The sequence below is a fragment of the Crocodylus siamensis genome, chromosome 8 (genome assembly GCF_052110815.1).
Source record: "Crocodylus siamensis isolate JL-2025a chromosome 8, ASM5211081v1, whole genome shotgun sequence".
Lineage (NCBI taxonomy): Eukaryota > Metazoa > Chordata > Crocodylia > Crocodylidae > Crocodylus > Crocodylus siamensis.
In genome coordinates this window covers 39,703,496-39,989,848 of record NC_143402.1, presented here as the reverse complement: position 1 = coordinate 39,989,848, position 286,353 = coordinate 39,703,496, and the positions used below count along the sequence as shown (strand labels likewise).

At 48.1% G+C, this 286,353-nt stretch overlaps 9 protein-coding genes across 17 annotated transcripts; 2 read left to right on the top strand and 7 right to left on the bottom strand.

The window, feature by feature from the left end:
• Window positions 1-50,944: 50,944 nt before the first annotated feature.
• Window positions 50,945-71,512, bottom strand: CNGA2 (cyclic nucleotide gated channel subunit alpha 2). Its single transcript, XM_090060601.1, has 7 exons — window positions 68,927-71,512; window positions 62,584-62,730; window positions 61,027-61,122; window positions 59,731-59,895; window positions 54,228-54,335; window positions 53,576-53,682; window positions 50,945-53,041 (listed from the first exon to the last, which is right to left on the bottom strand). The coding sequence occupies exons 2-7, from the start codon at window positions 62,697-62,699 to the stop codon at window positions 51,624-51,626; spliced, it is 2,010 nt and encodes a 669-aa protein (XP_089916727.1). The 5' UTR covers window positions 62,700-62,730; window positions 68,927-71,512; the 3' UTR covers window positions 50,945-51,623.
• Window positions 71,513-82,202: 10,690 nt separating this feature from the next.
• On the bottom strand, window positions 82,203-116,800 carry LOC149858310 (mitochondrial fission factor homolog B-like). Of its 3 annotated transcripts, XM_090060602.1 has the most exons (8): window positions 105,319-105,360; window positions 105,135-105,223; window positions 98,050-98,276; window positions 96,342-96,505; window positions 90,418-90,503; window positions 89,285-89,446; window positions 85,797-85,875; window positions 82,203-85,074 (listed from the first exon to the last, which is right to left on the bottom strand). In XM_090060602.1, the coding sequence occupies exons 3-8, from the start codon at window positions 98,246-98,248 to the stop codon at window positions 84,943-84,945; spliced, it is 822 nt and encodes a 273-aa protein (XP_089916728.1). In that variant the 5' UTR covers window positions 98,249-98,276; window positions 105,135-105,223; window positions 105,319-105,360; the 3' UTR covers window positions 82,203-84,942. The 3 variants fall into 3 exon arrangements, with proteins under 3 accessions (XP_089916728.1, XP_089916729.1, XP_089916730.1); XM_090060603.1 differs by lacking the exons at window positions 105,135-105,223; window positions 105,319-105,360 and adding an exon at window positions 111,983-116,800; XM_090060604.1 differs by lacking the exon at window positions 89,285-89,446 and having other exon boundaries at window positions 105,135-111,970.
• Window positions 116,801-119,297: 2,497 nt separating this feature from the next.
• PRRG3 (proline rich and Gla domain 3) lies at window positions 119,298-130,177 on the bottom strand. Of its 7 annotated transcripts, none has more exons than XM_090060605.1 (6): window positions 130,030-130,175; window positions 128,129-128,170; window positions 127,002-127,228; window positions 125,453-126,215; window positions 122,543-122,703; window positions 119,298-122,040 (listed from the first exon to the last, which is right to left on the bottom strand). In XM_090060605.1, the coding sequence occupies exons 4-6, from the start codon at window positions 125,568-125,570 to the stop codon at window positions 121,504-121,506; spliced, it is 816 nt and encodes a 271-aa protein (XP_089916731.1). In that variant the 5' UTR covers window positions 125,571-126,215; window positions 127,002-127,228; window positions 128,129-128,170; window positions 130,030-130,175; the 3' UTR covers window positions 119,298-121,503. The 7 variants fall into 7 exon arrangements, 6 of the variants coding, with proteins under 6 accessions (XP_089916731.1, XP_089916732.1, XP_089916733.1 ...); XM_090060606.1 differs by lacking the exon at window positions 130,030-130,175 and adding an exon at window positions 129,796-130,018; XM_090060607.1 differs by lacking the exon at window positions 127,002-127,228 and having other exon boundaries at window positions 130,030-130,177.
• Window positions 130,178-139,736: 9,559 nt separating this feature from the next.
• Window positions 139,737-153,763, bottom strand: RIPPLY1 (ripply transcriptional repressor 1). Its single transcript, XM_090061494.1, has 6 exons — window positions 153,638-153,763; window positions 152,294-152,649; window positions 144,426-144,742; window positions 143,543-143,618; window positions 140,949-141,019; window positions 139,737-140,577 (listed from the first exon to the last, which is right to left on the bottom strand). Exons 3-6 carry the CDS (start codon window positions 144,530-144,532, stop codon window positions 140,352-140,354), a joined length of 480 nt encoding a protein of 159 aa, XP_089917620.1. The 5' UTR covers window positions 144,533-144,742; window positions 152,294-152,649; window positions 153,638-153,763; the 3' UTR covers window positions 139,737-140,351.
• Window positions 153,764-156,818: 3,055 nt separating this feature from the next.
• On the top strand, window positions 156,819-158,074 carry CLDN2 (claudin 2). Its single transcript, XM_090060401.1, has one exon. It carries the CDS (start codon window positions 156,959-156,961, stop codon window positions 157,787-157,789), a length of 831 nt encoding a protein of 276 aa, XP_089916527.1. The 5' UTR covers window positions 156,819-156,958; the 3' UTR covers window positions 157,790-158,074.
• Window positions 158,075-171,823: 13,749 nt separating this feature from the next.
• Window positions 171,824-198,394, bottom strand: MORC4 (MORC family CW-type zinc finger 4). Its single transcript, XM_090061491.1, is given in 17 exon segments — window positions 171,824-172,765; window positions 173,542-176,569; window positions 177,134-177,426; window positions 177,630-178,356; window positions 182,170-182,360; window positions 184,019-184,079; window positions 184,523-184,600; window positions 186,247-186,375; window positions 186,800-186,898; window positions 189,175-189,266; window positions 189,779-189,898; window positions 191,805-191,933; window positions 192,234-192,399; window positions 193,646-193,791; window positions 194,642-194,876; window positions 197,070-197,202; window positions 198,164-198,394. Coding segments are annotated over 16 exon segments (2,931 nt in total). The 5' UTR covers window positions 198,342-198,394; the 3' UTR covers window positions 171,824-172,765; window positions 173,542-176,415.
• A 1,760-nt stretch (window positions 198,395-200,154) lies between these two features.
• Window positions 200,155-210,017, bottom strand: RBM41 (RNA binding motif protein 41). Its single transcript, XM_090061493.1, has 7 exons — window positions 209,935-210,017; window positions 207,935-208,051; window positions 206,823-207,015; window positions 205,759-205,963; window positions 204,365-204,759; window positions 202,514-202,661; window positions 200,155-202,137 (listed from the first exon to the last, which is right to left on the bottom strand). The coding sequence occupies exons 1-7, from the start codon at window positions 209,940-209,942 to the stop codon at window positions 201,968-201,970; spliced, it is 1,236 nt and encodes a 411-aa protein (XP_089917619.1). The 5' UTR covers window positions 209,943-210,017; the 3' UTR covers window positions 200,155-201,967.
• Window positions 210,018-212,919: 2,902 nt separating this feature from the next.
• On the bottom strand, window positions 212,920-236,667 carry NUP62CL (nucleoporin 62 C-terminal like). Its single transcript, XM_090060388.1, has 12 exons — window positions 236,232-236,667; window positions 234,362-234,753; window positions 231,458-231,568; window positions 230,839-230,979; window positions 228,078-228,173; window positions 227,155-227,266; window positions 226,836-226,980; window positions 224,595-224,644; window positions 224,315-224,449; window positions 223,563-223,674; window positions 221,480-221,546; window positions 212,920-213,138 (listed from the first exon to the last, which is right to left on the bottom strand). The coding sequence occupies exons 1-12, from the start codon at window positions 236,537-236,539 to the stop codon at window positions 213,047-213,049; spliced, it is 1,761 nt and encodes a 586-aa protein (XP_089916514.1). The 5' UTR covers window positions 236,540-236,667; the 3' UTR covers window positions 212,920-213,046.
• Window positions 236,668-236,744: 77 nt separating this feature from the next.
• On the top strand, window positions 236,745-267,364 carry DNAAF6 (dynein axonemal assembly factor 6). The gene is made up of 6 exons (XM_090061087.1): window positions 236,745-236,999; window positions 253,167-253,236; window positions 255,109-255,214; window positions 258,818-258,914; window positions 259,670-259,755; window positions 266,498-267,364. Exons 1-6 carry the CDS (start codon window positions 236,844-236,846, stop codon window positions 266,625-266,627), a joined length of 645 nt encoding a protein of 214 aa, XP_089917213.1. The 5' UTR covers window positions 236,745-236,843; the 3' UTR covers window positions 266,628-267,364.
• Window positions 267,365-286,353: the final 18,989 nt, after the last annotated feature.

Here is a 286,353-nt window from a genome sequence, read left to right as displayed (position 1 = left end):
AGCCTTCTTACCAAGTGCTTAACAACACCACCTCGGACTCCTGCCCCTACGCGGTTGTACCAGTTGTTCACCCCATCACGAGACAACAACTGCCAATTCGTTTCTTGTTAGATACCGGTGCAGAGATTACCATCATTGACCCTGCCACCACCCCCCATACTCCCACTCGACGCATCATTCATGTTGCCGGCGTTAATACCACCTCTACAGTCCCGCTAGCCAAGGTACGTCTCGGCAATCCAATGATAACCATAGTCGCCACATTGGGACATCTAAATCTGCTTGGTGTATCGGAATTACAAGCCCTGCACATGAAAGATCTCGTGTGCAACGCCCTCCCAGTTACCGGAGCCGTACCCCGTCTGCCACCTCCGTTCACACCGCAACTGAAAGACCCAACAGCCCCTCCGTGATGGTTCACCCCCATCTGTACCAAACCTCATCTGATCCCATCGCTGCTTACTCTCCTCAACAACCTTACAGAGGAGGGAAAAAATCGAGCCAGTGCAGTACAGCCATTATGTATCCCCTGGCTGGGGAATACCTAAACCGAAAAATCCCTCTGAAGCTCGCCTGGTTCTCAACTACCGTCAAACCAATAAACGCTCAGACCTAGTCCAGCTTGTTCCAGTCATAACATTACCAGACCTCCAAGCGTAACTCTTACAGGTCATGGCCCAAAGCTCCTGGACTGCTACCACCATTGACCTGTCAAATATGTTCTTCAGCCTCCCTCTTTTTGATCCTGAGGGAGTCCTGTGTATGGGCATCCAAGGTCGCATATTCCGCTGGAGGGTTTGCCCTCAGGGCTATTGTAACTCACCTGCGCTTGCTACGGCCACCATGAATCAATCCCTTCAGCGTTTTCCCAACTCTGATTGCAACGTGAAACTCTTTAACTATGTGGACGACATCTTAGTTGTGGGGACTCCAGCAGGACTCGTTAAACGTGTCACCGCCGACCTCGTCGACCACTTACAAGAGGAAGGATGGGACATCAACATTGCCAAGTCCCAGTTGGAACCCTCCTCCAGCTGTGTATTTCTAGGCACTCAATATATTCCTCAGGGTCGCGTCGCATCGTCAGCTGCAGTGCCCACCCCACCATGGGATACGGCCTCTGACACAGGCCCCACGCCAAAGCAAGCCCAGCAATTCTTAGGCAGTATCAATTGGCTCCGCCATCACATTGCACCCGAACACCTCGGTACACTTGCGACATTACAGCGTCGATTGCGAAAGAGGACGACAAGTCATCAGCCATGGACGCGGTGAGATAACCGCCGAGTCCACGACCTTATCCAAGCCGCCACTTCCACACCGCTAGTGCCATTTAGCCCAACGACACCGCTTCGCGTTACCGTTGGTTGGACCCCTACACATCTTTGGGTCACAGCACACACCTCTAAGGTCCCGGCCACATTTCTTAACCGGACCCTCCATAAGGAGCAACATCGTTATGGACACCTGGGCAAATTATTGGTCTGCCTATGTTTAGCGTCTGAACATCATCTTCACCATAGCGTTCATGACCTCTACGGCCCAGGTGCCACCCTACTCACACACCTCTATCCTACGCGAATGCCAGGAGACTTCCATGGGGCTCCTTCCACCTGGCACACGCTGGTGACACACGCCCAATACGATTGGGCTGCGTGGACGTGTCACAACAGTGCCACCATCACCCCAACCATTCTCTCCCGTCCTGTCTTGTACGGGATTTCGCTTTCAGGAAACGTGGCCAGTGATGGTACGTCACAATTCAGTGGCAGGTTTGCTTGGAAGTGTTCGCTACGTGCTGCCAGCCACATAGAATGGGCAAACCCCGACTGGCACAACACACCAGACGCACCCCTTACACATCAAGCACAGGAACTCGAGCTGCGGGGAGCCATTGGCGCACTTAAACATATCGCCATCGCACATGACCAGCCATTTACAACAGTGGTCTTTGTCTGGATTCTCGCTGGGTCTGTGATGTCCTTACGGGAGTAGCTGAACCAGAACGTTTTCGCCCCCAGTGGGATGACATCTTTGAAGTACTCCACCGCATGAATCATCTTCCGATGATCCGACATACTAACTCTCATGTGCCGAACACCGACCCATTACATCAAGCCGTCGATGACTGGTTAGCTCTAAGTCCAAAGACAACATCACACGATTGCATTAATGACATCATCCTTCCAGCCGCGGAGGTGCATAGGTCACTAAAACCGGTCTGCGATCCGTACCTTAAATGGCTTCATGACCTATGGGGCCATCCCAGTTCAGACACCACCATGCGACGTTATCATAATGTAGGCGGCTGGCAATATACCACCCATAACGGCTTACCCACACCACACGATTGGCAACGCGTGCTTCAAGCCTGCCACCAATGTGCCCAGATTAAACCTTTTAGAAAGAAATGTTTCCAGGGAACTTATAACACTGAGCAACATCAACCTGGGGGATTTTGGCAGGTTGATCTAATGGGCCCGCTTCCCAATGCACGCCAGCATCCCAAGGCACTTGTCGTTGTCAACCTTGGTTCCCGTATGGTTGGTGCGATTCCCATGACTAGAACCGATGGGCCTCGTTGTGCTCAAGCTCTGTTGCACCAATTTTCTCAATGGCAGACTCCACGAGAAATACAATCTGATGGTGGGCCACCTTTCAACAGTCACCACATTCGCAACTTTCTCACGACGCATAATATTCGTCATCACATACATCTACCGTATCACCCCCAGTCCAATGGCGTCGTGGAGCGCGCCATTGGAGAATTAAAGCGTAAACTCTTATTGGAACTGAAACAAACTGATTTCAAGGGATGGTTGAAAGTGCTTCCACAAACCCTGCTCAACCTCAACAGTGGAAAAAATCTCTGGGCAGTAGGACCTCTTCAGGCCCGAGAGGGATGGGACCCAGACTTCAAACCTGGGGACCCCGTATGGGTCACCTTCCCCACCTCGACGCCCACCAAGTATCCACCCACATTTCCTGGCATGGTCGTTGAACCCACGGCTTTAGCCCATACCTACAAGCTCCGTTTAATCGACTCAGCCGATGATCGCGAGCATTTAGTACATTTCAACTGGCTAAAGCCTCGCAGTGTTTTGTTAAGCTAACAACTGTTTATTTTCTAAGTCAGGTAACCCTTCGCGATGTCCGCCCCTCGACAGGACGAGGAGGCCAATACCGAACCTCTCATCCGCCCATCCATCGCGCTGCTACCGCGAGACCCATGGGCACTGCCCCTGTCATTTGTGGGGCTATGGGTGAGGCTTGTGGGGAGACCAAGGGGATCGGGAGCAACTGCCCCCACATCGGGACCGAGTGTATCCCCACACCAGGGTCAGAAGCTACGGTTACTCTTTTTGATTTATTTTTTGTTGTTAATTAATATCATTGTAATGCATTCCTTTACAAAACGCGCGAAGCGGAGTTTAGATTTATCCCCATTACCCATTGCGGACAACTTATTCCGCCGCACCTCACGGGAGTGGATGTTACTTACTGGACACACGTCAGGCTCGGTTTGTGCCCATGCACCCACCTCAGCTGCAGACAGCCCTTTTCGTATAGCTGTTATCCCTGTTAATTACACGGAGTTATTTTTGAGTTTTACACGTAATTCCCCCGGTAACGAAACTATCCACTATTTAGCCTGTAGAACGACTTGTTCCGTTAAAACCCTCACTTATGCATGGAAGTGGAATGGTACCCACCCGATTAATTGCACGGTCCAAGATGTGCCACAGGGTTGCTTTAATCTTACCCATGGGCCACCTTGGGGAGCACCGCACTCCATCATGCCCGACCCCAATAATGTCACTCTCTCTATCCCGTCACTTCCTCAAGCCGTTTTACAAACAGTAAAAGTTAAACTCTCTACCCTCGACACCGTGTTTTTGGCCGGAGTGTCACACTATTCCGTGTACCTTCAAAACGTCCACGTCAAGGAGGGCTTTTAAAGATGTTACGGCATTCCGTTTATTCTCCACAAAAGCTTTTATGACAATAGGGAGTAATTTCAGTTTATCTGCTCACCGTAAGGCATTTAAAACCTTTACCAACCACTTTAGCCCGGATCTCAAGTCATTATTAGCCCTTTACAATACAAAACACCCCCCACTAGTGGGGCTAATTCCAGCTCCCCACGACACGATGTTTTACTGCCAACGGGATGAAAATTCAACCCAGGCCATTTTATATAGTCATTTTCCATATCATTCGAACATCTGCTGTATTTTGGTGCAGGTTACCTTATGCCCTTATCAGTTTTCCAATGTCACTCATTGGACCGCCCCACTCACGCTCCCAAATAACTCTTGGAAACACCGCAACGTAGTCTCCATTGACCAAATCACAGGTATCATGGGGGAACCAAAATTCTGGTCCAATATGACCCACACTGAGCGTAGAAAGTTTGCTACCGGGTGGACTCTATATGGTATATTCGTTACTGGTGCTTCTGCCTCCGCTTTAGCCATTCAGCAGTTGCAGACTTTAGAATTGTTAGCAAGACTCGCCAACGGTATGGCAGATGCTTTATAAGTGTTTAATCGCCAGTTGCAGGACACCTCTAAAATGGCGTTCCAAAACCGTCTTGTACTGGATTTTATGCTAGCTAAAGAGGGTGGGTTCTGTGCAACGTTGAACCTCACTGCACCACACGAGACTTGCTGTCTTATCATTTATAATGCCTCAGAACCCCTCTCCAAAGCTATCAACCAAATCCACAAGGTAGCAGAAGACACACGCACAATTGTTCAGACCCCTTTTAATTGGCTGACAAGCACATTCGAATCACTATTTAACCTTTGACTTTCGCCGTGGTTGGTAAATCTGTTAACCCCCCTGTTTACAATCTTGATTGTTATTTTAGTTGGGTCTTGCCGTATTGGCCTAGTTGTCCATTGTATCTGACGTCAGGTTACATCTGCTATGCTCATCGCACATCACAAGTATCTTCCCCAGACGAATGCTAACTCCCAAGAAATGAGGCGAAGCAAATTATAAAGCTAGTTCAATAGCCAAGTTCCGTTTTTATTTGACTAGTTAAATTTAATGGTAATACTTACCTTGAAATGTCTGTCTTAACCTCCGTGGCCTTGTCACTTATAGAACTAGACATGTTAGGATTCCTGTTTAACTGCACTTTGAGTGTTTGGGCTTCAGCCCCATTTTCCCTTTAGGGTCTAGAGTGTGTTGAGTAAAGGGAGCAGCTTCAATGTTCACAGCTGCTCAATGTTCTCTTTGCCATATCTACTCTCATTATTGTAGCAGCTCATTTACTTATTTGTTGTAAGCCACTTGGCTCACATGGCCAGGGGGGCATGTTGTAATTATTTTGCACTTGCTATGTGTTATAACCATTTGTAATAGGTGGCCACGTTCGCATACGCCAACTAGAGGTTTGCATAGTGTTTATGTAACAGGTGCTAAGTGAATAAGAGACTCTAGGGCTGCAGTAGAGAAGAAACATGCGGTTGGGATTTTCCACACAGGGTTTCCCAAGGGAAAGTCCAAGGTCTGTCAGTAATGTAACAGTCACTGCTCCGAGCCAATGAAGAAGTGCCACACGCGATTAGACCGCCCTGCATCACTGAGGGTATAAAAGACATTGCACTACGAACTTTGGGGTCTTTGTGCGCCCGACGGAACGTACTTACGGATCGGTTCAAACTCGGACCTTCGGCCCGGCCAGCTGGAGGGGAGGACGCCAGACCCGCCTGATCCCGGCGACCTATCCTGGAAACACCTCGCCAGTATACGACAGCAGTCTCACGTGTCGCTAGGGCGTGTGAGACGTGGTGAGTGTGTGCTCACTGGTGGACATAACATCATTGACTAAGTCTGTTTTGTTTTGCACCTCGTTAATAAAGTTGAGCCTGACCACCTATAACATCGCACAGCATGATCTGCTGTAAGCCCGACTATTGAAAGATCCTGTAACAGCAGGGTCCCCAGTGCCCCAACCTGATCCAATCCTCACAACACCCCCCACCCATAAAAATTAAATTTAAACATGTAAATTAAATTTAAATCTGTAAATTATACAGTTTGTGGGTCTGCAGTATAAAAAGGTTGGGAACCCCTGCTATAAACCCCTGCCAGCCTGCATCCCATGCTCCTACTGCCCCGCTCTGGACCCCACTGGCGCTGGCCCTGGGACATTGGTGCAGGCCCCACACTCCTGCACACCCGCTCACTTCCACTCCCCCTGCTCCCACCACCACTTTCCCCACTTTCCTGCCCACCCGCCACTGCTCTGCACCCTGTGGCTCCCATACCCACTGTCATGGGAGACAAAATAACGAGCAGCACTTACCAGCAGCTCGGGCTGGGACGAGCATGGGTGGAAGGAGGAACCCGCGCAGCTCGTTTGCCGCCTTTTTGTTCAATTATGGCCGGCTGATGACATCAGCATCAGACGCCAGCCGGCAGAAATAAAAATGGCGGCCGCCACTGCAGAGGGGGTGGATAGCTGGGGAATGAAGCCGCAGCTGATGCCAGCAGTGGGGAAGACCCCACTTGCTGGACCTGGGGAGCCTGGCAAGCGGGAACAGATGCAGGCAGTGGAGGATGTAGCACCCCAACAGGGGCCCGTGCAGGACGACGAAGGAGCGACAGGTTTGCTGGCCAGAGGTAGAGCTGAAGCGGCACCTGGAAGCAGAGCAGAACACAGGTGGGAGTGCCGGGACGACGAGGTGCAGAGGAAGGCACGACGGGGGGCAAAGACCCCAGGAGAGCCCTAAAGGGGCTTGTGGTCGGGGCGGGTATCGCCACCGGGTTCCACCGGATTGAGGAACAGATGGGAGTAGATCCTGGAGGCACCGGGTCAAGAGGAAAAGCATCCTTTCCCTGTTAGGCTCCAGGGAAAAGGATAGAAAGGGGCAGGGAATAACTTAGTAGTTGGTTTTGGTTAACACATTTATTTTTGTTACCCCAGACAAAGGGGCATAGGGGATAGGAACGAGTGCCCAAGGGGCGGGGCTGTGGAGAAGCCTCAGTAGGTTTCCCCCTTTTGGTTGTACGTACCCTTGAAGGAAGGGACGGAGGTGTGAAGGGCTGTGGTGTAGGCCCACACGGGTGAGCAGGGCCTTAAGCCACTGGCATCTAAACGCAAAGGCAGAGATTCTTAATCCTGCAAGAAGAGGCCGAGGACAATGCCTGGGTGGCACACCAAAGGAGGCATGAGGCTGGGGTGTAGAGGTGGTGGAGCCCCATGAGTGACCACTGGGTGAACCCTGGGCCAGCGAGTATCCTGTCAACTGACCCCCCCCACTAAGAATGGGGTTGGCAATGCGGGAAGAAGACAGCTACTCCGGCAACGACCCGAACCCAGGAGGTACTGAACATCCACCAGTAGAGCAAAGGCCGCTCGAGAGTGGTTATTCGAACCCTGGTGGTCACACCCCAATACCATAACCACACACACACACATCCACACAATCCCCCATACCCACACACCCACAACTCCCCACACACCCCACACAATATACAAGTAAGACCACATTTTGAGATATTATGCAATAACTTTTACATATACAGCACAAACACACAAACAGGACAAAAGTATAATTTTTAAATTAAATTAAATTAAAATATATTATTATGGGGGTTTAGTTTTTAGTATATAATTTGTTTTTTTCCCCTACGATAGCAAACCCTTTTCCCCAAAGGAGTACTTCCAAGGGCAAGGGGTGGGATGTCTGGTAGCAAAGGTCAAAGGTTAAGGGGGAGGGACTTCCAGTTCCAAGATGGTGACCAGGGGGCAGGCAGGCCACCTGTCAACGGATAGGGCTACCCATTCAGCTCTCAACAGCTTGCCAAAACTGAGAAAGCGGCCCTCCACCCAAAATAATTGTCCGCCCCCGATTTATTATATTCCATAGGAACCTCCAGTCCTTTGGACCTACATTGTGAGGTGTTCTATGACTCTCCAGACTCCTTCTCATGCTTCTTGCCATAGCAACAGACCTGTTAGACTTAGTTCTTCAGAGTAGCTGTCTTGAAGCCTAAGGCCTTTAGCAAGGAAGCAGGGAAATGGCTGGGGGTGGGGCAGGGATGAGCAGCTGCATTGGCTTCCCCTGAGTCCTACTTCCCCTGGCTCCTGTCATCTTTGACAGGCAGACAATAGATAAATATTAATTTTCTAAATTTTTTCAGGGCCCCACAAGCTTTATTTTGCCCGGCCCTGCTTTATACCATGCAGCTTGACTAAGGCTCTAGATGCACAACACGAGGACACCAGGGTAATTTATATTGACTTTATACACACACATAACTTACAACAGGATTCAAAGCAGACAGGTGAGCAGCTATCCTGGGTAGCTGTATTAAATAGGATGCTATCACAAAGCCTTTCCACTAGGTAGCAGGAGAACCCACTGGCTTATTTGTCTTGAGTGAATGGCTATACCAGGGTGGATGTGGTCAAATGACACCCACACTTGTGAGTGTTAAACCTGATTTCTCCCAGATAATTGAACTTCAGATTTGAGTGAGTTATGCCAGTCTGTGGTCATCCATGGGCTCACTCCTTTTGTTACACTAGTAAAGGGACTGATTATGGGGATGTAAACATGTCTCACATCCAAGTTCTAAGCTACAGAAGGGGTAGACTGAAACCACATTAAAACCCAACTGAAGGAAAGGGGTGCTCTGGAGGCTGGGTTATGACAGCCAAGTAGGCTGACATTCAGACACAAAAGACAAAGGTAGTGAATGTCTGGACATGATCTTGGACTGTGTAATCTTCCGTGTCTTTCCCCTGGGCATCGCATGTGTGGGTTCTTCTCGAACCTCGCCATGGCTCTTTGGGCTGAATAGCTTGGTTATAGGGGTGACTTTGGGTCGGTTCCCCAGGGGCCTCACCTGCCATGTCTTTGATGATGATTATGTTCGGATCAGGAAGACAATGTTTGGTCCCGCCTCCCCTTGGTCGTTCCCATTGTTCCTCCTTTGTGTGGCTCCACCTTCCCTACAGCCCACCTAACGCCAACTGAGAAGTTGTCACCTGTGTCATTGAGGTTGATGTCCTGAACCTTCTTGGTGCTCGGTCTTTCGGGATCTTATGGCCACAGGCTAGTGGCGATGCTTCTATGCCGAGCATCTCCTACAGCCCCCCTTCTCTCCACCTATACAGTGTCTGGCCTTGGCACCGTTCTGTCCCCCAGTGTGTCTCCTTTTTCCCGGGTTTGGTACCTGACGCCCATCAGCCGTGTCCAGATCCTGATACTGCTGGGTCCTGCCGGGCCCCAGTCATCGCTGCAGCCTTCCTCTGTCCACATCAACCCTGTAAGGAGATCCTCAGGCCCTCTCTGGCCCTGCATTCTCGTAGTGACCCTTTCCTGGGGTACCTACCAGGTTCCCTCTCTGGGACCACTCTAGAGCTCTGGCCCCTCCAGGCCGGTTGGGGACTTCACTTCTGGTCCCCTCCCGCTTGTCTTCCACTGGGTCTTTTATCCCGGCTCTGGGTGTCTGGCTGACCAATCGGCTCCAGCACGCTCTTATAAAGCGTGCCCATGCAGAGGCAAGAGCCATTCCCGACTCCTCTCGGCTCAGCCACTTTTTTTTCTTTTGATCTTCACTTTTGCTGCATTGGGCTTCCAGCACGGTGTCCCACTGCCTCCCTGTCTCATCTGGTAAGTTGTTTCCACAGACTGTCAAACCAGGGAAGTTGGCCAGACCTCCACAACTGGGGCCATTTGAAATAAAGCTGGGGAAAAAACAGAGCTAGAAATACATTGCACATGATAATCCTGGACCAACAGGGGGAATGCACTTAAAGTGACCCTCTTCTAAGCCCTATTCCTCTCCTCTGATAATTCAATGATTTGAGTCTCTCACCATCTGCGATCCCATTTATCTGTCAACAGTCCTCACAGTATCTCTTTTTCTATTTTTAGTATGTGTTTATTGACCTCTAGTTTCTCTCTATCCATCTAATGCCTTTGTGTTTATTTCTGCCTCTCATTTGATTTACTACACCATACCTGTCCTGTTTTACAATGTGTATCTCTTGTCAGGCTCCCCTCTCTGTGCTCTGATCAGGAGTGACTGAAAGTTGTTAACTCTTTGGTAGCCTGACTGCATGACCAGAGAGGTCAGGAAGCAAAAGAGGTGGGGCAGGCAGACTTCATGACCTTCATGTGTCCTCCTGCCACAGCTCTTGCTCCACAGTCCAGGAGATAAGTTTAAAATTTAAGCCTCCAGGCTGATGTGGCTCATTGGAACCTCAGCAGTAGGACTACAGCTGTGGGGCAATTTATCAGATAAGATTAGCCTAGACCTGGCCATATCTGCGTCCAGATCTAAGCACAAATCATACCTCTTAACAAAAGCCTTTACCCAGTTGTGAGATCTCCTGTAAAGCTGTAAACAGGGCTTAAGAAGGAAAAAAAAACAAGGAGCAAGAAGGAAAAATGAAGCATCAGGAGACAGGGCAGAGAGTGGAAAAAAGAAAGGGGATGATTGGGTTGCAGCTGGAACTATGGGTTTGTTTTTGGTTTTTTCCATTTGCCCCTCATCTTTTTAAGATGGCGTGAAAAAAAATCTTCAAACAGAACTTCACAGAGTTTGTTAACAAGTCTCTGTGAGCATCCGCACGGCAGTCATGCTATAACAATGTGAGAGAGAGAGACTGCATACATAAGAGGGGAAAGAGGGAGATTGCATACATAAGCAGGGCTTTCACTGTTTTCCTGGAATGCATTACCAAATCTCTCCTTTGCAAGCAGGGAACAACTTTTAAAACCTCTTGAGAAGATTAATCCCAAACAAATGAAGCCTCCTCCCTCTTATTAGCGTTGCAAACAAACCCCTCAAATGAGCCTTGCACAGAATCCCTATGTGCCCACTCCCCAACTCCCTGCTGAAATACTGATGTTCATTTTCTATTGCAAGTTTTCCTATAGTGACTGTTTCTATAGTGTTTAAATACAGTACCTAACACTATGAATACAGACCGTGCTTATTCATGCATATCTAGATGAGTAAATGTGCTTATTTACGGGCATGGCACTTGAGCACATCTCTAAAACAAACCAGGCTGAATGATCAACATGCTTGCCTCCTGAAAACAGAGTGCTGTGCCTAACAGATGCACACAGCAAGCACATCCCAGACATCCACACAGCCTGGATAGTCTCCTCCATTATCCACAGGGCCCTTTCCAGCCAGTAGGGCAAGAAGGAAAACAAAGAGTTAATTATGTTTGTTTGTTTGACAGAGACAGAATTCCCCTGCTCAGGTTACCTTCTGTGCAGATGCTGATGCAGCGTGCACTTCTCACCCCAGCCTTCCAGGCAGCCAGGGGGACAGAGGTGACAAGCGCAGCAACACTGAATGCAGCAAGAGATGGGAGATTCATGCCTTCAATAAAAAATATTTTTTCTGTTTCATAATTCAGCAAGTCAGCTGGAAATCATTTGCATTCGTAAAGGCAATTCGTAAAGATGCATTCGTAAAGGCACGCCTGTAAAACTGTATTAAAATCTTTATCTAAGGAGTCCCTTCAGGGAGAAGGAGAAGGGGAATAAAGGTGTATTTGCTGGCTCAGAGGATTGATGAGGAGATTGGAGTCTTTGACTTCTAAATCAGTGCTTCAGATGCAGCCATCTGGCAGCTGATAGACCAGGGGTGTGAAAGGAGCAGGTGGGGCTTGGTCCTCTTTGGGCCAACTGGCAGTTCAGCTTGAAAGAGCCAGACATGTTTAGCATCACTAGAAAGGCACAGGGCTGACTGGGTCAGAGGCTGGCCCCTCTCACCCCAAAGTCCTGTACCACCCATGTCGAGGCTAGGGCATACTGACAGGACAGCAGTAATATTGCCACTATACTTGTTGTGCCTACCAGGTCACCCAAATGACAGTAGGAATGAACATGGAGATTAAATTGTCACCTCACTTGACATCCTTCCAGAGCAGCTCATGTGGTGGACCTGGGACAACCCTTAGCTATAACCTAGGAATCCCAGCTCCTGAGACTTTTATGAAGGAACAAATAGGAATTAGGCAGCTTGCAATTGAGCCTTGCTAACTCTCCTCCTTCCAGCTCTGTATGGTCTCACCCCGATCTACACAGATGACCAGAGATTTGCTCGTCCCACACCCCCACCCACTGTTCCCTTTTGCATCTCTACCACATAGTCCACGAATACTCATATCTCTATGCCAGTAGGGACAGGAGAGGAACTTGTCTCTTTAGTACACATTAGGACTGTGCAAAGCTTTGGTTGCTGATTTGATCTGGCAGAGATTCAGCAGCCAAATCTCCAAATCGAATCAAGAGACCCTTTAATCTCTCTAAATCAAATCAGAACCCTCTGACTCAATTCGGAGAGATTCGAGAATTTGGACATAGACACAGCTTTAAATGTTGTTTCTACATACCTCAAGGTACCAGGCAGTTTGTGAACACTGAGATGATGGGGCAGATGAAGCATCTCACAGGAGCATGGGGGGGTCCCCAGTGCGCTCAGTGGTGGACCCAGAAGTGGACCAGAAACATTTCCAGTCCACTTCTGAGTCCACCATGAAGAGTACAGGGGATCTGCCCCCTGGCTCAGTGACTGATGCCTGCTGTGTCTAGGGGGACACCCAGGGTCCCCCTGTGGCCAATTGCTGAGCTAGGCCCACTTCTGGTCCATTTCCGGGTATGCCATGGAGCACATGGGACATTCACAAGCCACACCTGGTACCTCAAGGTATGTAGAAAAAACATTTAAAGCTGTGTCTATGGTCGAATTGCTGATTCTCTGAATCAGCATCAAATCTTCAGATTCGTATTCAGTCAAATCAAATTGGGACCATGATCTGACTCAACAAATCGAATCACTGTCCCTCGACCCAGGCCAAATCCAAATCTAATACGGCCTGCTTCACACATCCCTAGTGCACATCACACTGTCTTTCCATGTCCTTTGTCTGGAGCAGATCAGCTTGTTATGCTGCTTTCTCCTGCTGTAAACTCATTAGCAGCTGAAATGATATGGAGCACTAGAGCTGCAGCTGTGCAAGGCCTTGGGACATGATTATCCCTTTCTCAGAAGTGTTTCTTCCTCAGTGAAATTGTCCCAGCAGCTCTCTCCCCAAGTTCACACAGTGATTAAAGCCCAGACTGTTACTAGTAACCTGAAGAATGGCTGCATTACATAAGCATAGCAACAGCAAGACAGAAATATCTTTCTGAGAACTGGGCTGCCCAAACCATCCTTTTGACTAATCCCTGATCCCACTGTTACTGAAGTCAATGAGGTCCCAGGGAAAATCATTTCTGTTTACAAAGGTCAGGGAAACAATTTCACAGCTAACAACTGTGCAATTTGGTTTAAACACAATTATAGATTTCATAGATTTCATAGACATTAGGGCTGGAAGGGACCTCAGGAGATCATCGAGTCCAGCCCCCTGCCCAAAGGGCAGGAAGTCAGCAGGAGTTTGTGACCGTTCGACCTCATCATCCCTTGGGGCGCTCTGGTGAACAGACGCTCCCCCAGATCCTGGTGGTCACCCCTGATAAACTTATAGGTGGCCATCAGATCACCCCTGAGCCTGCGCTTTTGCAGGCTAAAGAGTCCCATGGCTCTCAGCCTATCATCGTAAGATCTGTTTTCCTGACCTCTGATCATGCGCGTGGCTCTCCTCTGGACTCTCTCAAGCTTCTCCACATCCTTTTTGAATTGTGAAGCCCAAAACTGGATGCAGTACTCCAGCTGCGGCCTCACCAAGGCCGAGTACAAGGGGAGAATGACGTCCCGGGATTTGCTCGAGAAGCATCTATGGATGCAAGCCAGCGTTTTGGTTGCCTTACTAGCCGCAGCATCGCATTGCAGGCTCATGTTCATCTTGTGGTAATGATGACCCCCAAGTCTCTTTCTTCTGTAATGCTATCCAACGTAGCACTGCCGAGCCTATAAGGAAGCTGCAGGTTTTTCCTCCCAAGGTGGAGAACCTTGCATTTTTCGGTGTTAAACACCATCAGGTTCTCGTCTGCCCATTTGCTGAGCTTGTCCAGGTCAGCCTGGATCACCCGCCTATCTTATGGCGTGGATGCTTTGCCCCAAAGTTTGGCGTCATCGGCGAACTTGGCCAGTCCGCTCCTGACTCCAATGTCCACATCATTAATGAAGATGTTGAACAGTATGGGTCCAAGGACAGAGCCTTGAGGGACCCCACTGGTCACAGGGCACCACGATGAGTGACTGCCATCAGTTACAACCCTCTGGGTCCGACCACGGAGCCAGTTTCCCAGCCAGTGGATCATGGTGGAGCCAAGGCCACAACTGGCCAGTTTGGCCAAGAGGTGATCATGGGATACCAGATCAAAAGCTTTTTTGAAGTCAAGATATATGACATCAATCTCTTCTCCCTTGTCCAGATGATAGGTCACCTGGTCATAGAAGGAAATGAGATTGGTCAAACAAGACCTACCCACAACAAACCCGTGCTGGCTGTCCCTTAGGATGTTAGCCTGGAACAGTCCCTCAAGGATGGCCTCCTTAATAAACTTTTCTAAGATCTTCCCCAGGATAGAAGTCAGGCTAATGGGCCTGTAGTTAGCCAGATCCACTCTCCTCCCTTTCTTGAAGATCGGCACCACATTGGCTTTCTTCCAGTCTTCGGGCACTACACCAGAGCACCAGGAGTTTTCAAAGCCCCGTGCCAGGGGCTGGGCTATGACACTCGCCAGCTCCTTGTGTACCCTGGGGTGCAGTTTGTCAGGGCCGGCTGACTTGAAGGTATCCAGCTTCTCAAGGTGTTCCTTCACGAGGTCAGCATTGGACCAAAAGGAATCTCTTGAAGGATGTGAAGGGTAACAAGAAGGGTTTCTACAAGTATGCTGGTAGCAAGAGGAGGATCAGGAAAAGTGTGGGCTCCTTACTGAATGGGGGGGGCAACCTAGTGACAGAGGAAACAAAAAAGGCTGACATGCTCAATGCCTTTTTCGCCTCCATTTTCACAGGCAAGGGCAGCTCCCAGACTACTGCGCTAGGCAGTGCAGTTTGGAGGGGAGGTGAGCATCCCTCAGGGACTACATAGAAAAGCTGGATGTGTACAAGTCCATGGGGCCAGATGGAATGCACCCAAAGGTGCTGAGGGAGTTGGCTGATGTGATTGCAGAGCCATTCGCCATAATCTTTGAAAACTCATGGTGATCAGGAGAGGGTCTGGATGATTGGAAAAGGGCAAACATAGTGCCCATATTAAAGAAAGGGAAAAAGGAGGATCCAGGAACTACGGACCAGTCGGTTTCACCTCAGTCCCTGGAAAAATCATGGGATAGATCCTCAAGGAATCCATTTCTAAGCACTCAGAGGAGAAAAAGAGACAATGTGACTGGCTCTGTGGATGTGGGGAGACTGGTGGATGTGGTGTACCTTGATTTTAGCAAGACTTTTAATACAGTTTCTCACAACATTCTCACAGGAAAGCTAAGGAGGTATGGGCTGGATGAATGAACTGTAAGGTGGATAGAAAACCGGCTGGAGCATCAGGCTCAGAGAGTAGTAATCAGTGGCTTGATGTCTAGTTGGCAGCTGGTATCAAGTGGAGTCCCCGAGGGGTTGGTCCTGGGGCCAGTTTAATTCAACATCTTCATCAGTGACCTAGAAGATGGCATAAAGTGCACCCTCAGCAAGTTTTCAGATAACATCAAGCTGGGGGGAGTAATAGATACACTGGAGGGTAATACTAGGATTCAAAGTTACCTAGACAGATTGGAGGATTGGGGCAAAAGGAATCTCATGAGGTTCAACAAAGACAAGTGCAAAGTCCTGCACTTGGGATGGAACAATCCCATGCTCCAATACAGGCTGGGGGCTGACTGGCTGGGTAGCATCTCTGTAGAAAAGGACCTGGGGGTTAGTGTACAATATGCTGAATATGAGCCAGCAGTGTGCCCTTGTTGCCAAGAAGGCTAACAGTATACTGGGCTGCATTGCTAGGTGTGTTGCCAGTAGGTCAAGGGAAGTAATTATTCCCCTCTATTCAGCACTGGCGAGGCCATATCTAGAGTACTGTGTTCAGTTTTGGGGGCCCCATAACGAAAAGGATGTGGACAAATTGGAGAGAGTCTAGCAGAGGGTGACAAAAATGGTGAAGGGGAACAGGTCTTTCTTAACCTAGAGAAGAGGAGACTAAGAGGAGACTTAATAGTAGTCTTCAACTACCTGAAGTGGGGGTTTGAAAGAGGATGGAGCTAAGCTATTTTCAGTAGTGGCAGATGACAGAACAAGGAGCAAAGGTCTCAAGTTGCAGTAAGGGAAGTTTAGGTTAGATGTTAGGAAGAATTTTCTCACTGGAAGGTAGTAAAACACTGGAACAGATAACACAGAGAGGTGGTGGAAGCTGCATTCTTGGGTGTTTTCAAAATCCAGCTAGACAAAGCTTTGGCTGGGATTATCTAGTTGAAGCTGATCCTGCTTTGAGCAGGGGGCTGATCTAAATGACCTCCCAAGGTTCCTTCCAGCCTTAACTTTGTGTCATTCTATGATTCTAGATTCAACATATACCAGAGCCTCTCTGGGACTATTGGAAGATTGGGGTTGTTCACAGAGAAGGATGCATAAAGAGCCCAAGTCCCTTCTATACTAGAGAGAGAAGAAAGATAAATAGGAGAACAGAGGAAGACTAGTGTAGGAGCTCTGTTTTAATTATTCAAACTTGCATTTCATCATTTCTCCAAATGTACATAGAACACTAAACACATCTGTCACAAATCCCACAATATTTTGAGGTGTTTATGGGATGTCATACATGTTCTCTTTAGTTTGTTTTACTGAGCTGCTGCATGAGGTCTCATTGAAAAGACATTATTATGCCATATTCATTTATCACTGTATGTATCACTGCCATGCTGTCTGCCTGTATTTTTATGATTGACATGGCTTATTCAAAGGTACTGAGGAATGCATACTTAAGGACAGTAGAGTAGGTGAAACTGTTAAGTATCTTTTGCCATTGTGTTACTAGGGCAAGAAAAACTGCCACTCCCAAACACAGGAAGGGGATTGTTAGGATTGGACAGTACTGCTTACCTGTAATGGGAAATTTAAGCCCACAGTAGTGAAGGAGTGGGTCATTAGCTAGGGGTGTTTCAAATACCCCAGAAAGCAAAGAAATTTCTGAAGGATTGGGAGACTCATCAGCAACTGGGGCAATGCCAATGAGTGAGGGCTGGCTTGGAGGTATTTAGGAGCTACCTATGAGATAGTTATGGTCTCTGGATTATCCCAGGCTGTGGAGGTGGCCAAAACCCCAGCAGTCAGGGTTGATAGGATCAGCAAGAAGGCTACAGTCAAAAAATACTGGCAGGACTCTGAAGGACTAGGTTGTAGCCAGATAAGAAACTTTACTTCTTTTTGTTCTGTCTTCAAATTATATAGTCAGTTTTCCATGTATAATTCTTTCCTCCTATATAATAATTTTTGTTGTTGTTTTGTCTTCTTACTGACTGCCTATGGTAAAGCATCATCTCAGGGCATCTTGTGTTCCAGGCTTTCTCATTCTACAGAACAGGGGGACCTCAAATTCTTTCGCAACTCAACAAGAAGCTACCTAGAACTGGAAGATACACCTCCTGCAGCTGTGGGGTCTGGTATAAGCACAGTGGAGCCATCCCAAGGTAAGCCGTGATTCTTTCCTGGGGACATGCAGAGGGACAGTGGGAGAAACTTGGGCTCTGGGAGTACCCCACAAATGGGTTTGTGACAACATTGTAAGACTTATTTAATGCTTTGAAGAGCCTACAGGGTAAAAGGAGAAGATTTCATCACTCAGACATAATTGAGGATTTACAAGGTGCACCAGCACTACAAGGATGGGTGCTACCAGAGGATATAACTAGATATGTTGACAAAGAGGCAGGCAGAGAGAGAAAGACAAGGAGACAGCAGAAAGGGCAAACTCTGAGGGCCTTGAGGGCCTGTATAAAGAATCACAACCTAGAGCACTTCAGTGAGTAACAACAGTGTCTCTAAGCAGCTCCCCTAGGTTGTCTAATTCAGGCAAACTGTGTCCAGGACACACCAGGGTTTAGAGGCCTCAACTGGAGCATGTGCCATGCATTCCCTTGTTTTGGTTATGACCTATGAACAACATAGGCTCAGATGCAATCTTCTCTCCACCCAAGTCGGAGTCAATCCAAAATAGTATCCTAATTGCCCCTGGCTACAATAATACATGCCAGAGTGTGGCTAGACTGACTTGTATATCACCTGTTTATCCAATGATAAAATGTGCAGACTCCTCTATACTCCGAGAGAACTATGAGCCCTGAAAAGGATGGTGAGGCCAGGTGAAAGGGCCTGCAGGAAAATGTGTTTAGTTTGTGGATATTTTTTGGATACCTTTAGAAATGGTATTTCTGTGTTTGAGTCCTAGAAATAAATGAAGCAGGGGGACTACTGGTCACTTAAAAAAAATACAAGGTCAAAACAGCATAGAAAATACTGCTTCCAGCCACGTCACTCCTTGCAAAATTAGGAGCATCAGATACACCTCACATTTAAAGAAAGAAAACAAAAACACAAAAAAAAACCCAGAAAAAGAAAAAGGAAAAAACAATTAGCTTTTGTAAACAGCTCCCTGTGGCTGAATGTTCACAGAAAGTGTGTGCTGTAACATTCATGTCTAACAGAAACCAATCAAAACAAGGGCAAGGTACAGAAGACCTCTGCCACTGCTTTGCTGTTGAAAATATTTCCATGCATTGTTTTTTTTGGCAGCTGTTTTTTCTCAATTTGTTTTCCACAAAGGGTCATTTCACAATAGTGGCACAGGGACACGCATCAGTCAGGGACACTGACAAGCCAAAGGAGATGTCAAACTGGAATCCCCCCTCTCACCCCAGCTATATGCAGAGTCTTGCATTCATATTTTTGTTTAGTATCCTAAATGGTTTTGTCTTCTCAAGGCCACCATATTATTGTAAGTGAGAGACCAGTGTAACCTGGGTACACCCAAGGGTGTGCCCTATTCTCAATTGAATAGGATGCGTAGGCAGAGGGGGTGCTGTGAGAGGGATGCCAGAATTTCAAGCAGATCCCTCTTTCCTCTATAGAATTAGCCCAAGCCCAAAGTTCTTAACTATATACAACTATTAAGTTATAACATACATAAGCATAAAACTAAATATCATATACATATATTTACACAGTGAATACTAACCAATAACCAAGGTCAAACCCTAAATAACACTGTTTACAATGTCACAATACAACATTTCAATTACAAAATATAAGGCGCAAACATGAACAATCTTAATTAACATCTCTTCCTTAATATAGTCCCTGACCCATGACAAAAAATAGTTCTCCTTCCAATGGGGTCCCTTGTGGGGTGTCCAGGAAGTACCAGGGGCCCCTCCCCTTAGGGTCTCAGCCAGGCAGGGGGCTGCTCACCCAGCCCCTTCTATGGGTTAGCCTGCCCCAAATGTCTTTCCCCCATGGGACCCAAGGGCCCAATGACTCACACTCTGTCAGGTGGTGGTGGTCAGGATGCAGCTCGATGGGGGTCTGCTCTGCTGGAGTGCCTCTTCAGGCCTCTCCCACGCCACTGGGCTCCTCCCCACCCTGTGCCCCACTCTGGGCACCAAGGGCTCAGCTCCTTTCAGCTACTGCACCACTGCTGCTGGCTCCCGGGTACTGGGCCTCACACTGCAGCACTACTTTTTCCCCATGTCCTGGCTCAGCACTGAGGGCTCTCTTAGCACAGCCCAGGCCCTTCAAGCTCTGGTCGGCTGTCCCCACATTGGGTGGTTAACCCAAGCAGCCTCCACTACTCTCTGGCTCCCAAGGCTCAGGCTTGTGTACTGCCCTGCCCACCATGGGACCTGGCCACTTGGCAGAAGATGGGGCCCAAGCTGCCTTACTGCAGTCCCTAGGACTTTGCCCCATGCACTGGTCCATGCACTGTGTAACCTGCTGGCCCTGCTGGGGTTGCAGGCTCAAGCCGCCGCTTGCAGCTCCCAAAGCCTGGGCTCCCAAACCATGCACCGTGATGGGCCTGAACAGTCTCACGCTGCTCCCAGGGCCAGGTCTCCACAAACTGTCCCTGTGCACTGTCAACAGCCCGAGTGGTCTAGCACCGCTCCCAAGGCTATTCCTTCAGTGGCAGCTTCAGAAGCCTTGGGCCTATTGCCCGCTGGGGGAGAGCTCCCCAGCCTTTCTTGGCTCTGCTCTTCTTGAGTCCCTTGCCACATCTGCCCCTTGTGCGCACAGCTCCTTTTATACGCTCCAGGGCTCTGCCCCGAAGTCTTCTGGACCTGATAGTTTACAGTCTTCAATCAGGCCCGGGGGAGCTCTTCTCCCCCTACCCTCAGGAAAGGGGCGTGACTTTATTTCTCCCACTGCCTCCTGATTGGTGGATGGGCTCCACCAATCAAAATAGCAGGATCTCAAGCCTGGGACTCAACCCAAGATCTGAAAGGTGAGCCTGATACACCTCTGCAATGCTGCAATGGATCAATTGGTACTGTAGGAGGGGCCCATAAGTGAATTTGCTTCCAAGGAGACAGCTCTATAGTTGACTCCCCTACAACTTAAAGAGTCTCAGGACAGTATTCAAGAATGCTTTTTTGAGGGATCAAGTAGGAAGAGAAGATTTGCTTTTGTTCAGTTGAAAGGACAGTGGCTGACACATGGGAGAGGTGGGGAAACGGTAAGATAGAGAAATCCTCAACCTCTCACTCAAGTGAAGACCTTTTGCTCCACTCTATTACTATACAGCAATTTTCATGGGCAGCTTCATGCATGGGCTGGGGGGACAAACTGCCTCGTTTCATGAGACTTTGAGGAGAAAACATGGTGAAGACACCAATGCAAAAACTGAGGAGCAGGCAAGAGGGGACATACAAGGGATTCAAAAAAATTTAAACGAGACTTTCTGTGCCTGACTGCAGCCTAGTGGACCCGAGAGCTACCAACTAATGCTGAATGAGCTGCAACTGAGCTCCAGAGCAGTCCTGGATGTATCATGGATCCACTCCAGCTCTGCCACATCCTGACCCAACAGATCCCATGGGGTTTCATCTGCAGAGCTGGCAGACACTTTGGCTTTCCTAAGCACCTCAGAAAGGCCTATCAGATCTGAGTTGTATGCACCACTCCTCCCACCTCTTTGGTGGAGTCTACCTCCTCATTGTCACTGTGATCTTTATGGAAGATGCAGGAAGGGTGATGGACATGATGACTGTAGAGATGACACCAGACTGCAAAACAGTCTTCCTGAGAAGGTTTGCTTCTTATGCCCATGTGACTGCAAACAGGTGAGCCCTCTCCACCTGGGCAAGGAAGAATTTGAGGATTCTCCTCTCCTAACTGGGTCAGCCAAACATTCCCATGCCCTTAAACGACAGACCCTCCCCTTTGTCTCACATAGGAGGGATGCCAAAATGACTTTCCAAAGACTCCTGCTCTATAGCTTCAGGTGCCTGCCTCCATTTATGAAGCATATGCAAAGTGAGCAGTGCAGGCCATTTGTTATCACAGGCATGACAGCCACAGGGAAACTTCTAATGCTGACAGGAGGCTGGCAGTGACAATTAAAACAGGTGTGCAGTAACTGGGAAAAGGGTGAGTGCAGAAGTTGAGCAGATAAGAGGGTTACAACTAGCCAAGAACAGTGAACACAGCATTGCAGAGGAAACCGACTGTAGGTAGAGACAGGCACAGCAACAAGGTTAATGGTGGGCCCAACCCTTCAGAGAGCTGAGTGCCTCTGGGGAGCTGTTAGAAGTCTAAGTCTAAAGAAGCAGGAGGAGGAAAAGCAATGCAATAACAGGGACAAAGGAGATGACAGCAGCAAAGAGGAGAATAAGTTGACTGTGCCCTCAGCTGTATGGAGCGATGCAGAGACCTCAGTGATGATGACAGCGATAAGGCAGGAATGCAATGGTGAAGCTGTTGATGAGCAGGGTAAAGGCTAGCAAGGATTACATGAACAATTTGCTGTGTGAATGGCTCTGGGTAGTGATCTCTTTTGCCTAAGGATCTCAGTGGCTAATAACAGCCTTTGTGCATCACACTGAGATGCTGATGCAGAAAAGTTCAGCTTGTGCCCGTGGCCTGCTAGGTGATCTTGGGAAAACTATGCTCACTGTCTGGGCCTTTGCTTCTACTCCCAACTTTGGCAGTCAGATTATAAACTCTTTACAGAATTGACTCTTACACCAGGTATCTGCAGGGCCTGGTGTTGCCCTGTGGGTTCAGGCCAACCCTCAGGATCTCAATATTGCACTGTTAGACAGGAGGGCATGGTATACAATTGCACATGCACACACTCAAAAATCAATTAGGTGCATACACACACTAAGTGAAATTACCAGCCTAGGCAAATGCACACCTATCACCAATTCAAGCACCTACACACACCATACAGACCAAAATAAATTAGACCAGAAGAAGTTACCAGTACCTGCACACCTAATACACATACATGAATCACTAATTCGTATATCATGCACACAATGACATACATGTATATCAGTTCACATACATACCACTCACCTACACATACACACAGGTGAGTTCCTAACTTTGGTGTTGTGGTGTGTATGTATGTGCTTGGTGTACTTGGGATACCTAGGGGAAGGTTAAGGTAAGCGAGAGAGTAAAAGTTGCCAGGACTGGGATTAGAACCGGTAGACTAGAAAGAAAGCTAGGCTGAGGAGTTGAGGCTTGGGTTTACTTTAGGTTACTGCTGGTGGAGACTGAGATGAAAGTTGCCAGTGCTGGGATTAGAACTGGCTGACTAGAGGGAAATTGGGGTTACTTAAGGTTAATTGGTATTAATTGAAAGCAGAAAGCTGGCAGAACAAAGGAGCAATGCAGGGGAGAAGCCCAGAGGCTGGAGCCGGAGCAAGGAGGCTACAGGGGAGCCAAGAGGTACATGGGGAGAGGAAAACTGGGAGTGGGACTGTGGTGGGGGGAGGCTGGAGAACACAGAAAAAGAGAGTGAAAGAGAAGGCAGAGAGAGATAGGGATTGAGAAGAGGTGGCAAGAGGCAAAAAGTGACAGGAGCGAGGCTGAGAGCTTGCAGAAAGCAACGGGGCTAAGAGCCTGTACAAAAGGGACAGAGAGGACAGAGACCGGAATTTAAGATAGGGAAGGGACTGGGGCTCAGTAAAACACAATCCAACTCAGGGTTACAAATGATAGTGGTTTTATTGAACAGGGATGGTGACACATATTTTATTGGTTCCTTTTCACACACACAGTCACAGACACACACACAGACAATGGCAGCAGGGGTTAAAGAGGCTTGGTGCAGGGGCTGAAGTCCGGGAGGAGAGAGGAATAGTGTCCAAATTGGAAGAGGAAATATGCAGGTGATATCTACCTATCCCAGGCTGAAAGTGGGTCTTCGATGGCCAGTCGGGGTCTCCTTCAGTTCAGTGTTGTCCAGAGGGAGGTTGCCGGCAAGGCCTCTGGGGTGGATAGGTGGTGTGACATGAAGCTGGTGTGGTTCAGATGGAAATGGCATTCCCAAGGAGTCAGTCTTCACTACCCCTTTTTATGGGGAAGACTACCTCTGATCTCCTGTGGGAAGGGCATGTCCAGGCAATGCCGGTCCTGTTCCAGAGGGTCCCAGGTGTTCTTACTGAGGGTGTGCAGCCTTGGCACAATGGTGGGTTGCCTCAGCTTTTGTTTCTTGAATGCTGAGGGTGGTTCCAATGGCTGGGTCATTGGTCTTGGCATTGGTGTTGATGATTCGGTCATTCAGAGGGAGCTATTTTTAGACCTACTGCCATTGTCTCTCAAGCACCCTCATTCATCCCCATTCATTCAGGAACCAAGTTGCATAGGAGAGGTAGGTGTGAGTTATAGGTTACAAAACCGGGCATGGGGATAAGATGGAGGCTTGACATTACAAGATGGAAACTTGACACTTATGCTAACTTACATATATAGGCCTAAAACAGTAATCACACAATATAAAAGCAGTAGAAAAAAATCAATACAAAACATAAGAATTATCACTTATAAAACAGTGGATATCTATATCAAAATAGCATGGCACTTATTTGCAGAGGGGAGAGAAATAAAACTTACTACCTAAAATAAAATATTAAAGGTTATCCTACATCTTAGCTTACTTATACTTATCTACAGGGAATAGAGAGGAAGAGAAAGTCAGAAATGGTTGGGGAGAGGGGGAATGCATTTTAAAAGAAAAAAAAAAGAAAAACTGGGGGATTTGCTACAGTGGCATGATGAGAGCCCAGTGTTGGACAATAGTAACATCAGTGCTTGTGGCTATGTTGGCAAATATTATTTTTCCCAAGTTTCTGGCCTGGGCAAATCAGCCAATGACTCTGGAGTCTGCCAATACACAACCCTGGATTTGTTACATGCTGCTGTCTCCATCTCTCCCCACATCCTGCCTTCTTTCTTATCTCTGTTTTTTTTAACTTTTTTTGAACCTCTCGTTTCATCATTCATCTGGTCCAAGCAAAACACATAGGACTATCTGACACAAAGGCCCAGTGGCTCGGTTTCTACCAGAGTGCAGTTTCTACTGGCTCCAGTTTCGACTGGCTCTAGCCTTTGAGTAGAATTGGCAAAGGCCTCTGCACTGATGGAGATACTCTGAGTCTTTCTGAGCTTTCAACAGCTTTTCTGTGGTGCATGAAAGCAAGGATGAGCCAGAGAATACAGTCAAGCACAAGGGACCATCTGGAAATAAGCCCAGATCACAGAGAGTTCTCAGGAAGAGCAGCACTGATGGAAAAGAGAAATCGCTGAAGGAGCAGAAGCTCCAGCATGTCACTTCCAGTCTGCACAAGTGAGCAACCAATGAATCTCATCTGCAAGCACAAAAGACATCCTGTAATAGAGCCATACTGCATGCCTTTTGCAGGGTTCACCAATGTTTAGAGCAATGGATTGCCCCCCAGAAACTTAGCTACCACTGCAGGCTGCCACTCTCCTTGGCAGTACCCTCCTGCATAGTGCCCAATCTACCTGCTGTCTCTACTGTGTGCGCCACATGCCACTGACTCTAGCCCCCAGAGTAGGGGGCCTGATTCAGTGGCAGCAATAAGCAGTGCCTGTTGTGGGAAGGAGAGAGAAAGAGAACAGGGAAGACTAGGAAAAGGGGCACTACAAAGCAGATCAGCATCATGGTACAGTGTGAAGAAGGGGGCACACCAGGCTGAGCTATATGCTGCTGATTCACTCTGCTGCCACAGGCCAGATCCAACTATTTCATGGGTTGGATCCAACCTGTAGGTCATAGGTTGTAAACTGAAGGTCAGAAGTATCCAAAGTCCACTACTGGGGTGTACCACTAGGGCATTTCCAAATATTTTTTTCCAGTTTTTGGTCAAAAACCAATTTTAGTTTTTTCCAATGAAAATCACTTTTTTCAGGGAAAAAAGTCCCTTTTTATAACAATGTGTTGGTTAAACCAAATCTTCCATCAAAAATACTTTAGATTTTTGCTCTAGGTTAAGCTCACTGGGCATGTCTACACAAGATCTTTACTACACAGTTGGCTAATTAACTGCACTGTAAACACAGTAAAATACAAGTACTATACTGCAGTGGAGTTTTTTTGTGCACAGCAGTGAATATGTAGACGCTACCCCAGCTCACTGGGGCACAGGGTGCTTTAGTGCGGGACTAGCCAGCAGGCAGCCCCTATGCTGAAGCACCCTCATGCCCCAGCCAGCTGCTCTGCAGCACATGGAACTTGGTTGGAACAGCCCTCAGCTGGCAGGCTGACCTCCTGGATCCCTGTGAACCTTGGCTGCTCCAAACAGGCTGCACATGCAGCGCATGAATAAACTCCAGAGCAATAAGCTCCAGAGTTTATTCATGCACATAGATCACACGAGTCAATGCCTACAGGGGAATAAAACTACTGTTATCAGAACAACATTATTAACAAATAATCATTTGAACTTTTATAATAACAACTTCCATCTGAGGATCTCAAAGGGCATTGTCTATATTAACTAATTAAACTTAGAAAACAAACCCTGAGACAGGTAAGAGAAAATGTCATCCATGACCAGAACTGATGAATGAATTGTGGTGTAGACAGCACCAGGACACAGCAATGCTGTGCAACAGTTCAGGACAGGAAGTGAAGAGCAGTGTGCCCAGTCAGAACTGAAGGAAGAGGTTTAGATAGGCAGAGTGTTACCGAAATCAGACTTTGCTCAGGAGGCTGAAACTAATCATCCCTATACTGGCAAAATGTTCTGTAGGAACAGTAAAGAATACCAATGGTTAAGACTGGTGATAACTTATTAGACCAATCATATAGGTGGGAAAGATGTTAGATAAGCTTTCAGGCACAACATGGCTACAACACTCCAACCCTACTGGTGGTTAACCTGGCATCTCATCTGCTAGCAGCACCTTCCAGCAGCACAGGAGTCCCCAACATCATCCTGGACCATTTGTTTGGTACTTCAACAGGAAAGAAGGGCACTACAGATTAGATACCACACACTGACCAAAAAATGAATTGTTTATTCAATAGTATATTCTTATAGCTAAAGCCTCACACATAGCCATTGTTACTGTGTATAGAATGAGAACCGAAGTTAGATGGTGATAATATAAATCAAGTGTGCTCAGTTTTAGTCATTTCTAATAGGAATTGTTATTACAAATTTTTACCTTTTTTCCCCCAACCTTCACCAGTATCTGCATTCAGGACTGGATCCAGTCTGCTGCTCCTGACAAAAAGATTCTCCTCAGCTTCACTGTGGTTCAGAACCTATCAGGACAGAGAAGCCAGTCTGACCACATCACTAATATAAAGGTGCACAGCTTACATTCCACATCTCAGCACCAAAACATATTTCCCCCATCCAAGCCTTGCAGCTTCCTTCCCACTAGCCAGCCAATATAGTTGGCCAGTGTCCCTACATGAGGAGGAATGAATATCATGCCATAAGTGGTGTATTTCAAGGGGAGGTAGACTGTCAGCAGGCACTGAGCAGTGATCTGCTCTACGGCTGTGGGGCCAAAGGCATGAGCTGCCTCTGCATCAATCCAGTCTCCACAAGGAACCAAATTGAGCCCTCATGCCACCAGAAAGTCCCAACAATTAGATCTTCTTACACAGAAAAGTGTTAAATAAATATTATACAAGACAGGACTATTTATCCCAAGAAACTGATACTCCAAAGAGACTGTCAGTACCTTCACTCAGCATGGTTGGGATGTTTCTCAGCAGGGATCACCACTCTAATGATACTTCCCAGCAGGTACTCCACTCTGATGCTATTGAGTGGGGGCCTTTGAAACAAAGCTGCTATTTGAAGGAATTCAGGAGGCTCTTTATTATAGATTTTGATATTTAAAACTATAAGCTGTGAAGTAATTCAAATCCTACAACATGTCTGTTTTCCCAATTTACATTTCAGAAGGACTTTAAGTCACAGAAGTCTTATCTAAACTGCATTTATGGCTATGTTTGAAACCTTGGCTTTCATGCTGGAGGACTAAAAGAGGAGGCAATTGGCAGGAGCAAAGGTTGGAGTGTCAGCCCTTAGCCTAAAATCTTATTTCTATTGGCCTCAGTGGGTTTGAGTCAAACCAATGGTATTACTACAGTGAAGTTCCTTGTGATAGAATAGCCTTTATGGCTTTCCACATTAGTGCTACCACATAGAGGGCTAATTTTTTATGTCTGCAAATGAAGCTATGTGGCAAGAAAGTCAACTGGATGAAATATTAACTGAGGTGCACAGGCCAGTAAGGGGAGGGAAATGGTGCTAGAATGTGTGGGTGGAGGATTCCCAGTGAAGACCTGCTTGAACTCGTGCTTACCAACATCTACCTGGAGAAGGGATTCTGGACACAAATATTATATTTGCATTAGTGTTTTCTCTAATGTTCATGAATACTTGGGGCTCTTTACACTACCATGGGGAAGGCAGATAATAGGCAGGCTTTTCCTTCACACCTCTTTCACCATATCTCAGTTCTCTCATGTATCAATGCTTGCTTCCCTAGGCATGGGTTTTCCCACAGCTCTGCCTTTGCCCCTCAATCTTCATCTATATTACCTTTGCTGTTTCAGTCATGGGATCCCACTCTGCTTTGCCAGTACCCTTCAGTCCTGATCAACAACATCCTCTATTCTACTGTATTCCCAAAGAGGAGGAGCTGCCCATCCCCAGGTCCTAGGTCCTGTTGGAAAGAAGTGTATGTATATTCCCTGTAAGGGAAACAGAAGATGGAGACTGTGTCAGGTTAGCTGCAAATTTGGTTAACTGTATCCAAAGGAGTGAGAAAGTTAACTTGGTTTCCCCCTGTCTCATGTGGAGCTATCTACCTGGCTAAGAAACTGAGTACAAGACTTGACATATGGCCTCTGTCCAGCACTACAGGAAAGCACTACTAGGGCTGTCTCTGTGACTTGCCATGGTCCAAAGCCCAGTTGCAAAGTCTTTAAGATGCTGGCAGAACTCGCATGCTGTAGTGAAGAGCAGCTGTCAGTAGTTACGTTGCCTATGGGTTGGAAGTTTTCTGCACCAGTTGTGGACTTTCTGGAGATGGGATGGACCAGTTACTATTCTGAGTACAATTTGCACCTTCACCTCAGTGACAGAGGTGTTAATCATGTCTGTGAAAGGTAAGCACAGTTGCTTTGCACTGGCTTTCATCAGAGGGGCTTATCTCTATTGTACAGAGGGTAGCTTGAGGCTGCTAAAGTATCTTTGTGCAAGACAGAGCACCAACAGGAACTGTGGAATGGCTGATGACACTCCAGCCAGCACAGAGTTTTCTCCCTCAGAGAATTTACTAAAGATTGATGCTATTCTCATCTACCAGGAAGTTTGATGGTGGCTGGTGGCTGGTAGCTGGGTTCAGGGTCTGAATCTTGCATGGTCTGGGGTGATTAGCCAGTTCATGGTGCTGAATGGTTCTGCAGGCCATGTTTGTGTGGCTGTGACATCAGAAGAGGAGGTTTTCTTTGTCTCATTTACTAGAAAGTCATACTCCTGTATGGAGTCTTTTTTTTGCCATCTAATAGATTAAGGGCAAGATTGTCACCACATAGGCCATGTCCATACCTGCAAGCATGTGCACTTGCAGCAGCTCAAATAGAAGCGGTGTACATTTGAGCTGGGGCTTTTTGCCTCAGTACACGTGCTTGGACATGCACTTTGTTGTGGAGCAAATTGTGCCACTTGGGGGAAAATAACCCTGCCTGGCTCCTTCCTGATCTGCAGCCGGGGGGAGCTAGAGCCCGGGGTCAGCACCTGTGCTGTCTCCAGCAATATAAAAAGCTGCCCTGGCAAGTAGCTCAGGGCTACTAACTCTTAGGAGCTTCTGGGGCACAGCCAATTGGTACCTGGGGACACTACCTTTTGTGCCAGCTGGACTGCTGCAGCAGCCCTGAGAGTTCCCTGCACCCTCTACCCACTGCAGGGGTCTGGCAGTGGGGGCTGCTGCCTGGCGGTGACCTACTGCACACCTGCCAGACCCAGATGGGGACTGCACAGCTAGTAGAGGCATCTGCCCCTCTGGGCCAGCTGCCAGTGGGCTGTGGCTGCAGGGATGACCTCTGTGCAGCACTACTGCCACATGTGCCTCCTGCCCAGCCATCTGGGCAGCTATCACCCGGAAGATGTTCTGGGTGTGGTGGCCTGCTTTGAACTATCAAAGCCTGTCCTCCTAGCCCCAACTGGCTAGGAGGTCAGCCATAGCCAGCTGGGTCCAAGGTGCCAGCTCTGAGCAGGCAGGGTCCTAGCAGGAATGCTGGTGTTCCCTATTGGAAAACTGAAAAACCCCTGATAAAAAAAATCTCAGTCACTCTGTAAAATACCCCAAAATCCATGTTTCTCAACAAGCAAAACAAAAGACCACTATAAAGAGAGAAATAGAGTGAGACAGAGACAGCAATCAGTTGGACAATGTTTTCTTGATATGTCTACAGTGTTAAAGCATGTCTCTTATCATAATAGTAAAGTGAACTCTAAATACATGTTTCATGAATTCATGAATATATATTTTGCTGTCCTCCCACAGGGGCTATGGCTCCCACCCAGGGGTTATGGCCCCAAAACAGGGATTCAGTCCCCACACAAGGGCTACAGCCCCCCAACAGGGGCTACCACCCCCACACAATGGTTACAGCCCCCACACAAGGGGTACAGTCCACCGACAGGAGCCAAATGGCCCTCACAGGGGCTACCACCCCCACTGCAAGGCCCACATGCCCCACCCCAGCCCCCCGATTGCTACCCTACCTGGCCCCATCCTCCATCAGCTGCTGCAGCCCCCCAATGGCTGCCCCACCCAGCCTCACCCCCCAACTTGCATCCCCAGGTCCCCATGGCTACCCTCACAACCACAGGAACCATCATTTTAAGGAAAAAAACAGGAAAAAAATGGGAAAAAAAGCCTCTACTTGCCTTAGAAGCAGGGATGGGGGGATCCAGGGCCTCGTGGCAGAGCCCCACCCCAGGCATCCCAGAGCAGCAGGGGCAGGAGGGCCCAGGCTGGGGCCACTGGGGCTGTCCCTCTGCTCCACACTTTGCGGGCAGGGCCCCAGTCAGCCAGATGGCAGTTGGAGCTGCTGGTAAGTGCTGGGGTTTGTTTTTTTGTTTTTTTAAACTATGGGGATTTTGGGGTGTGGTGGCAGGGATTGGGGGCACTGGGAGATGAGGACAGGCAGAGCAGGGTTTGGGGGGTCTGGGGGCCTGGCAGGGTGCAGGGGCAGCGCGAGAAATGATTGGGGGGCTGGGGAGCTGGTGGGAGGAGGGGGAGGGCAGGGCAGGGAAGTGATCGGAGGTGTCAGGGGGGCAGGAGGAGGGTGGATCTGGGCAGGACAGGGATCGGGGGGCTGGGGGAGCAGGCAAAGGCAGCGGGGTTCCCCCCCATTGTCCCTTTCCCCTTCCTCCAGCCCCCCTGACCCCTTACTCGTGGGCACTAGAGCCCTGGTGCTGAACACGCAGCCTGGCCAGCTGTGCGTTTCAGCACCAAGGCAGAGGGCCAACCGCAGAGACACTGGCAGCCAGAGCATCTCCATGGAGGACCCAGCCTCTGGTTGCCTCAAGGCACAGTCCAGGACTGTGTCCTGCCCCACTTTTTTAGCTTCATTTTTTTTCGGCCTCTGAATATCCAGGGGCCTAATTTTCTCCCTTCACTGCAAACTTACAGTGCAGGGAACATTTTTTTGTTCCCGCACATGCCTCTTGCCCTGCCTCAGAGGGGTTTGAGACAGGGCAAGAGGCACGTGCATGCTCATCAGGACGTGCCCATACACACTGTTCTTCTGGATTAGCTTAAGTGGCCCTTGAGGAATTTCCTGTCAGTGCAGGCAAATGCTGATTTGGAGTAATATGGTCAGTGACTATGACCACTGGGTAGCCCCATACAGTTTTGCCATATCGGCAGTTCATTATTCTTGCTGTTAGATCTAAGGGATAGGCAGTCATGTAGAGTGGCTAAAGCTGACTACAATACAGGTAGAGCAGAGTCCAAAAACTAGAACCAGGGGCTGTCCCAGGTGCAGCAAAACCCCCAGGTTTTCCCTTTCTTTCTTTTTTTTTTAATTATAATATGACATCCCCTTTTCCCCATCATTTCTGCCTTTTTCTCTCCCATCTGCTATTCCCTATGGGTATATATATAAGTAGTTATAAGTTAAGCTGAAACCCTGTATACATAAGTCCCTTTTATAGTAACCATGAGTAATAGTGTTTTGCTGTGTGTGTTGGATTGCTGTAATGTATTAGACTGTACGGTTATTGTGTCTTAAGTGTCTGTATCTGAATGCCTTCAAAAGACATCTGTATGTTTATCTTGCTGGGATACTATGACCCCAGCTGACTTCCTGCCCCTGGGGCAGAGGGCTGGACTTGATGATCTTCCAAGGTCCCTTCCAGCTCTAATGTCTATGAAAACTATTAAATCTATATGTTAACGTTGTATGATTTAGGCCTGCAATGCGGGCTGGCATGAGTAATGTCAACTATCCATTTTGTGTCAGGTTCCCATCTTGTTCCCATCTTGTCCCCAGGCCCTGTTGTGTAAGTATGTTGCAATTATGACTCACATTTAAGTCTGTAACCTCTCCCATGTAAATTTTTTTCCTTGAATGCCTGAAACAAGATAGTGAATAGATGAGTGAAACACAATGATAGCTGGACCCCCTACTAAATCACCCCACCATCAAAACCAATACATGGACCAATGACCCAGCCATTGGAACAACCCTCAGCATTCAAAAAACAAAAGATGAGGCAACCCACCATTGTGCCAAGGCTGCACATGATTGGTATGAACATCTGAAACCCTCTGGGACAGAACTGGACATGCCCTTCTCATAGGAGATCATGGGTAGTCTGCCCCGTAAAAAGCGGTAGTGAAGACTACCCCTTGGGACACCCTCTGGACCAGCACCATGCCACACCACCTATCCACCCAGAGGCCCTGCCAGCGACCCCACTCTGAAAAACACCTTGCTGGAGAAGACCCCGACTGGCCATCGAGGATCAACTTACAGCCCAGGATAGGTAGCTATTACCCACCTTCCTTCCATAAGCAAAGGACCTGGACTCTGCCCCTACACACCTTGACTTCAATCCCTCCACCAAGCCTTTTTCTCTCCTGCTACCATTGTGTGGGTGTGTATGTGAGTGCATGTGCGTGTGTGAGTATGTGTGTGTGTGTAGGAACCAATAACTTTGTGGGGGTATGTAGTGTGTTATCTGATTAATAAACCTGTTATTTTGAAAACCCAAGTTGGGTTTTTGTCTTATTGACCTCCCAGCCCTCCTCCTCAATCTCCCAGCTTTCTGCCTCTCTGTTTCCAGCCCCAATCTCCCAGCCTTCTTCCTCTCTCTTTCCTGGCTGTCTCCTCCTTGCCACCAGGATTTTTCCCTTGCTTCCACCCCAGCACCAGTAACCTCAAGTAACATTAGGGCCACTGGACCTTAAGTAACCCTAAGCCTCAGTTCCTCAGCCCAGCTTCTCTCTAGTCTACTGGCTCTAATCCCACTTCCTACACTTTCACTCTCTCACCTTAACCTTGACCCAAGCACACATATGCACACCGTACCATCCAAGTTAGGAACTCACCTGTGTGTATGTGTAGGTGGGTGGCATGTGTGTAAAGTAGTGAAAATATATATGTGTGTGTGATCATGTGCATGATATATGAATTAGTGATCCATGTATGTGTATTGGGTGTTAGTAACTGATTTTGTCTAATTTTTGGTGTGTGCATGTGCTTGAATTGGTGATAGGTATGCCTAGGCTGGTAATTTTGGATGTGTGTGTTCCTGAGTTGGTAGTGTGGGTGTATGCACCTGGTGGGGATGTATGCACCTAATTGATTTTTGTGTGTATATATGTGCAATTGTGTCACAACCTCCTGTCTAACAGTGCAATTTGAGATCCTGAGAGTTGGCCTGACCCCACAGGGCAACACAGGGATCAGGGACCAAAAGTTCCAATGCAAATATCCATACTGACAGAGGCCAGGAGCCAGGGAATCTGAGTCGAGCAGGAATAGATACCAAGCTGGATTAGGAGCAGGGAAGCAGACTGAGGCAGGATCTAAGAACAGGGACTAAAGGTGAACAGGGTCAAGAAACAGCATCGGGAGTGAGATGTAGTGTACAGCTGTCCTTAAGTCTGAGGCCACAACCTATAATGCAAGGCAGCTAAACAGACAGCGTGCTCAGTCCCAGGTTGTCCAGCTCTGCATGGACTGGTCTTCACATGAGCAGGGGAAACCAACCTCTTGCATTCACAGTTGGTCATTGGTCATTTGACTGTACATTAAAAGCTGACTGAATTCAATATCCATTGTGGGCACGTCAACTAATGATAGTGTATAGAGGGTAGCCTGGACAGGCACTTGACCAGATGGAAACAGTTGGCCCTACAACATGTCACTCTTTCATAGTAGTTTCAAACCTGTCCCAAGTAGAATCAATAGCTTCTATTCAAAGCCTCAAGTTACCCCTTTCCTCCTGTGACAGGGGGCAACTTCGTGGCCAGATCCCGAAGTGGCCAGCCCACTTGGTTAGGGCAGTCTGCCTCATCTCACTTGCCATGACTTGGTTGTTAACTTGATTTACTATGTGGGAGGCTGCCTATTCTGTGCCCTGATGCCAGGGGTGCTATCCACAGCTCCAAACCTTCCCTACACTGTGGCCCATGCCTCGAAGATGGCATCCAGATTCTGATTACTTCCCCCAGCCTGAGGCCAGGGCAAATTCGGTCCATACCCCCCTTAACAGGGGTCCTCTTGCATACTGCCCATCCTGGGTCACACTCCACTGCCTTAGCTCCTCTTGAGCAACCCCTCATGGGCTTTTGGGCTTAGCTACTCTCTTACTAGTACTGCCACACAGAAACTGCAGTTCCCGTGCATTCCTTTACTCTACATGGCGAAGTTTTAAACCAATGCTGGGCTGCATCTGCCCCAAGCCCCTCAGTAGGCAGCTAATTTCACCAATATGCACTTGGGGTTGGCCCATGTACCGCCCTTCAAGCCACTCAGGGCAGTACCTGGGGACAGGAGAGCAATCCAGGCTGACTGTGACAGGCTCAGGAAATGGGCAGATGAGAACCTGATGGTGTTTAACACTGAAAAATGCAAGGATCTCCACCTTGGGAAGAAAACCCACAGCAGCATGCTTATAGGCTCGGCAGTACTGCGCTGGCTAGCACTATGGAGGAAAGGGACTTGGGGGTTATGACTGACCACAAGATGAACATGAGCCATCAATGTGATGCTGCAGCTAGTAAAGCGAGCAAAACGCTGGCTTGCATCCTTTGATGCTTCTCAAGCAAATCCCAGGACATCATCCTCCTGTTGTACTCAGCCTTGGTGAGGCTGCAACTGGAGTACTGCATCTAGTTTTGGGCTCCACAATTCAAAAAGGATGTGGAGAAGCTTGAGAAAGTGCAGGGGAGAGTCACACGCATGATCAAAGGTTGGGAAAACAGACTTTATGATGAGAGGCTGAGAGCTATGGGACTCTTCGGCATGGAAAAGCACAGTATCAGGGGTGAGCTGGTGGCTGCCTATAAGTTTATAAGGGGTGCTCACCAGGATCTGGGGGAACATCTGTTCACCAGAACGCTCCAAGGGATGACAAGATCGAACAGTCATAAACTCCTCCATGACTGTTTCAGGCTGGACATAAGGAAGAACTTATTTATTGTCTGAGCCCCCAAGGTCTGGAATAGACTGCTGTTGGAGGTGGCTCAAGCACCTACTTTGAATGCCTTAAAGAGAAATTTGGATGTTTATCTTGCTGGGACCCTATGACCCCTGCTGACTTCCTGCCCCTGGGACAGGGGGCTGGACTCAAAGAACTTTTGAGGTCCTTTCCAGCCCTAATGTCTATGAAATCTGAGACGGTGAGGGCCAGGGCTAAGGTGCCCCTACTTGCCTTTCACCAGGGAGGTTAGTAGCTGGGTCTCAGCTTTTAGTTAAGATTTCCCTGCCACAAGCAGTCCCACCAGGCCTCCCTCCCCTGGTAGGGTGCACTTTTAGGTCATGCCCAGGACCAGAAGCCTCCATTCCATCCCCACAGAGCTCCTGCCCTTATCTTCAGGATACTCCTAAGCCATAGCTCAACTGGCTGATGTTTCTTTTATTGCCACAGGCAGCAAACTTCTGCCTCCTCCTATATAAGATGGGTCCTAAAATGGCCACCCTAATCAGGCACCTGCTGGCTGCCTGCCTCAGCCCTTAAAGTGGCAAGCACCCAAAGGTGTGCTGCCACACACCCCTGCACAGTTTCAGCTTTCTACCCTCTAAATCAGAAACACTGAAGGTCCTGAAACTCCACCGGCTGGTCAGTCATTGTATTGTACCAAAGCTCCTTTGGCAGTGAAGGGTCTCTGAAGAGGAGCAGAGTACAAATGACATATCTGACACCATTTTAATATCAGTCTGTTACTGACATCAAAGCAAAGCTCTCCCCAGCTATGAATAGTCTAAGCAATAAAGATAGGACTTCTTGTGTCAGATCAGGTCTGGCCTCCATTACATTTACTGCTCCATCTCTGACAGAAGTTAGTATTAGACACAGCAGATGAAGGCTTAAAAGCCCTATAAATGCTGATTCTGCCAAAATGTTCCTCTTGGGGAAGGTCTTCCCAACCTCAGGCAATCAGCACTGTTCTTCCCTATCTGTATTGGCTCCACAAGGTAAGAAGTCATCCCTCATGGCTGAGGCAAGCACAGAGTTCCACTGGGTCCTAAAACCTACATGAAAGCTGTGCTGTGCTGTGTTCTGTGGTGGAGAACAAACTGCTGCAACCAAAAAGCCACAGACTCTGATCCAGGCTACAAGCTGCGTCTCCTGGAAACATTTCTTTTGCTTTCTTTAACTGCATTACCAGCCATCTCTCAAACAGATGAAGCAACAATCATTCACTCATCTACAAGCTCAGTTTAATTCTGCCTTACCTATTAGGAACTGATGAGCTTTCAGTCAGCTCTCCTCTTCCCTCTTCCCTGAGGAAGGCCTGAGAGCAAGATGAGAAGGAGATTATCCTATGATTCCACCCTGATCCTTTCACACATTTTAGTGTTGATGATGACTCAGTGCTGAGCCACATGCCTAGCCCTGGCAAGCCACTCAATCCTGACTTGAGATATCCCCTGCTATGCCAACCCTGGGCTGCCCACACAACTCTGCAGACATCCCTTACTTCTGAGGGTGTGAACACACAACACAGTCATTACCTAATAAACTAGCTGTGCAATATAGTAAAGAAATATTGTTAGATGTGTTAGTCTGAAGTCAAGTAGAAGGCAGAGTTAGATTCACACCCTATAGACTAGCCAAACCAGCTTTAGTGAGCTGAAGCTTACTTCATCAGATGCTGAGCAGTAAAATCAAAGATGGTACATGACATACAACAAATCTGCAGATTACAGAAAAACCTCTGCAAACCCCTTGAAAAATGTACAATATCTTTACAGTGCAGTAAATTTGCTACATAGAACATATCACATGTCTACTCCCTGACTCTCAGCACTCCCTGATATTCTGGTCCACACCCAGCTCTGCTAACAGAGCTCAGGTACATTAGAGACACCCAACAGGAGTTGTAGGACCTACGCATAGAGAATTAAGCCATGACCTGCTTGCCCCTGGCAGTGCCTGGGTCTCCCAACACCTTTGCCAATGCACCTCCATTCTCATGCTTAAGGGTGCAGACCTTCTGGCTGGAAGGCCTAACCCAAGCAAAAACTGCCAGTCATGCTGAACGTTGTGGTGCTTTTCATGCTATGACAGAATCCAATAAAGCTTAGGATGAAATTGGCTCCCTCACTCAGATGTACTCCTGGAATGGGGCACCAATACTGCAGTCTTAACATAAATGCCTTGTCAGGTGTTCCTTAGCCCTACTCACTATCAGGCTCCCTCTGTATCATGCTCTGTCCCTCTTCAAGCATCCCCCAGGACCATCTCCAACACAACCTATCTCCCAGTTACTCTCCACTGCACTCCTAGCTCCCTATTCTCCTTCCACATCCTAAATTCTTGCAAAAAGCCTCTTTCCCTTGTCCTGGATGTCAGTGCAGACCTTGCTTCCTCCCACTCTCCTTCCAACAGAGGATCCCTCCTCCCTCAAGGTGGCCCACTCCAGCTGTCAAGAGCAGCTCCTCCCCTCCTCCTACTCAATAGACCCAGTGCCCACCTCCTTCATTCCAAACACTCTTAAGTAGAATTTTAAGTGAGAGTTTATTGGTTAGGTGCATTTCAGCCCAAGCCTTCCAATACTTCTCAGGGATACTGGGACATACTACAGAATACCACCTAAAGGACCATGCTAAACCAAGCTGCAGTAGCTGACAATTGACTATGATTTAATGAGGAAGGAAACAGGGAAATGCTCATTGCCCTCACTGGGCTGAATGTTTGGAAGTAATGCTTGTCCAGTGGGTAAAGGACAGCACCCCTGACCAACGCTCTTCATCTTTAACACTGTTCTCAGTGGGGGTTGAAAGAGAATAAATGCCAGCCAATTCCAAGGCTACAGAGGACAGACAGCACCTCCAACAGCTTGGCTTCACATCGAGTGGCAGGAATGTGGTCTTCACTCAACTGATGAAATAACATTTGCATTTAACTGACCCAGGGTAACATACCACAACATATTGTTCAGTTTTAATTTGCTTACTCAACCAATAAAAGCAAAATGAGAAACAACATCTAATTAAAAATATCGATCTGCAGCAGTCAAAACTCGGTGGAGCTGGCTGGGAGTGAGACCCTCAGCAAATTTGGCTATTCCAAGGTAAACAACAATAGTGAGGAAAGAGCAGCCTTTCAAGTAATAACATGGCTGCAAAGTCATAATACCAAACATATGCACATCCTAGTTCTCTTTGATCCCTTGACAGTTGGGAAGTATTTTATACTGGAAATGTTCTGTTTCCAAAGGGCAATTAAGTGATTAATACTCAACTGCTTTATGATGCAAGCCTTATAAAGAAGCTCTGCATTTTAATGCAATTTACTCTGTAAATATCCTGCCATACCGTGAAAAATCCTCTACATTTGTGCAAGTAACAGTCTGCATCTCAAAGTCCAGAAATCAGAGACATGAATAAAAAGTCAAGGTCACATGTCTTTGTCTTGCTGAAAGAGATGCCCCAGGCCATGTACAAGTTGCTGTATTCAAGGCAGGAATCACTGAATGAAATTTAATTGCCTGTGCTATAAATTCAGACTAGATTATCACTATGGGCCCTTCTGGTATTGCAAGCTGTGAAGATTCAGAGAATCATAGAAATATAGGTCTGGGAAGAAACCTCAAGAGGTCACCTCTTATAATTCCTTGCTCCCCTGTCTCTTACACCCCAGGCAAATATTTGTCCAACATGCACTTAAAAACTTCCAGTGATGCAGATTCCACAACCTCCTAGGTAATCTGCTCCAGGGCTTATCCAGTTTGTGCAACATCTGTACAATATGTAAAGATAAGCCATCAAAGGTTAGAGGGGGTGATCATCCCAGCTGGCAGATTGGGTTTGGATAAACTGATGCCCAGATGCCTTACTGAACCCTGTCCAAACTCTCTAAACCTCCTGAGCCTTCCATATTACACTGGCAGTCTCATAGGCAAAAGTTTCTGTGCCCAATGTGTCATTGGGGGGGATAGGTTAGTGGGAGGTTCCCTCATGCTCTCTTTTACCTTATCTGCAGTTTAGACCTCCCCAAGAGCTTCCATCTGCATCTCTGGAGAGAGTCAGCTCAGCTCTCCTGTTTGCCTTTGTCCATAACCCCTCTCACCCACAGTGGAACAGCTTTCTTAGTTTCATAGTTTCACAGTTTGTAGGGTCGGAAGGGACCTCAGCAGATCATCAAATCTGACCCCCTGCCATGGCAGGAAAGAGTACAGGGGTCAAACAACCCCAGCAAGGTGATTGTCTACCCTTGTCTTAAAGACCCCCAAGGTAGGAGCCAGCACCACTTCGCTTGGAAGTTGGTTCCAGATCCTAGCCGCCCTGACAATCTTGAGCAATTTCCCAGAGTATTACCTGAGCGTTCCTAGAAATGTCCCCTGTGACTTTTCAAAGCGTGGCCAGCCTCAGAGAATAACAGAAAGGGGGGTCATCAAACCTGCCAGAGGTGAGATTCACTAAGTTTCTCATTTCCTGAGATTCCCCTGGCAGTCAGGCATGACTGCCTCTGGGTACTGTCCCATTCTCTTCTTGCAGTCTCCTACCTCTGAGCTGCTGAGAATACAATATTATATGAGACCAAGGGTCCTGCTGAAACTCCATATAATCCTTAGAGTGAATCAGTCAGACAAATTCAGTTCTTTTTGCAGACCTTATCTGGGTCCCAGCTTAAATCCCCTATTGTATTCTTCCCCCTCTGTCCTCTCCAATCTCCAGCTTCAGGAGGCATAAACATGCATCTGGTGTAGAGTGAAACAACAGTGTGTAGGCACAGGACAGAAATGGTCAGCTGGTCATGGAGGAGGGGCAAGGAGGTGGAAGGAAAAAAAGAGAAAGAGCAGCTTGTAGTAATAAATGGGAACCTCAGTACTAGTCTGGAAATATCCTCACCCCATGCCCCTGCAGGGCTACCCCTTCGTTTGAGAACAAATATACTATCACTGGCAGATATGGAGCTGGAAAAACCAGGCCAAGATTTAAACCCTCCTCTTAGGAAGTACAGCACAATTAATACTCCCCCGCTCCTCCAACAGAGGTTAACTTATAGGAATCCTACATTCTCCCCCACCAGGCAGAATTTCTACCTCTGATCTCCTGAACTGAACTGAACTGGCTGTGGTTCACACTTTCCAAAACATATCCAGCCCTGCAGTAGCTGGACAGACAGGTAACCCATGCATGTCTCATGCTGCAATAACACAGCTTCCCCTCAGAGACAGAGCAAGCTCATAGGGGACAGACAAGAACTGAAGGGTTTGTATTAAAGCCTATGTGTGCCTTTCAGAACAAATTTAGCCAAACAGTGATTCGTTCCCACTTCCTGCAAAGGCCTTACCTCCAAAGAGCTTCCCTTGAGTGTAGAGAGATATAGACCCTTAAACATCTTAGGTTGATGGGCTACTTTAGAATTAACAAAGTTAGGTTAAGTTAGGCTGAGAAGCAAAGCTAAGGGAAAAAGAGGCAAAGGAAATTCAGAGGTTGCCAGGAGCTAGCTTCAGTGGTGCATGGCAATGATCTGATTTAGGGTAGATGCCACTTATATAGACAATTAAAAATTGGTATTTTTTTTGCTCGATGGCAAGCAAGGTACATCCAGTAGCCTTATCACACAGAATTTGTGTTAATATTAATGATGAAATAACCTATTGGGCACATTTCTGCATTAACTAACCTTATTTAACGAGTTTTAGAAGTTAGGCTAGATAATCTTCCTCAGTCCCCAGAATGCTTACGGAAGTCACCAAGGGACATCAGTGCTCCTCCCAGATGTGCTGCAAGGGGCATTCCACAGACTGACATCACTTCCCATTTTCAACTAAGCGCAGAGGAGAATATGCATTCCAGAACTGCAGTCTGGGACACAGCAAGCAACAAGGAAGACAACTGTCCTCTCCCTCTACATTCAGAAGGGTATTTAGGACTGAGAGGGGAGGAAAGGTGACAGAACTAGGCCATAGTTTCCAATGCCCTAATTTGACTAATTCTCTCTTTTCCTCCCATCTTTCTTTGTCTCTCACAGTGAGACATCCCACTTCGGCTCACTACACCTTCCATGCTCCTATCACCCAATGCTGTCGTCGTAACAACTTGTGCTTTGATCTGAGAAACAGGTGACTTTTGTTTATTTAAATGACTAGAAAGTGCCCCTGACATTTTGAATGAGAGAGAGAGAGAGGCTGACCCCTGGCTGAAACTCAAGAGGGAGCCAATTCACTCATCCATTGTTTAATGTAACTGGCTATTAAATGTCATCACACCTGTAGAAGGCTGCAGCATCCCAACCCTAAATGGCGGGGGGGTGCAGAAAAGATCACCCCACACTCTCACATCATCACTATTAGGACTTGGCAATAGTCCCAAGGGTGGCAGTCATATTGCCCCATCATATCACAATGTGACCTCAAGACAATGTGATGTGAAAGTTTAGGCCCACTGGACACAAGAACTAATTCTGAGAGTAAGCACCTCCGGTTCTCTGTAAAGACTGGAATTCATTTCAGAATTGAAAATGGCAGGGCTTGCTGCTTACCTTCAACCCAGTGATACCACAGCCTTTTGGTATGTCAGCCCCAGAAGCCAGACCACACTGGGAACAACAAAACCTAACAGAACCCATTCAGCAGAAGTCCTGATCTGGAGTTAATGTTAGAAATGAGTCCAAACTAGAACCTTCCACAATCCCAAGCTCCAACAGGTCACATTAGTTAGATCCTAGATTCAAATCAATTCTGTGTGGGCCTAGCCAAACTGACACCATCCATCTTGCCCTTTCCAGAGATGGGACAACACCAGGACCTTTCATGTGAGTCCTTTCCCCAACCACACTGTACACAGATCAAAGGGAAACAAGCTAACAAGGATCCAGACATAGGCCAGGATTTACAAAATGGGCTCTTTCTGCATCTCTGGAAAAAAGTAGTTGTTATGTGGCAAGTGCAGGGTTGGGAAGCTGACACTCTAGATTCTGTTGGCAGCTCTCTAACTTCCATGAACCACTGATAAGTCATGCAACGTCTCTCTTTCCTTAGTTGTAAAATGGAAGTAACCTTCTACATGGCTTTGGTAAAATTTCCACTGAAATCACTGAAAGAGATCCCTTTGACTCCAGTGGGAGGTGGAACAGACTTCTGATTGTAGGTGGGCTCCGAGTCCCACAGAATTAATGCTGAGAGATTCTGTGGGGAGGCACAGGCAGTGCACATACAGACCTGAATCAGCTCACCTACCCCTCATGAGCCGGCAGCCCAGCATTTACAAATCTAACCATTAGGGTTGTGTGAAGTTTTGGTAGCTGATTCAGTTCAGAGGAGATTCAGCCCGATTTGGGGACCGAATCTCTGAATCCGAACTGAATTGGGAGACCAATTAAGAGCTCCAAATTGATTCAAAGCACCCAAATCAATTTGGGAAAGCTTCAGAAAAGATTTGGCCCCTTCAGAGATTTGGCTAAAGACTAAACAGGCAGGTGACACAGCTGCCTCCAGCTGGTAAGTCTGTTGGGGTTGATGGAAGGGAGAGGGAGGACGTGGGGGAGGGAGGGATTGGGGCTGGGACTGGGGGAGGTGGGGGATGAGGGCACAACAGCACTAGGAGTGGAGCCTCTGCCCTGCTGCTGCTTGCCCAGCCAGGGCTGGGGAGGAGGGATGCAGATGCAGCTCGCTCCAGGCAGAAGGGGGCAAGTGGCAGCAAGGCAGAGCCTCCTGTCCCCAGCGCTGCCACACCCACATCCCGTGTTCCCTGTACTGGCTAGCAAGCGGTGGCAGAACAGAGTCCCCGCTCCCAGCACTGATGTGGTCACGGCAGCACTGGGAGTGGGGGCTATGCCCTGCTGCCGCCCAGAGCGAGCTGCACCTGCATCACACCCCCCACACATAGCCCTTGCAGCTCTCCTGGCTGGGGCAGAGGCAGGTACAGCTGGAGGAGCCACGGGAGAAGCCCTCATGGCTGCCCTGCCCGGCTCCATCCCCTGCCCAGCCCCAGCCTCCCTGCACTTAAAAAAAAAAAAAAAAGCCTCACACTTACCAACTTTGGAAGCAGTGATCAGGACCTCTGAGGGTTCGTGGCAGAGCCCCCCTGTGCAGCACAAGGCAGTGGGGGGCAATGGGGATGCCCTCCCCCCACTTGCCACCCGATGAGGCAGGTGCAACACAGCTCGGCAGGGTGCTGTGCACTGTCCAGGAGCTGAGGCCACTCCACGTGTCAGCTAGAGCCTGGCACCACTCAGGCCCAGTGGCTCCAGCTCCTAGACAGCACAGAGCACCCTGCCGAGCTGTGCTACACCCACACCATGGGGCAGCTGCTGTGTGGGTGCCAGGCAGGAGGGACGATCCCTGCTGCCCCCCACTAGCCCCAAGTGCCCAGAGGCCCCAGTCCGCACTGCTGCAGCTGGTGAGTGCAGGCTTTTCTGTTTGTTTGTTTGAGTGCCAGCATGGGCACCTGGTGCCTAGTGAGTCAGGGAGGCACTCACCTCTTCCCCTAGCAGACAGTCAGTGACCGGGGGGTGGTCCCCCCACAGCCGATCCCACCAACCCACAAGTGACAGCAGCGTGCCACTTGCACTTCTGGGTGTGCACACTTCTGGGTAAGCGTGATCAGCTGCAGGGAGGACTGCTTCTCCTGGTGCCTCCAACTTCCCAGCCAGCACTCTCAGAGGGGGCACCAGCGCTCTTGCCTGCCCCCCCTGCCTGGGAACACTGGCTGTCAGGGGGTGCACCAGTGCTCTCAGGAAGTGAATGTGCACACCCGTGCATCCCCTATGCGTAAACACTGAGTGCCAGGACTAGGCTGGGACCGGGAGGGGGATGGGGCCAGACCAGGCAGCCATGGGGGCTTCTCCCACAGCTCCCCCCACCCAGGAAGAGATAGGTACAGCTGGAGCAGCCAAGGGAGAACCTGCATCCACCCAGCTGTGCCTGCCTCTCCCTGGCCAACCCAAATCACCAAATCTGTCCAAATCAGTGCTGAATCTTTCAAAGCCAATTTGGCTGTATTGATTCAGGACAGTGATCCAAATCTCCAAATCGAATCACTATCCTCCAAATTGGTTGAATCCAAATCCAAATCAAATACTTCCCTATTCACACAGGCCTAAAAACCACCCAAAAGAAATCAACTTTCTCTGCCATGTCTTTAACTGAAGGGAAAGTGGCAAAATATTTGCTATCATCCTCTTTGTTCAATCTCTCAGGTTTCCCTCAGAAGAGAAATAACCCTTTTCCAGTATGTGTCCAAACTGATGGATTATGTTGTGTTATGTCCCCTTGCCTTAGGATCTCAAACAGGACATGTTAAATGATGCTGCACCCTGGTGAGCCAAGGAGATGTGGGAGATAGAGCCTGCAGATAATACACAAACATTACAGCCTGCACATTACAGCCTCTGAATAGACAGGGCCATCTTTGAGAGTAGATGAGCACTAGAAGCTTCACAACATCTTCAGCCTTTGCCTGCAAGAGGTGTTCAAAGGAACGATGTTCAGTGGACATAGGTAGCTCACAACTACTGTAGTTCTAGGCTTTACCAGCAAGGGGCACTGGAAGTAATGGTACAGGAGCACTGAGCAGAACAGGAGTGGCCAACCTGCAGCATGGGTGCCACAAGTGGCACGGGCAGCCCTTGTGTGGCATATGACAGCTCAGGGAGGGAGCAGGGAGCACAGAGGTAGATAGGGCAGGGAACAGAAAGCAAAGCAGCAGATTGGGCAGGCAGCACAGGGAAGGAAGCAGAGCAGCAGATCAAGTGGGAGAAGGGGATGAGGATGGCACTCAGGAAGAGTGCAAGGCTAATTTAGGCATGTCTGCCAAAAAGACTAGCTCCCACTAAACTAGAGATTGCTCCCAGTTATAATCTTAGCCTCTCCCAGAAGGAGGCACTGAAGGAAGGGCAGAGGAATCTTTCTGTAGGGAGCTCTCATCTTTTCTTTTCCTAGCCTCCCCCAGAAAGAGGGGAAAGAGTTTAACACGAGACAAGATAAGAAGAGACAAAACCTGAAAAATGGGCTGTGGACAAATCCCTTTTCCCTGCTGCTGTAGGCCTGTTTTACTGGGAAATCAGAAACCTGAAGGTACAATAAACCATTTGCTCCCTTCCCTCCGAATAGCCCCCGTTCTGCTTACTGGAGAATCATAAAGTTAGTGTTAATTTCATTAACATTCCTACTGAACAGTTCATTAAACTGAGATTTCCTGGCTTGCAGCTGTGAGAAACAAGTGGGATCTGTTCAGAATCCTTAACGCCACTCTCTGGGGTAATTTGTCTAAAAGCTTAAAGCTTCCCCCAGTGGATTTATATGTTGGATTAGTGTTTGTTTTTTTCAAAGCCAAAGGATAGTTATATCCATTAGCTCTGGCCTGTCCCAGCTCTGGCCTGTCTATGCATCAGGACTGGCTTGCTGCAAATAAACTATAGCTGCAGCTGCACCCTGCGGTTGCTATCCCAGTGCTAATGTAAAGGAAGATTTCTGTCTAAGGGGCTGCAGACAGAGGTAGCTGACCAAGTCTGAAGTCAGTCAGAAGGCAGGGTAGATATGCACCATTACAGACTAACTCAGTAAGATACATATATAAGGGTCTGCAGTCACTGCTGTGACCACAGTTTAGGTGGATATACCCAAGAAAGCTTTAGACCTGCTAACTGAGGTTTTGCAAGCAGCAGAGGTACAATTTATGCAGCAGTTCAAATGGGTTTTGCAGCCTGCATTTTGCTGTGGCTACACCAGTAGCAACCCCACAGTTTGCTACTTTAAAGCTGGCATGCGTATGCCTACATGAGCTGCAGTTGCTTTAACCAAAATGTTAACTTACATCCTCGGGAATAAGCTCTCTCACGTCCTAGCAGCCAATATTCCAGGGCTGAAATGTTAGTGGCTATAAACTACTTCTGTGATTACTGCTTCAACCATTTTCCTATCTCAGGATTGCCAAGAAACCCATACTGTGTATGCTCTGGAAGCAAAACCTCAGTTTTGGACCAAACATTCCTGCGATCTATTTGGTCCTCCTCTGTCTGCACCTCTTCATTTCTGCCATCAATTTCTACCCTGGTAATCAGGCCTCACAGCTGAGAATAAGGATTGTCTCTACCTCACTCCCATACAAGGCTGGACAACTTTCTTCTTCGCTGAAGGAATCAGACCATTTCGGATAAGAGATATTTGGCTGGGAGAGCTGGGGTCCCACTCACAGGGATGAAACCATCGTTCATACTCGGTGGGCACATCTACCCATTGCCCTGTGGTTATGTAGCAACATACTATGCTGCCATACGTAGTGATCACACAAGTCTACACAGGATTGCCAGCTATGTTACCAGATTCACCCGATATAGTGCACCACTGCAGAAACAGCAGCATGCACCGCATGCATGGTGCAGTAACCACCCATATACTGCACCATGCTTTCAAACTTCGAAAGGAAGTACTAAAGCACGGTACCATAGCAACACTGAGATGCACCCTCCCTCTCTCTCAATTCCTTCTTGTCCTGGTTTCAGCTGCAGCAACCCTGTCAGGAAGCCAGCATGTGGAGAGCCAGGTCTGAATGCGTTTCTGTGGTTCACAGCACCCTCTTGAGGCCTGTCTGAGGCATCTTCAGGGTGAACGCATCCAAACTAGTCGGGGATCTTTAAGGCTTTGTTTGTGGGGGAGGGGCACAGGCTTGTAGATTTGCCAGTGGGATCTGCAGTGACACAATATCAGACGCACACTGTAGGGAATTCCACCAGACGATTTATTTTGGGGGCCTCCAAGATGATTTTGGTGGGCCCTCAAGTAAAGGGAACAGAGATTGGGAGACAGGAGGAGGAGGACACGCACTGCACTCCCGCAGCTCCTTGCCAACTACATCAGCAATAGGCTAGGGGCTGCATCATGGACAGCTATTTCCTTATGCCTAAAGCAGGACAAGGAGAAAAGCTGGGAGAATAATGGGATTTCCAGTTCAGTGACTAAACAAAAATTAATTGAGGGGCTGGGGGGGAGGATTACTCCAGATTGAATCAAAACTAGCAAGAGGGGGTTTGATGAAATGTAAAAAAAAAATCATTTGGCGTCAATCTGAGAAGAAATGTTCTGTGCGTTTCGTTGCAGGGAGAACAGCATGTTTTAGGACCCCCTTTGAACTTTCTTTTTTTTTCGTTAGGTCAAATATTAAATGAGCTGTTTTGTTTTCAAAATGAAAAAAGGGACAAATGTCAAAACAAAACATTTTGGGCTGCTCTAATTAAAGTACCTGCAGCATCTCGTGTACCAGCATATCTGCACTTCAAAATGATGGCGGGAATGTTTTAACTAAAGCTCATCAAACAAGCTTTAGTTAAAGTGTCCCCACTGCCATTTTGAAGTGCAGGGACATTGATATCTGAGACACAAAGGCTGGCTGGAGCAGGCTAATTGGTATGCTTCAGCGGACTCAATTAATCAATTAATTAGTTGAGTCTGCTCCAACCGTGCATCAGAGCAGCTTCCTCACACATGTACAGGCACTGCTAGTTGCTATAACTGGCCCAAATTCATGACTGTATATAGCCCCTCCACCCCCAAATGTCTATTTTTCAGCAGATTTTTATTATCCATACAAATGCCTAATTCCACCAAGGTGGGGCCATAGTCACGGGTTTATTTTGCAATAATTTCCAGGAGCCTAGAGAGGCAGGAGAGACTGAGGCTGTGGTGAGTCAAATGTAGAGAACAGGAGACCCAGCTGCTCTCATTAGCCTGGCTCCTACACTGAATCCAGAGCACTGGGAGGACTGCAAAGAAGTTGCTGTACAGTAAATGACAACAAGAAGCTAAACCAGCTGGTACCAGACAAACAGAAAGTTATGCTTTATGGATAGGGCCTGCGGCAGACATGTCAGATTTGGGTTCAGTTCCTGGCCTTGCCACAGGCTCCTGAGGTGAACTCTTTAAGCAACTAATTGGGTCTCTGCACCTCAGCTCTGCAGCCATGAAACAGATAGTAATTCCTTTCTACCACCGGTATCTGTCTTGTCTAGTTCAGTATTAAAGCTGGTAAAGGGCCTGACCAAATGGGTCCTCTTATGGAGCTTATAATTGCTAGAGTAATACAAAGAGCAAGTTTCCAGCACATCAGGGAGGAGGCAGGAGACATAAGGGAGCAAATCTTACTGGGTGAAAACAGACTCCCTGTCCAAGCTAATCAGGCCCTGCTGATTGTGGCCTACCACACAAGATGGGATTTGTGAAGTAGTTTGCCAAAGTCTGGACCTGGATTCGGTGCACAAAATTCTCACTCCATCTCCAGGGAGTGACAGAGCTGCTCAACTGTTCAGAGATGCAAAAACTGATCCGTTTTCACCTCGTAAGTCAAGGCAAATGTTGTTGCAGGCATGTTGGTTTCAGTGTGAAACATGATGTTTCCTGATAGTGAACACTGATTTTCACTGGGAAATCATGAGAGCAGGAAGGGGCCTGAAAAATCAGGAAATTACAGGAATGTGGTGGGACTTGACAAGAAAAATAAACCAACGTATCTGGGGGGAAGTGTTATCTACATTTGCCCTGAAAACTATGCCTTACTGTTGCTATTATGAAACAGTGTCCACGGTAGGAGTTTTTATTCTTATTTCTACAGTTTACAGCATTTTTTGCCTCTGATAAGTCTGTGCAGGCCCTTCTGTTGTGTCCAGAATGAGAAGCGATAGACCCTAAATTCTCCCTAATGTGACAATAATACAGGCCTCTAGCTTAGGGGCACATCATGTCATGGTAAGGAGCTGGAATTGGTGTCCTGGCATTAGGGATTTGCCAGCAGAAAGGAAAGCTCTGCCACCTGCAGTGCTGGCCCATATTTTGTAGATAAGTCTATATTCACTGTAAAAGTTTGAAGCCAAGTCCAGCCCTGGCACAAGCCTGGGGACTTCAGTGCACAGCTGTTTGGCTGAGTGAGTATAATGAGAAGTAAAACCATGTCAGTGTTGTAAAAGAAGACAACAAGTCCTTTGCAAGACTAGGGACAAGTGCTCCTAGTTCACATATGTCTCCTGCTGAGACTTGTTTCAAAGATCAGAAGACCACGGAAATGTGCAGTGATTTGAGAATACACTGTCAGGCTGCAGGCAGGCACATGCTAACAAGCTAACTTACCTACAGTTTCCAGTATGCCCAGCTTCTACCATCAGGGACATTGTACGCTAATTTGATGATGGCACTTACAGCCAGTAGGTAGCTCAGAATGATATGGCAGCAGACTACAGCACCCAGCATACACTTGGTTCTGCAAGCACTGGGATGTTACACGGCAGAATGTGCTGCCTGTTTGAGCTTCAGTTCCCAGAACCCTTTGCTTTGCACCTCCAGAGCACAGACAGCATGTTTGCAAGCATTACAGCAATAGACGTTAACATCCTGAGTGCTATAATTCACTGGAGTGTGAGCACTCAGACCAAAATCCTCCCCCACACCCAGACAGTCATTAACAGACTGTGTAGGCTGAAGCACAGTGAAACATTTCTGAGGCTTATAATATAAAAGAGGCTATATGTAAAGGAGAGTCGATATGTAGGCTCCAAGTGATTACCATTAGGAATCCCAGATAAAGTCCAGGAGCTGAGGCAGGACAGGGAATACTACCTTAAGTAGCTGGATTCCTGGAAAGATAGAGGCTCAAGACAGCTGCTTCTCAGGGGCAGCACAGTAGTATTTTACCTGAGGTCTCTGCAACAGGGTGTGGTCTGTCTGCTTTTTGTGATCACCTTGTCCAAGGAAGAAAGGATTTGCACACACTTTGTAAACAACTAACTTACAGTAAGAAAACATATGGGGTCAAATCCTGGCACCAGTGAAGTCAACAGGAATTTTTTAAATTTCAGTGGAACTAAGATACTATCTGGCATCCTGATTCCATTGCCGATTTCTCCTCCAAACAGGAAAGTGAAAGTTCCTGAAACCATCACTTTTTGGTGAAGGGGAACACAATTTATCCCCCACCCCTACCAGGGGAAAATAAGAGCCTGTTTTTACCATGTCCTCTGAGAGCGACTTAAGTGCATCCTGCTATCTGCTACCCCTCACTCACACCCCCCCCAAAAATATGGCAGTGAAGGTGTTCTGGGGATAACCACCACAGTCAAGTTCAAATATATGGGAACTGGAGCTCTCACATAGGGCTGTTGGTAAGGGGAGGGAGAGGAAGGGAAGGAGGATACCCCCAGAGCAGCTTTACTGGCACATTTCTGGGTTCAGTGCATGCAAATGGGAGTGGGTGAGCAGGGAATGCTGAGGACATTGTGTACACACACTCCAAATGAGCTCTGCTAACACTGCAACTTACCCACTGTAAAATAAATTCAGACAGTTTGCCCTTACCACAGCTTTCTTTCTTTAAATCATGTTAGTATAGTATAGCCCTTTCTGGCCTGTCTAGTCATGGTTAGACAGAAGACACAGACAGTCAGTTTTGTCCTGTACATAAAGTAACAGATGCTGTCAGCCCAAAGCACACTTGTTTTAACCACTATACTGTAGATGTCATCCTAGACTTTAATATCCCAAGCAAAATTTAAACTGCCACTGTAACCAGGCAGAGAGAGAACAGAGTGTCTTAGAAACACACCCAGAAACTCTGCTCCTCAGGTGGAAGCTGATGGACAAGGTAGTAATACAGCACAGCACTACAGAATATTTTTCCCTATTGAGGAAGATGCTTTTGAAAGACTAAACCACAGAGCAAGCCTGGGAATAGGTTGCTGTTACCTTACCTACCTTTATCATAAGTCTTTACTTTCAGAAGCAATGTTGATAACCTACACCGAACCAGAAAACATTCTATTCACAGAAGCATAAGACTTGGTTTAACTTCTTCATTTGGGTTTCAGTATTTTAAACATATGTGATCATACAGTGGAAAATAGATATTTACATAATATAAGTGTGTATTACAAAAGCAGTTACCAAAAATACATTCAATAAGTATCTGGCTGATGGTTCGATTTCTCTCTCTCTCTCTCTGTGCTTATTAGCTCCTGGGATGCTGGTCCTCTAAAGAGCATCATCCTGATCAACTCATTAGGGAAAGCAAAGTGAACAAATGAGACCTTTCTCTACGTCAAAGTTATTGCACCCCCACCTACGCATAAGAGGAGCTCAGGTGTCTCCACTAACTGTTATATATAAGGCATTCAGTTGATGAGGTCCTGCAAGAAGGAGGCAAGAAGGTAAGATGAGCATATACTCCTTGCAGAAGTTGGACAGAAATGTTAGCAGCAACAGAGGTCACTCATGTTCTGACTGATCTGATTCTTAGGCCATGGATTAAGGCAGTAGGGTAGATGGTAAGAGCTACAAGAGTCACCTGATTTGGAACTGAGTAGAGAGCACTCACACAAGGCAGCGACAACAACACTTCTATGACACTGAGAAGTCTCATGCAATGCAAGGCAGTGGTAGTAATTTGTTCCTGAAACACAGAAACCAGTAAATGCCATGTCAGCCCCCGCTCTGTTCTGCAGGGTGCAGACATCTACAGATTCTCATTTCTTCCCAGATTTGGCTCCTTCCTCATCCTCCACAGGTGTGTCTAATCCATCAAAGATGTCATCCGGAACCTCCTGTTTCATCTTGTTTTCCAAAACAGAGATGCGCTGTTTGAGCTTCATCTGAGCAGTATTATACTCGGACAACACTCGAGAAAAACGGGTGTTCAGTGTCTCCAGGTTGGACTCCAGCCGATCCAGCTTTTCCTCTACTTCCTTCCCTTCCAGGCTTGCTTCAGCTTCAGACTCATCCAGCAGCCCTTCCTTCATCAGGATCTCCCGGCCACGCTCCTCCAGCACCTTCTTAGCATCAGGATATTCAGTGACTGCTTCCATTAGGTCTTCCTTAGACAGGCAGAAGAGATCAGAATAGCCAAGACTTCGGATGTTGGCTGTGCGCCTGTTGCCCATTTTGCTCCCTTTAATGTTGAGGATGCTGATCTCACCAAAGCAGAGTCCTGCGGTGAGTAAGGCATATTGAGTCACTCCATCATCTGCCACCACAGCCAGTTTCCCCTCCTTGATGATGTACATCTCCTTGCCAATGTCCCCCTTTCGGCAAACATAATCCCCCGGGCTGAACACCTGAGGCCGAAGTTTCAGCACCAACTCTACCAGCAGGCCTGATTCACAGTCCTGGAAGATCCTTACCTTCTTCAGTGTCTCCAAGTGCACATTGATGGCAATCTCTGCCCGCAGTTTGTCAGGGAGGTTCTTTAGGACCTCACGTTCATCTACTGCCTTCTTGTTGGTCCATAGGTAGTCAAACCACTTGATGACCTTGGCTTCCATTTCCTTGCTGACCTTGCGGAACTGCATATAGTGCTTGATGGCATCAATTTTCGCCTGGAACTCTGCCCTGGTAGCATTCATATTGGATATCATGGAGCCCACATTCCCGACAATGGTGGCAAAAATGAGGACACCAATGAGGAAATCAACAATGACAAAAAGGTACTCCTCATCAGTCACTGGAGGAGGAGTTTCTCCAATAGTAGTCAAAGTCAGAGTGGACCAGTAGAGGCAATAGACATACTCCCGGCTGAGGTACCCGTACTCAGGGTCTGTGATGTTGGGGTACACCCAGGTGTCTGTCCCAAAGCCAATGGACTTAGAGATGGCATAGTAAATGCAGGCATTCCAGTGGATGATGACCAGGATGTACAGTACCAGGTTGCTAATCCTGAAGATGTTCGGGTAGCTAGTCCTGGTTTCAGTCCGATCAAAAAATTCAAACATGCGGGAGAAGTGGAGTAGCCTGTTGAAGCGCAGCTCAGGCCGATGGATTCCCACTGCAATATACACCAGGTCTGTAGGCAAGACAGAGAGGACGTCCAGCTTGAACTGAAAGGTTTGGACATACTTATCCCACAGCTTCTTAAGGTCCCTAACCAGCAGGCCCTGTTCCAGGAAACCTAACAGAAATGCAAAACATAGAATTAGCTTGGTTCAGTTACATTTGTTCATTTGTTCTCCTGCCTTTGACCAAAGCTATATATGTTAAAAAGACACTGAAGTTTCCATCCTCAACACAGCCTGAATTAATACAGCACAGAAAATTACACAGCAGCCTGCTACATCCTAAGAACATTAAATTCTACTATTTTCCATTCAGATTGTTCATTAACTTCACAGATACCACATCAGAGATACAGACCTTAAACCATGCCAGAATACTAATGGTAATGTGGGTAATTTTGTACAATTATTCAAAGGTGAAGGTAAAATCTGGGATAATTAATCTTTCATTCTGAAACTTACTCTATTTCTCAGAGCTTTTAATTAAATTCTTCCTCTGGGGGCTAGTCCCTGCCAGCTAGCTCCAAGGCATCACTGAAGGCCCTTCTTCTAGAACAGCCACAGAGCAAGCTCCTCCCTGACAGGTCAAATCAGATCTTATGTGATGATATTGAAGAAAATCCTTCTTGGTCTTTGTCTCCTCAGCTCACCTGTGCGTGACCGGATTACAATATCAGCAATGTAGATGCAGTCTGAGATATAATCCAGCACAAGCCAGAGGATGAAGTAGCCCCTCTGGAGATCACTAAAGCAGGCTCTGCAGGAGAACCACATGATAGAGGTCAGAAAGAGAGAGAGTATTATCAGGTTACCAAAGTCCACTCACCCATTTCGCCCTCCCCACAAAGCCCTATCTCCTAATGGTGTGGTTCCTGGGCTGCTCTACAAAGCACTGCCCATAGTAGGCACAACTGACTTTTGACAATTGCTAACCATCCCCTTTCCCTTTGGAAATTAAATCTATCACCTTTTAGAACATCTGTTCTCCATTGATCTAGGTAATGATGTTCCTAAAACTGCCTCTCAAATGGGGGTCCCTATCCTACAGTCTAATTTGTCTCTACTACCCTCCAAATTCCATTCTCACAAGTTCCACCCATGTGTGTCAAAGCACAATAGAATTGGGTTCCCCTTTCCACTGCCATGACACCAATGAAACTGGGACTTTTATTTTTTATTAGCCTAAAAAAAAGCAGCATGCAGCATGCCCAGTCCCAAGCTGCCGAGACTGGTCCCAAAGAAAGCACCCAATGAGACAGAAGGGTTACAGAATGGCATAACCTTGGAAGGCCTCCTGCTTACCTTGCCACAAGCAAGCACCAGTTATAAAGGACGGGCAGTGCAATGACAGGCAGCCAGCGGTAATACCAGTCCCCAGAAGGATCCACCACAAACACCATCCATTTCTTCCTGAAAACAGAACCAGAGAGAACCAGAACCTAGGAGACTGCACACTGATAATGGAGCAATGACCCTTAACTAAAACTCTGTTTAATCACTACAACAATGAGTGCTGAGTGCCTTCCATCTAAGGAATGTTAGGTACTTGATGAAGTTCATCAATTAAACTCCTCTTCACCCAGTTCCCTCTTGATGTAGGTAAAGCATCTATGCACTATGTTAACTGATGGGGAACATGAAAGAGGTCACAAGGACTTTGCTGCAAGTCAGTGACAGTCAGGAACAGAATATGGCTTTCTAGGTTCCCAGGCTCCTACTCAAATCACTAAAAAGGCCCTCTGACAGACAATGCAGACATGGTACGTGATAGTTGTAGCTCTGAGGTAGCTCACAACTAACAGTAATCAGGGCAGGAAGTGCAATAGATATCTGTACTGCTGAGGGAAGCACATGGTGCTGCCATGGTGAAGGGTGCAGTCTACTTGCTGAGTGGCTGGGTCCAGCTCTTACTCTGTTCCCATGCATTTGATCCTGTTTTGGGGCATTAAGGCAAATCCTGGCTTTGCCCTAATGGTCACATTCAAAAACTCCCCACACCTTAGACTGCAGAACTTGCTCCCAGAGATGTAACACACCCATTTGCCAGATCTTATTAAAATACCATGCCCCTCCCTCATCAGTGCTGCTTCTCCTGCCTCCATAACTGTAGTCTCTAACTTTGGTTTACTTCTTTGGTGTGGCATGGTTGTCACCAGCAAGAATGCTGCAACTTCTGGGATCAGTGCATTTAGCAGAGCTGTCAGACAAGGCTTCCACATGGCCACACACAGTGGTCCTTCAGTAGTACTAATCAAAGATGAGCAGGGTTCAAAATAGCTTGCATTATTCTCAGAGAAGTAGTCTGTCTCCTATCACTGCTTATACAGCACCTAACACAGAGGAACTTTCATTTCAAGTCCAGATCCAAACCAGTGGTTCTAAACATTTTTAGACTAGAGGCACCCCTCATTAGACTTAAGGCGCCACTGGAAAATGCTAGCTCTTAGCTTTTACTTGTTTTCTAACTATAGAAAAAATAGTAGAGCAATTCCTCTGTGGCAAAGAACTCAGAAAACCCACAGGAGGTCAGAATGTTTGAGACACTACAGATTCCTTTTTGAAATCTCTAGATTTATCCTGTGAAACATGTTTTCACACTTAATAGTACTAACATTGTGTAGCACTCTGTGACACCTTTGAAAGGATTTCAAAACACCCCAGAGTGCTATTGGACCCTGGTTGAGAATCATTGCTCCAGTCACTGTAGTAATACAAATACTACTAAATGCTGTTTTTAAATGTATACAGCAGAGGGCACCAGTGTTATCACAGAATCAGACCATGGAGTTGCTCTCTGTGATATCAGGACACAAACACAATGGAAGCTGGAAGCAGGGTTAAAGATGAAATGAAGGAATAAAGTCAGCTGTCTGTTTTTGCGTGGTGCTATCTTTAAGCCTGGTCCTGAAAGCCCCCTCTGCACAAATCTCCCCTATACACTGAGGATTTCAAGCACAGACGTCTGGCATGGCCTTGCACCTGGAGTTACAATGACATGGAACTTTCACAAGCATATGATGTGAGAGGGTTTACCCCCATCAGACCCAAAGAAATCTCAGTGTTAGTCATCATCCTAACCAACCTAGCCATTGGGTAGGACTGTCACCCTTCCTGCATTGTTCAGGATAGCCCTGAATTTACAGTCCATTGTCTGGATAATCTGCATACCATCTTCAGAATAACCCCAGGCTGGCAAACACTGAACAACCACTATGTTTGCCTTCACATCCTGTTAACATGTTGATGTTTAACTTCATTGAGGCATGACCTAAAGCAGCAGACAAATATTATTTCATAGATTTCATAGACATTAGGGCTGGAAGGGACCTTGGAAGATCATCAAGTCCAGCCCCCTGCCTGGAGGGCAGGAAGTCAGCTGAGGAGACCAAATCTGGAGACCAAACCTCAGAAAATTAGCAGCTTTCTATTAAAAGCTCACTGGGAGCGGGGCTTAGGGGTCTGGGAGCTCAGGTAGTGTTTTCATCAATCCTCCCAGTCTTGGGCTATGGGCTGAGGAGGGAGAGGAGGATCCATGTAGTGAACCAAAGACTGCAGAGCTGGTGTCATCGGGAAGGCTTTGGCTTCCATTACCACAGCCCGCTCTTTGGCGAGAGAGGCAGCGAGCTGCTGGGAAGAGATGGCCTCCACCTCTCCCGCCTGGGGAGGAAGTTCTTCTCAGCCAGGCTGGCTGACCTGCTCCATTGGGCTTTAAACTAAGCCCGCTGGGGGATGGGGGGACTACTGCCACTGCTGGCCCACTGAGTAACCCTTGCAAAGCCAGCAGACCAAGGCACTTAAGGGAGCCCACCCCTGCCCCAGCCCTGGCACAATCTGTGGGCAAGGCAAAAGCCCCCAAGGGGACACTTGCCTGCCTGTACACTAATGCCAGGAGCCTGGGCAACAAGCAGGAGGAGCTTATCCTTCTGCTCAGTGCAAAGAATTATGAAGTCATTGGGATAACAGAGACCTGGTGGGACTCCACCCATGACTGGACCACGGGGATAGAGGGCTATACCCTGTACAGGAGGGATTGTGTTGACAAAAGGGGCGGGAGTGTAGCTTTCTATGTGAAGGAAAGCTACATGTCCCTGCAGGCTGATGTTGGCGACCGGCATGGACAGCTAGAGACCCTCTGGGTAAAAATTCATGGGGAATATGGCACAGGGGACACAACGGTGGGAGTCTACTACAGACCTCCCACTCAAAGTCCTGAGCTTGACCAGGAGTTCGCCCGGGAACTGACTGAGGCCGCTTGCTCCAGGACCTTGGTTGTCATGGGTGACTTCAATTACCCGGACATCTCGTGGGAAGATCACTCAGCAAAATCTGAGCAGTCGCAAAGCTTTCTCTCGTGCGTGGATGACCTCTACCTGACTCAAGAAGTCTATGGGCCAACGAGAGGCAAAGCGCTGCTCGACCTGGTACTGGCTACGGGGGACGACCTAATCGGCGACCTAGTGATCGATGGGAAGCTGGGGACAGCGACCACAAGCTGATCACCTTCACCATCCACCGTAAAGCTGGCAAGTCAGTCAGCAACACAGAATGCCTTGACTTCAGAAAAGCCGACTTTGACAAGCTCAAGAGGCTTGTCGGTCAGGCCCTTAGGGACCATGACCCCAGGGAGATGGGAGTTCAAGAAGAGTGGTTGCTTCTCAAGGAAGCGATCCTCAATGCACAAGCTAAATCTATGCCAACACGGAGGAAAGGCAGCAAGGCGGCACAGCAGCCCCCCTGGCTCTCCAGGGACCTAGCGGACCTCCATCACTCGGCAGTGCTATGTTGGTTAGCACTACAGAAGAAAGAGACTTGGGGATCATCATTGACCACAAGATAAACATGAGCCTGCAATGCGATGCTGCGGCTAATAAAGCGACCAAAACGCTGGCTTGCATCCATAGATGCTTCTCAAGCAAATTCCAGGACATCATTCTCCCCTTGTACTCGGCCTTGGTGAGGCCGCAGCTGGAGTACTGCGTCCAGTCTTGGGCTCCACAATTCAAAAAGGATGTGGAGAAGCTTGAGAGAGTCCAGAGGAGAGCCACGCGCATGATCAGAGGTCAGGAAAACAGATCTTACGATGACAGGCTGAGAGCCATGGGACTCTTTAGCCTGGAAAAGCGCAGGCTCAGGGGTGATCTGATGGCCATCTACAAGTTTATCAAGGGTGACCACCAGGATCTGGGGGAACGTCTGTTCACCAGAGCGCCCCAAGGGATGACGAGGTCGAACGGTCACAAACTCCTGCAAGACCGTTTCAGGCTGGACATAAGGAAGAATTTCTTTACTGTCTGAGCCCCCAAGGTCTGGAACAGTCTGCCAGCGGAGGTGGTTCAAGCACCTACATTGAACACCTTCAAGAGTAAATTGGATGCTTATCTTGCTGGGATCCTATGACCCCAGCTGACTTCCTGCCCTTTGGGCAGGGGGCTGGACTCGATGATCTCCCGAGGTCCCTTCCAGCCCTGATGTCTATGAAATCTATGAAAGCTATGAGGCTGCAAAACCATACTAACCCAATTCAGCATATATACTTCTATTCCATCTCCCTCTGCTCATTCTGAGTCTACTGCCTCTGATAATTAACAAGCTATCCTTAACCTCACAGGGCAGAACATTTTCTTCTCTGGCTATTAAAGCCTCAGATATAAGCCGCTGATATTTTCCCCCTATAGAAGACAGTCCTTTCTTGGTGTTGTAATTACCATGTATAATAGTGGGGGCCAGACTAGTCAATGAGCTCTGCCCTTTAATTATAGTGAGAAAGAAGAGCAAGGTTATTGTTTTTCACTGTGTCCAAGTGCAGTGGAGATGAAAGGACTGGATTTGAAAGGACTTTTCAAAGAATAATCATCACAACGTATGCTCTAGCAGAAGGCTCAGCAGTGAATGAAATCCCTTCCTCTCCCACAAATGATGAAATCAGACAGGCAAATACAGCATCAGATGGGTAACTCAGTCCTGCAAACCCCTTGGGAATCCCTTCTAGATGTAATTATTCCTGGTCAGAGCTTGGCCTAATAGCTGCAGTGTGATCCTGGCTGTTGACTTGAATCCATTTCAGACACTCTACAGACTCCCTATCTGAGTTGGGACCAAACTCATGCACTCCAAACCAGGGGTTTCCTACCTGGGGCTCTCATTCATATTCATAAACAGGTGTCAAGAGGTCACAACCACCTTTTTTAGCCGACTAATGGGAAAGGGTCCTGGCCTTATTGGAAGGAAGTCCTGGTAGGGGAAGGATGGAGAAGGGGACATTATACAATAACAGGCTGAAAAAATACTGTTCTAGGCCACAGTTTCTTCATGTAAAAAATGGGGAAACACAGCTTACTCTTTAAAGTTCTTCCTCATCCCTGCACGAAAGGCACTGTGCCCATGCCCAGCACCATCAGCATGGCACGGCGGGGGGTTGTAATTGAAAGGGTCTAGAACAGAACCTTGGTGCAAGGGTTCCTTTAGGCTTGACAGTGGGTACAGGTACACACGGGTACAGAAATCTGTATATATGCTCAGAGGCAGCTGGCAGGCACTAAGACCCTTGGCCCCAATTATTCAAAAATGGTGTTAACCTACTGGGTATAATTCCCTAAGACAGCATAGCACAGGTGACTCCAGTCACCATGCTAAACCCTCAAGACTATGCCACCTCCCTTTTAGTGCCAGGACAGAGAGTCCTTTCCCTGATGGCCCCTGGTGTGACAGTGAGAAGCACATCAGGCAGGTGAGGAGTCCCGCAACACACACAAAACATTTGGCCTCCAACTGAGAAAGTCAGAGGGTTATGAAAAAGAAACCATACTTAATGCTTTTGCTGCCTTCACCACCTTTGTCCCCTTGCTCGTTACCATCCTCTGTATGCAGTTCTGGCCCATGGAATCGCTCGAGGAAGGAGTCTGGCCTTTGCTGCTCTTCCCGCAAGCTTTTGTTTGCCCAGTCTCTCAGAATCACCACTAGCCGGACTATCCTGAGAGGGGAAAGAGGCACGAATCAAAGTTAGGGTCATCCAAGTGACAAAACCACTCAACTCCAGTACAGACACTTATTTCAGCCCAGAGGTGTAAAACTCACTTTGCCCTGTAGGCCACATCCAGACCACAGGGCTCCTTGTGGGCTGTATATGGATCCACCTTCATGGCAGGGTGAGCAGTGAAACTGAGCGAGTGATTCCAGGGAGCTGCAGGGGTTAACACAGCAGTGGCTCACCCACAGACTCCACATCCTGGGTACTGCCAGTGGCCCTTCCCCAACTCACCTCACCCCTGAGTTCCCAGCCTGTCTGGGAGCATCTATGGGCCAGATGACACAGGTCTATGGGCCATATCTTTAACAATCCTATTCCAAGTCATTCACACAGGCATAGCTGTAATCTGAGGCCTGTGCGCTGGCTGATGCTCGCACCTGTGCCAAAGCCCATTAACCCATTCAGCACTACAAACAGGCCAAAACAAAGAGCTAATTCATGAACACAAAGACATTCTCCCAGGGTCTGGACCCACCGTCTCTATTCCAACGCTGTACACAGCTGCTTATAGGGAGCTTCTCGTCTGCTAAGCAAGAATTAGCAGAAGCCAAGAAGTTGTTAATGACCATAAAGGAACCATAAAGCAAGAGAGATTTTGTGTGGTGGTAAGCATTCAGGTGTCACTGGCAGCAGGAGGCCAAAGGGTGCCCAGCTCTGCACAGGATTAACCTCAAAATCAGCAAATTGTCACCTCTTTAGTAGGTGAATGAAAGGGCAACAATTGCAAAAAAACTTCCTTTGTCCAGTGCAGTTGGAGAAGGATTTGCCAGAGCTGAAAGGTTAATGCTTCACTTTGTAAACAGAACAATTGGGCTTGAGTCCTGCTAATTCAGAGCCACCCATGGCCCAGGCAGAGTTTCAAGCAACTGTGTGGTGATGTTTTGTAGCCTTCTTCCAATTTCACCACAAACTTTTCACAACTAAATGCAAGGGTTTTGTGCTCAACTGTAATGGCAAAGCCTTTGGAAGCTAGGTTGATGAAGCAAGTTCCCTCAAGCATGATGGCAATTCCATACAGGACTCCACACTCAGCTCTTCTCCCCTTGCCTGGCTCCATCCTACAGGCACAGATACCTGGTCAGAGCTCCTCTTCTTCGGGCTGGCTGATCTGCATTGTCCAATGCAGCAATTCTCTGCAGTTCTGAGGAAGTGTCATCTGCAGACTCAGCCCTGCAAAGGGTAAAAGACAGATCAGGGTCACAGGTCACCACTCATGCAACATTAGATGAACTCTCCCTGGAGAAGAGAGAGAAGGAATCTGGCTTTATGCTGTGATTGTCCATCCCAGACTTCTGTGACTTGCCCTATGTGTCTGTGTAGGGCTTGGATGTTCATTCACGTCTGTGCCTCCCTCATATGCATGGCTCCTCCTGTGTTAGAGTAAACTTGATATGGATGTAACAATCACCCTAAAGATGAGAATGGAATTAAGTCCCTCTCTTATTCCAATCCTTGGTTTCTCCATTCTGCCCTGGAGAGGTTGCTCTTGCAAATAATCTCGCCCTGTCACTCCCCTCAAGCAATACGGGTGCATTTGGCTTTCTACAGGAGATGCAGCACGATGGCTCAGATAGGCTGGAGTGATTGCATAGTTTGCTAAATCAAGTGTCACAGGCTCTGGATATCCCTTTGGATTCTCTCCCTCATGGGCTCATGCCCTGGGGCTTGTTTGCATTTCCAAGGTGCTAGCTCTTAGTAGGATGACCTGGTTGTTTAGGGTGCCAGGATCCCAAAGTTCAGTTCTCTGGTCCATCACAAACTTATCATGTGGCATTGTTCACCTCACTTAGCCTCCCTGCCTCTGCTTCCCATGGGTAAAGTGGAGATAATAGCATTTTCCCCATCTGACAGGAGCAAGAGGACAAATACACTGAAGATTATGAAGTGCTCAGTTACAATAATGGGGGCAATATAAGTAGTTAAGACATTGCCCACACACCCCATTGACAGATCTCTCAGAAGTAGGCCCCAAGGTCAAAATGTGTCTTAAGCAGGTGCCAACAGTCTTTCCTAACAGAACACAGCTACTGGAGAATATAGTCAAACCTACTCAAAGGTTTCCTGCCCAAGCCGCAAGGCAGCACCTCAGCTCTAGACGTGAGAATCAAGCCTCATGCTCCTCCCCAAGCTCTTCATGCTAAGTCCCCCTCTGGCCTCCAAGATAGTCTCTACTTTTGAGCTTCCAGAGCATACCACTTGATCTGACCACAGGCTGAGCCAGTAAAAAAGTAAAAAGTGCATCTGCTGCTTCAAACTAGACCCTACAGCTTGACAGTTACACATAGCAAGATCAAGCAGGATGGCAAGAGAGGAAACACCTCTACCAGACAATGCCTTGAATACCCCCTTTCAGAACAGCATTTAAATGAGATACCGTCACACAGACTTGCCCCAGAGCAGCTGCAATGCTCCACACCCATGTGGTCACCCTGCTGGAGCCGAGCAGTGCTCTCCAACCACTGGGGTACCTCCATTATTTCATGCCTGACAGAATCAGCAGGCAGACTCCACAAGAGGATTCTGAACCCCATGTGACCCTACTAGTCCCTTTCAGCATTAATAGGCCCCTGCTGCCTCTGCTGACCAACTTCTTGAGCCAGGTTCCAGTTCCAAACCAAAGAGTAGCCTGACCTGCTTGTGCTGATCTCAGTCTTGTCTGGATCATCCTCGGAGTTGGCTTTGACAGACAGCCGGGGAGGGTGGTGGTTGGCAAGTGAGCTCTTCAGACCATTACTCTTTGCCGTCATCCTCCATGCAAAAAGGCCCCAGCTTTGCACCCTGCCCCAGAAAGCAGGAAAGAACAGAACACTGTCAAGCGAGAACCTATGTATGGCATGGGCACCCTATACAGTAACAGAGCATATGGGTATAACCACTAGGGCTGTGCGAAGCTTCAGTCCCTGATTTGATTCAGCCCGATTCAGTGGCTGAATCTCTGAATCCGAATTGAATCAGAGGACCTTTTAATCCCTCTGAATCAATTCAGACATAGATACAGCTTTAAGTGTTTTTTCTACATACCTCTAGGTAGCAGGGGTTCATGAGTGCTGTGATGCTGGGGCTTCCACAGAAGCACAAGCCGGCTCCCCAGCGTGCTCAGCAGCAGACCCAGATCAGATGTACTTCTGGTCCACTTTTAGGTCTTCAGATTCGAATTTGGCCGCATTGAATCAGGGACAGTGATCCGAATCAACGAATTGAATCACTGTCCCTGATTCAGGCCAAATCCAAATCTGAATTGAATTGGCCCGCATCGTGCACCCCTAATAATGGCCTCCCCCTTCACATGTTACAGGTTGGGACTCCCTCTACTAGAACAGAATGAACCTAGAAACACTAGATTTGCCCACCTAGGTGAGATCAGTGCTCCTCCCTTTCCCAGGTCTACCTCCAAGTGTCACTTACATCTGGCACTTCCAGGGAAGGTGAAATTGGCCCACAGTGTATGTTATCATCACAGGCACACAAGGTTCTTTGGGTAAATGTGATATCTTTTTAGACCAACTAAATACTGTAGTTGTTAAAATTGTTCTTTGCAAGCTTTCAGGCACAAACACCTATCATAGGCAGTTATCATGAAACATGGCTGTGTAAATACATTGGTGCATACCTTGCCCATACATGGAAGGAAGGATGGACTTACAATGATAATGTAGCAAAACCCCGTTTTTCTTTTTTTAATTTATTTTAAAATGCATTCCCTCCCCTTCCCCAACCATTTCTGACTTTTTTTCTCTCTTTCTATTCCCGATAGATAAGTATAAATAAGCTAAGATGTAGGATAAGCTTTAACATTTTATTTTAGGTAGTAAGTTTTATTTTTCTCTCCCCTCTGCAAATAAGTGCCATGCTATTTTGATATAGCTTTCCACTGTTTTATAAGTGATAATTATTATGTTTTGTATTGATTTTTTTTTAATGCTTTGATATTATATGATTACTGTTTTAGGCCTATATATGTAAGTTAGCATAAGTTATGTCAAGTTTCCATCTTGTAATGTCAAGCCTCCATCTTATCCCCATGCCCGGTTGTGTAATCTATGACTCACACCTACCCCACCTATGCAACTTCGTTCCTGAATTAATGGGGATGAATGAGGGTGTTTGAGAGACAATGGCAGTAGGTCTAAAAATAGCTCCCTCTGAAGGACCGAACCATCAACACAAATACCTGGACCAACAACCCAGCCCTTGGAACCACCCTCAATATTCAAGAAACAAAAGATGAGGCAACCCACCATTGTGCCGAGGCTGCACATGCTCAGTATGAACACCTGGAACCCTCTGGAACAGGACTGGCATTGACTAGACAGGCCATCCCCATAGGAGATAAGGTAGTCTGCCCCATAAAAGGGGGTAGTGAAGATGCCTTCTCCATGTGGACCAGCACCATGCCACACCACCTATATACCCAGAGGCCCTGCCAGGGACCCCACTCTGGACAATACCTACTGGACAAAGACCCCTTTCCAGCCTGGATAGGTAGGTATCACCCCCTACCCTCTCTTCAACCAAGGACTTGGACTCTGTGTCTCTTCCTTACCTGGACCCCAACCCTTCCACTGAGTCTCTTTCTCCTGCTGCCATTTTGTGTGTGTGTGTGTGTGTGTGTGTGTGTGTGTGATAACAACTTCATGGGGATGTGTAGCGTGTTGTCTGTTTAATAAACCTGTTATTTGGACCCCTAAGTTGGGTTTTGCTTTACTGTGTTTCAGCCCTGCTCCAATCTCTGCTCCTCGCCCCTCTAACTTCTGTCTCATTCTTCCCTCTACTGCTTCTGGCTCACTGCCACCTCCAACACCTGTCCTGAGGTCCTCTCTGCCTCCAAACCCCCTGTTTCTTTGCCACTGTCTTATCCCCACTGCCTTTTCCTTTTCCCATGAGCAACCAGGTTTCTGCCTCAGTTTCCTTCCCAGCTGTCTCCTCCTTGCCACCAAGCTTTTTTTTTTTTTTCTTTCCCTTGCACCAGTGACCTTGAGTAACCCTGGGACAGCCTCAGTTCCTCAGCCAGCTTTTCTCTAGTCCACCGGTTCTAATCCTAGTTCTGGCAAGTTTCTCTCCCTACACTTTAACTCCTTCTCTCTCACCTTAACCTTCCCCCAAGTATCCCAGGTAACCCAAGCACACATACACACTGTACCATCCAAGTTAAGAACTTACCTGTGTGTATGTGTAGGTGGGTTGTATATGTGTGAACTGGTGAGAGTGTGTGTGTCATTGTGTGCATGATATACGAATTAGTGATCTGTGTATGTGTATTGAGTGTGTGGATATGGACAATTGATTTTTGTCTAACTTTTGGGGTGTATAGTGTATGTGCTTGAACTGGTGATAGGTATGCATGCGCCTAGGCTGGTTTGGATGTGTATGTGCCTGAGTTGGTTGGTTGTGTGTGTGTGTGTACCTAACTGATTGGTGTGTTTGTATATGTTCAATTGTGTCACACCCTTCTGTCTAATAGCACAATATTGAGATCCTGAGAGTTGGCCTGACCCCACAGGGCAACAATAAAAGGGCCTGAGAACCAGGAAGTCTGAGTTTTAGACTCCCCCAATGACTTTTAGCCAGACACTTCAGCCTATGCTCTGCAGTTTCCATAGCAATCATCCAGAAATAAGTACCCTTATTACTACCCCATCCCACAGGGCACGGCTGGAAGCAGCCTTTCAATAGGCTTTGAAAAGCACTTTCATCTTCAGCATATAAACAGATGTAACAGGCTTGCCTTTTGGAGCTTGGGTTGAGTCCCAAGCTTGAAATCTTGCTGTTTTGATTGGTGGAGCCCATCCACCAATCAGAAGGCAGCAAGAGGAGTTAAGTCATGCCCCTTTCTGAGGGGAGGGGGAGAGGAGTTCCCACCCCCCCCCGGACCTGATTGAAGACTGCAACACTTAGGTCTGGAAAAGTTCAGGGGCAGATCCTTGGAGTACATAAAAGGAGCTGGGTGCCCAGCATGAGGGGAATACATCCGGGAGAGAGAAGAGCAGGGCTTAAAAGACCTGAGGAGAGCTGCTCAGCAGGGCAAAGCAGTAGCCCAGAAGTGCTCCTGAAGATTTCCATCAGCAGGGAACTGCAGACAGCTCCAGCAGCTAGGCTCTTGGTGTGCAGCACGGCACATGGCATCCAGACCCTGGGAGCTGTGTGAGGAGGCTCGGGTCTGCAACCTCTGGCGTGCGGCCAGAGACATGGTGCACAGGACAGTGCACGGAGAAGGACCTTTGGAGCACTTGGGCAGCTCAGGTCCTTAACCCCTGGAACAAGGCTGGGAGCTCAGTTCAGGAGGCGCTGCGCGGAGGGTCCAGGAGTAGACCAAGTCTGGTGTTGCATGAGGCAACCCAGGCCTCCGACCGATAGTAAAAGGTTAAGTCCAGAGAGCCAGACGGTGCTCAGGCTACTGAGCCAGCAGACAGGGCTGAGCCAGAGGCCCCAGAAACCCTGCATAGAGGAGCCCTGTTCCAGGGGACAGCGACCCCCATGAAGCCCACTGCAGGCGAGAGAGAAGCCTGGTGCAGAGGACGAGGGCCACCCTCCAGGCCTGGGAGCCTTGAGTTGCAGGGAAAAGATGATTCCCACAGCCCCCCTGGTTAGTTAAGGGCTCCTGAAAGTGGAGGTCCCACTGGGAGGGCCCCCCTGAAGTTACCAGCTTCCTTGTAGGGCTTGGGAAAAGCCCAAGGGCACTGGGGTTTCCCCTTGGGATTATGTTTATTTTGTGGTTTATCTGTTTCAGATCAGATACTTACCTGAGACTTACCTGTTTCTGGAGCACTGGTATAAGGTTTTATGGCATTTACCCAGAAGGTATTGTTTGTTATTTGTTTAGATATCATATATATATTTGTACATATGTTTATATCCATGTTTCTTTCCCTTGTGATAAGTTAATGTAAATAAATGTGTATATACTTAAGTCCCCTGACTGTCCTGGCCTGGTTCTATAGGGCTGGAGGGAAACTGAGTGGTCTGCAGTTCCCACCCCACAGCACACCTGCCAGCTAACAATCCCCTTCAGTTGGAGAAGGGAAGTATATACCCGAGTTACCTGGGCTACACAAAGAAGCAGTTTAGAAAAATCACAGCCAGTGATATATGTGGTATATGTCCCGCAGATAGAACACATTAGGCAGAAGCAGTTGTGCCCTGTCCCTCTTTCCCCTCCCTCCTGAACTTCCTCTCTCACCGTCTCTCTATTCAGCCAGCACTTTTCTCTTCACCCCCTCTTTCTCCAGCCTGACTCTTCCAGGCCTTCCTCTACCTCTCTCCCTCCCACCTCCCTTGTGGCCTCCTCATTATGTTGTGCAAGTGGAAAGATGCTCTCCCGCTTGCTCTAATCCTTGTGAATGTTACCAGGGTGATGGCATCAACATCAAGTGCCGCCCTAACAAACAGGTGCAGGCTGCTCTCCTGCCATTCTCAGCAGGGCTGCAAAACCAGCAAGGTAATGAGGTGACCCCAGAGAGGCCATGCAGCGGAAAGCAGCTCCTTTAGCCGCACCCATGAATACTTGAATGGGAACTGAAGACTGAGGAGAGAAAAGACTCCAAGCAATGAAGAAAATGAAAAGCCACCCTGACACCAGCACCATGGTACTGCTGATGGGTGGTGAGGCAGATGGTTGTGGACTGGTGCTCTACCTACAGCCTGTTTGCTTATGAAAAGAACAAGCCCCATCCTGGAACAGAGCAGCACTCTGGAAGTTTGCTTAGTGAACTACACATCTTATGGAAGTTCTTGGCTGCATCTGAAATTAAAGTTTGTCACATTAAAATATGCTTTCCTGAGATCCTTGCTGACAGCAGCCATTGTCCTGTTTCAGCTAGCAGCCAGGAAATTATCATTTATACATGACTGGTTCTGTACAGCTGAGGACAGGAGGGTCACTGGAGATATTGTAATAAAGAAAAAGGTCCTTCATAGGCCACTCCCATCTGCAGTCACCTGGGCCCATCAGTTGCATACAGCCGATCCTGTCCCAATAAGGATCCCCTAACTAGAACAAATGTCTTACATATAAGAACAGAACCAAGATTCTTTCAATATGAGGAAGAATTAGGCTCCAGATCACCAGCAATGGACACTGGTCAACTTCATATCAGACAATTGTATTAAACTGGATGTTTAATGGAAGGATTTCAGTCCCTTGAGAATAGTCCTGATTCACGTGTACATTGTGCTCAGAGTGAAGTATGGCCTCCCTGTTCTCTCTGAGATGTTTCTGTGGTGCGTATCAAAGGCAGTCACCTTAGACCCTGCCTCAGAGCTGCTGTTCCTTTTAAGTACTTCAGTGCAGAGGAAGGCAGAGAGAGGGGGAACTGAAGAGTTAAGTTTAAGTATAAAATGCGGAGAGTGAAAAGATGACACAGAAACAGAAATAAATCTTAGACATAGGCACTAACTTTTTTTTTGCCAGTGGGTGCTTGCAGGTGTAAAAAAACCACCAACAAAAATAGCACTTTACTTTTAATTCAGCACATTCCGTGCCCAGAAGAAGCAGCACGTGACTTCAACCTGGCTCTGCAGCATCTGTAAAGATCAAGCACTTTAGTGGGGCTTTTTTGGCACTTTTATCTAATAGCTGATTGAATCAACTTTAGCTAAAAGCACCAAAAGCCCTGCTGAAATATCCAATCTTTACAGATGCTGCAGAGCCAGGCTGAAGTCATGTGCTGCTGCTTCTAATAAAACATGTTGGAGGGGTGGGGGAGTTAACATCTGCAACTGACTCCATGGGTGCCGAGCACCCACTCATTTTTTTCAGTGGGTGCTTGAGCCCCAAAGCACCCATGGAATTGGTGCCTATGGTCTGAGATGCACAGAGACGTGCCAGAGAACTCAATTTGATCAAAGTGGCCTCATTCCCCCTTCATTACATCACATACACTGTAGCCCAACACCACTGGAATCCATGACAGCACAGGAATGCTTTAGCAAGTACACCATCCAGCTGTGTTTTCTGGCCCCTAAATAAGTCTCTTACCAAAAGAAGCACTCTGCACGTCCTCAAGGATGGACTGGCAAAAGCCCCAATCCCACCAAAGCTCTCTCCAGTAGCAGGGAGGAAAGAGATGCAAGCATTTAAGGTTCAGACCTAAAAGCCTCCCTAGGTAGCTCCAGCCTTTTTCTTCACTCTCCTTTCACTGCAGCATGTCAGATATCTTCCCCTAGGCACAGGAGAAAGGTCATAGTTCTGTCAGAGTCAAGTACCGAACTGAACCTGATAGCACCATCCCCATTTCAGGCTGATATTTAGAGCAAACATCTCAGCTGGCTCTGCTGAACCTTTTTTACTGAAGACATCACAGCCTTACAATATACCTGAGGCCCGACTCTGCAGAAGAGAAGGAACTCAGCTCCCAGGTTTTCTCCTTGGCTGACATTGCCCACAAAGGGAGCAGCAAGCACATGGGTGTCCTCACACAGTCACAGAACTATGATGTGGTTGGAATAATGGAGACCTGGTGGGATAGCTCGCATGACTGGAGCACTGTGACAGATGTGTATAAAGTAAAGGAAGCACAGGCAGGGGAAAAGAGGAGGAGAAGTTGAGCTTTATGTAAAAGAGCTGAATGATTGCTCAGAGCTCCAGTATGAAACTGGAGACAGGCCTGTTGGAAGTCTCTGGGTTAGGGTCAGAGGGGAGAGCAGTAAGGGTGATGTCATGGTGGGGGTCTGCTATAGACCACCAGACCAGGAGGATGAGATGAATGAGGTTTTCTTCAAACACCTAGCAGAAATTTCCAGATCATAGACCCTGGTTCTCATGGGATACTGCAATCACCTTGACATCTACTGGGAAGCAATACAGCAGTGCACAAGCAATCCAGAAAGTTTTTGGAGATGTTTTGTGAATAACTTCCTGGTACAAGTGTTGGAGAGGCCAGCTAGGGGCTGTGCTCTTCTTGACCTGCTGCTACAAACAGGGAAGAACTAGTGGGGAATGTAGTAGTGGATGGTAACAGGCAGGCAGCAACCATGAGATGACTGAGTTCAGGATCCTGAGGAAAGGAAGGAAGCAGAGCAGCAGAGTAAGGGCACTGGACTTCAGAAAAGCAAACTTCAACTCAGTCAGGGAACTGATGGGCAGGAACCTCTGGGAGGCTAGCCTGAGGAAAGGAATACAGGAGAGTTAGTTGTATTTGAAAGAAAAATTACTGAGGGCACAGGAACAAACCAGTCTGATACACAGGAAGACTGGCAAGTATGGCAAAGACCAGCTTGGCTTAGCAGGGAACTCTTCAGTGAGCTAAAACAAAAAAGAAAGCTTACAAGAAGTGGAAACTTGGACAAATAACTAAGGAGGGGCATAAGAGTATTGACTGGGCATGCAGGGATGAAATCAGGAAAGCCAAAGTGCATGAAATTGGAGATGATGTGAAAGGTAACAAGAAGAGTTTCTACAGGTATGTCAGAAACAAGAGGAAGATCAAGGAAATGGTGGGTCCTTACTGAAATGGGAGGGGCAACCTAGTGACAGAGGCTGCAGAAAAGACTGAAGTACTCAATGCATTTGTTACCTCAGTCTACACAGGCAAGGTCAGCTCCTGGACTACTGCACCCGGCAGCACAGTTCTGGGAGAGAAGTAGCCAACAGTGGTGAAAGAAAAGTTTAGGGACTATTTAGAAAAGCTGGACATGTACAGATGCATGAGGTCAGACACGATGCACGCAATGGTACTAATGGAGTTGGCTGATGTGATTACAGAGCCACTGGCCATCGTCTTAGAAAACTCATGGCAATTGGGAGAAGTCCCAGGTGATTGGAAAAGGACAAACCGTGCCCATCTTTAGGAAAGGGAAGAAGGAAGACCTGGGGAACTACAGACTGGTCAACCTTACCTCAGTCCCTGGAAAAATCATGGAGTAGGTCCTCAAAAAATTCATTTCTAAGCACATGGAAAAGAAGATCATTAGGAACAGGCAGCATGGATTCACCAAAGGCAAATCATGTATAACCAATCTGATTGCTTTCTATGATGAGATGACTGGCTCTGCGGATGTGGGGAAACCAGCGGACACAATGGTGCCCTCTCAGATCTTCAGGGCAATAAAGAAGGAGAGACCCTCTGACAATTCTGTGGTTAAAATATGTACCTTGACTTTAGCAAGGCTTTTGATATGGTCTCACACAACATTCTTGCAAGCAAGCTAAAGAAGTATGGGTTGGATAAACAGAAAGTAAGATGGATAGAAAACTGGTTGGATCATCAGGATCAGATGGTACTAATCAATATCGTGTTCAAGCGGAGTGCCTCAGGAGTCAGTCCTGGGATGATTTTGTTCAGTATCTTCATAAACGAGCTGGAAGATGGGATGGAGTGCACTCTCAGCAACTTTGCAGATGACACCAAGCTAAGGGAAACTGTAGATGCACTGGAGGGTAGGGCTGGGATTTAGAGAAACCTCATCCAATTGAAAGACTGGGCCAAAAGAAATCTCATGAGGTTCAGTAAGGACAAGTGCAAAGTCCTGCACTTAGGACAGAACAATCCCATGCACTGGTACAAGCTGGGGATTGACTGGCTAGGCATCAGCTCTGCAGAAAAGGATGTGGGGGTTACAGTGGACAATAAATTGAATATACGCCAACAATGTGCTCTTGTTGTGAAGCAGGCCTACAATATAATGGGCTGCATTAATAGAAGTGTTTCCAGCAAATCAGGGGAAGCGTTTATTCCCCTCTCAGCACTGCTGAGGCCAATTCTGGAGTCCTGTGTCCAGTTATGGGCCCCCCACTACAGAAAAGATGTGATTCAATTGGAGAGAGTGCATCAGAGTCAATGAATATCGTTAGAGGGCTGGGGCATATGACTTCTGAGGAGAAGCTGAGGGAACTGGGCTTACCTAGTCTGGAGAAGACTGAAAGGGGATTTAATAGCAGCCTTTAACTACCTCAAGGGTGATTCCAAAGAGGATGAAGCTAAACTGTTCTCAGTGGTGGCAGACAACAGAACAAGGAGCAATGGTCTCAAGTTGCAGCAAGGGAAGTTTAGGTTAGATGGCTGCTTGTACACGCCACGGGGGTTTACTTCTAAATTGAAGTGGAGTGTCTTTAAAAACCCTGCTTCAGTTTAAGTTAAAGTAAACCCCTGTGGCATATATGCAAGGGTCAGGCCCGATCCTTACCTGCCTCTCTGGCAGCAGGGGGGGGAAGGAGGGGGCGGCAGGGGAGTCAGTGCTTTCCTCTGCAGCGGCGCCCCCCAGGCAACACCCGCCTGCAGTCACCTGGCCCAGGTGGTCCTGGGGGCCCCTGAGCAGCTGCAGAGGGAAGCACCCAGCCTCCATGCAGCCACAGAGGAAAGCAGCAGGCCCCTGCGGAGCTGTGGAGGGAAGCACAGGTCTCCACGCTGCTCAGGCAGGCAGGCTCCAGGGAGAAAAGAAAAAAAGGAAATGGCTCGCCGTTTTTTTTTTCCCCTTCAGTGGAGACTGCCTGCATGGCCTGTCCCCGGGCTGCCTGCACAGCCCCTGAGCTGCACGGGGCCTGGTGCTTCCTTCCTCGGCTGTAAGGTAGCAAAACTAAAACACCTTGGACATGTTTTATTTTGCTACATCCCAAAGTCATTTCATGCGCAATACGCTGCCGACAGTGTAAACAGCAGCACCATTAAAGCAGTGCAAAAGGACATTTAAGCGGCTTTAAAGGCCAATTTTGTGGCATGTACAAAGGCCCAATATTAGGAAAAACTCTCTCACCAGGAGGCTAGTAAAGCATGGCAACAGGCTACCCAGAGAGTTTAAGAGCTGGCTAGACAAAGTTTTGGCTGGGATGATCTAGTTGAGGATGGTCCTGCTTTGTGCAGGGGGTTGGCCTAGATGACCTCCTGCGGTCTCTTCCAACCTTAATTTTCTATGATTTTATGATCAGTTCTGGTGGCTGGTGCTTTAATCTGGACACCTGTCTGATAGGAACTGAGACCACTGAACTTGTCACTTCATGGAGGCCGTAAAACAGGAGCTTAGGAGTAAATGACTCCACATGCCTCTGAGCCCTCTCATCCCTTAGCAGAGGCAATAAAGGTCTATCTGAGTGGTATGGAAGATAAGTCATATGCTCTGACCTCAGGGTCCTGACAGGAAACACTACGCTGCACCATTTTTTTAGTCAGATGGTGGATGCCAAGGGGAAGGACGCAAAAGAAATAGATAACAAAAGGATAAAGGAGACATCAAAAGGAGTCAAGAAAGATAGAATAAAAAGGCACCAGCTAGAATCAGTATGGATCAGCCAGCAGGCGAGAAACATTCGCTGGTGAGAGACTATTTGGGTGGGGTGAGAGGCTCCATGCCCCAGATTTCTGTCTTGGCAGAGCAATAGACCCTCAAGTACATGGACATACTAAGCTGGGGCATCAGGGAATAGTAAATATTTTCACTGGGACAGAACCCACACAACCTTTTGCTCCCAACACAGACTCCAAGCAAGATGTAAAAGCAATTTCCCTTGTGCAGAGAGCACATGTACACACACAAGCAGGCCTGGCATATCCTTTTCACTGAACAGCAGAAAATGATAAACACCTACTCAAAGAACACAGGTGAAAGCAATGGTGTGATGTCAAAGCAGACATCAGTGTAACATCATGATGCAGCACCACAGCATCATAAAATAATTGTTTCCCTGGAGACTAACACATCCTCAACAACCAATAATGTTGGTCCTTTGAGGATGCATCTGGAACACAGCATGCTCCATAACTAGGGCATTATGAGTTGGTGGCAGCATCAAGACAGCACACAAGCCTATGAGGGTCTGACTGATTCACAGACCCTGTGCATGCTGGAAGGAAGGAGCTTGGGAAGGGTAGGGGGGTGGCTGACTTTGTCTGGAAGCAGGAGACAGGAGCTCCACTACCCTGTCAGTGAGTGCACATGAGTATGAGCAGGTGAAGTTTACAAGGATTTCTTGAGACTGTCTTGGCACATAAAGCTGATGTACACAGAACAGTCTGCTAAAGGCAGGATTGGGAACAACAAAGAAGAGCTTGTGCCCAGAACAGGGAGAAAGAAATTGCTGCCTGAACAGCTAAGAGCGGGCAAGAAGGAGGGATGTGTCTAGAGGCTCCCTGGCCTTCTGCAGTTCTAATGCTAACACACCCACCACTGGAACTGCACCCAGCTGTCAACAAAGAGCAGCAGTGTCCCCAAACAGGTAGTGCACAACCAGGACTCTGCTTGATAGTAATTAAGTTAGTTGCCAAACTGCCATCCACCAAAGCAACAAGGGTGTCTAAAAGCTTAGTTGCGATGAGAGGTCTGAAGAGGTCTAGGACTGGGAAAGCCCGGGCCATGGCAGGTCGAGATTAAGGAGTTTTTCAGTCAGGGGTGGAATGCTTCATGGGCAAGGACAGGGCACTGCAAGTCAGAAGCTAGTTGTGATGGCAGAACTGTGCTAGGGGAGCTTGCAGCACCTTGCTGTACGGTGTTTAAAAGCCTTAGCTTCCAGTCACAGGCTTGCCCAGACACGATTCACCCTCACTTTAAAAACATTGCTGCATAGTCGCTGGGGACTCTCACTGACCATGTAATTGTAGGATCAGCCTCTGGTCTCACTAATTGGTTATGCATGGGATAGCTATATGAAGGGAAGAGCCTGTAAGAGTTCATTTTATAGATAGCACAACAAAAGACTTAATAGCTGAAGTGAAGCTACCTTGTAACAGTTCATTAAGGCTCCTATTGATCTAGTAATTGGAATATGCCCAGTATGACTACTTTGAGATAAAAAAATACCTTAGTTTAAAAAGACTGTCCAATCTTGGTCTTAACCACTGGGCTCAGACTCCTTAAAGGTAAAACCGTAGCTGTGGACCCACCTAGATTTGTTAGATAAGCATGGTTGATACACAAGGAACTGCAGCTCAGAGCTTGGTATAAGAGAGGAAGAATCCCGTGATTCCATCCCAGGGGATGTGAAGGCACAAGGCCTATGCCTGAGGGAGAGACTGAAGAGGTCAGAAGCACAGCTGGCTGCATAACCATGACACTCTTTATGGAAGCTTCTTGTTTATTGTTATTTCCCTGAGTCATCATTAAATCCAGCAAGGACAGACCCTTGCCCGCATCAGGAGGAATGGGCCCTCAGAACCTTCTGTGCTCTTGACCTCTCAGTCGGTCACAGAAAAGTAATCCATTGTTGACCTTTGGCGGAAACAGATCCCTTCAGTTCAAAAGGCCTAAGTGTGGCAATGTGAGTTTTTCTGACCAGAAAGGCTGAATGAGAGAATTCCCCCAGCTGCAGGAGATCAAAGGATCCCTAATGCACTCATACGGCGGAAACTAAGTTAGTGGCACCTTAAAAAGTCCCTGGTACCTCTATGTCCCTGGCCATTGGTCTATACCCCACGCACATGCAGAGGCACATGAGCACTTACCCTCTGTTATAAGTGTGATATGCAATGTGCATAGATATTACTAATGATAAACACAACAAGCACAGGGCACACATGGGTACTGTGGCATCAAAAGATACTTCATGGGGCCAGGCACACTACAGTATACAGAAACATGAACAAATAGCCAACTGATTTAAAAACAGAGTTGTACTCACATAACACTACTTCTTCCTATATCAAAGACAAGACACACAGACAAAGTTATACACAAATTATGTCATCCACACATGCATGATGTTCAGATAGACAAGCAATAAGCATATAGGTTACACACAGAGCTCACACATGGCAACACTGACACTCACCACATGTATTTATGTGCAGCTAGCTGGAGAAGGGAACACATGCATCACAAAGCATATATATATAGTGACATACATACAACAGAGGGACAGTGATATTCATGCAAACCCCACCATTAGAGGCCCAGCATATGGGGTACAATCACATGTGGGAAATTCACTGGCACTCACTTACTTACTAGTCAGAGGTCCCAAGCAGCACAGTGTCTAGAGGGCAAAATCAGCACTGGAGCAGCCTCTACTGTTGGGAGCAGTGCGTTCCAGTGTAGCTTTGTGGCAGTGCCCCAGGCGTGAGCCTCCCAGTCCCCATCTTGCTGCAAAGGTGCATTCAACAAACCACACGTAACCTGCTGTTACCACTATGGGCTGCAAAAACAGCTAAGGACTGGTGGAAGTTCATCACACCAGTGACTTTCAAGCAGCTTCTGAAGACAGAACAAACTTTGGGTTTTTTTAAAAATGCACTTACTGATTTGAAGACAAGCCAGCTCCGTCCTTTGTGGCAAGGTGCTGCCCTTCTCTCCCAGCCCTGGGAGCCTGGCTGGTAGCCCTCAGAGCAACAGAGAAAACTTTCAGATGCAAGGGGTGGAGTTGGTGCCCCCAGCAACAAGGAAATGTTCTGTGTATGGCTCAGAGCTCATCTCTCCCTCTCTCTCCATGCTACAATGTGCTTATCCCCTGTGTGTTTCCCCCGACTCCCTGAACACCAGGTGTACTTCACAGGAGTTAATCACAGAAGGCTTTATGTCTGGGGAATGACAGGGGAGGAGAGATAAAAGCTCCACCCTCTCCTCCAGTACCTCTGCACCTGGAGCTGCTCCACTTCCTTCCAAAGTCCCTCACTCACCATCACCCTCTAGCTCAGTGATTCCTAACCAGAATACCTCCGCCGCCTGGGGTGCCACACAATATTAGCACTGTTAGATATAGCTTGGAGCACAAAGCCCAGCATGCAGCAGCAGCTGCCTTGCCCTGAGCACAGATTGAAGGGGGCACATGCCCCCCAGGCCTCCACCGGGTGGTAGGAGCCCCCTTTCCCCATGTGCCTGGACAACCCAACTCTCCCCTGGGCCCCCCTCACCCCTGCCCCTGCCCCACATCCTTCCTCACTGCAGGGGCCTTGATCTGCCCCCTCCCCCAACTGACCTGCTGGGTGGGGAGGGGGTCCAGGACAGGGGGAGAGGAGGCAGACCAAGGGGTTAGCATGGGAGACCTGGATTGCCCTTTACTTCAAAACATGATCTTCACCTTTAAAAGGTTGGAGACCACTGTTCTGAATGAATCCCCACTGGCCTGCAAAGGATATTCCCTGGACTAGTGTCCCTTCCTTCCCTTCTCTTCCCCTTGCCTCTCATGCCCAGCATTTCATAAAGCTTTAAAGGAACAGAGCAACTGGAAATAACAGCCACCCTTTACACTTCTGTAACCACTCTGAGTCCACAGATCTCCAAGCCCTTGACAAGCTGTGACAAATGCTTCAACCCTCCCCTGCCTTCCTGTGAGGTGCACAACTGGATGAGCACCCTGCAGTGATGAGTGCTACAGCATACGAGACAGAGAGACCATGAATTCTGCTTCTACAGAGTGCTTCCCTGACCTATCAATTGTAGTAAGGAGCAGAAAATAAAATAAGCATGGATTTGGTTTCTTCCTGGATGGTCTCAAATGTTGGGGCTGTGTCCTGGTGCCCCAAGAGACTCCCTGAATTGGGATTTTCATCCTGGATATGAACAACTGGGCCTGCAGTGGCACCAGGCAGCAAACAAGATCGGGCCCAGAGCTGGCCAAGGTGAGCCTTGCATCAGCTGCCATGAAACGGACAGCTGCTGTTCAGGGAATTTTATTAATAGCAACCCAATACTGAGCTTTTGTGTATGGACTGCAGAAGGTAAACCCTGCTCCTGACCTGCAGTATCTGCTGAAAGGATACAGCCTAACACAGCCTGGCACCTGACCGGGGAGCTACATCCACACAATTCTGCACCCAGACCAGTTAATCAGCTTGGCAGCTTAGCAGAGTCAACTTGCTTGTCCACAGCACTGCTCTCTGGCAACCACAATAATTGGGGCCAGAAGCGATGTACACTACTTCAGCTCTGGAGGTCTGTGGATTGTCAAGTGCTGCGCAACAGATTTTGCTCTTTGGAAGTTGGCTGCATTTGAATACAGCAGCCCAGTTGTTTCTTTATTGTCCGGACTGCACTATAGAAGTCAGGCAGCCTGAAAATTTAAGGAACCATCAATTTGTTAAACTCCTATGCCCCAGTTTCAACAGACAGATAACCACCAGCAAAAGTGAGCTAGTCAAGGTGTAAACTACCCGGAAGGCAGAAATTAGGCAAGAGAGATTTCATGAGGTCATTTTTTTTAAGAAGCTGTTATTTTTTTAGGAGACCACTCTAATAGGCAAATGATAGGGAATAGCCAGTTTCTACATGCCTGATGGGCAGGAGAGAGATACCTACACAGTTGCCAAGGGGGTGGGGGCTAAAATGTCAGAAATGGCTGATTTTTTTAGCAAAATCAATTTGCCAGCTTCTGCAATGCTATTATGAATCTCGTAGCACATTGTTTTTCTAGAAGCTCCAGCATCTGGAGTCATGTAACTAACCTGAAAGCCTCAGCTTTCATTTAAAACAATAACTTAGCTTCTAGCTCTCAGTTTCAAGGAAAAGCTTGACAATGTGGAAGCCTAAAGGCTCAAAAACTAGTGGGGAAAGGAAAAAAAAAGTCATTATTAATCTGAAACTTGATTATTGTTGTGGGGGCTGATGCATGTTTTAACTTCCAAGGCTGGCAGAAAGACAAAGATACCAACCTATCTTGCCCCGCTTAGGCAGGAGCAGATAGAGTGGCACAGGTGGTCTCACAGCCCATCGCTCCAAAAGCACAGTTGGGCTGAAAATGGGCCAAGCACCTACCTTCCATCACAGAGCAGGCAACAAAAAATTCGAAGGTTTCAGCAATTAGGTTTGTTCCACACTAAAAAATTTCTGACCAGCTCAGCTAAACTGGGGTCTCCAAGGTTGTTTATGTGGAATTGTGGAAAGAGATGGAGCAGCTGAGAAGTGTCCCCAGTCTCCCAGTTTTTTTCATAACCACAGGAATGCAGTTCTGCAGGGAAACGTACTAGCAGACGGGTTCCTGCCAGTGCTACCCTTCATTCTCCTAGGCTTGCCCTGTTTCTTAGATCTGCACGGTGGCCAGAGAAAACACACACACACACACATGGAGCACTTTGTAGGATGGATCTGATACACTCCCGCTCTCCAGCCCAGAAACGGCAGGTTCTGAGTTCACCAGCATGGTGCAGAAGAGAGGAGTGGGACACACACACACCAGGCACAGAGCTCACAGATGGCTAGAGAGTCTCCAGGGAAACATGGCAAGCTTGTTTGTTTCCATACCTTTGATCCAAGACAAGTGATTCCCCAAAGCAATACTTTGTTACATAACATGCTCCAAACACCCAGTACATGCAGCTGCCTCAGCAACTTCCCCTTCCTACCCAGCCTCCCTCAGGAGGGCACAGGCCCACCATGTGACCCACACATGAGACAGAGCATGCCAAAGGCAAAAATGGAAAATGGCAGGTAAAAAAAGGCAAACCCTTCTCTAAATGTGCTGACAATGAGTAGCATCTGTGAACATGCCCCTTGCAAAGGCCAAAGCCAAGGATCCTCTGTGGGAATGATCATTTCAGACAGGGAAACTGAGGCACAGCCATTCAGTGATTAGGCAAAGACAACTGCAGGAAAGGCCTCTGCAGGAACTGCATCAGCTAATGGCTCCCATTATCACCTGGCTTTGTATCTGCTCAGCCTCCTTTTCCCTCCCTGGCAGAAGGGTGACAGAGAAAGGAGATTTAAGAAGAAATCTCTCCCCCTCCCCACCACCCAGTTCACTATCTTCACATACACAAACAAGGGAAGATGATGGCTCCATTCCCACTCTAGCCCAGTAAGTGCCCCCTACATACAGACCCTAGGGCTACCTCCATACCAACTAATGGGACCTTTCTGAATAGCTGCAACTGATCAAAGCAACCCTCTTCACCCAGCCATGTCTCGCTCCCTCCAGCCCAACACACAGGATCACATGGCTCGAAACAAGGTTGTTCTGCATGGAACCATTTGCACAAGCTGGCTGAGAAATATGGCTACTGGGATGATGTTTTATCTATCCATGAGAAGAATGGCTGGGGGAATGACAGACTACGGGGAAGAGCTGTAGAGACAGCACTGGCACCTCAGGAAATGTCTACATCATATTCCCAGCATTCATATGTAGCATTGCTCTCAAACACAGCCTACCCAACCATTCTCACCTGAACCCACCAAACCAAAAAGTGGGAGTGGTTGGTTGGCACTCCACCACTCAAGAACCCCAGGATGCTTGAGAAGCAGCAGAGGCATCTCAGTTGTACTGATTTTAAGTTTGCTATTATGAATTAAGCTTGTTATTACACATATATATAGCAAAACAAGTATTCTTTTTTATGATACTGGGGTGTATGGGTAAATGAGTGTAAAGTGATTAGTAGAAGCAAAGGTAAGCATAAGGTAAGCTATGTGTTAACAAACAAGTTAACAAATGGTGAACTATGCTAAGAAAAGGCTGAAGAGGCAATTCTAAATCCAGTCTGTACTAGGCAAGGAATGAGATAAACAGAAGAAACAAGATTAAAGACACTGGCCTGTAAACCTTCAAGGCTAAAGGCCCCATCTGCACCGGACAGCCCACACCAGTGGAAAATGTGGTAAACAGAGTGCTTGAAGAGCAACACCTAGGACAGTGATGGATGAGCCTGACCACTTGTCAGGATGGAAAAGTACTGAGATTCACGCAAAGGAGGCACAGAGTCAGGAAAAGTGGAATCGGTCACCCAACACCAACTTGATGCCCCCTATAAAGGGGGAAGACTCAGCAGCAAAAGTTGGGTAACACTCGGCATATTTTACTGGAGCGCAGACACACGTCTGTATGAGGCTCCACCCCTCATCTCGTACTCCTAGGCTGCCCACCTAGCAACAGACTTTGGTAACTATAACATCTTCGGAGTGTGTGTGTGTGTGTGTGTATGCGCGTGCACGTGTGTGTGTGTGCGCATGTCCAGACACAGACACAGCTCACAATGCATCACTGGAGGGTCCCTTGCCCCGTGCAACCCATTCTGAGAAGACTAAGGTCTGGTACTGCAGTAGAAGGGGATTACGGCGAGAGATGTTTCCATCACGTATAACAGCCTTTCTCTCCTCCTCAGAGCCTTCTGCTTTCCCATCTCCCATGGTCTTTGTAAAGGCCACAGAGCACTCATGGCTGAAGAAACACTGACTTGCTTCTCCATGGCTCCATTCCAACACTCATCTTTGTCTAGTAGTAGCTCATCTCCTTTGGCTTCTCCAAATACCTCCGTGCGTGCCAGGTGAGATTTGGGGATGGGTTAATTGGACCGTTAAATCTGAACTGGATGCTCCAGGAGCTACGAAATCTGATGTCATCACTGTGTTCATGCATCCTACAACCCTTGTTTTACCTGTCCTTGTATTTTCATTGGCTCATTAGTCCTCACTCCACTCACCTTGAGGCTGTGATCAAGCACCACTTTCAGGGTACCCTGGCAATTCATGCAGGGGCTAAGAGTCAGGACTCGTAGGATCCATTTCATCCTGTCACTGATCCGCTGTTAAGGTACTTCACTTTCCAGTGCCTGTGGAATGCAAAAAGTAGTGCCCATCTCAAATGGGCATTAGCTGGATCATGCAGTGGAAGGTGGTATAGAACTACCAGGGAATATTATAAAGGAACGTTCAACATCCTCATTAATATTTTGGAAGATAGCTTCAAGGGCAGGCTTAGTAAATTTGTGAGTGACATCAAGCTGGGTGAAGCTGCAGACACTCTGGAGAGCAGGGCTAGGGATCCAGAAGGATCAGAGTAGACTGGAAAAAGTGCTCCATCATCAATCAAATGAAATTCAGCCAGACCAAGTACAAAGTCCTACTTTTGGGACAAAATAATTGAATGCACAAAAACAGACTGGGGAATGAGTGGCTAGGCAGCAGTACTGCAGAGAAGGACCTGGAGGTTATAGTAGCCCATAAGCTGAATAGGAGCCAACAGCATGTTCTTGTTGCAAAAGAAGCCAATGGCATACTATGTTGTATGAACAGGAGTGTCACTTGCAAATCAAGGGAAATGATGATTCTGCTCTCTGTAGCACTGGTGAGGCATCACCTGGCCACACTTCAAAAAGGATATGGACAGTCTGGAAAGAGCCCAGCAGAGTCCAGCCTGGCAAGCAAGGCCTATGAGGAAAGGCTGAAATAATCAGGGTCATTTAGTCTGGAGAAGAAAAGATTGAGGGGGGATTTGACAGCAGTTCTCAAATACCTGAAGGGTGGTTACCGAGAAAAGGATGGAGAGGGGGCCTTTTCTCCATGACCACAGGAGACAAAACTAGGAGCAATTGCCTCAAGCTGCAGCAGACAAAATTTACATTAGAGATTAGAAGAAACTTTCTGACTGTGAAGGTGCTCAAACAATAAAACAGGCTACGTACAGAAGTTATGGAGTCTTTATTTTTGGAAATTTTCAAGAGTGGGTTGAACAGACAGTTGACTAGGATGACTTGCCACAGACGATCCCACCTTAAGCAGGTGACTGGAATCACAAAAAATTGTCCAGGACTCTTGGGCTGCTGTAATTTGTGGGTATTTTTACACTGGCTGGCCAATTCAGTCAACATGATCTTACAAGATGAGGATGCTGAAGCCATAGTAAGTATATGTATGGCTTAGACACCCAGCAGAAGGCCACAGAGTTGCAGTCCAGAGGACAAAACCTTACTCAAAATTAGCTGTGTTGATACAGTAAGCAGATCTAGAGGCCATTGGCATTTTCTGCCATGTGTGTTTAAACAGGCTTTTTATTGATCGTTATTTCCAAATTTATACAACCAGGACACAGGCCTCATACAAAAAAATTACACTGCACGACTAGCTACCAGTCAGCAACTACTCTCCAAGTAGCCAATACATGCCTGACCTTGGAACCACCCTCTTCTCCAAATGTCTGACAGGACCTAGAGGGCCCTGGCCACCACACTGGATCAGGCCTCTTCAGTCCATGCTGTGGGCTGAAAAAGAAAATAACATCTCCTACAGCCAGTGGCTCCAGTTACAGGAAAGTGGGAACCATTGCAATGGCACACAACATTGCTAGCAAAATTCAAGCAGGGATTGTAGCAGATTGTATCTTCAACTACAAATGACTGAAATGATAGATCCCACTGGATCCATGGATCTGCTCACTAGAAGTGAGAGGAGCTGGAGTGCAAGTTCTGCAGACCAAGAGAAAGCCCAACCACTCCAAAGCAACAAAGCAGGTAGTAGCAACACAAATCACCTCATCCCATTCCTTGTATTTTCCTGACTGCAGTAGAAGTTGCCCGAACAATCAACAGATCCTAGCTTCTGTTGCAGTAAATCTCCAAATTTTCTTTAGCTTAGACATTGGCCTCAGGGGCAGAGTTTTGCACCTACGATTATTTATAGAACTGTTATTTTTTATTTAGAAATCCAAGTACTACCAGATTTATAGGCATAGATAGGGATGCAACATGCATCATTTGAACATCTAAGTATCTGTGCCAATAAATCAGGTACTTGGACATTTAAATGACCAAATTTGCACTTACAGTTATTTATAGATGAAACGAGCGAAACCACGTTAAACCTGGGTTAACCATCTGGCCCAGATTTTGTGGACATACATAGGTACTGGTATTCCAAGTTGGCTGACCAGTGTATGTAGAAGTTGTCCAATTTATAGCCATGAATTTTGAATTTTGGCTCCCAGTCACCCACTCACCCACATAGTCCATGACCACTTACAGATCCTTTTCAGTTATATATACCTCAATTCCTGCATTTCTATGCAGTCAACTTAGATTTTAAGCCATCTAGGGCAGGGACCCTGTCTTCATAGAAGTCTGTAAAGTGCTTCTGTTGGTGTTGTATAAATAGCATTAACCACACATATGCACGCGCACGCACACACACCCATTCTGAGTGGGGGTGACATTAGATATCTGTGAAAACAAAGTGTACCCTGGTAAGCCAATCAAAGGATCTGAGAGTTAACACTGATCCTGATTAGAGTACTGATAATTTCCAAGACTGAATGAGGCAAAGGTTTCCAGCTTCATCACATGATAATTTTTAGCCAATACTAAGCCAAGAATTTCCTTTGTCATAAGAGACACCATATACCCGAGAGCAAAACCTTCTCAGCTCCTCTGCAACCCAGCCCAAACCTGCAACACTGATAAAATACATGGAGCCAGGTCTGATTACCCAGGCTATATATTCATCTCTGAGATTTCCACTCATTTGGCCTTGATATCCAGGCACTCAAGTTATCATCCAGGCTCCTGGACAACACCTGAACATTAGCAATAATCATACACACCACAATCCATCCTCGTGGTTACCAACATTCCTTACAAATTGGCTTTGCCCCCTGTTGCAGTGCAGCTTTCTCCCACATGACAACTATTACTTCAAACTGTGCAGCCAGCCAGCACAAAAACTTTAGGCAGGACATGAAGAGGTGTCTCAGTGAAACTACAGGAAAATTTCTAGGTGTCAGAACTTAGCTACCCAAGTTGGAATTTGGCCAGAGACCAGGGTTGCCCATATCCACCGTGCAGTGGGGATGTTGATGGCCACAAGCCCTTAGAACCCCAGCTTTGTGCATCTGTTCAGAAGGATGGCACCAACAGCAACACAGCATCCCTTAACACCACGCTGAGGATTGGTTCAATGCAAACCCTGAGCACTACCTACTTGACCCAATAATACTGCTTCTTGCAGCCCTTGGGTCACCCTTGGTGACTTCACATCCATGTCCTGACCCAGTCCCACCTACAACACTACTTACTACTTAAGTAGCGCATACAGGTGGATAAAGCCATCGCCCAAGGTAGAACAGCTGCAAGACAAAAAGTTCATCATTGAAAGGGGTTGGACAGTTCTTGGTTACAAACATCTCTTTGTTTTCAGCTGATCCAGCAAGTAAGCCCCTTTCACTTCTAATCTTCCAACTTTCTCAAGCAAAAGAGGAACATACCAATCCATTCATCTGCATTGCAAACAGGGCTCAAAGGTCACAGATCCTCATGGAATCTACAATTCAAGAAGCAGGTCAACCAAGGGGAAGAAACACAGAGTTTATGGTCTGAGAGTGTTCCAGCCAGGACTCCCCCATGCACACAGGCTGTTCTGTGATGGGAGGGTTCTTCATCTCCTTAGCCAAAGCCAGGTATTGAGGAGACATGCAGAGACTAGCACAGAGTAGACTAGAAGCTCCTTCTGATGCCAGCCTGTGCATTGCTCTTCCAGATTGCGCAGCCTCCCTGAGATCTTATTCAACTGCAGGGAAAAAAAACAAAAAAACAGCTAAGTCAGTTACAAACCATAGGGCAAATGAGGGATCCCAGGGCAAGGCAAGGGATACTGCCCCAGGATGTGTCACTGTAAGGCAGGTGACCCAGCACCAGCCAGCAAGATGGGAGCTCATGACTACTCCAGTTCTGCTTCTCCCAGCAGCAGCTGTTTTAGGGTAAGAAAGGTCATCACCTCTCTCACAAACACAGCAGGCAATTGCCATAAGCGGCACTAGAAAATATTATTGGGGTGGTGGGGGGAGGGCTGGACGGTGCAGAGCATGCCTGCCTGACCCTGACTCACCCTCCTGCAGGGCTGTTCCAGGGCCAGGACATGCTGGCTGTGCTAGATCCACTGTTGCCAGCCCAGTTTGTGGGGGCTAAGCCTTCTGCCACCCATGACAATTGCTGAGAAAAGCTAAACATTAGGACCAGCAGTGTACTGGGACCATTAGGCACAAGTGAGTGGAATTTACTAGGGGCAAGCTTTTCCCAGTTGTAAAGCCAGCAAAAGCCCTACAGCTGGTTCCAGGTATGAAAGCAGTGTTTATGAGAGGAGCACACAGAAACCTAGTCTCCCCTTTCATCAGACAGGCCAAGAGAGACCATCACATGAATATGAGCTGTAGGGAAGTTCAGCTATTGGTACTTTACCAGTGAGACAGTTTCCACAGCCTCCAACTGCAATACTTTGCTTCTCTCACTCACCTGTTTTCTCATTGCTATGATCTCAGACATGCCTATCTCCTCCAGGGAACTTTCTGAAGTTGGTCCAGCCTCTTGGGAGCTACGCAGAAGGAAAACAAAAAGATTCAAATGTGCAAACAGTGCTAAAGAGATGCAATCACATCTTTACCTGTGCAAGAGGGGAGGAAGCAAGTTACACATGCACAAACCATACCTGCCCAATACAGAATCAAAGGACTGAGTGTAAACAGCATCTACACAATATCATCTAGCATATTTCTTTTTAACTAGCACCATGCATATTTAAGCCCTTTCAGCATGCAGCTCATCATAACCATCATGGCAAACTATGCTGTGCAGGCTGCTACAGACAGCAGTACAAATACATGCTTTTATTTTTAGAATCCTGTCATATGGCACATAGATAATGTGATGTTTGCCAAGTGTCAGTTTTCTATATACACAGTCTGGTGATTGAATAAATTGTATTAGAGCAATTCATGCAAATACAAAATAAAAGGCTGAAGTCTCAGATGGAATAAATTAGCACAGCTCAGATAAAGTCAAAGGATCAAGGATGATTTACTCTAGCATAAGGATGCCATTTAAAAAAAAATCAAATGAAGACTGTTGCCCAAATCATCAGCAGTCAGGAAAGGATCTCAGCATAAAGGAGGTTTCTCTGTTCTTGCTCTGTAACCTCCAGATCCAGCAGGCTCCCTCTACTAGACATAAACAGTTATTTCCAACAAGGGAAAGTCTATGAATGGTGGTGGATGGGTCACCCAGAGAGTGGTGGTGGATGGGTCTTTTTCAACCTGGAGGGATGTGGGCAGTGGGGTCCCCCAGGGCTCGGTCCTCCGGCCCACACTGTTCAACATCTTCATCGGTGACCTGGACGTGGGGGTAAAAAGCACCCTGTTCAAATTTGCTGATGACACTAAGATGTGGGGGGATGTGGGCACACTAGAAGGGAGGAATAGGCTGCAATTGGACCTAGACAGGTTACAGGCATGGGCGGATAAGCATAGGATAGGATTCAACACCGACAAGTGCAAAGTGATGCACCTGGGGAGGAACAACCGGCACCATACCTACAGGTTGGGGAACTCCCTTCTTGTCAGTACAGAGGCAGAAAAGGATCTTGGAGTCATCACTGACTCCAAGATGAACATGGGCCGGCAGTGTGGAGAGGCAGTCAGGAAGGCCAACCGTACCTTGTCATGCATCCACAGATGCATCTCAAGCAGGTCCAAGGAGGTGATCCTCCCCCTCTATGCGGCACTGGTCAGGCCACAGCTGGAGTACTGCATCCAGTTCTGGGCGCCGCACTTCAAGAGGGATGTGGACAACATGGAGAGGGTCCAGAGGAGGCCATTCGCATGATCGGGGGCAGCAGGGCAGGCCTTATGAGGAGAGGCTACGGGACCTGAACCTGTTCAGCCTCCACAAGAGAAGGCTGAGGGAGGATCTAGTGGCCTGTTACAAGCTAGTCAGGGGGGGCCAGCAGGCACTGGGGGAGTCCCTGTTCCCTCCAGCACTACCAGGAGTGACCAGGAATAACGGTCACAAGCTGGCAGAGGGTAGATTCAGCCTAGACATCAGGAGGCGCTACTTCACAGTCAGGGCAGCTAGGATCTGGAACCAACTTCCAAGAGAAGTGGTGATGGCTCCTACCCTGGGGGTCTTTAAGAGGAGGCTAGATGTACACCTTGCTGGGGTCGTTTGACCCCAGTAATCTTTCCTGCCATGGCAGGGGGTCAGACTAGATGATCTACTCAGGTCCCTTCCAACCCTAGAAACTATGAAACTATGAAACTATTTGTGACTTAATAATGCAGCTGGATTTGGCCTGCTTCTTACATGGCGAAAAATTAAGATTCCCCAACTGGAATTACAGGGCCAGATCATTCTCCTGTAGCTGCATTGACTTCACAGGCCCTGTGGACTTTCTCTCCCCAGAATTTTGTCTCAGGAAAGGCAACAATTACCCTTGAAGAAAGTCTGAAGGGGAAAGCAGAGGTGCCATTTTCAGAGTCAGCTTTTCCAACTCAATCTTCTCAAGAGATTCCATTCTGTTCATATACCCAGATTCTCAGCTGATGTAAATGGGTGTCACTTCAGATTTCCACTCTTCTCTGTACATTGGCTGAGGATCTGGCACCAAATGCACTATATGTTATCAAATGGATAAACATCAGTGGGTAATCTTTGTGGATCTGCATTAGTTCCCCTTCCCAACACTTTCTTTGTGAGGTAATCAGAGACACCCAGGATACAGGCAGAGGTTTGAGAAAAGGGAATCTGAAAATATTTGCAAGACATAACCCTTTCTAAAAAAGCAGAAAACTAAAAATGTGTGCTGCAATCATGGCTGATGTCACTTGGCAATAAAACATTAACAACAGAGAAATCCCACAAATTTTAACTGAAAAAAAATGAAAGCAGGCAAAGCTAGTGCTCATTAAAGTAGAGACTGAAAATTATCTTTCACCCCAATTCCTTTTTGCCAATGACTCATACCTTTCAAGAACGTCATTGTAGTGAAAATTTTCCGAGCTGCATCAGACCACTGTTTTATGTATTATAAATGTTTGAGCAAAATCAGTTCAGCAACTTTTGCTCTTTTTTTCGTGAAAATAAACAAACTTTTTGCTTGTAAGAAGTTGTATATTTGGATAAGCAAAAAATAATTGAAACGCATTGTTTGAAACCTGGCTAATTTTAAGACTGTAGGGCGTCTTCAGAGCAAAAATAGAAAGCCAGGTTTGAAGAGAATTAATCCAGGAGTTTTAAATCTGTGAATGTCATTTTGTATAACGTAACTTCTGCTTCCCTCCTGGTACCTCAAACTTATTTGGTTAGGGAGAAAAAAGGCTCTAGTCTGCTGATCACACATACTTATCTATGCCATGGGTGGAATAGTTCAGTATAAAAGGATCTGAAAGAGATGACTGAGCTACAGCAACTGATGTTGGGAGTCTGCTGTGCTTCTAAACTCTGCCTGGAAGACAGCTGCTAGACCAGAAGCCCATTTAATAGATTTGGAATCGCAGACCATGCAATCAAGTAACCCTAGATGCCGATTCCCTTTCCCACCTCTAGACCCACTTCATAAAACCAGTGAGGCAGTGTAAATACAGAAAACCAGCCGTTGTGTAACATTCAAGTATAATTTCATTTGCAGAGATGCCAGGAAAATTATTTGAAAACTAGGGGTGATCAAGGGAGCTCTCAGTGTTAAAAGCAGCAGGAGATCACGAGCTTGGCACACATTCGAGAGTGACTGTACATCACATGTCCACTCACCCCATCACTGAAAGCTGGCAGCCCTGATGGCAAGATAGTGAAAAGCACGCTAGCCCCTAAGCGGCCTTCTGAAGAGCTCCTCTCCCAGTGTGCTGATCCCTGCAGGTTAAGAAGCACGTGCCTTTTTCATGCTACATGGTGCTGAGCGGTGAGAAGCAGCAACAGCCACTGTGCAGGCCTTAAACAAGCCACACAGTCACCTGGGCTGGGCTTGGGGTTGGAGAGACTTCTGAACCTGGTGGAAGAGCAGGCGACTCAGGAAGCAAATTATCTGGAAGAAGTTCTGCAAGGAGTAGATCCTGCCACTGTGCATGAACAGAGGGAACTGCGGAGTGGGGCTGGGCAGTAGGCCTGTGTTTGGCCTGCAGGGTATAATCAGAATCACTCTTATTATTTCCTTCTCCCCTTGGCTATGTTTTCCCTCCCAGTCCCTAGGAAACAACACAGGGCAGCCCAGGATTTGGTTGCTCTCCGCATCCTCACAATGGCTCACTGTTGATTTTAGCTAGTAAGAGTCTCTTCATGTACGGTGAGGCTCTACCCAATGATATAAGAGCAAATCAAGCAGGGGTACTAATTCAGTGTCAGTACCTTGGCAGCCCAACTTCGGTACACTAACCTCACTGCCATAGTATCCAACTATAGCTCCTCTAAATGACACCATTAAGACAGGCCAGAACAACCCTTAATGGAGTAAGTCCTAAGCAAAAAGGAAAATAGAATCTCATTTTGAGGGGGCTCAGCAGGCCTGAGTTCTATCCTTGGTTCTACCACTCGTGTGCTTGTACAACGTGCATCTGTGCCTCAGCTTCCCCACTATAAACTAGAGACCGTACCTCATTCAGGACAGCATTCAGAATCTTAACATACTCCAAATGAATTGCTGGGATGACCTCAGATGGGCAGTATTAGGGAAGGTAAATGCAGTACTGAAGATCAGTAAGTGAGATCAACTTTACTATGACAGGCATAGGATGGCCAGCCTGAGATGAACAAGGCAACCAGACTTCAGCCCAATCTTTCAGTCTGAAGGCCAGGGCTTGAGCTGACAAGCCTCAGTAAGCTGAGAATGCCTCGTATGGAAAACCATGAAGGAGAGGGAAAACCACAGTAACAATCAAGGACTTGGATAGCGTCACAGCCCATGTCGATTACAAAGCATTCAAAAATACTTGCAACTTCCCTCCATGCCACTATCTGTCATTATCCTTAGACTGACCAGAATCATGCTCCAATATGGCAAGACTAAGGGGCACTATAAGAAATCCAAGCACAGTACAAAAGACATCTTTAATGTGCCATTTCTCTCTTGCTCCCTCATGCCAGGTCTTACCGATCATGTCTCTCGCTTCCACTATGCCAGGGCAGCTGGGCATTTTCACTGTGTGGCCTCTCCCTCTGTGATCTCACATGGTAGGTCTGTGGGAACAGGTACACAAGCAGCAGTGTCAATAAGGAAGCTCCGTGAGTCACTTCCTTCACCAATCCCAGGCCTTGGTTCCCTGCGATCTGGCACTGTCACCCAGGTGCAATAGCCAGTAGAGGGTACCCACCCCTGGCATCATGATACCACAACTGTGGTTCTACTGTGGCACCACCATAGCTGCTGTAAAACTCTAGAGCTAAGTAGATTTTATTACAATAGACTAATTTGCTTTCACGACAATGCAAACCAGATTCTGCATTTCTCTTTAGTCCAGGAAACCACACAACAGCATTAAGTTTTGACTGAGGACTGCAGGCACCAATATCAATTCATCCATAGCTTGGGGGTGAGAATGATAACCTATATATGTAAAGTAATTGGGCCTAGCCCCACGGTAACCTTCAACCAATGCCTTCTACAATGCAAAATAGAATAGACTATGTTGTAATGTCAAAATATTCTCTTCCCATGAAGGACAAAGGGAGCTTTCTTATTCAATGAGAGCAGGAAAAGACCCAGAGATCCAGCCTTTCCTGAAAGGATCTTCATTATCAGCAGGTCTTATGGAACAATCTGGATTTGAGACCCATGTGACTGTTTCACACACAATCAGCTCTTCCTAAAGGAATCCTTTCACTATCATAATGGACCTATGTGACGCTGGATGGCTTTTTGTCACAATCATGAAAGCATTTTCCCAGGTTTCGGTTCACAGGGAGTTCAGAATATTTGCCAACATAAGTCAGGAAAAGTTAGATGTGATGCTATCGCTAAATGGCTAAACTCTAAAGAAAGACTAATGAAGCTTTACCTAAGACCCCTGCTAAATTTCAGTGGGATGAAAGAAGGTTAAAGAAGACCTGGTTTGAAGGCCCAGGTGACTAAAACTAAAGCATCTTCCTACAAACACTAGAATCCACTACGTTAGTGTTGCATTAAGTTTGCCTGTTGATTAACTACTACTGGATTTTTGGATACTGTTTTTATTACAAGTACTGGCAGAGTCAACTCCTTTTTAAATGTGATACCCTCACTGATAAATTTACAGCACTCAAGAAAGTTAGGTACTCAGTTAGGCTCCAGAGCGGCGAGAGATGCTCAGGTGAAAGCCTGCCGCACCCCCCACTCCCCTGAAGCCCCCCAGAGACCCCCCAGCAGCTGCGGAGCCCCCTGCCGACCTCCAGCACAGCTGGAGGCAAGCAGGGCCCCACCCAGGCCCCTACTTGGCCCAGCCCCCAGGGAGCCATGCAACTGGAGCCACGCGAACAGGCTGTGCAAACAGGCAGGCTTGCCTGCCAGCACGTCAGTTAGTGCAGAGTTTGTGGAGGAGGGCGTGCAGGAGGGCCTGAGACCCTGCCTGCAAACCCCCCAGAGTAGACAGTCCCAGCCGTAGCCAGCCTACCAGTGGCATGACACGGATGGGTACGCGTTGCACCCAGAGGGTCCCCTTGGGCTCTGCGGCCCCCCCCACCCCATCACTTCAGAGACGGCCACCCATGGTCCTGGGCTCCACGCAGATGGAGCCCCTGGCTCTCGGCTGCGCGGGCTGCCTGTCCCTTTTTCAGGCTCTGGCAGCTGGGAGCATGGCCACCTCCCCATGTGGGGTCTGCTCCCTTTTGGGGTCTCTGGCGCACCAGCTGGAGGAGCTCCAGGCCACAGTCCAGAGACTGTGCGCCATCAGGGACTGCGAGCAGGAGATAGACTCCTACTGCCAGGCCCTTCTGCCCTGGAAGCCAGAGGGTAGACCACGGTCCCCCCCCAGGACAAGGGAGGACTCTGTGATCTCCCACTCTGTCCAGTCATGGACCAAAGTGGTCAAGGGCCCTAAGGCCCGCCGCACCAAGGCCCCTGCCCTGCCAGAGCTCAGCAACAGGTACACACCTCTTGCTGCTCCAGCAGAGCCTGCTGAGTTGCCAGCTCCTGCAGGCAACACAGGCTCAACGGCAGCTACTGCCCCTGCTCTCCCCAAGACAAAACGTAAGGTGTTTGTTGTGGGAGACTCCATCCTGACGGGGGCAATCTGCCACCCCGACCCCTTAACCTGGGAAGTCTGCTGCTTCCCAGGGGCCCGCATCCAGGACATTGCAGAGAGGATCCCTAAGCTCCTCCAGCCCACAGACCACTATCCTATGCTCCTTATTCATGTGGGCACCAATGATACTGCTCAGAGTGCTCCCAGCTACAGGGATTTGGGAGCAGGGCTAAAGGGTCTGGGGGCACAGGTGGTGTTCTCATCGATCCTCCCACTCTCGGGGTATGGGCTGAGGAGGGAGAGGAGGATCCATGTAGTCAACCAAAGACTGTGGCACTGGTGTCATAGGGAAGACTTTGGCTTCCATGACCACAGACCACTTTTTGGCGAGAGAGGCAGCGAGCTGCTGGGAAGAGACGGCCTCCACCTCTCTCTGCTGGGGAGGAGGCTCTTCTCAGCCAGACTGGCTGACCTGCTCCACCGGGCTTTAAACTAAGCCCGCCGGGGGTTGGGGGGACTACTGCCACTGCTGACCAACTGACCAACCCTTGCAAAGCCAGTGGGCCAAGGCACTTAAGGGAGCCCACCCCTGCCCCAGCCCTGGTACAATCTGTGGGCAAGGCAAGAGCCCCCAAGGGGACACTTGCCTGCGTGTACACAAATACCAGGAGCTTGGGGAACAAGCAGGAGGAGCTCATCCTCCTGCTCAATGCAAATAATTATGATGTCACAGAGATAACGGAGACCTGGTGGGACTCCACCCATGACTGGAACACGGGTATAGATGGATATACCCTGTACATGAGGGACTGTGTAGACAAAAGGGGAGGGGAGCTCTCTATGTTAAGGAAAGCTACAAGTCCCTGCAAGCTGATATTGGCGACCAGGGTGGACGACTGGAGACCCTCTGGGTTAAAATCCTTGGGGAACATGGCACAGGAGACACAACGGTGGGAGTCTACTACAGACCTCCCACCCAAAGTCCTGAGCTTGACCAGGAGTTCGCCCAGGAACTGGCTGAGGTCACATGCTCCAGGACCATGGTTGTCATGGGTGACTTCAATTACCCGGACATCTCGTGGGAGGATCACTCAGCAAAATCCAAGCGGTCGCAAAGCTTTCTATCCTGAGTGGATGACTTCTACCTGACTCAAGATGTCTATGGGCCAAAGAGAGGCCAAGCGCTGCTCGACCTGGTACTGGCTACTGGGGATGACCTAATCCGTGACCTAGTGATCAGTGGGAAGCTGGGTGACAGCGACCATGAGCTGATTACCTTCATCATCCGCCGTAAAGCTGGCAAGTCAGTCAGCAACATGGAAGTCCTTGACTTCAGGAAAGCCGACTCTGACAAGCTCAGGAGGCTTGTCCATCAGGCCCTAAGGGACCATGACCCCAGGGGGAGGGGAGTCCAGGAAAAGTGGTTGCTCCTCAAGGGAGCAATCCTCAATGCACAAGCTAAATCTATTCCATCTCGGAGGAAAGGCAGCAAGAGGGCACAGCGGGCCCCCTGGCTCTCCAGGGACCTAGCAGACCTCCTGAGGCTAAAAAGAAGGGCCTACAAAGGATGGAGGATGGGATTCATCTCCAAGGAGGATTATCCTGCACTGGTCCGGTCCTGCAAGGAGCAAACCAGGAAAGCCAAGGCTGCAACTGAACTCCAACTAGCTTCGAGCATCAAGGACAATAAAAAGTCCTTTTTCAGATATGTGGAGAGCCAGAGTAAAAGCAAGGGCAACATTGGACCCCTGCTGAACCATATGGGGCAACTGACACCCAGGAAAAGCCAACCTATTAAATGGGTACTATGCATCGGTCTTTCATCAGTCCCATGGGACGCCCATGCCTCCTATGGGACAGGGAGGTCCAGGTGGGGGAGATCCCCTGCCCTCCATCAATGCTGACCTCGTGAAGGAACATCTTGAGAGGCTGGATACCTTCAAGTCAGCCAGCGCTGACAATCAACACCCCAGGGTACTCAAGGAGCTGGTGAGCATCATAGCCCAGCCCCTGGCACGGATCTTTAAAAATTCCTGGCGCTCTGGTGTAGTGCCCGAAGACTGGAAGAAGGCCAATGTGGTGCCGATCTTCAAGAAAGGGAGGAAAGTGGACCCGGCTAACTCTAGGCCCATTAGCCTGACTTCTATCCCAGGGAAGATCTTAGAAAAGTTTATTAAAGAGGCCATCCTTAATGGACTGGCCGACGGTAACATCCTAAGGGATAGCCAGCACAGGTTTCTTGCAGGTAGGTCTTGCTTGACCAAACTCATTTCCTTCTATGACCAGGTGACCTATCACCTGGACAAGGGAGAAGAGATTGATGTCATATATCTTGACTTCAAAAAACCCTTCGATCTGGTATCCCATGATCACTTCTTGGCCAAACTGGCCAATTGTGACCTTAGGTCCACCATGATCCATTGGCTGGGAAACTGGCTCCATGGTCAGACCCAGAGGGTAGTAATCAATGGCAGTCACTCATCATGGTGTCCTGTGACCAGTGGGGTTCCCCAAGGCTCTGTCCTTGGACCCATATTGTTCAACATCTTCATTAATGATGTGGACATTGGAGTCAGGAGTGGACTGGCCAAGTTCGCCAATGACACCAAACTTTGGGGCAAAGCATCCATGCCAGAAGACAGGTGGGTGATCCAGGCTGACCTGGACAGGATCAGCAAATGTGTGGATGAGAACCTGATAGTGTTTAACACCAAAAAATGCAAGGTTCTCCACCTTGGGAAGAAAAACCTGCAGCTTCCTTATAGGCTCGGCAGTGTTACGCTGGCTAGCACTACAGAAGAAAGAAACTTGGGGGTCATCATTGACCACAAGATAAACATAAGCCTGCAATGTGATGCTGCGGGTAGTAAAGTGACCAAAACACTGGCTTGCATCCATAGATGCTTCTCAAGCAAATTCCAGGACATCATTCTCCCCCTGTACTCGGCCTTGGTGAGGCCACAGCTGGAGTATCGCGTCCAGTTTTGGGCTCCACAATTCAAAAAGGATGTGGAGAAGTTTGAGAGAGTCCAGAGAGGAGCCACACGTGATCAGAGGTCAGGAAAGCAGACCTTACAATGACAGGCTGAGAGCCATGGGGCTCTTTAGCCTAGAAAAGTGCAGGCTCAGGGGTGATCTGTTGGTGACCTATAAGTTTATCAGGGGTGACCACCAGTATCTGGGGGAACATTTGTTCACCAGAGCGCCCCAACGGATGACAAGGTCAAATGGTCATAAACTACTCCAAGACCATTTCAGGCTGGACATAAGGAAGAATTTCTTTACTGTCCAAGCCCCCAAGGTCTGGAACAGCCTGCCATCAGAGGTGGTTCAAGCACCTACACTGAACACCTTAAAGAGCAAATCGGATGATTATCTTGCTGGGATGCTGTGACCCCCACTGACTTCCTGCCCTTTGGGTGGGGGCCTGGACTCGATGATCTTCCGAGGTCCCTTCCAGCCCTAATGTCTATGAAATCTATGAAAGCTATGAAAGAAAAGAGGCAGTAGAGTGGCCCCTGGGACAGGCATTCTGCCCCCAAGGGACAGTGAAAGTGGGCATTAGAAACAGGTTAAAATGAAATTAAAAGAATCTCTTCAGAGACCTCTTGCTATGAACAATGTTGACAGACAAAGGGCATGGGTCACCCTGTCAAGGTGTTCTGCAGAGGCTGGAGCTCTCCTTTAACATGCTGTCTGCTGTTTCTTCTATGCCAGGACTACACCCTAACTACAAGACATTAGAGGGCTGGCACAACAGGACCCAGCAGGAAAAAACCTGGGAAGCATCATCATCCCATAAATTTTCTCCTAGAGACTGCACTACTGTAGGTGGTCATGTCTGTTCTGGATACAATACCAGTCTTTTGCGTTTCTGGGCAGCTGATCTGGTAGTGATGTTCAGCAATGGGAGCTCCTTCAGTGGTGAAGGCTGGGTAGAGGAATTCAGGGGCTCATGCAAGACAGAGGAGTTTTCGCCATCATGTGGGACCAGCAATGGCCTTGGAACAGCATCTATTATCTCTATGGAGAGGAAAGAGAGAAGAATTAAATGTATTTCTCTATGTTCCAAAAAGTAACAGCATCATAGTCAGAGTTGGATGGAGGTGATTTCAAAACCTATGGGAGAAGCAATGTCACAACCATGGAAACAGGACCTCACCAGTACAACATATCTCTGAAGCCCCTGGTGGAAGAGCCTCCAGATAAAAGTCCTGCAAAGTTTTCCCACAGAAGTCCATTTTGGGATTGTCTCTCTCCTTCTTATAATAGTGGCATATGCCCTTCACCAGAGAGTGTGGCAGACTTGGTTAACACACATTTCCCTCCCACCCAAAGAAACAGAGAAATCCCATGGTGGATACTTTCCACTTGCATGAAATGGAATCTGCTAACAGAACTCCTCCCTCTCAAACAAGCTCTACCTTAGGCTGAGTTTAACTGTGCCCTTAGCAACTGTTCCCTTCTGCGGGCCTTAGACAATAGCTGGCAGGCACTCACAGCAGCAGTTTGAACATGCTGACCAGCTGCCATTCTCCCACAGTCCAGCACCTGAAAGAAGTATTCAGATTTCCAGCTTCAAGTCTCCAAAAGCTGCATTACCTGGGGGACACACCAGCTGTACAGAGAACGAGCCAGTCAGCCCCTCAAAGCACAACAGAGAAGGGAAACATGATACATGATTCCAGCAGCATGAGCGTACTTTGAGTTAGGGGCTGTTTTTCAAGGTGCAAATGACATGGGTCTTTGCTTACCAATGCCGCGAGAGCTGAAGAAGGGAAGTCAGTGCTAAACACAGGTCAGAGCTCCTACCTACCTGAGTGGAACAGAGGTGACCTTAAACATTGCCTCCCTCATGCTGTCCTTCACTATGGTGGCTACTTGCATTGTCACGAGCCTTGACTAGGTAACACCTCACCAAGCATACTTTGCTGAAAGCCAAGTGCTCAGGATAATTTTTTACTCCAAAACACTTTTGCCCCACTTCTTCATCTGCAAACCTGCCTGCCATCAGCCCAAGAGGATCTGTCCAAACTATCCCTCTCCACGTCTCTCTACTGAAACCCATATTCATCACTCCATTTCTTTTTGGTTCACTTACCTTCCCTTTAGCTGCTTGGAGTGCAGAAATTGGTAGCTAAGGTACCCAGCTGCCTCAGGAACCCATGCTGTTTGCATCCCCCTCACTGCTGCTGGCTTCCCAGTTATCTCCTGTATTCTAAAACCCTGTGTGGCGCTCCAAGATGGAGTCACGCTGCCCTGGCCAAACCCACACACCTCACGGCCTCCAGCTTGTGCCTATGCGTTCCTGAGTGCAGGGGGGTGCACAGAAGAGGTAAAAGCACATTCTCTCTTCCCTCTTCTCTCTGGAGCTCACGCCATCTTTCTTGAACACTGGTAAACTTTGCCTTGGTGTAAACTGAACACCATTTATCACTTGTTACCTCCCTCCCATTGTCTTACCATTACACCTCACTATGCTGAAGACAAGATTCAACATCTTTGTACCTTAACTGCTCCACCTTCTGTGGTTTCACCCTCCAATCACAAGCTGCTGATTACATCACCTGTCAGCGACAGCCTATCAGGGATGTGCATCTGAAAGGATGGGGGGACATCCTCAGCTGTTCTCTCCTGCTCCAACAGGCCAGGCTCCTCTGCCACCTTCAGTCTGTTGGGCACCTGCATGCTTTGACTGATGGCTTCTGTGAAGCCCAAGTCGCATTGGATTCGGTTCAGGTCCAGGCTCCAAAATGGCCACATCATCACTTCCTTCCTAGGTCACTTCATCCACCTTGATGCCACATAGAGAAAGAGAGTGATGGTAGGGTTACCATATGTCCAGGATTTGGCTTTACCTCTGCTTTTCCGGCACTTCCTGGCTTACCCTAGCAAGATGTTACTTGGGACGTGTGTGTGTATGTGTCCATCCGTCCATGCCTGCTGGCACTGGGGCTGCAGCAGAGCAGGGAGGCAGGGGAAGGGGGTGTGGGGTTCTTCAGGGGCAGCAGGAAGCTATATGGGCAGCAGGGCTAGGGGAGGGGTGGGAAGGGGCCGCGGGTCAGGAGTGAGGGAAACTGGCCAGGCTGGGTGGGGCAGGAGGCTGTGGGGCAGGAGTGAGGGGTATCAGCAGGGACGGGGGCTGCAGGTTGGGAGTGAGGAGCAACAGTATGGTCCAAGTGACAGGGTGCTGTGGATCAGGAGTGAGGGGCAGAAGCAGGGCTGGGGCGGGGGTTGTGGCTTGGGAATGAAGGGTAGGGGTAGGGCATAGGCATATATCACTGCCCCCACAATCATATACACCCTCTCCCTCTTCCCCCCACAGGTGTCTTCTTTTTTGAAAATGGAAATCTGGTAAGTCTCATTTAAAAACCTGGGCACACCCTGCCAACGCACATGGAGCAGGGCACAATGTGAAATAGCAATAGTATAGAAATACCCAATATAAGCCAGACTGTGTTAAATTCCAAAGAGCAGCCCCTGCTAAGATAGAGAGGAGGGCTGACAGTGACTAAACATAGAAGTTCCAGGATAAAAAGAAAAGAAACTAGGATCTGGCCAGTAGTTCCTCTCTGTAACTGGATTAACAGACATGCTCTGTATTTTGAGATCCTACAATGAGCTGACCAGTAGCCATTCTCTCAGGGTGAGAACATGATGGTAAGATGGGGAGAGGGGCTCCATAGCTCACAGAAACAACACAGCCACAGGGGAGGCAGCACAACAGAACAGATGGAACAGAGCAGGCACAGAGGCTGCTGCATGATCTCAAACAAGTCATGGCCCCTCTCAGTGCCTCAGTTTCCCCTTGAATATGCTGAGCTTTGCCATGTAGATGTGCTTTGTAAGGCTCCTCTGGCTGACAAGTGCTAGTGCGACGTGCTGAAGCCTAGGAGTAACTGGGGGAAGGTAAAGCACAGGCCAACATCTTTGAACAGCTTTCCCAAGTGTCTGATGTAGAAATGCTTTGCTCTTTTTATAAGCTCAGCAGCAGCTGAGGGAAGCCTGAGAAGCAGAGGCAGCAGAGAGGTGATTTCCATGGGCATTTGTACGTGACATGGTGTTTTGTCCTCATTAATTAACCATGCCTTTAAAATGTCCACAACGCATTTGTGTTTACAGAACGTGTTCTTTCCAGCAACGTAAGTCCCGTGCATCATTCCCCACAGGCTCCAGCAGGGGGAGCCAAATACCAATCTACCCACCCCCACAATTGTCTTTCCTAATGCATTACAGCAGGAGGCCCACTGAATTGGCCCCCACAGTCCCCACCCCTTGCCCCCACTGCAAGTCTTCTGCTAAGTCCTCCCCATCCCCCACCACCTGGGCATGGTCACCTCAAAAGTCTGCCCCTTGCCTGGGCTAGGGCCAGTCTCCCAGGAGGCAACCCCCATGGCGATCCTGACGACAAGCCGTGTGAATCATCCCCTCCTGTCTCTCTCCCTTCCACCCTTTACAAAGTAATGAGAATTTATATATATGAATTAATTTTTTTTACTATATCACTGATACGATATCAGACATGTACAGTGTGGGGTTGAGACTGGCGGGATAGTGGGTGTTGCTGCCCTAGTTGGTTGGCGATTGTGACTGATGGTGGTGACAAGCTCTTACATTTTCTGGCTTTTTAGGACTACATTTCCCAGCATCCCCAACCTGCCAGGGCTTGGAACAGTTTCCCTGGGGATGCGTAAATATGGGGCTGCTTCCCTCACTCCCTTCCCTGCCCACGTTCCACTGTGAATATGTTTGTGTAATGTGAAATATGGCTTTTGGAGAGATTCATAGATTCATAGACATTAGGGCCAGAAGGAACCTTGAAGATCAAGTCCAGCCCCCTGCCCCAGGGGCAGGAAGTCAGCTGGGGGTCAAAGGATCCCAGCAAGGAACGGGGAGTTTCTGAACACACGTGCATCATGCGTGCTGCAGGCCCACCCCATAAAAATGTTCATGAACAAGCCCCGGTGGTCCACAACAGCTTGCAGGATCATGGAGGCAAATCCTTTCTTGTTTGTGAAAGCCCAGGCCAACAGTATTTGAAGCAACAGCACTACTGCCACCTCCTTCTCCTCCTCCTCATGCTCATCCACATCCTCCAAGTTCTCCATGTTGAAGGAGTCTTCACTGTGTTGTTTTCCATTTTCCACTTCCCATTCCTCACGCGTTTCTCCCCGATTCTCCATTTGGCCCCTCACCATCATCAGCCGCTTCTCAGATCTCACCTGTAAATGATCACCACCACCAGGGGGTGGCAGCTCTGTCTAGATGCATCCCATATAGGACCACTGCTTTTTCAACAAGGAACCCCAGGGCACTGGGCTTTTGTCCAACCTTTGTTTGGCCCTCAGATAAGAAGCAAGTTGTACATTTTCTGATGCATCAAATCTTACAACTGTAATCAAGCTCGCAAACATAAGATTTTGCCATAGTCCTCTTCTGTTAATGTAGGACCAGGCAGCTGAATACTTTTGCAAAGAAAAAAATGGCCTTCATTGTGGGACTAAGTAGAGGGAGACAGGCCAAAACACAAGCAGGGAGGTGTGATTGATTTTTGCAATACTGCAGGGCATTGAGCAGTCACGCCAACTGACAATGGCCTTATGTGACCCATGGTCAAGCCCATCACCAAGTCTTTGTTGGTAAACAGGCTGTTTCATCACCTTGGGCTGGTGTGGTGATGTCTTCACAATCTTTTGAATTTTCACAGCATGTGTATAAAGGCAACCCTCAAATCTTGCCACCAAAAATTTGTGAATCACTTGCTGCTGACCACAAACTGCTTCACCATGTCTCACAAAGCCAAGGCCAGCAGTATGGAGGTCACAGAGTAGAAGGCTCCAACACCTGTGGACCCAACTGGACCTGGGAAGAACTGCAGGACTTAATCAACATTTGGTTGAAATAAAAGATCACAGAAAAGCTGAAAAGTAGGAGGAATAAGCCTGTTTATGTCTCCACTGCAAAAGCGATGCAGGCATGGGGACACAATTGTGACTGGATCCAAGTCTAGTGCAAGATCAAGTCCCTGAGATATGTGTTTTGCCGTGCCAAAGATGCAAACTTTCATTCTGGGGCAGGGCACTCAATTGTTCCTTTTTAAAACCAGCTGTTCGTCTTTCTCTCTAAGGATACAGGCAATGCTCCAGTTATGCAGACTTTTGGGAAGCCCAAGTAACTGACTGCTTACAATATTGTGGTCCTTACAATAAAACCTCAAGGTATCCTGGCTTTTAGCATCTGCCTCCATTATCTTTGAAGACCTGACAAAATCCACCCTCACACTGCTGGGTGGAGAAGGGGGATTTCATTCATTCTTTGCATTCATTTTTGTTTTCCTTTTTCTGCCTTCTGTTTTTCCTGGCTGTGTGTTGCATGGGGTGCAGAGGGAAAGGGCTGGTAATCTCTCTTGCACAGGTACACAGGGGTGGGGCTCCCTGGCTGGGGACTTGCTCAGCAACAGCTGGCTGGCATACATATATAGCAGAAATGTTCCCCAGAGGGAGGTGAGGGGTCTGTCAGGCTTGCCCTTCAATGTGTGGGCCTGGCTTGCACACAAGCATTTTGCAGAACTTTTCCTGTCTTCTTTTCATGCTCTTTTCCAGCCTGGCACCAGACTGCCTGGTTTTTTTTTGGATACCAAAATGAAGTCGGGTGGGGGAAGGCGTGGAAACTGTCCCACTCAAGACCTATAAATTGGGGGAGCGGTGCTCACACTGCAGATAAGACACGGCTAAACACCAGAGGCAGAATGAATGCGAATCCAGCGTTCGACAAATAAGATTGCTGGCTGCTGAAGCGGGTGCAGCGAATCTTTCAGTCCCTGGATGAGCACAACTTTGCAACATGAGACTTGAAAGGAAGTGGCACTATTATGCATTCATTGGTAAGTGACACTTGCCTGTCCCTTGTGGGGGGGGGGTGCATTGTTCTCTGCAACTTTCTCATAAACTAGGTTGTTGGACTGTTGGGTTTTTTTGAGTTGGTGCATGCTGGTTTTCAATTAAAAATCCTATTGTCTTTCTATGCTTTCATGCTAGCTGCATGCTGTGCTCAGAAGAGGAAGAGCCTGAGGCCACTTCCTTCAGCATTCTCTGAACTATATGCTGTAGTATGTATTACTTGCTAGCTAAAGTACCTAGCTTTGCACAGGTTGTAGTAATCAAATTTTAATGTTTGATAAATAAAATATTTTCATTCTATCTTATTTCCCTCTACCAATAAGCTGTGGGCATGTGGCAGGCCATGCCTTTGCCACTTAGTTGTGTACATGTAGCACTGAATGGCTCCAAAAATCTTTCCCTTGTTGATGAGATTCATTAATGTCTTCACTTTTTGTCAGAATACTCTTCCAGCAAATCATGCTGATCCTGTAGTTTTTGGCCTGGCATCAGTTCATTAGTCGCTTCCACCCAAGCTGGGCTGCAGGTGAAGGTAATGAAGAGATCAGGGCAGCCATAGTTTTGCACATATGTCATAGCATCCTGAGTGTGCTCATGCATGTAGCAAGGCCCACCTGTGAAACTGGAAGGCAAGATGACCAATTGGCAGCATCTCCATCATTGTTCATGGCATCCCTGAGGTGAACATAGTTTTCAACTCTGAGTTTCTTTTGGTTCATTCGAATGAATCTCAACCTTTCTGCTTCAATTTTGGTATACATGCCCACAGCAAATTGGTGGAAGAGATCTTTGCATCACAAGATGCGACTGAAACTTCTAGCTTGCAGCATCATCCTGTAGGCTTAAGAGTCCATGGCAGAAATCTTCTTTTGAGTTAGCAACCCCATCACTGGGTTTGTCTGTCGCAGTTCAAAATGGTAGCCATCCTCACCCTGCCAGAAAATTAGTGGATACTGAAGTGCATCATATGTTCGGTGTGTCTCAGCAGTTCTCTGGAGGGAGTTGTTCCCCAGTTGCAACACAATGTCTTCTATTTAAAAGTCCTTGTTACAGCCATACTTCACAATTTGACTACCAATGGCATCTTGCACTGCATAGTCAGCCTTTAAACCCTCACACACAGAACCAACCCCCCCCGTAAAAATGGTCACTCCTTTCTTGTTACAGCCACAGACAGTAATGTTTGATTTGTACTTGCAGTTGTACTTGAAAAATTGCTTTGATTTGTACTAGATCCCCATCTACTCCCTCTTTGCCCCTCCCTGGCTGTGACCTTATCACACTGCCTTTGGCTGGGGAAAATTTCCCTCCCTGTTGCACCCTGCCTGTGTGTATGCACACACACACACTTTGCTCTAACTGCTTAGCGAATGTTCCAGGTGCTCTGCTTTCCTCATGGCTGGGGGCTTGCTCAGCAACTCCTGGCTGGCTGGCATACATATAGCAGAAATGTTTCCCAAGTACCTTGTGGCCTTCTCCTGGTTACTGGCCATTTCTCTGCTAATGAGCAAGCCCCTCAAACCCTCCCTAGGTCCCTCTATTCCCACAGCTGGGGCTTCTGGCTGGGGGAAAATTCCCTCCCAGTCTCCCTGTTGCATCCTGGAGTGTTATCACCACACACTGCTGAGGCTTCTCTTCTTTCTCCTTGAGTTTTTTCCTCCTCCTTTGTTACAGCCATGCTTCACCACTTGGCTACCAATGGCATCCTACACTGCATGGTGGGCCTTCGAACCCTCAGGCACAGAAACTGTTCCCCCCCGCCCCGCAAAACCACACACACTTCCCTCCCTATTGCCCCATGCCTGTCTTTGTGCTCTTAGCACACAGGGTAGTGTTTTATCCATTACTGGCCATGTGCCAACCTCCCAAACTCCTTCCTGGTTAGTGACCACATATTAGCTTAATGAACAAGCTAGCTCCCTGTTGTCCCATGGCAGTGCCCTCCTATCAGATCCCTCCATAGGTGCCTCACTGTTGCACCCTGGGCTGGGCAGAAATTATTATTAATTACTTTACCAAAGGCATGCTTGAGTGGGTGGGTTTGCCTGCCCATGCTTGTATTGATACAAATGCAACTCACTCGGTTTTGCTAATGAAAAGAAAACCAAAAGGGTAAATAAATAATGGATTGTTGAACAATGATTCCTGTAACTGTCTCTTTTCTTTTGTGAAACTAGGAGGAAAAGTTTGCCTCATAATACACCAAATACTAAAAATCACATTCTTTCACGTTAGGTAGCCGGGCACCATCTCTCTGCTGCTTCTTTTCTGGGTACAGTCCTCACCTCTCCAGACCCACCCCACCCACCACAGAGCCGCACAATGTACGCCAAGCTCCCTATGAAGAAAGAAAGCACGAAGAAAGCAAGCATACCACATACATAGACAAAAAATTACAAAGCTTTATTACAAAACTTTATAAAAAGGGGGTGCAAAGTAAAAACAACTTTTAAATAATAAATAAAATGAAAGACAATATAAAATAAATAGTAAAATACAACAATAGTATAAAAAAAAATTTTAGAAGTTGGGGTGGGATTCTTAACTTACTAATTAACTTAACTACATCAACACTTTCTAATTAACAACTCCTTCTTCTAAGCGGTCTCCCTTACTGTTCTTCTGTGAAACATTTCTGCAGGGAGGGGGAAGAAAGAGGACAGGGTCTTGGACAAAAGTCCAAAAACTGACCTCTTGCCCCCCAAAACTGTTGCCCCACAAACCTGCCACGTACAAGGTTAGTAGGACATTACCTATATATCACCTGAGAGGATTTGTACCCTGTATCTGGTGCAGTAGCAGGTCTGGCAGGCAGCATCCATCTGGACTATTTGCCATGGTTCTGCAATGTGAATGTAAGTTATAAGAAATTTGAAGCAAGTCCTTAGGGGGTAAGTAGGGTAGCACACTCCAAACTTTTTATATTTGTAAACTTACCATTCTGGCGACACCGCTGGGCTCTGCAGTTCTGAACACAGCAGTATCACATATACAACTGGTGGCAGCAACGGAAAAATTAACATTGGGTACTATGAAGCAGGGAATTGGTCACCCATCCATTTCTCTTAACATTATTATGATCATTATCATCATCATCATCATCATTATACCTGAACCATGTGCTATGCTGTGTCCTGGATGCCTACGGTCAGCTGTGGAGGAGGAGGGTAAAAAACAAACAAAAACCACACACAGAAAATAAAAATCACAGTGGCACCTACTGGCTAAAGGCTTGAACTACAGAAATAGTGCAGCACCACCTGGTGCCAACAGAAAGTCACCGACTGTTTGCACAACACGAATCCATAGATTGGAGTGAGGTAAGCAAACTCGATGCAAAATAAAATGTCCTAGCAGTGTTAGTTTAACATGCTGAAAAGACTTAGAGTGGTGGGAAATCCCAATAGCGCGCACGCGCGCGCACACACACACACAGAGTTGCATTGGTGTAAACAGGAAATCTTGTGTTGTCTACAAATGCCCCATGTGACTGAAATGAAGAGGAAAGAGGCAAGAAGGATGAGGCAGGCCAGTCACAGCCCCTCTGTGCCATCCAAACTATCCCATTTGCCCCCAGTGCCTCCAACCCACTGCATCCCCTGTCCTTGGTAGTCACCCCTGCTGCAGGGCTTACACCTGACAGAAACAGAGGGTCCTTTTTTGTATAAGTCAAGATTTCCATAACAAAGGCTGCTGTTCCCAGCATAGAGTGTTTGGGGGAGGTAGGAAAAATGGTGATGTTTTGGGGGAGGCAGAACCACACAGGAGGAACCTGGAAGTTGGTGCAGAGAAGGGAAGCAGTTGGCACAGGGGGATGCAATGAAGACCCCAGTGTGTAGGTCCCAACCACCTTTGATCACAGCTACAGCCTAACTATTTTAGCCATATCACTTTGATTTCCTGCCCACTCACCCACCTGGTCATCTCCCAAAGTCTCAAAGGGATGAGGGATAGGGGGACAGGGGAGGGAGCACCAAAAGGCACTCTACTCTGCACATCACTACCACCCCCAGGAGAGGAAGTAGTCCCAGAAGAGGGAACAGCTGGCATAGCGCTGCCCTGAAGAGCTGCCACCTGGGCAGCAGGAGTTGGCAAAGACACCTGGTAAAATCCCAGCTCCCAGTCAACTCTCCCACTGACCCTTCCCCCCAGCAGCCTGGGAAGGGAAGGACCACGACAGGGCACAAGCTCATCAGATGGCACAGAGCAGGGAAGCAGGGCTTGCAAGAAAAGGCAGAGCAGCTGTCAGACCCTGAACCTTTTGGCTAGAGCCGAGCCAGGTCTGGGTGATCCTAGAAGTTCCACCCTGCTGCAGAAGCTGGCTACTTTGTCCCTTCCTCTGAAAGCTCCCTGAATGTGTTAAAACACAGGCTGCTACTAAGGAGGGGAGAAGGGCCAAATGCTGGCCTGCAGCACCATCTCCTTTATGCCTTGCAAAGACCAGAGGGATGTCAGGGATCACCCCAACAATAAAGGAATGACAGGGTACAGCAAAGCCTGCAGAGCCAGTCCTCTGTGTTCCAGTCCCCCATAAGCACAGGAGGCAACTGTGTGGGGGGTGAGGGTGCAAGAACTGAGCTGAGTTGGAGCCAGCATGCAATGCACTCCAGCAATCCCCAGTGGACAGAGTAACCCCCAGGGGTTCTATGTAGGTGAGACAGGAAAAAGCAGTGCCTCTCCACCCCATGTTGTAACTCAGGCTTATTCACCTGTAGGAATCAAGAGGTAAAAGGAACTTAGAGCCAGCTCCACCCCACCAACTCTCCCTTATGATTCTGCCCTGTGTCCAGACTCAGGTTGCTGAGAGAAGTGCAATTCCCTGATCCAACTCATGGCACTTCACAGAAAGTGCTGTGAGTTTAACTGACCCAACAGACATTTGCTGTTGGATCGGGAGGGTGGAGGATTAAGCTCCCCGTTGAAGCTGATCCAGAGAGAGAGGCTGCATGTCTACAGCCTCTACTCCTAGCTGCCACCCCCTCCCACCTCTGATGTGGTTTCAGGGGGAGAAGACAGAGGAGGGAGATCTGTTCTGCCGTTTTCCCAGCCCGTGCGTGTGCGTATGCGCATGGGGCGGGGGGGGGGATTGGACCCCGCCCCCAAGGGGGTCCAATCCACTCACCCCACCCTCCAGCACAGGCTGGGCAAACCCCATCTGCAAAACTAGCACAGCTTCCAAAAACAGAGGGGCTGAGGGAGAGAATGGATAGGCTCCAAGGAGAGTCAGGCCAATAAGTACTCAGCTGCCAAAAGGCCTGAGAAGGAAGTGCTCAAAGAGATGGGTTTCCCTTCTCCAGCTTACTTTAGGGCTTTTCTTTGCTGCAGAGAGATCCGGTCACATCAGCACAATAGGGCTAGCTTTCACGCTCCTTTCCTGCATTTGTGTTTTAAGCAGTTAGAGTCAAACAAGAATTTCTGCCTCAGCCCAACTGATCACAAGCGGGTGTCAGGCTGGCACAAGTCAGCTGTGTGCCTCTAGGGGACCTCAAGCACATGGTCTTTCCATCTGCCCTTTGGCACACCAGAAACCAAGTCAGGTAACATGAACCCACAAAGGCTGGACACAGCTTTAAAAAGGGTTGTAGGCAAAAGATCCCAGGGAGCACTGGCTTTCACCATTGCAGACAAGAGTGCTCATGCTATTCATGTCACCAGTGGGAGAAGTGCTGGCCTCAGCAGAGTCTCTAGCAGACAGGATTTATGCTCTTGTATGAAGACAACCGAGGCTGAGTTTTCTAGAAGCTGTCAATGCCACAGGATACAGAGGAGGGGCACTGTAACAGGGAACCCTAGCCATGTTACCAGAAAACAGGCTGGTCCCTTTAAGACTAGAATTTCCTGGCCACAGCGTGCCAGCAGGGTAGGGGTTAAAAGCTGAGCCTGGCCGGCTAGTCAGGTGACCGGAAGGGGGCAAGCCAGAAGTATAAAAACCCTGGGCTGGGTGCAGTGGGTGCATAACAGTTCTATGGAGAGGTTTGGTTGTCTGTTTATCTGCTGTGAGAGGGGAACTCCTGAGACTCAGAGAAGCGGCAGTAGCCCCACAAGGAGGAGTGTAACAGATGGTGGGAAGCAGAAGCACAGAGCCATGGAAAAATGTAAGCTGGCATGTGGCTTCCTTTAATTTTTGTTTTGTAGTTACAGCCCATGTAGTACAGACTTACTGTTTTATATTTTTTTTGTCCAGATAGCTGCTGGTTTGTGGATGAGGCTGTAGGGGAGGAGGCCTCATTACCATCTTGGGCACAGTCATTAGTGCACTTGGCCTCTTGTGTGTGCAGCTGTTGAGAGCCACCATCTCAGAGCTAGGTGCAGGACTCTTAAGCCAGGCCCCAGTGGGGGAATCTTGGCTAGTAGCCTGAGCTAAAAGAAAGGGTGACTTTGGGCAGTGTAACTAAGAGACAAATGAATAGGGCTGGGGGTACAGGAAAGGAGGGGCAGGATAGGAATATAACAACAGTCTCTGGGGTGACTCCAGCATCCAGAGCAGATCAGGCCCATGCACTTCCCTACTGTCCAGCTGTTTATTTTTGGCTGTGACCCTCCCCTGGGAGCCCTGCATGTCCCTAGAGCACTTCAACTCCCCAGAGCCTGTGTGTGGGAACCAGCCAGCCCAAGGCATACCAGGCTACTAGTCGAAGAGATCACCAAGAAGAATGCTCCTGGGTTTAACAGTGCTACTCCAGGCACTACAAAACATATGCAGGAGCTCAAGGGACTGACACCAAGCAGTCAAAGGGGGTGGGGGAGGGAGGAGATCCCAATGAGAGTGGATACCTCAGGGGCTGGGTTACAGGACAGGACAGGAAGAGTAAGACACTACTCTGGAAGAACCAGACAGTCCAAGCCCATGGAATAGGAAGCAGAAACCAAGAGTAGTGATCCAATGCAAAGCCAATTTCCATCATCTCCATTATACCATTCAACTATTGTCATTTCAGGACAGCAAGGACCACTGCAGCCACTCACTTGGGTTCTTGAATGTCTGTACCTGGCCCAAGGCAGAACTGATCTGAGTTGTGGTTTTCTGTAAGCAGTTCAGTCATAAGTGCTGACTCCGTGGATACTCCAGGGCTCAAGCACCCATCAAAAAATAAAAAATTGGTGGGTGCTCAGCACCCATACACCATGGCTACTTTGGTTTTAATATGTTAGATCTCTGTAGCTGCTTGCTGGCACTGAAACAAAAACCCCTGTGCTTTACTAGAAGATGCTGCAGAGCTGTGCTGAAGTAATGCACTGCATCTGTAAAGACTGGGCACTTCATCAAGGCTTTCTGGCACTCTTAGCTAGAGCTGATTCAGTCAGCTAAGTGCCAAACAAACAAACTAAAGCAGCTGATCTATACAGACATCAGGTGAGCCAGGCTGAAGGAGTGGGCTGACTCTTGTAGACATGCACAAAGCTCAGCATCCACCAGCAAAAATCAAAGTTGGCACCTATAGGTGCAGTTTAGATCAGCTGCAAACAGAATATACATTTGCCTTCTGGGGGAGGGTACAAACTAGTTTCCAATCACTTACAGGTAAAAGTGCAATGTCTGTACCTGGCCCTGGAGAAGACTGTGTGATCCAAGGCTGGGAGCAAAGGGGATCAGGAGAGGAGCTCTTACAGAAAGAGTGGTCCAGCCAGCAACTCTCCCCCTTCCCCCCAAAAAAGCCACAAAAGAAATGAACGGTATACAAACTGCAGACAGAGGTAAGCAAAGCCTTTGCCCACAGCAGAGCCGTTCTGAACTGATGCAGCACAAGACACCCCCTGTGATTTGAGGGACAAGGAGAATGAAGTGAGAGAGTGGGAGGCCCCAACACATTGGCCCTGTTCACTAGGCTGATGTTGCTCTTGCTTCTGGCCTGGAAAATGCCGCATACAGCATTGCTAGTGAAACTTCTCTTTGGCTCAGGTGTTCAGTCGCTCTGGGTGCACAGGCTGGAGAGATGTTGTGGTGCTTTACACAAATCAAGGATGACACTAGCTTTGAAAATCAGCTTTGCCTCTTGAATTAGCCCTGAATCATGCTAACTGGATACCAGCAATTAATGAGCACAAAGCAGCCCATATTCAGCAGAGCTGGAAGCAGCAGGAATACAGTACTCATGGCAAAGCCTGCCTACACCCAATCTGAGTTTAACCCAACTGCCACACACCTGCCTACAGTCACTGCTTCCTTCTAGCAACTTGCACCTCAGAGTATTTCATGCAGGGACTTCTAGTGGCAAAGGTGTACTTGGCAGAGGTGTATGTCTTTTTGTCTCAGACCAACACTGCTACCAAGTACACCCCTGAAAAATGGAAGATGCCAAACGTTAGACAATTTTTGGAGTTAAACTCCACTGCAGAACACCAAGGAAACTTTGGTTTTGTTTTCTTAACCTCCCTGCCTGCCATCTGATACCCCCAGGGAAGGACTTCTACCTGATCAACGCATGAAAGAGCTACTCCATACAGCTCACAAAGACACTCTCATGGACCCAGAGGGGGACAACCTTCTATCTTCAGTGCCCTGTGTGCAAAAAAAAATGCAGTTTTTTCCTACCTATAGGGACATTTTACTTTCTTGCACCATCTACACTTTTCCCAAAGCCTGACAAAGGGACTTTGTCCTTTTCTGCAAGTTTCAAGATCAATTTTCTTGCCATTTTCCAGTTTGGTCTAATAAGAGGTATCATCATTCTGGAACCAAGGAGTTCTAGTTTTTTGTATGTCTAGTGGCAGAATTACTAAAAGGAACTAAAATGCTTCATCCTGCTCAGAGTAAGTTCACTCCTGAGTAATATGCTGCTGGGAGCAGCTAAGTTTGCAAAAGAGCAAGAAGCAGAGGAATCCCAGACAGGTAGGCTGGGTGTAGGAGCTAAACACACCAGAACTGCAGGAGAGACATTTACCCAATGAGCTGGGAGACATCCACAAGACTGAGCCCTGCATAAGCTGCAAGGGCAGCCCAACAGCCAGCAGAACCATGCAGCATTAGGCCAGTAGGTGTGATAAGTTGTTGCCAAACTATAATTTATTAGTCTAGGACATTACCCAGGGGGACAGAGGTCTGTAAAAAACACTTTTTTTTTTTTTTTTTTTTTTTCCCCCTCCCTGAACAATGCAGCCCCACCTGGAGGAAACGCACACTTAAGTAAACTATATCAAAGGCAAACTCCTACTGGAAAGGCTTCTTTCCAACTCTCCCATCATCAGCCTTATCCTGTATTCTCCAGGGACACTAAGGTCATTCCCACTCCAGCCCTGCCTGTCCTACTCCTGTCCCCAGGACAGTCCTGCACACAGTGCATCTCACTAAAGGCAATAGGTACAATCCACTTCAGGAGCAAACTCCAGCAAGCTGAGCAAGGCAGAAGTTGGTGTCTGCATCACACCGCAGCCAGGGAGAGGGAGGCAAAAGCTGGAATAGGTCTATTGCAACATGAGCCAGGCAAGTCCAGCACAAACTGTCCCAAGAAGGAAGTGAGAAATCTTACATCCTGCACCAGCTCCAAAGTAACAAACCCCATCCTCAGCCCTTAGCTTGCACTTGCACCCACTCTGCTCCACTCCCCCTACCAGCTCTAGATTATTTTTCTGCTTTATTTCAAGTTTAAAGCAATTTACTAACCTGTAAACAACTCTTCTTCCTGCCCCTTTCCATCAGCTGCTGGTGATATCACTCAGGGATCCTGCTCCCTCCCCCTTTTTGGCAAGTCAGGCCTCGGGAAGGCCATGGGATTGGCTGCACTATTCAGCTGGCCTTAATTCTCTTAAAGAGACAGAAGGGCTCATTAGTGAGATATGGCAGGTTGTTAATGAGAACCTGTCTTGTTCTCAGTGGTAGTTGGAAATCCATTTCTCCTGTTTCAGGCAGCAGTTCAATCCTTGTTTTCGCTCTCCTGTTTCATGACTGTCGTGAAGTGCCAGGCCTTAACACCGGAGACAGTCTGCTTGCAGCACCTTCTCCAATACCTTTGCATCTGCAGAGTTTGAAGTGCTTCACAGATGTGAATAGCATAAGGTTCTTGGTGGGAGGCACATAAGAGCCATCACCCTTCTCACAGCAGTCGTTAAGGGATCTTTCTGAGATCTCCCTTGCCAAGCCAGAGCAGGAACACAAACCAGTCCTGACCTCAGGTCTGTGCTCTAACCGTTGACTTTTCTCCCTCCTGTTAAGGGACAGTCCAGGTGACTCTCCTCGCTCATTCATGAGGGCTCTCTTCCATTTTCCCTTTGTCCTCAACAAGGGCTTAGCAGCACCCCTCATAGTCCAGGGCCCCATGCACCAGAGGCTGTACAAACACTGAACAAAAAAAGGGGCCTGCACAGAAAGCTGAGGGTATTAGCATAAGAATGGGCTAAGAGAGCATCATGTCCAGCACACCTGTACATAGCTAGAAGAAGCTCCTCCTCACAGGTTTGATTCATGCAGGCTTTAGCAGGTAAACAGGGGTGGGTACTCAAGAGCACATGGATGTAGCAGGGGCTAAGAGCCCCTCTGCTCACTGCAGATGCCATATCTTGAGTCACAACCTGCATTTGATACACTAAGGTGCTTTCCACCTACTAATCCTGAACAGCCCTGAGGTTCCTTCCCCTGGACAGGCTGCTGAGGGCCAGGAGCTCCTGGGAGTGTCTAGATTTACATTAAGGGGACACAAAGCAAGGTATTGGTTATGGGAAGTTCTCGCTGATACAGTCTGTTCCCCTCGGGGCAGTATACATACTAGAAAAGTGTCTGTGGGAGACAAAGTTCCTCTCAGGAGAGGAGCTGCTGCTCTTCTACTCCTCTGCAGTGTCCTAATAAGAGTGGCTACTGGTTTGGGAAGTAGGAGGGTTAGCAGAAATGTTTCTACGGGCCATAGTGATGTGGTTTGAAAATGGGATGCTCTGATTTCTTAATAAGTGACTGCTTGCTGAGCACCTATTTCCAATGGCCCCTGACAGGTAACCAACCTGTGGCATGGGTGCTGCTAGTAACACTGGCAGCCTGTCTGTGGCACACTGCAGATGGAGGAAGGGGCAGGCAACACATTGGCAGATAAGACAAGCAGAAAGCAGAGCAACACACTGGGTGAGGGAAGGGGATTGGAGTGGCACTCAGGAAGGATGCAGGGCTTAATCTGTGGTGTGCCTGCCAGAAAGGCTGGCTGCCACAGCCTTAGAGTGTTGAAGCTACAGCACACCTGTAACTAAAATGTCTTCCCCCATTTTATTGCTGATGGTTTTCCTTTTTTTGCCACATACACTAGATCAGTTTCATGACATGTTGCCCTATCTCAGGCGTGTCCTTATTTGGGCTGAGAAACATTTGAGTGCAAACAACCCTCCACCTGCTATATCTCAGCTGACTTGTGTCCCTATTTTGCAGAAACATGCTGAGAGCCCTTCAAAGGATACCTTTGTTATCAGTGTAAGAAAATAAAGTCGGGGACTCACTACAGCAACCTGTCAGACCCACCTTAGGTGTTGCTGCCTGATAAACAGTATGAGTGAAAAATTACAGGCAGCTTTAAGGTTCTGAATCAGCCTGAGGTCCCCCATACAGTCTGGTCTTGGATAACCTTGTTCTTGAAATTTACAGGGGAGATGAAAGTCAGAGGTTACCCTCCTAAGTCACTTACAGGCCTTTTTCAAAGAAAAAAATCTCTGCCCTCATCACCCCTGCCATTCATTTTTAGCAACCAGAGACACCACATGGAGACCAGAGACAGCTGTTTGCTTTTGGCTTTCACTGCAAGCCAAGCACTATTACCCAAGAAATCCAGTTTTCCCTTAGCAGACGTGCATCTCCATGTCACATACTGCACCAAATATGTGGCTGCACAGGAATCAGTTGCTTTGCTTTTTCATTCCTGCTGCGTTTGTCTTGTGCAAATTCCAGAACAGAGCAGATCATACAGTTGTTCTCTTAAAGAGACAATCAAGTCAGAAGCAATAACCATGCAGATCAACTGTCATTATACTTTAAAAATATACTGCTGTCTGTGAGCAAATCTTCACAGCTGGAGAGGAGGGTGGTAGGAAGAGGAGCAAGAAAGCCAAGCCAGGGTTGTACAAGTCAGCAACAAAATCCAAATGTTCCAGTTCTCAGTATGTTCTTTAACCAAGACATACCTCCCCGGACGTAGAGCATAGCGTTCTAGGACACAATTGACTTTCAAAGAAGGGCTTCCAGGCTACATCTTACCTCCTGATAATGCTAACTTTGGCTCTGCATGCTGGGTCTTAAGTCCTTAAAGGAACGGCTACTTTATTACATTTAAAAAGCTAGTCAATAAAGGGACAAGAGGGGCCCAATTCCATGTACCCTGAGGCCTGTACCTTGTGTTTTTTACCATTTACACTAGTGCAAAATACAAGAATGATGCTACTGCTGAATCTTTCTTTGGTAGAACCGCATGCTCCTTTTGCCCTGGAAATGGGAGCTTCATAAGGTACCAAGCTGAATCGTGCCCTGAAGGGGCTGAGACCTCCCAGACCCACTTGACCCAAGGTATATCTGCCCAGGACACTTGCTAGTTATGAGGGGGAGATGTCAGTCTTACCTGGCCAAGACCCCAGCTGCTGCCTGCAATTCTGATATTCCCTCTAACCTCCCCACCCCTGCTATCTGCGTATTGCAGGAGGATGCAAGTTCATGGCTAGGCCATCTGAGAAGGAATAATAAAGTATCTCTTCTAGCTTATCTTCCTATATTCAGAATGATTTCAGGCAAACTCTTAGTTGTCTGGTGTGTAACCATATGAAATGTCTATCCTTGATTAATTAGTATGGTAAATATTTCTGTGATGGGCTAGCTGGTAATGATTTGGCCCAGGGGTTTTGAAAGGGTAAAAGCCGATTGAAGGGCTTGGGATTCCCTTTCCACACCCTCCATGTCCTGATTGGCCCCTTGGGTCACCTGGAGGGGGATAAAAGGGGCAGCGCAGCTGATTCAGTGGAGACTAGTGAGGAACCATGAAGAAGGAGATCCAAAGAGCTGGGCCAGGAGCAGTTGCCCCAGAAGCACCTGAAGGAGTAGGACCTGCAGGCAGCAGTTGAACCCTCAGCACCACAGTGTGTGGCTGGCAGGAGAGGCTCCCCGCTGGGCTCTAGGATCCCCTATGAGAGGCTGTGCCCAGTAGGAGAGGTTCCCCAGCTCCAGCAAGGGACTAGGAAGCTCGATGTGAGGCAGGGGATCCTGGAAAGTTAAAACTCCTAGCAGCTTAGACCAGTACCAGCACTGGTGACTGTGTGTGCTAGAGTTTCTGCCTACCATGTGGGAGATCTGAGTTCAAGTCCCAGCTGGGATGAACTGGGGTGAGTGAGGTGTCAGGGAGAAATTCTTGTTGCCATAGAAAAGGGGCCATGGGGTTTTCCTCCTTTCCCTGCTTCAGGTACCTAGGCCCTATATTCCTTGTTGTTTGACATTTTGTGCCTTTTAGACTTTGCCAGCCGGTATCATTTTTTCTGCTGTTTGTGTTTTTATATTTTGTTAACCCTGTTTTTTGTCAACTGGATGAATGTGTCTGATTGTAAGTGCCTAACCTCTATTGAATACTGTCCCCTCAGGGCATTATAGTGTCCCATATATCCCCTGGTTTATACATGTTATGTTCCCACTACTGTTTTTCTCATTTAAAAGGTATATGGTTAAGCCCCCATTGGTGGTCTGGCTCTGCTCTATACAGGGAGGAGAGTCCCTACACCTCCCACAGCACTTGTGTACCTGCTTTGATCCCTTCAACTGGAGAGGGGGTACCTCTTGGAGTACCTCCTGGGTTGCATTTCTTTTATAACTAACTCATCTTTATGTGCAAAAAGAGACGTTCTCCATATGATAGATGTCTCCTCCTGATTTAGTATGTTTTTCCTGGCTGTTAATCAATTTCTTAATCAAACCTCTTCTTACTGGTAACTCGTTCAAATTAGAAATTTCTGATAACCAGTAATAAGCAGGTTTTTCCTGTCAATTGCTGCTTGGGACTCTCTTGATTTACACAACTAAAAGAATGCTTTGAAGATGCTAAACTCAGGGTATAAAAAGACAGTAAAACAGCACACATGCTTCAAGAGTAAAAAATTTCTTTGACGCCACTTGCTGATGCGCCCAACTTACTCGAAGTTGAAGAGAAACAGATCACCTCTTCCTCACCTGTTCGGTGAGAAATCGTCACCTTATAGCTAATCACTGGACTTTAATTCGGTTGGGGCTCACTTGACTTGATTTTAAATACTTGTAGTAAATAAAGCCTTTCTATCACTCATTGAACGAGGTGTCATATCAATCCCTGGGCTAGTTTGGAATCCTGGGTTTTTATTTGCTAACAGTAGCAACCCACTTGCTCACCCCTGGTTAGGCTCCTGCTGGACTCTAAACAGGTTTAGTTTGAAGAACCATCACGTTGAACAATTTTGTCAGTGGGTTTTTTTTCCTTTTTTAATAAATTTTTTTTTTTTTTTTTTTTTTTTTTGCACAGAAATATACCAAGTTTTACAGAATACAAACTGCAGGGCTCACTGTGGTGAAGACTGAAGAGGACTGATGGAAGAATTCTCTTCCGCCTCCCTCTGGCCCTTCTCAGGTTCCCACAAAATCCCAAAGGCGGCTACTGATGACCATAGACGCCTCTCACAACCTGCTAAGGCCCAAATGTAGAAAACAGACCCCAAAGGAGGAGGACACAACAAACAACGCAGGCAGCTGAAAACAATGGAGGCTCTGGAACAGAAATCACAGCATTTTCTATCAACTTGGTTCATGAGTCAGCATTTCTGTGGTCAGATGTTTCACAGCAAAGCAGGGGAGAAAATGGTGCAGCTGGACCAGAGGTAACCCCAGGACAGCCAAAAGGAGTATAAAACCCCCAGTTCTCAACCCAGCTGAGTTGTCTTTGCCAGTACCCACAGGGGGGGGAATTGTGCTCAACTTTACAGGAACAGTGCTGGATGTTTCAATACTACTAGCACTATGGGATCACCTCATCTGGGGCTGGAAATGTTGGCAGTGATAGTGATGTGGTGAACAGAAAAAAACACAGGTGGCCCCTGGATAAGTCCCTTGCTGCAAAGAGCTCTGCTTACTAGTGGAGTTCCTTCAGGAACAGATTGCAAGCATAACCCTGAGAGCAACTGAAGCACTGTCCAGGATGAAACATAACAGGAACACTTTTCTCAACCCCCTTCATATCCATCCCACAAGCTATGCTGTGCTCCTGCTGCAAAAGGAAAGAGATGGGCCGTGCAATTGATTGGTACTACAGAACCACCACCAAGAAGCTATTCCTTCCTAACAACATATCACAGAACCAAAGAAAAACCCAAAAAGCAGGAAAAACAGCTGCTCTCCTACATCAGTTGGGAAAAGATGCCATCAAGTCACACTCCTAGCATTTTAGGACAGAATTAGTCTTCTAGACATCCTTAACAACATTTGGGTTTCATTAAAAAAAAAAAATCTTCCAGCGTTCAATTTGCATAACAGTTGATGCCCTGCTGCCCTGAAACACATTTTGGTCACAGGCCATTTCAGTTCCCAGAATTAGCATACATTACAGCTTGTATATTCACGGCTCAGCAAAGACAGGCTTGAGGCTGTTGAACAAACCCTTTTTGTGGATTCCACTAACTCCTTTCCATCTGCTTTCCATTCTCCCAGGTTCTTGACTTTTTACCATCCTCATTTGTCCTTCTGGTTTCTCAAGGTGGGGAGAGAGTAGGGAAGATTTTGGAGTGAAGGAAAAACCCTCATGGAAACAACAAACTAAACTGGTAGTGCGGGCTGGGACCACAAAATACCACTGCTGGTATAAAACAGCAGAGCTGTGCCCTCTTGAAGGAGCAGGGAATTGGACTCATCATATCATTTTCAGTTTCTTTAACTAACAACTGCCCAAAACCCATTCTCAGTGCTCCACACCCACTACAAGTCCTGCGACTAAACTAGACAAGACATTAAAGGAAAAACCCACATCACTGAATCCAACACTGCTCTTGCAAGCCGCCTGTCCCAACATGTTTCTAAGAGAGCCAGGCCTTAACCAAGTCTGCCTGTGCCCCATTTGGGCACAGTCTGAGGTGAGAGTGAAGATCTGGAGACGAGGGAGCAGCATAGGAGCCTGAGGTCTAGCTCTGTTGGAAGCTGGGGCTTCCACAGTGACAGCAGATGATCTGAGAGTCCCTTCTTGTTTCAGAATACTAGCCCTAGCACCTAAAATGCACCACAGCCAGTATAGAAGTCCCCACAAAAAAACACTTTGTAGCTCTGCACCAGTGAACTTTTACATGTCCAGAGTGAAGCCTCACTGATTTGGCTCTGGGGAGCTTACAGGAACCTTCTACTTGCTCTATGCTAGGCCACACACCTGTCTGCAAGGTTCTTAAAACACTTCACCAGCAATGAATTCAGCCTCATAACCACCTCTGTGAGGTCAAGTTCTTCTAAGTGAGGAAGAGGAGGCACAAGGAGGCTACACACTTCAGTGACAGGCCCAGGAACAAACCTGATTTTTGCACTCCAGGTCTCACACCTGAGCCACAATCCCACCCACAGGTTAGTCTCCAAAGAGTTGGCATGTTTCATGTCCCTCTTTACAATGATGTCACTGTATCCAAAAGTCACAGGAAAGAGTGCAGTTGGTCACTTAGATGCATATAAAGGAGATGGTGCTGAGAACACCACCTCTCCAACACAGTCACACTGAAGAATATGCACCATACAGAATATGTCAAATATGCACCATACAGAAAATGCCCCTTCCCCAAGCAGCCAACTCCAGCCTGCAGAGATGTTAAGGGCACAAGACCCACCACCCTAACTCCCCACACTATATCTTTTGCTTAACCAAAATGGTATAGAGTGATTTTGCTGATGGCCGTGTCATTCAGAGCACTAACAGCACTGCCAGTGTCTGGGCACTTCCTGAGCAGCAGGGTCCAAAAGGTTTAAGGTTTCCCCCTCCTCCCACCCTACCCATCCCCTCTGGCTTATTTCACTGCAATATATTCACCCACAACTCCTTCCTCCTCACTCCTGTGCTCTCCCTCCCATTTCAGTTCCAACGTTCCTGCCTCTCCTAAAACTGCTGCTGCCCTTGCCTTAAGTGACAAAGAAAACATGGAAACAAACAGTGCTTGTCTGACTTGGCAAGGTCACCAAGCCCAAAACCAACAATCTTTCAGCCCACCAAGTGCTAGATTCCTTTATGCCTGGGGCTGCAATATGGGCAGCAGCATCAGCACCATCCAAATAAAGAACCTCAGATTAGACTCATTCTAGGCCCTCCCTTTGCCCCCTCTTCAAAGCTGATTGTGGCAGAATGGATGGGCAGAACGAATAGAACTGAGAAAGGTTGGGGGTGGCAGCAAGTAGAATTTCAAGGGTTTTGGTTCCTAACATGAATAACTACCCTGTGTCACATCATGTGCTCTGGGGAAGGGGAGATTTCTTTGTTGCACCCTCCAACCTGGACATGTGTAGTTTCACACACCACCTTCCTTCAGCTGGTCCAGTCAGCATTGGCAGGAAATGGTGGGACAGGGAGGAAATAAGTGCATGAATCCAAGAAGCACCCCGTTTAACTGCATTCAGTATGTGGTAGAGGTACTGGCAGAGATCATGAGGCACCAAGGAGTGTGGAGGAAGTGATGCCCCTACTATTCAGAGAAGGGGGAAAAACCTTGCTGATCTGCTTGGACCAGTATTTGGTTTAGGGTCGTTCAGGACAAAAAAGAAAGATCATTCATTCATCCACCTTGGCCACAGACAAATCTAGACAAGTATCCTACCTCCAAGCCCCCAATCCCAACTGCTACAGAGGGTGGGGATGCTCAACAGGAAACATGTTACAAAGCCAAACTCAGATATCTGCACCAAGGGATCCACTTTACATGTGAGTACTGCTTAGATTTACCCCTTTAAAGACTATATAGGATCCCTGGTTGCAGCCCCTCCCCTTGACAGATAACGGCAACATTAAACACATTGATGGATGGAACAAGCAGGGGAGAGACAGAGAAGTACAGTCAGTGCAGCTCACTGGTCTAGGTGACAAAGCTGGAGTGGATCCATTTTATGTTGTGCAAAGCTGTGCAGAGGTCAAGTGCTCAACATTCTCTCTCTCTCTCACCCACACAGGCAAAACCAAGGAGAGGTAAACCTTCCGAAGGCAAAATAAACATCAAACACTTAATGAATGAGTAGGGAATAATCCAGGACCATCTCCTCTTCCTTCCACCTGCCCCCAAAACAGATCCCATAACTTTGATGCAGAAAACAAGGGTCTTGTCTAGATCTAGAACCAATGCCAGCAATGGAGCACAAACCAGCTCAACAGGTATTGAAAGAAGGGGTAAAAAAAAGTCCCATCTGTGTGTAATCACTGGTGCCCCAGGCGCTGCATGTTGCAGCACTGTGAATGTAGGGGGATCAGCACCTGCATGAGTAAGTGGTGGAGCCAAGGTGAGCTCTGGAGTGGCAGTGAAGTTGTCTGGAATTCAGGTAAGTGATGCAGTTCTCTTGGATGCAATGCACCAACATGACCCCCACACAGAGTCCGTGATGATCTGCCACTTGTGTTCTGCTGCTACGGCACTCAAGAGGGAATGGAGGGCAGGGCCAGCTTCCCTTCTCATGGGCAGCTGCTCTGTGGAGCCTCCCTCCCTGCTTCTACTGGTACCACTATTGCATAGGGAATACCGTCTATATGGGACAGGCTTTAGTCCCACAGGAGGGCTTAGGGACTCCTCCCACAGCAAGGAATTAGGCTTTGCTGGGAGATGGAGTGGAAAATTCCCAGCCAGCTACTCCCAGAACCCTCCCATCCAGGTAATCCTGGGCAGATACTCCTACCCCACCTGCCACTGTGCCTCTCTGAGCTGGTCCCTTTCCACATGGAGTCTGGGCTGGCTATGTTTTTCCTGGTGAAGAGAATGTGGGGAAAAGAAAATTGCAGAAGCCTTCTTGTGTTGATGGCTTCTCTCTGTTGCAACCCCTGCTTTGGGGAGGAGAGGTCTAGCTGGACTCTGTTGCCCCACCTCCCTCTCATAGGGCCAGTTATTTTTGGTGAACAAGGATGGTAAGGCTATTCTGTGATGGCATCGTCTGGTAAAAGTGAGAGAGCAAGAATCACACCTGAAGGAGGGTCCGCACATGGCAAGTGGGTACCATTATTTGCCCAAGCTAGGGGACACACCCACAATCTCTTCGTACTTGGGTGGAGGGTCATTGTAGGAAACACCGGTTTCCTCACCACTGCTGTTCTCTGGGCGCCCAGTCACCTCCTCATATGAAGGGGGAGGGGTGGCACTGGATAGTCTGGAGAGGACAGACACAGAGTGCTCTGGAGGGTAAAGGGTCCCATCCAGCTGGGAACCACCTCCTGCTCTGCCATCTCCGAGCACCCTGGGGCCTGGCTCCCGCTGGTACTGGGCCTCTGTCTGGCTGTGCGACGTCTCTCGGTAGATCATGACTCTGGGGAGGCTGCGGCCCGCACGGCTGGCCAAGTAACAGTTCTGGGCATAAGAGGGCCGGTGGCGCGTGGCTTTCTGTAGCTGGCACCTCCAGATGATGAACAAGGCAATGACTATGAGCAGGGCCACTCCTAGGAGGGGTACCACCACATACATTGCATCAGAGTGCCCCAAGCCCTGGCCAGGGTCCTTGACAGAGTAAACAGAGTTGGCATAGCCCTTCCAGAACTCCAACTACAGAGAGAAAGAAAGAAGTACTAGTCACAAAAGTTCATGTCACAGCAGTGCCCACCCTGCACTCTTCAGCTACAATTGTTCAGCCACCTCCTCCCAGCCCCTCCCCTGTCCAGTGGGGCCTCAGATGCAGAGCAACCCCTGAGGTAAAGGATTCCAGCCACTTACTTTGCCTGCAGCTAATGGACTAATGACATAACATCAGCTGTTTCAACACCAACCCCTGCCCTGGCCAGTCAAAGCAAGGGAAGCATGACACAAAAACATGCTGTGGAAGTGTCAGCACTGCCTTGCCAATGCTAGAATTCAGAGCACAGACCCCAGACCCCAGGACTTGGAGTGGGGAAAAAAACATTACACTGCCCTAGAGAAGTGTTTAACAAGAGAAAGTGAGACCTAGATTTGCTACTGACACTTAAGCAATTGGGCAGTAAGCCATCTTGTGAGGGGGGCAGGGGGGAACTTCCCCCCCACTCCCCAACTCCGGACTCAAGTTACATACCGTCTTCTCTGTGTTCTCAAACACCTCCTTGACCTCCTCATAGCTGCAGATCTCCTCAATGCACTCCCGCTCAATGGTGCCTTGGCGAAACTCCTCCAGAAAGCCATTGGCCCGGGGCAAGCGTCTGAGAACCGAGTGGGCATTCCTGGCCCCTAGAAACACTGAAACAAACGAAGAGGTACTGAGCACACTCGCACATGCACACGCACACCAGCCTCTTTCCCAGCTAAAACCTAAATGTGGAACTTGTTACATCTCTGAAAAAGCAAAAGCTATAGCACAGCTGACTTTCAATTATCCAACAAGGGCTCAAATAGGGGTAGCCAACCTGTGGTATAAGTGCCTTCTTTGGGCAGCATCTGTGTGGCACATGGCAGATTAGGGAGGGGACAGGCAACAGTGGCAGATAGAGCAGGAAGTAGAAAGCAGAGCAAGAGATTGGGCAGGGAGCAGAAAACAGCAACAGATCACTCAGAAGCACATCAGAGTGGCACTCGAGGATGGTATAGAGCTAATTTGTGGCATGTCTGCCAAAAAGTGTGTTCCCCCCAACCTCCCTTAGGACTAGAACATGCTCCTCTCCACACACCCTGCCACCAGCTAAGCTAAGCAGCCAGTGACAGAGCCCATCCCTTCATGCTGGCTAAGATGAGATGCCCTATCTTACCCTACCCAAGAGAAAAGCAGGACCTGGACACTCACTTTTCAAGGAGTCCCAGCTGCCTAGGACTAGCCTGGATAGTGTCAATATAAAGCACTTGATGGAAGATGTGAACTGGGCTGAGGTAAGCCTCTCACCATGTAGGACAGTGGCCTGAGAGATTTTGAAATAGGATAACCATAGCACCACCCCATTCACCCAGTACTGTCATGTAAAGAAGCCAAAGGCATCATCTCAGAACAGAGCTTTGGCCCTCCAGGGTTCACATGCCCACTCTGCAGCACTGCATGCTTTAGGGGAAAAAAGCACAAACACTCCTGCTCACCTAACTGCAGGGCTAGGCTGGGGGGAACCTCCCAGCACATGGCAGCATCTAAATAGCCCTATTTTTATAACCTCCTGACCCAAGGGAACATTGCTAGTGTTACACTCCCAGGATTTCAAAGTGCTGCCACCTGTGGACAATATGCTACATCACCCATCTGTTCTCCTCTTTAACCACATAGGAACTTTACATGACACCCAATCCAGGCCAATCCCATCCTGCCATACAGCCTGCCCCAGTCTTTTAGAACATATGCACTTAATTCAAAGGACCAGATTAAACAAAGCACTGGCAGTGGCAAGAGATGAGAGCCCCACAAGCACTGCTCTAGCACAGATCTGCTTGTGAACATTACATGAGGCAGCAGCTCTGCTGCATGGGGAAGAACCCTGCATAGAAGAAGAAAGCTGCCACCTTGGAGGCCCTGATCCCTGGAACAACAGGCAGAAGACCTGTCACGGGGGCTGCCCACAAGCACCAAGTTCCTGAGGCACCAAGCATTAGACTGGAATGAACAAGCAGGCAAGTTACCCCACCAAAGGCACCTGTGTGCAAGGGAAGGAGGTTTCACAGTAGTCATGACCTGAACACATACTGCAACTGTGTGATCAGAGGGTCAGGCAGTGAATGAACCACTGACAATATCAACTTGAAAAGGATGCCAATTTAAGTACTTTCAGTGCAGCATGCACATACTAGCCATGCTCCTTCAGCCCCTTATGCCATATTAACAATCCCACAAGCTCCTGGAAGGAATGGCTTGTAGGAAATTCTAAAAGGCCTCCTCAAAGCCCAGAGGGGCTGTGGGAGAAAAGGCCAAACTCCCAAGGTTCCCTGGAAAATTAAACCAATTCCCATGGGGGTGGGGAGCAGAGAGCAGTCCAGATAAATGTTCAGCTGATGGAAAACAAAGGGTCCCACTGGAGCACTGCAGAACTGCCACAGGACACTAGAGGGCACTCTGGCAACACCTGCAGACACCCAGAAACCAAAGCAAGCAGCTTGCTACCCAGGCCTGACCTGTGCAGTGGCTGAAGGTAACTTGCTGGAGATAACACTACTCTATAGTTATGGAGGGGCAGGAGGAGACAACAAGCTAGTCACAATGAGAGATAGGCAGCAGCAAGCGAGAAAATATTTTTTGATATCATCAGTACAGGACCAGGCAAACACTGCGGCTCCTCTTCCATAAAAAAAAGGCAGCAACTATCCCATGGAAGCTATATAGCTAGAACAATGGCTGTCTGTTGGGTCCCAGTTTGAGACGGCAGAGCCCAGAGGAATCTCACCACAGAGCTTGTAATAACATAGCACTACACATAGCACAGCAGGGCAGCCAATATACCAGAGATCAGTTAAATTAACTAGGTTTATCGAGAAGTAAATGGGTTCTGTGGGTTTGATGGACAGGGCCAATCCGAGGCCCTGGCCCAGCAAGCCAGGAATAAAGGCATGAATAAGAAGGGGCCATGCATATAGGAAGATAATTCAAGTGTACCCAGAGTGGTCAAACACTCCAGACTCTATAAAACAAGCAACATGAATGCTGTTCATGACCCCTGCCTTGGCTCCTCAAACCATTCCTAGGTTATACAAAGCCAGACATGTTGCCTCACCTGTATCCAGAAGGCACTAAACACTGGCATCAGAGTGAGGCAAAGGTGGAATTTGCCAGGGCTATGCTACAGAACAGTATTTTGAATACCTGCCCACCACAAGTTGCCTAACATTCAGAGCAGGAAAAAGGCAGCAACCTTGGCACAGCAAAGCACAATGGCTGCCTAAGCTGGAGTGGGGGGGAATGGGGAAAGAAGTCACAGCTTGTGCAAATTCAAGCACTCTGTGCACACATACAGCCCTAATTAAAGTTAGGCCTAACACCTAGGTAACTGCTACTCCCTTGTTAATTAGGGGCTGTACTTACTGCTGTGGTAGTGGCTGACTTCTCCTTCCACTGAATGACTTTCGTTTATCTTGCCCTCAGTGCATACAGCACGGGATCCTACAGAGTACACTAGAGGTCCTGATGCACCTGTATTCATAAGCAATTACTACTCTGATGTGCTGCCATATTTAGTGGTTGGGATAAATTTTTACACGGTTTATGAACTAATTTCTCCCCTCTCCTCCCCTGCCAAGATTTAGTATGGATTGGTTAGGGTGAAGGGGTTTGTGGAGGCCAGAACTACTGCTGCATGGACAAAGAACAGCACAAATGCTGCAAACTAGGGAGTTTTCTCCAGAAGCTACTTTATTCTGCAATTTCAATCATGCAGTCCAGCTGTGACAGCACAGCAAAACAACATATTTACAAAACCAAGGGCAAGAGGTTATGGGGTGAATGTGCATCTCTCTGGGATCCCCATTCTCCTTCATTTTCTTCAGTCTGCAAAGGACTGATGGGGGAGCAGGAGAGAAGAAAACTGCCCCAAGGGTGGCACTGTCGAAACCTGCAACACAGCACAGAGTGGGCAGTGCAGGGATGGGCTGCTGGGTCAGTCTTTCTTGAGCCCTTGTATATTCAGTGGAAGTTACATGAAGAAACTGCTGGTATGCACAACTTGTTTCCTCTTTTGCTGGGAAGAGACCGGCCTTGCCCTGCCCCATCTTTCAGAAGTGAACCTTGCGCTCTCCTCCATACATTGGGATGATCACTCCAACCTCCTTCAAATCTTCCTCTGCAGGTCCTGAAATGACATGGACATTCTTTGCTTTCCCCAGGTTTGTCCACCACTGAGGATCCTGGTCACTCAACTCTGTCCCATTAGAATGCGACTAACCAAGACTGTTCATTGCAATCAAAATGCCCTGAAGTGATGTGAGTGTTGAGGATGTGAGCGAAGGTGTGCAAAGCAATGTCTGAGGGAGGAAAGGTGGAAGAGCCTGCCCTGAATGGTGCCAGGAGGACCGAATGAATGAAAGAAACAGGCATATGCACTTCTGCAGGTCCAAAACTGGATCATGGGGGAGACATACAAAGGCACATGCTAATTAGCACGTGTCAGAGCAGACTCAGTTGGGCCAGCAGAGAATCTGCTGGAGCATGTTAATTAGTGTGCTCCAGCAGCCTCTGCATCACACCTTTTCAGTATCTCCACATTTCAAAATGGCTCATCTGATGAGCTTTATTTAAATCAACTCACCACCATTTTGAAGCATGGGATGCTGAATACACATGACGCTGCAGGCGCTTTAATTACAGCGGCTCTGAAAGTCTTCACCTAGACATGGAGTAGCAGCCAGAAAGGCACTGTGCTGGCCAGGGCTACCAAGGAGATGGCCAGAGTTGAAGGATTACTGGGAAGGGGTTTGGCAGGTTAGAGAGATGTGAGCACTTCCACTGTCATGGAAGACTCCCTCTGCCTTTGAAAACGGTTAATGGCAGCAAGCATGTTACCTCAGACCCTCTCCCTGACCACGTGAGGCTAGCCTGCCCATTGGTACAGCAGGCATTACAACAGAGAATTGCGTACCTGGCATGGAGGACCCTTCATTCCATGACTCCTCCAACTGTTCAACCAGCATCACCTCTGTCATGTCTGGATCCCTGGAGTCCCCAAAGAGACCTTGCAATCCCAGCAAGATCTCTGCCATTGCCCAGACTGGCTTTGTGGTGTCCTGGTTTAGAATCATTGCTGTCCTCCATGGCTCTCATCACAGCACTGCATGCAGCCTCTGTGCTACCCAACAGCACATCAGGCTGCATGGAAAAGTGAGTAGGGAGGGTTCAGGTCCAGCTCTTTAGATACTGAATTCACTTTCCATCCTACACCTGAAGCATGGCCCCAGCTTTATCTGCATCAAAACTACAGTCCCTCCGCCTCCTCATGGCTTAGCTCTCTGCTCCAAGAACTTACCTTCTCAGTTATAGAGCTCACTGATATAAAACTGCTGGACCAGCCCCTCAGGCCTGGTTCCAGTATGCTCTCTTCCAAGCCACACTAGCAGCTGAAGCAAAAAAAAGCTCAACTAGTGCTGGAGTCTACTGCAATAAACACCATGTACACATCAATGCCAGTACCTGTGCTCCACTACTTATGCAGGCAATGGACTTATTATGACCTCTGTATCAGGCAGTGCATAGCAAGCAGACTACTGGGGCCACCTACACAGTGACCAGTGCACACAAGAAGGTGGGAACAGGACTCAGCACAATCAAAGCAACTATGCCAGCAAACTCCTGCCCACAGTGGCTGGGAACAGAACTCTAAAGTGAACAGGTCTCATCCAAAGAAGTGTGACAGCAAATGTATTACTGCATGGGGAGGGGGATGGGGGGTGGAGTTGACAGCCATTCTCTTCAGCACACCTTGAACAACTCCTCTATAGTAGAGGAACCTTCAGATTCTTCTGGCCAGGAAATACTACAGAGAAATGCAGAAAGACTTACAAAGGCCATACTTCTACCCTCTTCTGCAAGAGCCATAATGCTGCCACATCTCCTAGGCATAATGGACAACTCCCTCACCTCAAGGAGGTGACTGACAGCCCTTTGCCTCCCCTCCAAGTACAGAAGATGGTGTCCCCCCACTTCTCTCAAGAAGGGGCTGCAAGCCCACCCCACCCATACTTCCAGAGACCCATCCTGGGAAATACTTACTTGCCATGCTGCCTCCCTCAGACACTCAGGACTGTCACCTACCTGTTGAGAAGAAAACAGGAGAGTCAGGAATTGCACAAAGCAAGCTCACAAAAAGTGCTTTTCAGGTTGTGTCTAACACCCAGCTCCATCCTGCAGCCAGGAAGGGAGAGCTCCTCCTTGCCAGGGAAAGCTCTTCCTATTAGTTTGAGACCACAGAGCCCAATCCTGCAACCTGCTAAATAGCCTCATCTCTCAAACCTGAGGGATCAAGGTCACTCAAACAGTTCACAGGATCAATCCTGTAAAATACAAACCCTGGTTGCCTAGAAGCATGCAGAACCCAAAGCCAGCCAACATTCTGAAATCAAGTAAGATCACCTCACCAGAGGAGAGGTCTGATGACAGTTGGCCTACAAAGCTTGCAGTCGCCAAGCTATTGGGCTGGAAAAATGGCCCTGAAACTTACTAACTTTAGGATTAATACCCAGGCAGATGACAAGGGAACACTCCTACACTAGCCCTGCCGGGTTTGATAGCTTCTAGGGGTAGGGACCACCAAGTTGTTCTGCATTTATACAGCAACTAGCAGAAGTGCACACTGGCCCACAGGTTTAGCTCCTGGACACAAATACTAGAAACAAATGTCTTAAAAATCCAGGAATTTCATCCTTCCAGCAGCAGAAAGCAGCTGTTTCTAATCTCAGAGAAACATGGAGACTGATCCTCACAAGCCGCCTTTCTGCTTACCCCTACTGTGCCTACCACTCAACACCACAACTCCATTCTTTCAACATGGCAGCAGTCCCTGTACCAAGAATGGTTAGAAAAAACAGAGTAAGTCTGCAGATGATCAAAGTAAAGCTTTCCAAGGCATAGAGCAATGGTGCTTGCAGTCTGCAAAAAGACTGACTGCAGAACTCAGGCTGGAACTGAGCTGAGATAATAAGTGTAAGAACTGCCTGCTCACATGCCACCACAGTCAAGTGCAGGTGCTTTTAGGGCTGGAAAATTTGTTTTTGTTCCTCTCTTTCTAAACCTCTGGATAAGCAACCCAGGAAAGAACTATGACTTGAAGTGGCAAAGCCCTGGGATCCTGAAGTGTCCTCCAGGATCTTCCCTGAAAAACAAGATGGTTGCTGATGTCAGCCCTGAGCAGAAACAGCCCTGGCTACTATTTCCTTAGTCCTGTTTTCATTAAGGAAAAAAAATCCATGTGATGAGGGAAGGATGGGTGCAAGGAGAGGGCTGCCCACAGATCCCTGCCCTCTCCTGCACTTCCAAGTGACATGAAGCTTTATACCTGTGTCCCCTCAGGAGCCCACCCTGCCAACGCTCGGACAACGCCTCTAGCGCGGGGCGGGGGGGGAAGCATGCCACTGTTCCAGGCCGACCCTAGCGAGGGACCGGGCTGGGGCAGCTCGCGGGCAACCCCCACTAGAGCAGCAAGGGGCTGGCAGCGGGCGGCCGCGCTTCCACGGGAGACCCTCGCCCACCCACCCGCGCACGCGGCTGCGGAGCCCTTCAGCGTGCGACGCCGCCCCGGGGCTCCTCCAGCCCCTTTCCGTGCCCGGCGCCTCCTTTCCACCCTTGGCGGGGGATACACTTCCCCCCCGCGGAGGATCTTCCTGACCGGGGGCGGACAACCCCGGTCCCCGCCCCCGCGTGCTTCCCTCCGCTATAAATACCGCGGCCACAACAGGTTGCCATGGCGACGGCGAGGAGGCGGCAGGGATGCGCCGCGAGGCTGCTGTTGCCGCTGCCCGCCCCTGCGCTGGGGCCACGCGAGGACCCCGGAGCTCCCGTGGGGGGTGGGGGGAGGCTGCTGACTCGTGGGGGAGGGGCCCCGAGACCGGGGAGAGGGCGAGAGAATGCCTGCCTGCCTCCTGGCCTGGCCCGGCTCCCGCCCCCGCCCCGAGTACCTCATGCCCCGCGGCGCGTCCAACCGGCAACTCCCACCCGAGCCTCAGCTGCCGCCACCCGCTGAGAAAAAGGGACGGAATCGCGCCGCCCGCCTTGACCAACCCCAAAACAAGACGGTGGCAACGAACTAATCAGATGGCCGCTAAGGCAGTGGCGCTCCTTCCCATCTGCCCAATCGCGGGGCGCGAAAGAGGGGTGCCGCCTTCGGTTGTAACCAGTCGTGGGCTGGGAAGGCGGGGCCTTGCCCCTGCCGCGTCCAATCAAAGATGCTCTTGCTGAGGTTGTTTAAGTGCGGGGGGCCGGCTCTGGGGTCTGGTGGCGTCAGTGGTGCCCGAGCTCGAGGTGGCCCGCGGGAAGGTGCCTCCTCGCGCGCTCTGAGGCAGGCTGCAGCGCGGGGCGCCCGCCGGCAGGAGCCGGGAGCCCCGCCTGTGCCGCGCTGTACGGGGTCTCCTTTGCTGCTGCCCGGGTGGGCAGGTAGGTGCGCTCTGGACGCCGCCTTCGTCCGGGCAGCCACTCTGCTGCCAGGCGCTTGGTGCGGCCCTCTGCGCTCGGGTCCTGCTGGAAGAGAGTGCGGGTGCAATGAGCCGGCCCTACCTGCTGAACCCCTGCACTCATCAGGCCAGCCCCAAACATGCTGCCTTGCCAGGAGGCGGTGAAGTTGGCAAGCAGCTGCTTGTGGGTACAACAGAAAGTTCAGGCAGTGGTTGGTTACCCAAGGGCGTTACCTGTATCAGTGTCTGTTCAGCCTCTTCAATAATAATAATAATAACAATAAATGTATTTCATGTTCCGGGTCAAATCAGTTCTAAATCGTATTGATTGAGCAGAATTCAATTGTTCCAAACACCAATGTATGGTGCTATAACCATAAGATGCGTAAGACTGACTCCATCATGGAAGGCCATGGGCCATCTACTCAAGGAGATGGGAGCCCAGGTGGTATTTTCCTCCATCCTCCCAGTAAGTGGACAGAGTAGACACTACGAGGCCTGTATCGGTGTAGTTAACTGGCGTCTTCGGAGCTGGTGCTACGAGGCGGGCTTTGGATTTCTGGACGATGACCCATATTTCCGGGCTGAGTGCATGCTGGGGTGGGCTGGACTACATCTCTCACTCAAGGGTAAACTCCTTTTTTCCTCTAGGTTGGCTGATCTCATTCGGCAGGCTTTAAACTAGCTTCATTGGGGGAAGGGGCCACCCAAGGAGAAAGGGATGTTTCGCCAACTAGCAAGGCGACAAGAGAAACAGAAACCCAGGTAACCCAGGCATAGCAGTCCTGGGAGCAGGAGGGAGGTACATGCACTCTCAGGAGGCCTCACATGTCTGTACACTAATGCACATAGTATGGGGGGCAAGCAGGAGGAACTTTGCCTTCTGATAGCAGGGAAAAATCCAGACTTAGTGGGGCTCACAGAAACCTGGTGGGATCCTACCCATGACTGGGCGGTGGGCATTCAAGAATATACACTATATAGAAAAAGCAGGACTGGGAGGAAAGGTAGGGTGGTCGCCTTCTATGTCAAAGAGCAACTCACATCGTCAAGAATTAGCCCTGGGGCAGAGGAAGAGGCACTATGGGTCAAACTTCAAGGGAGGCAAGGCAAAAGGGATCTTACAGTGGGTTTCAACTATAGAACACCCTGCCAAGGGGTTGAGTTGGACCAGGATTTCTCAGTACAGCTTATGGAGGCAGTTGGGTCTAGGGATGTCATTGTCATGAGGGACCTAAGCTATCCAGATATCTGCTGGGAGGAAGAGTCAGCCAGGTCTGACCGTTTGTGTAGGTTTCTAGCTGAAATACAGGACCTCCACCTTATCCAGGAGGTTCACAGCCCCACTAGGGGAGATGCCTTGCAGGACCTGGTCTTGGCCACTGGGGATGATCTGGTGAGGGGACTGCAGGTCCTTGACTACCTGGGTGACAGTGATCATCACCTGCTGAAATTCACCATCCAGCGCAGAATGTTGAGGGCTTATACCAAGACTAAACCCCCTGACTTCAGAAGGGCCAACTTCAATGAATGTAGGAGATTAGTGAGGGAGGTGCTGAGGGCCCAAAATGTAGAGGATATGGGAATCCATGGGGGATGGTCATACCTTAAGGGGACGATTCTCCAGGCTCAGAGTATGACAGTCCCTGAGAGGAAAGGGGGAGGGGGAAGAGTGCTCTGAAACCCCCGTGGCTCAGCAAAGGCATTCAAGAATGCCTGAGGGCCAAAAGAGAGGCGTAAACCCGGTGGAAGAGAGGGGTTATCACCAAGGAGGAATACTCCTCCTTGGCCCGTGAGTGTAGGAGGGCCATTAGGAAGGCCAATGTGGGGGTGGAGCCCAGGCTAGCGACCAGGATTAAGGACAACAAAAAGTCCTTCTTCAAATACATTGGGAGTAAGAAGAGGGCACTGGGTAATGTAGGGCCCCTGTTAGACTCAAATGGTAATCTTGTGGCTACGCCAGATGGGAGCCAAAATTTTTAACAAGTTCTTTGCCTCTGTTTTCTTAGACAGGAACCAGGACAGCTCTCCCACCACAGGTAGGGGCAGTCTTGGGGATAGCATTGCCAGGCCTCGGGTCTGCGCAGAAGTAGTTAGGGTTCTTCTGGAAGGGATGGAAGTTTTTAAATCTGCGGGCCCTGATGCCCTCCACCCACCGGTGTTGAGGGAGCTGGTGGGGGTCATTGCTGTCTGCCCTTAGTCTGGCTATATGAGCGATCGTGGTCCATGGACCAGGTACCCAGAGATTGGAAACTAGCTAATGTGGTGCCCATTTATAAGAAAGGGAGAAAGGAAGATTCAGGAAACTATAGGTCCATAAGCCTCACATCGATCTTGGGGAAAATCCTTGAAAAAATTATCAAGGATCACATCTGTGAGGGGCCAGCAGGGGAGATCATGCCCAGGGGAAATCAACATGGGTTCATCAAAGTCAGGACCTGCCAGACCAACCTGATGGCCTTTTATGACCAGGTAACTAAATCCCGGGATGATGGTATCGCCGTGGATGTAGGCTTTCTGGACTTTAAGAAGGCCTTTGACACTGTCTCTCACCCCATTCTCATTAATAAATTGAGCAACTGTGGCATTGATGCCTACACATTTGGATGGGTCAAAAATTGGCTGATGGGGTGCCCCCAGAGAGTGGTGGTGGATGGGTCGTACTCAACCTGGCAGGATGTGAATAGTGGGGTCCCCCAGTGCTCGGTCCTGGGGGCCTACACTGTTCAGCATCTTCATCAGCGACTTGGATGATGATTGGCCTGATGACACCAAGATGTGGGGAGAGGTAGGCACACTCGAAGGGAGAGAGAGGCTGCAATTGGATTTAGACAGACTACAGAAGTGGGCAGATGGTAATAGGATGGGGTTCAATGTAGATCTATGCAGGGTGCTGCACCTGGGGAGCAGGAATCCACAGCATACATACAAGCTGGGGAGCTCCCCCCTTGTGAGCACAGAGGTGGAAAGGGATCTTGGAGTCATTATTGACTCCAAGATGAACATGAGCCACCAATGCCAGACCGCAGCCAGCAAAGCCAACTGCACCTTGTCATGCATCCAAAGATGCATCTCAAGCTGGTCCAGAGAGGTGATACTCCCCCTCTATGCGACACTGGTCCGGCCACAATTGGAGTACTCTGTCCAGTTCTGGGCACCGCACTTTAAGACGGATGTAGCCTGCCTTGAGAGGGCTCAGAGGAGGGCCACCTGCTTGGTTGGAGGGCAACAGGGCAGGCCCTAAGAGGAGAGGCTGAGGGACCTGAACCTGTTCAGCCTCAGCAAGCAGAGGCTGAGGGGCGGGATTTGGTGGCTGTCTACAAACTCATTAGGGGAGAGCAGCAGCAAATAGGAAGGGTCCTATTCCCCCCAGCAGCACCTGGGGTGATGGGGAACAATGGCCAGAAGCTGCTGGAGAATCGGTTCAGGTTAGAGATTAGGAGGCACTATTTCACTGTTAGGGTAGCTAGAATCTGGAACCAACTTCCTAGGGAAGTGGTCCTCACTCCTATCTTGGGTAAATTCAAAAAGAGGTTGGATGAACACCTGTCTGGGGTCATGTGATCCCAGCGTGTGCTCCAGCCAGTGGTGGGGGGTTAGACTAGATGATCTATTCAGGTCCCTTCTGACCCCTAGCTACTATGAAACCAGCCACCATCCTCCATCCCAAGCTCTTACCCTGGGACTTCAGATACTCCCAAATTCATTGGCAGGCATCCTACATGCAGACCCGAGCCCAGAGGGCTTGGGATTCAGCTGCCCCCAATTGATCTTAGTTCACAAAGACATTTTTTTTAAAGAAAATTTGTTGTGTCCAAGACAAATCAGCCAAATCTATTCCAGATCCATTAATCATTTAAGAACCATATATGGCCCTACTACCAGCAGACATCTTCCACCTCCACCTAGGGATTCGAATGTTTCCAGATCATTTGGTGGGCATTCTACGTGCAGACCCAAGCCCAGATGCTTGGGGTTCAGATGCCTCTAGGTTTTGCTTGCCCTCGGCCATATGGCTGCAGAAGCAAGCTAAGGAGGAGTCTCCCAGTTCCATAAAGTGGGTGCAAAGCCAAGATCTTCCCACTGGAAGAAAGTGTGGGGATTACACTTTCCCACTGGAAGAGAAAGTGGGAGGGATACATGACTTCTGTGGGTACTACCCCATGCCAGAAAGGTGGCTAACCCCTATCCTGGGAAAACCATCATGGTGATTGACAGCAGTGATTGATCATCACCTCCCCTGCAAGGTGATCCAAGTCAAGGCTTTGCTACCTCAAGCACCCTGCAGGGGCTTTTTACTGCAAGTGCCCTGGCCACGTCCTTGCCACTCACAGAGGGTGATTACCACCATCAAGCCTCTGAGTACCGAGCTCACAGGCATTGCCCAGAGATTTCTTGCCCCTTTTTTGCTCATTCTCCTCTTCAGGTCTCCTTAGCTCTCTTAGGTCTCATTTGCATTGGATCACTCCACTGTCCAGTTGCTGAGGTTCTCTTAGATCTTAGCAGCAAAGGAAGATGGGCTGCAAATTTAGCTGCATGATTGCTTTTAAAGAAGCACAAGGAAACTTGAAACCTGGACGATGAGTGCTCCTGGTCTGATCTGTGCTCACAGCTTCTCTGTTTGATTCTCTTTGCATAGCAGGTCTGCAATCTACAGTTGACGAGCTGCTGAGATATGGAATGTAACACATCTCAACAGACACTGTCCACTGGTCTGGGACTGAAGGGTAACCATGAGCTTGACTTGTGCCTCCTGCCCATAGTAGCTGTATAGCAGGGGCAGGCAAAATGTGGCCTGCTAGCCACATCTGGCCCTGGCCCATGGAGCATCATCGTAGTGTGAGTGTGTTCATAGGGTGAGTCCCACATGCACACCCTACCATGCACATGCACACACATACCCCCACACACTACCATATACACAGACCCTGAACATCTACACACCTTCACATCCCAGCCACCCTCTCCTGCACACACAGCCCCCCACAAGCCCCATACCCACCCACATGCTTCCTCACCCCACACCTATCCAACCTCCAGACACGCCCACATCCTCCCCACATACCCACACACCCACAGCCCCTGACAAACCTATACCCACCCCCCTATAATATACAAGAGTAAGACTGCATTTAAGCTATTATATACAATTACCTCTATGTACGCTACACAAACGCATGTAAACCAGGACAAAAGTTATTTTTTAAATCAAATTAATGAATGTTTTAGATATTCACTTTTTAGAATATAATTTGGTATTTTTCTGGTTCTGAGATGGCCAAACCCTTTGCTGAAAGGCATACTTCCGTGGTCAAAGGGAGAAACTTCTGGTGGCAAAGGTCAGGGGTTAGGGGCAGGACTTCCAGTCACAAGATGGTGACCAAGGGGCAGAGCTATCTATGTGGCCCTCGACAGTTTGCCAAAACTTGCTAATCAGCCCTCCAGTCAAAATAATTGCCCACTCCTCCCCTGTAATCTCCTGCAGTGGATCTAGTGTTGTACACATGAACATTGCACAGACTAGATTTAACTCTCAGTGCAGTCCATAAAAAAAAACTAAAAACCTCCCACTAAAGTCAAATCAGGCCTAACAGGTGATATTATAGTCTGATCCTGTGAAATAAATTCACTCTGAGTCAAAAGAGCCTAGTACCTAATGGGAAGAAAACAGGTCTATTTGTTAGTGAAACAAGCCTTATGAAAAATTAAAAACTGAACACTGCCAGGTGCCTTTCAGAATGCCTGAGCCACTGCCTAGCTTCTCAGAGCCCTAGCTTGAACTGTTCTCCATGGCATGCTGCCTGCCTCACTTTTTTCCTAAGATATTTGCGGTTCAAATGGGGCTGGGGACTGCTAGAAAGTGGCCAAGCAGAGGGACAGGCACCTTTACCTACAAATGAGAACTGATGTCAACACTGCTGAAGGATACTCAGGATTTGGCTTTGCAAAAGCAGAGAGAGAGGCAAGCAGCTAAGTCCTTGGAGTTGCTGGCCCAGGCCCAAGGCTCCCCCCATTTGGGACAGCCTAGTGTTCAGAGGGATCATTAATCTTTAATCCAGAGCACAAGGTATTTCTTTGTGAGTGTCGCATGTAGCTGAACCAAGCTGGAAGGCGAGACACCCTCAGAAGGTTTGAGAACTAGCGTCGCCACTGGAAAACAATAGCTCAAGAGTCTGACAGTCTTGAACTTTGCAACATTCATCCTCTCCCTCCTCAACTTGCCCCCCCCCCCCACAAATTCAGCAAGGTGAGGAAGTGTGCTCATGCTGGTAAAGAAATGGATACCACAACTGGAAAAGAGATGGACAACCAACACTGCTTCAGGGGATATGATTATCTTCCCCTCTCCCATATAAGCTCAGTTAATGGCTGTAGTGTTTTCAGAACTGTGCCTGTTTTGCTCCAGAGGTTCAGTTTCAGTGCAGAGGTGCATGCACAAATACAGTGCAGCATGCTACAAGCACAATCCCAAATCTGCCACCATCTCTAGACAGGAAAAAAGGTCACCCCTGTGAGATGCTGCAGTGTATTCTGTTTCAGGGTTACACAATGCAGTAGGAATCCCCTGGCTGGAGTTGCACCATGGGCAATGCTGGGCCATTGGAGGTGATGGCTAAAAAGGCCACAAGGTGCAAATCCATGTTCCACTGCAGTGAGGACCAAACTTTTTTGGCAGATATGCCACTCATTAAGCCCAATGCCCTTGAGTGCCACTCTGATCCACTTCCCCTGCTCAGTTTCCTGCTCTTTCTGCTCCTTGCCATGTTCCATGTTCTATTCCCTGCCCTATCTGCCATTGTGCTGCCTGCCACCTACCTGGTCTGCAATGTGCCATACACAGTCTGTCAACTTGTCAGATGTGCCACAGGTTGTCCTCCCTTCTACTGCATTGGCACAATGCAGCTCACAAGTGGCGATGGTGGCACTTTGTTTGCTGGGTAGCACAAATGCTGCCTAATAAGCTGAGTCAAGGTTAGCAAAAGTTTAAGAGTGGTATCCCTGGGAGTGAGTTGTGAGTATGGAGCCAATCACCTTCAGTTAGCTGCTTCTATCACAGTCCAGGAGAGCATGGGGTGGAAACCTCGCCAGGTGCTGTCTGTTTAGTAGCCTAGGAAATGAAACAAAGCACCTCACTGTCCAGTCTATTGGGCAGCCACAGTCTGATGTAAAGGGCTCTGCTGCCCCTTCAGTCTGAAATAAACCCCCAACACTCTCCTTTGCTCCCTTGCTAGATGGGAGGATGTTCTCACAGCTGGATCATGTCTTCAGACTATCAGACATCCTGTGCACTGTTCCTAGACTAGCTGGTCTCTAAACAGGAGCCAAAGGATTGAGATCTTAAAAGCAGTGTCTTTCCTTCCTTTTTCATTCTCTGCTATGTTGTGTTCTTGGCAAAGCATCAGACACCAGGGAGCATTCAACCCAGCTTTAGCCTTCCAGCCCAGAGCAGCACTGGTGTCATCACTCCATCTGCTCAGGCAGCCTGGTTCACTGCATGGGGCAGCAGCTGCTATTGCTGGAATGGAAATCCATGTCCCTCAGGGCATGGCAACAGTCCCTGAGGTAAACAGCACCCTGAAAACCTGTAGAGGAAAGAGATGAGCCCCTAGGGGTCACAGGATTTCCAGGGGATGGTGCTGAGCCATTGGTCTTTGGGCTCAGGCCAAGTCACTGAGTGTCTTGGGCTCTGACTGGGTTTTTTTCTCTTTGGCTGAAAAGTGCCAAATTCCTCAGAAAAACAAATGTAAAAATGCATGGGGGAGGAGGGAGAAGGTGTCCTGGACTTCTTTATTTTACTGCTTCTGGGTCCGATGTAGATTTTTCCATAAGCATGAGGGTATTTTCCTCTCATCTGTCAGTACCACAAGCTGCTTCAGGATCTGAAACCAAGCTGGGGCTGGCTGGTGAATCACCCAGGATGAAAGATCCTGCAGCCACAGCAGAGTGACAAAGGCCTAGATGATGCATGAGCCAGAGTATGCTCAGCAGGGAAAGCTATTTGGGGTCCTCTGAGGCAGGACTGTCCTGGTCAATGCCCACACAGGTGCCAAACCCATATAGGTGGTTATTGCGGGACCTGTCGGTATATGGACGCTTAGTTCACAGCCCAAGAGGCCTGTTTGGATGTTGGCTTCAACACACTAAGGTGGACACTGTGAGGTAGGGGAAGAGTGGCCCTCACACAGGACTTCTCTGAACTATGCCTGCACAACTCTAGATGCCTGGCTGCACATAGTCTGAAATGGGGGGAGTGGCGGGGTGTCTCTCCTCCCTGTCCCCAAAGCCAGGAGCCCCAGCTCCTTTGCTCCACTTCTGTAGGAGTCCACTTCCAGCTGCAGTTCCACAGGACCTAAACCCCACACCTGCTTCAGACAGGCACCAGCAATGACCTGAACTGCTTTCCTACAGTCCTCAGGTACACATTGGAGGAGCCAGCCCAAAGATAGCCTCCTCCAAGGGAAGTGACTTCCAAGCCCACTGGAAACCACCTTCCTCAGGAGCCAGGATGTGACACAGACAGAGGTAGAGAGTCAGTGACAGAAGCAGGACTAGCGCTCTGCTCTTGATCCCAGCCAGGAGCACCAGACCACACTTTCTGATCTTTCTTTGGGCTGCCCCTCAGCCTTGCTGCATTTGGCCACGAGATGGGGCTATTGGAGTGGTTTGATATAAAATGTTGAGTTCCAGCAGATGCTATGCTCTAAAGTCAAAGCATGCTGAGAACTGGGGACCCTCAGTGCAGCCTCCTTACCCCCCAGATACCACCCCATTCCCATTCAAGGCAGTCCAGTGCCTAGCCAATGCCCAGAAATGCTGGCACCGCCTTGCTCCTTGCTGTGCTAGGGCATCAGCTGGCAATAGAGGCCCTTCCAGTCCTGTGACCCCTTTACCACTCTGGGATCAAGTCTCCAGCCAGTTGCTTCCCACACTTACATTGCTGAGCTCTTCCTGGTGCCTAGAAGCTGCAGCCAAACCGAGGGTCTGAGCAAAAACAGCTCCTAATGTGGGGGTTCCTGCTGCCTCTTGGTCTCCAGCCATATTCCAGCCTTCCCCCACTTTGGCATAGAATGTTGTGATGATTTTGCCCCATCCCTCCCTGGACCCCCTTCCTGTCCTCTACTGTGAGGAACAGACTTCCTGGTAATGGGATAAAGAAGACATTTCCTAGGACCCCTGAGGTTACAGCATCTTAAACTTTATTGCATGTTTCAGCCCAACATACATATTAGCCACTGGAATAACAAGGCTCAGGCCCACTGTAAGTGTGGGAGCTTCCAAGCTCTGCCTGGGCCCCACAACTCACAACCTTCCAGGCAGGGCTCTGGACCCTCACTCTTCTTCCCCCTGACCCTCTCAGAAAGGCTTTGGTACAACAGGACAGGCCCACCCCGGCCACACCTCTCACAGGACATTGGGTATGCTCAGGAGTGGTCATAATCTGAAGCACAGATGGGGCCCTACACCTTTGGCAGAGATGTTGGCACACCCTGCTGTGATGCCTACAGATGCCTACTCCTGGAACACCCTGAAGTGAACTGCACTCCCTGCTGGAGACCTACTAATGCTGTTCCCCATCCCACTTCCAACCATGGTACGGATTTCCCCTCTCAGTGCCAGCTGCTTTGGGTTAGGTCCTGAGTACTGCAATAGCAAATGGCCAGGTCTGCTAGATTCCCTTTGCACTCATGCATGCCTCCAGTGGGAGGGACCCCTGTGGGTGACAGCCACTTTTCAACCAGCCAGTGTAAAGTCTCAGCTCTGCAAGAGAAGGAGGCCACAATTTGCCAATCTGACTGGGTCTTTCCCACATGCGGTGGGTGCCTCAGGGTTCATTTCAGACAGGGCTGGCAGGCATCTACCCCCTGCAATAGCACCATCTCCCCTGCTTGGTTCCCCATATCCTCCACCTGCCCTTCCTCCCCTCCGTACTCCTCTTCCTCCTCGCTGTCAGAGTCCTCATAGAGGTTGATGGTGGCTTGCACTGGGAAGTTCTTCAGCAGTTTCTCGCCCTCGCTGTACAGGTAGTCAAAGGACTTGGACTTCGGCCAGAAAAGTCTGGGGGAAAAACAGGCATGAGAAATACAAGTTCTCTCGCTTCCTCCTGGTAACAGCTACAGGGAGGGAAGGCCCAGCCTGTCCTGCCAGGGGCCCTGTATGGGACAATGGAGGGTATGGGAGGGCATCAGAAAGGGGCAGGGGCAGGGACAAGGCTGGCTGTGAGAAGTAGTGGACTAGCAGGAGCGGCAAGTCAGGCATGAGGACATTAGGAAAAGGGGGGCTGGGAGAGCAGGGGAAGCTTCAGCATTGCTGTTTGTGTGAGATTGACATGACTGTAGCCAGCACCATTGGCCCCTCATTTCCAGGAGCTCTAAACACCCCCATCAATGACAGGAAGCAGGCACATGGGGTCCATCCTGCACACGTACCTGACAGGGTGCCGGAAAAGCGCCAATGCTTTGCTGGGCTCATCATCCCCCATCACCTCACCACCATAGGCCTTGGGAAACAAAAAGCAGTGGTTGGGATGTGCCATTCGCAACACACACACCACAGCCCTGCCCCAGAGTGAGGTTAGTGGTGGTGCAAGGGTTCGGTGAATGTAGCTGGTGCAATGGGCTCAAATGGAGAGGACTTGGATGCAACCAAGACAAGGAACAGTTCAGCTGAACAGTAGGAACAATCCCCTTGTCTGTCGGTTCCATCAGCCTGGAGCCAGCTCCAAGTGGAGCAGCCACAGCCCCATCACTTGAGTGATTAACCCTAGAGGAGAACTGAGCTCTATCCAGAGTAGTGGCCTGTCTCTGAGAGGAGCCAGCACCAACTTCATCAGAGAGTGAAACACTGAATGGTTTTTCCCTCCCATCAGGGACAGCCCTCTCCTGCCAGTGGGCACTGGATGGCAGGTGCCCCCAGGCTCAAGGGCTCTTGTTGAATTCCTTTGATTGTGTGACCTATGCTAATGCAGGAAGTTCTTGATGCAAAGTGAATCCAGTTGGATAGTGCTAAAGCCCTTGGCCTTGGCAGCAGCCTGGGAAATTCACTGCCACAGGATATAACCAGCTCTAGATTTGCATCTTCCCCACATCCCCTTGTTCTTGAGTGAGATCCAGGCCAGCCCCAGCCCCAGCCCCAGCCAGTTCACTGCAAGGACCAGCTGTATACCGGCAGGGACCGGAAATCTCCACACAGGCCTTGCCAGCTCTAGATGCTGCCATGTTGGGTGTTCCCCAGAGACTCTCACCAGGGGGCAGTCAGTTAGGGATCAAGAGGAACCTCTGAGGAGTGACAGGATGAGAGGAAAAGGGGGGAAGTTTTGGCTAAATAGTAGGGAAAGCTTCAAGACTAGGAGACCATGGAATCTGTCTCAGGGAGGGGTGGGCTTAGTGCCTCAGGGGCTGCACTGTAGGCATGATGTGAGGGGCCAGATGCCCTCATGAGGCTTTCCATCTCCCCTGGATCTGTGCATCCTCTGCCTGGCACCATTCTCCCCACCCTGACAGGACAGGGTTAAGGGAACTTAACCAGTGAGAACACACTGGTCACTCCCTGCCCCTCAGGAGATTGCACACAGCCAAGTAGGCTGCCCATACTGCATGGCCCACAGAGCAGATGCCAACCCCATGATGAGGTTGAACCTGCTCCCTAGGCCCCAAGGTAGCACAAGGACCCCACAGCCTTCACCCCACTGGCAAGACTGAGAAGAAAATGAAGGCACTGGCTCTCACTCTCTTGAGGGTTTTATCCACTGTAATCTCCCCATGAGCCAAATCCCTGCCCAGCACTAGACTACCCCCAAAGGAATTCCTGCCCTGGCCCAAGCAACAGGCCTCCCTTTCACACTTCAACAGAGGCCTCTGTGTTTGCTCAAGAGGCCTTAAACACATGCATCCTCCAGAACTCCCATAGGCAAGGGGCCATGTGTGGGTTTGAGCCAGCAATCCCTTTAGAGCTTGGCAGTGCCCTACACAGTTGACCACAGGAGGAAGTTTCACATCATAGCTGCTTGCCTTCAGAAAGAAGGACCCCCCCGCACCGCCCATCCCAGAAGGCTCCAAGAGAGGAAAGCCCCGATGTGAGGGCTTGAGGCCAAGATGGACCCTCCACTAAAGAAGGAAGGGATGGGCAGGGTCTACAAGGGAGTCAAGGAGTGCCAGCTGCTTGCTCTCAGGGAAGTGGTGCAAACAGGGCTCAGCAAGGTAAAGTTGCCTGCTGACACTAGCCAAAGCTGCAGCTGCCCCAGCCAAATGCTGTAACCAGGAAGCAGTATTTGTAGGCTCCAAACTCCCCACCAGCAGGGATGCTGTAGGACAGTGTCCCTAGTCAAGCAGCAGTCATGGTACCCTTTGGCCAAGCATAGGAGGCATCCACTCTGTCTTGCCCTGGCCCCTGCATGCAAGCCCTGATTATCTGCCCTCCTGGCACGAGCTCTGGCCCACTGCATCACGGGAAAAGTGATAGTCCTGAACTTTGGGGCCATGTCCCAGTGTCTCCAAGGGCTCCCTCAAGCAAGACTTTCATCCTGAACTGGAAAAAATTGGTCCAGGATGAGCAGTGTAAATAGTGTAATTGAGCCCAGCTAGACAAGGGCCCCAGCTGTTTTAGCAGCTCGTTAACTGACTGGCGATTGTCAGTCTCATGGCTGATGTTAAAAGGGGTTCTAGCAAAGGTTTTTTTCTGCCTTGGATTTCTAAGGGCTGATGCTGAATCTTTGCAGGATCCCCCAGAAGGCAAACCCTGTCCCTCATCTTGCTGCATCTGCTGAGAGGACATGGCACAGAAACTGCTGGGGGCACAATGACCTCCCAACCTGGAAGGATTATGGCTACACCTAAGCAGCTCTGCACTTAGGCAAGTGAATCAACCAGACATGCAGGAGAGCTTGTCAGCCCTTGTGAGGAACTGAATGAGCAGTGGTGCAAACTACTTGGTGTCTGTGGACCCTGTGGGGGGGCACCTCAGACTTTGCTCCCTGAAATGTTGTCTGTTTAGCCAGGGGTCCAGAAGCGAGTGTTAGACTCACTGTGTCCATCTCGTCCTCCTTCTGCCTTGTAATACCCTCAGCAGTGGGCAACCATGGTCTCCAAAGGGGCAGGGATCTGTGGGAGCAAGAGAAGGAGAAAAGTCTTGCTTGGACAAGTCAAGGAGCTTTGTGTCTTTGAAAAGCTCCAACTCACCCCAGCAGAGAGCAGCATCCTTGCCAAGGTGCACCCTCCTCCCCCTTACACCCCCGCCAGCAGCCTTGCCCAGCCAAGCCTATGTAACACACCAAACCCCGCTCAACCCGTAGGCACAGACAATGCAGCCCCATACTTTGAATCTGCAGCCATCATGTCTCACACTGTGGGCAATTCATTGCTTCCTCATCCTATTCACTGGGTTTACAGACCTACCCTTCCCTAAACCTGCCAGGGTCTTTACATTATGAGCCAGTGCTGTTGTTACATTGTGACCCATCCAGCTCTCAGGGATCTGTGACAGCCTGTGAAGCACTCCACTCTGAGGAATAGGAGCAAGGGAATAAGGGCTGGCAGTTACAGCAGGACAGATGCAGGGACCCCAGGGTCCTCCACCTGGTGCTGCCATGGAGGTCCCTTCCTCCCTCTGTACTTCAGTTTGCCATTGCTGAAGTGGGCCTGTTAGAGAGAGGGTTGGAGGCTTGTCTCAATGCTGTATCTGGGGGCCCCCAGTTGTGCTTGGGCAAGAGAAGTGCCAAATCTTAGAATGAACATTTGTCCCCTCCCCACTGCACCACCCACCTCTCCGAACCCCAGCTCCCACTGCCCCTTTGCCAGCAGGCCCATGGCAGCACCCACCCTGCACCCTCCTCTGCCAGGCCCATCTCCAGCCTGGCCTCACCCACAGAAGGGGCATTATAGCCACACAGCGACCAAGAGCCTAGTTACCTTCCTCCTTGGTGTAGCCCCTGAGCAGGGCTCCGGCAGCCTGAGGGGAGAGGGGATGGGTTAAACCAGCCACGCAGCACTGGGCAAGATTGAGCAGCAGCTTCCATGGTGTGTTCTGGGGATGAATGTCTGTCTCAACTGCCTGGGGCCTTTCTTAGGAAACCTTTATAGCCCTCCTGGTCTGGTGGCTCAAATTGTCAGGGCAGGAGCAGGGGGTAAAAGCTGGGGCGGGGGGGGAGCAGGAGGTCCCAGGGTGTGAAATTTGTCCCAGTTGTGTAAACAGTGTGTCCACAGGGGGGCCAGGGGCTTTGTCGGCTCTGGTGAAAAAGCAAAACACAGAAGGGGAAAAGTCAGGCACCATTTGTGAGAAAAGTCCCAGGTGGGCTGGGGATAGGGACAATTAATGAGGGTGATTAGGAGCTCTTTGTACCCACAGGCACAGGGGAGCATGATGGATTCGGGAGTTGGAAGGGGCGGGGGCATGCAGGAGGAAATCATTCTGTGCTAAGGGGTATCCAGGGAATGACACTGGGAGAGGAGAGGGCAAGAGACAAGGGATGGAAATGGGAGCAGAGGAGGGAGAAAGAGAGAAGGCAGGAAGAGGGGCGGGAAAGCAAAGGAGAGACATGGAGATTAACTGGGTGCACCAAGGCCATGGAACTTGCTCAGACAATAGCCACATTCTCCCCCTGGGCTGGATCCTCCTAGGGAAGCAAGGTCCAGCCCTGGGTGTGGAGACCTGCTGTGTGCCAAGTCTGTGCCAGTCCTCATGCAGCTCCCTGGGCTGTATGGTACCAGGGCAGCAGTTTGATAGCACAGAGAGGACAGCTGGATCCCCAGCACTGTGCCAGGGTCAGGGGCACCCCACTGTATGGGAAGTGGAGCTAGTGGGATCTGGGTGCACAATTGGAAGGGAAGGCAAGACATAGGAACCCCAAGGCAGGAAAGGATACTGTGCTGCCCTTTCCTCCACTGGGGCTCTTAGGTGCATCAGTCATTGCCAGCGAACCAGTTTCCTGTGGCAGGCAGAAACCAGCCCATTTCCCTGGAATTGTACATGAGAGGGACCTGTAGTTCAGCACAGGAGACTGAAGGACAGATTATAGCCAGAGCTGGGGAAATCCAGACCACGCTTTGGCTTCAGTATCTCTGTCAAGCTGCCTCAGCTTCAGTTTCCACCCCCCTCCGCCCTCAACACCCTTCAGCCTAAGGCAGTGGCTCTCATTCTTTTAAGGCTCAAGGTACCTCTCAGAAAACACCAGCTCTGAGCTTTCACTCATTTCTTGACTACGGAAAAATAATAGAGCAATTGTTTTGGTGCAAAGAACTCAACAAAGCCCACAACAGGTCAGAATGGTTTTGACACTCTGGATTCCTATTTGAAATCACTGGGTTTTTCTTGCACACCTAACACTGCTAGTATTGCACAGCACCCTTAAAGGGTCTCATGGCACCCTGATTGAGAATCACAGATCAAAGGCTTGCCCCAGCCCTACAGGCCATCAGACTCACATGCTTAGGGCACACCAGTATAAATAGCAAGTGAGGAAGGGATGCAGCCAGCATCACAGTGAGCTGGGGACCTACTTACAGCTGGACCAACTACCAGTAGCCTCTAGTACCAGTCCTAAGCAGGGCTTAAACTCACACCTCTGAAGCAGAGAGCAATAACTGCCCTCTTTAGCACTCCCCTGCTATCAGCTCCACCTCCCAGGCCTGCAACCCCACAGAAACCAGCTGGCATGGTTTCTGTGGGGTGGTAGGACCATGCTGAGTGCTCCACTGCAGGGGTGGGATCTCTCTTCCTCGGCAGAGTCCTCCCTCTGCACTCCCAGCCCAGCAGAGTATAAGGGGGATCCCTGAGTCCTCCCACCCCCAAGATGAACCAGAGTTACTGGCTGACACTGAGCCTCCATTGGGGTTTCCTTAGGAGCTGGAACACACACCCACAGATCAGGGCCACTTTTAACAAATAGGTCTATTGAATGGTTCCTCAATCAGAGCCCACTCCTGTGCTCCACACCCCCCTCTGGAGATACTCCACACATGCTTCTCAGCTGGCCTGAATCTCACTCCATCTCAGGCCAAAGGGCATTAATGAAGCTTTAATAGGATTTGTTGAGAGGCCTCTGATTAACACGTATTCCCAGGGAGTGACGGGTTAGTCCAGCACTGTCACACCCAGCTACCCTCTTCTCTCAGCCTAGGCTGATCTCTGCTCCCCTTGGTCCTGCTGGAATGGAGCCATGATAAGCCCTAGCACCTCCTTCTATGAGCCCCAGCTTTTGGGCCAGGAGGAAGGAACTGGAGGCTCATAGAAGGAGTCAAAGCAAAACAGACTTTACCCAGGGACCTGCCTAAGGCATCTGAACTGCTGAGCATTGCGATCCTGAGACTGTAGGGGCTGTGGACACATTCTGTCCTTCCGGACTGAGTCACAGTCAGACTCACCCTAGGCAGCTCCTCACCCCTTTGGGGGATCCTGCTTTCTCACTCCCCCAGAGACATGGTGTGAAGAAATCCCCACCACTGTTCCCTCCCCTCTGATGAAGAGCTTTCTCCATGATCAATCTAGCTCACTCTCACTCCATACACTGCTCTGACCCCTGGGATTTGGCATTGACTCTAGTCCTGGCAAAGTGACCATAGGCTTGGGAACATAAAGCTAGCACCTTTGCAGAAAGGACCCATCAACCTAGGGACAATCCAACTACGAAAAACACGGCTGTGTGCCTGTGGCAAACATTTCTGAGCACAGTGGTGTCTGGCTGATGCCTTAAGCTTAGTTCCCAAGTGTACACTAGTTTCTGCTAGTACAATGCAAGGACTTCAAGTCAACTCAGAGACTCATCACAATGGCCTGCTAACATCTAATTGTTAATACCTACTGCTCCATGCTTTGGAAAAATCTATTCCTCAGGCTTTTGAGTCATATCATTGAAAGCTCACACCCACCACAACATGTGCATCTCTCTGCATGCTTCCAATTTAAAAAAGACAGCCTGGGGAGAATTTGACCCCAAGAAGAACCAAAGACTCCATGAAGTGCTCCATCAAATACCCTCTGCCTGTTAACTTTGTATGGAAAGTGTTCAGATACTTAGGGGACGGACAGCAAGATAAACTCCTAAAAGGAACAGGTATTCTCAATCTTATATTACAGATGAGGAGACTGAGTCATGGAGAAGGTAAGTGCCTTCCTCACAGTTGCGCTGCACCTCAGTAACAGAGCTCTGGGGGAGATGGGAGTGGATTGGGCACGGAGTTTTCCAACAAAATGGTTTCATGCCAGTTTTAACAAGCAAGGGATTGCTAGTCCAAAGCACAAGAGCATGTGAAATCTCACACATCCAGAAGAGCCAGTAGTCTAGCTTTCAAGCGATTCAGCTGGATCATAGAAGATCTCAGTTCAAGTTCCTGCTCAACCTGATTCAGACCAGGCACACATCAGTTTTCTAACAGTCAGGAAGAGGGCCTCAGTCACTGGGCTACTGCTGGACAAGGGGGAGGTCGTTCCACTTTCAATAAACAGTTAAACATTCACTGAAGCAGGGGCTTGAACCTTGGTCTCCCACTACCCAGGAAAGTCCCTGATAAATAAGCTCCAGGTTCAGACTCGGTCTGACTTTCTTCTGGTGGAATAGCTCCACTTTGCATGAATAATTATTGAATGCTAATGGGGCCAGTGAGAGTGTGACCATGTGGGGCCAACTCTACAGCCTAGTGGGTCTGTTACTCACCAATGATATGAGAGACCAAGGTCCAAGACCCTTCTCAGGGGAGGATTTAATTATCTATGCAAAATGGAGGAGCCCCAAAGAAGAGAGTTGGAAAGTCCTGCCTACCTGGAAGAACCCAATGGCCAAGTACTTTTTGAAGGCAGGAGGACTAAGTTCAAAGCCCTGGCCTTAACCAAGCAGAACTGGGCCTTGAACCATGATCCCCTACATGCTAGACAAGTTCATGAACTACTTCACTCTGGGCTGGGGGGAGGAGAAGTTCCCCTCTTGCTTTCAGGAAAAGCTTCATCCCAGAGCAAGAGAGGAAAGAACTGGTATTCCCTAAGGCCAGGTCTCCTTGCTACAACCAGGGGCACTCCATAAAGGGCAGCACTGAGGCAATGGAGCTGCCATAATGAGGCCTAAGTGAGCACCGATTAATACAGCCAAGACAGGTACCCTAAGAGTGGCTCTGGATGTACGCTTAGTGCTGCTGTAAGGTAACGGCCCACCTTCTTTTTTGGGAATTGGGCTGCACAGAGCAGGAGAGAGTGTCTAGGATGTGCACTGTATCAGTACAGACAAAGAAACACTGTCCTTCAGTACTGGCCACAAACAGCCTGCCCATCTCTCTCTGGGCTTCATCATAATGGCACCAAGGAACCCATGTGTTCCCCAGAAGTGCACAGGACGAGCAAGGGGATGAGCAGGTAAAGAAAAGTAATTTAGACAAAGTACTGAAGGACACCTTTCTTTCCCTCCCCCATTGCCTCTGAGGGGGCTCACTCCAGAGGTCCATTTGCTATTCTCCTTAGCAAGTATGAACCAGATTAGACATGCCCAGGGCGGCCACAAAGGGCAGGCAGGTCATCTCCCAAGAGGGACAAGGAAAGAAAAGAGCAAATGGTCCCAGCAAGGCCCTGAGTATTGTGTCCAAATGTCCCAAATGTTCCATCTCTGAGAACAAGCTTATGAAGCCCTTCAGCAGAGCACAATTTGTCACTGGTGGGGCTCCCCTCTTCCCTCCACTGGTGGCCACATCCTGGCTGCTGAGTGCATGTAGGATGTGCGGGGCCTGTTGCATCTTCCCATTTGTTTCTCATTTGGGCTTAGAGTCTTAGAATAACAAACCCTGCAGAGGCCAAGGAAAGCTGTTGGGAGAGGAGCTGCCAGCCAAGGCAGATCGCTCTCAAACCACATATCCCTGAACATCAGGTAGGGAAAGGCCTTACAGCCTCTGGTAAGAAGCCAGAGGTGATCACAGAGGTGCAATTTGCAGACAGGCAGGGGTGAGAGGCCAACAGGCAGACAGGGATACTACTGGGTGGATTTTCTAAATCCACCTCCTTCCATTTAAAATGTGGAGTGCCAGTGTCTGTAAGGCATCGTGTGCACATTTGCACCCCTCTGCGAGGCATCCCACTGTGAAGAATCACATTGCCTTATGGCCACAGCTCAGAGGGCCTGGGAGAATGAAAAACACAGACCCCGCAAAGGAGAGATGGATTACAAAAATGTGGCCTAAGCCCTGAGCAGATAGCAAGCACTGAGGAGATCTGTGCCGGGTGTGCAAGGTGGGTGCAGTCCACAGAATGTTATCTGTGCACTCTGGCCAGTGTGGTGTTATCTGACTCTCGTCTCTGCCTGGGTCTCGCACTCCCCTAAAGGCAAGAGATCTTTTACTGGTGGTTTTAATCAGAATAGCCCCAGTTGCATCACCACATTCTCATGGCTGAGTGGCTTGACCCTTCAGAGATGTTGCCTGTGGCCATCAGTTAGGTGCATAGGTTCAAAAGTTTCCACTATAAAGACCCTAATGCCTAGTGGTGTTCAATGGGCTGAGGCTCATTTCTGCTGTGCTTTAAAACAACGAGGACCTGGCCCAGCCAGAGAAATGTGCTAATAACCTGTCTGGATGCTGCATGTTTTGCAGGCTTCAGGCCAGCAGCTCCAACAGTTTGGCCCTGATTGGCAGAAGGACTGAGCACCTGTTGCTCCAGAGGAAGTCAATGAGTCATAGGTGCTCAGCACCACTGAGAGTTAGGTCTCTCATGCTAGCCCTACACCAACAGCCTGTGAGTTTGGGCTCTGCATAGCCCCGATACAGCAATAAAGCAGTGAAGTAAGCTCCCCCATCAGACACTCTCTCTCAATAACTTCCATGTTTCTAGACACCTAGCTCCCAAAATTGACACCTTCTAAGTAATCATGCAGCAAAGGCCCAATCCTATGAAGTGCAGATGGTCCTCTGTTGCTGTGGGTGGAAATGCAGGCCCAGGGGATTAAGTGAAAATACCTGGCACCTCTGGGCTGGTTGAAGGTACTCGTTCTTCATCCTCTCTCATGCCTCTCTGCAAACTTGTTGGGGCTCAGGCATCACAGGTGGGTCATAAAGATCATTATTTTAAAGATCATTGTTTAGGCCTGACTGACATGAGTTTGTCGCTCTAGCCTTATAACCTCACTCTCATTCAACACCCCAACCAACTCACACTTCTGACTAGCTTCCACCACAATCTCATGATCCATCCCTGACCATCCTTCCTCCTGCTCCCACACTGAGCCTCACATTGGCTCATGTTATGTTTTAATAATGCCAAAAGAAAGCAGCCACTAGAATTTACAAACCACGTGTGGCCCCACGTGTGACTTCCTAAATTGACCCTCAGTGTTTGGCAGTTGAAAATAGCAGTTTCTTTGGCTCAGGGAAACGGTCTTAGCTGATCTGTAAAGTGCGCGTCTCAGGGAATAAGATTGACCTCCCAACATGAGACCAAGCTGGAGGTCTGTACCACTAACCAACCTGTCCTGCCATTTAGTTCAAAGCCATTCCCAGCTCCCAGAGGGCACTAAGCTGGTCATTACCAGTATGGTCTCCATCACATGGACAACATGTTTGTCTTGAGTAGGAAACTGGACATCTTGGCTTGTCCCTTTGCTCTAAAGCGTCTCTTTGCCATTTGATAAAGCAGAACACTGACAAGAAAATACAGACTCCCTTATGTCAGTCAGATAGTGTGTTCCCAGCTTTCACTGACCACACAACTGAGGTCTGAAGGTCTCTCTCATTTGCAGCCTGCCTAAACAGGACCCTTCACACTGTCTTTCCTCTAGTCTGTTCAGCATCACTTTCCCAGGAGCTGCTCAAAGGGCCCTGCATTTCTGGAGGCAGGTTTGAGAGCTAGGGAAGGCCTGAAGGCATAGGCAGCAGAAGGCCAGGGCTTGCAAACTAATTTTGCAGCAGCCAACAACAGCAGCAGCACCATGGCGCAGCTCGGCATGAAGCCAGGCCAGCACTCCACACACGCTCAGTGCCCCCCACACACTCAGCACCCTCCACACACCTGAGGAAGAAGCTAACCATTCAAGTGTCACACTGCGCAGAGCACAATGGGAGTTGTAGTTCTCATGCTAATGCATGCATTCACCCCCTCTCCCCCAAATAATATTTTCTCCCTCCATCTATGCCTGAAACCTGATATTAGACAGGTCTGATAACAGTCATGCTGACTGCTCTGTCAGTATGGCTATCCTGGATCACACATCCCAGAATCCTGTATCAGCTCTCCCATCTCACAACCAGCACCAGCCAAAATATGATCATATGGGTGGACAGGAATCTGGAAAACATAGCCTGCAATTGGAGACTTCACACCTCTGCACCACAAATGATTTCTCCCTTGCTCTTTACATAGATGCCACCTCAGCCAGTGGAAAGTGTTGGCACACTCTGCTTGGCTGTCACCTCCCCACCCCTCTGGAACCAGCACACTTATGAGCTTGTGGTGGAGTGTCAGGGAAAGGTCACACCATCAACCCCTCCACCCATCCTCATCCCTCATCCCCACATACTTTCTGCATGCCTGATTGGTCTGGATTTCTCACACTAGATGCACCCCATGGGGTTGAATGCTTGCAATCTGACTGCAGAACTGTGACCAATCCATGCCATATCTAACATCACAAAGACAACAGAGTGGTGACTTTGATCTGAGTAGCTTGATCTCCTAAGCTAAGCAGAGCTGGATCTGGCCAATGCCTGGATGGCAGCTCTCCAAGGGAAAGTTATGTGCTTCAGGATGTGCCGCTAGATGTTGGGTATGGAGGGGGACAGGAATAGCAGAGGTAGAATGAAGCTTCTGCACTGACCTAAGACAACTTGAAAGCCATCACCTCCATGCCTCGTCAACACCTTCAATTTCAAAATGCGCCTTAGGATGATTATATCATGCTGCCTTCTCAATACATTGCTTGCAGGTGGAGAGATGATATTGTGTTTTCCAGACAGATGTCTCACCTTCTCTCTGCCCCATTTGCATCATACCTCACAGAGTCCATAACACACCAGGAGCTATGGGAGTACGTAGAGTCAGACCAACACCAAGGCAACACTCCAACCACTGCAGGATGTTGTGCTCCTCAGTTTGCATTTGTTTGCTCCAGACCATCTTCTGGGTCCATCCTTCTCCCATAAGACATACAGGAAACCCCGTTCAAGAAAATACCTAAGGGGCAAATTCATAGAAAATAGGCAAAAAAGGCACCCAACTCCTCAATTTGTTACGAGCAGGAAAGGGTTTATTTGGATCTGCTGTAAGCCTCTGACCCTGGCGAGATTTGCAGATGGATTTTGCAAAGCTGCAGCTGAACAATGAGCAAACCCTGATCCCCCTCCATCTCATCCCCCCCTTTGCTGTCCATGGGCCAAGAGGCACCTTCTTGTGGCACTTTCTTGACTCATGCCCACTGTGCAATCTCTGCTGTACTGCTCAGCCGTTCACCACTGGTGCTGCTCCCCACCTACTCCTGTAAGTACTCCAAGGCCTTGTGCATTTTCCTCCATGTGCCAGTTTGCCCCTTTGAGATTTCCCCTTACTGGTTTCTGCATCCCCTGTCCTGAGCTGGACTATCCTGATCACCTGAGTGCCATGTCACTATCCCATGTGCAAAGGCTGCCGCTGGCTCTCAGCCTCTCTTACTTTTGGGGGCTGCTTTTCAGAGATGGGAAATTCAGGCACTGCCTATGTGAGTTTGAAAGGTAAAAATACACTTGTGTTCAGCTCCTAGATGCTACTTTGTAGCTGTATCAGGAGACAGCCTCAACCCTGTGGCATAAAATAGGCTGTGGGAACCTGGGAATCACGGGGGCCATGCCAAGACTTCATAGCCAAGGGTACATGAGACATGCCTATGGCACAGAACCAGAGTAACCAAGACCAATGTTAGTCCATAGGCTGCTGGGCTGGGGAAGAGCTGACACAGCAGATTAACAAAGAAATACTGGGGATATCTGCAACAAAATGGGATGCAGAACTGGGGAGGAAAAGAGGTTCTTGGGGCGTGTTAACTCTTTCTCGGGCTGTTACTGGCCAAGTCTGCCATTGGTTGCCACAGAAAGAGTCAGCTAGCCATGCCACATCTGTGTGCTTTGGTGGGAACTCAAGGCAGCACAGGGAAGGAAGGAAGCAATCAGGCTGGAGGATAAGTACTGACCTGTAGCAACACCCCTGATGTGCATCCACAAGGCAGCCTGCTGGGCTATCGTGGACTTCGCACTGTGGGGGAAAAGTGGGCATAGAGAAAGAAAAGATCACTGAGGGCCAAAGACAGGGAATGAATGAAGGAACCAGAGCCTCAAGCAGCCGGTGAGGACAGGGCTGTGAACACCATAGAGCTCTCCTCTTATACTGCTACGAAATGGGTGCATGGGTTGATGCTGAGTTTGTTTTTTTCTTTATGTCAAGTGAACTGCTAAATGTTAGGTAGCCTGCCCCCTCTGGCCTTGGGGCCAGCTAGCCCTACTTACATAGAGCAAGGGTGTCAAACTCATCTCAGGCCCTGGGTCACATCCAGATCTCAGGGGCTGCTCCTGGGCCAGGTCCGTGGGGCCACATTTTGGTAGCAGTGTGGGTCTGGGACCAGGTGGCTGTACAGAGCCACATGTGGATAATGTGAAGTTGGGGTCCTGAGTTGACAAGGAGCCAGGTGTGTGTGGCAGTGCAGAGGTCTGAATGGGCAGTGGCACAGAACCAGGGGCATGTGAGTACACAGAGTTATGGTCAGGCAGTGGCACAGAGCCAGGGGGATGCTGCCAATAGTTACTTTCATTGGGGTCTCAGGACCCCAAATTCTGCTCTGCTGAACTTCCAAAAGCCCACCAGACTACTATTGAGAAAAGCCAAGTGCCCTTTCACCTCTGCAATCTTTCTATATGGGCTTTAAAGAAAACACCCACATCAAGAATTCTGTCAAGGGAGCCAAGATGTCATCTCCTCCATTGTGGCAAGGACACAGAGCAATGCACCCACACCTTGGAAAGTGAGGATGAAGAGAAGATTCACCCTGTTGATCTCTGTTCACTTAGTGCTCTGGGAGCCAGCAGTCACATGTAAACATACCCTTGGTTCACCCTGTTCCCTGGCCAGTTACAGGAAGTGTCCTGTATGCTCGCACTGACATGAAGTACAGTGCTAAGGGAGCAGGCAGCATTATGTCTGTGGTATAGAAGCAGTTGGAGAAAGAGAGATCATGACCAAGATTCTCACTGTCCACTAACTGCCACATTGGAGACTCCTTTGCCATCCATGGGAGTCACATCATGAAGTCCCTCCAGAAATGAACCCCCAGGTGTCCCAAATTTTCTATTAATCCCAAAATTAATCTATTAATTTCTGGGCTATGTGGCTTGCTCAAGGTCACAGAGCAACTCTGTGGCAGAGTTTGGACTAGAACTGGGGTCAGCTCTTTGTTTCCTCCCTTAGTCACGCAACTGACTTCGCTCCCTCTCCCACACTCCTGGCAACCAGGGTCTACCTACAACAGGAAGTGCCAGCCTGAGGGTAGCTTATCTATCTGGTACAGTCAGTGATCCTCAGTCATTCAACAGTCAGTCGTAGAGTCCCAGGTGCCAATAGACATTACAGCAACCCCTGATGTGTGACTGGTATCTGCCCTGCCACTGAAACTGGAATTTAACCAGTGAAGCAGGAATAGCTTTGCAATGGTTAATTCCAAGATGACATCTTTCCCTTTCAGGCCTGTCTAATCTCTCTCCCATGTGTCTGCTCCACTGCCAAGGAACAGCCAGGAAGGATTTCTCAACACAGCCCCTTTCCTTCCCTTGAAGCCCAAGGCCTGGTAGCAGGGGGCTGGAGCATGCTGTGGTCCAAGAACTGATAGTTGCAGTGAGCTTTCTGACTCCCAAACATGGCTTCAGTTCCACTGAGGAAATCTTATCCTAGCAGATGGACTTACTCTGAAGCCACCGGATTTTTACAGGAGAGAAGTAATTTCCGCAAGGCATCATGGAAAGATCCCATCTGTGCCATCTCAGATGACTGTAAGTTTTGAGCAGGGACATGTGGTCTCTCAGGTAGGGAGGTCATATTCATTCCCAGGAAACCAAATGTTCTCCCTTGGGACTGCCTCACATTCTGGACTCTAAGCTAAACAGCAAGAGGTTCCCCCAGGCCTTTTACAGAAGTCACCAGGTGTGGCAGGATCTGATAACATGGAACAGGAGAGAATGCAAGAGAACTCACCTGCGCTGAGGCAGGCAGGTGGTGAAGTGTCAGGGAAACATTTTCAAAAGCTCAGAAGCCCACGCTCAGCTCTGCTCCATGTCTCAGGAGCAGCAGGAGTGCCTGTCCTCAGCAAGGGGCAGATGAAATACTGGGTCCATTCCTACAAATAAAGCAGAAGGACCTGCTGGTGCAGGATCAGTCCTGCCTCTGTCAAGCACTGCAGTGCTGAGAGGCAGGGCTGAGCAACCACAGGCACCAGTGAAGACTCAGAAATGCAGCTTGGGGTTGGGAGCAGCATAAAAAACCCAGGTTGAGATGAACACAGCAACCTGAGATGTCCTCTCAGCTTAGACGATAGAATATTTCAGCATCAGGGGACAAGCATGTAATTATGTCCACTGAGCTGATATGGCAGGGTTCATGGGGACAGCATACTAGCATTCTCATTCATGCTGTTCCCTGCAGGACCCAATCTCCAGGAAAGAACTTCCCACAAGGAGGATTGCAGTCTCACTTCCATGTATTCACACAAACTGGCCTGGCCTGGCCTGACCTGGGCTAAAGATAGTCAGCAAGTTGTTCACTAGGCAAGCACTTTGGTATAATCATCACTGTATGCAGATGCACAGCATTAATGATGGTGAGAGGAGACTCCTAGAAGGCATCATGTTGAAGCACAGGATAAGTAGAGATTGGGATCCATGCAGGAGGTATTGTGAGCCACAGGCAACTCCTCCTACCCCACCTGAGGGAGGATGGAAAGAGCAGGGTGAACAAGTGTGCAGAGATGATGCAATAATCAGGCACTAAGTAAACAGAGATAAACAGGGTGAATCTTCTCTTCATCCTCACTTTCCAAGATGTGTGTGTGTTGCTCTGTGTCCTTGCCACAATGGAGGAGATGACATCTTGGCTCCCTTGACAGAATTCTTGATGTGGGTGTTTTCTTTAAAGCCCATATAGAAAGATTGCAAAGGTGAAAGGGCATTTGGCTTTTCTCAAGAGTCTCTGGTCAATATTTAATCCGATATGGATTATTTTCTGTCTTCCAGGTACTTTCTCCTCCCCTTCGGTTCCCCCCCCCACACACACACACACCCACTCAATGCTAGCATACAAGGGGCAAGGAGGAGCTCAGACGCAGATGACAAGAGAGAAGTCCATACCACTGAGCTGCTCTCCATGACATGGGAAGATAGAAAGACAAGAAAGGCACTTGATGTGAAGAGAAAGGAAGCCAGCAATACCAGGCAGAAGCACTCAGACACAGCGAGGCAGCAAGTAACTGAAAATGGTCTCGGTTGGGCTGCAGCTCATGGGTTACACCCTGGGGTTACTGGGGACAATAGGCACCTTGACAGCCACACTCATGCCCAACTGGAAGAACAGCTCCTATATCGGCTCTAGCATCGTGACAGCGGTGGGCTTCACCAGGGGGCTTTGGATGGAGTGCGCCATCCAAAGCACTGGTATCACCCAATGTGATATCTACAACTCCCTACTGGATCTGCCTTCTGATCTCCGGGCTGCCCAGGCTATGATGGCGACCTCTGCTGCTGTTTCTACCCTGGCCTGCATCATCAGTGTGGTAGGGATGAGATGCACCATCTTTGCTCAGGGCTCCCCAGCTAAGGACAGGGTGGCAGTGATAGGTGGGGTAATCTTTGTCCTGGGGGGACTACTGTGTTTCATCCCCATTGTGTGGAATATCCATGTGGTGCTGCGTGATTTCTACAATCCCCTGATCCCTGACAGCATGAAGTATGAGATCGGGGAGGCATTGTACCTGGGCATCATGTCTGCCTTGTTCTCCCTCATTGGTGGCTTCATACTCTGCGCCTCCTGCCCACCCCGGAACCAGCAACTGGACTTTCAAAGCATCTACCAATCCAGAGCCCTAGCTGCCAAGAGCCCCCGGCCCTCCATCAGCCATACACTAAAGAGCCCCCGGCCCTCCATCAGCCATACACTAAAGAGCCCCCGGCCCTCCATCAGCTATACACCAAAGAGCCACCGACCCTCCATCAGCTATACACCAAAGAGCCACCGACCCTCCATCAGCCACACACTAAAGACTAATAAGAGTGAGTTCAACTCCTACAACCTGACAGGGTATGTCTAGGTACAGCAAGGCCCAGTCAATTCCCCCGCATCAAGTCCAGCGCTATCCTAGCAGCTGGCTAGGACCTCTACTGCTTTGGGGGCTACCTGGACTGAACTGTGGCAAGCACGGGGATGCCTTGCCTCTCATGCTTCTCATGGACACCGTCTCATTTAAATCCTGATGTTCTCTGAGGCTCCTGCATGGGACTTGCGGCTTCTTGGGAGACCAGTCATTGGTCCCACACACAGACTAGTCTGGCTTGGGCCCACATAGCCCTGTTGCATGAGATGGGTTTCCTTGAGCTGCCAGCGGTGAGTACAACCCAAACCCAACAGCCTCAGGAGACTAATCTCCCTTGGGAACCCCACTCTGCCTCCTGAGCCTTGCTACTAGGAAGAGAAGCCTCCAGGATGGCCAGCTCCACCAAGCCAGCCAACATCATGGAGGACAGACCTGGCAGGGAACTGACTCTGGCAGCTGGTAGGGCAATCCCAGCTGCTGTGAGAGTTCACTGAACGGAGAGTACTGGAAACAGGACACGGGAGGGTGTTTCCAACCTCCTGAGACTGGAGGAGGACTGTGGCAGTTGTGAAAGAGCAGAGGCTGGAGGAGCATTTGAGCAGGGTGGGGATGGTGGGGCTCACTTACTGGGACACAGGGTGAAGCACTTGCAGTGTCACGGTGGTCTGACTGGCATTGCAATAAATCTGAGAATTCACTGTTGTGCTGTGCCTAAGTTTTCTTCCCACAGTGAAAGGCCTTTCCACAGAAGAAAGTACCTAAGCCCACCCTGGGCCATCCTGTGCCCCTTACACCTGCCTGTCAGCTGCCAAGCCCTAGGGCAGGCTCACAGTCATATTTCAAAAGGATGGGGAACCCACTGTGAGACCCTGCTGCATTGAAATGCCTAGCTTTGAGAGCCAAATCCTTACAGGGTGGGGACTCCAGGTCCCCTTCCTGATGGATAGAGAACAAAAATTCCTAAGAGAACGATGGCAGTTCAATCACAGACTAATCCTGGTCCCACTCAAACCACTATGCTCCTGATTCAAGAGCAACACACTGTAATCCTCCCCTAGGATCCTCAGGCCAGAGTGACCAGAGCCAGACAAACAAGCCTGCATTAAGCTTTCATCTAGGCTGCTCAGTTGCCTGTACCCATATCCTAGCTGCTTCCTTGGGAAGCTCACCCAAGCTGAAGCCTGTGCTGGTGTGGGTGGAGCCAGAGCTGGCTGCAGGGACAAATGTATACGTGCATAGAGGTCTCCTGATGAAGATGTACAGGAGCACCAGAAGGCAGCAGGGTCCAGTGGGCAGGATATGGGCCTGACAGCTAGGAGCAGCAGAGCCTGAGCACAGCTCTGCCACTGACCTATTTGAATGACCTCAAGTCAATCACTTCTTCCTGTGCCTCAGTTATACTGTCTCTACAACGAGGCTAATGCTTTTCATGCAAAGTGCCCTGAGATCCTAGAGTAACATGGACTGTTTACAGACATCAGGTGTGATTACTGAGGTCCCTGGGATTCTTACCTTCATAGCAAGAGATTCTCCCAATTCCTCAGCCCACAGGTACAGAGAGCCCTGCACAACGGTAGGGACAGAGGCATCCTTGCCTTGCAGGGACTCTTTCTGGATGGACTGGTTAGCATCACAGGCCTCCCTTTCAGGCCTGAGCAGCACTGGAAGCCGTTAGCTATAATCCCACACTGAGCAAGTCCTTGTGGAGATGAGGGCCATAGCAGCTGAGCCAGGCAGGCTGAAAGGGCAGTGTGACCCCAAGCTGTTTCAGCATGCAATGGCAGTAAATGCCCTGTCCCCCAAGCTAAGTTGGAGATGTGCTCCTGGATTCCCTCACACAGTGAAATGCCCCCTTGAACCTTCCATGCTCCGACTCTGACATCACTTTTCCTGGGCTGTTTCCCGGGACCACTGGATACAAAAAGCATGTGCAGCCTTCTCCAGCCCAGGACCTGGGCCTCACATGGTGGCAGCTGAGTTAGTTGCCTTCTGCTCTCATTGTCCTGTGGAGGCAAAGAGGCTCTCACAATGAGAGGTTCCCCCATGGGCTCTTGCTGCTGCAGGGAGAGGTGGCTGTCCACCAGCGGCAGCCTAATTGGGAGGCAGAACCACAAACTGCGGCCTGCTTTGCTTGGAGCTAAACCTTCCCCCAACTCCTACTGGAAGCCAAATCAGACAGAGCTGAGGTGACAAAGGTGCCCACCCTCATAGTGAGCATGGTAAAAAGATTCCCTCTCAGGGGGCTGGAGGAGACATTCCCAGAAAGACCAGCTGACACACCAGCCCTGCCCACTGAGATAAACTCAATTGGCCACTGGCTCCATCCCCAAAGCAATTCCTGCTGCATCCTCCTCCTCCTGGGATGTCCTAGAGCAAGGCCTGACTCTCCTATCCCAGCTCAACCACAGAGGCCCTTCTTCAGAGTGGGATAGCAATTACCTGGCTGTGCCAAGCTCTAGGTGTCTCAGATGTTTCAGTCTCTCTCTCCACACTGTGACGTTGCACCTACTCGCATAGGCACCTGTTATGCTGGTTTGTGTCACCCACTCTGGCCTGTGGCTTGTTCTGTGCCATTGTCAATCACAGTGCTGCTCCCTAAGCCTGTTTCTCCCACACTGGAGCAACTTGCAGCAATGGGGAGGAGATAGGTGGGAGAGAACAAGCAGGCTGACAGACCCCTGCAGCAATCTGCAGCCCAAGATGCTCTGGTATCAGGGAGAGAGCAGTACACACTGTGAGCAGCCTTGGGTGCTCTCCCCATAGCTTAAGGGGCCCAGCTCGCCTCCTTTGCTGAAGGAGTGACCCCTCTGCTCTCTGGCTTGGACAAGCCCTGCTCTCCTGGAATGACCTTCTCCTTGGTTCTTGCAGACTAACCTTCTCCAGATGGGAACGGTCTCTTGCCATGTGCCGCCATTGTGCAATGAGGTTTGAATTTTGGCTGGAGCCTTTCCATGCTGAGGTACTGTACTCAAGACATGGCACAGCCCTGTGGGGACTCCTTGCATGGATGGGACGAAGCAGAGGCCTGATGTATTTTTTCCTTCTGTCTCAAGTGACAAGTCTTTGGGTGTTCTGCGTCGCAGCATTTCACTGTGCTCATTTCAGCACTTCCTCCTTCCCCAGCTGGAACAAGGGGGAACCACGCCAAGTCACCAGCCCCTGAAAGTCTGGTTGAGCATCCAGGCCAGGGGCTGGGAGTCAGAACAACTGGGTTCCAAACCCAGAGCTGATTTAATGCACCACATGGTCTAAGCCAGTTCCTCTTTTTTCCACACCTCAGTTTTCCCACCTATAGTACAGGGATAGTCTCATTCCTCATAGGGAAGCTGCAATGCTTAAATGCACTGATATTTGCCAACTACTCTCAATCCTTCAATGGCAAATGTTGCAGGTGTGCATAGGACACAGGTTTACAGCAGGCTCAGTGCATTGGTTCCAAGACAGCTCCTTGATGAGAGAGAATCTCAGGGTAGCAAAGCCATAGGCATAGCCCTCAGCAGACAGGTGATATTACATAATCACAGTCCCAGGGTGGGGGTTAACTCTGGGAGGCCCAGAGCAAAGGTTCCTATCAGACCCCTACCAATGCCATGGCTGCTAGTGCAACAGGGGCCTTTCAGTGTCTTAGGGCTGTCCCTACTTGGCCTGCTCCCTTGCTGGCTGTCGCTTCCCTACCAGGACAGAACAGGGCTGAGCAGAGTGCTGCGCTGAGGATCAGGATTAGAAGGAGCCTCTGTTGCCCATGCAGTACCACGCACAGTCATCAGCCTCCCGTTTAATTTAAATGGCTGGAAAAGAGATCAAACAATCTCTATGACAGTGAGGACTGGATGGCTTGGCCCTGGAAGCACCTGAAAGATCAGCTGTGATGCCCAGTCACCATGGCCCAGGCCAATGGAGTAGGGGTTCCTGAATGTGGTTAAACATCACAGCACTGCTTTTCATTCCTGGCATTTCTGTACTCCCAGGCCTGGGAGGATCCCAATCCCTCCACCGGGGGGGGGTGGGGCACAGACATGGGCCATGATCTCATTACCCTACACCTGTCATCTTAAAACCTCAGTGCAGGTGCCTGGGAGGTGACCTTTCTTTTTCCCATTTCATACATGAAAAAACAATACTTAATTCCATCATCCTCAGAGCCAGCAAGATGCCCCTGGGCCTTGTTTGAAACTCCAGTCTCTGGCTCCCAATCCTGTGCTCCAGCCTTGACACCACAACCCTCCATCTTGGGCATTCACAACCTGATCACGGTCAGTGATTAAATGTTCTCCTCACACACCTCCTGCCCTGCAGCATGCTCTGTATTACAGGGGTTGCTTTCTTTTGCTGTCCCAATGTGGCACCATGGTGTCATTGCTCTGGGTCCTAGGAAACAGGATGAGAGTGCCTCCACATTGCAAGCTGTTGAGGGACACAGCCATCCACAGGAGGTCAGAGATGAAGGATCTTGCTGACGTGCATGTGCTGACTCTGCTGGCTTTTATTAGAGACATCAATCAAAAAGTGAGGAATAAAATGATTAGGCCTGGCAGCATGGGTCCTGGCTGGACCTGTTTCATGGCAGCAGCAGGACTGGCTGCAAAGAGCTCCTTCTAAAGAAGCAGCCAGTCCCTAAGGTGGAAGATGCCCAAGGATAAATGACACTCAGGGAGCAGCTGTGATGAGGTCGCTGTTGCAGCATTCTTCTTCCAAGCTGACTGGGAATTTCTATTGAAACTATTTTACAATTTTTCACATTGCAAAGCACCAGTGGGTTGGCATGAATCTGTGCTGGAAACCCTCCGGGGGGGCTCAGGGCAGCGGAGGAAGAGAGATGGCCACAGTGCTCCATAATTGCCATTAGCCCAGCTGTGGCTAGGGAGATGCAGGTCCAAGTGTCTGCTGTGAGTAACTTAGTGGATATCTCAGCCTTAGCAGGACAGAATGGGACTGAGCAGGGACCTGCTCTAAGAATCAGGGTTGGAGGCAGCTTGTGTGACATGACACCATGTTCACAATCATCAGCCCACCCGGGGGCAGACAAGAGCTCACCCTTCTAGTTTAAATCACTGGAAGAGACCAAATGAGCTCTGTGGGAGCAAGGGCTGGACAGTTTGACTCTGGAGATACTTGAAGGATCAGCCAGGTCCGGGTCCTGGTCCTGGTCCTATATGTGATGCTGCATCCCCTGATCACCATGCTCTTTGCTATTCTGGGGCATCATTTTTTCTTTGGGGGAACGCTCCCCAGGGTTCTTTGTATGGATACAAAAGATGGGCCAAGCCTGAAATTCTCAAGAAGCACTGTATGATTGGAAAAGATCTGTCCAGCCAGCATTACCTGCTGTAAACCCTGGGCAAGATTCCAGGATGCCACGTGGTCAAAACACTATGCAGAAGCTGTGAGATAGGAGCTCAGCAGGACAATGCTGGGACATGCAAATGCAACAATAAAATAAGCACTAAGCACCTTGCAATAGTGAAATAGGCCAATAACAGCAAGCCCAGCACTGGCAGGGTCTTCAGGAAGCATCAAGCACTGAGCAGGCCATGCTCCTGCCTCACAAATGTAAACATACTGCTGAAGTCTTGCCAGTCTCTGACAGAGCTACTACAAAAGAAGTCTGTCATCCTGCCTGGCACAGTCAGGACACTGATGTTGCCCCCTTGTACAGGGAGGATCAGAGAGGGTGTTGCTTTGAGACACATCAGGGAGAGGTTGGAGGAAGCTGATGCTAGCTGGTGTGCAGATTCCTTTATGGGAACTGGGGGCTTCAGGTTCAGTTGGAAGGCTTGTCACCTCTTAGCCTCTCATAAAGCAATTTAGATTAGCAGAACAAGAGAAGGGCAATGGGTTCCTCGCTCAGACGTCACTATTTCTATCGTTAACCTTGCACAAGTGAAATCATGTTTACCTGCCACACTAATGCTCCTGATAATAACATGACTCATGCTTTCTCTCCTTGGTGCCATGAAAGGCGCCACCCTGGGGACCCATTCCAGGTGATAACAGATTAACTAGGGCTGGCTGCAGCTTATTTCAAAGTGAAAGACACTCACCATCTTGCGACCAGACCCAGCAAGAACAAAACCCCAAGCCTCACAATTTCTGCCATCCTCTGGATGAACACTGCTATGGCTCGGGTGGCAGTGACAGGACAAGTGATGAATGGGCAAGGAGTTTGTGGGGACTAATCCGTTAGCCAAACCCTACCCGGTCAGCCAGAAGCACGGCAGATAATTCAAGTCGAGGCCTAAACCAAGCAGGGAGCACAGGACCAAGGCAGACTCACTGCAACAGGTAGCAATAGCACAGAGAGCTCAATCAAGGGCCACCTATACACCATGGGCCATGGTCTTTATACAGGTCTGGAGCAGAGAAAGACCTTTTTTAAAGCCAGGAAAGGATGCATGGTCAAATTGCATTCATTTAATTAAGCTGCTTCATTTAAAATGTTTGCTACTTTGCAGATAGTAGATGAAAGGGATTTGAAAAATACTTGAAATAAAGGGGATTTTCTACATCAGAAATTCAGGTCTTATCTATTTGAGCTTTTTCTTTTCCCGAAGACATTATAGGCACCTAGGGAAGGTTTATGGCATCCTAGATATTTAAGAAGAAAGACCCAATTAATTAAGAAGAGTTATTTAAAATTCTGGGCATTGGTCATTTTTAGCAACATTTTCCAAAGTTGAAGCTAACAATAGAAGCTGAATGTTGTCTTTAATTCAGTACTACCCCCTTCCCCCTCCCAAACGCAGGGCTAAGAACCTCCCAGCTTACAGGCCAGACTAAAAGGGTGGTGGAAAGTACATAGGGTTGATAGTCAAAGTACCAGACAGAAGGAGACTGGGTCTCAGGAGAACTCAGATTTGGGTACATCACTTGGAAGGGCATGGGACAAAGTTAAGGGGTTTGGGGGTTACAAAATAGACAGTGTTTGAAGCCTGTGTAACCTTAAAGAAGGCTCTCCTAGCAAGCAGGCCAGGTCCAATTTGACTTAATTAAGTGGTGCCAAGCAACAAAGAAAAGAAAAGGCACAGGGGTTTTCAAGATACTCAATGGGACCCTGTGAAACAACACTCTTCTGGCTATATGAGAAACCTGAAAGGAGTTATCTTTCTTTTAAACTCAGATAAAGGACAAGGAAAGGGGGAAAATGTGCTTAATAAGTAAATCTAGTTGTGATCTTTCCAAGAGCTTTCCATGAGGTACATTGCCATTAGGCTAATCAGGTCATTGGGCACCATGCCAGCTCAGCACAGCCCAGTGATATGGAAGACACGCACTGGTTCCACCTCCAGGGGCACATGCTCAGCAGCCCAATGGGATTAGTGCTATGTGTGTTAGGCTGCTGCTCCAGACAAGGGTAGAGCCATCACAGTGTCGGATGCATGCAGCTGTGCATGTAAGCCTGGTGATCTGCAAGCCCACACAACACAGTATCCTTGCCTACTTGAATCAGCACAGGTAAGCAGGTAACTGAGGCTAGGGCTAGACACTGGACCTGAAGGCAGAGGCATTGAGATCTGTGTTGCCCCAGTTCCTTTTGTTTCCTCAGCGTTAACAGGAGCTGCAAGGTGCGCCGTGGGTTGATAGCTTCCCTTCCCGCACAGTACATGGAGCAGCCCATCTCCTCTCCTCTCCCTCTGTTAAGGAGGGAAGGTGCAATGGGGATGAGGCCAGTCAAATGAAAAAACAGACCACAGAGGCACCAGGGCCTAAAGTGGCTCAGGGAGTAAGCACATTAAGAGGGGCTTCCTCCTGCTGTGCTTCAGAGACAAATTCACATGCTCAGCTTTGATGATGAGGATCTGGTCTGCCTTCCCCCAACCTTTCCTTTCTGAGGCAGGGAGTCCTCCAGCCACCCCTTTGCTTCTCCGCTGAGCTGTGGCCTTACTTTGATGACTAATTTGGCTGTCGCAAGGAAAGCCACTAGAACAATTATCTTTGATCACCTTGTTGCTCTGAAGAGTGTCTCAGAACAGGCGAGGGGCAATAAAATATTAATACGCTCTTATCTTCAAAAGCAATAGAGAGACCATAAACAGAGCCAGCAGGTAGGAACTGCCAGCCAAGTCCGAGGCTATGGCCTTATCTGTTATGCTTCTGCAGAGACCACTGTCTTGGCCTGTTGCTTCACTTATGTAACACCCTCCGCCCATTTCCAGATCCAGGGTCTCCTCCTTGTCTGAATTTGGACCTGTCAGAGGCAGCAAGGTGAGCAGCAGGGTCAGGGTGCCACACTGGTTAATGCAGTCATCTCTTGGGCCTTGCAATGCACTGCAATGACACATCCCCTAAAGGGCTCTATACCCTGGATTTCAGCAGTGGTCCCTGACTTTGCTTGCCTCACTCCTGAATTGTCAGCTGTTTTAGGAGCTCTACAAGCCAAATGAAGTGGCTCTATGGGCCCAATCTAGCCCATAGGCTGTTTGACACCCAGTTATATCTTGGCTTCCAGGTGTTATTTGTTACCCATACCAAAGGGGGAAATGTTCCACTTTTACACCCCAGAGTCCCCTCTGAATCACAGAATCATAGAAGTTGGGCCAGAAGGACCTTGTAGATCTTCAAGTCCGACCCCCTGCCTGGGTGGAGGAAAAGACTGGACTCAAATGAGTCCAGCCAGGTAGTCATCAAGCCTCTTCTTAAAGATCCCCAGGGTAGGAGCCAGCACCACTTCCCTAGGAAGCTGGTTCCAGCTCCTAGCCACCCTAACTGGGAAGTAGTTCTTGCAGATGTCTCAACCTACTCTCTAATAATTTGTGTCCATTGTTCCTTGTCATGCCAAGGAGCACTAGGGGAAACAGTGTCTCCCCTAAACCCTTCTGATCCCCCTAAGTGAGTTTATAGACAGTCACCAGGTCCCCCCTCAGCCTTCTCGTGTGAAGGCTGAACAGGTTTAGGTCCTGCAGTCTTTTAATGTAGGGTCTGCCCTGTAGTCCCCAGATCATGCGGGTGGCCCTCCTCTGGACCCTTTCAATGTTGTCCACATCCCTCCTGAAATGGGGTGCACAGAACTGGACGCAGTACTCCAGCTGTGGCCTGACCAGCGTCACATGGGGGGGTTGGGGAGGATCACCTCCCTGGCCCTACCTGAGATGCACCTGTGGATGCACGACAAGGTCCAGTTAGCCCTGCCAACCGTGACCTCGCATTGTCGGCCCATGTTCATCTTGGAGTCAGTAATGACTCCAAGATCCCTTTCTGCCTCCGTGCTCTCAAGAAGGGAGTTTCCCATCTTATAAGTGTGCTGCTGGTTACTACTGCCCAAGTGCAGCACCCTGCACTTGTCAGTATTGAAATGCATCCTGTTTATGTCAGCCCACTCCTGTAACCTATCCAGGTCTTGCTGCAGTCTTTCCCTCCCTACTAGCGTGCTCACCTCACCCCAAATTTTGGTATCATCAGCGAATTTAAACAGGCTGCATTTCACCCCATTGTCCAAATCGCTGATGAAGAGATTGAACAGTGTGGGCCCAAGGACCGAGCCCTGGGGGACACTGCTGCCCACTTCCCCCCAGGTCGAATATGACCCGTCCACCACCACCCTCTGAGTACGACCCTAGAGCCAATCTGCAATCCATCTGACTGTGTAGGCATCAATGCCACAGTCGCCTAGTTTTTTAATGAGGATGAGGTGGGAGACTCCTTGGCATGAAATAAACTGAACTAAAACTCCCTATAACTAAGGGATAAGAGTGGCCAGGTGTTCCAGTTTCATACTATGCCTCGCTCCCACTTTCCAAGCTGCCAGCAATAAAGGAGATTCATCTTTTAGAGACTGGATCCTTCCATTATCCTTCAGAGACAGGATTCTTCGCTGGAGAGGAGATATAAAGCCAACTCTGGTCCCCAGGGAGCAAGGGTGACAGCCAAAGCAGCCATTTCCAGGTGGTAGAAAGGATAGTGGCCTTTTTAAGATAGCACTGAAGAATATAGCAGCATTGTCCCACTTGGACAATGGAAGAATCATCCTCTTTTGTATCATGGGCCAAGTTTTCAAATACCTTTCCCAGAAGCACTCACTATCCTTGAGTACCTGCTGAACATGCATGGAACATAAAAGAAATAGCTGCTATTGATCACCTGAGCAGTGAAAAGTCCCATGCCCCCAGACATATTTTGAGAGGGCTAGTTTTTAAGTTTCCCCTGCTTTTTAATGGGGGGAGAAGAGCACTGACAGACACTGGAGTTAAGGGAATTGAGGAAGTTACTTCATTCAAAAGCCCACAAACTAAGTGACGTGGATAGAAAAAGTAGTAAACTAGATTGAAGCCCTAAATTTCTCTAGGTCCAAGTTTAATATATTGATGCCCTTTGAGTCATTCTTCCATAGCTTAACTGTAAAGATAGTGTTGCTCTTTGCCTCCAGATTGTCCCCTCTTCTCCACAGGATGCCTCAAGTTCATCTCAGTGGTGCACAGTAGATACTAAATTTTCAAAGGCACATACGAAAGACAGGCAATTAGACTCTGATCAGCCCTACCGTTCCAACTATTATATAGGCTGCTTCCCCCAACACATCTTTATTGTAATGTTATTTGTAGATAGCAATCTCTGCAAGAGGCAGATAATGCCAATGCAGACTGTTGATTTTGGTAAGACTAGTTCCCACCATTGTTAAACAGAGAGGAGTCCAGATAGAGGAGATATGGGTTGCACACACCCATAGGAAGCCTGGTAGATAAGAGATTGCAGATATAATCTGCTTTTGTTTTTTTAACATCATGCAGGGACACACTTTAAGAGCCAAGCAATTCCTAGAAGAATCATTTCCTTGCTTTGCTAGGGAAAGAAGCCTGAAACTCAGAGTCACAGACAAATAACTTGCAGATGGAAGACAGTCCCAAGTCTTTGAGCTACTGGAGAGGACACCTGAGGTCAGCAGTAGAGAATTCACAGCCTGTGAAAAACTGCTGCTACAGTGAGACTATTAAGACATATTAAATTGCCAACTGGCTCAAGCACATTCCCACAGGCCAGAAAGTAAACACCCCAGAGTTTATAAATTAGTAGTTCCTTTGCTTTGAATAATGTCCCTTCCACAAAAGTGAAAGAATCAGCCTGTATGCTCTCCCCTTAATGGGCAGCATCACAATGGCACCCATGTGGTCTTTGCGACTCATGAGTCATCAGAAATAGAATCTGCAATTGAAACCAAGTTAACAAGACTGCTGGGGTATGAGCCAGAAGCAAATCCAGCCAATTGCCACCATTTTATTAGCTGTCTGTTGCTAATGAAAATAGTCAGCCAAGTATTAGACTGGACCAAAACCCAGAGCAAGCCAGTCAAGTGTGAAGAGATCATTTTTACATAGTCACTTCAGTATATAGCCACACTAACCAAGAGGAGTTGAGTCCACTTCACCTAACAGAGATACAGTATAGATCAGGATTCATCCAGCACTCACTGAAACTAGTGGTAAAACTGCAGGTAGGATGCCTGCCAAAGGATTTGGAAGCATCTGAAGCCCTAGGCCAGTAGGAGGGCCATATATGGTTCTTGAATGGTTCACATGGATTTGGAATTGACTTGGCAGATTTGACTTAGGACTTGAAATTGTTTCCTTTAAAAATCAGGAGATATTACTGGAACAAGATCGTTATTTGAGAAAGTGACACTAAGTCAGGTGAGCTTTCAGGCTCACAAAAAAGAAAATATCTATAGCAAAGGAACTAGAGTCTAAAAGGTTCACTTTTTCACTAGCAAAAGCTATTCTTTGGTTTTATTTATACCTCACAAAACAAGAACATTTCTAATATAAGCAAGTGTTTGTTCCAAAAGCCAGAGACAAATAAGATTAGGGTTCAAAGGTACTCAGAGCAAAAACACCATAGGATTAAATCAGACAGACACGGATACAAAAAATATGTTGCTTTAAATCCATTGGACACAATTGAAGGAACTTCGCAGAGAAAATAAAACTTAGGAAGTGAGGATCTTTGTTTCCTGCATTTCATTACCAGGTACCCCAGTGATCAGGGCCTTTCTCCAGATACAACTCAGTGAAGAAAGGAAACAAGTAGAGATCTAGCAAGAGGAAACTTTTTAAACTATGGCAAGGGTGTCAAACTCATTAAGCTAGACCAGTAGCACAGAACTGGTTTGCAGGCTGAATGAGTAATGCTTGGCCAGTCTGGCCCATGCTGCAGTCTGAGATCCACAGCAACATCACAGGCTGGATAATAAGGGCCCCATGGGCCAGATCTTTGACACCACCATATTATTATAATACAGTGCAAATAGATTTAGACACTGGCTAAGCTTTCAAGGCTGCAATAAAGAAGTGCCTCATTTCAGGAACAAAGAAAAATAAAAGAAAAAAATCTAGCATCAAGACAGCTAAGGACCCAAAAAGACAAAACATCAGTGGATCTTATTTCCTCAGTGCTCCACTCTAAGAAAGTATCTGCTCATTTAATATACAACAAATAGGAACAGTGACATTTTAGAAAGATGCTATGGCTAATGGTTAAAGAAGCTGTTTTGGGCAGAAAAAATACAACTTATGGCTGTGATTTGGGAAAAATGTCCCAAATAGAGCTAATTTCTATTTGTGGTACCAGAGCTATGAAAGTTCACTAGAATGAAGGCAAAGATATTTTATTGCAGAAGGAAGGTTGCAAAAAGGAATTTAGCTTCTCTGATGGATAAATCTGCATAGGAAAGGATTTTGTTATATGCAAAGCAAAGAAACTGATTAAGAGACCTTGATGTTTCTACAGAAGCAGCAAGACTGCTCAGTTATCTGGAAAGCTGTTTTCAGATTCCAAAGCATAGTACTAAAATTAGTTATCTAAGATCATTCATGGATCTTATTTAACTACAGCAACCTTTGTTAATTTTTCCACTGGTGAAATCAGAGCACAGAAAGTGTGGCAAAAGCACTGGCAGCTATAGAATAACAGGGGCACAGCTAGCAAGGATCTCTGGAAGTAATCCTTTCAAATAAATAACAAAAAAAGAAACATTAAAAGCTGATTCAATTCCAAGCCCGGGGAATGACAACAGTGAACAAATCTGGATATAACATCAGTTCAATCACTTTTCAGCCTCTTGAAGGCTCAGATCAATGGTGAGCCCTTCACAAGCGGGGGGTGGAGCAAGAGCTGGGTTGGAGTGCTGCCACCTAACGCCCCGTGCTGCCACTGTTCTGCCTCTTGCAGGGAGTGGGGTGAGGGAGCCCGGCTCCCCCACCCTCTGTCTGGTCCTCAGCCTGGCTTCAGAATCATGGCGGCGCTCCCCCACGCTTGGAACACGCCGATTGGCTGTTTCCGTCAGCCAGTCAGAGTGCAAATAAAGCATTAGGGAAGGACAGACAGACTTAAGCTTTTATAATATTAGAACGTTAAGAATCATGAACCAAAAGATGACAAAGCCGTAAGTGAAATACAGAGTGCCCGAGCGAGGGACTAACATGAGAGGGATGGGAGTCAGGAGGGGAATGCAACTAGAGTACAGTAAATACAATGTTAGCCCCAGGGGGCACAGTGCCAAGATCAGGCCAGACCCTGGGTGGTGGTGGCACTAGCCCCAGGCTAGTGGGTGTGCTCCAGGAAAGGGAATCGGCCAAACACAAGGCACCCCCAGGGAGGCACTCAGAGCCTGGAAGGTGGTCGGGTACAGTGAGGTGGGTGGCTTAGTGCAGGAGCACCCCCTACTGGCCTGCACATAGCTCACATGCATCTGATCTGGCCCACAGGCCAGGCCACATAATTCATCCAGCCTGCAGCCCTGAAATGCTTGGCATCGCTGGTTTATTTATTTACACTATGGAATTTGCAGAAGGTTCAAAGGGAGAGCTTATGGGGAAAAAAACATGCACGGCAAAGTCAGAAATACAGAAACTGTTAAAGAGTGCTAGCAATTCTGGGTCTGCTATGTTGTACTTGATGTAATGTAACAGGTATGGAAGTGCCCCAAACTTCAAGTCATATTGAGTGTCATGTTAAGTAGTACAGAAATTATCCTGCCACACGATCTTGATTATATTCTGTGATTCAATTTTTTTGGTTTATGTTTTTTTGTTTGTTTGGGGGGGGGGGGGGGTGCTGGGGGGGAGGGGAGAGAAACAGTGGCCAAAGCAAACATGCACAAAATTATTAAGATTTAAATACAAAGATATTTGATGCAATACTCAGTAAGCTTAAATTAGATGGAAAAAAATCTTCTGATGAGTAGTTTTCTGAGGGAAATATGCCAATTCAACAAAATCAAAATGCTACACAGAAATGCAGCAATTCTGACAATAGTGGTGAAAGTTATCAAAACCTGTTCCAACTTTTATGTTTTTGAATAGAAGGTAAAAAAGGTAATTGTGTTTCTCTGTAATTCCCAAATTTCAGTTTTTCATCCTCACAGCTGTTCCAAAGAAAAATACTGAGATGTCAGCAAGTCAAGGAGAACAGAATTCCTTATCTTAACCTGCTTGATATAAAATTGAATCAAATCAGGCTGTAATGGAACCACTCCTGCTGCCTGAGAACTGGTAGGACAGCTGTAAAAAGAATGATGAAAAATGGAAGGATGGAGTTGTGAGAAGGGGTTTGGAGAAGTATCATAACGTGGTGTAAAATCCTATCTAAATGTGATTTAGTAACCCAAGAAAGAGAGAAAAACAAATAGGTGTATTCTGCAGATCCAGTTTGAAATATCAAGGCTATAGAAACATCTCAAATCCTACAGGAAACTACAAACATGGGCTGAAAATAAAATTAGATTCAAGTCAGAGGAACAAAAACAAAAAGTGCAAGAGTCAGGAAGGCTAGATTTGGTGACAACACTCAATTACACACCTCTGTAATAAACCCTCATCACACCCATCCTCCTTAATAACATATTGCAATATAATTGGCTGCAAAAAAGGACACAGAATGATATGCTTGTACAGTTCTTGTGCTGGAGATGGCTGCCTGGAGATCTTCTATTCAAGGCACAGATTGAAGTGACAATGTTTGCCTGATCAGCAGGGATCCTGGTTTTCCCTGATAAAAAAAAAATTGCAAATTCTCCACTAAATAAAAAGTTTGCAAATTTTCTAATGAAAACCCCAAAATGTGGGATTAAAATTAAAAGGCCCCCCACAAGCCCTCCCCCAGTCCTGCTGGTGCCTCTCACTCCCCCTTCACAGCTCCCACAGTCTTGCTGGTGTCCCTCACCCACCAGCCACAGCCCCGCCAGAGGGGGCCCCCAGCCCCCTGCTCCCCTCCCCCAGGGCCTCTGCAGGCTAACAGGCACAACCTGCTGTTGCATGGAATAGCGGGGCCACATGGACATCTTGCCGCTGCGAGCTCTGCACTGCCCTGGAGACATGCTTCCTGCGTCGGGGATGCAGTGAGGGCAGCAGCGTGAGGCTGCACCCCTCAAAGCAGCGGCATGCACAGGGGGTGCATTGCCAGGACAGCAGGGAGCTTGCAGTGGCAAGATCCCCAAGCAGCCCTGCTGCTCCCTGCTGTGCCAGGTCATGCCCACTGGGCTGCAGAGTCCCTGGAATAGGGAACCAGGGTGGGAGCCCAAGTTTGCACCCTGCACCTGCCCTGCGTACAGATCAGGGGGGCACAGGTCCACCCCATTTCCCGGGAGTGTGCGCAGTGGCAGGGAACCAGCCCTCTCCCCCTCCTCCAGACGAACCACCTGTGGCCCCTATCCTGCTCCTCGTTGGGGCCCTGCAGCCATGCAGGTTGCACAGCAGCCCCAGCCCTGCTCATGTCCCTCCCTTCCTACAGGGGCCTCAATCCCCCTCTCCCGCATCCCCACTTACATGCTGTAGCTGCTCTGCAGGCTGCCTGGGGCCGTGTGCATCTCCATGCACATGGCGCCCCTCGTCTCACTGCCCTCCTCCCATTCCCTGCAGAATGGAACTCTGCCAGCCTGCAGAGAACTCACTGCCAAGTCTGCAGGTTTCTCTGGTAAAACAAGAAATCTGCATTTGCCTCTAGTAAAAGGTAAAATCCATGGTTCACTCAGTTTTTCCATGGGAAACAGAAAACCCGGATCCCTGCTAATCAGGCCCTTGAAAGCGCTCTCCAGCCATGACCAAACAGCTGCAGAGGCTAGGGACATAAATTACACATAAACCAGTATAAGTGAGTGGAAACGGGTTCTACTCTGTAACACAACAGAAGTTCAGTGCACATAAACTGCTTTCAAAATGGCCAAAACCAGTTTAAGATAAACCTGGATGGATGTAGTATCAGACTCAAGTAATTTAGGTTAAATTGGTTTATTAAACTTTTGTCCCAGATCCCCTCCAGACTCAAGTTAACTCACAATCCCCCAGCATCCCAGGATGCTTTGCACCTCCCTTGCAAACCCCCTCTCACAGGGTGGGCAGGCTAGCCATGGCCTAAGTTCCAGCCCAGCAGGGAAGCATGCTCTAGTATGCTCCCCCATCCCAGCTTCTGGCCTGAGCCACTGCAAGCATGTGGCTGCATTTCTGGAATTAAAAGTAAATGTCTGCTCACTTGTTTATTAGTTCACAGGTTAGTCTAAGCTGCATAGATTGAATATTGAATTGATTCAGCCTTGAGCTCTTTAACTATCTGTACTTGGCCCATAAAGGCCTGATCCCATGAAAATCTGAAGCCTCATTGCATGAGAGTTCAGATGAGGACGCTCCAAAATGGAACGCCCTCAGAAACTTGTGTCTGCACAGTCTAATACTGACCTGCCTTGACATGATTTGGTACAATCTGACAGATTTACAGCCTCAAGTGGTACAATTCCAGGACCAAAATTCAGACATTTGCTACCACCTATTAGAATGCTGGTTTCATAAATCTGGATGTCCCAAGGGGGTACAAACAGAACTCCAAGGAACACCTCCCATGGCGACAGCTGAGCCAAAACCCCAGGAAAAGAAAACTAAAAGCTCCAAGGAAAGGGCTTACTTGTCTCCAACAGGAGAAGATGCACCGTGCCAAGAAGAACCGTCAGTGCAGTTCATCAACTGCTTTCATTTGTGGCTGGGAGCAGCGCCAGCCGGCCACATCACCAAAAACTGCTGCCTGGCAGATTTAAAACCCGGTGGTGGGGAAACAATGGAGGCGGCAGCAAGACCCGGGGGAGAGGGTGACACTGTCCCCTGGGCTCCAGGATCATCACGTCAGGAGATCGGCTCACCAGAAGGGTTCCAAACCTCTTAAAAGGGTAAACGCCCGGCTCAACAGGACAGCCAGGACAAGGAGGATGGCGTTGAGGGATCCAGACGACTATAAACACTGGACGCATGACTGGGGCAGGCTGTGGACCAGACCCCTGCTGTTTCTTTCTTATTTTCCTTCGGTTTCTTGATTGAAGCCCAAACCAAGGAAGCGTCCACAGTTGACCCAGAGGGTCAAGAAAATGAGTAGAGGCCACCTCAGCCCTATCTCCGAGCCGTCAAGTTCACTAAGGCGGAGGTCGAGATAGGGCCAGTCCCATAACCCATAGACACCTGGGGTGAAGACAGATACTGAGGGACGGGCAAGAGGGAGCCAGAGCAGGAGTGGACATCAAAGAAACAATCCAGTGACCCATCACCTGTCGTTCTGAAGGCTGGCATATGGCTGGGGTATAGGGGAGGTGGAGCTCCAAGAACGTCTGCAAGGGGCAGTGCCCAGTCTGCGAGTTTCCCTGAGGGAGAATCCTGCTACTACTGAACAAAAAAATCAAGTCATGGCAGGCAAGTGTCAGGGCCTCCCTTGGGGTAGAATGCAGTCCAACACCCAAGTCTCGGGGACATGCCCCGAGGCCTGGACTGGGCATGCACTCCAAGGCTGCTACAGAGTGCCTATATTAAACTAGACGGGCGCACTGGACAAATGCTTTCTGAGAGATAAACTAGCCCGTGATCTAAATCAAGTCAAAGCAGCAATGTTGTGCCTGGCCAATTACCTCTTACTACATGTGAGGATGTCCCTCTCTTTTACCAGAATAGAGGAATTTGTTTCTAAGTAGGAAAATAATTGTATATTTTTAAAGGGCTTGTAACTGCAAAACGCCTCTCTGGGTACTAACATTCACAAAAACAGTGTCTGTATTTCTTGCTAAAAAACAATGACAACAACAAATCCAAGGGGGTAAGAAATAACACAAGGCAGGTTTTGAAGCTGTCTCTTTCATGGATGTGAGGATACGGAGGAATACATGAGATGTACGTAAAGGACAGTTTGGGCAAATAGGTGGGTCTTACACAAAGCACCATCTGCTGAAAGAATCAAATCATTAATCAACACAGTTTCAAAACTCTTCAGTGAAACTAACACCAGGACAATGCCATTGTGTCCCCAGGTGTCCTCACAGCAACTTGGAAAGATAAAATTAGTTCAGGGAATCTGGTCTCCTGCCATTATTTATCACAAACAATGCAATGTGTAAGAGAGAACAGCCATCCAGAAACAAGACTTTCCAGAAATCAGCCAGTAAATCCCCAAAGCAGCTTTAAATAAAATAAAATAGTCTGGCTAGTATACGAGGAGGGTGAAATTTGATCTCCAGAAATTCCTGCTATAAAGCCTATAGAGCCATAAGGAGGAAATGAAAAAAGAAGCCCTCACTGTTACTGAAATGAAGGGAAGACCCAGAGTGGGAACAGAAATTCTGGGTTTATTAAAGCTGCTGTACAAAAAGGCACAATGGCAGTGTGTAGGATGAGCTACTCTGACATGTGGTTTGTCTCCAGCACAGTCTGCAAGATCTCATCCACTTGATCTGACTCAAAGTTAATATCCTGCAGTTCCAGGTGAGGGAGTACTAGTGAGAGGAGCCGAGTGACGTTCAGACGCAAGTTCTTAAGCTTCTCCATAGTGCTGTAGGTGAAAGCAAAGCCGAGAGACAGACATCAGAGACACAAGCACTGGTCCCAATACAACTCCTTCTTCCTAAAACAAATTCCCTTGGCTGGGGTTCTCAGCTCCATCCCAAAGACAGGTTTTTTCCCTGAACACAGGTTTTATCAAAATACAGGCCTGACCAACAGGTCAGATCATCATGAAAATGGAGGGTCCCATGCTTGCAAAAGAGTTTGGTACCTACAGGGCATTTCTATCTCATGACATAGTCTCCTCTCCTTAAAGCAGCCAGTATTGCGTAAATGAAATAGGAATGATCTGTACAGTCAATGTCCTGCAGAACAGAACCCAGAACTGGAAAAAGGGACTCTGTGTGAGCTGCCCATCCAGCCTGGGCAGTTCCTTGGATTCAGTAATCCCCTTCCCTGTATAACATATGAACCCTTACATTTTGATCCACTGTCACTCACATAGTATCTTCAGGTCCTCAACTTTAGGCACTCCTAGAAGCCATTTTCCTAGATAATATCAATCGACATTCTCCCCCATTGTCACCTTGATATCATCCACAGGTTAACTCACATTTCTAACCTTTTCGAGTCTCCCCTTTCTGGACTCCTGCAGGAAACATGCGCCTCCTTCAGCACTTCCAGGTGCATCTCCGCCTCCCTGAGTCTCTCCTTTAGCTCAGTCTTCTCCTCTGTGGTCCTCTCCAGTTCTGCTTTCAGCTCCTGGAGCTCAGCCTGACGGTAACCCATGTGTTTCTTGCTCCAGTATAAGCCTTCGGTATCCTGGGCTCTGAGGGATGCTGATTCTTGTCGGCTTTTTAGTAAGTCTGCCCTTAGGTTGCACTTCTCCTGCTCTAGTTTCTCCACCTGAGTTAAAGAAACAGGAAGTGAAGATACATAGACAGCATGCAAGTGACAAAGTGAAAGCAGATAACCAGGTGGAGTATAGAAGGAAGCCCAACCATTACCTCCCTCACAGCAGAAGGTAAGTGGGGATTTATCTTCCCCATCCAATTCCCTGTTGGGACTTACCTGCCCTACTGGAACTCATAGCCTGGAGGTAAAGTTACCTTGTACTGGAGCAAATCCCTTTCAGCCGAGACACTCTTTAGTACCACCGAGACATTCTCCACAGCTTTTCTGAGTTCTTGCTGCTTCACTGTATCTTTCTGATCCACAGTTGTCAATTCCTGTAAGTTTCCTCTATCTCTGTCCCCTTCAGGGGGAGGATCATTGGAGCTCAAAGCCTTTTCCTCAGCCTTTGGTCTGTCAAGTCTCTCTTCCCACACCAAAGGGATCAGCTGAATGGGAGCTCCACTTTCTGCAGCAGTCTTTGAAATCCCCACAACAGCCACAAAGGGCCTCTTGTCCATTTCCTCCATGCTACCATACATATTTACACAGAGACCTCCACCTGCTGCCTGGCTTTCTGCTACCAAGTTTGGCATTTTCTCTTGCAGGTCCCCCTGGACAACAGCCATTTCCTCTTTAATACTTGCTACGGGACTGTCAGGTGCTGGAGATTTGTCTTTGGGGCAGAGATTCCCAGCATGGCTGGTGCCACTGGATACAGCCTGCTGGTCTCTGGAAAGGCAGGGGCACATGATCTCAGTCACACTCACATCCCCCTTGATGTTGGACTTGTAGCAGTCATCTTGTTTTGCGTTAGTGGAAACCTTTTGAAGAGGAGAAATGGGGGGACTGGGACTAGTAAGATCTGGGGGGAAAGATTCAATCTGTTCCTGGTATCGTCTCCGCTTTTCCAGCAGCTCTTCTTCCACAGACAGCTTGTGCTTGCTGTGAAAGAGAAGAGTAAGTCAGCCATCTTGAACACTCCTGCACAGCAGCAATATGCTGCTACCCCATCATGCTGAGCAAGCTAGTACTTTGTGGGGTAATGCTGATCGCCTACAGTGGTTGGGATCAACATCCCTCTCCTTTTTCCTCTCCACACAGGTCAGATGCATTGGGAGGATAGGGAGGTCCCACAGAAATACTGGATACTGGTGCTGCAGTAGGTTGTCCTAGTGCCATGTTAGTGGTAAGCTTTACCTTTAAAGCGCTATACAGATGCTGAAGAATCTTCACACTGAACCACAACCCTGAGATCCTGCTGTGACATTTTACACACAAGGAACCTGCCAAAGCCAGAATCAGCACTAGAGTTGGGATTGGAGCTCAAGTCTCAGGCCCCTGGTCCTCCCCAAAAACTCAACGCACTAGAATGCATTCCCCCAGGGTCCTAGAATGGAAAAGTCTTTTGTTTGTTTGTTTTTAATATAACATCAATTTAAGAAACAGGAAACAGCCCTCTTAAAATACCCAATCCCAAATATAATCTATACAAACCAGGGAGTTGGATGGCTGACTCCCACCCACACCAACTGAAACCAGAACACAACTTCTACCTGGAAAAATACACTGCTCATCTACCATAAGAGGAATGGCTGCTTGTTTATGTCCCTTTTATCTGATCTTTGAGCTGTTAACTTTTGTTCCAAGTGTTAGACTCCACATTCTTTTCTTTTTGTTGTTTTTTTAAACCAGGGCTCTCTCATTGCTTCAGTGCCATGCCGCTCCAGACCCTTCCAGGTAGGATCAGATGCAAAACTTTCTCCTGGAGCATTTGCTACCCTCTTTAAGTCTAATTTGTCAGAGGTTTGCATTTGGATGCAAACTCATTCTTAACCCCAGAGACTCAATCCAGTTCCCACCAGTCATCCAAACTGATATGACAGGTACACATGCAAAGGCTATTAGGCTTCTGACAGATCCATGAACGAACAAAACTTTTCACACTGTGGAGGTGATCTCTCATGTAGTTTTCATTGTAGTTTGTAGTGCCAGCCTGCCAGCCAACAAATGAAGGACAGAGAAGGTGAGAGACCAAAGCACTCAGGTTCACCAAGATTTGTTAACTGTAGGATATTAAGGATTTCCAATCCTATCTTTTTGCAGATCTTGCAAGTAAAGCACTGAGCTCAAAGCCTCTGAAAAGAGCAGGTAGAAACAAAGGTGAACTACTGGTACACTGGCTCAAAGAAAGAACTCCAGACAGAAGGCAGAGGTAAGGAAGAGAGAGATAGACAGGGACCAAAGTGTCATGCTGAGCCTTGAAAGCAAGGGGAAGCCAGTGATGAGATCTGTCGCAAAGACATGAGACATGGTCAGAGATGGAAGCATGGTAGTAGAGCCTGTTGGCAGCATTTTGAAAAGTCTGTGCCTCAGTGCAGCAAGTCAAGAGTTCAGGGAGGAGACAAGCAGCAGCTTTCATAGCTGAAGCAAAATGCCACTGGGACATGGACCAGAGTTTAGGTGGCAGGAATGGAGAGAAACAGGAGGATGTTGCAGTACCAGGACAGAAGCAGCTCTGTGGACTACTCCTCTAAGCCAGTTACTTTATCACAAGTCCTTGCCAGTGTTTGATCCAACTTCCATCAGGCTAAATACAACTCAGCTAGGGCATTATTGTCTCTTCTTCTGTACGGATAACAAACACTGTGACTTTGACATTCCTTTCGAGTAAGAGACTACTGTCCTGACCAAACTCCAGTCTGGTTCATTCCATTCTGCCTTCCTGAATTTTGTGGTACTCTGTCACTCAAAAGTTAGCCTTTACTTTCAGCCCAGAAATCACAGAAATCGAGAGTCAGAGAGATGTAAAGCAAGAAGGGACCTTCAGAGGTCATTTAGTTAACTCACTGCCTGAGGCAGGACAATCCATAATCTAAACTCTACGTAAGATTACTATCAACCCTGACAACACAGACATAACACCCTAACCTGCCACAGGTAAAACAGGGGAACCACAGCAGTCAATGTCCTGCTTCTATGAAATGTTCTTAATATGTGCTCAAGATCCCGGGTAGAGGGCCATGTCCCCTGCTACAGAGGACAGTCCATACCAATCTGACCATAGAGTAAAACTCCTTCCTAACCCCCAAATATGGCAATCAGTCTGACCCCGAGAGGAGGAACAAGACCTAGCCAGAAATGTTGGCACACCTCACTCAAACCTCCCAGCCTTAGCTGTAGCCAGCACCCAATGCCTCTGAGGGAGGCTTAAAAACACCCTGTTTGCTTGGCAAACTAAGTATTCCCCCGATTCCCATGCTGCCTAGCAAAGACTTTAGGAAATGAGGGGTCTAATGTTACTATCACCATCTAGTCCATCAGCAGGTTTCTAGAACTCTAGAAGTTCTCAAGCTTTTCACAGCACAAAATGTGTTTTAATACCGAGATTCTCTTGCACACCTCTCTCCTATCTGCAGAGGCAACTACAGCGATTATTTCAGATGGAGAAGAGGCATCCCATATTTCCAAGTTCCTTCAGGGTTGAATTAGAAGTTGGCAATAAGCTAGCTGCATGTTAATTACCAATACTTCACTGATCAGCTATCATTTAACTAGGAAAGCAAACAAGTCACCACCACAAAATGCTCTTCTCCCCAAGCAGTCTTACAGAAATGTGGACAAACTGCACCACCAAGTGGATAGAGTGGTATACTACATCACTCAAATGAATGTAAACTTCAGTTCACTGACTGACTACCAGTATGATGCAGGCAACACCAGTGCAAGATACAAGAAGGGAAAAAACACACCTAAAACCCAGAGTGTAATTCATATTTCCCCAAGAATCTTCTCTTGGCCAAAAAGAACTGTCCACCTGTGAGTTACCAGAAATGGACTGGATTCCTCAGCTAGAACCTGGCTTCTTATGAGAGGTGACTTCACAGGTTTTGCTGAATTTCCTATCTCAATCTGATGATAGGAAGTGCATTCCCCTAACCCAAGGAAATGGCAGAGAATCAACTAGCATAGCACAAAGGACATCCAACAGAAATTCAGCTCAAGACTGACTGTACATAAAGGTGACCCTTGCACTATTCTCTCTGCTCTTCTCTCCTTGTCTGAAGTTAAAAAGATCAAGGATCAATTCATGTGCCAAAATTTAGTTGGTCCAATAAAAGATATCACATTTACCTAAAGAACCTTGTCTGCTTATAAACTAAAAACCGAACATATAAAACACAACCACCCACACATCTTGCAACATGTTTCTCTTTGACAGCAACATTCCAACTTTTGGCCTTTTAGCAGTTAAGGGTGGGCTGTATGGGTACTACTGGGGAGAAGCTAGAGAAGCAGAGATGTGCTTAGTAGAGGTACCCAGTAGGGAAATAAGCAAACTCCTGGCACACACTGCTGCCATACATCCCTTCCACCAATGTCCCACCTGGGAACCAGCGAGTGCTGCTCTAAGAGAACAGCACTGACAGTTTGGCAGGGAATACAGTAACACTGGTTGGAGCCACAATTAAAAACAGAGAACTGTACAGTTCATTTATCAGTCCTGCATGTTCCTATTTCAATGCCAGCAAAGCAGTAGAGAAGCTGAACTGTTCAGAGCATCTTGTTAAAAAGACATGCACAAGAACAGAGGCAAATCTGCTGGCTCCAACAGGCACTCATTTTGATCAGATGCTTCGTTCACCCTTTCCCACTCCATCCCATGCTCTTCCTCTCTAGGAGCAAGCAGGCTCAGCCCCAGAGTCAGAGAAGATGCATAACTGAAAAGAGTGCAGCAATTTGCACCCTACCACCTACCCTCCAGTTTGCAACATGTTTCGCTTTAGTGGCCCAATGGTCCAATGGGCAGCACTGAACTTTTCCAGAGCAGGTGGAGGCGTGTTAGAGCCAGCAATCCCATCAGAGGCCTCTTCCTCAGGCTCCTGTTTCACAGAACTTATGATACGGTCATTCTCAACAGGAGAGGGCTCTGAAGCAGGGGATGACACCTGGAAGGAAGGGAACATCCTAAGACCAAGGCCCTCTCTCATAAGACAGTTGCAGTTTTGGACGCAGATATTTAACCAAACTGAAAGCAACAGAGGAGGCCACTTGATGATTCAACTTGAGCCCCCTTCACAGCAGGTCTCACTAGTCAGGGATTATACCAGGTCCCCTCAGTGGTTCCCATGCTTGAGGTTCAGCCAACTGAAAAAAAATCCCCATAGGCTCTAGCAATTAGAGATCCTTCCCCATTCACCAACACACACACACATGTGCGTGCACACCCCCACCCCCCCAGCAATTAGAGATCCTTCCCCATTCACCAACACACACACACTAGTGCATAACCCTGAATCTCCCCCTAGTGGTAACCATTTCAGAGGGCTCTGCTAGCTGGATAATTGAATCTGGTCTTTCTTGCCATTATCAGCCAAGGACTGAACCAAACGGCTTCACAGTCAGTGACCTAAAGGAGAATTCCTCTCTCCTTCCTCCCCCACTGTTAATTTAACAGGTGGGACTAGTTACTGTTTAGGGATGACAGAGTTTGGTTCTCTCAGTTTGCAGGATGGTGCTTTAGCTTCTCGAAGCCAGGATATGAGGTACTTCCTAGCACTTTAAGAGAACTTCCATGCTTGTTACACAGGGACACATGCAAGAGACAAACTGATTTTCTTTCTACACATACGCAGACAGACATGCATCTGGCAATAGGGTGGGATGACCATGTCATGAAAGAAACATGAATGAATAAGGGGACAGCATAGGAACTGATGCCACTATTGCAAGAAGAGATAACAAACATGAGTGAGGACAGAGTAACCACCTGAAGACATCCTAGGCTCAAAACAGATTGAATGCCTTGTACAGTGATCAAGCCTCATCTACTTATGTACTTTGGGATAGGCATGTTTATTGGGAGTCACCTCCCAAGGAAAAGAGAAGGTGGGGGTGAGAAGTTCCCCTGTCCTCGCCAGGTTTGTCCCTCCCAATGGATCAGGAAAGGCTAGTCTAGCATGCGACATGAAGGTACCTTTAGAAAAAGAGCATGCAAAAAGACTAAGCTGGGAACGGAGGGCCGCAGGAAGATGTTTTAATACCATGGTGATTGTTGGGAGGGAACTGTCCCTAAAGGACGGCCAACCTGATCACATGCTGCAACATCCAGAGCTGCCTGGAGAACCCATCCTGGGCAGCCATGTCCGAAAGACAGTGCTCCTGAAAATTCAAAACATCAGTCTTTACATAACCAGTAAGCCTGGAAGTGGGGAAGAGGGCCAAACAAAACCAGCCCTGCGACCCCAGGATACCAGGCCCTCTTCTATTGAGGGGGTTAAAATCAAGCCCCTTTAACAAGGCAGGATTTGGGGCAAAGAGTGGTGCATGGGGGTTGTAGATGTCCTGAGCCCTGTCACATTCTTAACATCTAATGTCAGTGTTGCTCTGGTGTTTGTATCTCCAAGCTGTACATAGATAAATTTTCTTCTCGTTTCATCCAATGCTTTTTGATTCTTGTGTCATCTCCTCCCACAGCAGATGGCAGAAATGAGAACAATAAAGGGACTGGGCAGAGAGGCTGCCATCCCCAGCAGCACAGAAAAGGATTCCCCTGCTCTCTGAACCATCTCCAAAACACAAAGCCTTCTGCACTCTTTCTTCTCACCTGGTGCTCCAGGTTTTCTAAAGATGATGATCTTCTCTGCTTCCTGTCTGAGGGCTGATCTCTGAATAATGAAGAGGAAGAAAACATTGAGTTTTCCCTCACTATAATACTCAACAGGAACTAACCAGGAGAAACTGTTAGGAAGTGCACAGATTCCTCTTGGTGTGGAGCAAGCTTACTGCCACAGCAGCAGTCATACCACCTACATGAGTTGAACAAGCAAATAGTTTGGACTAATTACAGGCATCTGATCTCAGAGGGACAGAATTTAAGAGTGGGGGAGGGAAACAAAAGGGGACATGGTTGATGGAAACCCACCAGCCACCTTGAAACACTGGCACAGGTCACCTGCACCACTGAGAGTCAGAGAGGTACTGCTTCCTTAGTCTCATCACTGCCTACCAGTAGGATGTGTAGAAACAGAAAAATGTGATGAGAGAACTTGTTTGCTGCCTCCTTGCTGCTCCTGGCTGACATGCAGGAGGAAACATGTACATACTTAACTGTTTCCTGAACTTTCTGTCATAGCTGGGATTCATTTCCTCATCGCTGAGCTCCTGTTCCTCAGGTGCTAAGCAGCTTCTGCAATGAGATCAGTTCATTGTGCCTGAGGACGCTACAATAGTTGTTCTCTACAAATTCCCAACATTTTTAGAATCTCCCAGACTTCCCTAGATTAACCATGTAACATATAATATATAGTTGCTTTATCATTCTTACATTTGATGGAGCATTCTGTGGTCCCTATATCATAAAGAGTCATGCTCAAAAGACCACCTTGGTACTATTCACTATACTACAAATCTTAAGTCACAGCTCTTCTCTGAACTACATGGTCCTATTCAATTTAAAAGTCATTTCCTACAGAAGTATGTCAGGTATGCAATACATTTATTTAACTTTCTATAACCCTTTTTAAGAGGTATGCCAAGCAAAGTATTCCACTGGCTTCCTAATAATCCAGGGTAATTTTTTTTATCCCCCTCCCCTCCCCCCATACACACATTTTTAAAAGCATCTTACAAACAACATCTTGGTGGGTTTGGTTTTTTGTTTTCTGAAAACCACAACTGCACAGTGAGCAGATGTTTTCCTTGAACTGTCCATAATGATATTAAGTTTTTCTCCCCGAGTAGTTACCGTTAATTTAGAAACCATTGGTACGTAAAAGTAATCCTAATCGTTCCTTTTAATGCGATTTACTCTGCTGTGGTCTACAATGACTTTCAACTAAGCAATCATGTACCAAGGCAGATGAAGTAGGTCCCTTTAAAGATGCTCACAATCAATGTGTCAGCTGGAGAAATAAATATTACCAGCAACTTTTTTCCAGATGACAAAATTTGTAGTATATTGAACAGTCCCCCAATCCTACTTACCCTCTCACCTCATAATTAGTTTCCTTAATATCCTCCCATGAAGAATTTATCAGATGCTTTCTGGAAATCCAAATGTTATTAGGTAAGATAGAATCACTTGTTAAAACTAATTCTGCTCACGAATTCTTTTAGATTGCAGGGGAGTGCCCTTTGGTAAAATCCCATCGGCTAGTCCAATAACATTATGCTTAGAGAAGTGATAAAATATCACCTCTCTAATAGCTGTTTTAGCCAGTTTACCTAATTGGAAAGCAAAGTTCCATGGTATAAAATTCACATAATCATCATAAAAGAAGGCTAAAGTAAGATACAATTCCAATTCTCCTGCTCTTCACCACTATTGAACAATAGACGGCATGGTTATTAGCAGCTGAGCTACTTCATTATTCATTTCCCTCAGCACATTTGAAGGAGTTCCAATAGCTCCTGGTTGCTTTCTTTAATTTAAAAGGCCACTTTTTCTAGCCCAAAAGGTGGGGAGAGAAGGAAGGTACAAGCAACAACTAAACAAATGTGAGCACTTAAGCAATGCTCCAAAGTATAACCAGAGATACAAAGGATGCAGCAGACAAAAGAAAAGCACTTAGATGAGAACTAGCACAGTTAGGTACCTGTGTTTCAGGTCAGTTTTTTTATTTTAGATCTGTAACTTTATTTTCCAAGGGAAAAGTGTAGAAGTCCAGATATGAACCTGACCAGAGGGGCGTCTACATTTTAAGGTACATGCACATCCACACAAGGGGGAGAATGAAAGCCAGCAAAAGTGGGCATGACATGTATTTGTACTCGAAGGGTATGGAGTGACAGGGAGAAAGGTCTCCCAAGGACTGGAACAGGCAAGCTCCTTACTTGTACTTGGGGTGGGGATGGAGGTAACAAAACCACTTCTCTGGTAACGATGATTGATCTATTTTGTCAGGCAGCTTCCTCCATTTCAAGCACTCCTCACACTGCACCCATGTCTGATCTGGCCTCTCTCTGCAAAAAGTGACACACAGCTGAAATGGCCTAGATGGAGAGAAAAGGATTGAGGGCCTGCTGCATTTCATCCCTAGTGTATTGGGAAAGGCTGGACAGCATTAGCACCTGAACACCAACAGAAAGTTCTGCTGAGACACCTTATATTCTAGCTGGGAAGACCACATTACGCTCCAGATACTTGTCAATTCCCCAAGCACTCATCAGGAACATCCCTTTCATTACCTGCTCTGTCCATCCCCACCCATAAGTAGTGGACTGGTTTGAAACTACCAAACTTACTACGTGGATGGCCTGTCATGAGATCTCCCAGTTAAAAGTGGAGATCAACCCACTAAACCCTCTCCGCTGTCTCTACAGATGAAAGACCCACTGCTCTTAATGCTGCACTACGAGATTAGACTACTGTAAGACTTATCCTCACGCTATCATGCTGGATGCATCTGAAGTTCCCAAGTTCATCTGGGCCATCTTCACTTTCCAGTAAAGATTGAGTTTCTGTCCCAGGGCAGTAATTGTCCGTCTAGTGGGAAAAAGAGAAGAGTGAAAACCCAGGCAAATCGTGCTCTCTCTCACCAGGTAACACAGCTAAGAAAGGTAAAGCAACAGACTTCCCTTACTACCAGCCTTTGTCTTTTGCCACTCTTGCCAGAGACACCCACATCCTACGGTGATGAGGACCCAAAAACGTGACAAGCTTGCTACTGTTGGGCTTACCTGGATTTTAGAACACAGCTTATATTGTGCCAGGATTTAACCCAGTATATCATTCATCCCACACTTCAGAACCATATCAAAGTGTTTACAGTACATAAGACTCCTAACTCAAGGTCCCTTGGGTCAGCAGTTTGCTGCTTCAAGCTGTCTATGAACATTTCACAGGAACAGAACACCCTATATGCTAAGAGATGCACTTGCCTTCAGAACCAGGTGATCAAAGCTTCCTCCTGGATCAAGTAGTCAGGACATACATAGGGAGTCACTAATTTATGACCCCAAAAGTTTATCAGTAGTATGAATTTACACAATGGGGCCAAGGATGGCAACTCATACATGATAGCCCTTACCCAGTGGCTTTGTAGCACCATTTTAAAACTAAGGTTTAGCTCAGGGGTGGCCAACCTATGGCACAGATGCCAAAAGTGGCACAGTCACCCTCTATGCATGGCATGTAGCAGATGCGTGGCACGTAGCAGATTGATGAAAGGGGCCAGCAAAACAAAGCAAAGCAGCAGATCTGACATGGGAAGATCAGAATTGTTACTCTAGGAAGGTACAGAGCTTAATTTGTGGCACACCTATGAAAAAGACTGTCCCTCACTGGTTTAGCTAATCCAGCCAACCCTATCAAAAATATGGGAGAATTTCTCCTCCTCCTTCCCCACCCTCCAAAGAGGGTCTCTTAGCCAAAGTTATTTACCCTTATGGTCCAATGAAATGTCCCATCCAGCTACTGACTAACATATACAATTAGAAGTACCCTCTGAGACTCAGGACAGCAATGAACTTGTACCAAATTTGGTACAAACTCAAGCATGAAGGATTTTGGTAACTGTTACAAGGGGAAGAGAATGAAGCAGCCACAGGTAGCTTTTTCCTTCTCCCATGAAGGAAAGATCACTTTCTGAACACTGTATAAGGGCTCTAGATGCTTCTGTAAAAATTCTATTCATCTTGCATGTCAGAGTATTAAATGTTAGATCATACCAACCAAAAGATCAGAGAAAATCAGAGGGCTGTCCCAGCAGAGCAATCCAGAAAGAAACCAAATTTGAGCAACAGTCACATCACTGAAGCTGTCCCAAGTTACTAAGGTCTGTTTCTGTTGTTCTGCCATGACATTGTGAGCAACAGTTGAGGACACAGAGTCTTCTCTAATTTTCTTAGTCCTTAGGGGACTCCGTTCTACCCATAATCCACCCTTTCTACTGATAACACTGAGTGTTGGTTGAACAACTCAATCTGGCTGCAGCCCAGACCCAAGGTGCCTCAGGAAGATATGTCTGACTGATGAATTAACAAACAGTTTGGCAGGGGGAGGGGAAGCTAAAAACTGTTAAACCAAAAAAAGTCCACAAATACCTCACCTCTGAGCTCTCACTTCCTGCTGAGATAAGGGGCCTCTGTGAATACAACATTACTGCTGGTAGATACCTGCACTAATTTAAGAGCAGCATCTGGCAGCATAGCAAAAATCAATTGTATGGTCCTGCTGTGCTCATCCTCACTCCCTGCTGACCCTCTTCTAGATTCTACACTCACATCCTTTTCTAAAACGTTTGTTCCTACAAGGTAGCATATACCAACAAGATGGGAGTACCCAACTACACGCATAACTGAGAGAGGGTGGGCATAAAACAGTGGCAGTGCAAGCTCCTGCTTGCTGCTCCTGCCCAGAGCAGGGGGGCTGGACCCAATGATTTCACAAGGTCCCTTCCAGCCCTAAACTTCTGTGAATCTGTGAAGAGAAGACTCAATGGGGACATAGTTGGACTTAATTTTTCTGTGATGAAATTCAGGTTCTCATAGTTTTGGCAACACTGCTTTGCTGTGTTCAGCAAATGGACATAGAACAGACTATGTTCTAGGTCATACGAGTCTTTCACGGGCGAAGACATGCACTGAAGCCAGAGCTGGGTGAACATGGAGATTGTGCTTTCTCTCACCTCAGGAGACCATGCATGGCCTTTCCAAATTTCAGACATTTTATGGTAAGGGCATCAGAGAAGGAAAATGAGCCAACCAAGAGCTACTTCATACTCAAAGCCTACTCATGCAACAGCTGCAGAGCCCCCTTACCGGTATTCCTTGTTTTCTTCAAAGTCCTGTTTGTTATGTGCTGGTTTAAGAAAGTTGCACTCAATCACCCCGATTACTCCCACACCATCTCCCTACACCAACAGCCAAAAAAGAAGAGAAGGAAACAATTGTTTCAGACATTCTGCTTATCATTGTAAAAAAACAAAACAAAACTAGCATCTCTGGAAGAATGGTTCTTACCTCCTTTGCAACAAAGGAACCAAGGCAACATAATCCTATACTCGACACTGATTTCTGTACCAGGGAGGGGGCACATGTGTCTTGCACAGCAACCACATGCATAAGACAGTCTCCTGCTACCATTTGGCTCTACAGCAATAATAAGTGGTCTCTGAAGATGCAAATGGCTATCAAATCTTGGCCAGCATCAAAACGAAGCTATGCATACTAAAATTGCTTGTGATGAGAGGGCCTCAGATACTAGGTTTCCAGGTTCAATTCCTCCTACACAAAGGCTAGAGAAACTCTGGAACCCCAGGGAACCCAGAAGAAAGGTTCTATTCAAGGGTCACTTTGCATGAAGCCATATGTTCATCCCCCTTCCTCATTTCTGAGGCACACAGAGAAAGCATTGACCACTCACCTTCATCTGGCAGCCAACCTTCTCATAGGACTTGATAAGTCGGTTGTTGTGGTACATCATGATCCCACAGTGGCTTTTATTTTTGCAGTTGAACCCAAAGGTAATCTTCACTCTTTTATTCTGAGAAAAACCTTGTCAAAGGAGAAACAGACAGCAAGCTTGATAGGAGAGAAGAGGGGAAAAGAATGAGGTGCTTTGTAGGAAGGATGTTAGCAGAAGGGATAAGAACAGAGTAAAGGACGACCAAAAGGTAAGCCATCCAAGTTTTTCATTTCATAATTTCACAATGAATGGTATGTGGAGTAGATGCTGCATTCCTAAAGCAATACATTTTCCTCTTCAGCAAGAAGACTAAGCTTGGTTCCCTAGGGAGAGAGGCCCTGTATACACAGCCGAAAGAGTTAGATAACCACAACTGCAGTCCATCTGATTTAACAGACTTATATAAGCAATTTGGACAACCAGGTTAAAACATACTCAGTTCTCTCAAAGGGGTGCAGAATTTATTTGAAGAGATTATAGTTATAGATCACAGTTATTGTTATATATATTACAGTTGTAAGAGATTCAAACTCTGTCTAAGATAGGTGGCTCAAACAGTTACCATCCAGGTAAGCCACAAATCACTAATAAGGTGTTTGGCTGATTTGAATTCATAAACCTCAATGAATGCTGAAGTGAAGAATCCAAGGCACTCAATAAAATTCCACTTTCTTCGAGTTCTAAATTAATATGGGTTCAATTCTGGACAAGAACTTCTGCTACTGCGCTTACAAAAGAAAGAAAACATGAACAACAGCTTTATTTCATCAAGGTGGGGGCTGTTCCTTTCAGAGGGATATTTACACTATAGATGTCCATATGGTATATTCTCCACTGAATGCCATCTTAAATTTATTTAAGATGATGTATTCCTCTACATCAGAGGAATTTTACTTTTTACTCATGCTGATTCTACAGAACAAAAGCCTCTCAGAGAACAAGTCAGAGTCAATTTCTTCCAAAAAACAACTCACTGGCTTTCCAATTTCTGACTCTGTATGCAGGGCTAGATATTTAAAATATATATGTATTTCTTCAATTTTTCCACATTTGATACAGAATTTGAGTCAAACCTAAATCCTGGAAGAGAGTTACTTTTCAGACAAGAACCACTGTTCATGTACATTTAAGCAGTGGGAAGAGCTGCACACTTGGTTGTTCAATATTCAGTTTAAGACTTACTCCATTTTGTGGAGACTTTAAACAAACAAGTGCAGCTTCTTTTTTTTTTTTTTTTTTTACTTTGACATGGGACACCAGTTTTACTTTGTAGGCATATTATTAAAAGAAACAAGTGAACAAAAATGTTGTTCTCATTTAGCTGTATGCAAAAATACATCAAAACCTCACACGGCCAAATTCCATTTTTTCCGGAAAAATAAAGTCAGCAAGTACATAAATACCTTTGAGCTGCATAAGATCTCCCCTTTCTTCATAATCAAGGTCTAGTCAAATGTACTGGTTTATACATAAGGCTCTTACCTATTCTCTTTTAAGGGAGTTCATAATTTTAAAATACATTTCTGAAGCATTTTGCCCAAATCAGCTGGGCATGTCAGTCAAGACCTTGTTACCAACACAAAGGTGTGGAGTCTCATGATTTTGGCTTGGGTTTTGAATTCAGCTGTCTGCAGTATGGAGGCATATCAGTTCCTTTCTGGTAGCTGGACCTCACCCATGCCTGAGGCGTGCAAGCATTTCTACACTGCTTTTACTTCTTCCATCGTAAGCAGTTGTGAGGACTCCTTCATAAACTGTTCAAAATGGAGTCTAGCCTCTCCAGAGGTAACGGAAAAGTGGAAGGAGAAGAATCCTGACTGCTCATTTAACGCTAGACTCTACACTGCTGTCCTTATCCATCTAAACCAGCCCTAAATATAGACATGGGGTTAATATTCATTGGAAATGACTGGTTCCTATAGTTGCCTTGATGCAGTGAAATTGCCATGGGAGCAGGAGCGCCATGAGGCAACTGTAAGGATACTATGAAGGTAGGTTTGTATACATTATATTCAATATGGGCCAAGCTCTTGGCCATCAGCTGAGTCTTCACCGTCTTCTGTCGCAGAATAATCTGCATGCGGGGCTTCAGGTACAAGATACTGCAGTATGCCTGAAAACAGGGGATAGTGCAAGACAGGCATAATGAACACAGATTTCACCGAACAGGGGCCTCCCCAACCAGTCCCAACCCACAGAGCCAAGCAATTGAGACCTGTCCAAACAGACAGACACCTGGCATCAGTCCAACACACTTCATATGCCATGTGAATACCTAAACTGAGAATGGCTCGTGTCATCTGATACCAACACAAGTAGTTAAGCTCACAGTGCTTGCCTGGGATAGATGTGGTGCAACTTGTCTCAGCACTCAACCACTTCCACAGAGCTAACTCCAGCCACCCTGACTCACCCGTAAGGAGTACTCTGTTTCTGGTGCAGAGGACTCTTGAATCTTCTCAAGGTGTGGAGGTAGTAGCTTCCTCCCAGGATTCTCTGCTTCCTCTGTGTTGAAGTCTGATAACCGAATGTCAAACCTGTCTGTATCAAAGTCTAGCTCCGGCTTCCCATCTTTATTTCTAAAAAATGCCACAAACAAGAGCTAGGAGAACATTCTGCTCAGCCGTGGTATATTAGGACCAAAACAAATTTAGAGTAGTTAAGCAATAACTTCACACCTAAGACAATAAAAGTTCAATTTAATCCTGACACAGGAAAAGTGCAAAAACTGTTCCTGTAAGCGCTACTTTTCTATTTCCAGAGTCATGCATCACATACCCTAAAAGTTCAAAGTGCTCCTGCTCCTTTCCTGTTCCCCTTGGGGCAGTCATTTTTATAGGCTCAAAGTCAAGCACCTCATAAACATGAATTAGACCTCAAAATTGTTCTATAAGGGAAGAAATACTTTCTTGGCTGACTTGACTACAAAAAGAGCATGTCTGTGGCAGAGACAGGAAGCAAACCCCTACCTTTTGATTCCTAGCTCTGTTGCCCAAACAAAATTATACACAGGAAGAAGAAATCCAATGCATCTTAATGAGTACAAGGTAATATCTAGATGGACAATGTAGGAAGCCTCTGCCCTTAGGAAGCATTGTCCCTGTAAGTCTTAAACATCGTTCTACAGAAGTTCCTGCCCCCCTGGGGAAAAGGAAGCAATTGGCTAGTACTTGGCACTGGAAAGCTGAGAAGCAGAGGGCCTAGGTTTCTACTTTCAAAACTGCACCCTTAGGTTAGATTTACACAAAGTGCTCAATTTACACACAAAAGGAAGATTTTTCTAACTGCCAACCCTGCAAATTCTACACTTAAGCTGCGTTCTTTGCTTCCCACACACCACATCCAACACAGGGTGTATGTCTTAGCCAGGTCTTGGCAACAGCTGTGAAACTCGCTGCATCCAGCACAGCTACTGTCATGGGCACTTAGGACAATTCTATTGCTTTACACAGAAGAATACACTTGTGAGCATTCTCTCCCAGCTGAGATGGCTCTGCAGGGTTAACAGAAGTAAACAGCAGCAATAGGATCACAGCAAAACAGGTCTCTACCATAGTAAAACAGGACTGCTACAAACAAGAAGCATCCCCACAGAGAAAGATGGATAATATCATATTTACATTAAAGGGTCAAACATACCGAGCTATATAAAATTTGGTGTTTCTACCAGAGGAGGAGGATGGATTGAACTGCCCCTGCTGTAATTCAGACCAGCCTTGTACTCAAACACTGTGCCACTGAACTAGTACTTCTCCCCTCATTTTTTCAGTATTCAGCTTTCCACCTCCCAATGCCTAATTCCTCACGTGCCTGGGTTCCCAGTACCTGTGGATGTTCCAGATGAGGATACGTGTGCCCTTCTTGCCTAGAATGGCATCGAACTGTGATAGCAGCTCCTCCTCCGTGTTGAAGAGGGTATATTTCAAGATGGCCTCAAGGCTTGGCACAGAGTCTTCTGTTACAATCATTTTCTTTAGAAGCCACAAAATCAAAGAAAGAACAGAACTGGTCTAGATCTCCCCACTTCCCTCCTTACACATTAGCAATGTTCTTGTCTGATATTACAGCAAGGACCATGAAAGGCTATAGCACCAACAGAAACATGACTGAGCACAGTTCAAGAGCACATTTGCAAAGCTAACCTGAGCCATGAAATAGTAACCCTGTAGGGACTTTGTGGAAAATGCCAACAGACATCAACCTTTCTGTGCATGGAGATGTAAGGAACTGATATCATACAGATGGCTGTACAGAAAATGTGCTAAGGGGTATCTGTGTACTCTGGGTTCCCACTGGCATAGAGGCAGCAGAATATGCAATGGAAGTGTGTAAGCATAGGAGTTATGCACTAAAGACAAGTGTTACTGCTGCAAAAGCGTAACTGAGGCAAGCACAGAGCAGACCACAACTGGGATGCTAGAAGGGGGGCACTCTGCAAAGGGGTGCTAGTGTTACTGAATGGATTCCACACAGAGATTAGCAGGAAACCCCACAGGATTCCTGACCAGCTCCGATCTAAAAAGGGAACATTTGATGGATGCAACTCCAAGCCCCAGCTGTAGCTGGAGTAGCTCTTCTATATGGTCCTTTGAAAATATTACACCCTCTGCAGCTGCTACTCACAGGCAGCAGCACATACAGGCAAAACTGTACAATGCTACTGAGGTGCATCTCCAGTCAGCCTGCATCACCAGCACTGTGCTGCAGAAAGATACTTTACAGAAAATGCTGAGTTTCAGGCTCCCTCAATGCTGTTCTTCCCACATGCTGCCCCCCCCCAAACCCCTAAATAAGCAGTTCAGGAAGCATGGCCCCTCTCACTTTTCAGGGAAGGATATTGTTTTGTTGGCTGAATGGTACCAATGGGATAATAACAGCCTGAGCGTGGACACATTCCAGGTAGGTCTGTGAAAGGAGCCCCACGCTGAGTGCACCTCCATTCTTAGTAAAGACAATGGCATCTTTTCCCAGCCGCATAGAACCTGACTTGAAGCCATTGCCATACACCCCTATGGATGGGTGGTTCTTCTTTGCTGCCTTGTCTGTGAAGCCAAAGCTGGAATTCATTCAAATGGAAAAATAGTTACCTCAGAAATAGTGGTTAGCAGGAAGGGGGGGGTAGGGGGGGGAGAAGAATGGAAGGGGATTTTAAATGCAAGGCCCCACCACACAGTGGATTAAACAAATGAATACTTTTTCCTAGTACCGCACTTCCCAGCCAAAGACTGAAGCACTTTGTAAAGACTGTCAAGTCATCCTACAGATGGAGAAATGGAAGCTCACGGACAAGAGGTCTGCCAAAGATCACAAAGCAAAACAGTGGCAGAACTATAACTAGTAGCCAATTATCCTGACACCCAGTCTTTCTTTAACTGCTGGACCGTGCTGACTTTCACTGCACCAGAGAACCATGACTTACTGATGACTAACACAACCTGTGCTCCGTATTTACTCTCCAAGAACCTCCAGGTACTAATGAATCCCTAAACCTCTGTAGCATAGGTGTTGTCATCCTTATTTTACGGATGTGAAAAGGAGTTACTAGGAAGGAGCAATCTGCCAGTTTACACACTAACTCAATAACCATCAAGTCCACAGTGTATCCTCTCTTCCTAATTCTGCTCTATACACCAGACAACCTAATTCACTCTCTCTTTGCTGTGCATGTGAAATGGAGACAGATCTTCCCCACCACTTCACAGTGACAGAAAAGGAAAAGGAGTGCAATGGGAAGGAAAGAGTGTCAACTTTCTGGCTTTGCCACATCTCACTCCAGCCTGTTTTGAATGAGTCCTTTAGCAGTTTGGAAACCATGCCCTTATTGCAGGAGAAAGATTTCAAAATGAGTTTCCATGTGACCCTGAAATTATCTTGCTCTCAGAATGCTACAGGCTAGAGGGGCCTGCTACATCCTTTCTCTGCTTCAGTTTTACATATACTTCCTAAGAGCGTAAAAGAACAAGCACTAAGACCAGGACATTGCTCTCCTCTTTCATCACACAGAGCAGGAAGGGGTCAAAGCTTCTGGTTTTCACTTCCTGAACCACTTGTCTGAAGAACTGTGGTTTTGTGTTCACAGGGTCTGAAGACCCTCAGCCTCTTACCCCAACCCCCTTTCAGATTTGTCAAAAAGGCTGGTGGGCAACAAAAACCAAGCCACAACCCCACCCACCCTGCACACTTCCCAAGTGACAGTAGTTTGCAACTGGCCTGCTGGAAACAGAGCAACTAGGCTGGGACAGGTGGGTAAATGAGGAATTCCTATATATGTAATACATGCATGTGACATGGGGTGCATTCTCTTGGACACTCAACTTACATGTGCACGCTCTACCCTTGGAGGTTTTTAAGACACAGCTAGACAAAGCCTCGTCTTGGATGCTCTAGTTGGGGATGGTCCTGCTTTGAGCAGGAGGTTGGACTAGATCAGAAGTTCCCAACCATCAGGCCGTGGCATGAACCTCCATCGCTGGCAGTCACGTGTGGGGTTAAACCTGGGTGGCAGGACAACCCTGGGAGGGAGGCACCCAGCTCCGTGAGCCTGGTCCCACTCCTGCTGCCATGGCCATGCCTGGTGAGGCAACCAAGGCCCATGCCTGGCCAGGCAGGACCCCCCACCCCACCTGCAGCAGGGAGCAGGAAGATGCAGGCAGGGAAATGCCTGGGGCTGAGGGTGGGGAGGTGGTGCTGATGCTTGCTCCTAGAGAAAGTAGTGGAGCCCCTTCTTACTGGGCAGCCCCAGTTGGTTCCCCCCAGGCCACCACCTACACAGCCCACTCCCCTTCTGGGTCCCCCCAGTGCCTATGGCTGCAGTGCCCCAACCCAATCCAATCTTCGTAACTCCCCACCCCCCCTTAAAATAAATAAATATGCAAATTAAATTTAAATATGTAAATTGGATAGTTTTTATACCCGTGTCTGGCAAAATTCTTTAAGCAAGTTTGCTGGTCCACAGTATAAAAAACAGTTGGGAACCACTGGACTAGAAGACCTCTTCATGTCTCTTCCAACCCTAATTTTCTATGATTCTATGTTAGAAAGCAGCTTGAGAGCATATGTAATTATAAGAGCAGTTATATTAGGACCTTGTACGCTAGGAGGGAGAGGAAGGGAAGAGCAACAAAAAGAGAGCACAGTGTGCATCCAGAGTGGGATTCTTGAAACCTGAAAGCCTGAATAGATAGCACTTGTACATCACACTTGAATCTGGGTAGCAAGGCCATTCTGGGGCAAGTTCTTAGGCGGTTACCTGAGCATGTGGTGAAGTTTGTGAGGTGTCATTCCAGCACCGTTATCTGTAAAGGCTAAACAAGGCTCTCCCTTAATTTCCACAACATCAATGCAGAGAAGCGTGGCTGTTACACCAGGGTTCGAGGCATTGTCTGTGGAAATAAAACACCTGGCCAGTTAGCACCACTCAGGTGCTCAACTACTCTCCCAAAGCACTCACATTATCTCCTGGGAGCTGAGAAGTGAAAATATTTTTGAACTTTTCTTCTCCCAAATGAAGAGAAATAAGACATACTACATTCTCCTCAAACTGCTCACTACGTTCTGTAGGTATGCATGACATGCATGAACAGAGAATGGAGAAATGCTATGATATGGCAAAATGGTTGTATCAGAACAAAGGGAGGGCCACATGGATAAGACAGATGTAAGGAAGTTGCAAATGGGTTATGTAAATCATTAAAACTGATTGTCAAAAAAAATTTACATACTTTGCTCTGTGTTCTCCACACACCACACGTTACAGAAGAAACGTCTTAGAAAGAACTTTACCTTCTGTTTACCTGCGCAGGTTTGAGCATGTTACAATATGCTCCACAGGTGATGCTGTAGCTGGGATGGTCCAGAAATGAAGTGAGGCAAGAAGTCCTTGCCTCTAGGATGTCATAGGCCATTCCAATAACTACCTATCAAATACCTAAAAAGGCTTGGATTTTAGCACCAAATCTTGGGATCTTCCAGGGCAAGGAAGGAAGCTCCAACAGGAAGCTCACTTCTGCTGCCCTGGTGGGGTACAAGATATGGGACCTGAGACCTAGTGGGGCAGACGAGTGCTTGCTCTGAGCCTGACCTAGGTGAAATGAGGAGCAGGAAACAAAGTGCAAAACGACATGCCCCCACCCCAGGCAACTGTCTATTAAAAAATAAGAGATTCAGAGGAGCGGCGCTGGGCTGGAGGGGCGGGGAGAGGAGAGGAGAGGACAGGTGTCAGGTCCTGCCACGTCCCAAAGACTTGCAACACAGCCGCCCCGGCCGCCCCCCTGCCCCAGGAGCGGAACTACGGGGCAGCCCCAGCCTCAGCCCAGCCCAGCCCAGCCCAGCCCCGCGGCTCACCGAGCAGCTCGGCCACGGCGCTGAAGGGCCGCGTGTGACTGGTGCTGTTGCTCTGCAGGTAGCGCGGGCTCATCTGCGGGCGGATACGCGAACAGTCAGACAGCCCCCGGCCCTCGGCCCCCCCCGCACCTACCGCGCTAAGGCGAATGCCCTGCTCCGTGCCCAGCCAGCGAGCCATGGTGGCGGCCAGCCCCCCTAAGCCCCAGCTCCCGCCCTGCTGTGCGGCAGCTGCTCCCGCTCCCGCTCCCGCTCCTCCTCTGGCCCTCCACAAGATGGCAGCCCCCTAGCAGTAAGGCCAGAGGCGTACGGCGGCATGGCAGCCAACACCACGAGACAATCCGTACAGCAACATGGCGGCCTCCTGCTTCCTCCAGTCGAGGACCTTCTTTCCGATTGGCTCCCAGAGGCCTCATTTGCATGCGGCATGCTTTTTGGCCGCTACGGGGCACCGCCCTGTCCTGGCGCTGGAGCTATCTACCCCTGCTCCCTGCCAGTGACTCGCGGCCTCCAGGAGCCACCAGTTAACCTTAGTGATGGGGGGGAGTCTGTCCCCCATGCCCTGTGGGATGCACGGAGGGGCAGCTGCAGGGCTTCTCTACAAACAGGGAATCAGAAGCACGAGACTTCAGGAAGGAACCTGGCTCTGCGTCTGCCTCTTGCGTTGAGGCAGGATCAAATCCTCTAGGCCCCTCTGATAGGTATTTGCCTCTTTTGTCCTTAAAACGCCTGCACAGCTTGGCCAAGAGGCCTCCCAGTGTTGCAACAACCACAGGAGAAAACTTTTCCCTTAAACACCAAGAATCCTTTCATCTTGTGATTCTAGGAACTGAGCCTTTCAGAAAACAAATGTCCCAAAACACACAATCTAATTTTAAAAGTTGACAACACTTTTAGGGATCCCAACCTAAAAGTTTTCTTTCCTTGTAGGATGCCACAGCTCTCCATTCTCGGTCTGACTGGGAATCGTCATAAAGCTTCTTGTGTAAATTGACTGCAGTCCATGACTTCTGTGGGTAACTCTGGGAATCCCTACGGCACTGGACCCACAGAACTCTGGCTCCCTCTTCTCACAGGAGGCATGTATAATTGCACCACCAATGCATGGCCCCCCCTTCCATTGCTCCACCTCTGTCACAAGCCTCAAGCCAACCTTTCACCTCTTCTTTACCACTGTTTTCCTCTTTAGGTCACCTCCCCAAAGCTGGCTTTGTACAGAATAATGCTAGGCCTTCTCATATAAGCAATGACTCCCATTTTGTATCCCTCTACCGCCTCCTTGTTGATTTCAGGATTGCCCTCATTTTCAAGGGTTCATCTTAAATGACACAAATGGACATCATTTTCTACTTATTTTGCAAGTAATAATACATCCACTTCTGACTCAGTATAAAGACAGATACCAGTCAATGGTATCTGCCTGTACCCTAACCACAGGCGAAGTTTGCATAATTATTATTCTGGTACTGGTTTACACTGAGCTGAAACCGTGCATGTGTTTGGAGGGTTGTTGAAGCATAGCACTTTCATTGCAGGGGCTGAAAACAAAAAGTATCAGTGGAAGAAAGGCAGAGCTTACACTGCTTAGAATCTCTGTAAACTGGAATTCTTCCAAAGACAAGGCCCAAACTGCTGAGGTTAATGGAAGTTTTTCCATGTAGGTTCCTGGGCTTTGGAACAGGCCCCAGCCCTTTACACAGGATAACTTGGTAGGTATATGGAGATAAAATTAAGGAGACGTGTCAAAACTCCATAGCAAGTTCAGTTAAATAAGGCAGATGCTTTGGCAAGTCATTTGCCCCTTTCTATGCCTGTATCTCTAAGATGTGAGTGATAATACTTACCTGCCTCAGGAGCAGGGAGATGACATCAAATTAGAAAAGCACATGGAGTCCCTCTGGTAAAAGGCAGACTCCAGCAATACAAAGATAGCAGCACTGCTCAGCCTGAGCCTCTTCAGTCTGAACATGGGCATGAAAACATGGGCATGAAAACACTAAAAGCTTTATTGACAAAAGGAAACAAAAGTGGACAATCCAGATACACCTCTGGCTCATCCCCAGCTTCCTGTGAGGTTCCATCTTCTCACTCCCCATGCCATTTGCTTCAATCAAGTCAGTCCACAATAACCCCCAGAACCACACCTTTTGGTGACACACAAATGTTCTGTAGCAACAGGAACCCAACAGGACAGGGTAAACACATATTGAGGGCTCAAGTGTCTGTAGCATTCTAGAATGGTCCTGAGATATTTTGCCCAATAAGTTGCTGTTTGGGAGAATGAAGTATTTTAAGTTGGAAGAAACAAAGTCTGCCAAGGGAGAGGCCAAAAGGCAGCTTGCAGAGCATCTTTTAGGACCGGGGGACTTGTATGTCCTGCCTTTGTGTTGTTCCAAATTTCCCCTTAGCACCACACAATCCTCCATTCAGCATTTGTACTCACATGGTACAAGGCTAATACAAGCTGACAAAGACGACTGGCCAAAAGAGTCAAACTGTCAGCCAAGAAAAAAACTAACCAGGGAAGAAAAAAGCTGCGGACAGCTGGACTCCTGACTGGCTGCTTGAGGAAAGACCCAGCTGGTATTGGGAATTGGTTCTCTTCATAAGAGTGGCAGTTTCTACAGCTCACTTTGTTAATAAGGTGTTGGTTCCTTCAAATCACCAGGCAAGAAGATTTCAGCTGTGTCTCTCCAGGCACAGCTGGGATGGTGCAAAAGAAGCATGACATTATCCTGCCATATTTAGTGATGGAGGCATCATTTTAGCGGAAATCGCATCATTTTTAGAAAGCAACAAGATATTTATATCAACTACTGCACCTGCACTGGTACTAATTGGGAACAAACACAAGAACTACCAGTCTTCATACTTCAGGATATTATTAGCGGTACAAGAGTGAGTGGTCAGGAAGACATACCAGTGGGGAAAAATCCCACTAGTATGGCACTTTGCAGTTAAACGTATTGTGGAAAAGAATAAAATGGAGTGGGGACACTTTTGCCATCTTCTGAAACATACAACATTAACCACTGTTAGAGGCAGGATATCTGGCCAAACTGACCACTGCTATTCTAGTCTATGTGGCAACTGGGACTCCTGAAAGGGAGGTGAAGAGAGGCACGGTGCGCTGAGATCTGTTATCAGCACCTGTTACTTGCAAAGGATAACATCTAGGCCTTGAAAACCAAAGCCTCCTGTCATCTCCAAAATGGTTTCCTCAGAGTAGGGAAGATAACAAGTGCAGCTCTCTAGTTATAGAGACACATAATCATCTATGAGAGAAGAACATCTCCTGGGAAAATATATTTATAAAACACATTTCCCTCCTCCTAAATAGAAGTATTTGGATAGTGGAACCAATATATAGGCATAACAGAGGAGGGAAAAATTAACACATATCTGAATGTGGTGGGATACAGGCATCCCCTTCAAACAGTGCTAAAGTTGCCTGTTTATAATCTGGACAGAAAGAAATACAGCCCAGTATCACCCCTGGGAACACTTTGCACAGTGCCCAAGCAATGCACATCAACATAAGATCCTCAGACTCCTTCAAACCGAACAGTCAAAATATGGACCCCACCCCCATGTGCTTTGTGTTAGGAGCTGGTTCCATTTCTACCATCCTGACATGATGGGACTTTCTACCTTTCTTCAGCACTTCACTGAAAGGAGCCTAGCCTCCAAGTCTCTCCTGTCTAACCTTGAGATTTATATAGGGATAGTCCTTTGCTGGTCCAGTTCTGACAGGGGAGTTACCACAGTCTAAGCAAATCAACACAGACCCGGTGTAGTATTTGTCCCCTACTTGGCAGTGGAGCTACCCACACTGTTTACAGCACAGCAACTGGGGGAGGCAGAGTTAGAGTCAGAACTTGACTGCCCCTTGTTCTTCCCAAACTCAATCACCAATGGTTTCCCCTGAAGGTTATATCCATTCACCAGCAGCAAAGCCTTCTGGGCAACCTCCACACCTGCAACAGGAGAGTGAAATAAGATTAGGTTATAGGTCTCTGCTCCTCAAGCCCACTGGGCTCCCCAACAGATTTTGTGGTCTTCTCCAGGTCATTAAGGGTTCTCATATTCACAGTCTACCTACAGCAGCTATACCATATGGTGGTGACATTATATTAGTAGGGCAGTGTGGTGAACAGCAGGCAGCATCAGAGATCCTCTTCATCCATGGAAGATAACCTCAGTCTTACTCCATGTAAGGGCTGGAGGTTTTCACTGGAGCCAAGGGGTCTGGCTAAGCTTGGAAACAGAATTCTCTGGTTGTCCCAGGGCATGTAGGCCTTCCAGCACATTGCACTTTTAGTAATAAGGAAATGACTACAGGGAGCAACTCACTGGAGAAGGTGATGAAGGCTTGGCCCCTCATGCGGCCATTCAGCAGGCGGAACTGAATTGGTGGTCTGTCCTTCTCCTGGAATCGAGCAAATAAGGAAACCAGCTCCCTCACCGTCACCCGGGGACTTAGGTTCTTCAGATACAGCACCTGACCAGGACAAGGAGAGACTGAGTTACCACAGGCACGTCAAGTGACATTTCTTTGCATCCAGCTACACCAGACCAGAACCGCTCTACATTTGAAGGGGCTGACTGTCCCTTTCAGGCCCAGACTCTCCACTGCTGCACACAGAGAAAAGCATGCTGTATCCATTCATCTCCCAGCATCTTTTCAACCCCACACTGGGAAGGCTGACTCTGCTCCTCTCACTTACACAGGCCTCTCTGCCTCATATTGATGGCTGTATATTTAGAAAACAGAGATAAGCATATGTAGGCAGGATGGCTTGTGGCTCTTTTGAGGATTTATCACACTGTACATATGCGAGGAGTAGGGGTGCATCGATACACATTTTTGGGCCAATACCGATGGCCAATTTTTAATAAGCCATATTGGCCGATACCAATCCAACTGCCAATAGGCAGCCCAGCAGCATGGACAGCAGCATCCAGCTGGTAAGTCTGCTGTGGGGGAAGGGGCGGGGGGAGAACAGGGGCACGGGGGGGGGCAGATCAAGGTCCCCACGGTACAAAAGGGTGTTAGGCTGGGCCAGGGGTAGGCGCTGCACAGCCAGGGCAGGGTGGGGCACAGAATGGAGCTGTGAGCAGCTCCTTTGGGGGTGTTTGGGGGGGCAGCTCCTGCCACGGCACATACCCCAGGAGGGCATGGTGGGGAGAGGCATGTGCTCCTGGATTTGCACAGGACGGGGCAGGCTGCCACTGTGAGCTGGGGGGTGGGGGAGTCAGGTTGCGCTTGGGGTGGCATTGCTGGGAACAGTGCTGCAGAGGAGGGGGGTGCAGCCACCCCAAAATTCGCTGTAGCCCACCCCACCTCCAAACTCCCTCCCAGCCGCTTCTGTCAATTTTCCTTATATTGGTGCTGATCTAGCATGGGACCAATGTATTGGTGCACCTCTAGCAAGGAGCTGTCAGCTCTGGTTATTTATATCAAAAGCTCTTGTTGCCAGTTAAACATGGTTTAAACAGAGTTGGTAGTATGAGTCAGGCACTTAGACTATTCAGGACTAGGTACAGAGGCAACACTTTATTGGACTAAGTCTCAGAGCCAGATCTTCCACCCCAACCTGGGACTGGTATTAGAGCAGGGCTGACCATTGAATACCCCTGTAATTTTTACACAGGGGAATCTTCTCGTTCAAAGATCTCTTCTTTTCCCACAGTAGAGGAAAGAAACTACAGTGGACTTTTATCTTACACTGGGGTTAGGTTCTAAAGTCAGCACGTAAGGCAAAAACAGCGTATAGTCAAAATTACCTTTGGGCTTGCCCAGTGGTACAGTTTGCTCCCTCCCCCATCCAGTGGTAGTCCCTCCTTCCCGCCCAGGGCAGCCTGCACCAAACTCCTGCCCCGCCAGCATGCACAGCTTCCCAGCAGGGCTGCTCCCAATGTAGCGGCTTGGCCCCACGCACAGCACTGCAGGGGGCAGCTGCAGGCTGAATCCACACAATTGGCCCTCTGGGGCATACGCGTATGATGAATTCGCGTAAGTTAAATGTGCATATGATGCAACTCCACTGTACCTACTTTTGGGGGGAGGGGAAAGTATGTCCTCTCCAGGTGATGGCTTCGGTCATTAACAAGCAGGAATAGCTTTGTGACACCATGGTCCAACAGTAGCCAGGAAAAATATCATACTGTATATTATCACCTCTAGGTTAGCTTTTGCTGTACCTTGCTTGGGTTTCCTGGACTGTATGAGGCAAACCGGGGAATGTTCTGGATTTCTTCCTCTGAGAGACGGTTCTTCTGGATCTCCTCTTCTGGAATGAAATCTACACACTCCTTTATAGCCACAGGGCTTGGGGTGGGCTGTTGGGCTTCAGATTCCACAGGCTTTGGTGCAGGGAGGCTGGGATCTCCATCATGTTCTATCTTCTTTTCCTGATTGGAAAGTAGCCTTCTTTCTTTATTCACAGGTCCAGTTAGGGCCAGGGAGCAAGGCCAGCACGGATCACCCTTTACAGATGGGCATTCTTCAGGTAACTGCTTGCTTAGCATCTCTTGATATACAGTCTCCAAGTTACCCATTGGGTCCTTCTCACTTGCCATCCTCTTCTGAGCTTCATCTGATCCACAGTAAAGAAACACAGTGAAAGAACAATTATGTATATCACAGGGAAGCAAAGAGTTGGAACTTTGGTCCCAAGGGCAGGGAAATGCTTATTTGGGCAACTGCATTCAGCCTTAAGCAGGAAGAAGTGCACAGGACTGGGATTCAAGAGACCAGGGCTCCATTGCCACCTCTGTCCCTGACCTGGGTAGGTGACCCTAGGTAAGGGTGACCCCTCTATGTTCTTCCATATTCCTCCGACATTTGTGCCTCTTCAGATTGCCAGCAATTTGGGGCAAGGACTGCCTCTATGAAGCACATGAACATGGCCTAGCAGCCCTAATTCTGGATGAAGTCTCTGGGCACTCCAATAATATCAATAGTTAATGGTAAAATGGAGTGTACATACTGCTATTAAATGTATCAGGCTGAGGTCTGCCTCCAAGTTATCCTCTGCCACCACAGTGAGATCCAGAGAATATTAACTGAGCACCACTTGATCTTCTAGGGGAGGCATTTCTTAATGAGACCTATCGCTCATATGTTAAACTGTTTGGAAAGCCCACCCTTGAAGGGTTCTATTCACACAAAATGCTCTTGGCAAGAGGAAAGAATGCCTTCTATGCTGCAGGAACTGAATGATTTCACCAGAGGGAACAGGCAAGGAAGAAACATAAGGCTGGACATAAGGAAGAATTTCTCTACTGTCCGAGCCCCCAAGGTCTGGAACAGTCTGCCAGCGGAGGTGGTTCAAGCACCTACATTGAACACCTTCAAGAGTAAATTGGATGCTTATCTTGCTGGGATCCTATGACCCCAGCTGACTTCCTGCCCTTTGGGCAGGGGGCTGGACTCGATGATCTCCCGAGGTCCCTTCCAGCCCTAATGTCTATGAAATCTATGAAACACCCGTGGCTGTCCCAGATATGCATTTCTAGGAATGCCAACTCCTGCAAACTCAGGTGCCCGATAAGTCACTCCTAGCCTGCTAAGGAGGCCAGGGGAGCTCACGTACCTTGGTGATAGAGTGCCCTCAGGAAGGAATGACGGTCTGTCCCCTGGAAGAGTGCATTCTCGATCTCCATCTCCCGCCGGCTCAGCTGTTTGCTGCCAGCAAATCTCTGTGGCAGGGAGAGGATGTGCTGGCGTTCTGTGATCTTCTCCTGGATGGCCTGCAGCCGATGCTGCGTGGCCTCGGGGGCTGCCCCCAAACCAGAGCCCTGAAACAGAGCAGTGACCGTGCTTAGATAGAATGCCCACCCACACACTTGTGGCAGGGCAATGCTAGAATTCAGACTCCACATCATTTCAGCCCCAGTGGTTGTCCCCAGCCAGAGAGTTGTGTCTAGAGAGCTTCTATCCTCACTGGGTGAACACTCTGATGCAGGAAGACAGGAACCCAGAATCTTTATGTGAGAGGGGGGTAAGCAGCTCATTCTCTCCTGATCTTCTGGTTTATTTGCTTTGCTGCTTTCTTTCTTGTCTTCATAATCCCAGGTTTCCTATGTGTGATAGCTTATTTTTAAAAAATCCTGGGTTGGACTTCATTTTTACACTTCCCTGTCAAAAGAGTCTTTGCATCACCACCTCAGGTCTATATGAATCTTCTCTCTCTACTGGATGTCAACCCCCAGTATCAGTAGCCAATCCTTAGTTTCTTGAAGTGGGAAGAGGATTGGGACTCCTTTTTGGATCCTGAGATGGAGTGTTTAAGATTCATTCCATCAAGTTTCATCTCAATTACCTAGGACTGGAATTGGGACCAGGGCAGGAGATAAATCAGTGATTTGCTCAAAAGAACCATATCATACTTCCAAAAGTCCTTTAAGTCCTTAGTTCCTTTAACTAAGTAAATCCAGGCTCTGCTCCTGTTCTCCACTTTTTTTTGTGAACATGGCTGTATGGATGATTGATCCCATGCAGCAGTTGTTCCTTGGCAGTCCTTAAGACACCTCAAAAACTGCAGTGTTACTGGTTATTGTTAGCATGCTCAGTGGTGCTTGGGTGCTAGGCCCCAGTAAGCCCCAGATGGCTTTCACCCCTGAGTCCCTGCCCCTGCCAGTACAGCTCTTTCCTCACCTTCTCTGCTGAAGCCTGGTTCTTCCATAGTAGGATCTCTGAGTCTGAGAGCCCCAGTTCCCGGAGAGAAGCTGTTTCTTTGTCATTCTCCTGCAGTGCCTGGAACTGTGATAAAGTTAGAGCACCTGCTGCCTCCTCTCCAAAGGGCTTGTAGAAAGCCGCAGGGGCAAAACATCGTCGCTTGGATTTGCACCTGTGAACCAAAGCAACAACAAAGCAAAAATTCCTTGCACCCTGGAAAAGAAACTCACAAGACAGGATGCTGGCCTGGATAGCCTGGCTGGCCTGGATAGCCTGGACACACACTGCCTAGGAGCAGCCCAATAAACAAAATTAAGAAGTTGTGCTTCTGCAGGTGGTATCGTCAAATCTAGACACACTCCCTATTCTCCTACTAGATACTGTCTGACTGCAGGAAGCCTTGGAGTATGAACTACTGTCTATGTCAGTGGTGCTCAACTTCCAGCCAGTGAGGCCATGCCATTCATTTATGGGTCTCTCCACAAGTCTGAAAATGTTGCAGTGGGGGAGCGGTGGCTGTGTTAATTGCCTCTCCCATGCTGCCACATTTCTGGACACGTGGAGAGCCCTGTGGGCAGATGACATGGCCTACCATGCTGGACAGCCTGAGAGCCAGGGTTCACTCCAGAGCAAATCTCATGCATGTGGTCAGACCAGCATGCTGGGCTGGATCCAGCATGTGGGGCCGGGTCAGCATGCCAGACTACACCCAGAAATCAATCCCAAATACCAACCCCACACCATTCATCCTGCCCACAGGGCTGGAACTTTGAGCACCACTGATCTGTCACCAGCAGCTGAAAAATCTAACTGCACCTTGGACTTGCACATGGAGAATGCTGGGAGCAACAACCACACTCCCAAGCTCACTGCCTGAGTGAGATGCTGCAAAAGAAGCTCCTGCTGTGAAAAGTCCCTAATTATTTCTCTTAGAAATTAAGCTGCACCACTATGCCCTCACCATTAGCATGACGCTTTGCTTCCATCTTCTGTAATCTGAGCATCCTTGATACACTGGTACTCTTGTGCCAGCAGCAGTAGCCTATGTCCTCTGTCTTCTTTTGTATTTCGCCAGCTGGTTCAATACTTACTGTTCAATGGAGACAGTGGTGTCAAGCTGATGGTGAAGGAGGCTCTTCAGCTGCCTCTCTCCTTCTGTCTCCAAATCCTCCAGGAGGACATCATCAGTGGACAGACAGCTGTTGACCCTGGGGAATCAAAACCAGTGCAGAGGTAGTCAGCAGAATACGAAAGAGGCTTCACTCCCTAATACACCACTGAACTCCTTATTGCCCCATCATTTATTAGGACATTAAGAAGACAACCTGACACTGCATACAGGCTCTGAAGAACATGATGAAACTAAGACCAACCTGAACCATGGAGCTCCCACTAATACCAAGCAAAATGTTGCAGAGATTTGAGACCATTTCTCCAAAAAAAAAAAAAAAAAAAAAATCCCAAGAGTATATTTTTCATTCAAATGCAAATTTTTATTTTTATTTCCAGAAGACCTATTTTAAGAAATGGATCCTGCTTAGCTTCCAGCAACTTTATGTAAAAAGAAATACAACATAAAGCCATGTTCTTTTCTGCCTTTCTAAGGCATATCTTGTTCCATGTGGTTACTTTCTACAGAGTAAAGAAGGAAATTAGCATTTACTATTTGTGACCCTTTGATTCTATGTGTTCACACAAAGAGATAAGAATGGGGCTAGGAAGGAACATGCAACTTTAGTCTCAAGCTCCAGCTATATGTAAGGAGCTCAGTGTAGGAGGCACTGGATGATTCAGCCAGCATGGGGAAGAGCAAAATAATTAGCAATGCCAGCTTTCTAAATCATTATCAACAGTCATACTTTGTTGTAACCATTGTGTTGGCTCACACTGTGCTTAAGACTGGTTTAGGCTGTCCATCAGTGGGAATCAAACATGGTTGTTTGGGCATGCAACCTCAAAAAGAGGACTTCTTGGGCCTCTCCAGGAAGCTGTAGGGCAGGAAGGGCAGGGGATGGATCAGTCTGGAGGAGTCCTGCATAAACACTCTTCTACTTCGTAACCACTCTGCTACTGCAAGATAAATTCCGGGGTAGATGTGCCTCTGCTTTGACCTGATATGGAACTTCCTATGTTCTCCTAACTCAGTCACACAACCACGCACTACCAACATATAGGCGAACAACTCTGTAATGGGACAGCTTTCTTCACAACCAGAGCTGGAAAGTTTGTCCTTGAATCCTAAATGAAAGCTTTGATTCTGTTTAACTATAGCGAAATGCTGGCAAGAGAAGCCCACTTAGACCAAGCTGCTTTGTGTTAACATGGAGATTTTAGAAAAGCTTTTCATTGGCTTCATCAGTAACAATGAGCCTGAACCTTGGTACTGAAAAGCAACTGCTAAGAACTCTTCCTGGAGAGCCTGCAGGCAGGAGAGGCTGGCAAGTCCTTATCACCACATCAGCATTTCAAAATAGCTCAGGACTTGAAGCAGCAGCATCTGACAGGGCATCCAAACACAGGGAGCAGACAGCTCAGGTGAATGCTGGACCAGGTCTGTGTATCCCTCTTGCCAACACAGCCCACACTCACTCCAGAGTGGGTGCAACTCTGTTAGGCCAGGGCTTTCAAATATATAACCAGTCCTCCCAATCTGGCCCGTGGAGCCCTGTTATCTGGCCTGCTGTGCTGCCCCGGTTCTGGAGCAGACCCACACGTAGCACCTCACACGGGGCCCGGCCCAGCCACAGCGGGCATCACGGACTCCCAGAGAAGTGGGGCTGGAGGGACCTAGTCCGGCCGCTGCCCGAGGCAGGCTGGTCCCTACTCAAACACCTATCCATGGGATGTGTGTCACGGCCCGGCCGGGGCAGGCACCACGCGGAGAGAGCGCTGGGCCTGGCTTGGCTCCACTAGCCCGTGCACAGGTCCAGAGGCGGCGGCAGCTCAGGGCCAGGCCGCTGGAGGGTAAGCTTCGTCCCCGCGCCAGGGCGGGACCCACCTGCCCCTGCCGGGCCGCGCGCTCCAGCAGCCCTCCTCCGCGCCCCCACGGCCTGGGAGCGAAGGACCGCACAACCCCGGAAGCCGCGCTCACCTCCGCATGGCCGCCGGTAGTAGTGCGGAGCCCGCCCCGCCCCGCCGTGCTGCCCAATGGCAGGAAGCGCCGAGCGCTACGGCAGCAAAGCGACTTGGGGAGGCGGGCCTCGCCCCCGCCCGAGCGGATTCCGCACATGCAGCGGAGGGGGCGCTGCAGGGCCGCGGTCGCAGGCACGGACAGTTTGCCGCAAGCCGACGCTCCCTTGGGACTAAGCCCCCCGTCCCTTTCAGGCTCCCGGTGGCTCGGCCCTCACTTGTCCTTGGAAAGTCGTTTCAGTTATGACTTAAATTCCACCATCCCCCACAAGCCCGGTTTGAAAAGAGCAGTCAGGTAACAGTCTTGGAGCCAGCCGCTGCTCCCATTGTCATCTGTCGGTCTGCTTAGCAGCTAAGAACCCAAGCCAGCTCTGCCCTGGGGTGTAGGTGCCTTACCAAAAGTGTTGGTGAGATGACAGTCTTCCCCTTGTCCACCTACCACATTACTGTAACTTAAATGAGTCGTCTCCGAACTTTTTTGATCACACATCCCTATCAGTAAAAAACTTTTGAGCACGCACCCCCAATATATGTTTATTTATAAATTATATACATGTACTACTCCGTACCAAACGTGACACGTGACCATCTGACATACAGACTGAGTGTCAATCCGTATATTAAATATTAGTAAAGCTTCTTATTTTTTTAGATAAAAAATAAATATAAATAGTTCTAATATTTTCCTCCCATACCCCAATGGATCGTCTTGCGGTGCGTGGAGACCACTGACTTAGGCACTATCTAAGTGAAGCAATGTAGCCACCTTACCATTGAGCAACACCAGAGGCATGCTCTCCTCTTAGCTGGCAGAGGTGCTTATCAGCGCCATTTCAGGGCTGTTCCAATACAGAATATGGGCATGCAAGTGCTTTATGGCAGTGCTCCCATGTGCAACAGAGATAACAGAGATACCTTAAGCATGGATGAGGAACAAAATGCATTCAGTGTTTGATGCTGTAAATTAAATGCTGACAATTAGATGTTGCCTCAGCTTTAGGAGACTTGAGTTTTCCTAGCCCAATGAAGCTCAGCTGTTTCTCCCTGTGAAGCATTATTGCTATTTACCAGTTTCATGCATAAAAAAATCAGCTGCAGGAAGTTGGAGTCCACACTGTATGCAAAAAAACCAAGCAGTTTCTGCTCCTTACCAAGGGAAACTGAAAATAAAGCCTCCACAAATAAGCAGGCTCAACTCCCTAGCTGCTGCTACTCAGTTACTCACTACAAGGAACATTTTTTTTTTCTTCATCCAGCCTTTCAAAACTAAGGTATCTACCTTATTCCAGGACCCACTATGCAAGAAAATGGCATTTGTGTCTTGATGCAAGTCTCATACATCTTCAGTGTAAGGAAGTTACTGTATAAATTAGGATCAAGTTTCACTATCTGTATAATCAGTTTAAAGGGATGGAAGTTGTAGTCATGTTGGTCTAAGGACATAGGCAGACAAGGTTTTTTGGGTGAATCTGATATCTTATTAGACCAACTTAAATAGTTGGACAACAATTTTTAAGCAAGCTTTTAGGTTCAAAACCCCTTTGTCAGGCTAAGGAAGTTTCAGCAGTTGGTGCGTGCTCTTCCTGGATGGAATGAAAAGTAAAAAAGCCAGAGGCTGGGCTGGTATGCATATAAAGACAGGCAGTCAGTGACAATGTAGACTGAGGAGTCGAGTGAGAGAGAGGCTGGGTGGAGAAGGGGATAAATAGTGGAGAAGTACCTGGGAAGTCAGCTGTCAGGCAGGTTATAAAATGGGTCATAAATCCAATATCTATATTTAGCCCATGATTTTTCATCATGGAGGTTGATGAAGTGGAGTTCTGAAGTCCAGAGCAGCTTCCCACGTGCTGCTGGGCATGGGAGGAGCCCGGCTGGGTCAGCACCAGCCAGAAGTGGTGGCGGAGCCGTGTGCCACTCAGGACTGACTGGTGCAGGCAGGGGAAAAGCAGCTGAGCCACTGCTGCTCTGGCCAGGCTTGTCCCATCTCAAGTGGCACACGGCTCTGCCACTGCTTCTGCTGGCCAGTGCAGACGCAGCTGGGCTCCTCCCGTCCCCAGCAGCACCTGGGAAGCCAACTTCAGCTGCATGCCGCTTTTCCTGGCTAGTGCAGGCCTGGTTGGGTCCCTCCCATCCGGAGCAGCATGTGGCTGAAGCCAGCTTTCCAGGTGCTGCTGGGGATCGAGCAAGCCCAACTGGATCAGCACTGGCCAGCAGAAACGGTGGTGGAGCCTCCTCCCCTTGGGACCAGCTGGCATGGGTAGGGGGAAAGTTCTGAGGGAGGTCTGATACCCCTGAAACCCCACTGCTGGGGCAGGATGTTAGGGGGGGTCACAACCCCTTGCTACCTGGTAAGTTGTGCAAGGGGAGGGACTTCCAATGGCAAAGGTCAGGGTTCAGGACTTGCAGTTCTAAGATGGCAACCAGGGGTGGGGCGACTAAAGGGGCAGGGCTACCCATGCAGCCCTAGACAGCTTGCCAAAACTCATCAAGCGGCCCTCCACCTGAAATAATTGCCCACCCTGATATAACTAGTTATGACCGTTTCTATAGTGCTATTTTACCCCATTTTTGGCATCATATTTCAGGGGTAAAAGCATATGAAGCCAAAACCATAACACACATCAAGGTAATCCTCAGGAATGGCATATCCAGTTTAGGAACACATTGGGTTATTAGCACACCTACCTTTATCTCACATTTTGGAATAGTTCCTACAGGAAGATGATAACCCACCACTCTTTTGAACTGAGTATAATAGGGGATATTTGACATAAGTATATAAAAGGTCAGTCACTTGACTTCAAAGATTTTAAATCTTGTGACAACAGCAAACACAGAATAGATGCACAGGCTGCATGTACAAAGAACATAGAACTGGAGTGTAGATACTGCAAATTTCAATGTGATAGCCATTAAGACAGATACTATGAACTACTGGAGGTTTGGAATGGAAAGTACTTTATTGTAATAAAACAAGATGGTATCATAATATTCACTCTGACCCCCCAACCCCCACAAGTTTTTACATAATGATTAGCAGATGAATATTCCAGCAGGAAGTTTTCTTGAATCGCTCAATCAAAAGTGATCCGAAAACTGCGTTCCTGCTCCTTGCGGCGACTTTCACATACCTTTGTCACCTCCTCCACCTTCCTCTGGAGCAGGGCTGTGGGCAAAGACACATAGATGATCAACCTAGAAATGAACATCCCAAGATACAGCTCTGGGAAGCACAGGTATGCAGAGTGTCCCAGAAAGGGAATGAAGACTGAAGGTTAAGACAGGGTTCAGAAACAAGGCGGGGGGGAGGGGGGGGAAAGAGGAGATTTACTGTATATTTAAATGAGTGGTGCTCAGTCTTTTGGCTCTGCAGGCTGATGAGTGGTGCAGGGCCAGTCTGCATGCTGGGACTGCTCCCCACATTGCCCCTGCACACCAGCACAGGGCCCCACACCAGCCTGTGTGCCCAAGCATGACCCCATGTGCTAAATCTCTAGTCTGCAGGACTCCCCAAGGGGGCAGAATCTGGCAGCAGGGGAGCAGTGATACAGCAGCGATACTGCTCCCCTGCTGCCAAATTTTTGGACCTGTGGGGAGCCCTGCAGGCCAGATGACCAGGGGCCGGACCTGGCCCATGGGGCGCAGGTTGAGCCACCCGTTTTAAACCAGTTATGGTTTTTTTAATTACAGTTTTACTAAACTAACACCAAAGCCCTCTTGAGTATAAGCAGCTATAACAGCTCCGTAATTGGATAAATGCAGTTTTATTTTCAAGCAAAGATAACTCCATTCCCATCGCAAACTATAACCAGCTTTGAATTATGGTCTACCATGCAAGTTATAAACTAAAACACTAACTGCAAATGATTAACAGCTCCATATGCTGTAGGCATTACACTGAATGAGAAAAATCTTGGTGAAACGCTAAAGTGACTCCTAAAGAATTATTCTTTATCATAAGCTGCACAATGGAGCTGTAGTAGAGTGGAGATATTTTAGATCTATTTAAGTTCTATACCAAATGTCTAGGATATGGTAGTAGACTCTTCCCCAAAATACATTAAGCAGAATGACTAACATCTGTACTACATGTTTTATTCCCTTGTTCCGTCTTGTAAAAGAATAAATTGTGGGGGTTGCTTTATTTTTATATATAAATTAAATTGAATGCCAGCAGACATGCACATTATGTTTAGAATAGAAAGCAGAAAGGTTCATATTAATTCCTTGATTTTTGAAGGAGTCCGAGTTTGTTCCAGGATTAAACAAAACCCCAGAAAAGCTCTCCTGGGTACAAGTGAGCTTTCCGCTTGCAGATCACATGATCAGAAGTAGTACATGTATTAAAAGTACATGTAGTCACCATATTTTCAAGCATTGATAATTAGGCCAATTAAAATATGATTGTCCATATTCTACACAGGACTGTGCTCCACCACCAGCTATACCTACCACATCTGAACCTGCCTCCCCATTCTCCTCCCCAGCACCCCCCCCGCCCCAGTTCATTATTAATTAATCTCTTAATAAAATTAATTGTGGTACTTGCAAGAGAAGATGAGACAAAGGTTTTCTAGACTAGATCCAAGTTCTCTCTTAGTAAACAGCTGCCTTATCTTCAGGCACCAAGGTATACCTACTTTTCAGCAAATCTATTTAGAAAACAGCTGAAGATGCATTTATGGATCCAGCATCCAAGGCATTAGGAGCCTGCTGTGTGAATGTTCCAGGTTAATAACGCTGTGTCCACCCTGAGTTAATATAACCCTGCACTCTGGGCTAAAGTGACATAATTCTTAATCAGAAACTCCCTCAGACAAGTTGACAGAAGTACGAATATGATCGGTGTCCAGATGAGCTCACTGGCTTTTATAAAGTAGCCCTGAAGGCATTTTATGGAAATGAGATTTATGATATTGGGCATAGACTAAACCGCTTTACATTTTTAAAGTTAAGAAAAACATGCTTGAAGTGCTGCTTCTCCTGGCTCTACTAGTCAATTACTATTGAATGGAACAAGCCATTCTAGCTATGACAGAAAAGGGTTTGTTCTTTTGAAAGGTAACATGCAAGCGTAATTAATAACTCTTGCACTGAACAAACATTCTAGAAAAATAGCCCATTTCCCAATATCATTTGACCCTTCCCCATGTTCGAAGACTTTGCTCTAGCATACTGAAGCTATATGATTTACATTTTAAACTTGTCCAATCCCCAAAACAGATGCTAAACTGTTCAGTTCCAACTGGTCAATCAACACAATTATTTATGAAAAAAACAATGACCTTAAAATGGAAGACTGACACCCCTTTAATAACGATTTTCAAAGGACACAAATAATTCCTTTACACTAGATTGAAGTTTTTAATCTTTGAGGCTCGGGAGCAGAGTGGGTGCGTGTGTGTAGCCAGCACACATGGGCCCCGCCTCCCAAACTCACCAGCAGTGGAGGAGGTAGCAGTGGTGGCAACAGCAGCTGATCCAGGTAAGTGCAGGGGGCGGGGAAGGGAGCTGGAACAGCTGTAGAGGATCTGGAGGGGGCGGGGGCCCCCTAGACCCCTCTTAGCGGAGCCAGCAGGGAGCTGTGCTCCCGAGCCACGCACGGACATGGGAGCAGGCTGGAGCGGAGGCACTTCCCCATGGGGCGAGGGGACTCCTGGGGCTGTTCCCCAGGGGGTTTTGGGCTCTGGACACCCCCAGGAACCTGGTAACTGGGTAACCGGTACCGGCACCCAGGACTCTCCAGCAGGAGGGGCGGAGCAGCTGGCAAGACCAGGATGCCCTGACTGGCTGAGGGAGGGAGCGTGGGAAATTCAAACTGTGGCCCTTTAAAAGCCGCGGTTTTCCCGTGCCCTTGGCAGTTGGGGCTCAGGAGTAGAGTGGGTGCACATGTGCAGCCAGCACGTGTGGGCCCCCCATCTCAAACTCACTGGCAGCAAAGGAGGTAGCGGCAACACCATCTGATCCAGGTAAGTGCAGGGGGAGAAGGGAGCTGGCACAGTTGTAGAGGATCCAGAGGGAAGCCCCCCAGATCCATCTTATCTAAGCCAGCAGGAAGCCAGGGGCAACCCAGACTGCATCATGAAAGACTACAAGGCCTTGGGAGCCAAGCTCAAGGAGACAGAGTCACAGGTGGTATTCTCTTCTATTCTCCTGGTACGTAGACGCGGACAGCATCATGAGGCCTGCATCAATGAGGTCCACCGGAGGCTTTGGTGTTGGTGCCACCAGGGAGGCCTCTGGTTCCTGGACAACAACCTGCATTTCTGTGTAGGGGGCATGCTTGAGTGGGATGGGCTTCACCTCTCCCCTAAAGGCAAAAGGTGTCTTCTCTTCCAGGTTGGCTGATCTTGTATGATGTGCTTTAAACTAGCTTTGCCAGGGAATGGGGCCTCAGGAGGACACAAGGACACCTCCCAGCTAAGACAGGTGACGAGCACAAGAAGTTCCCAGGTACAGGTAAGTGACAAGGGTCCAGACAGTCCTAGGAATCGGGCGGAGGGGGTGGACAGGGACATGCACCAACAGGAGGCCTTAAATGCCTTTACACTAATGCTCAAAGTATGGGGAATAAGCAGGAGGAACTTGCCCTCTGGATAGCTAGTACAAACCCAGACAGTAGGGCTCACTGAAACCTGGTGGGATTCAACCCACGATTGGGTGGTAAACATTAGGGGCTACATACTATACAGCCAGGACAGAACAGGGAGGAAAGACCAGGGTGTGGCGCTTTACATCAAAGAGTAACACATATCCACAACTAACAGGATGGGGACAGAGGAGGGGCAAGCTGAAGTGCTCTGGGTCAGAATACAAGGGGGTCGTGGGGAAAGGACTTAATGGTGGGTGTCTACTACAGACCACCCAACCAGAGAGAACAGCTGGACCAGGAATTCTTGGGTCAGCTCATGGAGGCAGTTAAGTCAAGGGCTGTGGTCGCCATGAGTGATCTAAACTACCGGGACATTTGCTGGGAGGAGCAGTCAGCCAGGTCTGACCGTCCACGTAGGTTCCTAGCTAAGATACAGGACCTCCATCTAATCCAGGAGGTGCACAGTCCCACCAAGAGAAATGTCCTGTTAGACCCAGTCCTGGCCACAGGCGACGACCTGGTGAGGGGACTCCGGGTCCTCAACCACCTGGGTGATAGTGATCTTCGCCTACTAGAATTCACCATCCAGCACAGGGTGTCAAGGGCCTGCAGCAAGGCGGTAGCCCTTGACTTCAGGAGGGCCAACTTCAAAGAGTTGAAGAGATTGGTAGGAGAGGCACTGGGGTCCTGGAGGGTAGGGGAACTGGGTGTCCAAGACGAGTGGTTGTTCCTTAAGAAGACGATCCTCCGAGCCCAAGGGGTGACAGTCCCAATGTGAGTCAAAGTGGGCAAGAGTGCTCAAAAGTTCCCTTGGCTCACCAAAGGCATTCAGGAACATCTGAAAGCCAAAAAGGAGGCGTACATCCAGTGGAAGGTGGGGGTTATAACCAAAGAGGATTATACCTCCATAGCAAGAGTCTGTAGGGAGGCCGTTAGGAAGGCCAAGGCGGAGAAGGAACTAGGGCTAGCAACAAGGATCAAGGACAACAAAAAGTCCTTTTTTAAATATATAGGGAGTAAAAAGAAGGCACCAGGCAACGTGGGGCCCCTGCAGGATATGCTTGATAATCTGGTGGTTGCACCAGATGAAAAACAGACCTTTTTAACAAATTCTTTAACTCCATTTTTCTGAGCAGGGACCAAGACTCAGGACAGACTCTGCTAGGCCTAGGATAAGGGAGGACTGAGTTAGGGAACTTTTGGAGCGGCTGGATGTGTTCAAATCAGCAGGTCCAGACACTCTCCACCCTAGGGTACTAAGGGAATTGGCAGGGGTCATCGTGGGGCTCCTGGCACAGCTTTACGAGCACTCGTGGTGCTCTGGCCAGGTGCCAGAAGACTGGAAGAAGGCCAATGTGGTCCCCATCAAAAAAGGGAGGAGGGAGGACCTAGACAACTATAGGTCCGTTAGTCTTACTTCAGTCCTGGGGAAGCTGGGAGGGACCAGCAGGGGGGAGGATGCTCAAGGGCAACCAGCATGGGTTCATTAAGGGCAGGTCCTGTCAGACCAACCTGATAGCCTTCTTCGATCAGGTCACAAAATCATTGGATGCAGGTGTGAAGGTGGATGTGAAGTCCTTCTGGACTTCAGGAAGTCCTTTGACACTGTCTCCCACCATATTCTCATTAAAAAGCTTGGTGACTGCGGCACTGATGCCTACACAGTCAGATGGGTTGCAAATTGGCTAGGGGGATGCACCCAGAAAGTCATGGTGGATGGGTCATATTTGACCTGGAGGGAGGTGGGCAGTGGAGTCCCCCAGGACTTGGTCCTCAGGCCTTTACTGTTCAATTTCTTTATCAGTGACTTGGACAAGGGGGTGAGGATTCAGATTCACGCACGACACCAAGATTTGGGGCAAGGTGGGCACACTAAAAGGGAGGGACAGGGTACAACTGGACCTGGACAGGTTACAGGGGTGGGCAAGTATGAACAGAATGGGATTTAATACTGACAAGCGCAGAGTACTGCACTTGGGCAAGAAAAACAAGCAGCATACCCATAGGCTGGGGAATTCCCTTCTTGAAAGCACAGTGGCAGAAAGAGATCTTGGGGTCATTATCGATTCTAAAATGAACATGGGCCACCAACATGAGGTCATGGTCAGCAAGGCTAACCGCACCTTGTCAAGTATCCACAGATGCATCACAAGCAGGTCCAAGGAGGTGATCTTCTCCCTCTATGTGATACTGGTCAAGCCACAGCTAAAGTACTGTGTCCAGTTCTGGGCACTGCATTTCAGGAGGGATGAGGCCAGCATCAAGAAGTCCAGAGGAGGGCCACTTGCATGATTAGGGGGCAGCAGGGCAGGCCCTAGGAGGAGAGGCTAGGGGACCTGGGCCTGTTCAGCCTTCACAAGAGAAGGCTGAGAGGGGATCTAGTGGCCATCTATAAACTTACCGGGGGGACCAGAGGGGAATGGGTGAGACCCTGTTCCCCCGAGCGCCTCCCAGAGTAACAAGGAATAATGGCCACAAGTTGTTTAAGAGTAGGTTCAAACTAGACATCAGGAGGCACTACTTCACAGTCAGGGCAGCCAGGATCTGGAACCAGCTTCCATGGGAGGTGGTGCTGGCTCCTACCTTAGGGGTCTTTAAAAGGAGGCTTGATAACTACCTAGCTGGGGTCATATGAGCTTAACTTAGTAGGGGTCATATGAGCCCAGTATTCATTCCTGCCCAGGGAAGGGGGTCAGACTTGATGATCTGCTCAGGTCCCCTCCAACCCTACATCTATGAATCTATGAATGCCTTCTGTAACTGCAGTCACAAGGCTGATGTTACCAGAAATTATATGACCTCATGATGAAACACCTGGTATTGAAAGGAGACTAGAAGCCAAATACAGTCCTGGCATGAGCAGACTGTTCTATTCACATCAGTGACCCAATGTGAATTCACATCCCACTTGGGATAAATTTAATTGCCAGGTAAGAATGTCCAAAGCATTGCTGAAGTTGCCTGTGCAGCAATTCAGTCCTGGAGAAAGGTGCACCACTTTAGTCAATAAGGCCTCCTTGTGGTTAATTAGGTTCAGTTAAGAAAAACAAGCGAGCTAGAATATTTGGGACCCGGAATCAGAGATTAAGGCAGTGGTTCTCAACTCTTTCAGGCTCGAGGCACCCCTTAGAAAATGCCATCTTATTTCTTGACTACTGAAAAACAAAAACACACAATTTTTCTGTTGCAAAGGAGGTCAAAATGTTTTAATACTATGGTTTTAAGTGAAATCTCTGGGTTTAATCTTGTGGGTCATGTTTGCACATGTAACAGTGCTACCACCACTTGGCATAATGTGGCACTCTTGAAAGGATCACAAGGCACCACAGATTAGAACCCTTAATCTAGTGATTCTCAGACACAGGGAGAAAATTAGAAAAAATTATACCCAATATTTTAGCTGAGAGGTAATCCAAACCCTGTACACTTGAGCGCAATCTCCTTTTCCAATGCCAACAACAGCACCCGTTCAATATTCTCTTCAAATCACTACCATCATGCAACCTCTGCAGTAGCACCTAAAGAAGTTACTACACCTGAAGAGAAGGGATGTTTGCTTCTCAACAAGTTGGTTGAATTCAGTCGTCCACCAGCATGCTCACAAAATAGCTACCGAAGTAGGAAAGTCAATGAGGGAAGACCAAGAACATTAAAAAGGTCAGCGTTTGTGATCCCTGTAAAACAAGGATGTCAAATTCATCTGGCCCTCTGGGCTGGTTGAGTGGTGTGGGACCAGTCCATGAGCCAGATAAATGGCATAGGGCCAACCCATGGAGCCCTCTTCCTGCGCTGCATGCCAGACCCAGTGCAGGCAGCACAGGCTCTGGCTGCTAACCACACACAGTGCCTGTCCCAGCCAGTCCAGGACGTGCCACAGACAACACCTGCTCCAGTTGGTTTGGGATTCCAGGATCCACACTGCACATGGCACACATCCTGGGCCCTGCACATGAGGCTGGTCCAACATGCTGCATGTGGGTCCATTCCAAATCCAGGGACAGCACCAGGGGCTGGATAATAGGGCTCTGTGGCCCAGATTCAGACTGCACTCTGTATGTTTGATATCCCTGCTACAAACATTATCATAGGGCCGGGGTGTTAGGTATACAGCCTGTGGGCCAGATCCAACCTGTGGTGCCATTCAGTTTGACCTGCCGGGCTACCCAAAGTCTGGGATATGTTCCACTGCAGAATCTGTGGTCCCTAGACCCTGCTGAACTAGGCCAATCAGCGGCAAGTAAGTAAAGGCTGTCTGATGTAGCTCTCAGTTACCCTGCAGCTGCCCAGCTCCATTGCTGCCATATTGCCTTTCCACCCCCAACTCCTCCACCACTGCTCCTAGACCCCTGCCAACAGACCTGCCTGCCTCAGTCTGGATCCAGCCCAGGGCTTGCAACATGTCTGACACCTCTGTAATAGAGGATGGGTTAGTTCTGGAAAATCATGTGTTTGGTTTCAGTTTCATGAATAAAGAAACATTAGAAACAAAAGGTCTTTGACCATTTTTCCCTCCCCCAACATATTTAACTGTTGCCCAGGAATGTCTGGGTCTATGGACTTTTAAAAATGGAGAACAAGAAAGGGAAGAGACTCCAAATGGGGATATACTGGGCACATGGGGAAAAGACTCCTTTATGTATATGTATGAAATAATCCACGTTCACAGAAACTAGACACACATATAACTGCACTTAAGATGTTTACCTCTGTGACAAGTGAATTGTTCTGATCAATCCATTATCAGAGCCAGTCATGTTTAGAAAGTCACTCTAACTTCATTCAACAGTGAACAAAGAGATCAGTAAGAAGCTTCCCCTCATTCAAGCCATCCAATTCTTCTTCCTAAATTTAGTTTAAACCTGATAGTTTGCCCAGTTTGCTTCTTCAATCCAAAACACTTTAACAAGGTTCTTACCTGAGTTCTGGTCAATCCACTGCAATGAATCCATATGTGCATTTAAAATTTTGCAGATCTGCTGGAGCTAAAGAAAAAAAGACCAGAAATTTTAAATATGAATTATTCCATTAGGGAAAGTGGAAATGAAAAGTAGTGAGGAAAGTATCAGCTGGAAGCCAAACCAGCCTGATCCCAAAGATTCAATGACCCAACAATGGCTAAACTGTACAGAGTGGTAGTGGTGCACCGATAAAGATTTTCTTGGCTAATACCAAAGGCCAATTATTAACCAGCCATGTTGACCAATACCAATCCGACAGCTGATTTAAAAGTAATGTAGCCAGGCAGCGTGCAGAGCAGCATCCAGCCAGTAAGTCTGTGGGGAGGAAACAGCATAGGGGAGGGAAGGGGCATAGGGTGGCAGATTGAGGGCCCCATGGTGAGGGAGGAAATAGAGCTAAGACAGGGGCGGGCACTGCCCAGCCGGGCATGGGGTAGTCACACAGGTGGCTTGTCTGGGGACCGGTTTCCCACCATGTGTGCACCCCCAGGGGAGGCATGGAGGGCATGTGCCTCCCAGATTTGTGGGCAGGGCAAGGGCAGGCTTCCCGCTGCAGGCTCAAGGCCAGGGGCTACATGAGTCTCTTCCGGTGGGGGAGCTGGGCCCGAGCTGCACTGGGAGAGGTGGTACAGGGTAGCTATGGGAAATTCTGGGGTGGCTACAGCCCACCCCACAGCCACTCCTCCCAGCACTGCTGCCACCTGCCCCACCCCCACCCACCCCAAGCACAGCCTAGCCCCGTCCACAGGGGAAGAGGCTGGTGCAGCTCCTAGCCCCAAGCTTGAAGTGGGCAGCCTACCCTCACCCAATACACAAATCCAGGGGGGCACATGCCCCACCCCATGCCTTGCCTGGGGTGCATGCAGCAGCAGGGAGCCACCCCCCGGAGGAACCACCTGCAGGTCTGCTCCATGCCCTATCCTGGGATTCATTCACCACCCCAGCTGTGCAGGACCTTCCCCTGCTCCTCCCTCACCATGGAGGCATCGATTCCACCCCTCCCCCAGCTTCCCTTCTTGATGCCCCTTCCCCTCCACAGATCTACTGGCTAGAAGCTGCTCTCCAAGCTACCCAGATGCATGCATGCTCTGGCTGTGCACATACACGTGGCATTTAAATCAGTGATATTACTGGATACCCCCCAAAAAAAGCTGACTGCTGATGTATCAATTTATCAGTGCCAATCCAATATGGGCCAATATCAGTGCACCTCTACAGAGTAGAACATTGTTAGTCATATGACTTAAGTAGAGCTGATCTAAAAGCATCGTATATAGCTTTTCAGAGGGCCTTTTAAAAATGCTCTTGCAGCCTAGGCTTCCTTGAAATCAGAGGTGAGGTGCATGATAAAAAACAAGAACTTAGTCTTGAGGTACACTATGCAGCTTTTAGTGAAGGGGAAGTTCTTCACTAAGAAACTTACAGGCAAGTAATTAAGATCTGTAGGTTATGACAGAAGCAAAAACCAGAAAAATAGCAGGTGTACATGGAACAAAGAACAGCTCAGATCTGTCACAAACACTACAATAGATCGGGGAGGGGGAGGAGGAGTCACAGAGATGCTACCTATGTAAGCATCTCTTACATATATTTGCCATTATTCTTAGTCAAGAAGTGGCCTGCTCTCCTTGGGGCACTGAGTAGCATATAGAGAGGATACTATCCAAAGTTCATGCCTCAAATTTGATAGCTTTCATCATAAATACAGTCTGGTGGGAAACATACCCCTGAATTTAGCATTCTTTTGTAAAAAGATAGTCCTATTTGTCAGCTGAGTTATAAGGAAGTTTTGCATTCTGCTGATAGCATTTATAATCTCAAAACGATCAGAATGAAGCATAAGAACGTCACATTAGAATGGAGTTTGACCACCAGAAGAGAACTCTACAGGAAAGTTGCAAAGTTCTCTTTAAATCTTAAAGAAACTGAGACAAAAAGTATCCAAAAAACACAAAACTTAAATCGATGTATGCATATCTGAAGTATTCCAAGCAGCTTCTTTCCCACCACCTAAATGCATCAATCAAAGCTTATACTCACTGGGTCGCTTGTGTCAGCAGGGCCCCCAGAGGTGTTCAGGTGCTCAATGATGTCTTTAAGATCTTGTGCCATGCGCTTCAACTGGGCATCTATGTTTTCTGCCAATTTATAGCTGCAACACACACACAAGATGGAGGTCACAAGGTTCAAATAAGTCTCATATCACCAGTCAGTTCCCAAAGTATCAATGCATTCACTGCAGGGAATCAGAATTAAATATCCAGGATCCCCCTCAGTAAGGATATACCAGGTACATGGAGGCAACACTGGAAGAAGTATTTTGCCATACAAGTATTAGTTTAGGAGTAGGAAAAGTGAAAGACACTAGGATCATAGATATTCTGGGGGCTTTTTTGACTATTAATGCCAGAGAATGTTTACCCTCACCTCCCATGCAAGTCAAGACCATCTTCAAGAAAAGTGGTATCAATTTCACCAGCCTATTTAAATCTCTAACATTATGCTGCATTCCAGATTCAGTCTTCCTATTCATGAATGTTAATATATCAGCTCAGCCCCAATACAAACAGGATCATAGAATTGTAGAAGTAGGGTCGGAAGGGACCTTATAGATCTTGAAGTCCCACCGCCTGCCAGGGCAGGAGAAAAAAAAAAAAACTGGGCTCAAGTGATCCCAGCTAGGTAGGCATCAAGCTTCCTCTTAAAGACCCCCAGGGTAGGAGCCAGCACCACTTCCCTTGGAAGTTGGTTCCAGATCCTAGCCGCCCTAACTTTAAGGATCTTTTCCTTACGTTCTTTCCCGCTCCTCATCTGCATGCTGCAAGTAGATAGTCCCACTCTGTTCTTTCACAGACTCCTCCAGTGGGGTCAGCAAGTCTTCCAGCTCCTTCTGTTGTGACAGAATGAAGTCTAGCTCCTGATCCAACCTGCAAAACCAAGGATATACAACTGAGCTAATGAAAGCAATTTATAGGCTATAAACTCTATGGCACCAAGAGAAGGCTGCAGGGAGATGGACCTCAGAACAAACCCAACAAAAAGACAACTCTAAGCAGCCACTGGGCCTCTTACCTCTTCTGATCCAGTTTCACTTTCTCCACTTCTCTGTGTAATGAAGTGATCTAGAAACAGGCAGGAATAGGTAATAGTTAAAAAGTGTTATCTAGATCAAGAATTGTCTGTTGTCCTGTAGGGACAGAAGTGGAAGAAGTAGCAAAAACAAAACATCAAAAATGTATACATTTCATGTCTGCAGATACAAATGTTTCTAGAAAACAAGAAGAACCATCAGCAAAGGCTAAAAGAACTTTAGTATGAGAATTCTTTTAAGCCAGATAATTGTCTACCACACTTACTGAGTTTTGGCAAGCTGTCAATAGCCACATGGGTAGCCCTGCCTCTTGACAGGTGCCCACCCCCTGCTCACCATCTTGACCCCGGAATTCCCACCCCCTAACCTCTGACCTTTACCACCAGAAGTCCCTCCCTTTGTCCCTGGAAGTACTCCTTTCAGGAAGAGTATTTCCCCATCTTAGGGGGAGTGGGAAGGGAAAAAAAAAAGTTACATACTAAAAATCAAACACCCATATATTTTAATTTAAAATTTTAAAAACATATTTTTGTCCTGATTTGTGTGCATTAGTGATGTATATTAAGGCTGTGTGAAGCTTTGGTCCCCGATTCGATTCAGTGGAGATTCAGCCCAATTTGGTGGCCAAATCTCCAAACCTAAATCGAATCAAGGGACCTTTTAATCTCCCCAAATTGTAATGGACCTGGTAAGGTTTAGCGATTCAGACGCAGAGACAGTTTTAAATGTTTTTTCTACATACCTCTAGGTAGCAGGGGCTCGCAAGTGCTGCGATGCTGGGGCGCACAGTGTCCCACAGAAGCACGGGGGCTCCTCACTGCGCTCAGCAGCAGACTTGGAAGTGGAACAGAAGCACTAGTGGTTCACTTCCAGGTCTGCCAGGTAGCATGCTGTGCTCCCCCCAGCATGGTGACTGGTGCCTCCTGGATTGGGGGGGACCCCCAAGGTCCTCCTGAGGCCGATAGCCGAGCCAGGGGAGTGCAAAGGGGGGCCCCCAGTGCACTCCCCGGTGGACCCGGAAGTGGACTACTTCCACTCCACTTCTGGGTTCGCCGCTGAGCACGTGGGCTCCCCTCCTCGTGCTCTTATGGGATACTCCATCCGCCCCAGCATTGCAGTGATCACGAGCCATGCCTGCTACCTCAAAGTATGTAGAAAAAACTTTTAAAGCTGTATCTATGCCCGAATCACTGATTCTCTGAATCAGCATCAAAAATCTTCAAATTCAGATTTGGCCGAATCGAATGATCCGAATTAATGAATCAAATCACTGTCCCCGATTTGGGCTGAATCTGAATCGAATAGGGCTTGTTTTGCACACCCCTAGTATATATGCATAAGTGTTTGCATATGGGGGTTTGTGGGGATGGGTGCGTGGGGGGTATGGAAGCATGTAGTCCAGAGTGGCTGGCGGGTAGGCAGGAAAGTGGGAGAAGCAGTTGAGGGGGGGTGTTCCCAACCAGTGGGGGGTGGTCTATGGAGCCAGGCCAACCCCCCGCTCACCTCCCTGCTGGTGCAGCCCAGCCCAGCTCAGCTCCAGAGGCCCCTGCCAGCCCGTGCCCTGCTGGCCCCAGGACACTGGCACAGGCCCCGCGCTCCCACATGCTTCCACTTCTCCTGCCCCCACCTTCCCACCTGCTCCCCGCTACACAGCCAGACCATGGGGCTCAGGAAAAGCTGGTGTAGCCCCGAGGACTGGAGTAATCCCTGTGGTCCTCCCCCAACTCCCTCCCCCACTTCTTACCTGAATTTCACGTGCCAGTGCAGCCACGAACAGCCCCACAGTCCTAGGCCTGCTGTGGGGGTGGGCCAGGCGAGGCCTACTACTGCAGAAGCCTACTGGAGCTTCCCTAGTCATCTTTGACAGGAGCCAGAGGCAGATAAATATTAATTTGATAAATTTTTTAGAGGCCCTGCAGACCAAATAGAATGGCTTGGTGGGCCAGATCCAGCCCACAGGCTGTATTTTGCCTACCACTGGTCTATAATCTGGGCATCTTAATCACCAGGGTGCATATTTTTAAAGTTGTTTAGAGGCCTAAAGATGCAGATAGGCACCTAGAGGGATTTTCAAGAGCACTTATGACCATATCTCCCATATACTTCCATGATATTTTTGTTTCTGAAACTCCTACTAGAAAACTGTCTACATCTACTGGTATCTAAATAACTTTAAAAAATCTGGCACTGTATGAAAATAAATTGGTAAGATGTCATCTCACCTTTTCACCATTCTCTATCAGTGTCCGATCCCAGGCATTGACTTGTGTGGCCTGCTGAAGAAAGTGCTTCTCTTGGTCCTCCAGTTCTAGACTCCATTTGTTAATTAAACTCTCAAGCTGGGCATATGTCATCACTGGGGGAGTGCTAGGAGGAAGGAAAATAAAAGCTGAAATGGCATGGAACACTACTAGAGTGTCTGGAAGAGACTAGTCTGCTTCCTCTACTCCAACACAAGAACTACATCATGAACTTGAATGTTCACCTTCAAGTGTCTGCTGCTGAACTGAGACATTAAATCAAGTAGCTAAATGGACTCACCTGGTGGTTGTGGTAGTTACAGCAGCAGTAGAAGTCACAGCACCAATGGTACCAGTGGTGGTCAATGGTTTAAGATTCAAAGCAAAGCCAAGGCTAGGGGCAGAAGTGGTACCTGGAAGGAAAGACTCAGTGGAACACTGCACAGAAGAGGAGGGGAAAGCAAGGACAGCTGTGATACTGTGAACTGAGCATAGATTTGGAACTTGAGATGCATGTTTTATTCACACTTTTGACCTGGACTCAGATCTCAGAGAATTTATATCACTTAATTTCTTCCATTTGTATGATATGGACAAGTAATATCCACAACTGAAACACCGTGAGCTCTCTACAAAGTTCTACCTGTATACACACACATATTTATTTCCCTATGTTATACAGAAACAATATGGTCATTTTAAAAGTTGGCCCTGTCTATAACTCAATCCCACATTTTAGATTTAACTTTAGCGAAAACTGTTTTTCCTGAAAATACAGAGCAGGACTTCTCCACTGATAGGGAAAAACTCAGAAATAGAACATGATCCAGCAGCCGAAGACATACCAGAATCCTGCATTCCCTAAACTGCAGGACAGGGATTGATCATCTTGCTCTCTTTCTATTCCATTTCCACTCTATCTGGTCATTCCAAACCAAGTCTACTGTAGCTCCCAGTCTTCTTCCTTTACATACATTTAAGAAAATTTTCCATGCAGGCGAACAAAAAGGTTACACAGTTTGTTCCACAGGTCTTACAGCACTGCTACACCTACAGTGTACCACGTGAATCACAGCAAGAAACAATGGCTTGTTTTCAGAGCTTCAAGGAAGGAAGACTGAAGCACGGGAGCTCAGGATGATTCAATCACCATGTCCCTTGAGTACCAAGCCTTTACTCTATGCTCTTCCTCCCACCCCATTCACTTGCAGAGCGAGTACTTACTTGTGGTTGAGCCAGCTGCAGAAGCTGTTGTTCCAGGAACCTTTAAACCAAATCCAAGAGTCCCAGGAGTGGATGTTCCAGTCGAGGTGGCACCAACTGCAATCAAAAGAGAACATAAAATTCCTGAATGACTCACTAAACCAGGGTTCCCTTCCGAAAGTTGATCTTGCTTTGCCCACAGACCCAAACTTTTATTTCTATTGGCAAGGTACTGAGGGAATATCCGGGCACTGATGGCATCTTACGAAGGTTGAAAACCACGAAGGCTTAAAACCATAGACACTGTGGACTTCAGAACAGTTTTAAAGAGATGTTATCAATTCACTTGCCAGGCTACTAACAATTTCTGTTTGGCTAAATGCTGAACTGTCCAAACTGGAAGACAGGTGAAAGGACTCAGACCCAGGATTGAAGGCTGTCTGGGAACAGTCTTGACAGGCTGATGTCTCAGAAGTTACATAAATTTTTTGAGATCTCTCCAAGAGTCTATCTGGTTGGGCAATACAATTTGACAGACTGATAAAAATGCAGCGTAATATCACATGCAAGACTTTTCACCCCAGGTGTATGATGAAAGCATAAAACTTACAGAAGTGCTTTAATAGAGGATGCAAAAAATGTCTGAAGGTCATTTAGGAATTCAGTGAAAAAGTCGACTAAGGAGCTGGGGAGTACAGTTAACTATGAAAGAAGACAGTACATGCCTGTTCAGTGTGAATGTCAAAAAAAAAAGCAGCTTTACCACTTGAAAGCAGTGGTTGAACACGAGTTAAACCATGGAAATGACCAGTGGATCAAATACAACCTCAGAAGACATTGTTAATAACCTTCATGATTATACATTCTAGCAGTTCTTCTAGGTATGAAGATATGAAGCCAAATGAATGTGTTAGAATTCCATTAATTTCAGCAGAATTAGATTAGCTCCCCTTTTTCGGTGCAAAACAAACTCCATAAACACTGGATACTGCAACATACATTATAGGTTTGATTGGCGCAATCCAGCTAGGCTGCACTCCTCCGAATTTTAAGATTAAGGATCTGAAAATAACTGCCCACCATCTTCCAGTGGAAATAAGCTACTTTTAAGAAAAAGAACCCAAGACTCCTGTGGACACTGACTTGGACTAAGGAAACAGTGTTGACAAAAAGTAAATATTTATCTTTATGTATATTTTAGGGGATTAGATACATCTTTAACTATCAAATCTGTTATTTGATCAGTTGGATCCATTAAGAGAGTTAAAAAAGAAACAGCCAATTACTTTTTCTTACTTCACCTGGTTTACTTGGGTGCGCATTTCTGGCAAGCTACACTGCTTCTCCCTTACGAAGGAACAGATAGCACAGGGAATAGAAAGCAGAGCAGCAGATTGATTAAGGGAGGGGGATCAGAGGGACACTCTGGCAAGCATACCAGAAATTAGTCATCTCCAAGACTGGCCCCCCACTGAGCTACTTTAACAGCAAATGCCACTTCTTTGGTGAAAATACTAACTGCACCACTACTCAAGTAATTTAGCATAATTACAACTGTTTCCAGATGGATGACTGCTGTATTTTTATGGGGTAGAAAACTCAGAGAATGACTGATACATCGGGTGAAATTAGGATCATTTCTTTACGAAAGCAGAAGCGATCAGTATTTACTTGCAAGAAAGAATGTTGCAGTAGCATATGTGCAACTACTGTTGGAGGAGTTGAGCACTTACATCGTGTGAAAACTTGAAGAATATGAAGGCCTGATCCAAAGATTAAATCACAATTGTTTAAGACAATAACACAGTCAGTTGGTTATTATCTATGAACTATGCAACTGCTAATGAGCCACTGGAAAGGGCAATATGGTGACAATATCAGGGCAGGAAAGAGGTCAGGGGGCAGACAAACAAATGGGGGAGGAATCAGACACCACTCACACACATTGCATCTGTGTATTATGCACCCCACATGTAACACTAAAAAGGGACTTTGCCCTTGAGTAGGAAGAGATGAACCACCTAGTATTAAAGATGAAAATGACTGTAGACCATAATATACAATTCCCCTCCTTCAGTGGCTAACGCTGTTGCTGCAAACAGAGACTGCCAGCCTGCTTTCTCATCATGCACTTGCAAAAATAATATGGGAACTATATGCTAGGGGCATGTGTAGATGAAACGGGAGCCCTAAATTGAAGCACTGGGTTTTTAAAAACACCGCTTCAATTTAGGGCCCTTTAAACCCCAATGTCATGCACACACCCAAACTCACCTGCCTCTCCAGTGGCAGGGAGGGGAGGGCGAGCTGCCAGTGGGCAGAATTGTCCCTGGGCTGCAGGGGGGAGGGGACATAGTGCTTCCTGCAGTGGCAGCCCCCCACCAGGCGGCACCCGCCCACAGGCAACCTGGCTTGGGCAGTCCTGGGGGGCACTGTAGCCGCAGAGGGAAGCACCAGGTCCCAGCACAGCTCAGGCAGGCTCCAGGGAAAATAGGTGGAGCCTGCCTTCCCAAGCTGCTGTTAGGCTGCCTGCAGAGCTCCTGAGCTGCAGAGACGGATGCTTCACTTTGCAGCTATAGGGCAGTTTTAGTTTGCTGCACCTCAAGTCTTTTAAAGCGCATTACGCTGCCAAATCTGCTACAGCTGGAATTACTGCACAATACACCGCCAACGTGTGCAAACACCAACACCATTAAAGCAGTGGAAAAACTTTTAACCTGTTTTAAAAAGTGCCATGCACACATGCCCCTTGTTTTATCTACATATGGCCTAGAGCACTTACGTGAAAGGCCTGTAGCCGCAGAGGAAGCTGGTGCTGAAGAACTTGCTATGGAAGCAAACAATATAGACCCAGATGAACCAAGGAGGGAAGCCGGGGTGGTGGTGGTGGTGGCAATCGGGGCTGTGGATGTTGCAGTCAAGCCTGGAAATAGAAAATATCCACAGATCCTTCTCTGGGACCCCAAAACACAGTAAACACAATAGATAATAGAGCTATTCTTTGATAATTTTTCCCCTATTCATCTGCACCACTCCCCACTTTGTTGAGGCAGTAGGCCCCTCCACTCCTGTCTTCTCCAAGAGCTTTCCATTCTTTGAATTCAATTTTCCATCTTAGCAAATGCAGCTCTTCAATTTCTCACCTCCTCCTCTTTTATATTACCCAAGAATCGTAGAATGCAGTTTTGCATAGAAAATTAACTAAGAGGGACTTGGAGAATTTTCACTGCCTTCATGTATCTGTACAAATTCACAGGAATAAAATACAATATATTCTCCCTCCCCCTTCTCTAATTCATCTTCCTCAGGCTATTTCAAGAAAGAGAATTATTTCAAAGAGAGTATTAAGGCCCCATCACTATGAACCACCTTTCAAGTACCATAAATTTATCACTTCTTACCTCCAGGTTTGGCTCCAAAAGATAGAGTGGGTCCTTGGCTAGTACTAGGAACCAATGTTCCTGTGGGTGCAGAAGTGGCTGGTGTTGATGTTGGCATTCCAAAATTTAAACCTGGATTAAGAAATATTGTAAATACAATGAAAGAAAAACAAGCATGTGGTTCAAGAAGAGACACTGACATACCTATAGCTGCAGAAAAAGATTAAACAACAGTCAATCAGCATAACTGAAAACCTCTCTCATCAGGTTAACACCGTTTTCTTTTTAATGAAACTGGATCCTGCACTGTCAGCACACTAACTAGATCCAATAAGGACCTTCAGGCTATGAAAAAGTAGGATTTACTGTGAAAGACTCCACCTGAAACCCACTCCCAACTCCAAGGGAACAGATTTCCTCCCCTTAGTTCCCAAAAAGCCAGTGCAATTTTCCACTAATATTTCAGAATCAGACCTTTTGCTGCAACTTTTTCCCCTGTCCAAGGTTCTGAAACAGAGTAATGACCTGTAAAGCCTTCAAGACCCTAGCACAGAGTTTGCTGAAGGATTAATAACTTAGGGTGTGTTTATATATGTTCCAGGAGTTGGAGGGGTAGGGGCTTTAATTAGAGTGGCTCCAAGAACACTAGATAAATGAGCTTTAGATAAAGTGCCCCTAGTGCCATTCTGAAGCATAGGGATGCTGATATACAACATATGGAGGCTGGATGGAGTGCAGCAATTACCATGTTCCAGCAGTCTCAACTGAGTCTACTCTTACACGCTGTAATTATAGCACACTGCAGCAGTCTCCAGGCTCGTGTACAGGCACCCTTAAAGTCTTTCACTCACCTACAGAGCATCTTTCTCAAAACGCACCCCCCCCCCGATTTTAGAAATGTAACAAATTTCAAACCTATTACTTCCACTCAGAAAAGGGCAGAATTATTTCAGCCCCCAAAATCCAGATCCAGATCCAGATCCAGATGTTAAAGCAGGGGTGGGCAAAACACAGCCCACAGGCTGCAACTGGCCTGCCATTCTATCCAGTCTGTGTGGCACCTAAGAAGTTTAGAAAATTAGTATTATCTGCTATTGGCTGCTGTCAAAGATGACAGATACTAGGGGCAGAACCCATTGGAAGCTGGCAGGAGTCAGGAAGAAGGCCAACCTGACACTGCCATACCCGTAGCCCCCTCCCACCTCTGCCCCCCAAGTGGAAGGCTCTGCCTGCAGCCGCTTTCTCTGCAGGCAGCTGCTCTAGCACCACGTGCCCCCGGCTGCATCGCATCGCTGGAACCACACTGGCACCCTGGGGCCCGGAGCAGGAGGGATGTGCGTGTCTGTGCAATATGACAGAGAGATTTGCGGTGGGCAAAGCACGCACAGTGTGTGTCTGTGAGCAAAGTATACTGTGTGTGTGCACACACGGATGTGTATGCACATGCAATAAGGAGGGAGAGCGTGTTTGTGTTCATAGGGTGATTTCCACAAGCACACCCCACCATACACATGCACCCACATCCCCTCTCGAACTGCCATACATGCAGACCCTCACACAGCCAAGCCACCCACCCCCCCACACACCCCATACCCACTCACACCCCACATATCCACACACACACCCACATGCTCCCTAACCCCACACGCACACCTACAAACTACCCCATACACACCTATACCCAACCCCACCATACTCCCACCCCACCACAGTATAAAGAGTAAGACTTCATTTTAAGCTGTTATATACACTCACCTCTGTGTACACTACACAAATGCATGTGAACCAGGACAAAAGTCTATTTTTAAATAGTATTAATGAATGTTTTAGATGTTCGCTTTTTAGAATCTAATCTGGTGTTTTTCTGGTTCTGAGATGGCCAAACCCCCTGCTGAAAGGAGTACTTTCACAGGCAAAGGGAGGGGCTTCTGGTGGCAAAGGTTCCAGTCTCAAGATGATGACCAGGGGGTGAGGCACCTGTCAAGGGGTATGGCTACCCATGCGGCCCTCAGTAGCTTGCCAAAACTCAGTAAGCGCCCTCCATCCAAAATAACCGCCTGCCCCTGACTTAAGAGGTAGTTCTAACAAGTATCATTCAGTTGTAAGTCACCATACAGTGGTTTTCAAATCTTTTCAACACAGGTTTGGAACTGTAAATATTAAGACCTACACGGTTTTCTTAAAGATCTCACTGTCATCTTGGCAGTCTTCTTCTTTCTCCTCCAGAAATAGCACTTATTTTTACACCATTGCCTCTGTCCCATGAGATGCTTACAAAAGATGCAAGTTTGTCAGTGGTCCAGAACTTAAAGGATTAGACAGCAGGCCCCTTCAACACAGCATTCATTCAAGTACTGTGAAAATTATTCTGGTAAAACTGCTGTTCAAAGAAGTGATTCTCCATATAAAAACACACACATAGAGCTGCCTTTGTTAGCCAGGCCAAACAAGCTGGGCCACAAGCTGGTTTGGTTCACTTAAACGTAGTAAGCATATATGTACAAGTGTATGATTGCTTATTATGGCAGTCTGAAGAAACAAGTGGATACAGATATGCCTCCCAAGGTCCTGATGTGTGGGTTTTTCCTTTTGACTGATCGAGGAAAACACAGCATACGACAGACCCTTGACTACATTTGTTACTGTTGGGATTTAGTTCCCATTCTTGACCCATAAAAATGGGATTGTGAATACCACATGAGAAAATGTTACTGATAACTGGAGATATGAGGTGGACAAGTGCTGGAAAACACTCACTTGTGGACAGGTTCTATTTCATGTCAAACTGATGCAGCATTATCTACCAACCAGCTATAAATTTACTAGAACTTTTAATGGTTAGCTACCAGCATGGTTACTTCAATTCTGGTGAACACAAGGGCCATAACATGACTCAGGTTACCCAATCACAATCTAAAAACTCACCTGCAGACTGTACTCCAAGGGTGAAGGCAGTCACTGGCTGTGTGGTAGCTGCTGTGGTTGCTGCAGTGCTGGCAGCAGCTGGGATTGCTCCAAAGCTTAACCCTGCAGGCATGGCTTGCTGTGTTGTGCTTCCCATAGGGCCAATACTGAAGTTGGGGGCACCAGTTTGGGTTACTCCCCCAGTGGAAAAGTTGAAACCTCCAGTTGACCCAGAGTGGGTTGTAGTAGTGGTGGTAGCAGCAGTAGTACAGCCAAAAACAAACCCAGAAGGAGTTGCTGCCTGACTAGATGGTGCACTGCTTGGTACGGAGCTACCAAGTCCAAAGCCACCTGTAATTCCTGTAGTCTGAGTTGTACCACTACTTCCCAAGTTTAACTTTGGTGCATTTCCCCTAGATGGAAAAAAACATTGAGGTGAACTAATTTATGACCCATAGCCAAGTTTGCTACCAAAGGGCAGTTTTGTTTTCTTTTAAGGCCTACGATATGCTGAGATAGACATTTTAGATAAGCAGAGTCTCATGAGGATCAGCTTTGCATCAGATTTCTCTCTCTAGTTGACTGTAGCCCAAGTTTGACACGTGCTAAAATGCAATTCCTGCCATAACCTCTTCTGTCACCTCCACTTACCTTGATGTTCTTTTAATTACCCACTTTCCAGTCAAGGAACTTTTCATACTACCTTTATGCTTGAAACAACTTCCTTGCTCTTGCATGCTGCAGATCCTCCCCATCCCTCTTCCTCTAAATTCCCACAAGGCTATCCTTTCAGGTGGCTTTTCAATGGTAGTCTCCACTCAGGCCTTCCTTCCACCAGTACAATTCCTAGTACTGTCAACAGGAAGTTGGCAAAACTAGCCCAATTCTTGTTGCCTTCACTCTGCTTCTATCAACATTGACCAAGAAATGTTACTGGAAAGAAAACTTTCCCAGGACTGGGTACTAGACTAGATTCTACAATAGGACTCCCAAACCCACAATCACTACCCAAAAAATAGGCCTACCACCTGCTGACAGGGGCTGAATGGTCTCCCTCACGCTGAAAAAAAGATTAACAATCCAGATACTGTTCTCAACAGGAAAGATATTTATGAGGGGTTTTCTTATTTTTTGGAAGGGGGGTTGTTAAGAAACCCCACCTCCCCTCCCTGCTCACTTGAAAAGGGAGAATCCTCAGTGAGTTTACTTCAAGCCCTGGGCGAAAGTATCAAAAGAAAATAGTGTACATGTAACACATTTCCCAGTAGAATAACATCTGGGATGGGCCATAACTCTCCACAAGGTCAAGTTGTTTGGACAAAGGGTGAAAGAAGCCTCTCCAACTGCTCTCAGGAAATACCATGCTGATTTGGGGTCAGGAAGGAATTTTGTTTGCCCCATGGTCAGATGGGTGTGGACTGCGGAGTTTTTGCCTTCCCCTGTAGAGGGTGGGGGGCATGGCCCTCTAACAGAGCACATACTGACAACATTTCATAGAAGCAGGATGTTACAGGCTCTGCTTCCCTGCTTTGCCCATGGCAGATTCAACTGTTAGGTCTGTGCCATGTCAGGGTTGAGAACAGCCCTGTGTAATTTAGACTGCAGCTGTATGGGGTGGTTTGGACAAGGATGACCCTGCCTCACACAAAGGCCAAACTGGATGTGACCCTGGGAGGTCACTTCCGGCCACACTGCTCTACGGTGGTACAATTCTCTGGCTGTCGCCTGCAGATCCGCATGTGCGGGACTGCCTACCTCTCCTCCACTGTCTTCCATTGAAAACTTCTTGTAAGGGCCCAATGTGGCCCTAGCCGCACAGGAAGGTTTTCCTTTGAAACCCCAACACCCCCTCCGCTCCCGGGGCCCAGGTGACGCCGCGCTCCCCTCTTACCCCAGCGAGAAGACGTTCCCCGCGGGGGCAGGCGTGGGCGTGGCCGTGGCCGGCGCCCCGAAGCTGAAGCCGGCGGTCGGCGCGGAGGTGGCCGGGGTGGGCAGGGAGAAGAGCCCCGCGGACTGTGCGCCGGCCGGCGCCGGGGTCGGGATCCCAAAGCTGAAGCCGGTCCCGGGGCCGGGGGCCGAAAAGGAAAACCCGGCGGGGGCGGGAGCGGCGGGCGTAGCGGTGCTGGCGGCCGTCGGCTTGGGGGCGCCGAAGCTGAAGCCGCCGCCCGGCGCGCTCGACCCGAAGTTGAACTGACTCATGGCAGCTCCCGCCGGGGGAGGGGGGTCACGGTACTCGCCGGGATCGCCCTCGAACAGGCCCGACTCACGCCACCGAACAGCCCGCGCGCCTCAGTGACGCAGTGACGTGCCACACGCCGACGTACAGCCCGCCTCCATCACGCCTGCGCACGTGACTAGCCTCCCCCAATCACAGCCTACCTTAGCTGCTATGTCGTTCTCCAGGCGGAGCGGAAGGCCGCTGCGATCAGGCTCCGCGGGATTGGCTGAGAGCGAGACCCCGCCCTCACGAGGGCACACGGGGGGAGGAGCGCGCGGCGTTGCCATGGTAACAGAGGACGCGGTCGGAGGCAGCGCGGGGCTGCAGGCGAGGATGGAGGCGGGCCCGGACTTGGCCTCGTCGGTCTCTTCATTGCGATGCCTGGCGCAGCTACTGGCGTCCCCGCAGGGGGAGGCTGCGGACACCGACAGCGACGATGGGGTGAGGCGCGGACACGCACGTTACGTGGCCGGGAGGGGCCTTGACTTGGCGGCTGCGAGCTCCGCGCCCCGCACCTCACCTGCCTTGAAGCGCTCGTTGCGGCTTCAGGGCGGGGTCTGTGCCCTGGGCCGCCCGCTCGTGCTGCACCGCGGAGCGGCATCCCAAGGCGATACCTTCGTGCCAGCGGCCCTGCCCTCGCCGGCCCTGATCGGGCTCCCCCGGCCTGCCCGGCTCCCTGCTCTCCGCCCCACTCACCTGTGGCTGCCTGCGCAGTCCTCTCGGTCCCAGGGAGCAGGCAGGGAAGGGACAACCTGCCTGTCCGACTGCTGCCACCGCTGCTCTCTGGGCCCGGCTCAGTCTGGAGACCAGCAGTAACCCAGCAGTGGGGGCAAGAGTTGGGGCAGGCAGGTTAGTCCTTCCCTGCTTGCTTCCCTGGACATGACACAGGTAATGGGGAGCCCTGGGGAGCAGGGAGAAGCTCGGAATTGGAGGAGAACGGTTCTTACCTTTCAGTCCTCCAGGCCCCTGTGGCCTGAAATGTGACTGCTCCACACTCAAGCTAGCACTAACACCCACGACATATTTGAAGCTCACAGTGTAATGTGTAACAAGGCCCTAACACATATGTTTCTCAGGTTAAAATAAAGTAACAGCTTGACTAATACGTTAGGGGCCCAGGGCTATGTCGCTCCAGTTATGATTGAAGGCATGAACGGCACGTGCCACCTGTTTGCTGAGAGGGCACGGCTGTGCTGGGGGCAATGCAAGCACAGTGGTGGTAAGCTGGGAGCTCCCACAGACGCTGCTGGCACTGGTAACAGCCGGGGGGCCTGAAGGCCGACCAGGGGTCTCCGACCACCCACAGGTGCTGCCGGCAACACTGGCGGTGCCCAAGGGCGATCGTGGACCACCTGCACACGCCACTGGCAGTGTCGGCGGCAGGATGGTGAGCAGCAACCTTTTTGCAGGGGATGTACCACCATACTCAGGGGGTGCATGTGCACCTGTGTGCACTCCCTACGCGTCACCCCTGATTGAAGGAAAAATCAACAGACCTCCCTTGGAACATGCAGGAATTTGCTGTATCATACACCAGGTGTTAAAAGCACAGTACACTAGGCAAAATTACTGAGAAGATTTTATTCCTTTAGTCCTGTGGCCATGAGAATCTTTTTCAGGTCCATCTTTTTCAGATTCATGAAATAAAATCTAGCCATCTTGAGCATCTTGACAATGCATTCAGTGCTTCACTGACACTTATGTCTGCACCTGAGTTAATGCTTGCAGCAAGAGCTAAAAACAGCCTGCAGCACTGTGTAATAGGAGCTATGTTACCAGGTGCGCACTAGGGCTGTGTGAAGCTTCAGTCCCTGATTTGATTCGGTGGAGATTCAGCTCAATTTGGTGACCAAATCTCCAAATCTGAATTGAATCAGAGGATCCTTTAATCACTACGAATCAAATTGGAACCCTTCAAATCAATTCGGAAAGATTTGGAAATTTGGAAATCGGTGCTGCTTTAAATGTTATTTCTATATGCCTCTAGGTATCAGGGGCGCATGATGCTGGGGCCGCATGGAGTGTCCCACAGAACACGGGAAGCTCCCCAGTGCGGTTGGCAGCAGACCTGGAAGTGGACTAGAAGCACTTCTGGTTCACTTCCAGGTCTGCCAGGGAGCGCAATGGGGATTCCCCCCTGGCTCGGTGACTGGTGCCTCCTGGGTCTGGGGGGACACGGGGTCCCCCTGTGCCCGTGCAGCCAATTGCAGAGCCAGGGAGGCACTGGGGAGGGGTGGACAGGAGGGGAGGGGGCCAGCGTGCTCCCCAGCAGACCTGGAAGTAGATCAGAAGTACTTCCAGTCTACTTCCAGGTTTGCCGCCAAGCACATGGAGAGTCCCCCAGCGTTCTTGTGGGATGCTCCATCTGCTCCAGCATCACAGTGTTCACAAGCCATGCTGGTACCTTGAGGTATATAGAGACAACTTCTAAAGCTGTGTCTGTCCATTGAGTCTTCAGATTGGGATTCGGCCAAATTGAATCAGGGACAGTGATTTGAATAAATTAATTGAATCACTGTCCTTGATTCGGGCCGAATCCAAATCGAATAGGGTCCGATTTGCACACCCCTAGTGTGCACCAATAAAGATTTCTTTTGGCCAATACCAATGGCCTATTATTAACCAGTGATATCAGCCGATACCGATCTAATAGTCAATATGCAGCCCAGCAGCTTGGAGAGCAGCATCCAGCCAGTAAGTCTGTTGCGGGGAAGGAGCGTGGAGGAGGCAAGGGGTCAGGGGGCAAATCAAGGCACCCATAGTGAAGGAAGGAGTGGGGCAAGGGCAGGCACTGCCCAGCCAGCACAGAGCAGGGCATGGGATGGAGCTCGTCCAAAAGGTATAGGGGGCTCGGCAACTCCCCACCACTGCACATACCCCTGGGGGAGGCATGGGGGGCACATACCTCCTGGATTTGTGCACAGGACAAGGATGGGCTCAGGGCCAGGGGCTGCACCACCCTCTTTCCAGCAGGGAAGTGGGCAGGGCGTGGAAAGCAGCAATGAAGCTGGGGGGAGTGGTACAGAGAATTTTGGGGTGTCTGTAGTCCACCCTGTAGCCACCCCACCCCTGCCCACAGCCCCTGGCCCTGAGCCCACAGTGGGAAGCCCACCCTCACCCCCACACAAATCCAAGGAGCACATGCCCCCCCATGCCTCTTTCAGGGTGTGCATAGTAGGGCTGTGCAAAGTTTTGCTGGCTGTTTCGTTTCAACTCTGCTTTGACTTGTTTTGAGCTTGAAACAGCGAAATCAAAATGAAACAAAAGGCTTTGAAACAGCCTCAAAATGAAATGGGGGCACTCAAAATGTTTTGAAAGTTTCAAAACCTTGCAAGTTTTGAAACTGAAGCTGGGCTTGCTTGCAGGAAAACAGAAAGTAAGGAGAGGGTAGGAGTAGAGGGGGGAAGGGCTGCTCTGTTATTGACTGTGTAGCTGGCCAGTGACTGTGATCCTTCCCTGAGGTCCCTTCCAATCCCACTGCTCTGGGGGAGGGATGGAAAAACAGCATAAAAAGCAGCCTTGTTGGAACTGAGCTGCTTTCTGCCTTGGGGTCAGTTACTGAGCTGTATCTTCCAGCAGTTTAGCAGCATAAGACAACAAAGGAGGGCTATCATTCATTTCCCACTTGCTAGCCCAGCAAATGGGATTCATCAATAACTTTTCTTTCTATGCCATTTTATTATATTCATTGATTCCTTTCAATTTATTCCTCCCTGAAAATCCTCTTTTGATTCTTTTGCCCCCAGAAAAGAAATCCATGCTTTCTCTCACGTGTGCATTCCATTCACTGTACAGGGAAGCACAGCATATACCGCATATTATAATATAGAATTTATACAAGAACACATGCATACATCTATATATTTTGTTTCTTACATAAATATATAAATACATACATATATTACATAAATACACATACATAGACAATTATCTACATATATTACATAAATCAGATTACATTACAGAAGAACACATAGACCGAGCAAACCAAGGTAAAGACACTATGAAACACACCATGAAGCATGCTGCAAAGGCAACTGGCAAGGCTTCAGGGAGGGGCAGAAGAAGGGGTAGAGGAAGAGCTGTAAGTTCCTTCCCCCCCAAACTGAGATGCAGCCTCTTTGCTACAACAAGCAGTCATGAGGCTTCCACTAGTTCTACAGGCAACAAAAAAAGGAGAGCAGTGCCACTGCCTGTGCCTCAGTCTGCATCCCCTCCAAGAGTGCCAGCCATAACCCACCTGTAACAGAGAACCCTAGCCCTGTTATGAAGAAATAGGGCGGCCCCTTTAAATCCAGAACCTTCCAGGCGCAGCCGACTGGTCAAGCAGGGGTTAAGGATCGAGCCCTGCCAGCTGGTTAGGTGACAGGAAGGGGAAGGCCAGAACCATATAAAACAAGTGGAGAAGGCTAGGGAGGCTGCAGAGAGAGAGAGAGAGAGAGAGAGAGAGAGAGAGAGAGAGAGAGAGAGAGAGAGAGAGAGAGAGAGAGAGAGAGAGAGAGACAGACAGACAGACAGACAGACAGACAGACAGACAGACAGACAGACAGACAGACAGACAGAGATCCAATGATTATGGAGCCGTTGTGGCGAGATTTCCAATGATTATGGAGCAGTTGTGGCAGCCTCCTTGGGAAGAATACACCACTCTGTGAGACAGAAGCATAATTACATGTAAGCAGGCACTTTACCTCTCTTTTTTTTTTTTAACTTTCATTATATGGCCATAGGAGCCTGTGATTTATGTTTAATGTTAAAATGTCAGTGGTTTATGGCTGAGGCTGTAGCGGAGGAGGAGGCCTCATTAGTACTGAGGGGTGCTGGGATAGAGGGCTCACACTAGGGGTGCAGCACTAGGGCCACAAGCCCAGAGTCACTTGAAGGGGAGATAGGAGCCTTGAAGCCAGGTCCTAGTGGGTGGACTTAGGCAAAAGGCCTGAACTACAGAGAGAGGGGCAAAGCTGGAGGGGGCTGAGGTCCCAACAGCCTGAGACCACAGGGGCGCAGTGTAGAAGGGCCAGTAGACCTGGTGTTGTGGAGAGTATGGAATGGAGGGCCTTGAGCTTGAGCAAGTTAAAGGGCTGGAGTCTCAGAGTGGGTTTCGACTGACAGGCCTAGCTAGAGAGAGAGGGGGTAAGCCCACAGTGGCTGAGACCCCAGCATAAAGAGAAATTTATAAAACATCTGCTGATTATCTGTAAGGTATGGGGTGTGAGCAAATAAAAACCTAGGATTCTGGACTAGCCCAGGGATTGAAACAACACCTTGTTCAATGCGTGACAAAAAGGCTTTATTTACTGAAAGTATTTAAAATCAAGTCAAGTGATTCCCAAACCAAATCAAACTCCAGTAAGTAGCTATAAGGTGATGATTTCTTATCAAAACAGGCAACAAAGAGGCGGTCTGTCTTTTTTCAACTTCTCAAGTAAGTTGGGTGCATCAGTAACTGGTGTCAGAGAGATTTATCACTGTTGAAGTGTGCGCGCTGTTTGCTGTTTTACTGACTTTTAATACCCTTAGCTTAATATCTTCAAAGCATTCTTTTAGTTGTGCAAATCAAGAGAGAGTCCCAAGCAGTAATTGATGGGAAAATCCTGTTAATTAACCTGCTCATTACTGGATATCAGAAATTTCTAATTTGAATGAGTTGCCTTCTTCAGTAACAAGAGGTTATCCAGTTTAGAATGTACCAATAAACTGATTAACAGCCAGGAAAAACATATGTGTCCTTGGGCTAAATAAGGAGGAGATATCTATCATATATGGAGAATGTCTCTTCCTGCATATAACATGTGTTAATCGCAAAAGAAATATTTACCATACTAATTAATCAAGGATAGACATTTCATATGGTTACTGTAACAGGGTTCCAGACTGAAGCTCTGTTACTTGAGAAATCTTGCAGCTGATAGTGATTATGGCCCAGTGGGGCAAAGAGCTGCCCCCAAGCCCACAGAGAGCCAATGGGGCTCGGCACCCAGGGATATGAAGAGGATGCTCTCTAGGGAAAGTTGCCTTCGGGTACCACAGGACAAGAGACGAGCTACATGGGAGACTCTCCAGGAGAAGGATCCAAGAGGAGGGATCCACAATGCAGGGTCAGCATGAGCTGAGGGATCCTGGAACTCAAGACCAGCAGGCCCACGCACCACCTACCAGGAATCCACGGGAATGGCAGTGAATGTGGGAAAGAGCGGAGCCGCAGCGTGGGAAGAAGCCGCAGTTTCTGCACTGGGACATGGAGAGGCAACTTGAAAGCCAAAAGGGGGCGGCGGGGGGGTACCAGCCCAGACCCCTGAAGAGACCCGGCATGGCATCCGGACCCCGAGGGGAGAGGGATGCTGGGGGCCGAGATCTCGAGATCTGGCCGCAGGCCAACTCCTGAACCCACACACTGGCGCTGCGCGGCAGAAGAGGCTGGGCAGCACCCATAACAAGCCACTAATGAGGTAATTAGCATCGGGGAGCCCAAACTTGAGAGAACAAAGAAAACTCTTCTCCCTTCTACTTTCCTTTGATTATGGGGAGCGGGCGAGGACTTGAATAAGATGGAGAAGCCCAGAGACTCCCTTTGCAGGGCAGAGGACGTGGAGGGGACCCTGTGTGGACTGATAGTTCACTGCAGCCACAAGCAGGCGAAACACGCCTCCTCACTTACCATCCCAACTGAGATGCCAGAGATCCTCTTTAGAGCATGGGCGTGATCCCAGGAACAACTCCGAGCTGCTGCCTTCCGCCTGGTTCCCTGTAAAAGGAAGAATAAAAAGCACCTAGATTATGAAATAGACCAAGCATGGTCCTTCCGCGGGTACTAATTATCTCAACATCTCTTTCCTCCCCATTTCTTTAACAAGATCAAAGTCGTGGCAGGAGAGAACCAGGGGGTCCGGCGGTACCCTGCATGGACATGCTAACGGTTACGCACCAGACAATTAGGAGCAGGAGCCTGCCTGAAATCATCCTGAATACAGCAAGATAAGCTGAAAGATACCTCATTATTTTTTTTTCTCAGATGGCCTAGCTGTGAACTCACATCCTCTTGCATTATGCAGTTAGCATCAGGATTCTGTATTTTAACTTTTGTGAGTAGGCCCGAGCTTAGCATGAGTTTCAGAGTCATCACAGGGCATGTCAAGGGGAGGTAGGAGTGTGCATTTTTCCAGCCCTTAAGGCAACAGCCCATTATCCTACAGGTGGTAAGCCTGGAGCCTTTCTGGGAACCTGTGGGTCAGCCCCCCCCCCTTTTTTTTGAAAACCAAGTAACACCGAGTCATGGCAGGTGAGTAAGCTGGGGGAGCTGATCCCCAGAGAAGGAAAATTCAGCAAGACTTGATGGGGGCACACTCACTGGCCTATTTAGAGACAGAAAAAGAAAAATGCAGCCAAAGATGGCACCCTGTCACACCGCCCCACCACCACCATGATAACAAACAGCAGCACCGGCATGACAGTCTCCTCCACCTCCATTTCACTTCCCATCCTGAGCCTTCCAGTGCCAGAGGAAGAGCTAGAGCTGGATCTGAGTGCCATAGCAAAGAAAATTCTAGGGAACAAGGGGGAGTAATCTGAGGTGGTGCTCCACACCCCTTAAGTTTCCCCTAGAGCCAGGTCTCCTTCCCTATAAGGTGTTGAGCTAGAGGGTGCGGAGGCAAGTGGCTCAGCTGAGTGCACTCCTTCTATTCCTGTGTCTCTGCCTGCTGAGGAGGGGGAAAAAGTGGCATCTGCACATGCACCCGCATCCCAGAAGCGAGCAGGTAGTGTGGTTTGGGATCATTTTGAGGTGGCAGATGATCCCACATATGCTATCTGCCTGCACTCCCAAGCCAAAACCACCCGGGGCAATGGAACAAAACATGAGCACCACAGGGATGCTGATGCATCTCCTCAGGCACCAGCCCCTTGCCATTGCTCCTCCTCAGCCTGGCACCAGTGGGAGCATGCCCAAAAAGAAGTCCCCCTCACTACAAAGCTCCCATCCCCCAAAGCAGAGGCAGGCCACCCTGGAACAATGGGAGAAAGGCAGACAGAAAGGAGGGCACATTGCAAAGGCAAGTGAGATCACCCAGAGCATTGGGGAGGTGCTTGCTATGGATGGCAAGCCCTTCTCCTTAGTTGAGTGGCCAGGGTTCAGGCAGCTCATGGCCCCTTCATGCCAAGTGCCTGCACAAACCACCTTCAGCAGGATGGTGGTGCATTCCCTGTATGAGGCATTCAGGGAGTACTTGAGGGAGGAGCTGTGCAAGGTAGGTCCACAGGTGGCCCTACACTTCACCTCAGACATCTGGAGCAGCGTGGGTGGAGATCATGCACGCCTCTCCCTCACAGGGCACTGGTGCAACCAATTAGGCCGTCGGTGGGCTCTTCTTCAAGCTGAGGTGATAGATGAGTCCCACATGGCAACAGAGATCATGAAGGCCATGAACTGCTTGTTGCAGGGGTGACTGTGGGCAGGGCAAGCTCACCCGTGGGTTCATGGTTACCGACAATGGAGCCAATATGGTGAAGGCTGTCCATGATGCCAACTTTGGCATCTGCTGTGTGGCACACAAGTTCCACCTTATTGTCAGGGATGTCTTGGAGGGGGACAGGCTCTCAGTGACAGTGCCAGCACCACCAGCAAGCTTATGTCCAAATGCAGGAAGGTGGTAGGCTACTTTCACCACAGCATCAAGGGGGGCAAGATGCTGAAGGACAAACAGGCAGAGCTGAGTATCCTGCAGCACAAAATCATGCAAGATGTGGAGATTCGGTGGAACTCCACATATCTGATGCTTGAGGGGCTGGTGGAACAACAGAAGGCCATCCATAAGATGACTTTGTTTGGGGAGATTGGAATCAGTGGCCCCCTGTTACCAGATTTGCCTATCACTTTGGGGTGCACTCACTTATTTGGAATATGTCTCTAGGGGCTTTGTAAATCTATCAATTCTAATTACCTATGCCATCACTGCATGGAAGTCAGGCATAGAGTTTCTGGTAATGAAACTCTACCCCTGCTGCTCAAGGTCTGTATCGGTTGCAGCCATCAGCTGACCTCTTCACACAGGGAATGAACATTTCACCCCAGGCTTGCCTGACATCCTGCTTATTGAAAGAGCTTGTCATAATATAATTTTTGCAGCTGTTGAGCTTGATAGCATTTTAGTCTAAAATATATGGCACTTCATTTCCAACCCAATAAAATCATGAACATAAGCAATATCATTTGTACAAAAAGCAAAACAACAATAGGATGTAATATTAGATTAAAAAATCCCAACGCAGTTAGACTCCATCCAATTAAAGTTTCCCACCAAGAATGCTGTCCAGCATTCCAGACCTTTTGTCAGTACTACTACTACTGTCAGTACTTCTGTACTGACAATACTACTATGATAAGTACTACTGTCATTACTTCTTTTTTGTTATGTTTGATTTGAACCACAGTTTCTTGACTCTATTTCTTAATAGATTGGAGTATAGCATATAGATCAGAGTGAGACAAAACTTGCTACAGAAGTGGCAAATTTAGTCTCATCTGCACTGGGATTATATCCTGATTATAGCCATGGTTTAGCTTAGATAGACTGAACAGTCCACCGGGGCACAAAATACGTAAAATCATAACCACTAACTGATGAAAAATTACAAAAACATCAATTGACAGAAAATACAAAATTTCATGGTCAATCAAAACATATGGACAATGAGTACGTACACAAACGCATCCCTTTCCAACATATACTACAACAGAGTGGTTTTCACTGATGAAATCAAAGGTACAGTGCTGGACTTCATGTTGTTCATACAGGCATTCATCTTGTGCCTGAAGATTCTGGTCCTCACATACATACCCCTTGATATTAACAGTCCTCAGTTTTCTTTGTTGCTTAAGTGCCCACTGATGATGGTAATATGGGTACATCACAACACCTTTACTTACTCCAAGACCCACAGAAACCAGTGGATATAGGGTGACATGGGAAGTGGCACTAACAGTAACCACATGAGCCACAATTTGTTAGTTTGATTCACTATAGATAAACTAACTTCCACCACCTGGAAAGGTCTTTTTCTCCTTGAGTAGCATTGTTTCAAACAATTTTTTAAAGCTCTATTGGCAAGTGGCCCTGAAGGCCAGAGTGGATGATTTGAGTGACTATGGTTTGGCTTAAAGCTTGAACCCCTGTACAGGCTAAGGCTAGAGAAACATTGTACCAAATTAAATTTATCAATTGGTGCAACTTGTTACAAGATTTGTCCATCACTTTGGGGTGTGCTCGTTTATTAGGGATACATTTCTAGGGTCTTTGTAATTCTATCAATGTGCTGCTAGTGTTACTTGTATTTCTATAAGGAGCTGTATATCTCCCTTCTGCAAGTGGTCACCCCCAATGGAGCAGGACTCAGTTTCAATGGGGCTGGGTTCATCCAGTCACCAAATCAGTCACACACACACACACACACACTCTAATGTGACGCGCCTGACCCGGCCGGGTTGATCAGCATGGACAGGCCGACACCCCCATGTGCCAAGAATCAGTTTATCAGAGCAGCCATAAACTGCAGTCAGACACGAGCACACAGGTAAACAGAAGACCTCTGAATCCAGCTAGGTGTCCAGCTGACACCCTCATGGGCCAGCATTCAGTTCATTAGGGCACGTCTGAGCCAAACTGGGTCAATCAGCCTGTACAAGCTGATCCCGTATCTGTTTCAAACTCAGCACGTCCCAATCTTTTGCCCTAACTGCCCTAGTAGTGTTAGCCTCTTGATGAGCAGACCCCACAGTATTTCTGGGCTTCACAGGGATTTTTAGCTTAGATAAAAGAAGCATTGCTGCAGCGCAAGTGTGGAAGGAAAAGTAAAGAAGGAAAAATACACCCGGTTACCACCAGTTTGACTATAAAAGTTATTTATTGCTAACTATATGAAATATATATAATGGTACTAGTAGTAATAGACATGCAAAGGAGAACAAACACAAACAGTTACAATACTACCCTGGTTTCACTAAGTATTTGGGGAAACATAGCTCAAGCTTAACTAATACAATTTGGATTCAGAAATCTATGCCTGGAGAGAAATGAGGAAAGAGAGAGAGAGAGCGGGAGCTGGGGGTCTCACCAGTCCAAGGCATTTAGGTTCCAATGCTGACAGGTAAAATTCTTAGCACAATCCTTGAAGAAAGATGATCTGTTTCATCCAGCTTCTCAAGAACAACAGCAGATGATGTCAGAGAGATTTCTTCTCTTGAAGTGCACAGGTTGCTGCTTTTACAGATTTTTATACCCTCAGTTCAGCTTCTTCAAAGTATTATTTTAATAGCGTAGATAATTGTCTTTTCTATTGACAAGAGGTTATCTGGTTTGGAACATCTCAAGAAACTGATCAATAACCAGGAAAAACATAACATTAAGGAGTAACCAGACACTTAGGAGCCAGCTTGAAATTCTTATGGATAGCAGATATACTGGATGGGCTACCTCATTGTTTCTTCAGTGTAAGGGTTTTGTATTTTTACCTCAATCTGCCCCACTATGTCCCTTCCCCCCCACAGACTTATAGGCCAGACACTGTTCTCTAAGCCACAGGGCTGCATTCCTGGCTGCGTGCATGTATTAGCGACATTATTGGCTACACCAGTCAAAAAAAGTTGATTGCTGATAATGTCTATTTTCCTTTTATCAGTCCTGACTTGATATGGAATGATATACTGGTGCACATATATATGTTACTAAGAGCAGCTAACAGCAAGATCGCAGAAGAAAGAATAATTTAATTAGTGGAACATTAAGATAATTAAAAAAGGAGACAGGGTTGTTAGCAGCTGTGGAGTAAAGAGTTTAGAAGGGATAAGATAGATTATAATGAGTCATGAAATCAATTGACTCTCTCAGCCCTGCCTGACTAGAAATGCTACTACCACTGCCAGGCAGTTGGCTTTAAACTTTGGGTGGACTGAGAATCAAAGTGGGATGCAACTCCATCACTGCACCTGCTCCCCCTGGATCTGCCCCTGTGCATTTCCCACTAAACTGAAAAGTCTGGGAACTAGTTTTATGGTGGTGTCCCTCCACTGATCAGAGGGGAATCATTTTGCCTTGAACTAGGGCAAGTGAAAAGAGAATCAAGCCCTGAAAGCCTTTTCATAAACTGAACGTATTGAAGCAGCAATATTTTAGGCTATGGTATCAGCCTCCAGAGGCAGAAAAGCATGTAGATGCCCCAGGAACAGTAGAAGTTTGGGAACAGAAGAGACAGTGAGTTCAGAGAAAATGAGACTATGTAGCAGAAATAATCCCCAGAGAGGCTTACCCCTCCTTTTCTTCAGAGTCTGCTTGAGATGGAGGCAATTCCTGCTAAGTATAAGGTACCTGGTAAGAAGGGTAGAAAGTTACCAGGCAATTTCTTAATAAAATCTAAAATAATCCAGAGATGACTGAGTCTACTAATTCTGTGTGAGGGGTTGATGAATTATAGAGATACCTGGTTCTTCAAATACAACAGATATACTGAAAGAGTTGCATTTAGGAAGGGCTAAATCATTCTAAAATTAATAACTTGAATCACCAAGATAAATATCTTTCTATTCTTTTATAACAGTTCATCTTGGGACTAAAACAACTGTGAGAATTAGAAAAGTCTATTTTGCTATACCATTGTTGCTATCTTCAGTTGGAGTTAGCAGAGATATGCATCTGTATCTGTTCTGCCCATAAGGCTCCTGAGAATCAGGACTTACAGACAGGTCCTCCAGGAGGCTTCACAGTTCTTTAAAGATCTCCTAGTGTCCTTGTGGCAGGGCACTGTGTATGCCTGCCACTTTAAGGCTCTGGAGCTGGCAGCTGCCAGGTGCCTAATGAGGTCAGCCATTTTAGGTTCAGGGCTTCCCATATAAACAAGGCAGTTTGGGTGCTGCAGGCCAGGCAATAACACTGCCTGGCCAGAGGGCTGCTGAGTTTCATCCAGAGGTAAGGGAGGAGCTGTAGGGGATGGTAGGAGGCTCCTGGTCCTGGGTACGTCCTAAAACTACACCCTGCCAAGAGTGGGTGGCCTGGTGGGGCTCCCAGTGGCACAGGAGCCCCCAGGAAATGCCAGGCCAGTGATCACCCCGGTGAAAGGTGGGTCGGGATGCCTTGACCCCTAGCTCTTATCTTTGGGTGGGTTGCTTGCCATTGGAGGTAGTTGTGGGGATGTAAGCCCCAAGAAGGAGAGTGGGGAGTTGGAGGCCAAGTATGGCTGAGGCTAACTGAGCCCTGCAGGGGTTGGAGACCCCGAGGGGGAGAGTTGGGGCCAGGCACGGCTATGGCCACCTGAGCCTCCCCAAAGGATGGAAGCCCCAAGACCCCAAGTAGAGGGGGGCAGCGTGAGAAGCCCCAGTGAGGGAAGAACAGGGGGCTCTGCCAGCGAGAGAGCTGAGTCCTAACCCCAGTAAGTCCTCCAATGTTGGGAGGCAGAGTTTGGGTCAAATATAACACCCAAGCCCCAGTGTGAGGGGGCAGTGTGATGTGGAGCCCAGTGAAGGGAGAATGGGGGCTCAGCCAGAAAGAGAGAGAGCTTAGTCCTGACCCCAATAAGTCCTCCACCATTGGGAGGCAGAGTGTGGGTCAAAGATAACATCTGTAGTAGCACCATGACTTGCTGCCCAGGGGAGGAATGAGAGTCCCCCTGTGAGACCCTGAGGCACCAGTCATGGTGTTGAGGACCCCAGCTCCCCACATCTGTGAAGGAGGACCCAGAGAGGGGGACTGTGACAGGAGTACTGCTACTGGAGCCTTTCTAGTGGTGACTCTGCCCTCCTGTTATGGGCCAACCACCTGCTTACTCGCCTACCATGCCTTGATCTTAATTGATTAATTGGTTGATGCAATTAGCAGGAGGCTGCCCCACTTCATGCACCCTGGTGCCAGGGGGTGCTATCTGCAGCTCCTTTTCCTCCCCTACACCACAGCCCAAGCCTTGCAGCTGGTACTGACATAATTTTGACCTGGGCCCTGTTGTGACTTGGCCCTCTCCTTTAGCCCCTTGGGGCTTCTTGCAGCCCCCCCTTACTCTGGGGCTTCTCGCAGCCCCCTTGCTCTGGGGCCTCTCGCTCCTCGCCACCATCTCTCTGGGCTCCTCACTGCCCATCTTGCTCTGGGACTTCTCACTGCCCCCTCGCTCTGGGGCTGGAGTTAATGCACCCCAAATGCTGCGCCCTCTCTGGCGCCAAGGTCCCCACACTCCCATGGAGCCCCTATGAGGCCTCCTCCAACCCCTAATAGCCTCACCTGGTCCTCTGGTTAAAACAGCAAACACAAAAACACAAAGCCCCTGGGCTATAACATAAAAAAACTGAGCTGTCTGGCCAAACAACTTTGATCCCTACCAGGAAAACACTCCAACCCCAGCAGCGACCAAGGGATGCTCACACAGTCAGAGTCCTCCCCTCCACCTGTACTAGCCAAGCTCCTCTTCCCTCGGTGGCCAGAGGGGAACTGGCCTCCTGCCTGGGCTTATATGGGCCAGGCCCTGCCCCTTCCTGTCAGCTGACTTCCTGGTGGTTGTCCTGGCAACCAGCACCTCTTACCCTGGCTGCCCTGGTAACTGACAGCTGGGCCTCCCCCTTCTTGCCACTAGGGTCTCTCCCGAGCTATTTTCTGCTTTCAGGCACAGGGCACCTGAGTGCTCTGTGACAGGGACCCTGGGAAAAGAGTATGGGTCATACAGCGAGGCCTGCCAGAACTTCCCCTGATTGGCCCAGGTGGGGGCCAGGACCAGGAGGATCAGAAGGGCAAGGAGGCCCACCAAGAGGGATGCCCGGGGGTGGGCTGGGGCTAGAGGAGCTGAAGGTCCCAGTGAGGGGACCACACCCAGAAGGGGAACAGGTGGTAGGGAGATGTGGCCCAGTATGACAGTGGCAGAGGCTCCCTGATGGGAGGAACCTAGGTGGGGTCCTACAACTCGGGCCTATGAGCACATCCTGGTGACATCTGAGCCCAGAGGGTGGACCCCTGGAGGGAGTGAGGGGCTAAAGACTCCAACTGATCGAGAGATTACCCTCGACTGGCCCATGCTGGGGCCAGGACCAGACCGGTCAAAAGGGCCAGGGGCCCACCGTGAGGGATGCCCAAGGGCCCGGAGTTCTGATTGGCCTGGAAGTGGGCCAGGGCTGGTAGCCAAAGGTCCCAGGAGGGGACCACACCCGAGAGAAGAAAATGGTTTCAGGGAGTGATATAGCCTGTATGAAGGCGGATGAGGCCTCCTGATGAAAGGATTCTAGGTTGGGGTTCAACCAGGAGGATTTGGGGCCCAGTGTGGGGCCAGTGATGATGAGAACACCTAGATTCCATCTGTGAGGCTTGGGCTGCGGTGTGGGGGAGCAGTGGAGCTGCAGATAGTGCCCCCTAGCAGTGGAGCAGAAAATGGGCAGCCTCCTGCTTAATTACAACTATTAATTACTTATTAAGATCAAGGCATGGCAGCTGAGGAGGCGGGCAGTTGTCCCAAGAACAGGTGAGCGGGCCACGGTTGGATTGGCCCCGAGCAGTCCCGCTATTACAGTCCTGTACATATTGTATATGGCATAGCTGATAAACTTGAGAACTGTCTCACTCCTGTCTTGTGACATAGTCCACAAAGACCATCTGTGAGAGTGAACTGGCTGGCCAGACAGCCTCCTTATTTAGTACAAGAGAGTGCATGCATATCCCTCAAGACCTGCCTCCTGTAGACAGTGGCTACGAATCCCCCCCTTCTCCAACTGTTTCTCACAATTTTTCTGTTTGTTGTCTGCACTCAGTAGTATTCTTTAATGGCTTGTCAGTAAAGAAAGTTTCCAGCTTTAAAGTTCATTTGTTTATAGCTTATTAATAACATAAATGACACTTTTGTGCCAAAAATGGAGAGTTGCCCTAAGTGATGCCCATGAAGCCTGAATCAATCTGGTTGGTAATTTAGAATCTTTCTTTAGATTTGGTTTAAGGTTCTGCATCAAACTAAGAAACTATCAAACTAAGAAACCTTCATTTACATAAAAATGCTGCACACTTACTGCCTGCTAGCAACATGACTCATAATCTAAGATAATTGAGGTTGCTTTGCCTGACCTCTCATATGGAAAACTCTTTGAATGCTGTGATTACATTTGCATGTAATAAATAAAAATTGATATTCAACGTTCTTATGGCAGGCCAAGTGTAAACATTTTCCTAGTTGTCCCATCAGAAGAGTGCTTGTATGTACCTATAATGTTATAACCATGGGCTCTTATTTAAATCTGGCACATCAAGGCTACTCAATAATGAGGGCAAGTGAAGATGTGTATCTATAATGGTTAGAATACCAAAACCCAAGGTGGGCCTTTGAGTTCTGCTACCAACTCGTGCAACCTGGGACAAATGATGTAACTTCCCTGTGCCTCATTTTCTCCATCTCTAAAATAGGGACAGAGGAGTTGTAAAAGTTTAATTGAAGTTGGTAAAGTATTCTGATGTGGGCAGATAATGTAGATATTCTTTGGTGAAAAGTGGTCCATAAACCCAAAGTGCTATTATTTTTAGGACTATTGAAATGATCTATCTAGAAACTCATCTGAGCATCTGTATTTGGTTGGTTTTTTGCTTTTTGTTTGTTTGTTTCTTGCAGTCATATTCTTCTTCTGTTAATATCATGAGTCCTGGGAATATTGGACCAGCAAAGAAAGCAGAGGCCACTGGTAAGCTGTAGAGGAAGGCTGACAGCAAAGACTTTTATTTACTGTAACATTAACAAATTAAAATGGTTGTTGTAGCAGCTGCCACTGACAGAGCTTGCCTGAGCTGAGAGAGTGGTTACTTTTCTTTGGGCTGAAAGCAACAGTATTTTAAATCTATGTTATATAGCACTTTTATCCTGAAGTGTGGAAGCATACTATATACAGTGGCATTGAAATGCAGCTACCTTTAAAGTGACAGGTGACAGTCAGAGAATGCAGCACACTGTCTGGTTGTACGGTGAGAGGAAAAGTTGGGCAAACCCTCTATTCCTAAAAAGTACCATGAAATATTTAAGAAATGCAAAACTCTAGAACTCTTGGTTCAGAGATGATACCTTTCATTAAACCAACTAAGAAATTGCAAAAAAAATATTTATTTTTTTTCTTCAAGCCTTTGGGCACATGCACCCTTCCTCAGGCTCAGGGAAAATTAAAGATACTAAAAAGTTCTCATAGATAGAAAATAAACTTCATTTTTGCACAGAGGAAGCTGAAGGTGGAAGTCAGTTCCTCTAGGTCCACGACAGTGTCTTTGTGAGTTGCTCTTTGATGTGCAGATAAGGCAGGATTCCTTCCCTGCTGGTGTCAGATGGCAGAAAGGCAGAGAGGTATAGAAATCTTTCTTGTTGTTCAGTAATGAAGTTTAAATTCAAAATCAGCTAAAATTTTGCATCTTCCATGTTTTAGGGATGTATTTGGTAGCCGTGTTGATTTGAGACAAAAAGAAGTGCAAAACTCTAGAACTCTTGCTTCAGAGATGATGATACCTTTTATTAGACCAACTAAGAGGGGCACGTGTGCCTGAAAGCTTGCAGAAAAAAGATCTTTTTTTTTCTTCAATTTTTTAGTTGGTTTATCATCTCTGAACCAAGAGTTCTAGAGTTTTGCATTTCTTTTTGTCTCAGACCAACGCGGCTACCGAATACGTCCCTGAAAAATGGAATGTTTAATGCTCACAGAGAGCAGGTAGGAGCTTGTTTTTTAAGGCATTATATGAAAGGATTTTCACATAGTAAACTGAATTGAACTCAGTGTGTACACCTCATCACAGTTAAAAGATATTACCCCACCAAGAAATCCTAGACACCACCCTAAACTTCCTTCCCCATCACCCCCATCTGCAAAAGCCAACAAATCTATTTAAGCAAACACTTGAGAAGAGATAAGCAGTAATCTGTGCCCTGAAGATGAACAGACTCAAGCTTTGACAGATAAGGAACAAAGTAGATTCCACATTCAAGTCCTTATTGCAAAAGCTGCCTCCTGTCTTCAGACATATATATTAAAAATATAGCAAAAGTGCATCTTCAGATGACAACTGCATTGATAGCACATAGAGAGGTGCGTTCTCAGACTGCCAGCCCCAAAACCCATTAGCATCTTATAAACAGATGTCAGCACCTTGAAAGCTACCTAGGAAATAAAAAAGGAAGTCATAAAGTCTTTGCAGAATTGGTATGAAATCTTTCTTACAGTCAGTACTATCAAACAATCAGACAGCTCAAATGGCCAGGAATTGCAGCTGTCGTGTAGTCTTCAAGTATGGCTCTTTTGCAAGGACAGGTAAGGAGCCATTCTGGAAGTCATAAGGGCATGGATAGGTCTGTCTTTCTCATTCCACATATGGGTGGACACAGGATATTTAGGTTTATGGGAATAAAGATCTACCTCTTTTTCCAAACCTCCCAAATTTACCTCTGGATAAATTTTGAGGAGACTGAAATACTTAGACTTTGTGTCAAAGAGACATTCTGGTTAAACACATCCATCCTAAAAAAATCAGTTCTGTTCTAACATAGGATGGTATCATTCTCTTTTTCACCTCTCTCTCAGACACCTCTCAAATGACTCTCACAAATACTAAAGATATCTGGAATACAGAGGAGATACCAGAAGGTTTAGAGTTTGATGATACGTGGGACCCAAGGGAGCAACCAGAGTAAGTGTAACAGAGCTGAGATGGTGTACAAGGATTTTGAGTAGCACTAATCCAAGCATGTTGTATGTAACACATAGCATGGTTAGAGTAAAGTACACCCAGCTGAAAAGCTTGTGTCACTGAAGAACAGAATGGATGTATGCTGACTGGCCTTGCCTCCAAAACAGTAACAAATTATGTGTGATGTTTATCTCCCTTGTGGTGGCCCTCTAATCCCATAACAAAAATGTAGAGTCAGATTCTTGTTATAGACAGGGTTTAAGAAGACCAGCCTCCTAACTGACTAGCATTCAGACAAACTAAGTTCCTTCAGGAACAAACTGGGTTCAGGTGCTACCGCTCCCCATATTAGTAAGAGATCCATTTCCTTGATGACTCTATACTGTATTTTGGGTATTTCTATTGATAACCCAAAGAATTGAGTTCTTTACAGGAAAACACCTACTGTTGGGAGAATATGTGACTAATAGTGTTACCCTTCTCATGGATTGTATTTAATCAGAGATTATAAAAGGGCATCCTAAAAATATTAACAGACTTCTCCTTTCCTTCTTTCAAGTAAAACAATTTCAAATAGATACCATCAAGCACATTTGGTTGTAAAGAGCCCTGAAAAAGTTAGGAAAATCCTTTAGCTCCACATGGTCAAATTATATAAAAACCAGACTCAGCTAATATAGACTAGCTTAATTGAAGTTAGCTGTCCTGTGTAACATACATCAGATTGAAGATGTCACCCAGAGTTTCCACTTGTCAGTATCTATTTTGCCATTCAGTTGCCTGATCTAGAAACTGGGATGAATCCCCTTTAAACTTAGACTGTAGGACATCTTTGAAAGTTTTCTGTATCACCTTCCATTATGCATTTATGTGCACTAGTGAATACTTTTTTATTTAAACTACCACCTGTGGGTGCACCCACACATGCAGGCATGTGCATTTGCAGCAGCTCAAATAGAAGTGGCACAAATTTGAGCCAGGGATTTTTGCCTCAGCGCGCATGGCTGGACATGCATTTTGTTGTGGGGCAAGATGTGCCACTTGAGGCAAAATAACCCTGCCCAGCTCCCCCCAGATCTGCAGCCAGGGGGAGTTGGAGTATAAAAACCTGCCCTGGCAAGCAGCTCATGGCTGCTTGCTCCCAGGAGCTTCTGGGGTGGTGTCACCCGTGTTGGAGACCTCATGGACTATGATAGACAGGAGTGGGTGGACCGTGCTGGCTGTCCCAGTGCATGGGTCTACCCATGACATGTGCAACCTGCCATCTGGCCCAGGAGGTGAAATCTGCACTACCTCCCAATGCCCTTGCCCTTGTTGAATAGGTCCTGTGGCGATCCCCATCCCCCTATGTCCTCCAACCCACCAGAGTTTGTTGTGGGGCCAGCACCTCGCCTGGCTTTGCAGTGCTCCCTGCTCCACCATCTGAGCTGGCTGGAGGACACCAAACTGGTCCTCTTTTCCACCGTCCATCGCCACCACCTCTACACATTTGTGTGCTGCATGATCAGTCTGCCCTTGCATCCTACCCAGACACCAAGTGGTGGGGCCTGCTTGGCAAGGGTATGGCTGGGGCACCCCAGTGGCTGAGTCTGTACTCCACCCTCATCCCACAAGTCACTGGGGATCTCAGCTGGCGGCTTCTCCGTGGAGCCGTCGCCGTGGGCGTGTGTGTGACGAGCTTCATGGACAGCCTAGCCTCCTGTCCCTTCTGCGGGCAGAAGGAGACCCTGGCGCACATGACCCTCAAGTGTGCCAAGCTGCAGCCCCCCTACCTCTACCTGCAGAACCTCCTCCTGGTGTTCTGATTGAATTTCACCCCCCACCTTTTTGTTTTTGGTCACCCCATCCATGGCCCTACCAAGGCCTGACCTGGTCAACTTCCTTCTGGCCCTGGCCAAGTGGGCCCTGTACTTGACCAGGAAGGCGGCTCTGGCCAGGAAGGTCCGTTCAGCATGTACAAAGCCCAGGTCACACCGCACCACATTGCTGCCAGCTGTCCCTGTAGCTGGACCACAGCCACGCTGGCTGCTGCTGCTGCAGGAGGTGGGTGGGTTGTAGGTGTGTGGCAGCCCTTGCTCAAGCCCCTCCACAAGCCCACCCACAGACCACATATCCCCACCCCACTGCCACTCCTCACAACCCCCAACATCCCTCCACCACTCCTCACATCACCTACAGCCGCAAACCACCATGTCCCTAACTTACCCAGGACAGCGCCCAGGGTCTCAGTCACGCAGGGTCCTTGCCCTGCTCTTCTGCTTGCCCCAGCAGGCTAAGGGTGCATGCCTCATGTGTCGGGGGCAGCAGAAGCACATAGAGATGCTCTGGACAGAAATCAGAGTGTCTCTTGGGAGGACTGGCTCCTGGGTTACCCGCTTTTAACCCCTGTGTTTTATTTTGATACACGGATATCCAGGTATCAAATTTTGAGCCCATGCTGCAAATATGCAGTGCGGGGAATGTTTTTTTGTTCCCAGCATGCCTTTTGCCGCATCTCAAAATGCTTTGAGATGCGGCAAGAGGCATGCGGAGGCTCATCTGGATGTGACCTGTGAGGTTTTTTTATCCCTCTTTATTTGACCTGTTGGCATAAGATATGTTTGTCCAAAGCTAAAAAGGACCAAAATCTTAAGCTATTCAGTCTCTGCTTTGGGAGGGCCAGCTTTTGTTCAGCCCTGGGCAATCATGAACTGTGTTGCACAGATAAGCGTATAAATTTTTGTAGTATTTCATGCCCCAAAAAGAAAATAGGTGGCTTTAAAGGTAGATCTAGAGCTGTTATTAGACAGATATTATACTGACTGAGAGACTAGGATTGTGGTACATGCCTGTCCATTACAGACCTGAAAAGAGCCTCTTTCTGTATGCTCCGTCCACCAGTCATTCAGAGAGAATTTTCTTTTGTTTTGTTTGAATTTATTTTGTTCAATTTTCTAGAAGTAATATATAGCCTAAGTACAATCTTCAGTTGTATTTCCTTGTTCATTAGTGATCAACCAAATGAGAACTCATAATTCCAGATTATATGCATGCTGAACTAGACAGATTGATTTGGAGAAAAAAATTCAATTGCCAAATGGAAAATAATTAAAAGTAGCAGACAGAGCTATGTTATTCTCAGGTTCCAAGAGAATATTATGACTGATGGAGAAGAACACAGTACAGTTAGTAGAACGATTACTTGACAGCATTCTTTTCAAATGTTTTCCCCAGAGGGGCTGTTTTTGTTGTATAAAAGATAAGTATCACATTCATATGGTTCAATTTTCATTGTCTTATCCCTTATCTTTGCAAAGCCTGATAGTGCTATGGACATAGCACTATCCTGAGGATAGCACCATAGCATCTCCTGAGGAGTAGAGGGTGACCCAATACTCGTCTTGTGTGCTTCAGTCAACTATGAGAGACACTGGTGTTCTGACTAAATTTTCAATGGAGGTGTCCCCTTGATCAGTGTAGAATGCCAGAAAGTGGGAAACAAAGAGCTCCAGCTGACCTGGGATGACTGACATTCCCAGTGAAAACATACATTACTCTTTGTTGCCTGCTTTCCCTTGATGTGGAGCGTCACGTGGGGTCAATAACTAGTTTTATCTCTGTCAGGTATGAGATTTTATTCAAACAGCAGGTGGGAACAGAGGACATTTTCCTGGGGATGAGCAGGAAGGACCCATCTACAGCCTGCTGCGAGGATATGCTGGTGAGCAGAATGCCCTTCTCCTATTCCTTCCCTTCTTCCTTTCCTTCTGGCCTCCTTCTCTCTTTCTTGCTGTCTCAGTCAAACACAGTGTATAACTACAAAGCTATGTTATTTTCTTTGAGACTGCAGATCTCCTCAGCAGCTTTCTGTGAATCTGCCATTGCTACTGTCTGTGCTGTGCTGCCACATAGGCATGCAGCTGCTTCAGAACTTGTTGTATTCAAACATTAGACAATCCATACTGACCTATGGGCTAAGTTTACACCTAACATATGTAAGAGCAGCCCCCACAGGAAGTTATACTCACGTCAGTATGACTCTTGTTATTGAGGTAAAGTTTAGATCCTTCCTTGAGCAGCAGGTTTGGGGGTTGGACTAAATGTCCAACCCCATGTATCAGATTGTGTCCCTTTACTTTATGATTAGGGACACTCCCCTTCTACAGCAATTAGTTGGGACAAAACTTCTTTGGGTTCTTTCTCCAGTTGATTTGGGATGATGCTGGGCCTCACCAGAGTGAATGCAAAATACTCATTATGTACATTCTGAACTCAGGGTTTTTGCAGATGGTAGGGGTATCTGTAAACACTAGAAATGTGCTGAAAGCAACTGTTTGCATTTTTTCCTCTTTCTACTCTTACAAATGCCTTGCTTTGTCACTCTGGAATCAAATAGATCATAAGGAGGCTGCTTATTTCTTATGGACTGTAATAGTGCAAAACTAATCACAGCCTTGCTTGTACCTGTCATTTCAGATTAGAATCAAACTCCCAGATACAAAGTCCTCCGATATTACTTTAGACATTCAGGAGAAGATCCTTGACCTTCGAACCCCCAAAAAGTAAGTGAAGCAGTGTGGTTAGAAGCTGGTACTGTTTTTTCTCTCAAATGGAGTATACCCAAGTTTTCAGCTTACGGAATACAGGCAGTCCTTAACTTCGACTTTTTGAGTTACGACAAATGGCATTTATGACATTTGTAAATTGACACCCTGTTTCAAGGTTCCCACATGGGTTTCGCCTTTATGATAGGCAGCACAGTTGCATCCAGCTGGTAAATCTGTTTTGGGGGCATGGAAGGGGGTGTGGGTGGGACAGATCAATGTCCCCACAGTGATGGAGGGATTGGTGACCAGGGCTGAGGCAAGCACTGCGCACGGAGGGGGTGGGGCAGCTTGTGCTGCTGTATGTCGCTAGTCCAAGAGCTGTCTGTGTGGTAGTTCATCCAGTGGCTCTCGTCGCTGTTCCCACCACCAGTCCAGGAGGGCATGGGGCAGGGCCATGTGCCCCAGGATCTTTGCAAGGCAGGCGGGGCCAGGGCTGCTCTGGGCAGAAGGTGCTGGGAGCGAGGGCTATGCCCCGCCACCACTCACCCAGCCAGCATGGGGCCAGCATGAGATCGAGCCCTTTTGCTGCCTCTGGACAAGTGGCATGCAGTGGCAGGAGCTGACCCAGCTTCCCAGCGCCTCCCAGATGAACAGCAGCTTCACCCTGGCTGGGCAAGCGGCAGCAGGGCATGGAGGGGGTGTGTGCCTCTGGATTGGGGTGATATGGACAGCAGAGCGGAGGCTATGGGGGGTTGTAGCGAGTTTTCGGGTGGCACACGCCCCCCTCACCCATGCCCTGCCATCGCTTGTCCAGCTGGGGCAAAGCTGCTGCTTGTCCAGGAGGTGCAGGGAGACCCATCCGGCTCCTGCCACTGTGTGCTGCTTATGCAGAGGCAGCACAGTGGCACAGTCTTACACTGGCCCCATACCAGCTGGGTGAGCAGCAGGGGTACCAAAGTGCCCGCTCCCAGTGCCTTCTGCCCAGAGAGCAGCCCTGTGCAGCCCCTACCCCACACAGATCCTGGGGTACACCCCCCTGCCTCATGCCATCCCAGACAGGTGGCAGGAACAGTGGCTAGAGCCACTGGACAAGCTGCCACACAAGCAGCTCCTGGAATGGTGGCACGCAGCAGCACGAGCTGCCCTACCCCGTCCCTGGGCAGTGCTTGTCCCAGCCCCAGTCCCTCCCTCACTGCGGGGGCATTGATCTGTGCCCCCACGTCCCTTCCCTCCCCACCCACCACAACGGACTTACCAGCTGGATACAACTGGAACCAATCCCCCATATATAACTTTGTTCCTATGGGAAAATTGGTTCTGAGTTATGATGTTTCAGCATAAGACATGGTTTGCAGGAACCAATTGTTTTGTAAGTCTGAGGACTGCCTGTACATGGTAGGATGCAAAAGTAATGGTGCAGATAGGTTTACTTAATTTCACCTGAGAAATACCAAGACTGAAACCAGCCACTAACAATCTTTTAAGCTAATTGTAGGGCTTGGAGTCTCTGAAAGTAACATCTGTGACTTCTCTGGCAACAGTAGCCTTGAAACACAGACTTTTGCTAGATGAAACAGCTAACCAACTGAGCCATCATTTCAGTCATCTAAAATTGTTCCTACAGTTCTAAATGCATACTTGCATGTGTGACACACAGATGCCCATTGTACATGTATGCAGCTGCAAACAGAAGACATAGATGCACAATTTTAGAGGCCATGAGCCAGATTGCCCTTCTCCTTGGTGATATCTGTACAGGTCCTAGAATCTTTGTGATATTTCTCTTATGGCATTTTCCTCTGAATTCTTCCACAGTGGGGAACTTGATTAGACCTTCCCCAGGAGAAAGTCAAGATCTGGCCCGTGAACCCTGTGAATTCCTTAGGCTCCCACTGTCTGGGACTGCACTGAATGGGACTCCCTAGCTAATGCTTGTGTTTGGGATTCCCAGCAGTCATTCTTCACTTAACTCAGTTTCATAGTATTGGTCTTTCTGCATTGAGAACAGAAAGGTTCTTCTGCTAGTGGATTTAAGGGGCATATTCTGGATTAAGGCTAAGGGAATTGCTTCCCATAGAAAACTCTAGGACCAGCTTCATCCCCAGCATAACTCCACTAAATTAATGAGTTCTGTTGACTCTGAACTCTGAAAATAACAAAGCAGAAGGAATACTTATTCAGTCAATAACTCATGACTTGGCAGAAATGACACTTTGCAGTATCAGTTGTCTGATTTTGCCTAGTTAGGGTAATAACCTCCTGCTCCTTTTGCAATGCTGTATCTTTGAGTCAGGATTTGCCACACATCTAACTTCTACCTGCCTCAACTCCTGAATCCAGCAAGTCAAAGATCCTTAGTACATCTGAAGTCTGCATGGGAGAGTGGGCTAGTGCTGCTTTGGTGCAAGTAGATGCATATCTTTTCAGTATATCCTATAGTCTCAGAAAATCCTCAGTAACTGCTGGGCACAGGTGAGAAGTGGGACACACAAAGGAAATGGTAGTCTTCTCTGACTGGGGGCCTGGTTCTGAGTTAGTTAAGTTTCTAGCTGCTTTAGGCCATTCTGAAATATGTCAACTCATAATGCCTCAATCCAGCGGCCAGGCACTGGGGGTTTCTAGCCATCCCAGCTCTAGCTACTACAACCTGGGTATGGGTGTGATACACAACCAACATGCCTCAGATCTTAGTTTCATAGTTAGTAGGTTCAGAAGGGACCTGAGCAGATCATCGAATCTGACCTCCTGCCATGGCAGGAAACAGTATTGGGGTCAAAGGACCCCAGCAAGGTGATTGTCTAGCCGTGTCTTAAAGGCCCCCAGGGTAGGAGCCAGCACCATTTCCCTTGGAAGTTGGTTCCAGATCCTAGCTGCCCTGACCGTGAAGTAGCACCTCCTGATGTCTAATCTGAATTTACCCTCTGCCAGGTTGTGACCATTATTTCTAGTCACTCCTGGTAGTGCTCGGGGGAACAGGGGCCCCCAGTGCCTGCTGATCCCCTCTCACTAGTTTGTAACAGGCCACTAGATCCCCCCATAGCTTTCTCTTGTGGAGGCTGAACAGGTTCAGGTCCCTTAGCCTCTCCTCATAGGGCCTGCCCTGCTGCCCCCCATCATGTGGGTGGCCCTCCTCTGCACCCTCTCCATGTTGTCCACATCCCTCCTGAAGTGCGGCGCCCAGAACTGGATGCAGTACTCTAGCTGCAGCCTGACCAGTGCCACATAGAGGGGGAGGATCACCTCCTTGGACCTGCCTGAGATGCATCTGTGGATGCATGACAAGGTACGGTTGGCCTTCCTGACCGTATCCCCACACTGCCAGCCCATATTCATCTTGGCATCAGTAATGACTCCAAGGTCCTTTTCTGCCTCTGCACTGACAAGAAAGGAGTTTCCCAACCTGTAGGTATGGTACTGGTTGTTCCTCCCCAGGTGCATCACTTTGCACTTGTCAGTGTTGAATCCCATCCTGTTCTCATCTGCCCACCCCTGTACCCTGTCTAGGACCGATTGTAGCCTATTGCTCCCTTCTAGCGTGCCCACATCCCCCCACATCTTAGTATGATCAGAAATTTGCATGTCCAAGTCACTGATGAAGATGTTGAACAGCGCGGGCCCAAGGACCGAGCCCTGGGGGACCCCACTGCCCACATCCCCCCAGCTTGAAAATGACCCATCCACCACCGCACTCTGGGTGTGGCCCTCCAGCCAGCTGGTGACCCATTTGACTGTGTAGGTGTCAACACGACAGTTCCCATTTTTTTAATGAGAACAGGGTGAGAGGCAGTGTTGAAAGCCTTCCGTAAGTCCAGAAAGACTATGAAAGACTATGTCCGCTGCTACCCCTGCATCTAAGGATTTGGTGACCTGGTCATAGAAGACCACCAGGTTGGTCTGACAGGACCTGCCTCTAATGAACCCGTGTTGGTTGCCCCTAAGCATAATCTCCCCTGCTGGCCCCTCATGGACATGTGCCAGAATAATTCCCTCAAAAAGCTTACCAAGGATTGAGGTAAGACTAACAGGTCTATAGTTCCCTAGGTCCTCCTTCCTTCCTTTTTTGAAGATGGGAACCACATTGCCCTCTTCCAGTCCTCTGGCACCACACCAGAGCACCATGAGTAAAGCCATGCCAGGGGTCCCACAATGATCTCAGCTAATTCCCTCAGCACTCTGGGGTGGAGATTGTCCAGACCAGCTGATTTAAATACATCCAGTCCCTCCAGAAGTTGCCTGACTAGATCCTCCCTGACCCTTGGCCTAGGTGCGCCTCCCCTGGGGCCTGAGGGGGATCAGTGGGGGGGCTGATCCAGTCCCTGCTCAGGAAAATGGAGGCAAAGAAGTCATTAAATAGGTTAGCTTTGTCATCTGGTGTGATGACCAAATTTCCTAGCTTGTCTTCCAGGGGCCCCATGTTACCTGGTACCTTCTTTTTGCCCCCTATGTATTTAAAAAAGGACTTCTTGTTGTCCTTGATCCAGGTAGCTAGTCCCAGTTCCATCTCCACCTTGGCCTTCCTTACTGCCCCCCTGCAGCCCCAAGCAACCGCAGTATAGTCCTTCCTGGTGATGGCCCCTCCCTTTCATTGGGTGTGTGCCTTCCTTTTAGCTAGGAGACATTCCCAGATGTTTCTGGTGAGCAATGGGGGCTTTTGTGCCCTCCTGCTCCCTTTGATCCGTGTTGGGATTACTTCCCTTTGGGCTTGGAGGATTGTCTCCTTAAGGAGTGACTGCTCTTCTTGTACACCTGGCTCCCCTCCCCTCCGGGACCTCAGTGCTTCCCTGACTATTCTCCTTAGCTCACTGAAGTCCGCCCTGCTGAAATCTAGGGCCACTGCCTTGCTGAAGGCCTCTGCCACCTTGCGCTGGATGGTGAATTCCAGCAGGCGATGATCGCTGTCGCCCAGGTGGTTGAGCACCCGCAGTCCCCTCACCAGGTCGTGGCCAGCACCAGCATCTCCCCTGGTGGGGCTGTGCACCTCCTGGGTTAGGTGGAGGTCCTGCATTTTGGCTAGGAACCTACATGAGCGGTCAGACCTGGCTGACTCTTCTTCCCAGCAGATGTCTGGAAAGTTCAGGTCACCCATGATGACCACGTCCTTTGACCTAACTATCTTCGTGAGCTGACTTAAGAATTCCCAGTCTAGCTCTTCCCCTTGGTTGAGTGGTCTGTAGTAGACCCCCGCCATTAAGTCTCTTGCCCCTCGATTGCCTTGTATTCTAACCCAGAGCACTTCCTCTGACTCTGTGCTACTTGATGAGGATGTGTATTCCTCCCTAATGTAGAGCACCACAGCACCACCTTTCCTCCCTGTCCTGTCTCTCCTTTACAGCCTATAGCCCTTGATATTTACTGCCCAGTCGTGCATTGGGTCTCACCACGTTTCAGTGAGCCCCACTATGTCTGGGTTGGTGTTGGCTAGCAGGAGGGTAAGTTCCTCCTGCTTGTTACCCAGTTTAGTTGAAAGCAGCTTGGAGGCTGTGCTGCTCTGTGGCATCCAGGGACTTTACAGTAAGTGGAGTACTCCTTGGCTAGACACATCCTCCTTTATTGTCAATGGACTGGCCAAGCCTTTAATCAGACTGCTCCCATTCCTTCTCCTTTACTGGAGAAGATAAGTTACCTCTTCCTGTGCTACATTCTCTGAAGACACATGTTGAGACCATATTTCAGATTTTCACCATTGTGACACCATAAGTGTGTCTTGTTACTCTGATTTTAAAATGCACAACTCTGCAGCAGCAAGAGCTGTGGAGGGGGCCCCACAATCCATTACCGGGGGCACTTTTACACGTGCTGTAGAACACGGCTCTGGGCACTTTAATTAGCAAGCCATGCTGATTAAAAGCACCCATGCATCACATGTATCAGCATCACTGCATGCCCCCATGCTGAAAAAATGGTGGCAGGACGCTTTGAACTAAAGTATATCAAAAATTTTTTATTTCAAAGTACACCACCACCATTTTCAGCACAGAGACCCGTGGTAATGCTGATACATGTGACACAGAAGGCTGCCAGAGCACATGGGTGTCCGATGCCTCTTGAGTCCTGGGGGACATGTGTCCCCCCTGTCACCAGTTGGGCAGGGGGGCTACCCTGGTGGCCAATCCTGCTGACGTGGGGGGTGTCCCCTGGTGACTGATCCTGCTAGCTGGGGGGTGGCGATCTCACTCACCAGGAAAGCGGCCACGCTGCTTCTGGAAGTCCCACAGCCACTTTTCCTGGCTGTCCTGCTCCCCGACCGGTGCTTGCAGGGGGGGCACTGGTGCTCCCGCCTGCCCCCCTGCCCGCCGGCTAAACAGGGAGCATGACCTGGCAGGGGGTGCACCGGCACTCAGGGGGTGCACATGCACCCCTGCTGGAGCATGTCAATTTCTGTGCTCCAGCAGACTTGAATACAATAATTAATCAAGACTGGATTTCCAGCATATTGGGGCAGGCTTCAATGTATATAGGTGCCCTGGAAGTATTTGTCACAGAACACAGCTAACAGCATTCGTGCATGTGTATGGAACCCTGGAACTATTTGTCACAGCACAAAACCAAGCGCATGTGGAGAGAGAACCAGTGTCGGAAGTATTCCACATTCTTCTGAGTTGAGCATGAGTTGTTCAAGAAACCCCACAATTTCCTGAAAGTATCACCATAACTTTAAGTAGACTACCAAACTCTGGCTTCTGGATTAACCAAGTCACTTGCATTTCCTTTTTTATTACTTTCTTAATATAAAAATACCATGTGTCCTGTTTTCTAGGAAGCTGCTACTGCACCTCCCTTACCCTGTGGACAGCAAGAATGGAAAAGCTTTTCTCATCTCAGAAAAGGAGACCTTGGAAGTCACCTTAAGGATGACAAGAGAGTTGGACTTCATCAACTTTTCTTAAGGGCAGGGAGAACTAGGGAAAGTTTTCAAGCAGGAATTTACATGGCCTTGGAGTTGTCTCAGAACCTGACATAGCAAAGTGAGGGACTGTTCCCATTTAGAATGGGTCAGGAGGGACAGAATCCTGCTGCAGCTCCTTCTCAGACATTTGTATGCTGCAGTAGACCATATTGTACTTTTTGTGAAGGTGAGCAGGTAGCAGAAATGTACAACGTGGTTTTTCTTCCTATGGGCAATTTAGGCCTTGGAATCACAACCCTATCATATCCCAACTCATCCCATTCCAAGTGTGCCCCAACATCCCAGCTGTCATGGTATACAAAACACAAATGGGAGAGGTCTTTTCTGTCTCCTTGATAAATATCCTGCAAAGATCATGGCTGCAGATAGTTTCTCATGGGCTTCTGCTGCTTACTTTTAGGGTTCTCAGGTTAAGTCTTAATCTTGCCCTGTTAGGTTGTTCACATCAGTCCATATCTTCAAAAGGGGTGACCGGGATTATAGCTTCCAGGTCAGATCACAAACCTGCTGAAGTCAGTAGAAAGATACCTCGTTAGCTTCGAAGGGTTTGGATTAAGCCTCATGTAGTGGTATATAGCTTGTTCCAGAAGGTACAACTGAGGCCAGGATTCCTGTGTACTTAGTTTGAATGATTTGTCATGGGATTGGTACTGTTTAAATGATGCCTTAATATGCCATCTATGGATAATTAAAATGTTATTCATATGCCAATTCAAATTCTTGCACTGATACTTTTTGGAAGAGGTGAGGACTTATAACCAAAACATAAAATGGCAGGGAATACTGGGACATACTCGGTGGGTCCTTTTAGCTTCCAAATCTTGTAGATATGCAGCATACCAGTTTACAGGTATGTTCATTATGAGTTGTGTATTTGCCTAGACTTTGTAAACCACCAGTTACTTTTAAAATAGAAATGTCAGTAATTTCAACAGACAGTTTTGCAACATGCAGTATGAGACTATCAGAAGGGAAAAGTCCAGAAAATGTTGTCAATACATTTAAATGGGGAATATTATGATGTAAAAACACTTCCAGCAGTGTCTAAGTAAGATACAGTATTCTGCTTCTATATTTTGATGTAAGCAGTTTGCCCAAGTGCAGAGCTCTGTAGGTCATTTCCCCAGAAGAAGAAACTGATGATGGAATCTGGTTCTTTGATACTTACTCTTACAGGAGTAATCAAGCAACAGGAGATAGTTTCTTTGTTCAAGCCTTTGTCAGCTGGCATTTGGCCCAAAAGCTCCCTCTGGTAGCTGTCTTCTCAACACGGTGCTAACAGTGCTTCTGCTGAAAGCAAGGCCAGCACAGAGCACACTATACCATCTGTGCACTTGTGAAGGAGACTTCTTTGCTGTTTGTTTTCTTAGATGGCTGTTCCCACCAAGTTAAAGATGGCAGAACAAGGCAGCATGCACCTACATCCTGATTGTTGGCTTTCAGGAATAATTGTCAAAAATGTGTGGTACAACTTTAGCTACTAACCCAGCTCTTCCTCTGCTTATACTCCTAATCTTTTTACAGCTCTTCCTCTGCTTATACTCCTAATCTTTTTATTTCATCTACATATAATGAATTATGCTGGTCCCCTTCCATCTCTGCCTCTTTCCAAAGACTGCCTGCAGAAGTAATAGGGGAAAGCTTATGTAGCAAAGCACCATTTCTTATAGAGGCTGAAGCATTGCAAAAGTCCCTCTTAGGTCCTTAAGTATATTCCAGAAGTCTGGAAACATAACCAAGAAATGCTGCTTTTGCACTCTCAGCTAGGCAAATAAATCTTTGTAACATTCTCAGTTAATCATTCAGGTAGTGAACAGGTATCACAGTGGAGAGAACAAGCAGGGCCTATCCTTTGATGGATTGGGTAGGTTTAACAACCAAGTTCTTGTAATCAGTATAAAATAGCTTGGGACCTGAAATTTCCTGGCAAAAAGTGAAGGAAGATGATTGGCTAGCTCTGTTGTAGCTAGTGCCCATGCATGACAAGCTGTAATAGGGAGATGGATCCCCAGTGATGGAGATGACACACTGCCAATTATTTCCCAAAATAAGTATTTTTAGCTGGATCGATGGCAATTTGCAGGCTTCATTGTGCATCTCGATTAGACTATGGCACATTTTAAGAGAAAATGCCTGGTCCCCTGGTCATTGCAACCACTGCCTTTAAAACTCCTTTTGCTAAGGTCAGGACAGCAAAGCCCAGTCTCTGTTGTAGTGCTAATAAACTGATTGGAAAACAAAGAAACCAAGAGTTGCTTATATTGCATCTTATAACTTCTGGGAAGGCCTAAGTGTCTTCCAAATGATGTATTGGCCATTTCTGTAAATCACATTGGAATCTACCTCTTACAATCCACTGATTAAATGCTACAAACCAGTGCTTAAAAAGATTGCATTCATTTGCCAAAAAGATGAGATCATTCTTGGTGGCTGTGCTTTTGTACTTGCTTCTGTTTCCAGAAGTTACAAGCATGGACCCTTCTGGCAAAAGGGCTGGATTTGTTGTCTTTGAATAAAATGAGGCTGCATCTGTCATGTAAAAGGAACTGGATTGTGTAAATGGAATGTAATCCCATATTTATACATGCCCAGACATCCACCCTGTTTCATTCCCCATGCTTTTAGATACAGAAAGCAACACTATTGAAGATCCTTCTAACAGGACTTTTTTCTAGTCCATAACAGACTGACCAAAGTCCCCTATAAACTAATTCAAGTATAGTATGAGCAGCAACATTTCCGTTATCACTGGACATGTCTACATGAGATGCTACGGCGTATTGGTTACTGCGCCTTTATTTAGTACTTATATAGTCCCCATCCTGGCTGCCTTAGTGATGAAGTTCTTAATTTATTTACTGATACATTTATTACCTTAGAGGCTCAAAATTGTTTTCAAATCAATAGAATGAGTTTGGCTTGGTCTGTCTTTGTCCATTTACTTACTTATTTTTAATAGAATAGAAGTCTTGTTGCCCAGAGCCTTTGTTGTGTAGCTTGCCATCCTGATCAAGTGACCTTCCTGAATGCACAGATGAAAACCCCTAAAGTAGGGGCATTATTTGGGTCCACATAGGAGATACATAACCAGTATAAACTGGGAACATAACCAGTATAAACCTAGGTGTATAAGGGACACTACAACACCCCAAGGGGGCAGGATTCAAAGGTTAGACACTTACAATCATTGACAAAAAAACAGGGTTAGCAAAATATAAAACACAGACAGGAGCACAAAAGCAGTTCTGGGGAGCTGCCGCTGGCCAGTCAGCACCTAATCCTAACCCTAACCTTAACCCTAACCCCACCTCCCCTGCAACATCCTGGAGCCCAAACACCCTTCAGCTCCTCCCTGCCACTGCCAATAGTGCACAGCCTCAGCCCGCCTTGTACCCACTCCAAACTCTACCTGGTTGGAGTGGGCCAGCCAGAGCCCATGCGCACAGGCCTGACCCTGGCCTGCCCCTGCTTCAGAAAGCCCGCCTATGCTGAGCAGTCGCAACAGCCAGGCAGAAGCTGCTGCTCCGCACAAGGAAAAAGTGGTCCCTCCCCTCACCACTGCCAGGCTTTTTTTGCTACAGCTACCCAGAGTCCATGCCCAGGCTGCCCTGCAGCTGCTCTCTGCTGCCGTCACTGCCACTTCCAGGCCGCCCAGCAGGGCAGCAGTGGCAGTGCAGAGGAGCTGCAGGGCAGCCTGGGCGCAGGCTCCGCGTGTCTGCAGCAAGAATAACTTGTCAGTGGTGAGGGGGAGGGGCCACTTTTTGCCCATGCCCAGCAGCAGTTTCTACCCAGCCACCACCACCACCGCTGCTGCTGCGTGTGAGCTGGCAAGTCCAGAGTAGGTGCAGGGCAGGTTGGGGTTGGGGCTGTACACACAGGTCCCAGCTGGTCTGCTCTGCTGGGCCAAGTCCAGAGTGGGCACGGGATGGGATGGGATGGGGCTGTGCATGGAGGTCCCTGCTAATACCATAGGGTTGGGGCCAGCAGCAACAGCAGCTGGAAGGGAGCACCCTGCCTGGGCTGCCTAGAAAGGCAGTCTAGCTGCAAGCTGCCCCAGCCTCACTACATGCCCACTGCATGGTCCTTGTTGTGGGGTGCTCCACAGGCTGAACAGTGCCTGAGTTAGGCAGGACCAAAGAACCCACCATAGGCCAGACAGCGTCCCTCTGCAGGCTGAATTCAGTCTGCAGGCCATATTTTGCCTATACCTGCCCTAAAGCCTCTCTCAAATTCTCACTTCCTTCCAGCCAAAAAAGAATAGAAGTTTGCTGCTGCCTCTTTATCCCCTCCATCCCCTGCCCCACAAGCTGAAATGCAATTGGACAAGAGGAATACAAATGCTACCACATTTTGGAGAAGTCTTGGAGTCCCACGAGCCAGGAGAGAGCTAACTCTCAGCCAGGGCCTTATTGGAAGTTACTTTACTGAACCAGTGCTGGCAGCAATCCTTCTGAAGAGATGTGTAACCCAGGTGGTACTCCAAGAGGTACCCCCTCTCCAACTGAAGGGATCAAAGCAGGTGCACAAGCACTGTGGGAGGTGTAGGGACTCTCCTTCCCCTATAGAGCAGAGCCAGGCCACCAACGGGGACTTAACCATATACCTTTCAATGAGAGAACAATACTGGGAACATAACCAGTATAAACCAGGGTGTACAGGGGACACTACAACACCCCAAGGGGGCAGGATTCAAAGGTTAAACACTTACAACCATTGACAAAAAAACAGGGTTAGCAAAATATAAAACACAGACAGGAGCACAAACAATAAGGAGTGGTGAAATATAAAAAAGGCACAAAATGCAAAATGTCAAATAACAAGGATATTTAGGGCCTTGGTACCTGGAACAGGGGAAAGACACAATGGCCCCTTTCCACTGCAAGAAGATATTCTTCTTGTTACCTCACTCACCTTGGCTGGGACTTAAACTCAGATCTCCTACATGGGAGATAGAGGAACACTGCCACACAGCCACCACTGGTGACACTGTTCTAACCTGCTAGGGGTCTTGACTTTCCTGGAGCCCTGGCCTCATATTGAGCTGTCTGGCCTCTGATTGGAGGAGCTGGAAGCAGAGCTGGGAACCTGTCAGGTCGCTGCTCAGATCCTTGCTGGAGTGGGAGAAGCCTCTCCTCCTGGCTGCAGCCTCTTCCAGGGATCCTGGAGCCCAGTGGGGGGCCTCTCCTGCCAGCCACACTCCACACTGCTGAGGGTCCCACTGCTGCCTGCAGGTCCTGCTCTTTTAAGGCTCTTCTGGGGGCACTGCTCCTGCCCCACTGGCTCAGCTCTTGCCAGCTCTGTGAAGCTCTTTCCTTGTTGTCCCTCGCTGGTCTCTCCTGAGTCAGCCCATGTTGCCCCTTTTATCCCCCTCCAGTTGACCAAAGGGGCCAATCAGGGGACATGGGGAGTGAGTCTCTGGGACCTTATTGGTGCGGAAAGGGAATCCCAAGTCCTCCAATCATTTTTTGCCCTTTCAAAACCCCTGGGCCAGGTCACTGCCAGACAGCCCGTCACAGATGCAAAGTACCATTTTCCTCTAAACCGCAAAACTGCTGCCTAAGTACCATTCCATTCCCTTCGGGCATCTTAATCAATTAAAATTACCAGCCCTGTTAAACAGCAGTCCCAGCCATTAAACACCATCAAGCTTTATTTGGTTCCCTAAGAAACATCTTAATTAAGTGTATCTTGGTTAAACAGAATATACTACTGCTGTAAAAGTGAAAGGGAAACAGTTGAGTACACCCTTATGGCTCTAGTACAGGGGCAGGCAATTATTTTGGGCAGAGGGCCACTTACCCAGTTCTGGCAAGCTGTTGGAGGGCTGCATGGGTAGTCCCGCCCCTTGACAGGTGCCCCGCCCCCTGGTCACCATCTTGGGACCAGTGCCCCAATGTCTTGGGACCAATGTCCCAGGGCCAGCACCAATGAGACCCAGAGCAGGGCGCAGGCTGGCCGGGGTCTATGGAGCCAGGCTGGGCTGCACCAGCAGGGAGAGGGGGGAGCTGGCCCGGCTCCATAGAGCCCCTGCTGGCTGGGACCCTCTACCCCTGCTGCCCTGCTCTAGGCCCTGCTGGCACTGGCCCTGGGACACTGGTGTGGGCCCTGTGCTCCCATGCCTGATCACTCCCAGTGCCCCCCCAGCCCCACGGTATAGACGGGGGGCAGTGCACAGCCCCAACTGCCTGCTTGCCACCAGGGAAGGAGTGGTGCAGAGCATGGGGAAAAGCAGCCCCTCGCCTGCCCTGTGGCTGGTGCTCCCTGCTGTAGCCACTCGCAGCCCATGTGGGGCTGTCCTGAGGAGGCACAGGCAGCCTCACATGGGCTGCAAGCAGCTGCAGTGCAGAGCGCTGGCTATGGGGTGGGCACAGGGCCATTTTTCCCCCACTCAGCACCAGCTTGTAACTCACAGCCACTGCCAGCCTGGGCCCCGTGCCAGCTCTGGGCTCGCCTGTCAAGGCTGCACCATGGCAGCAGCAACTGTGGCCCCCCCACTTGCCACGCTGGGCAGCTTTTGCTGCTGCTGCCTTCCTGCAGCTCCCATGCTGGGTGGCCCAGAGGTGGCAATGGCAGCCTCACCACAGCATACCGTGGCGCAAGCTCCATGGCACCTTGGATGCCTTGCTGGGGCCACCCAGGGCCCTGTCTTCTGCCCTCTGTTGGGACTCGGGCTGCCTCATGTGGGTCATGATGCCCAGGCCTTGCCTTCTGTCTTCCGTTGGGGCTCAGGCCACCTCCTGTGGGTCCTGAAACCTGAACTGCTCGTCCTCCGTCGCACCCCACTGATGCCTTCCAGGTGCCTGGTCTCATGCTGAGGAGGGGGTTGCAAACCTGAGCAGGGTTGTGCCACTCCCAGCGTTTGGGATGCCGTGCACTGCTGCATGCACTGGGGTTCTTGGCTGCACACCAAGGGTAACAGACCTGAGGCACCACATGCAGCTCCTAGGGACTGGTGGTCCCACACACCGCTATGTGCATCAAGTATCCTAGGACCTGACCAGCTCCCAGGGTTAGACCCATGCACCGGGTTGTGTACCAGGTGGGGGCCCCAGCAGGCTCTCAGTAGTATATAGGCTCACCACCCTTCAATGCAAATGTGACAGGTGGGCGGGGGCAGAAGTCCCACCCCTTAGCCCTGCCTCTTTCCCCTTATATGGTGTGCAGTGGCTGCAGCCCTGCCTCTGATCCCAGCCACATGATGTGTGACATCACCAACTCAGCCCACCCCCATTCATATGGTGTGTGACATCAGCAACTCTGCCCCCACCCCCAGTCATGTGGTGTGGATCACATGGTCCGTGACATCAGAAAGACTGCCTATGCAGTCCCCCAAAGCCCAAACCTTTATGCTGCAAGGACCACCCTAGATCACGCGGTACAGTTATGAACTATCAGGTCCCAGACTACTCTAGCCCCCGGAGCACAGGCATGGCCTATGGGGTAGCAGTGGGGTGGTGTGACCCCTTTAACAACCCACCTCACCACCCCTGGCCAATTGGCGGGGGTTTCAGATGCCTCAGACCTCCCCAAGAATGATGCTGAACCAATTGGAGCAAGTAGAGGAGGTGGGATTTAAGCTGCAACCCTACCAGGTCTATCTGCTGTCCCAAACCACCCCTCAGTTTGTCTGAGACCATGCTCAGACATGGGGGGCAGACATGACCTAGATGCCAAGTCTACCAAAATATGACCAGGGACCATGACAGAACTCAAGCAGTCCGTATTGAAACCACCTATGGAGAGCGTGGACAACTCTGTCTCAAGGGACTCTGCGAGGTAACTAATATAGATGATTTCTGTGGGGGCGATTTTCTTGTAGCTGTCTGGCCCTGTGTTAATAACAATGTTTTTGCAGGTAGACGATGCCTTCATAGAGAGTTTTCAAAACATGCACATTGGCACCCCGCTGAAAGTAAAGGTCTTTTGCGTGAACTGTTTTTGTGTCCAAAAGAGAACAGTTTGAGACCAAAGACTGATGCAACATTTTTGTCCAAAGGCAATGACCATTAACCCTGGCTTTGAGCCTGTGGAGATTGCCGAGCACGGCTACGAGCCCATGGAGGTCACAGAGCAGGGGTGTACTTGGGGGCTATTTTCAAATAAAGTAGTATCCCATCCCCCTGTTCAGAAGAAGGTTTCTTGCATGACCTGGTTTTGAACAACTGTTCAAGACGAGGCTGAAGACCTCGTTAATGTTGTATTTCTTACCTGCTTAATAAACCTTGTTTTACCATGGTTTAAATTTGTCCTCAAGCGTTTGAATGCAGCACACGGGTGTTAGCGTGGGGTGGGTGTGGGGGTAGCGGTTACCAGACATGTCTGTACAGAAGGCTAAAGTTAAAGGAAGTTCATTACTCTTCTGGTGAAGCTGGCAGTTTTGGTGGGGTGAACATGCTTTTTCAAGCCGCCAAAAGGCAGAATAAGGTTCTGAACAGGAGCGGGGTGGCCGCCTGGCTTTCAGAGCAGGACGTTTACACCCTACACAAACCGCCGAGAAGACGTTTTAAAAGAAACAAGACTGTTGTTTCAGATATTGATGTGCAATGGCAGGCAGATTTGGTGGATATGCAGCAGTTTTCCAAGTACTATCATGGGGTCAAGTTCATCTTAACAGCAATAGACATATTATCAAAGTATGCCTGGGCTATGGGTCTAAAAGACAAATCAGGCGGTGAAATAGCTCAGGCCTTTAAAACAATTTTTACAGAGGGCCACGTACTTTGAAAATTACAGACTGATCAGGGAAAATAATTTTAAAATAAGTCTTTAAACAAACTGTCAAAACAATATAATATTCCCCATTTTGTGATAAATAGTGAAGTGAAAGCGGTGGTGGTAGAGAGGTTTAACAGAACATTAAAATCAAAGATGTGGAGGTATTTTACAGCCTGCAACACCTTTCACAACATTGATGTGTTACCAGAGTTTATAAAGAGCTATAACCAGTTTTCACAGAACTATCCACACCAGGCCTGTCGACATGAACTTCTCAAATCTCCATGGGCATGGAAAACCTTGTACAGGGACTATTTCAGAACAAAAGCAGCAGCACCGGTGTTTAGAAAAGGAGGCCACATGAGGATGTCTAGGACCAAAAGGAGGTTTGAAAAAAGTTATGAGCAAACATTCACTGATGAGATTTTCATAGTGGATGAAGTCCTTAGATGCATGCAGACCTGTATACCACCCAGAAGATTATGAAGACGAACTTATCGAGGGTTCTTTTTACCCTGAAGAACTACAACAAGTGGACCCCAAACAGGACAGAGCTTACAGGGTTGAAAAAGTTCTAGCAACGAAAGGAAAGAGAAGAAAGAAGTGGTTATTGGTGAAATGGTTGGGGTGTCTGGCTAAATTAAACATCTGGGTGGAAGCCTCTCAAGTTTGTAACATACCTCAGTCAGAAGGCTGAGATGTGTGATGGCGGCTTTTACGTCACTTTGCCCAACAACGCTTGCGCCAGGATTTTTCTGCAGAACACCAGCTCAAACTTTACCATAGAGCTGGTTAAACCTCTGGATCTGCTGGGGAACTGGAAGACAGGGTTAGCAGAAATATAATACCCACACAGATGGAACAACATCAATGAAGACACCCCTTTCAAAATCATTTCTGGGACTAAAAAATGGGAGTACCTCCTGCCTCAGGGGGTATTATACAACTATCACAGAGTTACTGGATCTTATGAACAATATAATTACCACCCACCCTACTCCATCTGAATTAGTTATGCTCTATGATCAGGTGAGCAAAAAAATTAGACTGAAAGCCAGCTATGGCTCCTATGCTTTTTCTACCGGTGGGGAACTAGCCTGTATTTTGGAGTGGCTACCCGGGTCCACTTTTAAAAAAGAACACTTTACGGCTGATATTACCGGTGGGTTCAATTCACTGTATGTCTACACAAAGACATTGTGGAACTTCAGCTTGTCAGGGAGTTTTCGGTTCCTTTGCTACTCTGCATCCCTCTCTGTCGGAATAACAACAAGTTTGTCACCATCACATGTGACAAGCCGCCTTATGTCCCCATTAGTCAGCACCATATCGACACAATCAGCACTGCAATAAAGACGGATCAGAACAAACATGTCTCATTTCACTTTGGTAAGGTGATTGTTAAGCTTCACCTATGCCCCCAGAAGACTTTGAGATTTTAAAATAAGTAAAAGCACGATGGTGATGGTAAAAAACTATGGGGACCCTAACTTGTACAGAAATTATTATAAAGACCAGGCCAGGTATGGTCTTCCCAGATATCAGGGGGTGCCCGTGATGTACGGGGCTGGTGTGGGAGGCATATTTCGCAGCCTCTTTGGATAAGCCGTCCCACTTGTGAGAAGGGGCCTGGAGATTAAGCCCCATGCAAAAAATGCGGTGCAAAACATAGCCAAAGATGTGATAGGTCACATCTCCCAAGCTGTCCTGGATAAGGTGGTCAAACCAGCAAAGAAGGAGAGGTCCAGCCTCGTGTATATTCAAAGAAAGAGCCTTAAAAGAAAGAGACGCACCAGAGTCTGGATGTTTAGGACCTCCTCAACCCCTTAAAAAGAAGTGAGTAAGTTGACAGGGCCAAAAACCAAGAAGCAGCCTGGGAGAAAGAAGGGATGCTCTCCTGAAGGAAACAAATATATTTTAACTGCCACGGCCTTTGTTCACTGTGGGTCTGAAGAATGTGCCAAATCTGAACTGGATGTGTTTCAAATAGCCCCTATGCAGACCTGCATAGAAAAAAGCCTATATGTTGAGATCCCCCCAACTCTCGGCTATTACCATGTGACGGGCTAGCTGGTAGTGATTTAGCCCAGGGGTTTTGAAAGGGTAAAAGATGATTGGAGGGCTTGGAATTGCCTTTCCTCACCAATCAGGCCCCAGAGATTCATCCTCCATGACCCCTGATTGGCCCCTTGGGTCACCTGGAGGGGGATAAAAGGAGCAGTGCGGCTGACTCAGGAGAGACCAGCGAGGGACCACAAGGAAGGAGATTCAAAGAGCTGGCAAGAGCTGGGCCAGCAGGGTGGAAGCAGTTGCCCCAGAAGTAGCTGAAGGAGTGGGACCTGCAGGCAGCACTGGGGTCTTCAGCAGCGCAGCATGTGGCTGGCAGGAGAGGCTCCCCGCTGGGCTCTAGGATCCCCTATGAGAGTCTGCGGCCAGGAGGAGAGGCTCCCTAGCTCCAGCAAGGATCTGAGCAGCAACCTGAGAGGTTCCCAGCTCTGCTTCCAGCTCCTCCAGCAAGAGGCCAGGAAGCTCAACATGAGGCCGGGGCTCCAGGAAAGTCAAGACCCCTAGCAGCTTAGAGCTGAACCAGCACCAGTGGCTGTGTGGTGGAATTTCTGTTGTCCATGTGGGAGGACTGAGTTCAAGTCCCACTTGGAATGATTTAGGATGAGTGAAGTGACAGGGAGAAATTCTTGTTGCAGTAGAAAGGGGTCATTGTGTTTTCCCTCTTTCCCCTGCTTCCAGGTATCTAGGTCCTATACTTCTTGTTGTTTCATATTTGGTATTTGGTGCCTTTTATACTTTGCCAACCAGTATTGTTTGTTCTGCTGTTTGTGTTTTATATTTTGTTAACCCTGTCTTTTGTCAACTGGATGAATATGTCTGCGATTGTAAGTGTCTAACCTTCATTTAATCCTGCCTCCTCAGGGTGTTGTAGGGTCCCTATACCCCCTGGTTTATACATGTTATGTTCCCACTACTGTTTTTCTCATTAAAAGGTTTATGGTTAAGTCCCCATTGGAGATCTGGCTTTGCGCTGTAGGGAGAGGAGGGTCCCTACACCTCCCACAGCACTTGTGCACCTGCTCTGATCCCTTCAATTGGAGAGGGAGTACATCTTGGAGTACTGCCCAGGTTACAACCGAGTCCAGCCCCCTTGACTTCTTCATAGCTGGGAATGGCGAAGATTACATGGATTTGTACAACACGCTACTGTACCTTTGCAGCAAGATTGTAAAAGGCGATGGAACTGATCTTGATGCCGGGGCAGCGGTGGGTCTGGTGAATTACCCGCTAGCCTCTGTCTTCAGTCAGCTGGATATCACTCTGGGAGATCGTCTCATAAGCCAGAGCAACAACTGTTACCCTTACCAGGCCTTCATCGAGTCAGTTCTCAGCTACAGCAATGATACCATGTAGACCTGTGGGTATGACAGTGCTTAGCATTCCTGCTAGCAGCCAAGTCAGCAACCAGGAGAATCTGTTTCTGGGGCAGTTGCCCAAACTCATCATCATCTGGTTTGTGGATAACAATGCCTTTAGCAGGAATTATGCTAAGAACCCCTTTAACTTTAAACATTACAATATTAATTTTGTTGCCCTTACATTGATGGAGAACAAATCGTGACAAAGCCCCTACAACCAGATTTTGAGAACAGTAACTGCATGAGAGAATACATGCCGCTAAACATATGAAAGACCGGGCCCTGATAATCAACCGTGAGGAGTTTGTCCTGGGGTACACCTTATTTGCCTTTGACCTGTCTCCTGACCAGGAGCGCACTGATCATTATTCACTGATTATAACTGGGAACCTGAGAGCAGAAATACGCTTTGCTGCAGTTTTGCCCACCACAGTTAACATGATCGTGTATGGTGTCTTTGACAAAGTCGTAGAAATAAATCAGAGAAGAAGCGCCCTGTTAGACTACATGTGAAGATGGACACCAAACAGCTTGCCAGGGTATTATCCTCAGACCCTTATGCCAAAGAAACTTTCTTAGATGTTTTCCCCTGTGACTGGCTTCCTAAGACTCCGGTGTCTCAAAAGCCCCTGAGCTTGGTGGTCAATAAGCACCTGCATAATCAACCCGGAGAACACTGGTTGGCTGTTTACCTGGAGGATCGGGACCGCAGAGAATTTTTCATCTTGTACGGTCACCCCCCAAACAGCACTCTCTTTCCTCAAAGCTTTATGTTGTTTTTAAACAAGAACGCTACTGACACTATTTTTCAGCTGAAACAGTTACAAGAGCCCCATTCTGTCGCCTGCGGATACCATTGTGTGTTTTTCCTGCACCACCTAGCAAGGGGCTATGGTTTGAACAGATTTTAAAATTGTATTATTCCGATGATTTAGCACAAAATGATAGGGTGGTGATGCATTTTGTAAAAAGCAAATATAAAAATTTCCGTGTGGCCAGGCCTGCTCAAAACATGTTTCAACGTGCCCAGACATGTATTTCTTGCTATGACTTCCACAAACGCTTTGTCTAAATAAAACACTCAGCTGATGCTGTGTAAATAAAGCTGTTGTTGTTTAAATGTGTGTGTTTTCATTTAGAAAATCCTCTGTAGACAAAAACTTTATAGAAGTATCAAATAGTTTAATTCAAAGCATAAAACTTTACATGGAGAGCCAATGGCTTTTAGAGACAGTTTTTCGCTTCTTAGGAGGCGCAGTTGGTGTTTCTTGATCTGAGGCAGATACTTTCAGGCATTCCAGATTATCACGATCATGGAGTTGCTCATAACAGAAAATAATACGTTGAGCTCAGCCATGGCTTCCATAAAGCTGTCCCAGCCTTTAGGCGGACATTTACTGGTCCTGGTGTGAGTCTGAAGGGTTCTCCGGACCAAGTTGAGCATGTTAGACCCCTTGACGAGCATCCCTTTGTAGATGAAACCCCCTTGATCATCCCAAGAAGAAATATCCTTGTGCTGGCTCAGCTTAGTGAGCAACACTTTAGCGTTTTTTCCTGTATCAGGCATGTACATTAGCCAATACTTCCTGAACGACGGTGTCAGGGTCCGTGGGGCTTTCTAGGGGGGTTCCGGCTTCTAGAGGGGGTCTGTTCCGGCAGAAACAGGGTTAATTTCCCTCTCTCCAGATCACCCTGCTTTACGTAGGTCAGGTATTTGTGAAGCACGGCAGCATACAATTTAGCCTTCTCATATTCTGCTAAACCCGGCCCTTGGAGAATATCTCTCTTTTCAGCATCCAATAAGCAGGTTGCCTCGATTCTGATATTTTCCTGAGGCGGTTGGGGAGCCCTTAATTGTTCCAGTTCATGTTAAGGCACCAGGTACATTTTTTCTGCGTGCTCCATCACTGGCTAGCCAAAAACCCCATAATCAGAGGAAAAGCAAAACTTAACAGAGGGCCGATAAATCCCCCAGACTGTTTCACCAGCTGTTTCTTTCTTTTAAGAGGCAATCTTTAGTTACTTAGGTTTTTTTATGATCCCACGTCTCTTTTTCAGCACACGAATTTGATGCGGTATCAAAGGGATGTTTCCTTTCAAGGTGTTCAGAGCAATTTCTGAAATGGCTGCTACTAAATCATCAGAGGCCGATCAGAGTATAGCTTTTCTCTGCTGTGGGGAGGACTGAAGAAGCAGTTTTAAGAGAGCCAAATTTCTTTTTATGTGGTTAGACATGTTCCCCTTCCACTGTCATGAGAGCTAAGAGGAGGCCGCCCCTACATCATCTCTTTTTATTCCCACCCACTGTTTTTTTTAAAGTATGAGCAGCCGGTTGGTCAGGAGGAAAAAGCCTGGTTCTTAATCTAAAAGCATCTGGGGTAGAAGTATTTAAATTAACCACCAAATACCCGTGAGGTGTTTTAGTGGCATCCTCAGAAGCTTCTAGAAAGAACTGGGCCTTACCCGGGTACATCTGCCATGCCAGGGGCACTATCTGTAGCTTATCCCTGGGGTTTTTAAACAAAACCATGTATTTTATGTTAAGGGTAATGGTGTGGCTCCTTTTCCCTTGACAGAAAACATTTTGAACTATATACATAATGCTAGGATTCCCATGGTGCACGTACTTGGTAAAGACTTTCTCGATTTCACTGCTGCCACAGGAAGATTTCATCAAATCATCTACTACAACCAGATTTATTTTATTAGGAGGAAGCAAACAGTCATCATTGAGACTGTCTGGTAGACCCTCCACAAACTTGATAAAAGGATATTTACAAACCAGTTCTTTATACAAAGGTTGCCAACAGCTATAGCACCACACGATATTCTCAGGCATAACAGACAACGCTTTATCAGAGTGATCCAGAAGGTTTTTATAAAGTAACTTTTACCACAGTTGCTAGGGGCTGCCAAAATCACAGAAAAGGGGTGGTTCCATTGCATATCCACCTTTAAAAACCATAGGGGAGACTGTTAACGTTTTCTGTGAGGACCCTTTTGTCATAAATGACTTTCTGCGTTTTTCTCAAGGCTTTGGTTTCTATCATGCACTTGCTTTTGTTCCTGACGATAGAGCGCTGTTGCATCACAATTGTTTTAGGGGTGTCCCCAGAGGGGTTTGCCCCATAATCTAGAACAAGATCTCTCAAGCTTTCAAAATTGACTTTTTCATTGTAGGCCACATTCAGGGTAATCCCTTTGACCATCAAGCAAACCTTTCTCCCAGACAACTTGTACGCATAGGTTTTCAGACTGGCCAACAAACTGTGATGTGTGCATCTGGTGGGATTTCGCTGGTGAGCTCACCTAAATAATCGCCTACCGGGGGGTTCCACTCTCCCTTGCGGCTCACAAATATCACAGAATCTGTGTCGTGGTACAGACACCGGTCTTGCAAGCTGTCTAACAGCTTGTACAACTCTAAGTGTGCATAAGCAGTGGTGAAACAGGCTATAAGGATGTGTGTGTCACCCAAGAGTGTGTAATGCTCTTAGGCTTGCTTCCAAGACACGCAGGTTGTCTCATCATCAATAAAGTCACAAGATGAAATTTCATAGTGTTAGAAATATTATCGAAAATGCATTATTAATAGTGTTGTTAGAACAGCACAGCTGCCAGCTCTCATCAATAGTGTTGTTAGAACAGCACAGCTGCCACCTCTCCCTGGTGGAAGGGGGAGGTTGGAGAAGCTACTAAGGGCTCTTTGTATTAAGGTATCACTCTCTCTTTGTTCTGCAAATTTACTATCTCTTTGTTATACTAAATCACACTTCCTTTCATGCCCCCTACATTTCTCAGGGTAGATAAGAATAATTGCCATCTTGTCCTTGGGTTTGAACTTCTTGTAACCTAAAGTACTTTCTGAGCAAGCGCAATTAGCTAATACATATAAGCCTATCCGCCCCGCATACTTAAGTAGTTAATTATAATACACATGCGATGTATGACGTGACGCCATTTCATATATGTTTGTATGAACCGGAAATGAGTTGTAAGAGTTCCTGCTTCTGTACACGTGCTCAGGAGAGAAGGGATAAAAGCCTGCTAAGAAGTGTTCCCCGCGGGCAGAGAGTTTGGTCTTTTGTCTTCTCTCTCTGACCCTATTTGCAAATATATACCTTTTGTATTACCAACAATGTGTGCCTAAAGGCTCATTAATATTCATGAGCCTCCAAAGAAACGAACCGTGATTTTTACATCAATAGGTGGGAGAAAAGAGGTAGCCAAATTGTTCTTTGGGGTCTCTCATGATGCTGGTGTTGGGCAAGTTGGTTCTCTGACCAAATTTACCCCACAAAGAATTTAGAAACAATTTTGCTATTTGGCATTTAGCAGAGTTGGGTTTGATATGCTCTAGGTGTAAGGTCACGCCTTCTTTTTGCAAGAAATTGGCCAAGTATTTCTCTTGTTTTTCTTGGTCAGTACACCAGACGGGGTAGCCTGAGGCTTGCTGCTTCTGTCGGAGGTGCATTTTTATGTACCGTGAAAAAAGGGTTGTAGACCTCTCTGCAAAATGCTAGACTTCATAGATTTGAACTACTCTGTACCCCTTGGCAATAGCTTTATTCAATTCTTGTGTGCACCATGTGGCCAGAAGGGCCCTGTCTTCATCAGTGTGGTCGCACTTTTGCTGTCTTGTTTCCGTGCAGAGGCGTCACAGCATGAACATAAGTTTCCCGTTCACCCTGGTGGGTAGCACGGGGAAAAAATGGTTTCGCGATGGGTACTGTTTCACACTAGCTATAACAAAATAGCTCAACAGGGGCTGGAAATTGTCATGAATGATTTCAGGGTGTCTGGTTGGGTATTCCTTCGTTTTGTTTATGAAGGGGTAAAGACTGGTAAAATCATAATAGTGTATTTGTTCGCCGGGTTTAGTTTGGTAATATAGACAGATGGCATTAGTTCTCCCCACAAAAAGAGCATCCCTAGGCATCAGTGGAGAAGGCAGCAGGGTTCTATTTAAAAAATCTGCCAGCTCCCCATCCATTTCTAACAGAGCCATCCACTCATGCTCCCAAATGGTCCTCACAGTAAACCCCTCTCTCTTGAGGACAATAAGAAGTCTTTTTTTAAATACGTAGGGGGTAAAAAGAAGGTCCCGGGTAATGTGGGGCCCTTGCAGGATGACATGGGTAACGTGGTCGTCACACCAGATGGCAAAGCTAACATGTTTAATGATTTCTTTGCCTCCGTCTTCCTAAGTAGGGACCAAAACAGCTACCTCCCTGCTGGGCCCCCCTCGGGCCCCGGGGGAGGCACACCTGGGCCACGGGTCAGCGAGGATTTAGTTAGGGAGCTTCTGGAGGGGTTGGACGTATTCAAGTCAGCCGGCCCGGATGATCTCCACCCTAGAGTTCTAAAGGAACTGGCCGAGGTCATTGCAAGTCCCCTGGCACAACTTTACGAGCACTCGTGGTGCTCTGGTGAGATACCGGAGGACTGGAAGAGGGCCAATGTGGTCCCCATCTTCAAAAAAGGCAGGAAGAAGGATCCAGGAAACTATAGGCCGGTTAGTCTCACCTCGATCCTAGGCAAGCTGTTCGAAAAAATTATGCTGGCACACATCCAGGAGGGGCCAGCAGGAGACTGCATGCTTAGGGGCAACCAACATGGGTTCATCAGTGGCAGGTCCTGTCAGACCAACCTGGTGGCCTTTTACGATCAGATCACCAGATCATTAGATGCAGGGGTAGCAGTGGATATAGTCTTCCCGGACTTTCGGAAGGCTTTTGACACTGTCTCTCACCCTGTTCTCATTAAGAAACTGGGGGGCTGTGGTGTAGACACCCACACAGTCAAATGGGTCGCCAACTGGCTGGAGGGCTGCACCCAGAGGGTGGTAGTAGATGGGTCCTTCTCAACCTGGAAGGACGTGGGCAGTGGGGTTCCACAGGGCTCGGTCCTCGGGCCCACACTGTTCAACATCTTCATCAGCGATTTGGACGAGGGGGTAAAAAGCACCCTGTTCAAATTTGCTGATGACACTAAGATGTGGGGGGACGTGGGAACATTGGAAGGATGCAACAGGTTACAATCTGACCTAGACAGGTTACAAGGGTGGGCGGACGAGAATAGGATGGGTTTCAACACAGACAAGTGCAAGGTGATGCACCTCGGGAGGAACAACCGGCACCATACCTACAGGTTGGGGAACTCCCCTCTTGTCAGCACAGAGGCGGAAAGGGATCTGGGAGTGATCATTGACTCCAAAATGAACATGGGCCGGCAGTGTGGAGAGGCAGTAAGGAAGGCCAACCGCACCTTGGAATGCATCCACAGATGCATCTCGAGCAGGTCCAAGGAGGTGATCCTTCCCCTCTATGCGGCATTGGTCAGGCCGCAGCTGGAGTACTGCGTCCAGTTCTGGGCGCCGCACTTCAAGAGGGATGTCGACGGCATTGAGAGGGTCCAGAGGAGGCCACTCGTATGATCAGGGGACAACAGGGCAGGCCCTATGAGAACAGGCTGTGGGACCTGAACCTGTTCAGCCTCCAAAAGAGAAGGCTGAGAGGGAATCTTGTGGCCTGTTATAAACTAGTCAGGGGGGATCAGCAGGCATTGGGGAAGTCACTGTTTCCCCGAGCACCGCCAGGAATGACCAGGAATAATGGTCACAAGCTGGCAGAGGGTAGATTTAGGTTAGATATCAGGAGGCGCTACTTCACGGTCAGGGCAGCTAAGGTCTGGAACCAGCTTCCAAGAGAAGTGGTGCAGGCTCCTACCCTGGGGGTGTTTAAGAGGAGGTTTGATGAACATCTAGCTGGGGTCGTTTGACCCCAGTACTCTTTCCTGCCATGGCAGGGGGTTGGACTAGATGATCTGCTCAGGTCCCTTCCGACCCTACAAACTATGAAACTATGAAACTATGAGATAATCGGTCTTGTGCAATGCCTAACAATTCAGAAACCTGAAGGTGGTCCCCGTCAACAGGTTCTGGTCTTTCTCATTGTAGCAAGTGACACAACCACGGAAAAAACATCAGTTAAATTCAAATGCCGTAGGTTCCCCATTAAGGCTGGCATAGCTGTCAAAAAAATAGGAGCCTGCCTGAAATTCCCCACCCTGTAAGGCATGTCTAATTTGAATATTTTCTTTCTCCAAAATGTACATTAACCACTGAATAGATGGGGTTCAAAACCTCTTTTTCTGTGGAGGGGAAGTGCTATGATCTGCGGTTCCAAAAACATAAACCTGTACATGGCCATGCAGACAGAGGCTAACGTGATATATTGGAAAGGATCTATGCAGCATTCTACATTTTGGAGTTCACCATCTACTTTCACTCAGTCTACCCGCCATGTCATTTTCATAATCTCATCACTGTAGAGGCAGCAGGCCTCTTTCAAAATTTTTAAGTCCTGCTGGCAATAATAGACCAGCTCCTTTTGCATGTCAAAGGTCTTATTGCGGTTATTCTGATACCATTCTATAAACTGTCCTTTCTCACAGAACATCATATTTTCAACACCGTAGTACTCTATCTTTGGGAGAGGCCCCACATAATTTTGTTTTTCTGCCATGTTAAAAAAATGCGGGAAATAATCTTTGCATCCTTCAAAC

Coding starts and splice junctions, on each gene's coding strand:
- CNGA2 (XM_090060601.1), bottom strand. CDS start 62,699: ATGACGGCAAAGAGTAATGGTCTGAAGAGCTCACTTGCCAACCACCAC. Junction 53,683..54,227: donor TGGTGCTTGCTTGTGGCAAG/GTAAGCAGGAGG, acceptor GTTCTCCTGCAG/AGCCTGCTTTAGTGATCTCC. Junction 53,042..53,575: donor TGTAATCCGGTCACGCACAG/GTGAGCTGAGGA, acceptor CATTTCTGTTAG/GTTTCCTGGAACAGGGCCTG.
- LOC149858310 (XM_090060603.1), bottom strand. CDS start 98,248: ATGATGTGGCCATTTTGGAGCCTGGACCTGAACCGAATCCAATGCGAC. Junction 89,447..90,417: donor GGAAGCGAGAGACATGATCG/GTAAGACCTGGC, acceptor TATACCCTGCAG/GCCAAACACAGGCCTACTGC. Junction 85,075..85,796: donor TCATAGCAATGAGAAAACAG/GTGAGTGAGAGA, acceptor TTTTCCCTGCAG/TTGAATAAGATCTCAGGGAG.
- PRRG3 (XM_090060607.1), bottom strand. CDS start 125,570: ATGAATACAGGTGCATCAGGACCTCTAGTGTACTCTGTAGGATCCCGT. Junction 122,704..125,452: donor AGTCAGCCACTACCACAGCA/GTAAGTACAGCC, acceptor CGTTTGTTTCAG/TGTTTCTAGGGGCCAGGAAT. Junction 122,041..122,542: donor TTGAGAACACAGAGAAGACG/GTATGTAACTTG, acceptor TTCTCTCTGTAG/TTGGAGTTCTGGAAGGGCTA.
- RIPPLY1 (XM_090061494.1), bottom strand. CDS start 144,532: ATGGAAGCTGCTGCTCAATCTTGCCCAGTGCTGCGTGGCTGGTTTAAC. Junction 143,619..144,425: donor GGGCTACACCAAGGAGGAAG/GTAACTAGGCTC, acceptor TTGCTCCCACAG/ATCCCTGCCCCTTTGGAGAC. Junction 140,578..140,948: donor CTTTTCCGGCACCCTGTCAG/GTACGTGTGCAG, acceptor TTTTTCCCCCAG/ACTTTTCTGGCCGAAGTCCA.
- CLDN2 (XM_090060401.1), top strand. CDS start 156,959: ATGGTCTCGGTTGGGCTGCAGCTCATGGGTTACACCCTGGGGTTACTG.
- RBM41 (XM_090061493.1), bottom strand. Junction 204,760..205,758: donor GAGGGCACTCTATCACCAAG/GTACGTGAGCTC, acceptor ACTGTGGATCAG/ATGAAGCTCAGAAGAGGATG. Junction 202,138..202,513: donor AGCCTTCATCACCTTCTCCA/GTGAGTTGCTCC, acceptor CTCCTGTTGCAG/GTGTGGAGGTTGCCCAGAAG.
- NUP62CL (XM_090060388.1), bottom strand. CDS start 236,539: ATGAGTCAGTTCAACTTCGGGTCGAGCGCGCCGGGCGGCGGCTTCAGC. Junction 234,754..236,231: donor GGGAACGTCTTCTCGCTGGG/GTAAGAGGGGAG, acceptor TTTTCCATCTAG/GGGAAATGCACCAAAGTTAA. Junction 226,981..227,154: donor GTAACTACCACAACCACCAG/GTGAGTCCATTT, acceptor CCTTCCTCCTAG/CACTCCCCCAGTGATGACAT.
- DNAAF6 (XM_090061087.1), top strand. CDS start 236,844: ATGGTAACAGAGGACGCGGTCGGAGGCAGCGCGGGGCTGCAGGCGAGG. Junction 253,237..255,108: donor AAAGAAAGCAGAGGCCACTG/GTAAGCTGTAGA, acceptor CCTCTCTCTCAG/ACACCTCTCAAATGACTCTC. Junction 258,915..259,669: donor CCTGCTGCGAGGATATGCTG/GTGAGCAGAATG, acceptor CTGTCATTTCAG/ATTAGAATCAAACTCCCAGA.